Genomic DNA, 267702 nt, shown 5'->3' on the forward strand with positions numbered 1-267702 from the left:
CTAATAGTTCCTAACATTGTTTGCCTTTTTGACTGTTACTGTGCACTGCACTGAAGTTTTCAGAGAACTATCCACTGTGTCTCCAAGATCTCTTTCTTGATGGGTTCTAAATTGGGTGTTACCACTTATTACATATGTGTAGTTGGGATTATCTTTCCAATGTGCATTACTTTGCTTTTATCAACATTTAATTTCATCTGCCATTTTGTTGCCTAGTCACCCAGTTTTCTGAGATCTCCCTGTTCTTCTGCAGTCAGCTTTGGACTTAACTATCTTGAATAATTTTGTATCATCTGCAAGCTTTGCCACTTCACTGTTCACTCCCCTTTCCAGATCATTAATAAATGTTGAACAGCACTGGTCCCAGTACAGATCTTTGGAGGACATACTTGGGAGTTGCAGATGTATTGATACAATATGCATTTATTTATAAGCTAGACATTGTATTGTTTGTATAAGTGATGGATTATACATCCCTGGGGCCTCAGCCAATTTAGGGGCCCCTGGAAAAATCTCCCCCCGCTGCAGCCCCAGGGCTGGAGGAACTCTCGCTCCCCACCATGGCCCTGGGGCCATGGCAGGGGCACAGAGCTTCTCTGGTCTTGGGGCTGCAGTGGTGGGGAGGGGCAGAAAGGAGCAAGCAGGGGGCAGGGCCACAGGGGAAGGAGCAGAACGAGGGCGGGGCCACAAGCGGAAAAAGGGTGGAACAGGATGGGGCCACGGGCAGAAAGGGACAGGGCCACGGGCGGAAAGGATGGGGCAGGGCCTTGGTTCCAGTGCCAGGGCCCCTTCCACTTGCTCCAGCCCAGGGCCACAGGAGACCTTGATCTGCCTCTAGTTTGTATTTTGTTTTCAAAAAACTTACATTCTTTTTCCTGCCTGGCCTGCACCAACTGTAGGGACAATTACAGCAAGTTCTGGACCCTCCCAGTGAAGCAGGAATTGCAGGAGCCTTCCATCACTGCAGCCCTGGTAGGAAGACTTTCTGCAAAGGGCAGCTCAAAAAACCAAACTGAACTAAGCTCTTGGGGTTAGTCCTACTCTGGGATAGACCCATGCAACTCTCCCTGAAGTTTTGCTTGCACTTTAACATCAGATTTAGACCGTTCACTAATATATGCTGGCTAGCATATACATATACATCATATTATTAATGTGTATTATCCTCACCATATGCATATTAATGTTATTGGTACTTAATACATACTAAGTACAAATATTGTAACAGTGATATAGCCTAAATTAGCCTATTCCATAATCTGTTTGCTGATGCTAAGTATCCCATAACACCATGCATTTGCTGAAGCAAGCATTTGGCACAGGCAGATAGGAAACTTGTCAAAAATCAAGACACTTTCATTCTCTGTCATAGTACAAGCCACGGAAGTACCTTCACAGATCAGCACCTGGAATACTAATATCCCCAAAACAAAGATAAGGTTGGAAGAGAACAACAAGTTAGGGAACTGGAATAAACTGATGGGTTGTATTTTAGTGACACGTAAAGAAATGTGTAACTTGTAAAGTATCATAAATAATACCAGCTGAAATGTGTCTCTTGGGGAGCACATCTTCCACATAAGGTGACTGTAACATCGCTGCACGGGACTATTCTTTGGAGACTGCTACCATATAGAACCTTTTCTTCCTGTACCCTATGAATAATCCAGACTGACATTGGTTATTTGGTCTCTTGAGCATATTTCATAATACACCAAATTGTGGTAAAGCAATTGACTATACAATTTATCAACAAGACCCACTGTGAGTAGTGTTAATCAAATGACATTTAGAAAATTGGTTTAGCAACATAGTCTGGCACATAAAACATATTCTGCACCACGGCTTACAAGCAACTCTCTTAATCTCTTTTGTAGCTAACATGTTAATGACAATCAGCAGGGACTATAATAACAATGATAGAGACTGCCACTGAACCATCAATATTACTCCTGAAGAAAAACAATGTATGAAAGATAGATCAGATTGTCTTCTTACTTGACTTTCTCTCCTGAGGCTTTTCATAGCACAATACTAACCCTCATCCCTGGCACACATTGTCTAATCATACTATTCAATGCAATGCAGGTGGCTGTTTGGTTTTTTTTAAATGTACATTATATCCTACACTGAGCCACAGAACTGGTAATTTTGCACATACTGCATAATACCTATAGTATTTCTTATGAAAGAGGGGAAAAAAGTCATCTTAGATTGTTACAGAAAATGATAATGTCATGAAAATGTAACAAATCTAATTATCACACACTTCTGTTTACCTTGAAGTCTGCAACTAAATGCTTTGCATTTCAATGAAAAGTGTAGGAAGATTCATGTGTATTATGTATTGTTTGTATTACAGCAGTGCCTAGGGCCGCTGCGAGATCAGGGTTCCATTGTGCTGGGAGCTGCACAAACACATTGTAAGTTTTGGGAGGCAGGGACTCTCTCTTACTACTTCACTAGGCAAGACAAATGATAAGGGAAACAGAAGCAGCAAATGGTGAAGTGACATACCCAAGGTCACACAGGAAGTCAGTGGCAGAGCTTTTAAGAAAACCCAAGTCTCCTGAGTCCCAGTGCAGTGACTTAGCCATTGGACACACTGCCTCCCCACACTGTAAATGTAATTTCTAAAGTATTACTACTACTACTAATTAATAATAAACCACCAGTCAAAGTGGTAGAGAAAGTAAGTTAATTTGGGGCACATTGTACTGATTACCAATTGGAAATATAATGGTATGTTCCACATCATCTCATTATATAGTATAACTCCACTGCTTTCTGCTCATTACTACTACTTGAGAGTTTAACAATAAATTCAGGAAAGGCATTGAACCATGGAACCATGATCAGAACTCAACCATCATCACTTTGTGTTTTCAATGAGGAAGAGAGAAGCAGAAGAGAAACTGTCCGTCATTTAAAACAAGATTGCCTATACTGGTCCTATCATACTGTAACCACTACAAAGAGTAATAATAAAAGAACTTATGAGAACACAAACCTAGTGATAAATCACTAGTGGCTTCAATATTCAAATTAATTCCTTCGATTAATTAAGTTATTTCCAATAACACTTTTGACCAGCCATATGATTGGGGATTGTTTCTTTCTAGGGAGTAATGAATGTATTTTGTTTCATTGCCCAGCCCTTACTAACAACATACACAGAAAGAAGAACCAAGACATCCTTCTGATCCTTTCCTAGCACCAACCTGCAAGCAGAATGTATCCTGTATTCTTGCTGGAAATATACAAGAATTGTTCACATTTATAATGACCATCCATTATTTATATTGAGGTAGTGCTCAAAGGCCCAGTCCAGATCAGGGCCCCATTTTTCTGGGCGCTGTATAAGTACATAAAAATACCACAGTTCCTGCTCCAAAGAGCTTACAATGTAATTAAAGACCATATGCACCAAGTGAGTTTGTAAAAAAAAAAAAAAAAAAACAAACACAATAGAGAAGAGAATAAGGGTAACAATCATCAGATATCACACACAGTTACACAGGCTAACTACATGCACAGCTTGATGACTCTGAATCATTTTAAAGGTTCTTTTCTCTGCTTGGGATTATTTGCCTTGAGTTAGTTCCCTGGCTCCCTGTAGAAATCACAGCGGAAGTGGGCTTGAGGAGGGATTTGAAGGAGGAGATGGTACTGGGGGTGAGAGTTCCACATGTAAGGGGCAGCATGAAAAGCAAGCACATTTGGAGACACAGACATACCGCTAATAGAATGGCTGAAATGTGGGGGTAAGGTGATCAGAGAGAAGGCAAGATTATTTAAACTTGAGGCAGTGAAATATGGGTAGCCAGTGGAAGAATTCAGAAAGGAGGCTGATAACTTCAAAGCCATGGGAAAGGAGGATGATATGAGCAGCTACATTCTGTGTTTGAGGGGAATGGTCTCAGCACTGGGGAAAACCAGAGAAGTGAAGGTTAAATCAATCAAGCTATGAGATGATGCGGGCCTGGGTGAGAGTTCTGGCAGTGTGAAACCAAAGAAAAGGTCTCATCTGAAGAGATGCTATAGACACAGCAGGATATGGATACTGCATGGATGTGTGGGGCAAGAGGGAGGATTCAAAGATGACCCCCAACATAATGAGCTTAAATAATAGAGAGGCTGCTGTTTCTAAATGTCTTGTACTGCCTTGAAAACCTCATCCCCTGTTAGGCATAGTTATGTTTTCCTTATTCTAATGAAATTCCTTGTTCAGAGTTAGGAGAAAGCTATGGTTCTTCACCCTCATCACATGACAGAAACAATTTTAGCTAGATTTTTTTAATCTAAGTGTTGCTTTTATCTAGCCAGAGAGAATTCTGGGAAATGCTGCTATTCAATTTTGATGTAAAATGAGAGGTAGAGCTGTCTTGTCTGCATAATGCTTTCTCCTGCTCTCCCACAAGCTTCACATAGATGTTGAATAATATGGGGCAAGAGGACTGAGCCATATGGAACTCAGCAGGGGAGGCTTCTAGAGTTGGAGGAATAGTTGTTTATAATGCCTTTCTGGGTTCAGTCTGAGAGGAAAGATCTGAACTATTTCAGCACATTCCCATTTGCCCCTGCAGCCACTTGGAGGAATGACCATGGTATTTGGTGGACATTGGCATCACTATCTGGAGATAAGTCCAGCAGGATGAGTATGAATGTGCTTCACTTGTGTAAGGCAATAAGTACTGTCCCCTACAATGCCCTGGAGTCGTAAAGACAGGATCCAGGGTATATCGGTCACTAACAATGGCACTGGAGACTGAGGAGCTAGTATAAAACAATTCACTTGCTTTGAAAGTGCAAGTTAGACACTGGGTGGTGGCTTGTGAGGCCACTAGCAAGGAGTGATGAGAGAAGCACAGGTTGGATTGCTGAGCGCTTCATGGTGGGTAATAGTTTTGTTTAATCAAAAGAGGCTTTGATGGTTCTTTGTTGTTCCCGATGGCCCATGAAGCCACCCTGGAAGTGGTAAATAAGATAGTTCCTCCAGAGAAGAGATGTCCAGTTCTGGGTTTAAGCAGAGCCAATCTGGGTTTAACAAAGCAATTTACAGTCCAGAAAATATCTGTCAGGTGTATCTGTGTTGCTCTCTGACAAAGGAGATGCAGGCTATTTGTTTCATTCATGACACTGGCATAGATTTGCAGAAATTCCTTATGGCTGAAGCTGTCTGGATTAGCCTCCATTTTCCCACCACCAATTCTTGAGTTATCTTCCTTCCTTTTTTTTTTTTTCCCCCGTCACCAGTCATCCAGAAACCATGATGATCTCTGTGGGATGGGAGAGGACATTTGTACTTAGATCTGTAGCAGTAGTCAGGTTGTAGTGCTTCATTAATTCTTCTACTCATTGGCCTCTTAGGTGAGTAGATTACTATGGATCATATAATTCATTGATGAGTTATGGTCAGTGGATCACAGACCTAGACCAGCAAAGCTCTTAATGTATTAAACATCACTATTTCAAAAACTGCCTCTAAATTATGGTTCATCTAAAGCTTAGTCCAATCCAAAATTCTGAGAGTTCAACAATCCTTTATAAAGTTACCCAGGAAAGAAGATGGAAATATTTGGAACATGTGCCAAGAATGAAGCCAGAGCATCTACCATGGCAAGCCTGCCATTGGGCAGCTGGAGGAACATGTAAAAGGGACCACCTAAAAGAATCCCTCTGTCAGACACTACTCAAAGAGGGGAAATTTATGGGACTTACCACCACAGAGGACTTGCAAAGAGCGGCTCAGGACAGACAGGCATGGTAGAGCCTTGTTTGTGCCATAAGTGATGTCTGACAGTGCAGGATGGATTTAGATTCAGGAAGCTTAGTAAGTTCAATGCAAGTACCTTAAAAATGAGTGGTGAAGACTTGGAATACAGCAAAACTTAATTTAGCCCATACCTTCACCATATGAATTTGGGTTATATCATCATTTGCACCAAGAATCCCCATTTATCCAATAAATTCAATGTTCACCATTGTATGAGGTAAATGGACTTTTAACCATATATAATATTGCAGAATAAGGTTCTTCTTGTAATTGTTTTCATTCCAGTAGACTAAGTACTGGCAAGTTACCTCGGCAACCCTGGTGCCTGTTCAGAAGATGAAACAGTTCCTGCAGTACAGTTGCCCAGTTACCATCTGTGATGGGTGCACTCACCTCCTGAGTGCCTCCTAGCAGCTGGGTGTGGTAGTGCAATCTTTTTCCTGCTCCTGGCACCCCCAGTAGGTTGCTAACTTTGCTAGGCAGATCTTCAGGGGGTTTAGGGGACTTTGCTAGTAGCCAGTGGGGGAACTCAGGCCCACCCACTACTCCAGGCCCCAACCCAGGACCATATAAACAGCAACCCTATACTGCTTCCTCCAGTTCATTGCTTCTGTTCTCTGGGCCTTTTCCCACATAGTCCCTTTCTCCTCACTCTTACCTCAGGGCTGAAGTTCTCAGACTCTCTGTGATAGGTTCGCCCCAGGGTGCCACCTGGAACTGGGGTACCACTGAGCCCTCTGACATCCCAAGATGGAGTTCAGAGTCATGTGGACCGATTACATGCCCTTGCCTACCTTACTGAGTCATAGCAGCCATTACTTACAGGCTGTCTGGAACGTTCAGAGGAAGGTTCTTCCAGGGTCCATTGTCTTTGCTGATCAGCATTGTGTGGCTTCTTCACTGTTGTACCTGAAAGGCTGGCTGTCAGTGTTTTCCAGAGTAAGCCTATTTGAAATACAGATCCCAAGTCAATATTCATAACTTAAGATACAAAAATGATACATGCGTAAAAATAGGATAATCATATTCAGAAAATCATAACTTTTCCAATGACACCTCACATGACTTATCTTGTACAAAATGCCATAATTATATCATAATATTACAGTAAAAGCCATGTTATCTGGCACTTTACCAACCGGAAAGTTCTAGAAACGAGTATCCCTGCTGCTTCTAGGTGGAAGAACAGCCACAGGGGCTCCATGCGCTGCCCCGCCTCGCCTTGCCCCGCCCCGAGCACTGGCTGCACAGCTCCCATTGGCCAGGAACCACAGCCAATGGGAGCTGCAAGGATGGTGCCTACGGGCGGAGGCAGCAGGCCGAGCAGCCTGGCTGCACCTCGACCTAGGAGACGAGGGACATGTCCCCGCTTGCAGGGAGCAGCCCGAGGTGAGCACCGCCCAGATCTGGCACCCCAAACCTCTCCCATGCCCCAACCCTCTGCCAAGAGCCCCCTCCCACACCCAAACTCCCTCCCGCCATTGGTATGTATAATTCTTAGTTAACCAGAATTTGACTAACTGGCACACACACACCCCATTCTCCCAACATGCTGGATAACAAAGGTTTTACTGTACTATGACAAATAAGGGGTGCAGTATCACACCCTCTTCTTGCTCATTGAATGCAAATGCCCCCAGAAACCATCTTGTTCTCACTCAAGCTCCTATGACCAGTAAGGAACACCCTTTCTTACTCCTCTGGTCCCAGACAGGAGCTGACTAGCTCATATCCTACAGCTCCTTTTATCTGAGCCTGATAGGCTCTGATTGGTTGTTTCTTTGCAGCCTCTCTAGGCAGGCTTGGAGGACCCACCTTCACTGCTCCTTTCCTGGGGTGGGGCATGGTAGGACCAGGGGGCCTCCAGCAGGGTGCCTCAAAAGGCTAGGTATACCCCATCACACCATCCCACTGAATTTATGCTGTGGCCTATGATTCCCTCTCATTAATTTGTTAATTTGGGAATAAGAGAAGGAATATTCATTTTATGTATCTGACAGCTCAGATGGCAATAAGATATAACTCCCCACCACCACCATAAACTCTGAGTTTTATTATGTCTTTCTTTGCAAAACTACTTATGCTTGTCAAGCAGATAGCATAGCTTCTTTGTATGAGAACAATGTATATTTACTAAATCAGTGGCAGCTTATTCTGCGAATCAAGCAATGATTGTGCAAAGGAGAGATGACATCAAATTCTTTTAAATATGAGAATCTGTCAGCACAGCTAAATAAAAATATTTGGCCCAAATGTAATGATAGCGGGAAATGACTTTCAAACACATTTAGGTGAATAATTAAAAGGTAATGAATGCAGAGATGTGTTCTGTATTCCATTCCAGCACATTGGAGGTGAGCCTGGGCAGGATGTGAAGCTCAGTCCCAAAACTGCTCCTGCCATGCATCAGTGAAATACAAAGCATTGCTTCAAGTTGATTATTGCCCCTTTTTAAGAGATTGTCAAAACATGTAAACTGCCAGTCAGAGATATAATTTTAATAAAACTCCCTATTTTCATGTATAAAAACTGCATGCTTTGATACAACTTTTTCATGTGAGCAAGAGAGCAGTGTTCACAGAAAGCAGTATTTCATCACGAGTAAGCAAACCAGGCATTTATTTAGATATGCTAAATGTTCTCTATGCACTCTGTTGCATGACAATGAGTTGATTTATTGTGAACTGATGCAGCAATGCAAACCGGGGGATGTAAATTGTAGAATGCTCTAAAGGGCTGTGCATTAACAGCCCTGGATAGGTCCTACTGATTCACTCTAAAAGGCACCTTGTGTACACTGATGAAGTCCCATTTGAAACAGCACTAAATACAGATCATTTAATTTAGTGAATGGCACTACAAATGACAAAATTAAAAACTTTACTATAATTAGTTAAGCAAACAAGGCATTACAATATGACCATACACTGCATTTATAGTCTGATTCTACGATGAAATGATGCATTTTGGGTTAATCAGTCCCCAGTCTCTCATGGTACCTCAATGGTGGATGGGTTCAACTAATCTAAAATTTGCGTGTTACCCTTTTTATAATCAATTATAATAACACCCCTTAATTAATTAGCATTAAATTCATCTTTTTTACCGTGATTAAATATTTTCTCATTTCTCATTGGCTATTTAACATTAAGCTCATCTTTAATTAACGTCTGAGTAAATTACATACCAGTTAGGACCAACACATGTTTACAACATGACCTGGGGTTATGTTCAAACTTATCTTCAATGTGCCTCTGAATTATCTCATTTCACTCTATTCATATTTTACTAGGCCTCGCTCAACTATTGTCAAGTCTATTTTTATTACATAGATTTTTGGTCCTACTTACATTTCTATAAACTTAAGCATTTCTACAGGCTACAGTATCAGTAGGTGGTGAGTATAAATGCAGGTGAGCATCTATATACTGTTGTGACTGGCACTCTAAGTTACTAGAGTTGGTCCAGGGAGGTGAATGAATCAGAGAAAATTAGGGTTGGAAGAGACCTCAGGAGATCACCTAATCCAACCCCCTGCTCAAAGCAGGACCAACCCCAACTAAATCATCCCAGCTAGGGATGGAATGGAATGGAATGCTTTGTGAGGGAATCCATGAGAGGTGATGCAAAGTCCATTGAGATCAGTGGAGAGACTGCCATTAACTTAAATTAGTTCAGAATCAAGTTCTTCAGAAGGCAAGAAAAAAAGTACTTGAAAGCTGTTTTAATGGCCTACTACATCCAGAAGCCACCCAGCCAATAAAGGAATAAGGTTTCTTTCACAAACCAACATTACAATGAGTTTTACATTTGAACCATATTCTCTACTTATGATGTATGTTTTATTAATCAGCTTCTAAATGTTTAAATACATCAATGCTACCTTGCCTCTACAATCAACGACTATGGCTTTCATATGCATGCACTCCTGCATCGAACTATTGCAAGCCCAATGAAAGTGCCATTGCTCATTTTGAAAAGTAGGGCCTGCTGCCTATCTAGTTTTAGCTGTAACTTTTTAATTTTCTAATAAGCCCTATTCAAATAGAGCTTCTCCACCATACCAGCATAGATCTTTGGGGAAAAAATACGGGAGACTTCCCAGAAAAACAACCACACACCTTAAAAAAAATCATTCCTCAAAAGTGCATCTTCTGCAAATCCACTTCAATTATTTTGCACTGCAGGACTGGTCTTTCAACCCAGCTTAGGCAGGGGTGAAGATTTAACAGAATCCTTGCCTCCTCCATTATCATCTTTCCTCCACCCTTTTACTCTCACTTTTTACATCGCTTTTCTCTACAGCTCTTTGTTCTCCGCCCCTCAGTCTGTTCATTCAATGACCTTCCTGGGTTTTCCCCCTTGTTGTGCAGGTGAGCTGGACGCATCATCACCTGTTTGATTTTTCTGTGCTATGGGAGAGCTTTTAAGCCTCATAGAAAAATAAAAAGGCAGCAGGAAGGTAACCCCCTTCATTTAAAAGGGGATCTTCTTCCAAAGTATCACTGCATAATAGCAAGATGAAAAAAATGTCACAGTTTTCCATGTGTCCTCTTTTGTTCATAAAGCCAGAAATATACTCCCTGTGCCCCAGCTTACTACAAGCAGCACCAGAATCAAAGGCCAAAACAAAACTGGCAATAACTGTTTCTGTACGGTATATTTCCTAATGAAAGCCAGCTCCATGTCAGCAGTACTGGACTACTCAATCTCTGTTTATTTAAATGTATAATTTGCAAAGTACATTTGGCTTTCTTTTTGGTGTTATCTGTCACAACGCTTTGGGCAATTTCCTGTCAGGGTGCCTCATGATTAATAACTCTTAACAAGCAGGGCTAACATGAGTAACACACTTGATTTCATCAGATGAGAGAAATGTTTGCAAACATGGCAGCAAAAAACCTGTTTTGCACTGTCATAGGTTATTAGATGGCTAGGAAACTCAAAACAAATATTTAAAGAACAGTCAAGTAGGCACTGATGGATAGGGGACCAGCTCTTGCACTCCCTTCCTCAGCCAACTTGAATCAGGAGGAGGAAGAATCCATTATAAATTTTTCCTTAATGAATGTTGATCAGGGAACTGCTAGACAAATCAATAGACCATGTCGATCACTGCTCTGCCCTGATTAACATTAACAAAAAACACTTCTCTTGGTATAGGAAGAACTGCTTATTACATGATAATCGGAGCTGTGTCACTTGTGCTCTGTCCATCTGCTTGTCATGCCTGTTTGTTGCTGTCTCCCATCTTAGCCTTAGGTAGTGGACAGTTTGGGGGGGGGACCAATCTTTTCATATGTACAATGCCTAGCACAGTGGGGGCCCCAATCCCTGATTGCAGTCTCTCAGCACTATCGTAACGCAAATTGTCAACAAACTAAAGCCTAACAAAGCAGACTTAGTGATACAGGTTTTGTGTACCTTGAGCTTCAGTGAGAACTGCATCTGTCTTCCAAGTGTACATTGAACCTGCAGTGACAGGTTTTAAGGAAAGATAAAAAATATTGGTAAACTTTTTAAATGCCCTGTTCATTATCTACTACCAGTCCTGTCCTCTGATGGCCCAGATGTGCTCTCAAAGACACCATTGTAAATTAGGATTTACACCAGGGAAGTTCAAATAGAATTTAGAGAAAAATAAAGGAGAGATCCACAGAAGACCCACCTTGCTTACTATATATCCCATCCTCCTTCTCTGTTCTGTGGCAAAAACAGGACATAATCATGCACTAAAACTGTATGATAGTGCAAACACACAAAGGAGTAGAATTAAGGTTAACTTCAATATTTCCTGATTTGAGTTTTCTACTTAATATTCTTAGTCTAGAGTTTTATATGGAATTTTAATATGGTTTATGTTAAATTAATAGTGAAGTTATAAAACAATACAAATGCAGTGGCAGATTTATCTGAGTGTTCATATCTTAGAAGACAATAACATAAAACTTGTCTATTGAAACTTTACAGACATCGTACTGAATGTTCTGAATGTAGCGCAGACAGGAATCTTACTTCCATCATCATTCAATAATAGTTTCATATTAATGGACTTTGGGCCTCAAGCCTGCTCCCGCTAAAGTCAATTAAAGTTTTGCCATTGGACTTCAGTAGAACCTAGATTGGGCCATAGGACATTTAATTAACATAAATGATTGTTGGTAAGGAATGACATTTGTCTGCCTGATGTTTGCCTTTGTAAATGAGGTTTTCCTCCCCAGACATGCTAGTGTTCTTACTCAAAGATGTTACTGATATGTGTGTGTGTGTTTTGTTTGATTTTGCTTGGTTTATAGCCATAAGCCAGTTCATACTTGCCAAATCATTCTTAGTTCCCTTTTGTGCTAATAATGGTATGACTCAGTACTAATAATGCATCAGAATGAGTTCATGAATACAAATTTATTGAATATATTGATTTCCAGTCTAAGGCAAGATAATAAAGGACCAGTTTTGTATTCACTTGTTTCCATGCAACTGCAGCAAACTCAGTGGGGTTGCATAGTTGTAAATAAGGACAGAATTTTGGCCTAAATTATCAAAGGCCAGAGCACTTAAGAAATGCATTGCACATATCCATTTAAATTAAGCTAGCACAATGAATTTTGTAACATAATTAACAAGTAGTTCCCCCAACAAAGCATATATTCAGATGACCATTAATTATAGCTAATTTTGTTTTTTAAATTAGATTGATATATATCACTCTATATGAAGAACATATTTAAATTTTCAAAGTTGAACCAGGTCAAACTTATTTGAAGAGTGCTATACTTCCAACTATCGTGGCTAATAAAATCTATGGCCAATGCTAGTTACTAGAACATTATTTATAAAAATGCCACTCATCAAACAAGCTTTGCCAATGCAGGAATCCTGATCTGATACATTATTAGACTTTTCCTCTATGTTTCATCCTTCTAATAGTAACTTAATTTTGTGTGTAATGTATATCACGTATGTGATAAATATTTAACAAGAGAAAGTGTACATAACGTATATTTGAGACAATTGCAGTCTTTAACCATTTGCACCATACATTCTTATTCAAAGTATACAGTCCTTTAAAAATGCTAATGACAATAGTTGAGACTGGAATCAGGCCCACTTAGCCTGGGAGTAAGTCAGGAGTAAAACTGAAGACAATGAGATTATACTGATGTCGAGCCAGTTTGAATTAAGCCCCTGTACTTTTCTTTCTCTACTTTTTTGCCTTTATAAACACTGATAGTATTTACATTTTGCTCATCTTGGATGATTAAATTAAACCAGAGAGAGAAGGTGGATAAGGTAATATCCTTTTCTGGACCAACTTCTGTTGGTGCAAGAGTCAATTTGTCAAGCTACACAGAGCTCTTCTTTGGACCTGAAGAAGCTTGTGTCTTTCACCAACAGAAGCTGGTCCAATAAAAGATATTACCTCCCCCACTTTGACTAATATCCTGGGATCAACATGGCTATAACAACACTACAAACAGAAATTAAACTAGTGATTTTCATGTGTTCTAAGTAAGCTTTCTGACTGTCATTCGCTAATGGGGTAGCTTAAAAATTTAAGCAAAATCATTTACATTTAAGTTAAATGGTTCCATCCGTGTGGTAAATCAGCTGAGTACTAAATTGTTTCCTGCCCTGGCATCTCCCATGCCATCTCTACTAATAGTAAAATGGGTTATTAAAACTGTTGCCTGTAGCTTTTGCTGTAGATTTCAAACTTCCCAACACGACCATAAAAATTCCTCCACCGGTCCTTCATTCATTGCATGGTAAGCCTACAGGGTTTCTCCAGTTAGTAGTGGCATCAGGGACAGAGTTTATTCAGCCTGTGGACAGCTGCACAATATGGTCACCATCTCCAAAAGAGAGTTATGGGCAATGAACACAAAGCACATGAAACTGGCAGTATCACCCAGAGTTTGGAACTGGTGACACGAGGCCAAGGGAACAGAGTAACTCAGGGGATGCTCTATGACCCAGAAAGGTAGAAGAAGAAGGGGGAAAAAACAACCCACTTTTGAATTCACCACGTACTGAGATCTGAAGATCAGGAACATTTGTGTATTTTTCAGGAGCTCAAGAGAGTGGGTTAGGTTTTATGTGCTATATACTGGGAAAACATATTCATGGAAGTTTAAACAAATGCATGTATTTAATCTATTTAATTTTTGTTTTGATGTTGAAAAAAATCTGTATAAAATCTTTAGCTACAGTGCCATTTATTTCTCCATTTCATCCAAGCGGTAGCAAAGAAAAGGGGTTTATCTGGATATTTCACATCCAGCTGAACAATGTGCACTTTAAATGTGTAACTTTCCCCTCTTCAGCTTATTTGAGATAAAAATCATTAATATGAAAGGCGGCCAGGATTCATGTTGGAAAATTAAGGCCTAATTTGAAGCCCATTGTAGTCAGTGGTTATCTTTCTATTGATTTCAGTGGGCTTTGGATCAGGTCCTTACAATCAATTATGTACATTCTTGAATACAAAGAATAGACGCTCCTCCACCTATCAGGACCATAATCACAGAATAAAATATGTTTAACATATTTCACTGTAGTAAGTTCAACACTGTCACTTTATTTTTTAAGATCTCATTAGAGCTGGTCTATGCACCAATTTAAATCAGTGCAGTGTCAGCCTGAAGGCCGGAAGTTAGAATAATATTGTTAGAACGTGTCTCCAAAGAACAGTCCTGGATACATTAGCCAAATTCATCCCAGGTGTAACTCCACTGAAGTCAGCGGCACTATATCAGCAATGAATTTGGCCCCTCATGTTTTGGAATCTGAACTGTCACTGCCACATGAACCCTGGACTGACTTATTAAGGGTTTGATGAGCAGCACTGGGTGTTCCACAAGGAAGATAGCGTTTGCGTGTGTTTGGGAATGAAGGCAATATGGCATTTCTATGGGTCCTGCAAGTGTTTTCTTTCATTCAAATTTCCTTTGCTGCACAGCATGAACTGACTGAGTCTCAGGAAAGGTTAACTAGCACAACAGCCATCATTTGTGAGGAGTGGGAAAGTGCCATGTGCTGCACCAGCTCCTTTTCAACAGTCCTGGGGGTTTTTTTCTTTACAGTGGCATAGGGCAAGTACCCAACATAGCTCGTCTTGAGGAACTTGGCAGCACTTTTTGTCCTGGCAAATTTTATGAAGCCAAATAAAGAAATCTAGACATAATCTATTCCTATAAAAGACATAATGAAAGAAAAGAGTACCATTCCTAGGCACTTTATCATATATCATTGGAAACATCTAAGTTTGGGCCTAATTCTTTAATAAAATCCCACCCATTCATTGGAAATTATTTTTGGAGACAGCTCCATTTCCCCCCTTTTGAAATCATAATTGCACAGGCTTATTCTATTCAGGACTCACATTAGCAGAAGTGAATGAAGGAATCTGACTGAGCTGTCATGGCAAAGAAAGCCATGAAAGAACGGACAGAAGAAACATTACATGACTGTAATGGAGGCCACAATGGAAATATGCTGGCGTGAAAACAATTATTGAAATCAGTGTTTTAAGTTCATGAGCTCATTTTGGAGACAGGCAGCCTGGAAGCATTAACTCCTGTCTGTTGATGCTGGTCTCAGTAGGAGGACAAATCCTGAACCACAGAGGAAAATCCAAGTAAAAAGACTTTGCTCTGCATACAAAGCTGGTCTAACACTAAAGTTTAAGGGTTATCCTTTAGCTGGCAAGCAGCAGGGTCTTGGCTGCTGCTTCAGAGCATAGAGGAAGTAGCAGACATGGCCTAGTGCCCATGTGGGATTTTGGCTCATCGAGGCATGTGATACCATTAACTACATTACCCACATACCCACTTTCCAATTCTTCAGTCCATTTGAGAGATCGTCTCCACAGCACGCAGTGGGATGCAGAATCCCCAGGTAGGTTTCATGCACCTTAAGACACCTGCACAGAAGAAATACTCCTTTTCCACTGCTCACAGCATTAGTGGTCCATGGATGTAGGAGCAAAATTTGGACCAAAAAAGTAAAGACAGACCACAGAGTGATCTACTGCATACCAACCAGCATAACAGCAGATCTAAACTGGCATTAAGATTCCTGGTCCAATTTAAATATTTATTTAGTTTGTCTCACAATCTTATTGTGAACAAGGCCAAGGTAGGGAAGGGGAGAAAAGAAGCAGAAGGTTTTCTCCCTGAGGCGCTATAATATAGAAACAGATACTGAGGCATGGTGTACATTATCATATAGATGGATTTACATCACTAATCATAGCACTGGCATCGGGCACAAGGACTGGGCATACTAAAGGAAGGACGAAGTGGGCCTCACTCAACAGCTGAGGATTCAGCCTATTAACCATTTCTGTCGCTACATAGGAGTGAATAGCTTGGGTGAGGGCACAAGTCACAACGAATTCTAGTCTTTGTAGCAACCACAGCCCAGACTCTCAAAAGTATTTAGTGCCCATGGGAGAGAGGCATCCAAATACCTTTGAGAATCTGGGCACAGGAGCCCTGAATCCAGTGGCTTCTCCAGGGGCCTCAGATTTGAAGGTCTGATGCTCCTTGTGCTAGATGCACAACTACACTTCCAACCAGCTACCACTGGATCTGGCCCAGTATAGGTATATAAATATAATGATTGAACAGGACATACCAAGGAATTTACCCACTAATTGTTAGCTTTTTCCATGCCAATTTTTTTTTTTTTTGGAGGGGGAGGTCTTTTCTTCTCTCTTTTTTGAAGGATTATTTGCATTAAAAGATTATTTGCCTAAATCTGATTCAGATTATTTACCAAGGAACTCATTTTGATAACATCCTCTTAAATTACATTTGCAAGTACGCTACCACATGTTTATAAACGTAACTATACTTTTTTCTATTTGATTTTCAACTGATTTCCTCTGAGCGCAGTAACAAGAGGGATAGCTCAGCGGTTTGAGCATTGGCCTGCTAAACCCAGAGTAGTGAGTTCAATCCTTGAGGGGGCCATGCAGGGATCTGGGGCAAAAATCGGGGATTGGTCCTGCTTTGAGCAAGGGGGGTGAACTAACTGAGCTCCCTTCCAACCCTGATATCCTATGATACTATGCACAGTTTATCAAAATATGACGGGTGTGGGAGGTTGCTCAGTAGTTTGGGCATTGGCCTGCTAAACCCAGGGTTGTGAGTCCAATCCTTGAGGGGGCCATTTAGGGATCTGGGGCAAAAATTGAGGATTGGCCCTGCTTTGAGCAGGGGGTTGGACTAGATGACCTCCTGAGGTCCCTTCCCACCCTGATATTCTATGAAGAGTGTGGTCCATGTGCTGTGATTCTATTTATAACCGAGTTCCTTGGTGATAAGGATGAATGATCCCCTGAAATGCTGGGGTATTTCTTTTTTAGAGTTATCTCAGTCTTTCATACTTATACACAAGATATTAATGATTTTTATCTCAAATAAGCTGAAGAGGGGAAAGTTAAGGCCTATCTTGTCTTCTTGGCTAAGTGCAGGGTATCTGTAAGTCATTGCTGTGGGACCAAAACTTGTTGCACATGAAGGTGATAAATCACCATCACCTGCTGCACATGTACATGAGACTCTGTCTCCCAATAGCCCAGTTCTACATACAAGTGGACTTGCAATGTTAAACTTTAACTGAAAAACCAAAAGTGAAAATTTCAATCCTTTGCTGACAATTCTGAGAAGTGAAACTTCTTGATAGATTCTCCTACAGTACCTTTTCCAACAAGGTGAGCACCTGCATTTCCTCACTGAACTATGGGTGCTCAGTCTCTCTCTGGATCAGACTCAGTCTATGTATTGGTTGGTATTCTGCAGGGCAGTTTGCCACTCCAGTAATAGAGGGATACCTTATCTCAAGATGTGATAGATAAATAGTGGGAGAGGGGGAAAGAAATTGTAGATAATACACTATCTGTCCCTAAAAGGCAGGGTTGGACAATAGTTTCATTGTTACAGAAAATAAATGAGTAGCAAATCAGTACAAACATCCAAAGCTATAAAAAAAAATCAGTTTGGAAAATATTTACTGAATGCCTAAAAATAAATCAGACATCAAGTACTGCACATCAGCCTTCAAGTCTCACTTCAAGTCATAGACGTGCTTACTGAAATAAATGTATTGTCATTTAAAATTGAAAATATAATTAAATTAATGATTTAGTTCACATGCTATACATACCTAAAATACTTGCAAGTGACCTTATTTTTTTCTGTTTTTTTTATTTATAGACAAAAAATGGTCAACCTACACTGTATCACATTCAGATGGCATCATCTGTTAAGTATGAAACACTAATTAGACTGCTATTAGAATATGAGACTGCTGACTATTTGACAAAAATACAGAGAAAATTAGGATAGCTACAGCAGCCATTAAAACCATCTATGTTTGCCAGCTCCCTATTATGACAGGGTATAAATAGGGGTTAGACTCATGCTTCAGTCTTCAAGGAGGTCACATCAAACCTCTTTCACCCCACAGGCAAGGTGAAAACAAGACCACACATACAAAGAGGAATTGTGCTTCAGCTGGCATGACTGGAACCAATGCCAGTCAAAGAGTTCACTGAACAGTTCAATCATTTATATGATTTTTTTCAGTCTCTGTCTATCTCTCAAGCACAGTCAGCTCCTTAACATGCTCAGACTGTATTTAATAGCTCTAATGAACCAAATGAATATTTAGTCTAGAAAATTAACTTTTTATAGCTGTAATAGATGTATTCTCTTACTCAGTAGTAATAGAATGGGTTACCGTGTTTACAGAATGCTATGGCAACTTATCGTTGTGGAAAACAGAGCTAATTTCTTGAGGGGCCTCCATTTTTTAAATTAGATTTTCAGAGGGAGATTTGTAATGTTGTAATGACTGCCTCAACAAGGTATGAACCCAAGATCTTCATCACCAAAATACACACTTCTATGACTTAAGCTAAAGTAACACCACCATTATTTGGCAGCAGTAGTAATCAATATGGACCAGACACTACAGGGGGATATGAAACACTTATTCTGGATTTACTGGATTTATGATGACATAACTGGCTCTGTTGGTGAGGGGAAAGCGGTGGACGTGACTTTAGCAAAGCTTTTGACACGGTCTCCCACAGTATTCTTGCCAGTAAGTTAAAGAAGTATGGGCTGGATGAATGGATGATAGGGTGGATAGAAAGCTGGCTAGATTGTCCGGCTCAACAGGTAGTGATCAATGGATCCATGTCTAGTTGGCAGCTGGTATCAAGTGGATGCCCCAAGGGTCGGTCCTCGGGCCGGTTTTGTTCAATATCTACACTAAAGATCTGGAGGATGGTGTGGATTGCACCCTCAGCAAGTTTGCAGATGATACTAAGATAAGGGGAGAGATAGATACCCTGGAGGAGAAATCTGATGAGGTTCAACAAGGACAAGTGCAGAGTCCTGCACTTGGGACAGAAGAATCCCGTGCAACCGCTACAGGCTGGGGACCAACTGGCTAAGCAGTAGTTCTGCAGAAAAGGACCTGGGGATTACAGTGGATGAGAAGCTGGATATGAGTCAACAGTATGCCCTTGTTGCCAAGAAGGCTAATGGCATATTGGGCTGCATTAGTAGAAGCATTGCCAGCAGATTGAGGGAAGTGATTATTCCCCTCTATTGGACACTGGTGAGGCCACATCTGGAGTATTGCATCCAGTTTTGGGATCCCACTACAGAAAGGATGTGGACAAATTGGAGAGAATCCAGCAGAGGGCAACAAAAATGATTAGGGGGCTGGGGCACATGACTTATGAGGAGAGGCAGATGGAACTGGGCTTATTTACTGTTCAGAAGAAAAGAGTGAGGGGGGATTTGATGACAGCCTTTAGCTACCTGAAGGGGGATTCCAAAGAGGATGGAGCTAGGCTGTTCTCAGTGGTGGCAGATGACAGAACAAAGAGCAATGGTCTCAAGTTTCAGTGGGGGAGCTCTAGGTTGGATATTAGGAAAAATTATTTCACTAGAAGGGTGGTGCAGCACTGGAATGGCTTACCTAGGGAGGTGGTGGAATCTCCATCCTTAGAGGTTTTTAAGGCCTGGCTTGACAAAGCCCTGGCTTGACAAAGTCCTGGCTGGGATGGTTTAGTTAAGGTTTGTTCTGCTTTGAGCAGGGGGTTGGACTGTTTGACCTCCTGAGGTCTCTTCCAACCCCAATCTTCTATGTTTCTATGATTCTTCTATGATTTTATGATTTATTGTATGCTTTACATTAGCCCAATAGTTATCTCTTCCTGAAAAGAATATTTTATTGAAGATTAAACCAGAGCTTGAATTAGAATGAAAAAGGGCTGGGCTGTCAGTCCTTTTGGTGAAGGCCCCACTTCTCCCAGCCAAGTATTTCCAGGATTCATGAAGAATCTTGACTTTTTCATAATGGCAATAGAAGGGCAAAATACTGTACCATGCTATTAGAGGTTTGATTCCCTAGTCCAATATCTGTTCCATATTCCCCTCATGACATAGCCAGAAACCTTCAGTGGCTGTCCAAGGCTACACCACTGTGATGCATACTGCCTGGTTTATGAGTTTTACTTATTAATTTCCATGAGAGCAGAGTTAGGCTAACATTGAGTGCTTTTGAAAATCCTACCCATTGCATCTGTGGGCCTATGGGACAGAAAGCCAGTAAGCATATGAGTTATTCCTATTTAAACTTTTTTCAGTACATTTCATCAAATGTACATACAAGACATCAAATTAATATCTGCTTGCCCCTCTTTCAGCTACTTGATAGAAGGGTTTTAGAATTACCTCACTAACTCACCCATAGTTTCTCCCCTTGTTTGCTGTGTGACTTTTAATTAAATTCAGTGGCAATTTCTCTGCTATCTGCTGGGAGTCAAACTGCCCCCTGAGTTTATGAGCTGCAATGCTTCTGCATCTTTGTTGGATTCAACTCTCATATAACTAACATTGCCTTGCTCACCACTTGACTTTAAATGATTGCCACAAAATGTGCTGGGCCGTCATACCTTGGTCAGCTAAATCTTTCAAATTCAAAAGGTTTAGAAATTCTTTCACTTGTTCTTGTTGTCCTGCAGAGATGCTATAAGAACACCCCTGGTGTGAATCAAAGAGTCTAGGATGAATTATGCTATAATTGAAGCTGCCATGGAAGACCACCTGGAAAGTCTGGGACAATATATATATATGTTGCATTGTATTATCCGATGGATGGATGGATGGATAGATAGATAAATAGATTATGCCAATCTTTACAGGTGATCTCCCACAGTAGCCTCAACTGTAGCCTAGTGGGGAAAAAATCAGTCTAGACTCTTTGATTCACACCATGATACTGTCCACAAGTTTTGTAGGGATCTTCAACTACTGAGTGATCTTGAGCAATGATTTTATAATGATAGTGCTGCCTATAGTTAGAGTTGCTCAACACTTGCCATTATAAGACTCTGTTTTCAGTTGTTTATAACTTTGACAAATTTTAAACATTTGGCTTGAAATTTGCTATGCTGGTTGTCTGCCTCAGGCTGGTTTTGGGGTTTTTCTGTTTTGTTTTTTTAAGTTTTAGCTAAAATGTTTCTGCCATTTCCAGGAACAAGATTAGAGGAAAATACATTGTTTTGCCCACATTAAAAACATTCTAATAATTGTTTCATTGAGAAACTCTAGTGCCTCTATTTTTTGGAGCACAGACTTGAAATTTGGCCGGGAGGGTCAGCCGAGTATCAGGCACGTGCCTTTTGCCCTCCTTGTGAAAATTCACTTAAATTTGGCCAAGTTATAAACCTCAGAAAAAAAATCTCACTTCTCACCTGCTTAGTAGAGACTTGTTGGAGTTTGGCAGCTAAATTCTCTGAAGATTCCCTCTGCACTGGGCATACTCCATTCACTCACAGCTACTACATGTTAACCAGACGGCCCATACGCCATCTCCACAGAGGAACCAAGTATGCACCATCCCAGGGTTGCTTGAGCTGAGCAGGACTCTTTTTACTATTGCTCTTCCCAGCAGTCAGAAACCATCTCCATCTGCCCAGCTCTGAAGCCAATGCTTCCATCAGCAGCAGCACAGAAGTAAAGGTGACAATACCATGCCCCCCCCCCACAATAGCCTTTTGCAACACCACCAGCCCAACCCTCTTTTGGGTCGGGACTTCTATGGTTATAACACCATGAAATTTCAGATCTAAATATCTGAAACTGTGAAACTGACCATTTTTTAAAGCCTATGACCGTAAAATTGACCAAAATGGATCCTGATTTTGGTAGGGCCCTAATTATGATATAGTCTTTAACTGCATGATCACAACTATTTTTTCCACAGAAGCCCTGCCTCATTTCAGTTCCCAGGATTGATAGTGCTCTAGAAATTAATCAGGGTTTTGTAGTGAAGGAGACTTATCTGTAGGATCCCTTCCTCATTTGTTCCAGAAGTTGGAAGGTGTGTAGGGAGTGAGGTAGAGTACTGCAGGAAGAGAAAAGATGATCTACTGGTTAGGGAAGCTGAACGCCAATCTTGGGAGCTGGAGTCTATCCCTGCCTCTGCCACACAGTTCCTGTGTGATGCTGGACAAGTCACTTGAGCCAACATTTTCATAGTTTGGCCACTAATTGTTTGTTCCAGGATCGGCTGGTATTCACCCAAGAGTTCTGAAGAAACTCATATATGAAATTGCAGACCTGCTAACTGTGGTAGGTAACCTATCATTTAAATCAGCCTCTGTCCTGGATGACTGGAGGATAGCTAATGTAACGCTGATTTTTTTAAAAGGTTCCAGAGGTGATCCTGGCAATTACAGGCTGATAAGCCCAACTTGAGTACCATCAAATTGATTGAAACTGTAATAAAGAATAAAATTATTAGACACATAGATAAACTCAATATGTTGGGGAAGAGTCAACATGGTTTTTGTACAGGGAAATCAAGCCTCACCAATCTACTATAATTGTTTGAGGAAGTCAACAAGCATATAGAAAAGGGTGATCCAGTGGATATAGTGTACTTGGACTTTCAGAAAGCCTTTGAATAGGTCCCTCACCAAAGGCTCTTAAACAAAGTAAGTGGTCATGGGGTAAGAGAGAAGGTCCTCTCATGGATCAATAATTGGTTAAAAGATAGGAAAAAAGGGTAGGAATAAATGGTCAGCTTTCACAATGGAAAAAGGTAAACAGCAGGTTCTTCCAAGGATCTGTCCTGGGACCTGTGCTGTTCAACACAGTCATAAATTATCTGAAAAAAGGGTGAACAATGAGGTGGCCAGATTTGGAGATGATACAAAATTACTCAAAATAGCTCAATCCAAAACTGACTACTAAGAGTTACAAAGGGATCTCACTAAACTGGGCGACTAGGCAACAAAATGGCAGATTAGATTCCTTGTTGATAAGTACAAAGTAACGCACATAGGAAAAAATAATCCCAACTATACATACAAAATGATGGGATCTAAATTAGCTGTTACCACTCAAGAAAGAGATCTTGGAGTCATTGTGTATAGTTATCTGAAAACATCTGCTCAGTGTGCAGCAGCAATCAAAAAAACTAATGGAATGTTAGGAACCATTAGGAAAGGGACAGATAATAAAACAGAAAATACCATAATGCCACAATATAAATCCATGATACGCCCACACCTTGAATACTGTATGCAGTTCTGGTCGCCCCATCTCAAAAAGGATATATTAGAATTGGAAAAGATGCAGAGAAGGGCAAAAAAAATAATTAGGGTACGGAATAGCTTCCGTTTGAGGAGAGATTAAAAAGACGGGGACTGTTCATCTTAGAAAAGAAACAACTAAGGAGGGATATGATAGAGGTCTATAAAATCATGAATGGTATGGAAAAAGTGAACAGGGAAGTGTTATTTACCCTTTCACATAATACAAGAACTAGGGGTCACCTGATGAAATTCATAGGCAGCAGGTTTAAAACAAACAAAAGGAAGTACTTCTTCACACAGTCAGCCTGTGGAACTCATTGCCATGGTATATTGTGAAAGTCAAAAGTATAACTGGGTTCAAAAAAGAATTAGATAAGTTCAGGGAGGATAGGCCCCTCAATGGCTATTAGCCAAGATGGTCAGGGATGCAACCCTGTGCTCTGGGTGTCCCTAACTGTCTGACTGCCAAAAACTGGGGCTGGATGACAGAGGATGGACCACTCGAAATCGCCCTGTTCTGTTCCTTCCCTCTGAAGCATCTGGCACTGGCCACTGTCAGAGATAGATAACAGGACTAGAGGGACCACTGGTCTGACCCAGTATGGCCATTCTTATGTTCTTATGTTCCTCTTTTTCTGGATGCCCAACCTGAGACACCTGGGGCCAAATTTGGTACGTGCTGAATGCTTACAACTGCGACTTAAGTTGATTGGCACTTGCTTTGTACATATGAAGTGCTCTAAAAAGGCTAGAGTACTCTGCAAAATCAAGGCCTCAAATTGCACACTCAAAAGTAGTGGACATTTGACCACTTGGCCTTAACCCCGCTGTACCTGAGCTACCCCTCTGTAAAATGAGGATAATATCCACACCTGAACTTATGGGGTGTTGTAAAGATAAACTGATTAATGTTTATGACGCCCTCATGTACTAGTGACACCCATGAGGAAATGGATAGTTTTGTATTCAGAGCCAGGGTTTGGCTACTGTATTTAAATAAGGCCTGGGGGCACATATCGAATGTGTAAAATAAAAAGAATTATTGAATAACTATCCATTCTCTGAATGAGGCCGGGGGCCTGTGGGAAAAATAGCACATGATCATGTCATTAAAGACTGTATCATAATGCATATGTATAAGGGCGCCAAATTAAGGTTGCACAGCCAAACTTAATTCTGGCATTTCCTAACTTCTGAGTGCTTGACTTTGCAGTCTTACATTCTTTTAACATAATTCTTTTTTTTTAATGTGACATATATAAAACGTGCCTAGATTTGAATGTGAGGCGACTCCCGTACCCTAAATAAGTATGTTACCATTGTGATACAGAGATACAACACTTAACCAAGTAAAACATCAACAACTGAACTATTGCTCTTAGAGGTTTCATCACAGTTCTGTGCTCAAGGTATTTTCATCACCAGTTGCACTTGTTTATCCCTCTATGTCTACAAAGGCTTTTAGTTTTTTTAACTCAACAATCATAATTTTTAGTGTCTTTTGTATGACTAGGTAGGGGATAAGTCATTACAAAAGAAGGTGTTTCATCACAAAAAAGAACACTGAACCTTCTAAAGGGAGTTTGAATGGACTGGTCTTTAATGTGTGAGGTTAAGCAGCATCCCTCACACATGGCTTCAGTAGAAGTAGGTATCTCTTCTCCCCATATTGGGAATTACTCAAATCTTTTGATCATACTGGATATTTAACATTAATTTATTCCCTGAGAAAGGAATGACTTCTGGAGTGATATCTCAACCTATAAAATATAATGTGTCCATACATGTATTCAGATCTCTCTCTCTCTCTCTCTCTGTCTCTCTCTCTCTCTCTCCCTTTCTCACACACACACAGGAGCTAGATGAATTCTGCAAAAACTCATTCATGTTCATCCAATCAAATAGCAAGCATGTTTTCTTAGTCATGTTCCACACACTTTTGCATAAGCAAACATATGTTTCCAGGAATGTTCACAGAAAATGAATGCTTCAGATATTAATTCAAATATGTTTGCACAGGTATACTCTTATTTGCCTCTTCCTGTCAATAACAGTCTCAGCCATGTGATCAATGAGCAGAAGAATATCATGCAGTTTGGGTAACTTCACACTGCGCAGACAGCTAATGGTTCCTGAGAAATGCTACTGTGCCGCAGTCAAACAAACAGGTGACTCTGACCAAATATTTTAAACGTTTCATCGCTGATTGTCATTTTGTGTAGTCTGATGTTTCAAAGTTGGCTTTCATGTGGGGGTGACAGGACATAGGTAAAAACAGTTGAATTTTGGTCTAATCTGTTTGAGATGGGCAGCTGGAGAGAAAACAGGAGGAACTATTTCCTTGATGAGTACATAGCAAGATTTTTACAGCACTTATGGGCAGAGGAAACTAATGAGTATAAGTCAGTGTTAGGCAGCCAGAGCAAGCAATCTTAAAGCCAAGAGGGTATGTCTTTATACCCCAGGGGTGTAGGTATTAATTGAACACTGGCTATATTCAGAGGGAGCATACCTCTCCCAAGCCGTCCCACATGGAAATCTGCAGCACACAAATTAATTCAAGAAGTAGTTAGAGATTATTCTTTTTTTGGACTGAGAGTCTAAAACTGGCATTTTCAGTCTAAGGCTTTGGTTTATATTCTGCTGCCATCTGGTGGTACTGTAATGAGTTACTGATTTGTACACTGTTTATGACATTCCATTGAATTTGGACTATTTGGACTCATACGATTCAGAAAACAGTGAGAGCAAAGGAAGACTTCTGTAGACCCTGAGTGCTGGAAGACAGTAATCTCGGATTGCTGAAATCAACTCATTATAGACATAAACATGCACATTTGGACAATGTTATCAGGGCTGGGGGAGGGAAGGCTTAAAGCTGAGTGAAAGTTGATTGCTTTACATCTTGATATGCATTTTAATTTTATTACTAGCAAATTATTAACTATACTAAACTAGCTTTAAGTCTGGCTTTTCAAAATGAAGAAGTTTACTATGTAAGAATACAAGCAATATGTCCACTAAACATTGTAGCGAACACTCTTCGCAGTCTAGCACGAGAAGAGAATTCAGCTGGATGTGCTGTTTACTAATACATGCAATGGGGCATAATACTTCAACTTTTGCTGCCCCTGGCATCTGCAGTAACTATAGTACTAAGGATAGAAAACACACCATACCCTAATCACTATAGATTGGCAAAATTGGAGTTTTAATGGCATTCATTATATTACTGTTCTACCCTGGAATTATATAGATATGAGTGCAAAGTAATTACATCACAGTTATGGTCATATCTACAGCATTATTGATTCAATATCCATACAGAGTATAGGAATCTCATCCTACCTCATCCTAGACAGAACCAAGAAGTGCAAAAAGCATGCAAACAAAAACCCCTATCCTGAACTTTAATAAACCTCAAAGAAAATTTGCTTCAGGCTTTGGTCTTAGTGAGTTGAGTTCTTTATTTTGTTTAAATGCACTGTTCATTCCCTAGTTTCAAAATCGCTCTGGCATTTACCAAACCAGGGGTTCTTACATTCCTACACTACACCAAGAGGAAGAAGTTGGTTCAAACAAAGTTTACTTAAATTACCAAGTTACTTTGGTCACATGTATCAGGTGATTCATGATCTCAACACATTTTAACTCTCATTCAAAATTCTGTGCAAAGTGCGTTCTCCCATGCTATTATGCTATCAATCAAATATAAGTTTCAATAATTCCAATAAATATTATTGATACAAAATCACATGGTTTAAACCATCAAGATTTGTTGGCGTTGTGATATCTCCCCCGTTTAAAGCTCCTATCAGGATGTGCTGAAGGGCCAGATTCTGTTGTGAATCTCCTGAGAGATGCAGCCCAGAAGGTGAAGAGCAGAGGGAGGAGGGACAAAGGTGGATTTATGCCATCTGGACTCCAGAGTCTAGCTTGTACCACCCTTCCCGCTGCTGTCTATGGGCTGCATTGCAGCCCAGAATCCCTGTAGCCCCATGCCTTACAGATACTCCCATTTCTATCCTAACACACTCTGCACTTGCCCTCAATACTAGGACTTGCAATGGCAGGCCAGGCAGCAAAGATCTGCTTATGCTCTTGGGCTGGGGAAATTCTCTCCAGATCCTATTTACAGCTGCTATATGCTCCTGTAGTGAGGTATAATAGCCAGAGCTAGGAGTGGGTTCAGCCCTTAAGTCTTTTAAATAACCAGAAAGGCCAATATTACAAGGCAGTAAAGTATAAGAGCCTGTGCTCTGGGTTGATTCATGGCGCTGATTGTACATGGAGTTTTTGCTGCTTGTCCTCACTGGCATAGCTTCTCTTAACGTGCCTCCTAGCAAAGCCCTCTCTGCTGTTGTCTCAGATAGAACTGCCTTTTGTTTACAATTTCACCAGCTGAGACTCTTGAGAACAAAACAGAAAGAATGAAAGAAAGAAAGCTGGAGAGGCCTCTATGAGGATCTAATCTATGGCTAAGACCACCCCTTGACTGGCAGTCTGCATTGCTATCAGCTGTATGCATCATGAACACATTCTAGTTTAGATCAGCTGTCTGTGCCTTCTCCCTCATTAACATTGATAAAAGTGATGGCTTCTGTCAGACATGCAGCATTGCTCAGCATACCAGCTGCAGCTGTGTCGTAATGCGTCGTATGGGCTTAGAGAATTAATTCGTTCTCATAGTCACAAAGTTTCAAAATGATACTGTCATAACCGCACAATAAAAATTACACACCTCCTGAAATTCTCAGTAATACAAGCTCAGACCTTCTATAAGCTCATCAGCTAAAGCTTAGGTTTTTGAGAGGTATGACATTGGAAGGATTTAACCTATCTTTATTGCAAAATATATTCAATTAATTCTGCTTTAATGTAAGCGGAACCAGAGAACACAATGGCAGTCAGAGTGCCATAGCAAGAAATATGGAGGTCCCCCTGTAAGAGAATCTGTAAGGGCCCATTTCCATAAATAATATTCCATTACCAATTTAAACAAATAATGATGTGGAGAAATCCACAACTAGGAACTGGCTGCAAATACCTTCAAAGCTAAACAAATAAATAAATAATGTCCCTATCGTGTTTTACTCTAGCCAGTGAATAACTACTGAAAAAAAACTATTATAAGTTTTCTTACCTTATTTATGCTGAGTAATGGAGTGCTCAGTTGATGAATTCTTCTGTTATGCCCTTGAAGTCCAGCGTCTTGCAAATGTTACTTTCTATGGACAATGTAGCCAGTCCTACCAACGTTCTTGAGATGTGGTAGACCATATATACGTCTTTATTAACCTGAACTTAGAGAAACTTCTTTTTGCAGGTGCCATGGAGATTGGAGCTGTGAGAAACACTCGTAGAGCAATACACATTTGGGCACAATCGTGGACAAACCACTCCTGAAAATGAGTCAAAGCCTCTCAAATGCATCCACAGGCTTCAGCAAAACACTAGAAAGACTCTGGAGTTCATGTACCAAGTCGTACCTTGCTACTGCCATCAGAACACATCGGACCTGCTTCCAGGTTACTGCGCAATTTTTCCAATTCACATGTCGGAAAAAGGTTTGTGGTGTTTTTCCCATCACACAGGAATCCAAACACAGTCATGTGCTCTCTCAATAATTTGAAATGTTCTCCCAGCTTCATGAGAGCAGCATCTATAGCAATATTGAAGAAGTCAAATTTAAATCTCTTTTTTGCATCGCCAATGACTTGATCCTCCGCTTCATAGCTGAACAATTTATTTTTTTCTGGGGACTTATGTTTCAGTTAGTTCCACAGGCACTGACATTTTTTCTGCTACCTGTTTAACAGTGAACAATCCCTCTTCAAATCCATTTTCACAATAACTCTGTATTTCGGTCCGAGTGGCTGCAATTAATTTGAGGGTGTTGTCAAGACCAAGCATTTTGTTTACAATATTAATTTTTAACGGTAAGTTGTGCCAAGTCACAAGTGCAGCAATGAACCAAAATGAGGAGAGTTCATTCGCCAGTGAGCTGGCTTCTGCATATACCCCATTATTTTTTGTCGTTTATCTCAATTTCAGTAGTGCTGACTGTACACTCCGTGTCTGAAGCCACAGAGCTTTGACACTTTCAGTTTCTCTCTCTCAACTTTTATTGGAGAGAGGCTTTAACGTTGTTTTCACACAGGATTTCAAAACTGTCCACCTACTTGCTGAAGCTGAAAATATAGCGTACATTTGTAGAAGAACACTGAAAAAAGTTTTTTGACCTGTTTGAGGAATTTGCTGCATCACTCAACACCAGATTTAAGGAATGGCAGCCACAAGGAACAAAAAAATGCCTTTTTGTTCTTTTCAATGAAATGATCTTGCATACCTTGATGCTGTCCTCTCATATTAGCTCCATTTTCATCTCCATATCCCCTGCAATTATCAAATGTCATACCATATCTGGATAACTCGTGAAGTATCTCATCTGACAGAGACTTTCTGGTAGTTTCCTGCACATTCACAAATGATAGGAAGTGCTCTTCAATGTTGACTTCTGTCTTTGGATCTTAACATATTTCAAATGATAGACATTTGTTCCTTGTGACTGATATTAGATATGCAATCCAAAATAATGGAGTAATATTTCATCTTGTTTATGTTGTTAATAATTGTACCTGTTACCATTTGAAATAACTTCAAAATTATATCATTTTGTATTGTAGGGCTTAAGTAATGTCTTTCTTCTTTAGTGAAGAACCTTCTTACATGTTCCTTCATCACAGACTTAAATTTAGCATTTAACTCGACTTTCCATTTCCACACTCATTAAGTTTTTTCATGAATCCATGAAATCTTAGGTTCCATTCAGCTAAGTGAAGAACAATGGCCACAATTTTTTCAAATAGACCTCACAAGTTTTGTCTCTCAGTTTTGAGCAATGATTGTGAAGTCTAGTCAATTGTAGATTCAGTTTTCAGTCATAGTTACAATTATCTTCACTTCACCATATTTCCAGTGTGAACATGGCTTTTCTCATGCGTTTCAGGAGTTTTGCATATATATTCATATTCCCAAAAACCACCATCAGTGAGACTGTGCTTATCAACACCAAATAATTTGCAGCAAAAAAAGAACACTGCATTCACATTACCTGAATATGACACACCGTTGTATATTTTCTTCATTTTTCAATTTTCTTACATCATTTTCTTCTGTAAACGGTCTTCTGTTTTGACTTGGGAAACTTTTACCTTTAACTTGCAACGGTCCCTGTTTCACTATGGTTATTCTTGTTTTGTCATCGATGAATCTGGGCCATGTTGAAGGATCACTGATGTTAAAAAGAGATATTGGAACTAGTGGAATGTCTTCTGAGTTGTGGCAATTCTCTTCCACTTCTTGTGATATAGTGGTATAACTGTCAGACATTTCTTGCTCCTTATTTTCTTAATTCACCTCTAAGCTTTCTTCTTGATCAGTTTCCTGGACTGATTCTACATTCAAAGGGGTGCCAGGAGTCAAAAACCTCTCAAGTGCACATTTATATCTCTTAATCTGCTCCTCTCTTTTTCTTTTTTCCTTACTTTTCAATATAACATTATTTCTGGGGGAATTCTGTGCAAAAAAATAAAAAATTCTGAACCAAAAATTAAAAAATTCTGCACACAATATTTTAAAATTCTGCAAAATTCTGCATTTTATTTGTCAAATTAACACAATATAATTATACCACTTTCATTTATTTTTGGTAATTAATTTCAAAATACCTGTCAGCAAGTATGTCTGCAACAATACAGACAACAAAAAAAGATTCAAGAAATGGGGTTTTTTTACAAATAGATTCCTTATTAGGCATATTAATACAGAACTCTGAGTAATAATTCATTTAAACTGCAACACAGAACCGTATTTCCCAGACACCTCAGAAGTAGTGCAAAAGCTTTGGGGAGTCAGGGGTAATGGAGGAACTGAGGGAGAGGGAAGTAATTGCTGGGAAGGAGCCTGGGTGTGAACTTGGAGGGTTGTTGGTTAGGGGTGGGAAAAGTATGGAACAGGGGTTTTTTTGGTTGGGGGGGGGCAGGAAGGGATTGTTAGGAAGCTTCCCCCATGCAGACCCTGGCTGATCCCTAGCATCTTCCATTCAGTCAGGCTCATCTGCCCCTGTCCCCATGTGTCACTGCACTACCATTTGTCCTTGCACTACCTGTCCCCATGTGTCCCTCCATCCCCACTCAGTCACCCACTCCCCCCATCCCCATGTGGCCCTTCACCCTCTCCCCTGTCCCCATGTAGTCCTGCTCCCCCTCCTCCTGTCCCCATATGTCCCTGTGCCCCCACTCAGCCACCTCCCTTCCCCGTGTGGCCCTGCACCTCCTCCCCTCTGTGGCCCTTCACCTCCACTCCCATTCAGCCCCTGACCCAGTCTGTCCTTTCCCACTAGCCTTTATGAACCCGTCTGTGACCCTGAGGACCCCCATGTGCCCCATGCTGTCTCCCCATATCCCATCTCCAGCCACTGTGAAGAAGGCACTACAGGATCTTTCTCTTCCCTAGCTGGCCAGGGAGCAGCTGCTCTGTTCTAGCACCACAGTACCCTCTGGTGGACAAAAGGTGGAGCTGCAGCAAATTTCCAGCAGAAGCTATTTTCTATGCAAAAAATTAAAAATATTCATGGCACATTAATTATGTGTACATGCGGTGGTGCAGAATTCCCCCTGGAGTAACCTTATGTAAATTTTCTAAGCCTCCTGGCATCTTGTGGAACAAAGCCTGGCTGTAAACATTTTTAGAGCTAGAGGCCAAAAATGGGAGTGAGGTGATGGTTAGAGGCCACATCCAGCCTTCTCTCACATATACTCGTGTACTCTCTTGATTACTCTTTCCCATTATAATACAATAACAAGAAGACTTTCAACTAAATTGAAAGGCAATACATATATTGAGTTGACAGTCCATTTTTTTAGGCTCCCCGGGGCAAGGGCTGTGAAGCCCTCACCCTCCCTGATCTAGTGATCTTGGCTGCATCTAATTTTAAACATGGCTACCACCATGTAACAGGTACCTGCAACTGTAAAGCAGAAAAGCAAAAGTTCACCCCCAGCCCTCCCAGCAAGGAATATACAATCTCTAAGGAACAGCATTTGGAAGGGGGCAGGGTGTTTCCCAACCAGTCATGGCTAGGGAATTTGCCATCTGTGTAGGGAACTCAGTGTATTTGTCTGAGAAGTTCAAGTAGGGTGTATCCTCTCTTATTTTGTTTACTTTACATCTGCAGTATCAGTTTCAGTGTGCAAAGGGCCATATAAATACCAAGTATCCCATAATTGCACTACAGTTAGTCTGCTCTCCACTAATCAAAATAACCATGAAACTGCTGATTGGATCTGGGGGCCTCTGCAGCTGCAGGGTGCACAGTGTGGGTTGCTACAGCACTGGGCAGCCAAATGACATGCTGTGGAACCTTAAAGCCAGAGCCAATGGAATCCTGTTAAAGCAGGTTCCTCACCTGACCTGCACTAAAACAAAGTCCACACACAGCACAGCTAGACACTCATTCCCTTCCTGAAGGTCAGCTTTATTCACAAAAAAGCTGTTACAAATAGGATAAACACAAAGTTCAGCTCAAGTGGGCCTTACTCCCACCCTCAACCTTGGTTCCTCAGGTTCCTACTGAAGGACTGCTCAGCCCACACTCTACGTCCTTTCTAAAATGGCCACTTCCACCACCATCATATCTGAATGGGGTGATGAGCCAGTTACCACAGTGAGTCAGAGGAACTTTTTCTCAGCACAGTTAACACCTGCTGACAGGATGGTGTGTTTCAGGCAAATATTGCCAGTTTATTACAGAGTGGTCATGAACATTCATTCCAGTTTTTAACGGTTGTTCAGCAAGACTACATCTGTGCCCATTTTCATTCATTTTCACATGGAGTTTTGTTCACATACTTGTTTGGGGAGTGGCTGTTCTTTGTATGGACGTGTGTTTGCACGCAAAGTAGGGTATTTGTAAATAAATGAGAGTAGTCATTATTTGCTATTCATCACTCTCTGGTTTAAAAAGTTCCTGTTGCAAAAAGTTCAGGGAGCAAAACCAACATGCAAGGTACATAACCAATCAGACACCCCAAATAATTCCACTCTGTATTTATTTTAGTTGCTTATCAAAGCTTCCTGCAGGTAGGTGAGTGCAGTTAGCAGAACTATATGTGTCTCATCTCCACCATCTTTCATTCTCTCTTGGCCTTGTATAAAGTTTCTACTTGTGTCACTGCGTGAACAAATGAAGTGCATCACACTGCTATTTTGGGTAGGATGTGCACTATGGGTAACATTTTCTAAAGAGCCCAAATGGATTAGGATTAGAAGCCTAAATCCCATTTCCATCTGAGTATGCGAAGAGTAGCTATCTGGAAATTAATGAGAGTTAGGCACTTACCTGGTTAGGAGACTTTGAAAATCCCACTAGGTGCCTATCAGCATCTTTAGGCACCTAAGTACTTTTGAGATTTTAGCCCTAAATCCCACTGAAAATCAACGGGGTTTAGGATTTTCACTTTTGAAAATATGATTTAGGCTCCTAAGTCTTGTAGATGCTTTTGAAAATTGTACCCTGTCTCCTGTCCTTATTGTGCCCTCATCCCTACCCTCCACAGTACCAGTGTGCAAGTGGGTCTGATGAAGGAATTACTGGGGGGAGTAATTAATGGTCTGTGTTATGCAGAAGGTCAGACTAGATGCTAGACTACAGGCCTTAAAATCTATGAATCTATGAGTGAAAGGTGGCAGGTGGAACTTCCTCCCTATGCAAACAAGATGGCAGTCTCCTTCCATAGCACACAGAACCACACTAGGACTTGAGTCCATCTAGTACACTTGCATACACACCACATCACCAAGGGAGTTTTATCTGTGGGTTAGGAAGCATGGCAAAGTCCTAAAGCTGGTTAATGAGTAGGCTGCTATCAGCAGCATGTGTACCAGCTGGCAGGTATGCTCAGATTAGCATCAAAGTGTGGAGCCCCAGCCTTCCCCAAGTAAACCTATCCCATTTGTCAGACGAGGTGCTAGGCTGCTTCTGTGCTAGGCATCACTGCACTGGCTGGGGCAGGATTTAGCCCCATAGAGATAAAGAAATGAGCTACTAATTACTTTCCATTGCAGTCTAACATATTCCATGTGTAACCCCTGTGGAGCACAGTAACTCACTATATAGTAAGAGACGATGGTGTTGAGTTATCCAGAGTAGGAGATGAGTAATTGAAGCAGTAAATGAAAATATTGTATTCTGACATGCGGGGGGGGGGGGGGCGGGGGAAGCAAGTCACATGAAAGAGGCTTTATTCCATCTGAGTCGCTACAAGAGGTGTTACACAGCAGATAACTGGCAGTTGACTAATGTTTTTGTCTTGATCTGCAGCACAGGAAAGGGATGTGCCTGATTGCCACTCCTCTTATCACTGCAGTGTCTGAACTGACAACAGGGAACAAACCATGCTGACCTCTAATTGCTACGATAGCTGGCATTTGGGAACATGTTACTATGCAATGATATAGCCAGTCTTGGGCAAACCTGGGAACAACTCAGGTAACACCACCACTTCCCAGATAGCCACTCTTCCCAGGGTTGCCAACACTGTATTTCAGAAATAAGGGACTGTTCTCTTAGCACCCCGGCCCCACTCCTCCTCCCAATATTATTATTATCATTAATAAAATAATAAATAATAATTAATAATTAATAAGCAGTACTCACCTACATTCACCAGGGGTATTTCTTGCTGCTTTTTGAAACACTCAGCAACTCTTGACCTTGTTGTCCAGAAATGAAAAAATAAGGGGCATACCTTGTAATAAGGGACTGTTGGCAACCCTATTTCCCATACTCAAGTCCTGGGCTGCTGTGCGAGCTGCAGCTAGGTGCAGGCCTTTTGCTCCCAGATCTCCTGCTTATTTGGAGAATTGTCCCTCAAAAACATTTTCATGTGTTGGCCACAGTCAACAATGCAATATCATGGAACGTGATGGGAAAAGGAAGATTCCCAAGGCTCACAGAGCTCCAGCATGTGCATGGGGCAGGAGGATTGAGGATTGGGGATCCTTCCTTTTAAATAGGCCTCCTCCTAAACTCTCTGCCTGACAGCTGGAGTTTTTTCTTCAGGATGTGTTGCCTCTTCAACCTGTGGTTCGTTGGCCATGGAGAAACCCATCCCTTTAGCGGGACATCAGAGAGATGCCCTGCTGATCTTCTGTATCCACATAGGGACTGGATAAAATCTGATAAAATTTTAAAATTTTAGTGATAAAATCTGGCCCTTAATCAAGATTCGTGATGTCTCTGGCTCAGACCAGACATGATCAATATTGCACACAGAAATGAAGCTGTGTGGAAGAGCTTGACCTAACAAAGGAAAAATTATAGTCCTGAGGGCCACATGGCCATACGTGCCCTCAATATATACATATTGTGAACTCTGGCTGCTGGCTTGTCTACATAAACAAGAACCAGGTTACTTTCCTCATCATGTAGCGGAAAGGAACAGGATCTGAAGAGTGCACAGGAAAGTTCTTTGCCCTGCCAGTTCCCCACCAACAATTTTTTGTTTTTAAAGAACTGAACTCTTTATGTAAACAATATAGAGTCCAAGCTGACAGGTGACAGCTTGGAGATTTATAGGCCAATCTATTTGTTTAATGATTTCAAACAGGATAAAGTCCATACACAGGCCATAATTTAGGCAACATTTAGTATTGTGGGTACAGTACGTCTAAAAGGATCAAGAAAACTGTTCAGCCAAAGCCTTTCACATGCAATCCCCAGTAGAGCGAAGAGGCAAATGTGGTTACAACAGAGATAAGTGGTCACCCAAAAGTGATACAGAAGAGAGCACTGTTTCCAAGTACTGTATAGTGTCCCCTACAACATTAACTGAGCACTTTCAGCACAATCCAAGGAATATTCTTTTTAGAGAAACGATTCTGTTATTCCACCTCATTTTTATCTGTGCTATTGTCTGCACCACAATATTTGCTTTTACATTATAACTGGAGTAGGGGGACCAGTGTGGATAACTTCAAGACCTGCCCCAGAATGAACAGGAACAAAACCATTAAGGTTTAACACAGCTCCATTACTTTTCTGTTTTCCCTTGAAAGCCTGTGTTTCCTGCTTTCCTGTAAGCAGAACTACTGAAATACCATAGGTTTCAGAGTAGCAGCCGTGTTAGTCTGTATCCACAAAAAGAAAAGGAGGACTTGTGGTACCTTAGAGACGAACAAATGTATTTGTTAGCTGTAGCTCACGAAAGCTTATGCTCAGATAAATTTGTTCGTCTCTAAGGTGCCACAAGTCCTCCTTTTCTTTTTCAAATACCATAGTGGGGTCTATTCTCATACTGCTTCAGCGCCGGCAGAACCAAGCAGCACAGGAAACTGCATGAGAGTCTGTTCTTGCCTGATTTATAGACAAATGTGCAGAGGCAAAACAACAGTGGATCTTTAGCTCCTCAGGAACCAGGGCCAGAACCATAGCTGTTTGTGATGAGAAATGGAAAGGCCTGTGACTTTGATGCCCTTTACATCCAAGTTTGTCTCTGCCATTTTTGAAAAACATGGCAACAAGTTTTTTTGGTTTGGTTTGGTTTGTTTTTTTTATTTGCAAAATAATATTTCAGCGAACCTGAAAGACAAAGACTTGAGAACTTGCAAATTGTCATGCTTTCTGCCTGCCTGGGAAGGACCCAACTATCTATTCTCCCTGCACCAAATGAAATATTTTAACGGCTATGGTGGCTGCAGCTGGACAGCCAGAAGTCCAGAGATTTCAGAGACAGTCTTGTGGGCCTGACAAATTCCCTCTCCTTAAAAGTCTTAAATCTCAAACCAAATACATGAGGTAAGGCAGATATGAACAGCATGGGAAGGCAGCAGGCACAATGTCTGTGCCTGATTAGTAGCAGGCAGTAACAAAGTAATTAGCACCCAGGACAAAATGGGAATGGTGTACAGCTTACTTGACCACCCCCTTTATTCACAGCCCTCAGGTTGGGTTGAATAGAAGTGAGCTGCCTGTCTGGGAGGAAGTTCAGACCTAGATTCAGGGTTTGGTTTAGGGCCAATTTTATATCAAATTTAAAATGAGTGGCCCCTAGTGGCTTTTTTGTGGAAGAAAAACAGGAGAGATAAGAAAGAAAAAACAATATAGTTATGACCTGCATTTTTGCGAGTTAAATAAAAGAAGCCAGCTCAACTCTGCTGCTATCTGGTTGCTTACTTCAGTAAAAGTACTAACTAGCATTAAACCAAAGCTTTGTCTTCCATGATATGGAGGAGTGCCTTGGACTTTCTGAAAACTTTAGAAGCATAATGAGTTTATAAAATCAAGCAATCAAAAGTTGAGGCACCCAAAATCACGAGCTACTCTTGAAGACGTAGGTCATTGCCTCTGTGACTGAGAATGACTGGGCCCCATAACATTGAAAAAATTAAAAGGAGCTGAAAAACTTTGAAAACAGCGAGAAAGACAATTTCTTCTCTTAATTCTTCAAAATGTCCTTCATATAATTATTTTCTATTATACACAGCTAAGTTGACTGAATTAATTTTCTTTGTACCAGTTCTAAAAGATTAGTCATAATGAGGTAATGAAGCTTCAAAGACGGTAAAAACAAAGGAGGGGGAAAAGTCCCTTCTTTTATCCAGCTAACCAAAGCTAGAAGATGCTGATTTGGCCACCTCAGATAATGTCTCTAACTTTGCTTAAAGAGCTACCGTTGGTGGATACACCCTTCTGTTTCAGGAACTGATAAGCCCAGCTCTATAAAGTTTGCATTCTGCCTGACCCCATTCAAGTGATGGATGACAACAAGATCAACAGCTATTCCCAACCTCAGTTCATGTCCACCTAAAAGAAAAAAAAAATCTTCTGTCACCACAATTCAGTGTCCTTGGAATTGTGTTGTCAACAGCTACAGAGAGAGGGATCTGCAGAGCTGAGTCCTGTCAGGATATCCTGTCATTCCGTTAGGAAGGGTTTATTCAGCTTTGCAGTGAAAACGTTCAGCAAAAGCCATGTATTTTGGTATTTTTCCTATCTAAGGGCAGGTTTCACGTGCTTTGTGGTTTAGCTCATTGCTTTCTTCAGGAAAAGGAGGGAAGTCACTTCAGTCTTTTCACTGGAATGTAGTAAAGTGGTAAGGCTACCAAAACTCTGATCATTTTCAGCCATAGCATTGTTACTCATGACTGAAGAGTTCTGAGGAAAAAAAAGCCAACAGTTTTTCATAATGGCAAAACATATGGTTGTTTTATTCCTTGTGTCTTCTTTGGTTGCAAATAACCTCTCTTCACCACCAAAACCTACATATCAGGTAAGAAAAGTCGTATATTTTCTTTTGGATACATTTTTTAGATAACAATGTATCGTGTTTGTGGTATAGTACAGAAGGGTTCTGTAATTTTTTTTCACATATACTGAGTCTTATGGGTGGTGGGGGGACCCATTGCACTATCCATCAGTGCTTATGTGATGCTGTCTCCTGGATAAATAGATATCCCCAGCTGTTGTAAATTAGCATATCCCCATTGAAATCAATGGAGCTAATTATACATGCTAACAGTCTGATCCATAAACTATGCCATAAATAGACCTGTGCAAATAAATAAATAAATCTCCATATTGATGAAACTGACAATAGATGATGTTTGATTATGATTCTCCAAAAGCAACAAATGAAAGTTATTACATTTTCTACTATATCAGAAGATGAAAACAGTTTTTTTATCATAGCAAACAGCACTCTTTATTCTCCACAGAAAGCTATTTTGGCCAGGTGAAAAACAGTCCTGGAGAACTTGATAATGTTTAACATGCGCAGAAAGTTGCAAACTTAACATGAGATTTGTACACATTTCTGGAATTAATGTATATGGTGATGTGACACAACCAGGGTGTAAATTTCCTGGATTTATGGAATTTCACAAAAATGTGTTTTGTAACATACATTTAGGGAATGAGAAGTGTTATTGTATTATAGATCTAACCATAGAAATGAGAACTGGTCAAAAATGTCGTGTTCACTTGAACTACTTTACAGCATATGGTTTTGGATTTCTGTGTCCTCACTAGTACAACTGGGGGAAAAGGTTTGAATAACCTATTAGAGGAATGAAAGAGATGTGGAGGAAGAGAGTGTCAGAAAAAGGGACAACTCCCACTATCCCTCCTTTTTTACTTTTTCAGCTAGAAACATGTAAAAAAATTGCTCTGAGGTGTGAAAAGGTGCGGTTTCCCCCTCAATGTCTCTAACTTTTTCTTTTTATGTTTCTTCCCCTTTTTCAAATGGGAGGAGGGGGCAAGAAGGGAATGGAGAGAAAATGGGAATTTTCCAAATATTGCAAAACAAAAAATTCCAAAATTTTGAAAAATAAAACAATTTTATTTGAATTTTCTCATTTCAAAATCTTTGAAAATTGAAAATTTTCATCAAAAATGAAATTGGGGGTGAAAAATGTTCTTTTGACATTTCAGTGAAATAAGCCAACCCAATGTCTTAAGTTGTTTTTGCACTAACACTCCTGTTGAAAGTAGTTTGCTTGCATATTAAAAGTCCAGATCCTGATATCCTTGAGATGTTAAACTCTGAGTGACTTTTCCTGAGCAACTTTGCAGATCAGCACCTAACAGCACATTAAATTAAAAAGACAAATGTTGAAATAAACAGGTCAGCAGGTACATCTAGCTCAGGGGTGTGCAAACTTTTTGGCCTTAGGGCCACATTAGGGTTCCAAAACTGTATGGAGGGCTGGGTAGGGAAGGTTGTGGCTCCCAAAACAGGCTGGCCCCTGCCCTCTCCCGCTTCCCGCCCCCCTCAGAACCTCTTACCCATCCAACTCCCCCACTCCTTGTCCCCTGACTGCTCTCTCTTGGGACCCCCTGCCCCTAACCATCCCCCGGGACCCCACCCCCATCCAACCTCCCCGGTCCCTGTCCCCTGCCTGCCCCGACCCCCTATCCACACCCCTGCCCCGTGACAGGCCCCCCCGGGACCCCACCCCCTATCCAACCCCCCCTCTAAAGCTCCTTTCAGAATGCAGCCCTGCGAACATGGGCAGAGGACTCAGGAGGAGCAGCGGCAGCCACGCAGCAATTTCCCCTTCAAAGCGCCGCTTTTCTCTGGCCAGCTGCACGGCCGCCTGGTGCTCCTCCTGAGTCCTCCACCCGCGTTCGCCGCGCTCCCGCCACCTGCACCGCCCGCCTGCTCCCCTGTGGCTTCAGGTGAGCCTCCCTCCCTGCTCTCCCCTGCCCCTGCAGTGCAGCCCCCCTCCCGCGCTGCCCGCGCAGCGGCATCACTGCAGGGGCGGGGGGACAGCGGAGGAGGGGCCAGGGGCTAGCCCCCCCACAGGGACAGCTCTAGGATTTTTGCTGCCCCAAGCAAAAAATTTGCCACCCCAAGTTCCGAGAGCACAACTGCCCAAGGAAAAAAACACAACAAAAAAAAAAGGGCGGCCGGAATGCCACCCCGGAATTGTGCCGCCCCAAGCACGTGCTTGCTTTGCTGGCGCCTAGAGCTGGTCCTGCCTCCCCGGCTGGGAGCTCAGGGGCTGGGCAGGATGGTCCTGCGGGCCGTAGTTTGCCCACCTCTGGTCTAGCTTAAGGTGAGCTGGCTAGATCCTTCAGCATTTACTCATGTATTTGTATCACCTGGGAGTACAGATTGATGAATTGAGCATTTTGTTGTACTGTTCAAAGCTGACTTACTTGATTTCATAAGAAGGTTAAGTCCTTAGGTAATTGAGTGAGTTGTCTAATCAGAGTTACAACTGAAGAGCATGGTTTGAAAGGCTGTGTGTTTGAAAGAAGACCATCAGAGGCTTTGAAAGGTGTGTTGTAGTGGCTACAGAAGGGGGCAAGAAGACACAGATTCCTGAGTTCTGATCATGCCTGTATAGTTGACCCACTGTGTAGCCTTGAGCAAGTCACTCTCTGTTTCCACATCTCCATATGTAAAATATGAATACTTACCTCTCTCTTTTGTACAAGTGTTGCAAGGGTTAAGAGGGTAAATGCTTATGAAGTGTCTTAATGAAATATCTCCCTAATATTTAATATTAATATTAATCATGATTAATATTACTATTTTTCTGCTTTTAAAAAATAAAATATTTGGGGGGGATTATTATTCTTAATAAGCGGCTTTACCCTTAGAAAAATAGACAAACCACTGTGCTAAACAGTTTGCATTATATAAAGAAATCACAGGAAAAAATCTTAGTGCAAAAATCATGCCCTCAACTAAAATGTTATAAATTTGGAGAGGGGGGGTTGCTTAGAGCTACAAGCATCTTCAGATTTAATTGTCTGGACATACCAACTGGTTTTAAGGTTTTGTTGGGAGCTTTTTAAGAGGTAGGTCAAACTAGAACCTTGAACCTGAACCTTTTCAAATTTTCATCTTCAGAGAGTTCAGATCCAAACTCACTCACATGGTTTCAGTTTCACATCAGATCCAAACCTAGACGGTGTCTACCTTTCATTTCAGATATGGACAAACATTTTGTCCACATCTCTCACGATTTCATGTCCATCTAATCCAAACCCAAAATATCATCCTGATTCATCCTTGAACTCAAATTTTGCCTAACCCAGGTCTGGATATTGCCTTCTTAGTCCATCGTGGGGAGGGGGTTGGGAGAAGGTAAATATTTTATTATGCAGAGACTGCACAGATCTCTTCCATCCAGTTGACTGACATTGTACTACATTGCACAGGACATTTAGGGGGTTGTAAGAGCTGGTTAGTGGGTAAACTAATATCACAAAATTTCTCCACGCTTAGAAAATAATGGACCTTCTCCCTGGTTTGGAAATCTAATTGGGCTTTATAATTTAACACCCCATGCACTGAGGCACTTTCACTGAGCTGTCTTTGGTTTCCATTTCAAACTTGCCAAACCAAGCATTTATTGATATCATATTCAGTACTATTGGCCAAAGATTTATCATGATCCCAGCAGGGATATGAGACATGGTGGTGGGGAATATAAGGAGTCAGACTCTATAGGTTGTAGGGCTCCTCTGTAGAGAAGCCTGCCATTATATCACACTGACTGGCCTCACAACCTGTTTTAGGCCTGGGAGCAAGATAGCAAAACTGAAAAAGTGCACTGTAGCTACAGGAGAATGATGGGGCTGGGTGGTTATGAAAATGTACCCATAATAAGACTATAAGAATTAAAGCAGGATTTCTCATTGACTCCAGTGGGAGCAGTTAGGCTAACTGTGAGTATTTTTGAAAATGCCACCCTAAGGATTTAAATCTATTTCTGGCTTTTTACAGGTGAAGAATAAATGTGATCAGAAGATGCTCATTACAACCAAAACTGAATGCCGATCTTGTTCTCTAAACCTTGAAATCCGGTGCCCTGCTGGTTATAGTAAAATTACCAATGGATCTGGAATACGAGATTGCAGGTATTTCTTCTGTCACAATTATTCACTATAAATATTGTTCACCCTAAACCAGAAATTTTTAATCAGCATTAGAAATGACCTATGCCTTGTTAATCTGTAAAATATGTTCTTCATTGTCCTAACCTCACATTCAAAGTGTAGCACTCATGACGTTTACAGAAAGGCTGCTTAAGCAGGTGGAAGCAAGGATTGCAGAATACACACTGCTTTATAGGTGTCGACTTCTAGTTTTCCCTGGGGTGTGCTCCACCACTTCTCTGCCCCAAGGCCCTGCCCTAGCTCTGCCTCTTCCCACCCCTGCTCCACCCCCGAGACTGCCGCCTGCCCGCCACTGGCTGCTCTCTGCCCTCTCCCAACCCCCTTCCCGACCGCCAAACAACTGTTTGGCAGCAGCCACCAATCAGCTGTGGCTGGTGGGTGCTGAGCATCCACTTTTTTTTTCCATGGGTGCTCCAGCCCCAGGGCCCCGTGGAGTCGGTGCCTATGCACAGCTTTGTGTCTTGGGTTAGTTCTTTTCTTTAGTATGTATTTGGTCTCTTTTACATCAAAAGAGGTGGAAAGTTTTTGGTTACTTTCATGCCTCGTCTACTTCCTCCCATTTGAGCAGCTATCGCAGAAGCACTATGAAAGCGTTGAACCCATAGGTGCAATATTATTATTTGTATTACAGTAGTAATGGGGCTTAGAGGCCCCAACCAAAATTAAGGCCCCCTTGTGCTAGGCACTGTCCAAATACGTACTGTGAGAAGAGCCCTGAAGAGCTTACAATCTACAGATAGAGTTAATGTTCCTTTGAGTTCTCACTTAGGTCTGCCAAAAGATCTTTCAACAGGGAGTGTCAATGGATAGAACAAGACAGAAGGTGAAATCCTAGTCCCATCAAAGTCAATGGTAGTTTTGCCAATGACTCTGGATCTTGGATTTTACGCAGGATAGTTTATGTTCAGAGTTACTCCTGGATGAGATCTTGGGGAAGATGTAAGTATTGGTATACATGACCTCCCAGTTTATCTCTATGAGTAGTATAGTAAAATCGTTCTCAGTTGTATTCTGTAGCATTTATTATGTGTTCCAGCTTGGATATGAAGTTTCTATTGTTAAATGCTGCATTCATTTTTAGTCTCCCAAATCCTATGAGTCAAAAACTCAAATGTAGTTTTCAAAACTTTTCAGGGATATCCCTCTTAAATAATCTTGCCACAGTCCTTTATATATATACTAGACAACTGTGGAAAATCCAAACTACAGATAGTAAGAAGGACAGGCATATTGTACAAGAGAAATGGCTGCAAGGATATTTTTGGACTTCAATAAACTATGGAGGGGAAATCCCATCTTTTACATGAAAAATAAAAAAACCAGAATTGTGAGGCTGTAATTTTTAAGTTCTGTTATCAGGCTTTAAAGAATGAAGAGGTTACAAACATCATTTGTCCCCACAGGAGGTTTTAAATACTCTAAAATATCTGCAACTTCTTGTCTTCAGGTACTACCTTGAAATCAGGACTTACACTTTGTCTCTTCCTGGATGTCGGCATATCTGTATGAAGGAATTTCAACAACCTGAGTGCTGCCAGGGATATTGGGGCCCAGATTGTATGGGTAAACTCACTTTATTGACATAATATCTATGGATGTGTGACAATGATTTGTCTTTTCCTCTCAAACTATTTCCATGGTAAATCTGATTTAGTTTCGAAATACGTCAGGAGCAGTCAGCTCAGTAGAGCATCTTGTTTGGTGAGTGTACTTCAAAGTCTTACATCAAGTATATAAGCTTTAAATAAAGTAGGGCCAATATACCCGATGGATAGTCTACTTACCTAATGCCTATTACAGTATTGGATCTGCTGACATCCTATATCAGGAGTCTGAGAAAGTGTGACATAGGGCCTTCTCATTTAATAGCCTACAGTTTTGGAATACTCCCATTCCTCAATGTTCACCAAAATACATTAGTGATGTCTTTCTGAGGCTACATAAGTTCCTTTCCTATTTAAGTCAGGGTGATTCAGGGCCTGATCCAGCACCCATGCAGTTATACATTGGCTAAATAGACAAAAAGAATGTTAACAGATTATCATCTTCTATATAGGCAAAGATATGGTTTAAACACTGACCATATTTACTGGAAACACAGTTCTAGAAACCCTACTCACAGCTAGATCTCTCCTTACAACACAGAATGACAAGCCAACTTTTTAGTTATTGTCTTTTTTTTAATAAAGCATAGAATTCAGCCCAATGGTACAACAATGACAATAATATTTGATTAGTTTATACACTGCAATGTATTCTGTGACACCAAGTTATGGACTGCGTGTGTTTTAGAGTATGGAAGAGTTCGCTCAAAATAGAACAGCGTCAGAATTCATGCTAAAGGGATTCTGTAGTAAGTAGAGAGGCCCCCTTTTCCTTCTAATAAACATCCTGGCCAGGAAAAAAGGAACTCTGTATAAGAATCAAGGTCTAGGCATTGTTTCTGCTGTCACTTAAAGAAAAGTGCTATTTTCTTTCCTTATCTTAATCTGTTTAAGAACATACTGTATGTCTTAGAGTTTAGAGGAAAGCAGTTCCTTCCTAAAACTAGAAGAAAAATCCCTGACTAGGAGCATACTTCATCTTTTGTATTTCATGGTGATGACAAAATAAGCTCTTAAATTGCACTTCTATTTCCTTAAATGATAGACCACATTGGAACAACTGGTGTTCTTCTGTCCTTCCCTCATACGTTGCAGGATTCCAGTACTGCAAACTTTCCATGCAAGAGAGCCACACTCCAGTTCCCTTTTAAATGGACTACAGTATATTGAATCCAAACACAAACCATCACGAAATATCAGGCTACTGACAGCAGGGAGGCTCTACCCAAATTGTTGGGAGGTGATGGGGTTCAGCAGATAGGCTGGAATAAATTCCTTTTTCAGAAGAATTTATGCATTCTTAAAAGCCTGACAAGACCAGAACTAATATTTTCAAAAATGAGCAAGCCCCTGTCCATGTCTGATTTTCAAAGTTGCTGAGCACCCAGAAGCTTTCGGTGAAGCCATTTACCTAAATATGGACCTAGAATCTTAACTTGCAGCAGTCCATGTTTGTAAATCTTGGACTAGTATTTTAAGATCACAGCTAGAATGCCTGCTGCATTTGAGTGTACATTAAATTACAACTGACATGAGACCCTTTTTATTGAGCATTCCAAACATGCTTCAGTAAACTTCAGTTAAAATCAATATCATTTCAGAGCTTCATAGATTTTTAAGCCTTCTGGGGACTATTATGAGTATCTAATCTGGCCTCCTGCATAGCACAGAAATATTATCATCCTAATTTCTCAGTTGTGCAACTGAGGCACAAAGAGATCAAGGGCCAGATTTACAAAGGTATTTAGGTGCCTAAAGACACAGATTTGACTTTGACTTGACTACAGTGGGAACTGGGTGCCTAACTGGATTAGGTACTTTTGAAAATCCCACTAGGCACCCATCTGCATCTTTAAGCACCTGAATACCTTTGAAAATCAGGCCTTAAGTGACATGGCCAAGGTCACACAGCCAGTCAGTAGCAGAGTGAGGCACTCAGCCTGAGGTCTCCCAGGTCCTAGTCCAGAGTCTAACCTCTAGACCATCTTTCTTTTGAACCTCCCTCCCTCTGACTTGCTCCCTCCCTGTGACTAGCACCACTCACCTGCTCCCTCCTGCAGCCATTCAGATTTTTAATCAGTATCCAGCAGATATCAAGGCCACCTACTCTGCTCAGTATTTAGAAAACACTGAAAACTAAGATTTGTCACATAGCCAGTTAACACAGTCATCAGAGGCATAAAAGCAAAGGACATGGAATAAAAGTTAGGGTAACTTGCTCCAGAAAGTAGAGATCATATATAGGACCCAATACAGATGCCCAGCATTTAGCTTTTTCTCTAAGTTTTAGTTACATGAACTATTTATTACTACTGTCATATGGATTCTTAAGAATTTTATTTGCTGTACAAATTTAAGTAAAAAATCAAAACAGATTAGGAAAATGTATAATATATAGCTAATAATCAAATTCAAGTGGAAGGACATACAATGTTTCCTAAAGGGCTGGCAACATTCAGTCTATTCTGCTCTTGCTTGTGTAATACAAAAGAAAAATGGAAAACAAAGTAAAGATAATTGTTTTAATTAATTAAACTGTATGAGGCAAGAAAATTTATGTATTTAAATGTTTTTCTATAAAGAAAAAGCTCTGACTATAAAGCAGTATTGCTGGCCAAAAACTTGGGGGGAAAAAATTCATAGAAACTCTGACAGATTCAGAAGTATTTCCCATCCTGTTATGTTTTCAGGTGATCTGGTTTTGTTTTCTGAATTTTCAGTGGGTTTTTTTTAAGAACAGAATTTTTCAATTTCAAAATCAGAAAACTTCAAAAATTGAATGTTCCAATTTAAAAATAATCCAAAGATTTTTTTAAAATGGGTGCCTAAAATTAGGCTCCTACATCTATATTTTTGGTATCAAAATAAATAACCTAATTCTAAAAGGTGTTGAGCTCCCAGCCATTTCTAGTCTTATGCTTAGACGATTAAATAGACCAGACACACCTCTTTTGGTGGGTTAAACTGAAAAACATAGCTTTCTTATCATTTCTTGAAAGATACACTGAACATAAAGAAAGAGCCTGATTCTCCACTTCATTTACATAAGTTTTATGCCAGCCTGACTACAATGAAGTCATTGGATATACCGTAGTGTAAAACTGGTATAGGGACTGGGGAATCCAGACCGTGGCCTTCTGGAATATAGTGATCAAGCAGAAGTGCTCTATCTGTCTAGCTAAAGTTGTAGAACAATACAATAATTTGCTAAACAGCTGATAAAGGACTGGCTATGGTAGTATCAAAACAAGAGGCAAGAGTGGAAGTGATGTCAAAGGTAAATGGATTGAAATCAGCAGCTAAAGAATTATTATGTCCGCCATTTTTAATATTGTTTTACCAGAATTTTGTACTTACTATATAAATCCTGAGCTCTTCTCATTATTTCATTTGCTAGCCTTGCACATTTAACAAAGGCACTGGTGCAGGCAATGAGTTAAAACAACAAACTGCTCTCCATGCACCCCACAGATTAGCTGATTTGTATCATCGTTAGTCCTACGGATAATTTTTATCTGTGACCTAATGTCTTGAAAACATTTAGAAGCTCCATGAGGACATTGGTGCTAACATGTATTTATTGCTCTCCTTATCCCCAGTTATCTCATCTCAGATCTTAATACAACATTGTGATTTCAATGCATTCAAGGCACATTGGACTGAAAATTATCTGTTACAGACTGATTCATCGAAGAAGTGTATATAAAGTCAATAGCTCTCACTGGATTACTGACTCATCTTTAAGGGATAGGTTGGTATGCAGTGAAAGTGTTCACAGAAATAATGCGTATGCATGTGCACATCCACTTATTTGCTCACTGCTCAGATCACTTGCAATTCACCCTTGTGCAGAGGCACAGTACAAGCCTTCCAGATCCCTTAAACTCTTGAAGTCAAGATTAAATTAGACATAAGTGGTGCATAAATCTTGTGCTGGCTCTCTGCATGGGGTAAATATTTCACCTCCCGCTGCACAGAACTACGGCTGGCTGGAACACAATTCCATTTCAGGAAAAACATTAAAGTTTCAAAATTTGTTTTTTGTTCTGCATCGGAACAAAAATGAGACCTTTCAAGAGTGAGCCACCTCAGAATTTGGGGCAGGAATTAGAACCCAGGTCCCTTTCTCAATCTCTCTTGTTGGAGCTGTTCCCCTTTGTATAGATAATTAAATATTGGGCCAGAGAAAGAGACAAAACAGATAGAAAAGGAACTTGAACCTCGGTCACTTCCATCCTAATGGCCCGCTATTCTGGGGTGGGTTTTGCCCACTTTCCTCTCCCTCTTCCCCCGCCACCCCGCGCCAGATTTCCGTTCTGGACCCGCAAAACCTTTTTGATGGAAAAAAACTTGCCAATTTTTGACCAGTTTTACACAGACCCAACACAAGGCCCTCTCAACTATTTACATCCAGTAGTGAAGCAGGGGTGCTATAAATGGAGCAGCATGTAATGGGGTCTTGTCTCCTCTACAAATTACCCTAGTGAGGCTCAGTGCGGGCATGTTTTGCAGCAGATTGGAGAAGGGGCCACAAGCATTACAGTGATGTAGAGGAACTTATAGAATAGTTGCTGTTGAGAGGCTGCATTTAGATCTAGTCATAAAATCATGGAGGTTTCTGTGAAAAATTTCAACAAAAACAAAAAAACTAAAAATCTAAATTTTTATGCAAAATTTTTATTTTTGTTGATGAAAATTTGAATATTGAAATATTTCGATTGGAAATGCTGTCATGCTGCCTCATGCTCCCATTCTCTATAGGTTGGGCTCCTTGGTCAGACTAATCCTCCTATGATATGCCATGGTCATCCCTCATGGCAAAGGGAGGTAGACACGGTATATCATGGGTGATGTAGTTCTACTGGGGAGCCTGGCCAATAGAAGAGAATGGAGACAGCAGGTAGCCAAACTTCAGTTCCCATGAGGCACTGTGACAGCATATCTGAATATTTCAGTTTTCAGGCTTTCAGTTTTTCAATGAAAAATCAAAATTGGAAAGCATGGAAAGCAGATACTTATTTGGGAAAAAAGTCATTTAAATGAAAACCCAATTTTCTGCCAAGGACAGGTTTGACAGAACATGTTCAATCAGCCCCAATTGCATCACAGCCCAGCCTGACCATGAGATTCCATTCCCAGCACAAGGCCATTTTCTTAGGCTTTATGCAGGGAGAGATGGATTTCACCCACAGTACAGTGGATGCGAAAAATTTAAAGTAAAATAGCAATACAGAAACTGTACAGAACAAGAAACTTATTTTCTAAGTAACCCTTTTATTTATAGTAACAAATTGAAGCAAATATACCAATGTTGGACTATGATGTTCTAACAGAGCTAATAAGTTTTTTCCATCTATACCTTCTATGATTCCTTGAGATTTTATTCAGTGAATGTTTACTTTCCCCAAAGGGTCAAAGCGTTCCGTCTGTTCTAGAAAACATTGGACTTTTCACCTCTCAGTACACCAGTAGGAGTAATGCCCAGGTTTTCAGAAGAGCTGAGCAGCCAAGAGCTCCCATTCACATCAGCACTTGTGATATCAGATCCCTTAAACCCCAATCTTGCAAACACGTGCACACATGCTTAACTTTACTTCCACAGGTAACCCCAAACGACTCACAATGGTAAAATTAAGCACAGGTGTATGTGTTTGCCAGATTAGGGCCTTATCCGGGTGTATGAATATGGATATAGAAGTTTAACTGTGGCCAAGAATTTCTAACCTAAAGTTAATCTTCTATATCCATATTCAAGCATCTAAATAAACAAGCTGATTAGCAAAACTGCAGAGTTCTTGAAAATCTGGTCCATTTTGAGTTGTCTGAATAGCGATTCAGGAGCCTAACTTGAGGGTCCTATTTTTGAAAATCGAGGCCAATATACATTTTATATAATCCTCCATACAAAATATTAAACAAATTCCATGCTGATCTTGTGTTTTCAGAAAATTCTTGTATACATTAGTCCATAAATTTGAGATTGTGTTGAATTAGAGAATCCTAAAAAGTAAAGATGAAAAATAGCTATTATGTCATCTTGTCTACCCCTCTGCCAATGCAGGACTGGTCCTTATAGGATATTTTCTAGAGCTTTGTCCAATCTACAATATATGATGTTTTTACTATGCTGTATGGAAAAGACTCTCTCTTCCAATACGATCATTAAGTGTAATTTTTAATGACTGACCTTCTGGATGCTGCAAATGTTGTAATAAAATGACTAGTATAGCAATTTCTAGGTTGCCTATCAATCCTTTGACTAAAACAAGAACTTTACATTCAAATTCAAAAAAGTGTGATTACATTTTTTTTCTTTTCTTTTCATTTTCATGGAGGTCTGCCCCTCCACATTCCATCTGGCCAAACCAGAGGAAAAAGTGTTAGAAATCTCATTGTTCTCACAAGATTTCTAGTCCAACATAGTCAATCCTAACTCCATTCAAGTCCATGGGACTTCATTGAGACCAAGATGTCACTGAAGATACTTAGGTGATTCAAAAAAAATCCATGCTTTGAGATGCCTATTTGAACTGATTCCCCCAAACCGCTTGAGAGTAGCCATCACTAATATAAAGGACTTTGTCTGTATAACTGTCACAGTCAGTGTTGTTGATTTGTCACATGTTTTATTCTGTAGCATGTCCAGGAGGAGCTGCATCACCATGCAATAACAGAGGCCGCTGTTTTCAGGGTATAAATGGGGATGGAAAATGCACTTGCCAAGTATGTCCCTTCAATTTTTGGAATGATATTGTGTATCACAACTAGGAAATACTCCATATTTATGTCAGAAAAATACATAAACTGAAAGTATTTCAGAAATAGCCTGCAGAGATAGTTTAGGGGCGGGGCAGGTTGGTTTTATTTTGTGTTGTTTTTTTAAGTTTCTGCTCACATAAAACTTCAAATTATTCCTTATGACTATTTACCTTAAGGTTTCCATAATGTTCATTTGGTGGTGATAAATAACTCCACCCAGAAGGGAAAAATAAAAGGTCAAATTCTTCTTCCTGATATGTGCATGTAAGCCCCATTAAATTGGTCCACCTCATCCTGCTTTGGCTAATCTTCTAGAAACACTACAAAGCACATCTTTTCTAGAGCACATGGGTGGGAGTTGGAGAATGAGAAACAGAGTAGAATTGAGGCATTTGTTATTTATTATTAATTATTATTATTGATTAGCTAGTAATTAGAATGATATGAGTAGTCAGTTACGTTCTGTTGCAATTCTTGATTATATTTTAAGCCTTCTGCGTTTCTGTGGAAGTGGTCAAAGCTCTGAATAGGAACATACTGGCTAGTCACTGACAGAAATTAAGTTTAATGTATAAATATGTGAGGGAGAAAAATTGGCCAAAGGAGATTTTACCTGGGATTTACTTGAGCAGTCCTCATCTTGGTGGGACAGTGTTTTTTCCAAATTACTGTCTATAGTCCTTTCAGCATTATAACATTTTCTTATGTATGGCCACTCTGCTTGTATTCAAATGTTTAATTATACAGCAGAATGACTTTCCTTATATGTTCTATAGCCAGGATTTGGTGGGACAGCCTGTGAAACTTGTGCTGAAGATAATTTATTTGGACCCAACTGTACTTCAGGTATGTCTGACCTTATCTCCTTTTATAAAAGTGAAAAAATAAGAAATATTAAAACTGTATTAGTGCAGGATGAATTGCATGACCAATAACCTGCGTGCAGCACAGTGAAAACTAGTATCCTTAAATATCTTTGTTTTATCATATAATCAAATAAACTAGAGATGGGAAGGACCTGCTAGATTATCCAAGTCATCTCACAGTTAGTGCTGGAATGTTTCCTGCCATATATTTTCCATGGCTATATATATATATATTAGGGCTGTCAAGTGATTAAAAAAATTAATCGTGATTCATCGCACAATTAAAAAAATTAATTACTATTAATCGTGCAATTAATTGCACTGTTAAACAATAATAGAATACCATTTATTTAAATATTTTGGATGTTTTCTACATTTTCAAATGCATTGATTTTTAATTACAACACAGAATGTTGTACAGTGCTCACTTTGTATTTATTTTTATTACAAATATTTGCACTGTAAAAAAACTGTAAAGAAATAGTATTTTTCAGTTCAGCTAATACAACTATTGAAGTGCAATCTCTTTATCACAAAAGTTGAATTTACAAATGTAGAATTATGTACAGAAAATAACTGCATTAAAAAATAAAACAATGTAGAACTTTAGAGCCTAAACTCAGACAAACAAGTTTGTTTACTTATACAGGAGATAATGCTGCCTGCTTCTTGTTTACAATGTCACCTGAAAGTCAGAACAGGTGTTTGCATGGCACTTTTGTAGCCGGCATTGCAAGGTATTTTCTTGCCAGATATGCTAAACATTCATATGCCCTTCATGCTTTGGTCACCAATCCAGAGGACATGCTTCCATGCTGACGACACTCATTAAAAAAATAACATGTTAATTAAATTTGTGACTAAACTCCGTGGCGGAGAATTTTATGTCTCCTGCTCTGTTTTACCCACATTCTGCCATATATTTCATGTTATAGCAGTCTCGAATGATGACCCAGCACATGTTGTTCGTTTTAAGAACACTTTCACTGCAGATTTGACAAAACACTAAGAGGGTATCAATGTGAGATTTCTAAAAATAGCTACAATACTCGACCCAAGATTTAAGAATCTGAAGTGCCTTCCAAAATCTAAGAGCGATGATGTGTGGAGCATGTTTTCAGAAATCTTAAAAGAGCAACACTCCGATTCAGAAGCTACAGAACCCGAACCACCAAAAAAGAAAATAAACCTTTTGCTGGTGTCATCTGACTCAGATGATGAAAATGAACATGCGTCGGTCCACACTGCTTTGGATTGTTATCAGATAGAACCCATCATCAGCATGGACGCATGTCCTCTGGAATGGTGACTGAAGCATGAAGGGACATGTTAATCTTTAGCAAATCTGGCATGTTAATATCTTGCAACGCCAGCTACAACACTGCCATGTAAATGCTGTTCTCACTTTCAGGTGACATTTAAACAAGAAGCAGGCAGCATTATCTCCTGCAAATGTAAACAAATTTGTTTTTCTGAGCTATTGGCTGAACAAGAAGTAGGACTGAGTGGACTTGTATTTCTTTTGTTTATCATTTTTACAGTGCAAATATTTGTAATAAAAAATAAAAATATAACGTGAGCACTGTACACTTTGTATTCTGTGTTATAATTGAAATCAATATGTTTGAAAATGTAGAAAAACATCCCAAAATATTCAATAAATTTCAATCAGTATTCTATTGTTTAACAGTGCAATTAAAACTGTGATTAGTCACGATGAATTTTTTAATCATGATTAATTGTTTTTAGTTAGTCGCGTGAGTTAACTGTGATTAATCGATAGCCCTTATATATATATAAGTATCGGGGGGGGGGGAAATGGGGGTTAATTGTGGTATTTTAGGATACCATTCTGTGGTAATCTACCAAATGCTAACTTGCAGTATTTTTAATAAATTTCCTAACTAAAGGTCCTGTAACCATAGCATATACTTACACACCAAAAAATTACCCAAAAAATCAAATAAATTCAATCTAGTATTAAAACCACTGTACATGAGTCAGAAACTAAGTCGCCAACCAAAATGCAGTCATGAATGCGCTGTAACTTAAATATTCTGTAGTGGCTTTTCCACAATAATCACAGTAACTATATAGCCTCAAAGGCATACTGTTTTCAACAGTTGTCCACTGGATGCCAGTGTTAATTCATATAAATGCTATTGAGACATTTTTATACAAATAGGGCATTTGAATCAATTCAGTATCTTTAATGGAATTATTCTTAAGGCTGTTGGAGGATTCAACAGCATGTTAATTTAAGGATGATTTATGGTTTCAGCCTTCAGATATTTCAGCTGTTGATGCCTATTCCAAATTCTCTAGGGGTCCGTGGAGACTGTGCATTGATACAGCTGGCAGCAAATATGCCTTCAGCAATACCTTGCTCCCCTCTGTGCCCCTTGATATTAGAATGGGAACTGTTCCATTTGATGGTTAAAGGCTGGGGTCCTATTTTCAAATCTGAGTAAAGTTAGGTCATCCAGGTCACCAGCAGCATGTTCTAATCAGCACCTCCACGCCCAAACACCCATTTTAGGCCCCAACAGGTCTGCTTCAGTAACCAGGTGTGGGACTTGAGCATCCCAGTACAAAGCCCATAATACCCATGTTTGAAAATTGCACCAAGTTTGTCAAAAATGGTAGTATTTAATTACTGCGTCTAAAACATTAGTGGCATGAAAAACCACTGAAGACCTTGTTTCAAATCCACTAACTTATTTACCAAAACCAATCCATTTCTACATATAGTTTGCAACTGTGCTCATGGAGTATGCAACAGTGGAATTACAGGGGATGGAGGATGTACCTGTTTGTCTGGATACAAAGGGCTTAACTGTGATCAGGGTAAGTATAGTGTTTTTTTCCAGCACATATTCACCAACTTCTTTATGGTGGCTCCTGGTGAGGGCTAAATATATTCATTTAATGCATGTGAAGGTACAGCAGCAAAATACACACCCCAAGTCAAACCACATCACACCTAACCTAGCGAAGACCCATGATCATTATCACTGAATCATTACATCATCGATCACCACTAACAGTGGCCACATCACCACTCTACAGTGCCTTGCTCATCTATACCCTGCATTGGTTTTTGTACAGCAGAAGGATTGAGTGTAATGTTCTTTAGTGTGATGTTCAGCCACACTATAACCTTTTGCCTTCTTTCTCTCCAGCAATACCTGAATGTGAGGCCTTACAGTGCCCTGAAAACTCCAGATGTTCTATTTCTAGTAAAGAGGAAACCAAATTGGAGTGTACATGTCTTCCCAATTACCATGGAGACGGTAAACAATGTGAACGTAAGTAGCTGTGAAGCCTGGTGGGCCATGGCCACCTAGTTTGCTTCCATAAAATCAGCAGAGGTGAACAACAATTTACATTCGCTGAGAGAGGTCCCACCACCTGGTGACTCAGCTGCATGACTGATCCCAAATACAAACATTACAGACAAATTGAGCCCATGCTACTTTTCCAATTCTTGATGAAGTAACAAAGCTCTACAACCTCTGCTGGGGTAAAAGGTTTTCGCCAATGTGTTCTTTACTACCCGCACCGTGCCACTTGGACTGTCAAACTGAGTTTTTCCTCCCCCAACAGAACGGTCTGCAGCACTGACACACAGGTCTGGGTATTTTGTCATAAAGAAACATTTGTTTCTAATTATTCTAATACATTAATACATAACAATACATTGTTATTCTAATCATTCTAACCAATTATGGTGCTGAAGACTCAATACTGTTTATCTAGTAACACAGTAATTGCGGTCTTGGACCAGACCTGAGATCCCTCTCATCGGGTATTTTGCCTCCAGCAGTGGCTTGTGCGTGATGTTTCAGGAGAAAGTTCAAGAAACCATATCAGAGAAGTTTCTTCCTATCTCCAATCATTCAGTGGCTGTCTCTATGGCTTAAAGCAAGAGAGATTATATCCCGCTACATTATATTTTATCTAGGGTACTAATGGCAAACTTTGCCACTAGCTTCAGTTTTTTAAACTACATAGTGAGTTGGTTCAGGGATGGATGAACTAATTCAGATAAGATGACTCACTTTGAAATCACAGGCAACCACTTGTGCTTTAGTTTCCACATTGGCTACTATCAGTATTACAGATGAAGGGCCAGATCTTGAACAGCTAAGTCAGTGGTGAGCAGTTACTCACAGGAGTAACGCCACTGACTTCAATGGAACTATGCATGTAACTGTTGGGTTCCTAATCTGGCCCTCACTCTACAGCAGTATGGAGGAAATGGACTAAAGCATTCATGCGCCAAGCCTCTATCCCTGTGGCTCTCAACCAGGGGTACACATACCCCCAGGAGTACACAGGGGTTTTCCAGGTATGTCAACTCGTCTAGATCAGTGTTTCTCAACCTGGGGGTTGTGACATCCAGGGTGGGTCGCAGGAAGGGCTTAGGGGTGTCACAAGTGCTGGGCCGGCGATTGGGGGTGGCAAGCAGGGCAACTGCCTGTGGCCCCGTGCCACAGCAGGCTCCGCGAAGCTAAGTTATATGCTTCAACCCTGGGGGGAAGGGATTGGGCTTGCGCCCCTGAAATGAGTACAGTAGTCTGGAAAGGTTGAGAACCACTGCTCTATCCCTGCTGTATAAAGCTTGGGTTTGGAAGACCCATTCAGCTGAGTGACATTTTCCTACTAATCTAACATGCCTTAGGGCAGTTATTTTAAGTCATGTCACCTACTTGATCCTCCAAGATCACAATTCATCAAAGAAGCGGGCAATTGTTATAATTAAGATTTTTTAAATGAATGCATTATTGTAGGTTTAATTGGGTAATAACTCAACATGCCAACTTTAAAGGTCACTTATGTACAAAAACATAGATAGTTGTTTGCTATGTTGGTATAAATAGGTGCCTATCTCATATCTTCATGCTGATAAAATACTCTGGACTTAGCTATTCTAGACAGTTCATTCTATAGGCTCCACTATCCCCTTACTTTTGCAACTTTTGGGTAATTATTAATTTGTTTTATTAATGTTTTTCAAGCTATCAACCCGTGCTTAAAAAAGGTCTGTGATCCGAATGCTTATTGCACCCATCTTGGACCTAATCGTCATAAATGTGTTTGCCAAGAAGGTTACAGTGGGGATGGCCAAGTCTGCCTACCAATAGACCCTTGCCAAGGGATGTTTGGAAATTGCCCTACAGCGTCTACCATTTGTAGATATGATGGTCCAGGAAAGGTACGTGCTGAACTGGAGCCCATGGCATTTTCAAAATCAACTGTCTAGGACGAAGAATGGTTTTTCCCTGTGGGGAGACAGTCTTGCCTAGCGGATAAAGCTCTCAACAGGGACTTGGGTTCTATTCCCAGCTCTGCCGTGGCCTGCTGGGTGACCTTGGGCAAGTCATTTTCTCTTTCTGTGCCCTTGTATCCCCAGTTTACAAAAGGGGGAAATGATACCAACCTCCTTTATAAAGCACTTTGAGATCTACTGATGCAAGGGCACTGTACAAGAGCTAGATATGATTAACTCTACTGGCCACCTGAGTGAAACATTCTGTAGTAAAATTCGCTCCACTGATCAAGTGAGGCTTTCAAAGGTCCCACCTGTTCTAAATAGACATTAATGTTCCCATGACACTTTTTGTAAGAGGTGGGGCTTGCCTTGGAGTCCTTGCCCATACATTTTGCCTCCTCCCAACTATTTTGCAGTCCCCTGTGTGCTGGTTTGTTGGCCTTCACTGTTCCAGGGGTGGCTGCATTTCAGTGATGCTATATGCATATACTGTAGTTTATTGAATGCTTTGTGATCTTTTGGGGGAAGAAAAGGTCTATGTGAACACTGATTATAAATTTGACCTATGGGCACTGATTTTAATAAATACCTTCTTGTAAGGCAATGGCACCTAAAGAATTTTATTTCTTTTTTAAGGATATAATTTGAAAGCCAGAAATTTTCTAGGATGGATAAAATCTAGAAAAGGGTTGACTAAATCTGGATAAGCTGCATATATGTTTCTGAATTTGCTGGGTGCTTACCTGAGCCTTTTGAAGTTGTCTTTAAATCCTTGCCCTGGCTTTTGTGACAGAAAAATGCTGAAAATAGCAAGTCACTAATAAAATCCAAAATACAATCTAACATTTGTCTTTCTCCCCTGATTTAGTCCCACTGTGAATGCAAAGAACATTACAGAAATTTAGTACCTGGGAAAGGATGCAGTATGACAGATATCTGTGAGACTAACAACACCTGCCATAAAAATGCAAAATGCACTATGGTTGCGCCGGGACAAATTGTGTAAGTCTTTTTCCTTCTTAAATCTTTCACTGATTATATTTTATTCAGTAAATAGTGTGACAGGTCGAACCAGATGGCTATAGGAGAGTAATAGAAGGCAGATATATTAGCCCCAGGCTAAGTAGGTCCCTTTTCCCTGGGTAAGGTAACAGGGACGGTTCCAGAACAATCAGGAACCTTCTGGAGACAATTAAGACAGACAGGCTGATTAGAACACCTGCAGCCAATCAAGAAGCTGCTAGAATCAATTAAGGCAGGCTAATCAGGGCACCTGGGTTTAAAAAGGAGCTCACTTCAGTTTGTGGTGTGCATGTGAGGAGCTGGGAGCAAGAGGCACTAGGAGCTGAGAGTGAGAATGCGGACTGTTGGAGGACTGAGGAGTACAAGCATTATCAGACACCAGGAGGAAGGTCCTATGGTGAGGATAAAGAAGGTGTTGGGAGGAGGCCATGGGAAAGTAGCCCAGGGAGTTGTGGCTGTCACACAGCTGTTCCGGGAGGCACTCTAGACAGCTGCATTCCACAGGGCCCTGGGCTGGCACCCGGAGTAGAGGGCGGGCCCGGGTTCCCCCCAAATCTTCCCAACTCCTAGTCAGATACAGGAGGCGTCAACCTGGACCGTGAATTCAGAAAAACGGCCAAGCTGAGGGCTGCCGTGAAGCTCCAAGGTAAGCAAATCCGCCAATAAGCGCAAGGCCCACCAAGGTAGAGGAGGAACTTTGTCACAATAGGCTATTAAGGAAAAAGAGATGGCAGAGCAATTCTCAGTGTATCACTGACAGTTTCTTTACAAAGTAACTTTATAAAACTTTGGAGCATATTAGCTCCTGCTACTAGTGCTTGGTACAGTGTAGGGAACAGCAAGATAGTTGAGCATTGTGAGAAGAGAGTGTGCGTATGCCATTGCATTTATATTGCTCATTTATTGCTTGATCCAGTGTCCACTGAAGTAAATGGGAGCTCTTTCACTGATTTCAATAGGTTTTGGATCAGACAAGTATGGTGGTATCATAGATGGAGGTGTAGTATATTAGCAAAGAATTATACAGTATAATGCTACAGAGAATATGTTATGTAGCATAATGTACAACCTTAGAATACAATATTAAAACAAAGAGTTAAACGATAACTCTTTTCACTCTCCAGAGACGTTGTAATATGATTGATGTTTGGTTTATAAGAGTTTATTTGTAGCGTTGCTTTTTAGGATTACAATATGGCTGATAATACAGGGTAATAATTCCTGTCTGGTGTCAAAAATACTTTCTATATAGGTGTTCACACTTAGCATAAAGGCAATTCTCTTGGTTTAAGAAGAGGACATCTTATCAATTTTTTGCATTCTAGTGCTGGTTGTCCTTACAATACTAATGGAACTTTTCTATTATAAATTACTGTGCATTTAGAACAAGTTTATACAGAATGTTCTTCTGCCCACCTATGGAGCAGGTTCCACAGCCTCTTCTCTGTGCCCCACAATCTACCTTGTGATAATGACACAGAAAGTAGAGCTGGGTGGCAAACAGTTTTCCTATCCTGTGAGAGTTTTTGAGATTTAAAACAAAAATAAATTGTCAAAAAATTTCACAAACCAAAATTCAAGTCAGGTCAAACAAAATGTTTCGTTTTCATAATTTTGAAATGGTTTGTTTTTATTTTGACTTAATATTTTATTTACTTTTTTTCTGTAAATTAACTTAGATTTCAAAAGAAAAAGTGGTTTCAAATCCAAAATGGAACTTTTTTCATTGAGAAAATATTGAAATTGGATATTTTAACAATTTCAATTGGATTTTTTTTCAAAATTAGTTCAAAATGGGAATTTCTTTAAAAAACAAATAAAATGTCAAACTTCAGCCCTGCACAGGACCTTCAGTTACGTAAGCCCACAACATGGTCTGAGTAGAAGGAGCGGTAGAGAGTAGTAACAGAGCAGTAAAGTACAGATCAGATCAGTAATTTATACAATAGGGAATGAAGCTGAAAATATTTATAAATCATTTGCTTTCACTGAATAAAGAGAAACAGATAACTATGACTTATTTCTTTAAAAATCTGCTGGCCATTTCATTCCACAAAAGAATAGACACATGAATGGTATTACTTTCACCAAAGGGAGCAGAGGCCCAGGGAAAGCATGGAAAGCTTTTAGTCCCTATATGAACAAGCGGAGCATTATGATTTTATTGGTAAGGAAGATCACAAGAGATCATCCATTAGGTGGGATTTTAAACAGAAAAAATTTAGAAAATATTATATCTGGGCTAACTCTGAAACCAGCATTGTAACTCTGGCACCGCAGTCTAAACTAATAAAAAAAATATTCACCCAACAAGAAAGCAGTAGAAAGTAAAATGAATTATGTCCAGGGGTTTTCTTCCACACGTTATCATTTTTCATTTTGCCACTTGAACTTTCAAGAGTTGAAGAAGGTTTTATTTTACATTTTCCAACTCAGAAAAAAAAAAATCCCCCTGAACATCATTTGATTACATTCTGTGACAAAGAGAGAGATGGGAAGGAATTCTAGATGTCCCCAAAAAGCTGGACATTTTTGAAAAGACTGAAACTTCCAGTTTATAGTCAAACAAAAAAAGATTTGAATGAAAATTGTGATAGCGAGATGTGGGCACAGCCATAATAAAGAGCTACTGATGCTGCTGCTGTATCACAAGTATAGAGGGAAGTGATGCCACTTCTGTGTTTGACTGTAGCTCAAATTTTAAACCTATTTGTCTCCAGCTTCCAGCTCTTCTTCCTTTGTTAACACTTCAAAATAAGCTATTGTGGTGGCCCCGAGCTAGACCCAGAATGTATTGTTGCTCTCTCATAACTGGAAATTGTAAGCGTCCGTTGTGTCACCTCCTTTGCAGGTTTTTTTTTTTTTAATGCACAGTTGTACTGCTGGCCTGCTGCCTCAGTCACTTCAGTTTCCCATGGAAGCTCTTTGCTTAGAGGAAGATACTGTACCTGTGGTTTGGGGGTTATAAAATAGCAGTAGCTTGGAAAATCAAGACTATTGCTGTCTGTTTCTGTTCCCGTATAGGTCTTTTCTGCACTAGTGTTAAAAACATTTAAATAACATTTCTTCAAGACAGAAGTTACATACAGCTATGTCGTTGAGGGTCACTAAGAAACTTCAGCTGGTGCAGAATATGGTAGCTCAGCTAGTTAACTGGGATGGTTATTGAGAGCACATTCGATTGTAACCTCTTTGGGGCAATGCCAAGCAAAATGGGGCCCCCAGTCCTTGTCCTCTAGCTGGAGCATATAAACCTCTTCCCTGACTTTTCTCTTGTGCTTTTTTACTTCTCTGTATTTTGACTCTGTTCCTAAAATAAAAAACACTGGTTAAGTAGCCACGCCTCTTTCCTATATGCAGGGGCTAACCTCCGGGGGAGAAGCAGGGAAACTATCTCTCTCTTCTCTGCTAAAAGGAGAGAGAGATACTTCCCCACTCTCTAGCTTGGGTAAGCAGCACTCCCCCACAACTCCCATCCCTCTGCGACTGGTGCAATGAGTCTTCCTCATGCTGTTTCATTCTCACAACAAAGATTAAAAAATAAACCAGCCTGGTTTGCATTAGGCCTGCTCCTCCCTAGCTGTTCCCATCCTTAATGGAAAACAGTGGATTGAAACAGCCCCATTCAAAGTAAAACAAACACACACACACACTGAAAGACTTTACAGATTGCACCAGCCACATGCTCCAAACAAGAGACAAAAGTTGCCCAATACAGGCAACAGTCTGGCTGCTCCCTGCCCCAACACACAGAGATAAATTAAGTCATTTGAAAGGCAAGGGAAGTTCAAATTGGAAGCTTTGCTCCCAAGCAGCAGTTATAATTGCAAAATGTTTATTTCTGCAGCACCCAAATCCAAACCAAAAAATTGGCTTCTAACTCCATTCTGCACAAAGGTGGTATTTTTCTGAATAAATTCAATTCAGTTTCAAACCACAATGCCCAGCCCACATTTCTAAGCTCACTGTGATTCTAGAAACGACCACAAATGAATGTGGTCAGCAATCTATTCCTTGACAAACCTTTGCTGTAAAAGAAGGCAGCATTAATTTACAAGCCTTAATCTGATTTCTGTATTATTTCAAAAACTGCTTCTCCTGCCAAGTTGTTTCTCATCTTTTTTAAAGCCCAGATTCTAGGAAACTCTGAATTCTTGTACCCATAGCCTGAGACTTGCCCAACCACTCCTCTTTCCCCCACAGAAAGAAGGGTTCAGTCCCAAAAGTTTCAAGGCAAAGAGGACCTGTGCCTCTGCAGCAGATCTGGAGTCCCCTGCTCCCCACTCAGGCTCTGTGGCAGTGCAGATGCCCTAGGGATCCCCTTAGAGAGTGCGAGGGCTCACCAACATAAAGGGCCTCCCAGGAAAAGTAATACAACCATTTGCCTGTATTAACATTCCTGCTGTTCTTCCGCTGCGTTGGTAGAGGGCAATACATGGGCCTTTTGATCACAATCCCAGATCTTCTCCCAAACTTCTAGTTCTCCAGACTCAGATTACTCTGTGGACATTTTAGGGCAAGAAGGGTGTTACCTTGGAGGCAGCTGTCACACATCTCCCCTCTGTACAGGCAAAGGAGATCTACAAGGGGGACAAAGCACCATCTGGTTCTGGATTAACACTACTCTACATGTGTGTGTGTGTGATTACCAGAAGATGTGGATGTGTAATAAATATAAACAGGAGGTGGACACCTTGAGGTTGTTTGGTCATATAAAGAAGATTCTTTTGATTGTGTGGAATAATACTCCTTTAATGATGCTTGTAGAAGTCTCAGCCAGATGAATCATTAAATACAAGGCTCATCTGATAATGTAACTTGCTTGAGACTTAACTGGGAAGGGTGCTATTGTTAACTTTTTAATTTCAGCCATGGTCGCTGCTTAAACCACACAGTGGAGCCTGCAGGCAATCTATCAAGTACAAAATAACAGTGGCAACATTAGTGAAGATGGCAACCTAGGAAGATTTTCAAAATCAGCTAATCATTTTGTGTGCCCAACTTGAGACACCTTAAAGGGGTCTGATTTTCAGAAAGAATCGGGTACCTGCCCTTTTAATAATCTAGCCCCTTCAAGGTGTCTCAAAGTTGGGCACCCAAAATTGCTACTTGCGTTTGAAAAACCATGACCATTTGTGTACACTAGTAGCTACTCAAACATTTGTGGTTGTGCAATTGAAACAGTAGAAGGTCTAACATCCTCTGGAGGGTGAAGCCTCTAGTGGGCAACCTGATTGGGTATTTGAACAGATGATACATTCCATCCAGTAGGGGACAGTAGTGCACGCATTGAGGAAGGACAGAAACACATACTATGAAAGCATGTGATTTCATATCATAATGACTGTAGAAGAACTACGCTAAACCATCAGTAATGTTGATAAAAATGACTTAACTTGATAGCAGTATTTTAATCACCACTCCTTGGTTTGCTGAAAAGACATACACAAATAATTGCCAATATGTAACAGAGATACAGTGTACATTATGGCAGATAAAAACATGGCTTCAAATGTATGTAGCTGCAGCTTGGTGATCAGTGAGCTCATATCAAACCTCATTATAGACAAAACCAGAGAAGTTTAGGTTAAAGAATCTATAAAATCTGGCAAATAGACTTTAATTTTGGAACTGTATCTTTGCTTCAATGTCATATGGCTTCACTTTCATCACCTTGTGTGGTCTTGTGCTAAGATAGGACACAAACGCTGTTACTGCAGTGAAGTAAAATTACGGCTGGTCAAATAATGAATAAATGTATTAACTTTATATGATAAGTGACAGAAAACCGAGGAATCATTTATTAATCAAGTGCTATTTGACAGTCTGTAGAACTGATCAAAAAGGGAAATGAAATGTATTTGCAAATCATCAAAATGCCGGAACTCAGATAAGTGATTCACAACAATTTAATTAGCTCTGGTTAAAATTTTACTGATACAACAGTATCTGTATCCAACTGATGCTGAAAGTAAATTTTGTTCTTTTCACAGGTGTACTTGCCAGAAGGGTTATGTAGGTGATGGGTTTGTATGCTATGGAAACATAATGGAACGCATCACAGAGCTGAACACTGAACCAGGAGGACAGTGGCAAGGAAAACTGACATCTGCCATAGCACTCATTGGTAGGTACCTAAGGAAAAGAATGCAGATTTAGTCTGAAGAGCTGTCAGCAAAGAAACATTTAGCCTGAAGCCTAGAAACTCCCAAGGCTACCAAAAGTGTGAGTGTCCCTCACTCTGTCCCAGCTAACTAGCCCTTGAGGTATCTAGTGTTTCATTAGCTTATTCAGGCTGAGTGACAGCTGATCGCAAGGAAGAATACCATGTGAATTAAGATAAGTCTCAGCCCAATTTTGAAATTAAGAATGAGAACAATTTCTGCGTGGAAAAAGAGGTTCCTCTTCCACTGATCTCACTTGAGTCTATTCGTCTAATTACTTTGAGAGAGGGCTCCAAAAGGTGGCTCTTGCACTTGTTTATTTTGATACATTCCTCATTTAGATCTCGCCTTGACAGGCTTTCAGAGCACATAGGCTGGAGGACCTCGCTAATTTGAGGGACTTAGAAAAGAAAAGAAGAATCTCAGTTTATATTTGTTTAAGAAATACATTTCTAACTCTATTCCTTGCAAAAAGAGCCTTGAAAATGCAAACTGATCTAAACCAATCAATGGGTTGAAGGCTTGTCAATGATTTTTCACTAAGATCACAGGTAACTTGGCATCCAGTCACACCTACTCACAACTGGCCTTTGGGGCTGGAAATACTATTGCCACAGGTCCTTCAAATCAGTGCATAGCTATTGGAAGCAGCCCTTCCCGGGCCACCTCTAATAGCACTAGGACTGCGGCAAGATTCCTATTAGCTACCTACTTATGGCTAAACTCTTCTACAGAGCAGACAGTAGGATTCTCTGACTACCTGTGGCAGCTCAGTAGTGTGAAAGGAAGCATAGATAGTTCAGTGGACTCAAAGAGACCGAGACCATGTCAGACTCAGCTCTGACACAGAGATTTTGTAGATAAGATGACACTTAGCATTTCCATAGCACCTCCTACTGAAAGCATTTTATAAATATTAAATGAATATAATCCCCCTATGAGGTAGGTATCCTCATTCCACAGAGGCATAAAATGAAGCACAAAGAAGTAAAGTGATTTTCTTAACGTCATACAGTGGTGTCAAAGATATAGCTAAATATACATTGAATCCTGACTTCCAGCATCTTGCTGTATCTACTTTTAACTCAACATTTACTTTGCTACCACTGTACAAAATAGCTGTTGTCGTACTGCATAGTGTCAAATCATACGTTATGCTGATGGCACAAGCCAGATGAAATGACATATGTTACAGACAGAACAAAGACCTACCACCACATTCGGTCATAATTTCCAACCCCTTGCCAAGGCAGCTTGATATTTTGTGCAGGAAAAGATATACAATCCCACAAGTGAGCTACAGCTTTGGCCATTATAAAGCAGATGTGCTGCTGGAATTTTGGCATTTCTGATGTTTTTAATACTGTTACTAAAAGAGGAATGAGGGGAAGAGGCCTAGTTGGAAGTGGAGGAAAACAGGAAGGATGGTCACAGTGCCGGGAACTGCTGGAGAGAAGAAAGCAAAGAATTTGGAAGCTAGGGCAGATTCTTCATATGGAGTACAGAGCTGTGTTTGGTGAATAAAATGAAATGTTTCAGAGTAACAGCTGTGTTAGTCTGTATTCGCAAAAAGAAAAGGAGTACTTGTGGCACCTTAGAGACTAACCAATTTATTTGAGCATGAGCTTTCGTGAGCTACAGCTCACTTCATCGGATGCATACCGTGGAAACTGCAGCAGACTTTATATACACACAGAGATCATAAAACAATACCTCCTCCCACCCCACTGTCCTGCTGGTAATAGCTTATCTAAAGTGATCATCAAGTTGGGCCATTTCCAGCACAAATCCAGGTTTTCTCACCCTCCACCCCCCCACACACAAACTCACTCTCCTGCTGGTAATAGCCCATCCAAAGTGACAACTCTCTACACAGTGTGATAATCAAGGTGGGCCATTTCCTGCACAAATCCAGGTTCTCTCACCCCCTCACCCCCCTCCAAAAAACACACACACAAACTCACTATCCTGCCGGTAATAGCTCATCCAAAGTGACCACTCTCCCTACAATGTGCATGATAATCAAGGTGGGCCATTTCCACTCTCCCTACAATGTGCATGATAATCAAGGTGGGCCATTTCCAGCACAAATCCAGGTTTTCTCACCCCCACACCCCCATACACACACAAACTCACTCTCCTGCTGGTAATAGCTCATCCAAAGTGACCACTCTCCCTACAATGTACATGGTAATCAAGGTGGGCCATGTCCAGCACAAATCCAGGCTTTCTCACCCCACCCCACCCCCTTTTTTATTTTTTTTTCCCGGGGACACACACACACACACACACAAACTCACTCTCCTGCTGGCAATAGCTCATCCAAACTGTCCACTCTCCAAGTTTAAATCCAAGTTTAACCAGAACGTCTGGGGGTGGGGGGGGATAGGAAAAAACAAGGGGAAATAGGCTACCTTGCCTAATGACTTAGCCACTCCCAGTCTCTATTTAAGCCTAAATTAATAGTATCCAATTTGCAAATGAATTCCAATTCAGCAGTTTCTCGCTGGAGTCTGGATTTGAAGTTTTTTTGTTTTAAGATAGCGACCTTCATGTCTGTGATTGCGTGACCAGAGAGATTGAAGTGTTCTCCGACTGGTTTATGAATGTTATAATTCTTGACATCTGATTTGTGTCCATTTATTCTTTTACGTAGAGACTGTCCAGTTTGACCAATGTAAATGGCAGAGGGGCATTGCTGGCACATGATGGCATATATCACATTGGTGGATGTGCAGGTGAACGAGCCTCTGATAGTGTGGCTGATGTTATTAGGCCCTGTGATGGTGTCCCCTGAATAGATATGTGGGCACGGTTGGCAACGGGCTTTGTTGCAAGGATAAGTTCCTGGGTTAGTGGTTCTGTTGTGTGGTATGTGGTTGTTGGTGAGTATTTGCTTCAGGTTGCGGGGCTGTCTGTAGGCAAGGACTGGCCTGTCTCCCAAGATTTGTGAGAGTGTTGGGTCATCCTTTAGGATAGGTTGTAGATCCTTAATAATGCGTTGGAGGGGTTTTAGTTGGGGGCTGAAGGTGACGGCTAGTGGCGTTCTACAAGCCGTCAAGAACACTATCCCGATAATGTCACGGCTAACCTGGTGGCTGAACTTTGTGACTTTGTCCTTACCATAACTATTTTACATTTGGGGACAATGTATACCTTCAGATCAGCGGCACTGCTATGGGTACCCGCATGGCCCCACAGTATGCCAATATTTTTATGGCTGATTTAGAACAACGCTTCCTCAGCTCTCGTCCCCTAAAGCCCTTACTCTACTTGCGCTATATTGATGACATCTTCATCATCTGGACCCATGGAAAAGAAGCCCTTGAGGAATTCCACCATGATTTCAACAACTTCCATCCCACCATCAACCTCAGCCTGGTCCAGTCCACACAAGAGATCCACTTCCTAGACACTACAGTGCTAATAAACAATGGTCACATAAACACCACCCTATACAGGAAACCTACTGACTGCTATTCCTACCTACATGCCTCCAGCTTTCACCCTGACCACACCACACGATCCATCGTCTACAGCCAAGCTTTGCGATACAACCGCATTTGCTCCAACCCCTCAGACAGAGACAAACACCTACAAGATCTCTGTCAAGCTTTCTTACAACTACAATACCCACCTGCGGAAGTGAAGAAACAGATTGATAGAGCCAGAAGAGTTCCCAGAAGTTACCTACTACAGGACAGGCCTAACAAAGAAAATAACAGAACGCCACTAGCCGTCACCTTCAGCGCCCAACTAAAACCCCTCCAACGCATTATTAAGGATCTACAACCTATCCTAAAGGATGACCCAACACTCTCACAAATCTTGGGAGACAGGCCAGTCCTTGCCTACAGACAGCCCCGCAACCTGAAGCAAATACTCACCAGCAACCACATACCACACAACGGAACCACTAACCCAGGAACTTATCCTTGCAACAAAGCCCGTTGCCAACTGTGCCCACATATCTATTCAGGGGACACCATCACAGGGCCTAATAACATCAGCCACACTATCAGAGGCTCGTTCACCTGCACATCCACCAATGTGATATATGCCATCATGTGCCAGCAATGCCCCTCTGCCATTTACATTGGTCAAACTGGACAGTCTCTACGTAAAAGAATAAATGGACACAAATCAGATGTCAAGAATTATAACATTCATAAACCAGTCGGAGAACACTTCAATCTCTCTGGTCACGCAATCACAGACATGAAGGTCGCTATCTTAAAACAAAGAAACTTCAAATCCAGACTCCAGCGAGAAACTGCTGAATTGGAATTAATTGGATACTATTAATTTAGGCTTAAATAGAGACTGGGAGTGGCTAAGTCATTAGGCAAGGTAGCCTATTTCCCCTTGTTTTTTCCTACCCCCCCCACCCCCAGACGTTCTGGTTAAACTTGGATTTAAACTTGGAGAGTGGACAGTTTGGATGAGCTATTGCCAGCAGGAGAGTGAGTTTGTGTGTGTGTGTGTGTGTGTGTGTGTGTGTGTCCCCGGGGAAAAAAAAAGGGAGGGGAGGGGGGGAGAAAGCCTGGATTTGTGCTGGACATGGCCCACCTTGATTATCATGTACATTGTAGGGAGAGTGGTCACTTTGGATGAGCTATTACCAGCAGGATAGTGAGTTTGTGTGTGTGTTTTTTGGAGGGGGGTGAGGGGGTGAGAGAACCTGGATTTGTGCAGGAAATGGCCCACCTTGATTATCACATTATGTAGAGTTGTCACTTTGGATGGGCTATTACCAGCAGGAGAGTGAGTTTGTGTGGGGGGGTGGAGGGTGAGAAAACCTGGATTTGTGCTGGAAATGGCCCAACTTGATGATCACTTTAGATAAGCTATTACCAGCAGGACAGTGGGGTGGGAGGAGGTATTGTTTTATGATCTCTGTGTGTATATAAAGTCTGCTGCAGCTTCCACGGTATGCATCTGATGAAGTGAGCTGTAGCTCACGAAAGCTCATGCTCAAATAAATTGGTTAGTCTCTAAGGTGCCACAAGTACTCCTTTTCTTTTTAAAATGAAATGTGACTTATTTGTGAACTGCCTTTTATAAAGGAAACTGATGGGGAAAAATATCTAGGATGCTTTTGGTTTCACAAAGCCAAACTTGCATCTGGATCCCATTTTATTGGACCCCAAAAAAGTTCAGGTGGCTGAGGAAGCCAGTTATTGAAAGCATCTCATGAGGAGAGCAACAAAAATACACCGTCTTCTGTCACAACCTTAAAAAATTGAAGCTACAGACAGATAGTCCCAAAATGATGTTACATGTCTGAGTTAAATCGGTAAAAGCAGGAAATACAGAGATAAATTATTTGCATAATCCTCTTCACTCTGCCCAGTTATTGCAATAAATCTGTGCAAGGTTCTGAATGCCTCTCTAAAGAAGAATGGGAAGACCCTACATTTGGCTAAGGATAAAATGTGGTAATTTTTGCCAATAGACCCACTTTTTACAGTGAAAATAGGAATATTTTGCATCGGGATTATGTGCCAGAGTTTCACCTCATTTGTTGTGCTGTATATTCCCCTACTCTTGGTCCAATCTTTACCTAGCCTATAATCCTTTAGATATGTCAGTGTCTGGAGGGACAGTGGAAATTACTGACATCAGTTTTAGGTGTCAGTAACATCAAATAGATGGCTTGAGGCTAGCAGGCACAGATATTGTTCAGTTATTGAGGGCAACAGAACCCTAGGGTGTGCTCCAAAAAAAAAAATCCAAAGATTGTATCATGACTCAAGCACAACAAAATTTCAGTATGGTCCAAAGAATAGGGCACTAGGCTGGCAGTCAGGGGAGCTGATCCTATTCCTGCTTCTGCCACTGACCTGCTGTGTAACCTTGGACAAGTCACATTCCCCTCTCTGTGCCTATGCTTTCCTTCCCGCCCTGTGTCTGTCTTGGCTAATTAGACTAAGATTGTCAGGGCAGGACTGTGTGTCAATATGGGTATGCCTATGCTGCAGCTGGGAGGTGGTATAATTCCCAGCTCAGGTAGACATATATATGCTTGTTTTGTTCAAGCTAATGGCAGCACGGGCAGCAGCCCATGCCAGCTCTCTGAGTATAGTCCATCCAAGACCCTAGGTTGGTATGTAACCCATGCCTGTTTCGTGTGGCACACTGTCCCTCTCTAGTGGCACCTAGACCAACTAGAGATTGATGAGCCTGCTACAGCCTTGGCTAAAAGACAAGTATCTTTTGGTTCACATGTTAAGCTCCAAAGGTCCCAGGTTTGAACCTGGCTGATGACAACCAGGGTCTGTCAGCGTGACATGTACACGGACAGCTAGCCTGAGCTGTCACCACAGCCACACTGCTATTTTGAGGGTGCTGGCTAGAATGTGTATGTCTGCCTGAGCTGGGAATTTCACCTCCCAGCTGCAGGGTAGACATATGTGTTTATATAGTGCCCAGCATAATGGGGCCCTGATCTTGGTTGGTGCTTTTTGGTACTGCTTTAAAACAAAAAGTAACATTGGACAACAAGCCATCTTTCCCCTTAACCAATCCTGGGGCATGAATGATCCCCTTCATTTTGCCAGCACTGAGAACCTATAACATATGCATGTTAACTGCGCAAGTTACTTTGCTTTACACATTAACTGCATGTTAATGTCTTTTAAAGAATAAAAAGACAACCTGCACATTCTGCATCTTCCAGTCAAATTACAGAATCTTAAACTACATTTTGTGTATTTATTCTAGAGTACACAGCACCTGTGATAAACTACAAAAAGACAAATGTGCTCTGTCAGTAAACTTTTACTGTTGTGTTATAATTGGAGTGGGGTGAATAACTGATTTTTTTGGTTCACTGCCAGTTCTGAAAAAAACATAGGAAAAAAATAATTTTGATCCGAATTGAATACAAACTTGTTCAGAGTTTTTGGTAAAACAAATATTTCGCATTGAACAAACATTTAATTCAACTGGAAATGTTTTGGTTCTCGGCCTTTTTAAAGGGCTAGATTCACAAAACAGCTGGAGGAGGTGTTGGTGCCCTCACTTATAACCTTTAACTTAGTGGGTAAGTCACTCACCTGGGATGTGGCAGACCCAGGTTTGAATTCCTGCTCTGAAACAGGGACTTATCCCAGGGCTCCTCCCATCCCAAGTGAATGCCCTAACCACCAGGCTATAGCACCCTTCTCAGAGTGGCTCAACGTCTTTTCTAGTATTTTATATACAGTGAAACAGCTTCAACATCCCAAATTCAAATCTAGGTCTCCCAAATCCCAGGTGAGGTCCCCAATCACTGAGCTAAAGGTTACAGGTGTTCCTCCTTCTCCACTGTTGCCTAAGTCCCCTTGTGAATCTAGCCCCCAAAATTTTTTGGCAAATTCATGACAAACTCACACATTGTTTTGGTTTGAACAAAACTGCATATTTGCACTCAGCTGTGTTATAATTTTAAACCTCTGAAAACAGGGTTTAATATTGAAACTATTAATGGGCTTAACGATAGAATCAGTGCTATGAAACTGCTGTTTTGTAAATGATGTGTCACCGTGAATAGCAAATTAACCTTTATTACCTAGCTAGGTGTTCTCTGATATTTGCACTACCAGCAGTTAATTGGCATCTCCCCAGAGGGACGGATTTATTTCAAATAGCAAGCCTGTTCCTGGACAGAAACTAATACAAGGCTGAGGAAACCCAGTTTTCAAGACTTGCACTGGGTTCTGTTCCATGGAAGCTGGATGACCAAAAACAGTTCTAAATGTGCTTACCTCACCATATATAGTAGGTACAGTGATGATTTGGATTTCATCCATAATTTGCTGCTCATATTCCAGGTCAATCACCAAGTTATTTAGCTGTTAAATTTTAACAATCACAGGTATTGTTATTCTGGTTTTTTTTTTTTTTTTTTTTGGCACTGACAGTACACGTTACATTGTACAGAACATAGAATACATAGTCCCTCATGGTATTCATTTTGTCATTTGTTTTTTTCTTGTAAGAAAATGTCTACGAATGGCCTCTAAGTAGTCTGGGACCATTTACTGTTTTACTGCCAACAAACAAGGGATTCAAAGGAATTAATGTAAGTGTGTGTGTGGGGGGGAGATTAGTTGGTGGGTTTTTTTTTTTTAAATGTCAAAATCAGATTTGTGTTGATATTTTAGATTCCATAGAACCTTTTCAAGCTAGTATGATTTGAAACTGTAGAACACTGATTGTATGTGTCTAGGAGTCAAAAACTAAACCTTCACACTTGAAAGAGAAACCAAAAAAAGTCTGTTTTGAGACAAGATCGGTGAGGTAACATCTTTTATTGGACCAATTTTTGTTGGTGAGAGAGACAAGCTCTTGAGCTTACACAGAGCTCCTCTTTCAGTCTCCTCTTTATTTTTTGAGTCTGGCTATAATGCAATGTTACTTTAAATCTTTAGGTTTTGTTACTTCCATTTACCCCTGCACATATACAATTAAAAAAAAATTCTAAGGCCAAGATTTTCAAAAATGAATGCCTAAAGTTAGGCTTCTAAGCAGGGCTGGTCAAAATATTTTCAATGAAGAAATTTCTACCAAAAACAAAAAAGTTTTTCATTTTTATGGAAATTTTTCACACTATTTTTTCTGTTTTGTTTCAAACTGAAAATTGTCAGATTTTTGGGGGAATCTTCCTACATTTCTCTCCCTTTTTTCCCCCCACTGGGATAGGACTGGGATGCAAAGGCAGAGAAAGTGGAGGGAAACAAAATACAAAAAGAAAAACAAAACAACAAAAATGAATTTGATTCATTCCATCAAAAAATTCAAAATTTGGAAGGAAATGAAAATCTTTGCAAATGTTTCTGTTGTAAAAAACAACAATGAAAAATTTTCAACCAGCTCTATTTCTGCATCTATATTTAGGTGCCTAAATAAGTGACCTGATTTTCAAAGTGTTGACCATCAGGCTATTCCTTTGAAGTCAGTGTGACTACTCACATGCTTAAGACTAAGCATGGGTGTAAAGTGCATGAGTCAGAGAGACTTTCATTGATTTCAGTGGGCCTTGGATCAGGTCCTGAAGGCTCCTCATTTCAGGAAGTACTATGTACTGAATTAACCCTATGGGATTCAGACACATCTGTTGCTAAAATAGATGGACAGAGCATGAGCTCATCTGGAGGGTGGGGGTGTTTTGTTTTTTAACAAAGCCTGTAATGTAAAGAAGAAATCACTGTCTTTTTGCTCTTCTAGATAAAGGACCTCCTGACCAATAAGGAGAATGCCCAGTACTTTGTAAAACTTCATATAATTGCTGGTCAGCTGAACACCAATAGCTTGAATAAAACAGATACAATTTACACCTTGACTGGAAAGCCAGGGGAGATATTAAAAAGTGATAAGGTAAGAGTGTGTCTAGATTTTGCTATGACAGTAGCACCAGCAGGGGACTTCTTGCTTCTTTTATTTAACAAGGAGAATGGCAGTCCCATTCAATCTGAGACAGCAGAGTGCAGTAAGATTTCTGGCTAGGAAATGCAGTCCTGTACAATGACCAGAGTCCAAACATTGCAGAGGGCTAGCATGAAATCCTGGCCCCATTGAAGTCAACAGCAATGGTCCCATTGAATCATAGAATCATAGAATATCAGGGTTGGAAGGGACCTCAGGAGGTCATCTAGTCCAACCCCCTGCTCAAAGCAGGACCAATCCCCAATTAAATCATCCCAGCCAGGGCTTTGTCAAGCCTGACCTTAAAAATTGACTTTGGCAGAGGCAGAAATTCACTCTTAGAATTCCAGTGTAACTTAACGGGTAACGAAGAAGCTTTTATTTATTAGTAAAGATGTTCTCTAAAATAAAGTCTTTGTAAACACAGAGACATGGCTTGCCCAGACAGCACACTACCCTCCACCACAGTGATAAGCATGATACAAGAATCTCAATCAAATAGTAAGGAAAACAGAGTGGAGACCACTCAGATGGAGATAGAATATTGCAGGCAGAGTCCTGTAGGTCTGTATGGAGGAGAGAAAGCACAGTGGAATTACAGACCCTCTGGTCCACTGAGCCACAATTTGGTCACCCTTTCGAAACACATATTCAAAATAAGTCATCAATATAAATAAAATCAATACGGCAAGAGTATTCTGAAAAAGGTGGGGCAAAGTGCATCCCTGGTGCAACTCCAGTGATGTAAATTCGGAGTTTCATTATGAATAATTTAGCCTCATATTTTCATATGGATGTGTACTACATTTAAAAACTCTTTTTAAGAGCAGGTAGTGTTGTTCATAGCCAAACAAATCTCTCTTGATTTCTTACGCCTGTATGATTGAAATCCAGCTCTCCTTATTTCTTTCAGTAGATCAGTAGCATCTAAGGGTACGTCAGCACTTAAACCGCTATAGCGGCACAGCTGAGCTATAGCGTGTCAGTGTAGACACTACCTACGACAGAAGAGATTCTTTTGTCAGCATAGGTAATTCACTTCCCTGCGGGGTGGTAGCTAGGTCAATGGAAAAATTATTCTGTCAATCTAGCGCTGTTCTACACAGAAACTTTGGTTGTCTTAAATACACTGGTCAGGGGGAAGGGGGGGTTCCAAACCCCTTTCCCCCCGCAGAGCGATACAGTTATGCAGATCTAATTTTCTAGTGCAGACCAGGCCTAAGAAAACAGATCTGACTTTTTTTTTTTTTTAAACAAACAGTCATTCCATTTATAACAGGAAAGCGCAAATGCAGTCTGAGGCTTGTGAGGTTTCCTGCAGATTTCAGTACAAAGCACGATCAGCAACATTTTGTTGTTTTAATTATATATAATATAAGGAAATGGTTTATATTCCCTCTGGACTGTTGGAGTTTATCATTTAGCTGCAATCACACTTTAAGTGGTTTCCTGACAGATTTTCATTAGCATCTGTTATCAGAGCTGTGTTATTGTAAAGTTAAATCCTGCCCCTCACCACTAGGCTGATGCTCTTCACCATCCTTGCTTCTATTCTGAACTTTGCTATCCTGTAACCAAGCAATACAGGCCACATCCAAAGTCCGCTGAAGTCATTGGGATTCTTTCCACTTCCTTTGAGCTTTGAACCAGGCCCAAGCACCTAATAGATTTAAATTTCAGATGATGACCCTGAAAGGTATATGCTGTATGCAATACAGAGTCCCCATAGAAATGCAACGGCTCCAAGACAAAAGGACTCAGCACCTATTCTCTGGCTTGTTTTAGGACAATCAATTAAAAATTAGGATTCAGGGAAGTAAGAAGAAAGGAAAACTCTTACAGGGGGATATAATTGCTTCCAATGGAATTTTGCACATTATTGACAAAGCCATGGACAACGTGGAGCCAACATTTGGGAGCAGTAAAGAGGTGAGGCCTCATACATACAAGTATCAGCAGGATTTTTTTAAAATATTACTTTTAAATGAATTTAGTACTCATGAAAGATGCCTGATGGAGAGCAACTGTACAAGTTTCCTCACTCTATCCTGCCAATGTGCCTCAACCCTGACCTGCATGTAGGGTGACCAGGTGTCCAGTTTTCAACCAGAACACCCAGTCGAAAAGGGATCCTGGCAGCTCTGGTCAGCACCGCTGACCAGGCAGTTGACTGTCTGGTTGACGGTGCCACGCAGAGGGGATGGGAGGCTTCCCGGTAGTCTCCACCCTGCGCGGCTCACAGGAAGCAGCCAGCATGTCCCCCCTCTGGGTTCTACACATGGGGCAGCCAGGGGGCTCTGCATGCTGCCCCCGCCCCAAGCACCACCCCCGCAGCTCCCATTGGCTAGTAACCATGGCCAATGGGAGCTGCGGGGGGCGGCACCTGCGGACAGGGCAGCGCGCAGAGCCGCCTCGCCGGGCCTCCATGCAGGAGCCAGAGTGGGGACATGCCACTGCTTCCGGGAGCTGCTTAAGGTAAGCGCTGCCCAGAGCCTGCACCCCTGACTCCCTCCCGGGCCCCATCTCCCTACCCAAGTCCCCTCCCACCCTCTGAACTCCTTGATCCCAGCCTGGAGCACCCTCCTGCACCCCAAAGCCCTCATCTCCAGCCCCACCCCAGAGCCCGCAGCCCCAGCCTGCACCCCTGACTCCCTCCCGGGCCCAACTCCCTGCCCTAGCCCCAATCCCCCTCCCACCCTCTGAACTCTTTGATCCCAGCCTGAAGCACCCTTGTGCACCCCAAACCCCACATCCCCAGCCCCACCCCAGATTCTTCACCCCAGCCAGAGCCCTCACACCCCCTCCTGCACCCCAGTCCCCTGAGCCAACCCAGTGAAAATGAGCAAGTGAGTGAGGGTGGGGAGAGCAAGCGACAGAGGGAGGTGGGATGGAGTGAGCAGGGGCAGGGCCTCCGAGGAGCGGTGTGGCAAAGCAAGGGTGTTCGCTTTTGTGTGAGTAGAAAGTTGGCAATCCTACTTGCAGGGGCAGCCTCCAAAGTAACAGGGGGTAATGTAGTTTTCATGCAGTTCAGACATTTACTTCTCTGCTGAGATGATCAATGAAAGGGTCAGTTGTAATGATGGTTTTTGACATGGACACCTGTCCACTGGGAACTGGACTAAAACCATCAACACATATCCCAGAATGGCCATTAGATGGTAGTGACTTTTGGGTAACTCCTGACCTGAGTTAAGTTCAACCAGCAACCAAAATACTGAAGGCCATGATTTTGAAAAATGATCACTAATTTTGGGTGTCTCCATTTTTCAGTGCCTAACAACAGATACCTTCTCAAGACACCTGTTCCTGTGTGATCTTGGGCAAGATACTTAATTTCTCTGTACTTCACTACCTTTCTGGGAAACACAGATAATAATCCTTCAATACTACCATCCTTTGTGTGTCTTGTGGATTTGGAATGTAAATTCTTCGGGGTAGGGCCATCTCTTACTATGTGAAAGTACAGTAACTCGTACAATGGGGCTCTGATCTCAGCTGGTGTGTCTGAGACCTACAGCAATACAAATAATAAATAAAAACAACAAATAAAAACAACAAATACGGCCAGGTCTTTAATGATTGAGACTCATTCAAGAATTCAAGTATTTGTAAACAAGGATTTTGTGAGCATGAAAGTATATTTTACGATTGATAATACATTTAAGATCATGTAATGAATACATTTTAAATGCATTCATTATTTCATTTCTAATTTAACGATAATGTAACATAAAAATTAAAAATACATTTTTAGGAGACCATAATGACAGTGATGCAAAACAATAGAAGATACAGCCGATTTAGATCCATGTTAGAGGTAAGAATATAGAAGTGGAATTCTATAAAGTTATTTTTAAATACACAATAAAGCTAGTATGTAATTTCCCTTTTTTTTTTTAAATAAAAATAAAACAAAACAGAAAACTATTCTGGGACTGGCCTTGGAGCAGGATGGTGGACCTTACACAATCTTTGTTCCAAACAACAATGCTTTGGATAACATGAAAGATGGAGCACTGGACTACCTGCTTTCTACAGAGGTATAACTCTTCAGATAATGCAGATTAATACAGATTTTTATATCGTAAGTAACTTTTACAGCTTTGGTGCCTTTTTCTGAGGCATCAGAAATAGGATACTGGGTTAGATGGGCCTTGGATCTGATCTAGATGGTAATTTCCATGCTTCTAAGCAGCTTTAAAGTGGAACTTTCACACTAAGGAACAAGAAAACATAACATTTTCAGAAACTAGATTTATCTAATCCTCCTCGTGGTTTTTGCTAATATCTTCATGTTTAGGCAAAAATGTCCTCACCCCCTTAATTCATCTTCTCCCCTTCTACTTGCTCCCAAAGTGAAGGCTGGAAAATTCACTGTCCTACAAGTTCCTGATAGAAAAAGCTAGATCAGCCCATCCTCTTGAAAATGTGGAAATAAAGTACAGTCTGCTGAATTCTTCCATCCAAGGGTTGGGATGCAGAGTTTCTGTCCCATACAGAGAAACACACTGGCTACAGCCCCCTGCTCCTGTTCTGATTTCCTGGTAACATGGCTCCATTGAAACCATAGTGACAAGGCTTTCCCTGGGAGATGACCCCAGAGACTCTTTAAAGGGAGTTTTCACAGCACAGAGGTGACACTGAATAGGAGTTAATGCAGCTTCAGGCTTCATTACGTTTTGGATAGATTTACTGCTGCTGGAGCTGGGAGATGATACATGTCCCTCACTAGCACCTCCCCAATCCTTCCAACTTCATCTGTGTAGAAAGGGAAGATCAACACGGGGGTGGAGTGGGAGGATGGTTTCCTCTGCGCACTGATCCTAGGGAACGTCTAGCAGGAAATGCACAGCAAAAAAAGGGTCGCTCCCAAAAGGAAATGCAGGTGAATGCACAAGGACACAGACCAGATGAGACAGACTCTAGGACAGACTAGATGCAGTGAGGAGAGCACTGTTTGGATTTCAGGGGAGCATCACTAATAATACAGACATTTTCAAGACTCATGTAAATGATAAAAAATATCTTTATTTTGTCAGTGCTGTGTTAAAGCAGATCAGATTTGTGCTGGCTGCACTGGGTTAAAAATGTCCTTTGGTCATTTGTGCAGGGTGCATGGAAACGTCTGGAGCTCGTTCGATACCACATCGTTTCTTATGCTCAGGTTAGTGTAACTGCTTGGCTGTCCCGTCCTGTCCTGTCACTGTTCAGGCTATCTCCAGGAAAGCAGCATTCTGGCCATGCAGTGTGATTTCAAACATTCTGCATCGCTGAAAGCAAAAGGTTGCTCTAAACACAGTTTCCATTCAGTGTTATTCAACTGGGTAGCACACGGGGTAAGACTGTCTTCACTGCAAAACAGGCGTGTTTTTTTACATAGAAACACCCCACTTAATGTAAACTCCTAATGGAGACACAGTACTGTAGTTTTTATCTGATGTAGCTAGTCAGCAACAACCCAGGATAGGGTGCTTAGCATTGACCTCAACTAGCTACATCAAGGTAAAAACTACTTGTGCCTTGTCTACTCTAGGATTTTAAATCAAGATAGGTATTTTGATGTAAATACACCTTTTATGCCGCTAAGATATAATCCAATGAACGACAGGATCACATCTTGCAACTGGAACTTGCGAAACTACTGATATGTGAGATGGTACACAATTTGGCTGTGTTGGCTCTGCAGTGCTAACAGGAATAAAAAGAAGGGCAAACGTATCTTTGTCACTAAAATAAGCGCATATGACTCTGAACCGATGCTATTAAGATTGACACCTGCCTGGTTTAAACTGAGAAGGTGTGGGTTTGTCAATATCTAAACAAGTTCCCCGGTTCTTCCCTTTTTCCACCAGAGTCAAAACAGAAGACCATAGAGTCCCATGACATCACACATGTTTGAGGGTGCCTCATCCCCTGTCTTGCTGGTGCCCCTGCTTCCTCTGTACCAGGCTGGGGAGAGGAGTCTTAATAAGCTCGGTACAGGCCACGCATATAGTGTCCCAGATGGGGGTCCCCCGTACTGGTCTGCATCAGGGCAGCCCCCAGCTGGATTTCACCCCCCTTTCTTCATGATACACTTTCATCATTTTTTCAACAATCTGTTTCTGAGAAGAGCAGATGACAGTCAGCTTAAAACCCCCACCACACATTCCTTTGTTTATTTTAAATCGCTTTTACTCATTGCAGTTGGAGGTTGCCAGTCTCATCTCCATAGATCACGTCAAGACCATGGCTAGACAGTTCATCTATTTTAACACAACCAGAAATGTAAGTCAAGGAGAAGTCAACTTTTTACTGGTGAACTTTTCTCTCTGATCCACTCATCCAGTTATTTTAGGTGCAAGTGAAAACCTGTTGAGCCTCAGGCTCATCTACACTAGAAAGGCTTTGCCAGTGCAGCTATACCGGTATAGCTATACCAGCAGAGCCTCCTAGTGAAGACAGCTTACACCAGCAAAAGGAGTTCTTTTCATGGTATAGTTAAACCACCTTCCAGAAGGACAAACTATACTGGCAAATGGGCTCTTTTCCCTTTATAGCTGAGTCTATGTGGGGAATTTTGCTGCCATAGCTATGTCAATCAGAAGTGTGGATTTTTTCCACAACCTAGATATGGCAACAAAACTTTGTAGTGTTGAACTGGGAAGGGATCAAAGGAATTTCCCATCTAAGTGAGTGGAAAATTCACAGCATTCCACTCCCAGAGCCTTTCAGGGCTCAGCACTATGAAAGACACTTAAAAAATACAAATTATTGTTCAGATGGGTTTGTCAGGAAGCTCTACACATTTTTTTAGTATTTTTTTTAAGACTGGGCCAAATCCTGAGCTCCTCCTTCAGCCCTGTCCAGTCGAGGAAAGTAAGGGTGTTTTTAAAATGTGTCCACTAACATATTTTAATTTAACATTTTTAAATATCTCGCAGCACCAAGTGTAGACTGGGTTTAACACTTTTAAAAATGTTTTAGCTGGTCATGATGAACCCAGTCAACACGGTTTTGAAGGTACTAAACCCTGGCTACACTAGGCACCTCATTTTGTTTAATAATATGTTAGCTAACATGTTTAAAAACATACCTCTCCCCTAGCCTAGATCTACCATTAGTTTTCACTCTCAATATTTCAGCAGGCAGATTCCCATCAATTTCAACTGGAGTTTACATGAGTAAAGACTGAGTGAAAACTTAGGCCAAATCCTGAGATCTTTGCTAATTAAATAAGTGGAAACAAAATTAAAAAGTCCAGCTTATGTAAACTTCTAATCGCTAATCTACCTTAAAAAAAATATAGTGACGGCTCATACTCTTAGTTCAAGATGCAGCCTTTTAATCAGGGAGCCGTAAATTAGTCTCTTGCTTTTGGTGTGCAGTACATTTAAAAGAAAAAATACTGTAGGTACTTTTAGTAAGTCAAGCTAATTGATATATGAAACTTCCTTGCGTTGTTCACATGCATTAACCAAAATTGTGTTATGGATGAAAATTAGATCTGTATAAATAATTTACCAAAGCAGACTAGCAAAGAGGGCTGTTCAAAGGTCAAGAAGCATGGATGGAATTCCTGAATTCTAATCCTGGTTCTTCCACTGCTTCACTATGACCATGGACGGATCAGAAATAGGGCTGTCAAGTGATTAAAAACATTAATCGTGATTAATCGCACCATTAAACAACAACAGAATGCTATTTATATAAATATTTTTGGATGTTTTCCACATTTTCAAATATGTTGATTTCAATTACAACACAGAATACAAAGTGTTCAGTGCTCACTTTATATTTCTTTTTATTATAAATATTTACACTGTAAAAATAAAATAGTATTTTTCAATTCACTTAATACAAGTACTGTAGTGCAATCTCTTTATCATGAAAGCTGAACTTACAGATGTAGAACTATGTACAAAAAACAACTGCATTAAAAAATAAAGCAATGTAAAACTTTAGAGCCTACAAGTCCACTCAATCCTACTTCTTGTTCAGCCAATAGCCTAAAAATAATGAAATTAGAACATTATGAGGTAGTGGTGTGGTAGTTTTCAAAGATAATTTCAGATTCTTTTATTTTGCAGGGACAAATCTTGGTGAATGGTGAAGAAACAGAAGAAACAGATATTGTTGCCAAAAATGGTCGAATATATACTCTTGCAGGTGTTCTTATTCCTCCCTCAATTGTTCCTGTTCTACCACACAGATGTGATGGGGGAAGGAGTGAAATTAAAATGGTAAGGAAAGCCAGTACAACAAGGTTTAAGACTGTAGCCACTACGTACTCCATGCATGGTACTTTAATCTCCTCTTTATTGCAACATCAGAGAAATGAGCAATAAAGTATGGTAACATTTTGGATACAATACACAGCCCTGCCAACAGTACAGTATGTAAACAGGTCAATTGCCTGCTAGAACCTCAGGTGAGCACATCCCGTCCCATCTCAAGTTCTCATCCAGTTTCTATAGCGACCCTTTAAAATTAGTTATCTTCCCAGTCAAACAATCTGCATCCCAGAGTTCCACAATATGCTTGTGCTTATACCAGTATGTAGCCACTTCTAGTTCCCGTGGTAACTATTTAAGATCAATCATTTTCTTTTTATGACACATGAAGAAAATACAGTTAAATAAATACAACATATGGACTTGTCTGTGCTCCATTTTGCACCTTATTTCTTCAGATTAGGAAACAAAAACTATTGCATGTTTCAAATAATTGAGTTCCCCACAGCATACTCAGTTTGAGTAGCACATTATAGGGCTTGTACACTTGGCAGCAGTGATAATCTGGTAAGGAGAAGAATAACTGTCAAACAAAGCTTTTTGTCTGCTATAGGTGTTACTCTGATCATCTATTCTTGGATCACACTCAAGTACATATCTGGGCCAAAGACATTTCTGACACAGTGATACAATATGGCAAAACAATTACAATCTTCACTTACAACCATCCAAAAACACAACTCTGAAGCAAAACCTCAGCTGTACTGGACAGCATCCATTTATAATGAAATGAAATGAAAGAGGTGATGATAAAAAGCCATTAACCATGGTAATAACAACTAAGTGCCATGTGTGCAGTATAATCATAAACCAGGCACAATGTCACACAACAGTTCCTGGCATGGAAATTGAGCAACACCTAAAATACATTAGTATTTCAAATTCCTTAAACAAAACCTTTTCACCTGAGTAGGATTCATTTCCCGCATTGATTAACACACATTGCAACAACGATAAGTAATATAAAGGTGGGGATCTATGTGACTAAGTTTTCTGGATTTAAAACAAAAGTAACCAAAAATAAAGCTTCCGACCTTTTGTTACATCTGATATTTGCGTTCTGGACTGGGTATCAGAATATCTGTTTTCTGTATTTGGGTCTACCATGGACTCCTCTAACTTCAAAACGGTTAATTTAAAAAATGTCTACATGAAATGTTTACACCTTTTCAGAATTTCTGTTTGTTTCGCTGCCTGAAACAATTTGCCAAATTTGACGTGAATTCCTGAAATGCTTGGGTCAACCCAAATCTGCATTTTCAAAAAAATAATTTTTGTCCAGTTCTAGAACCACATCAGAATTCACACTTGGTTATCTGAATATTTTAAAGCCTGGAATACATACCCACGGTGACATTCCAGTGCTATTCCAGTCACTAACTGGCATACTTTAATATCATGAGAGCCAAAATGAATCATGGAACTGTTCTTTCATGAATTTCAGGAAGCATGAAGGTTGTGCAAATTAACAGCACTGTCAGCATCAAGGGAGGCCACATTAGCCAAGTCTGGACTTGTAACAAAGACAAAGCCCTATCTGGGAAATGAGCAAATAGGTGAATTGTATGACATTGAATAGTTGAAATATTGGTACCATTAGAAAGAATTGTGTTCTAAATAACTATGGGCCAGATTTACAAAGGCAAAGGGTTAGTGGGATTTACAAAAGTTCCTAAGCAGATAAGGTGCCTAACTCCCACTGATTTTCAATGTGAATTGGGTATCTAAATCACTTAGGAGCTTTTAAAAAAAAAAAGATTACACTAGACACTTATCTGCATCCTAAATATCTTTGTAAATCTGGTCCTGTGTTCCTGTGTGCATTGTATAACACTGGAGATGTGGAAATCCAAAACATGGAACATTTTAAGGCTTGATTCTCAGTTCTTTCACAAATAAAATTCCCACTGGAAGTCTGTGGACATAATTACTTTAGATCAAGCTCTTAAACATTATGGAAAACATGAAACATCTTGGACCATCATTCAGAGATTATTCTAATTTCTTTCTGAGACTGGGGTAACATCATCAGTCATGAATAGTCTAACGCAAGTGGGAACCAGGGAACCCTTTTCAAGCCTTGACAAACTCTATATCCTCACTATAGTGAGGATGATGGTACTTACTTATACTTACTAAAGCTGGGAGAAAATTTTCAGACAAAACTTTTTCAACAAAAAATGCAGAGTCAGTGTCAACTGAAACATCTGGTTATCCAAGTTATTTTGGTTTAAAAAATAATAATTCTGAAAAGATAGAAACATTTCTACATTTTCCAAAAAAGTTTCCGTTTTTCAATTTGAAATGACCTTTTGTTTTGAATTTTACTTAATTTTAATTTTAAAAAGGTAAGAAACCCTCGAAAACAAAATATTTTGTTCAACCCAAAACAAAATTTTTTAAACTTTTCTAGTCCAACAAAAAAAATCAAACAATTTTTTAGATCAACCCAAAATGTTTTTATTATTAATTATAATTATTATTTTGGGTTCAGTCAGCAAACCAAAAACTCAGTTATTCACACAGCTACCGTCATTAGTAGATGCTGAGTTTTTATGACTCCTCATCTTGAAACCTGCCAGTTGATTCTAAATCATCTCACTACTGTAGCTGTTAGTCTCTGTCTTTGCCAGGCAATGCTAAACTAACCATTTGTGACAATGAGCTAAAACGTGATAAGAAAAGAGTGATGATCATTGCTGGATTATGGCTCAATGTAAGATTTATTATATGGATACAGAGAAAATATTTTTTCTCTTCACACTGGATATGCATGAAATAGATCTCAAGTTAGTTTGCTAAGGTTGTCTTCCTATGAGTTACATAAAACAACTCATAAATATTGAAATATGCAAATTAGGCCAGATCCTCAGTTGGATTAAGTCGGCGTTGGCTTCAATGAGTTATGCAGATCAACACCGGTTGAGAATCTGCCCCATTGTGTGTGTGTGTGTGTGTGAGAATTTGCTGAAACAGTCGCTCACCGCTCCAGTTTAGGGAGGTGCCAGTTCTCCAAGAGAAAGTGGTCAGGAAAGAAAGGAATGGGGAAAGGGCAAGATGACGGGGAAAGGAGGCAGGGGGAAGGTTGAAAAGATAAAAATTAATGTTCATTAGAGATTTGATGAGGGAGGATTCGCAGTTCAGGTGCTGTTACTGTGTTCTGTAAATCATGACATAATTGAATAAAGTTTATCAGACATCGCTATAGCCTTCCTAAAATGTGACTACTGTCCTGTCTCCATTCAGGGTACCTGTGTAAAATGTTCAGTATTCTACAGGAGCACTTGTCCAGGGGACTCGAAGCCCATTGTAAGTGACCTTCCTATACAAATACTGCCAAACAGGCTATAGTATTGTTTAAACTTAAATTCAATGTTTTGTATTGATTTTCCCCAGTACAAACAATAACTGAGTTCTTCTACTCAGCATTTTGGGAAATCAGTAATATTCAGCTTACTAGGGCTTTATGGGAGTCAGCTGTCTCAGAGTTCTGTACTAATACTTGTCACAGCAGTACTTGGGCAACTCCCAGGTTAATTAAATTGGTATAGCAAAGGCCCTAGGAGATTTCATGGAATCTCCCACTCTTCTATCTTGGGTATCGGAAGCTCTGCTTGGGGTAGCATTCCATGTAGGAGGGGGGTGTTTTTATTTTGTCTTTTAGAGGAGGGAAGGAGTAAGGGAGGACAGTTGCTGTAGACTCTGCTTTGAGAATTTGTATGTGAAAAATACAGGAGGGTTAAGACTACACTATATCCAGACCTGTTAAAACTTTCTTCTCAGTCACAAAAATAATGCTTTGCTTCTCTCCAAAGAATTAATGCCATGTGCAATACATGCAGTCAAACACTGTCCTAGCCTGTGCTGTTTCCTACCCTTCACTTGTTCATGTCACAACATGACCTGAGAGGTTGGGAGTTGGGTGGGAAGGATGTACCAAGGAACTGAGACTCCAGCCAGTAGTAGGAGCAGAAGGACCCAAAGCAGGAACTACAGCCGGAGGGGGAAGGGGGTAAAATGAGGCCCCGCAATCTCCTGGACCCAGAACTGTACAGAGGAAACCCACACACACACTGTGGGGGCACTAGGACCAATGTGGTACCTCCCTTCTTATCAGAGACTCCAGCTAGTAGGGGCAGAAGGCACCAAAGCAGGGACCTCTGGACACTCAGAGAACTTTCTAGTTTTGACTGGATGTTCTCTGCCCCATGATGACTGGCTGTTGGAACCAATCCTCTTCCTTCATCAGTCTCTCCACCTCAGCTTCAGTCCACACCTGCCTCTCTTGGACTCTTCTCCCCAGCCCTGTCCCTCTCACACCTCTTCCCTTCCCATTTAGCTGATCCCCTCCAAAGTAAACCCATCCCCGCCCCCGCCAAAAAAAAAAATCAGGGAACTAACATGACATTTTCTGTCATTATATTGTTCACCCTGTGCTCTACCCCTTCCCCCACTTTATGTCTGTCTTGTCAAATTAAACTGAAAACTCTTTGGGGCAGGGATCTTCTATTATTGTGTGTTTGTACGGTGCCTAGCACGAGATCTCTCTCTTGGTTGGCCCTTAGACACTGCCATAATAAACATGATTATTACGATTATCAATAATAAATAATAATAATAATAATGCATGTACACATGCTTTGGAACCAGTAGAAAGCCTTCATCTGTTTTGTCTTTAAAAGCACTAATCTTCATTTCTGGTGGTGTATTTTTCCATATACAAAACTCACATGTTGCTGTCAAGAGATTTTGTTGTCCATAGATCAGAATTCACTTATATTTAACACTCTATCCCATGTACAATATAGTAAAGATCCAACCACAGATTAAAAACTCAGGAAGATACACATTATAGTAAAACTCAAAATATCCTTTTAAGTATCAATAGAAAAAAATAAAACAAACAATGTGATGATATTTCCTGTTCTTCAATTAAATTGTTCCCTAACATTTTGATTGTAGTGCAGTATTGAATGTCTACCTGGAAATATGTTTATGTTTTATTTATGTTCTAGGCTTTTTCAAGACGTAGATGTATTTATGAAGCCCTGTCCTATCCAACAACTGGCTGTGCTAGGTACTGCAATGTAACAATAAAGGTAAGAAACTGTACAAGGCTTATATAGAAATCAGCCCAAATATTGCTGTTGGTTTTTGCTAATTTTACTTTTGGATGTGTGCAGCATCTAAAGGTCCTCTTAACATAGTTCTTTGAGCAAGAGTACCAACCAGAGACACTTAGCTTCTCTGATATACTACCCTTTGTACTACCTGAAATAGCTCTTCTTCATTCTTCGTGTTTACCTCAGCTCTCCTGGTGAGGCTTTGTAGCTGCCACACATTTCTGTTTAGAACTTTCTTATATTATATAACTCAGGTTCTCTCTCTTTTTAATCTCAACACCTCCCAAACACTTTTCACTGATTCTTATGGCTGTCTCTATGAAGGACTGCACAGTTTGACAATTAGCAACACTAGTAGGATACATTATTCTTCCAAGACTTCATGTGCTGCTCAGTGGCAATGAACAGCCAAATGCTTGCAAAGATTTTACTACATTTTGCCTCCTGTGGTATGTCTAATCCTTACAAAAATTGTCAGTCACAACTCATTACCATTAATTTTCCACATTCCTTTTTCCTGTCCTTCTAATTAGGTTTCTGGGTTTCATAACACATATTAGGTGCAAAAGGTCTGCAAATCTCTAAGACAAGAGAGGCCTTTGGACCCATGCTTCCCTGTGAATTAGCCAGTTTCCATGCTTTTATATTCATGAATCTGCATAGCAGCCCAATTCCTGAATAAAAATTTTGATACAGGAAATAATTATTTAGGGCTAGGTTGTAGCTAGACCAAATCTGGGTGCAGGTCTGTGGGTGAAGCAGGTGAAGAGGAAGTAAGGCGACTACCCCTGTGTATGGCCCACCTATAGGCTGGGCAGAATTGCAGTCCCTGATCTCAGGAGTGCAGGCACCCCAGAGCCCCAGAGCCTCAGTTGTCTGTGTCAGAGCTCCTTCTCCACATGGCCATAAAGCTTAGAGGAGTATAGCAGTTTGTGCAGTCCATCACACACCAAGAAGCTTTGGGAGACAGGTTGCAGCTGACGCTGGGACAGTGTCACTCCAGGTCAACCGCAGTGCAGAGCTGCACCGTCTAGCCCTGAATGATTGGTCTGTCCCTCAGGTCTTCAGATGGAGGAATAAAGTGTTACTTTACATGCCATGCAGCAGTATGTGCTTTACTTCACAGGAACCTAAGTGTTGCAAAGGCTTCTATGGGCCAGACTGCAATCAGTGTCCAGGCGGATTTGCCAAACCCTGCTCAGGAAATGGACAGGTAAATGGAGCAACCAGCAGCATCTTGCACTTTTATGTGGGGGTAGAGACAGGCTGGGCTTGGTAGCATCCAGACTCCCTTGATCCTTTAGCACACAACAAATGTGGAAAATATTGCAGGAGGTTCACACTCTGCTAATCTATGTTGGCAATATGGGAGTCGTGCACTGATATAAGAGGGGAAAGATGGTGGAACCCTCCAGTTGTCTAAAACATCCAATTCTGTGGTTTTAATACACTGTATTGGGCATGGTTGGGATTTTAAGTGACCCACTCTGGTGCCCAGGATTGTCTGGGGAAAAAACAACAACAAAATAATAATTTTAAAGTTACAATTGAGAAGGAGAATGGAATTATGGGCATATGGGAGCGGAGAAGAAACACAAGCTGGAGGAAAGTTTCCACTGGAAAAAATATTTATCATTAGGTTGAGATTCTTCTTACATCTAAAGAGGGCGCTGCTACAATCATGGTATAGACAGGCCCAGGTTAGTTATACAAGTTTTCCTGCAGGGAGTAACAAAAAAGGATTATTTTAACATTCCCATATAAATCCTATATCTTCTTTGTTGCAGTGTGTGGAGGGAATGAAAGGAAATGGAACTTGTATTTGTACTGATGGATTTCAAGGATCCCACTGTCAGTTCTGTTCAGACCCTGATAAATATGGTCCTCAGTGTGACAAAAGTAAGCATAGCTGCACCCTCCTCCCCTGTGTATAACCTGTTGTCTTCTAAAACGTTATTTGTATTACAATCAGAGCTAACTGATAGTGGTATACTCTCTGTAAAAGGCCTTTGGGGTGGGTTAATTTCATATGGTTTCCAACAAGGCCTAATCCATAGCCCGTTGAAGTCAATGGAAAGGCTTCCATTGACTTCACTGGGCTTTGGATCAGACTTAGATTGCCTTATGTTAATTGCTTTTTCATGTCTGCCTTCCTTGCATAATTATCTAAACAGACAAAACCCTCCTCCTCAACATGTATTTCTATTCTGGAATTGTTCACAAACGTAATAGCAGCTATCTACATACATATGAAGACACAATCACTGTCTTGAAAAAAAAATCCACAATCTGAAAATATTTAAGATTATGTAGGAATCAGATTCAGATCCACTTTAAACATCATTCTGACTAGATAACTACTGTGTCTGTTAGTGTAGGGCCCAGAGTAAAAAGAAAAGTCCCAGAGCCCAGGCTCCAGCCCTAACCGGAATGTCTACACAGCAAATATGGACCCCGCAGCCTGAGTCAGCTGACCCGGGCCAGCAGTGCGTTTTTTATCCCTGTGTAGACATAGCCTAAGAGGCCACTAGGCCTTCCATAAGATGATGTAAGGTCAGAGGCTGAAGCATAGCTACTTTAAAAAAATATTAAGATCTTTTTGAGCCTTGATCCTGTAAATTCATCCACATTTGTTTATCTTTTTGCACTGTGAGTAGTTCTGTGACTTCAACAGAACTGCTCATAGGGCATAAAGTTAAGCACGTGGGTAAATTTTTGCAGAATCAGGGCCTTAGTTTGTAAAAGTTTAGTGATTTTGTTTGATCTGTTTATAAGTAATCATTTTAGTTTTTTCAATCCAAGATATGATGTTGTGTGCCTGCTTCACCAGCTTCTACAGATAACTTTAAATTCCAATGGCAGACAAGTGCGCTCTAAAAATATGAAGAATATTATTACAGGTGTTTAGATTTTAGAAAGAACTAATCTGAAATATTTAAGAAATACCATATAGGGACAATTGTTTCTCAATTGTTTAATTTCACATCTTATTTTTCCCCCTACAGAATGCCTGTGTGTTTACGGGAAATGTGATAACAGGATAGGTAGTGATGGAATCTGCCTTGCTGGATCATGCAAAAGTGGATATGCTGGGAAACTCTGTGATAAGCAGATAGTTCCGTGTGGGCCTTTTGTGCAATTCTGTCATGCACATGCAAATTGTCAGCTTAGTAATGGTGCCAGGAGGTAGGTAGTTATATCTAAGTAATATTAGGTGTGCTATAACACTTTCAGAATCAAACTACAGGACTGGCATTTTTTGTTTCAAGATAACACTTCACACTATTGTACAAACATTAATCTTTATCATAATACTATGAGGTGGTACGTGCATGTTCCTTTCATTTTATAGGGGGAGAAAAGGAGGCAGAAAAGTGAAGGGACCTACCCAAAGCAATGCAGTGAGTCAATTGCAGAGCAGGGATTAGATCTCAGTGGTTTGATTCCCAGTTCTGTGTTCATTTCCACACATTATACATAGCTTTTTCAGATCTTAAGATCAATATGTTTGAGCTTGTAAAATTGCAGAAGTAAGAGGGTTACAGTCAAAAGTGTCAAAGTAATTTAGGAACCTAAGTTTAATTTTCAAAAGTGCCTAAATGTCTTAGGAGCCTAAATTCATTAACTTGCAATGAGAAAGGCTAAATACTTGTCACTTTTGAAAATGGGACGTCGGTGCTTTTGAAAATTTTGGGCAGTGTGCTTTTCGGATATTCACCCTTAACCATCTATGTACTTGAAATGGTGTGGTATCTTCAAAAAAGCCAAAGCTAATCATTTTAAGCAGCCTGTAATTTGGACAATGTGCTAAAGGAAAAAATTATCAAAAATCAATTCAGCTTAATTTTGCAAGTGTCCTATCATGCAAAATGATTTAATCAAACCTTGTTTTTATAGCTGCATCTGCAAACCTGGATATGAGGGAGATGGAACAACCTGCAGTGAAGTAGATCCTTGTGCTAGTTTAGTTCAAGGTGGTTGCAATACCAATGTAAGTATATGATTTCTTACAGAAGGAGTTGCTTAGTTTAGAGGAAATCTAAAGAAAGGCTAGGAATACCAGTAAGAAACATTTGCATATATAAATTCGGAATTTCCAACCAAATTCAAATCCTTCCCATAATTAAAATTCTTGCCCTTACAGTTGCTTTGCTATGAAAATTGCTATGACTTATATAGTCATTGTGCCCAAAGATGGATGCCACACAACTTTTTTAGCGACTTCTGTGACATTCTTAATATAACCCAAAGTAAAATCTTCCTTCAAAGCAGTAGACCCATGGATTGAAATCTCTCTACGCCTCTATGCCCTCCCATTCCATAATAAAGGTAAAGCTATGGCAATGAGGGATCTTTTTCCTCTTTAGAGTTGGCAGAGCAGGATCTACTACAAGGAAGCCTGTAACTAGTTCAAGGGATTAAGTAATGGATTTTAAAACTATTTTCAATGTTTAAATTGTCAGATCAAATTCAGGTCAAGTTATTAGTGACCTAAAGTTATTTCTTATCATCTGATGACTGTTTGGAAGCTTATGTGAAACAAGTTGCTAGTTGCATTATAGTTAGCAGTGCACAGGTAGCCACATAATAACACCCACAGTGGCTGGCATTAATTGCCGTCTTTGCTGATTGCATCAGTTCAGAGGTCGAAGATTTGATTCAGTCAAGAGAGACCTTCACCCCTCCAAGTCAGGGTGAGACACACTGACATGGCATTGCGGGGGAACCTTTCTGCCCACCACGGTCTCCTATGGACAAAGGGGGATGTCAACCTCCAGGGCTGTAAGTCCAGCACTAAAAAAAATTCTATGAAAATATTAAAGGGGAAAAAATAGAGTTTGTTCTCTAGTGTCATAGCCAAAGATTCCATCTCCTTTCCAGCATGTCCTTTTCTGAGCTGTCCATTTTAAAATGGTGGTTGGTGTCCATTAAATTTGTTTACCGTGTCATGTCCCTACAGGCAGAATGTATTAAAACAGGCCTTGGAACTCACACATGTGTATGCCAGCCAGGATGGAGTGGGAATGGAAGAGATTGCTCAGAGATCAACAATTGTCTGCTACCAAATTTCAGAGGGTGCCATGACAATGCTACCTGCATATACGTAGGGCCGGGTCAGGTAAGTTTCGCTCATATCTTCCTGCACTACCTCTACCTCATTCTGTTCTGCCCAAGTTTGCTCCCGAACTACTACCTTCTACGTCTTCTCCCACTCCCTCTATGTGCCCTCTTCCATGCAACCCCACCTGGAACAGCCTCCCACATCTTGTGTTCCTCATCTCATAGGAGTAGGGGCAAAAAACTGAAGTGGTTTTCAAATGGAACTTGATAAATTTATGAAGGGATTGATTATATGATGGGATTGACTGCAATAGCAGGGGACTGGAATCAATGATACAGGAGGCCCCTTCAAATCTGATGGTCTTATGTCCCAAATGAGTACCCTTCTCTCCATTTTAAATCTTGCCTTAAAACTCACTTCTTCTGAAAAAATCTATCAACATTAATTCTCTATTGAAAAGGACTGTACTTTATTCTTTAGTTATTTACAGCTATTCAGGAAAAATTTTTAAAAAAAATCCATCCACAATCCATGAATGCCAATTATCTCTCTAGGATATTTCTAGAGCACATATGTATATAGTTTTTAAATCACTAATTCTTTTAAACATCCATGCAGGACACACTGAGAGACTACCCCCCTCCCCATGAATGATGCCAAAAGATCAAACACTTCGGCTCCACCATGTGCTGGGCCTCAACTTACTGGTATTAATGTTGGAAATGCAACAGCATGTTCAGAGTTTCAGCACAAACGCTTTGTGGGTTTAAAGTACAAAGGGACAGATTCTCAGATGGTGTAAATTGGTGTCACACCATTGAATTCAGTGGCGCTATATGGATAAACACCATCTGGAAATCTGATCCATAGTGTTTAGAAGATCTACAATGTTTTAATCGTTTTACTTTATTGCCTTGTTTTGTTGGAATCGTAGAATGACTGTGAATGTAAGGAAGGATTTCGGGGGAATGGAATTGAATGTGAACCAATAAACTCTTGTTTGGAACAAAATGGAAAGTGCCATCATCTGGTGAGTTAATTATTCTCAGAACAAATATTAAAATAACATTTGTTTTACTGTATGCATCAGTGGATAATATTTCTTCCATGGGTGTGAGAATGAATGGCATTCCACTAGAGCAAACATGTCGCAGCTTCATGTTGTAGGATCTTTAAAGCTCAGTTGAGTGCATAAAAATGTCCTTCAGTGTCAGGTGAAAGGATTGCTGATATCCAAATAGATCCTGAGATCCTTACTAGGTTTTTCCACTGAGATCCATTAAAGTTTCCCTAACTGAAGTCTGAGTGATAATCGAGTAAGGCCCCTACAATTTGGTCTGTTAAGAAGACTGGAAAGTTGATCTCCATGTTCTCTGACATATCTAGACGGTTGGTTTTGTTTTTTTGGAATATCAGCAATACAGCATGAAGATACAGAAACAAATTCTCTGCTGCTGTAAATTGGTGCAGATCCATTGAATCCCTACACCATAGAATAAGTTATTTTTGGTTACTTACAATAGCAAGTTCAGGGTTCAGTTATCCCATTCACCTTTCAAAGAAGGCAAAAGAAAGGGGGCTTAGTAGTCTCATCATCTGGTCTAACAATACATAGACTCTCAGGAGCCATAGGCTCAAATTTCAGGAGGGCCTGCTCATCCATCCACAGTGCATAAGTTTACTACGATGCAATTTATTCTGTGGGTCTGAAATCAAGGTCCAATTTGCTTTTCCCAGATACAGTAGTTAAAATACTTAATGGCCACTACAATTTCTTCTCTCCAGACCAGAAGTATCTGCTCAGTCAGGCATTATGGGATTCTTCAAGATGTGTTAGGCTATATTGCATAAAGAGATTTTTTTTTAATTTAGAACTGTTTGGATTATTTATTGCCAATAAATTATCTGATCAATTTAGCCTTTCATTTCCATTCCTAAATTATCTGCAAACAGCTTTGGTGCGCACGATTTTGTAATTCACAATTGTTTGACAGTTTATAGGTTTTTCACTAACCGTTCTCTGAACTTTTCATCATTTGTGGCATGAGACTGATTATCTAAATTGTAAAGTATTTTTTCTTGTATGCTGGATGAAAAGCTTTCTAATATCTTTTATTGGACCAACTTCTGTTGGTGAGCTTGTCTCTCTCACCAACAGAAGTTGGTCCAATAAAAGATATTACCTCACACACCTTGTTTCTTCCATTCATGAAAGCATTTAAGTCCTATTGATTTCAGTGGGACTTAAGAACATGCTTAAGTGCTTTCCAGAATAGGGATACTTTACTGAATGAGGGCCTCAATGAAGGGATTTTCAGCTATTTTAACTTTGCCACATCTCAGCATTGCCTTGTATTATGTGCAAGCATATTATATCAACAACATCTCTTGAATCCCCAGCTCTTTGACAGATTAAATCTTCTCTCCCTCATTTTTTAAAGGCAACTTGTCAGTTTGTGTCATCTGGTGTCTGGGACTGTGTGTGTCCAAAGGGATACGAAGGAGATGGCATCATATGCTATGGAAGTGCAGCAGATGTAAGTAAGATAGTGATCTTTTGTCTAAGGGTAAGTTCAACTGCAGATTCTTTTTGTAATGCTGGCCAGGGAGACAGTAAAGTAACTTCTGAACAACCCTAACAATGTAATGCACAACTGTGCTGACTGCAGACAGTGTTCCTCCTGAGACCCTTGCAAATCCCAGAAATGAGATACTGTGTTTAAAGAGAGAGGCTAGCACTTTCAAAGGGCCTAAGGGAATTGGGCATCTGATTTCATTAAGCCTCTGAAAATGCCAGCATTAGAGCCTAATTTTCACAAAATACAACTGAAGTCATTGAGAGCTGTGGATGCCCCATTTATATGAAAATCTGGCCTTGAAAATTAGTCTCATCTGAACCTGTCAGTTTTGATCAGAGATCGACTTATCATATATAAAATAGGAGAACAAAACAGGTCATTTAGTGAAGGTAAATTTTCAACTATTTAACTGGATAGGAAAAGGAAAGGTATGTGTCAATCTTCTCAGCTATTTTATCTTTTCTTTTTAAACTGGCAGCAGTAAGAAGCTGGGATTGGCATTACCATTTATAGCCCAATCTGTTCCCAGTCTCAGCACTGAAATGAACAGAAACCAAATAAATTACTGACTAAGACTCCATTACAGAACATAAAGACATTTGCAGCAGGTTTGCCAATGGATTTATAATATCCGGTTAATTTTGCAGCCTTTCACATTACTTGGAAATGGCAACACACAGCCTGAAAACTCTTCCACTCTCCAGTTGGTGGAAAACAAAATGTCTGTCTAGGGAGATATTACGCTCAAGATGAAGGTCTGCAGTAAACATGCTGCCTGGGAATGGGGAATCATAACTGAATAGCAGTATAGTTTTTCTAGGACTACAGTACACTTTGGCTACTAAAGCTGTCCCATTTCTGAAAATGACCCTAAAGGATTTCCACTCACTATCAGTACTACAAAAAAGAAAGTTTTAAAAATTGACTTGTCTTTAATTGTTCTTATGTTTATTATAATGGAGCACTAGCTTCACTATAGTTAAGGTTGAGAAGACCATTGTGTGTAAAGAATGACTCTTCTTAGTGCTGTAAAATCTGCACAGTTACATAGATTGCCTTGAAATGTAGTGTGCCCTGTGGGAGTGCAGAGTATGGGTAGTGATCCAAATTTGAGGTCATTTGACCAAGGGATTCCTGAGATACAGCCCCCTGAAATAAACAGCTTTTCTAAATATATAATCTTTTTTTTGCCCAGGCCTGGAGATCAAACATAAGGGTCTCGCTCACTTAAGCGTTACCATCCAAGTGTGTGTAGCACCAACAAGTCCTTTTGGGGAGCAAAATTCAAAACACTCTTAGTAAGAGTTTGGCTCTCCAGTGAAGCTCTTGAGTAAGGGTCAAACACCAAACAAATCACACTGAGCATGTGCAAAAAAAGGAGGCTAAGAGGCTTTGTAGGTGGAAAGCTTTCTCTGTAGCTGGATAGTTCAAGGCGATAAGCAGTAAGCCTTTTGTCCTGAACTCACCCAGCTAATGACAGTTCCAGCCCCTGCCTAGGGCAGAAAGGCATATAAAAAAAATCTACCCCTCTTTGGGAGGGAGGCATTTTGCAGGAATACATTTAAAGTATGTTTGTAACAAAACAAAAGTTAGATGTAAGAATGCTTACTGTCAGGAGGGGCATTTTAGGGGGTGGAGGAGTGGGGGTATAGGAGTGAGGGGTTTGGGGCTACCTCAAGGGGAGCAGGGATAAATGGGGATAGGGGAGGGACACTGGGAAAGGGACATGGGGGTGAGTGGCAGGTGTACTGGAGGAGAATAGGGAGAGCTCCAGATAGCGTGTGCCCAGATCTTGGGGCTCCTACACCATCAGAGAAGTCTGAGTCCCCCTCCCTGCCCCTCTCATGTAAGTTGGAATATGGGGGCCTTGCCTCTGTGGGAGTGTCTGAGCCCTGCTCTCAGTCTCTTTATAATGAGCAACCACAGCTCCCACTGCAATCTGAGATGACCTAAAATGTCAATCCTGGGTGACAGTACATGGAGATGCAGGGTTTCAATACAGAATTGTGTATTGAATTATGTCAAACAGAAGGGCACTGGGCTTTTCTTGCCATGGGTATTATCAATAGTGAGGTGGGATAGAAGAGCAGTCTGTGGATTTAATGATGAGTGGGGGAAAGTATAGATTTAGATAGTAACCTGTGTGCACGTGTAAAGGGGTTGTAAAAGGGTCTGAGGCAGCTGTTAAATTTTGCCAGTGGTATTTTGTTGGAGTAGGCTCCATGTCTGAGTGTAGAGCAAGTGCAGGGAGTGCCTGTGCATTACAGTGAACAGGCAGAGTATGAGAAAGTACATTATGGGTGATATGGGGGCAACACTCAAAGAAGACAGAGTTAAGGTTACATGGTGTGACAGGGTCGAACCAGATGGCTATAGGAGAGTAATAGAAGGCAGATATATTAGCCCCAGGCTTAGTAGGTCCCTTTTCCCTGGGTAAGGTAACAGGGAAGGTTCCAAAACAATCAGGAACCTTCTGGAGACAATTAAGGCAGGCTAATCAGGGCACCTGGGTTTTAAAAAGGAGCTCACTTCAGTTTGTGGTGTGCATGTGAGGAGCTGGGAGCAAGAGGCACTAGGAGCTGAGAGTGAGAACGCGGACTGTTGGAGGACTGAGGTGTACAAGCATTATCAGACACTAGGAGGAAGGTCCTATGGTGAGGATAAAGAAGGTGTTGGGAGGAGGCCATGGGGAAATAGCCCAGGGAGTTGTAGCTGTCACACAGCTGTTCCAGGAGGCACTCTAGACAGCTGCATTCCACAGGGCTCTGGGCTGGAACCCAGAGTAGAGGGCGGGCCCGGGTTCCCCCCAAATCCTCCCCAACTCCTGGTAAGACACAGGAGGAGTCAACCTGGACCATGAATTCAGAAAAACGGCCAAGCTGAGGGCTGCCGTGAAGCTCCAAAGCGAGCAAATCCGTCAATAAGCGCAAGACCCACCAAGGTAGAGCAGGAACTTAGTCACAATGGGCAAACAACCTTAATTCAGTTTTTCTTTGTTTCCACAAGTCTGAGTTTTTCTGAACTTAACATTCTGGAAGGGCACAGACTATCACCAGGCAACATTAACTCTGTGTTAATGACTTTATCATTTAATTTATATTGCAATAGTGCCTAGGTGTCCCAGTCATGGTCCGTGACCCCATCGTGCTAGGTGGTGTACATACAGCACAAAAACAAAGAATTCTCTTTTGATTTATTTGGGATTTAGATAAGACAAGATTTGTACTTGAATATTTAGAGATAAAATGTTTAGCCCAAAGTTAGACACCTATACATTAAATGATAAAGTCATTGACACATACATATTTAAGCATTAGGTGGCCTGATTTTCAGAGGAGTTGAGCTTTCACAACTCCCACTGAAACCAAAGTGTACCATAGTACTAGGAAAATGTTACTGTTTGATTGCTGATGATACAACTGCCACTGTCCTCATTCTGTATACCTACTGAACCCCTGCATCTCCATGTAACAGCACCCAGGACAGACATTCTGTGTCACCACAGATTGCAATAGCAGCTGTAGGTGCTCATTACCTCTGAAAATCAGACCACTTATATAGGTCTTATGAATAACCACTGTATTCATTCTTCTCTTTATTGGATCAGGAGTTGTCTGCTCTGTCAGAGGCAGCTGGATTTAACCAGTGGGTTAATGTGAGTATACTTTTGTTTGAGGAAAATACTATCCTTTTAATATATAGAAACGTGGATCTCTAGTGAAATAATATAGTCCAAGATCTGTACTGACATGAACAGGTGAATACGTGTACTTCGGGGCAGAATCTGGTCATCTAATTCTTCCGCACTGAGGCCAAATTCCAGCTCCAATCTCAATAGACGCAGAAGCTCCACTGGCAGAGGAACCAATACCAGTTCTAGTATATGGGGTGGGAGGCTGCATACAGAGCTCAGCTCTGTGGGCATGCAGATGACATCAGATTGCACCACAGAGCAGGTCCTCCTATCTGCCCCTTGGTGAGAAGGCTGCACAAGGTCTGTGGCACCCATGGCTGCTGTAGCCTCCACAGCAAAGGGGATGGGAGAAGAATTCTTTCTCCTGCATATTTGCACAGTGCTGGATGGCATGAAAATCCTAAACTGTGTGTGGTCATCATTCTGACTGTCAGAGCAAGTGAGGAGGAACCCACCATCTGCACTGACTTGATTGAACCATAGAAAATGAATGAGCAGATAAATCACAATAGAATGTCTGACTGTATAGTAGGGTTAGAAACACCTGTTTGAACAAAATGAGAAGTGTTCCAAACAAACTGATTCATATTTGCCAGATCACCTCCTGTAATGTGACACTTCCAACTCCAAAGAGCTTACAGTCTAAATATAAGACAACAGACAATTGGTCGATACAACAAATAGATGGAGCAAGCACAGGGTAACAGACAGACCCTTAGGAACAGTATGACAAGCAGCAGTCATAACACGCCAGCTGCCTAACTATTGTCACATTTAGTGTAGCCATCATGGCCGAGAGGACTTGGAGGATAATGTGGCTAATTGTAAAATAGTTATCTGGCTGCCTGCTTGATTCAGGTTCTCAAACAGCAGCATATTCCATTGGCAATTTTACAGACAGAAAACAACAAAACCAGAGCGGAAATAAGTACATGTAGTCATGTATTAGGAGTCAAGTATTATGAAAGTGCTGCTAGGTTTGCACAAAACTCGTCAGGTGGTAGAGGGGAGAAAGAGAAGAGTGAACACACTATGCGGGGAGCAGACCACAAAGCCTATTGAAATAGGGATATGGACATTCCTGCTTTACTTCAGAGAAACTCCACCTCTTAAAATTAAAGAACTGTAGTGTTAAAAAATATATTCTTCTATAGCAGGAGGTTCTCAAACATCATTGTACTGTGACCCCCGAGACCCGCCTCCATGCAGGGGGGCCAAAGCCGAAGCCCAAGCGCTTCACCTTCAGCCTCAAGCGGGGGTCCTGTAACCCGAGCCCTGCCACCCAGGGCAGAAGCCAAAGCCCGAGCCCTGCCACTCAGGGTGGAAGTCCTTGGGCTTTGTCCCCAGGTGATGGGGCTCAGCCTTCAGCCCCCGGCCTCAGCAAGTCTAACACGAGGCCTGGCGACCCCATTAAAACAGGGTCGCAACCCACCTTGGGGTCCCAACCCACAGTTTGAGAACTGGTGTTCTATAGTGTCACATTCCCCACTTGTCTATTAGAAGAGACAGTGCAACTTCCATGATTTTAACATCTCAGGTGAGTAGCAAGTTCTATTCTTTATATTTGTGTGATGCTCCTTCTCCCATTACATAGATATTGTTCATGGCGCTGTTGTAGTTATAATCACAGCTATCTAAATAACCTACCAAAAATACTTTAAATCAATTATATATATTGTCTTAATTATCTCCTATCAAAATCCCTAGCCTCCCCCATTCCCTTCAGTCTTTCCTCCACGCCACACCCATGGTCACATACCACCTAATATTTATTTTTTTCAGTTCCATTGTCTTGAAACACAAGCCAAGTATTCTGTTAAAGGATAAGAAGTACAGGGTTCTTGAAGTAGGTTTGTCCTCAGATTTTACTCCAACACAGTAAGAATCCTAGCCATCTAGAAGTGGTTAACAAGACACCAGTTGTCATCAGTCTTTACTCATATCCTTTTCAGTTGCAAAATAGTTTCATAAAAAGCAGGAACTGGCAAATCAAAGCACAGTGACTATCCGAGCTTGTACAAATCAGATCTTGGCCCTTAGATACTTATTGCTAGCTGTGCATATTGCACAGAAAGAGACTGTGGGCCTGATCCAAAGCCCATAAGAATCAGTAGGAATCTTTCTACTGACTTCAGTGGGCCTTGAATCAGGCCCTATGGTTGCCTGAGCTATGTTCCTATGCTGATGTTTTGGTGGTAGGGGAAAACCTCTCTCTGGATCAAATGGTGTTTGATAAGACAAGCAAACAGGGAGGTCTTTTTCTGGGCATATTTTTAACTTCATACTCTAGCAGGAATGTTCATGTTTATACATTTTCATACCTGCATGCTGTTTTTTCCTACAGACTAGGAAGGAAGAGGGAGATTGTTATTGTTAGCTCTATTTTTAAATACTTGGGAGGCCCTCAGATGCTTGTGGCAATGGTGACTTGAAAGATGACACTAGCAGATACAATTCCCAACTATTTCAAGGGACTGGTTTCTGCACAATTCTCCTTTCTTGACACTGAAATGACAAAAGTGATGAAGGAGCACTAGGAAGAGCCCATGGCCAGTCTCCAGGCAGCACACAAGCTAGGGCAAGGCAAAACCTGAACCTCTTGCTCCATGGAAATTTACAAGAGTGAAATTAGCAAATTTTGGTGGTGCTGATGGTATTTTGTTTTGTTTTATGAGAAAGAGGCTATACTGAGGTTAATCCTCTTAATCTCTCCTCCCCAGTTTCTTCCACAGCCTAAGATCCAACACTGCTAAATGAAACACGAGTTAGCATACTCAAACATTAGCAGCCTACAGCCCTATGTTAAAACTGGGATTGTCAACAGCACCTGAAGGGAATTAGGCACCCAAATCCTATTGAAATTCATTGAGAGTTAGATGCATAACTCCCTTATGGTTCTTGGAAAAATCTCTGCTTAAATGTACAGTCTTTCAAATAAAGGAAAGGAGTACTTGTGGCACCTTCACGAAAGCTCATGCTCAAATAAACTGGTTAGTCTCTAAAGTGCCACAAGTACTCCTTTTCTTTTTGCGAATACAGACTAACATGGCTATTACTCTGAAACCAGCCTTTCACATGTGAATCTTGTATTAGGCAGATTACCTATTTCATGGCTATTAACTCTATTCATCCTGTTTCTTAAATACTTCTGCCTACCCTTCATGGGTACTTCAGTTGCAACTATTATCAAGCAGCAGTAGTAACCAAAATATTTTTTAATTCAAATACATAAAATAAATGACATAGTACAATAGTTGTGTAGATTGACTTGTTTTTTATGGTTATATTAAAATTGGTTCTTATCCTTATTAAGATTGTTTCTATTCTTCATACACGGACCAAAAATTCACTGTTTTGGCTTTCCACACATTTTTTCGCAAAAAGAAAAGGAGTACTTGTGGTACCTTAGAGACTAACCAATTTATTTGAGCATGAGCTTTGAAGTGAGCTGTAGCTCACGAAAGCTCATGCTCTAATAAATTGGTTAGTCTCTAAGGTGCCACAAGTACTCCTTTTCTTTTTGCGAATACAGACTAACACGGCTGTTACTCTGAAACACACATTTTTTGTAGCTCTCTTTGTAGCCATTGGTTCAAATCATTAGGCTACTTAATGGTTCTTCCTCCCCACACCAATCACAGGACAGCTCATGTCCGGAACCCTATTAAAAGGGTCACCTGATGACACATAAGCTTAGGATATACAATATAACACATTTTACTCTGATTCAGGAGGCTTCAATAAACACAGTGCTGTCAGTGACTTCAAATTTAACCATCCTTGTGCCTTCCCTTCGAGCAATTGAAAACATGGATCAAGATGAGAAAGCCTTTTGGATGTCAAAGACTAACATTGCAACCCTACTAAAGTACGTTGATGTTTTCTTTAATATTTGATGCATCTGATTCTTTAAATGAATTGGTTTTCAATGCAAATATCATTTTGATTTGAACTCATTACAGCGAGGCAGCTTTTACATCCTTAAAGACAGTGAGTCAGATGCTTCTTTTTTACACTGAAATGGTAATCCCATTGAAGACAATTATTTATTATTTGTATCATTACTGTGGTGTTTAGATCCGCAGCTGAGACCAAGGCCCAACTGTGCTATGCACTGAACAAACAACCCCAACTTTACCCCAGCGTAGCTCAAAGCAGAATCTGACCTAGAAACCGTGGTCTGAAACGCCATGTTTATTTATCTGCAAGCTGTAAGAAAATACAAACATTAGAATCCAGCTGAATTTCCTTTTAGGTATCATGTATTAGTGGGAGCTTATAGACTTGCTGACCTCCAGAATTTATCATCTGACACACTGGCCACATCTCTGCATAACAATTTCTTGCATCTGTCTAAAGAAAGTGAGGTAAGATCGCTTGTCAGCCAGCTTGAAATCCCATTTTGCTCTCAGTCCATCAGTAGTGCTATAATAATATTAATACCCATGCATATGCTTACATTTAAAGATGCTTATAACATAGGCATTAACGTAATTTCTCTATAACATTCTCTCACTGTTGGGTTCTCTGACAAGTACTGTTTTCTCTACTGCTTTATCTAGACAGCCAGACTGTGACTCATCAATTCTTATATGTATATTATTGGTATTGTTGTAGCAGACAGAAACCCTAAATGGTCAGAGCCCCATTGTAAGGGGGGTACACATAGGAAAGCACAATCCATACCCTGAAGAGTTTACCCTCTAATTTAACACAAGACATATCAAGCAAGTATAACAAACAATACTGGGAGGCGAGAGGGAGGGAGGATTAGGATAATAGCAATACCATGCGACTACATTGGCTGACTGCATGCACAGCTTGATGGTCCCAAATCATTTGAAAGTATTTTTAAAGATAAATAAGCTGAAGCCAGGTGTCCTTGACCACCTCTGAACCTAGCCTTCAGAAGTTGGCTGATTTATTGTAGGAATCTATACACGTTTCTGGGAATATGCGAACTCCATAGTATTTAGTCCCTTGAAGGAATATTCTTTGGGGGAGCATGTTGAAGAGGTTCCACTAGGCCAGTGAAGCTTTGGGAATGCACAGACGTCTCAAAATTACTGAGGGCTAGATGGTGTTTTTAGCATGCAAGCCGTAATAAGAGAAGCGGCGCCTCGGTGCACCACCTCAAAAGAAGCACCAGGAGGTTCTGCCTCAGAAGCACAATTCTTCCTGAGGCTCCTTAAGTAAGTAATTTACTTCACCTATTTAAAGAAGCCAGCATGCTGCCTCCATGCAGCTAGTCAGTTGTGCTGGCCTGCATGTAGAGAACAGAGCTGGGCAAATAACTGATTTTTCAGTTCAGTGTCACGTCCAAACAAACAAAAACAAAACACACCTGGGGAAAAAAAGTATGATTTAGACTGAACCGAATGGGAAATTTTTCAGAATTTGTGGTGAATCATAAAAGTTGGTTTTAGATCAGGGATCCAAACCCAGGTCTCCCACATGCCAGGCAAGTACCCAAACCACTGGGTTAAATATTACCAGGGGCCAACAGTGGAAGCACCAGTACTGACCCACCTCCCTCTTTTTCCAGTCATTCTGTGATTGGCCAAAGCTATTTGTGTCAATTGGTGACCAGTTTCAGGGTAACAAACTGCATTTTTGTCAACTATTCATCTGAAAAATTTCACCCAGCTCTAGTGGGAAGACAGAACCACAATGCCACCTATTCCCCAACCAGTTTCCTCAGAGCAAATCATCAGGGGTGCAGCCCCTGTGCTCCAGGACTGTGAATCTGGGGAGCCCTAACAATGCCTAGGCCGGGGGAGGAATGCTTACTGTCTCCCAGGCACCTTGCTTGACCATGTTAGATAAGGATACAATCTACCTCTATGTAAACAGTTAGACAGGTGGAAGTCTGCTGCACACAATCAGCAAACTGGTGTAACTGTGATTAAAAGTAAACCCTAATCCTTTTCTTTCCAGAACATCACTATTGAAGGAGCTAACATTGTCGTTGGTGATATTGCAGCCACGAATGGAATCATCCATGTTATTGATAAGGTACATCACCATGTAATTAAAAAGTTAGCACCCTGCTCTCTATTCCTTTGCCTCCTGAGCAAGGCAATACAAATTGGATGGGGAAACAGCCAACAGCTGTAGAAAAATATTGTATGGTACATCAGTTTATTCTATTTCCAGTCCTTGCAGCTGCAAGCATGGTATATGTCAATATATTGACATTGTTTGTATGCTTTGATTTCAGGTTCTAACACCACTCAGAGGTCTGAGTGGCACATTGCCAAAACTGCTGCCCCGCTTAGAACAGATGCCTGATTACTCCATTTTCAGGGGTTATGTTATTGCAAGTATTCATGCTATTTTAAGAATACAAGTAGTTCTCTAGACTATGTGTGTTTGGGCTGGTAGCAGAATACCATTACAAGGTGTTGTTTTTTTTTTATGTCTTTCCACAACAGCAATATAGGCTGGCAAGTGAAATAGAAGCAGCTAACACTTACACAGTTTTTGCCCCAAATAATGATGCAATTGAAAGTTACCTCAGGAATAAAAAGTCTGCCACTCTGGTATGTATTATACCCAAGTCTTGTCTTATCAGCTGAACACACCATTTCAGTTTCAAAACTGCTAGTGCTCCACAGAATGGATGACAATAAAATGAATAAAACAGCAGGGTCTGGGTTTTGTAAAAAGTCAGTCAAGTTGGCTTAAAACCAAAAGAGGCAGGTGGGGATGGGTTCATGAGCTATTCTCCCCCAAATCATGGAAAGTTCTAATTATCATTCTTGGGTTTTGTCCATTTCTACTTGAAAATAACAGGTATAATGTTATTAGTAATGCTTTTCCTCAGTGGATCTCAAACCACTTTACAAAGGCGATATCATTATGCTTGTTTTGCAAATGGGGAAACTGAGACACAAAGAAGTGAAGTGATTTACCTGAGGTCACCCAGCAGGCCAGCAGCAGAGCCAAGAATAGAACCTAGATCTCCTAAGCCCTGGTCTAGTAATCTATCTGCTAGGCAACACTACCTTTTTTGTTCATGAACGTCAACCTCCTGAAAAACTGTGCCAATACTATTTTAGTTCTCTGATGATACAATGTTGTTATTTCTATATCACCTTCCTGGAAAAATCCATAATGAGCATTTGAACGGGTATCCCTTGAGAGCTGCCTTTTCACTTGGAAAACTGAACCTGGTTTTAAAAATGTTAGTTAACTATATGACAATGCAGCTAGACATGGACAGCAACATCAAGACCTTCAGCCTCACAGAGTTCAGGCCTAAGGGCTTGTCTACACTTACAGTGCTGCAGCTATGAAGACACTACCTACACAGACAAGAGAACATCTCCTGTTATCAGCATAGGTACTTCACCTCCCCAAGAGGCAATAGTTATGTCAACAGGAGAATCCCTCCTGTCAACATAAAGCTGTCTATGCCAGGAGTTAAGTCAGTATAACCGCATCGCTCAGGGGTGTAGATTTTCCACAACCCTGAGTGGTGGTGGTGTACTGACATAAGTTGGTAGTGTGAGTCTGCAACGCTCATGAATGAAACTAAGCTCAGCTGAGCTGCCCTGCCTAAGTCAACTCACACACAGGTATTTCCAGGATCAAACTTTCAGAATGTAGAAAGCTTAATGGGTGGTCTATTAAGTTTCTTCCTTTAAATTGAATAGAAAGTAGAGTTGGGCAATGCTGTGGATGATTTCGGTTTTCAAAAGCCAGTCTATAAGGCTTTGGTACTGCAGAAACAGATGTTTAGCAGCTGAATCCCCACTGTAACTGCACCTTGAAATTTGGGTTAAGAATGGGTTAGTGGAAAAATGGTTTTAATTTTGGCCCTTCTTTAAAAGGTAATTAAACCAAGAGCAAGCAGTGACTGGTAGGTGCACACACTAGATCAGGCTTTTGCTTTCTATGTATCCCTCATCTTTTCCTATTATTTATTCAGTCATATGGAGGTTTCATTTCTTGCTTTTCTGCCACTATATATTGTACCTGCAATTTTCCTGTGGGGCTCCTCTTGGCCACAGTCACTGATTGCCTGTGTTTGAGGTGCGGCTCCCTGAAAGGCAGAAGCAGGAAGTGGTCAGAGGGCTAGCTCTGCCTGACCTTTTCCCATTTTATAGAAGCGCTACCTTAGAGGGAGGAGTTTGGAGCAGTCACAGGGCCCAATCCTTGATTTCAGTGGGAGCAAAATTTGGCCCAAACAGAACATTGGTCAGGAGGGGTATTTCTCAGCCTGCTGGTGATAGGTGGCAGGAAATATCTCCCTACATTTTAAATGATGATGAGTGAGATTTAATGTTCCCATCCCAAGTGCCCAGTTAAGGGAGATCAGATATCTGAAAACGAAATAGTAGGACTTCTACCCAGTGGGAATTCAAAGTGGAAACTACATTACTGCATGAAAAAAAGCCAAGTGACATAGCGAAATTTACAAATGTCATAGTTTGGAGTCATTTCTTTCACTAGAGTGAATCTCTGAAAGACCTAAAGAGCATGACATGACATGAATTTTAAGATGTAAATTGGAAGAACATTCTAAACATGTTCCACATATATTGGCCTTCTGGGCAGGTGACAGCAGGGTTAAAAATAGATTGGCTTCCTGAAAAACAAAACAGGCTTGCTAAAAGTGGAACATCTAAAGTAAGACGTTCAAATGGGAATTAGGCTCTTAAGTCCCTTAGGATACATCTATGCTGCAAAAAGAAAAAGAAAAAAATCTCAGAGCCTGGATCAACTGACTTGGGCTTGTGGTGCTCATGCTACAGGGCTAACAATAGCACTGTAGACTTCCCCACTCAGGCTGGAGCCCAGGTTCTGAGACCCTTCCCCCTCGCTGGGTTTCAGAGCCAGAACTTTTACACTGCTATTTTTAGCCCCATAGCATGAGCCTGAGTCAGTGGACCTGGGCTGAGACATGCTGCCACTCATCCTTATTTGCAATGTAGATGTAGACTCAGGTGCTCTTGAAAATTATTCCCCTGATCCCACAAGTCCATTGCAAGCAGAACAGGCCACTAAAACAAAGCATTCCTGACCATACAAAATGTATGTTACCAAGTAACTCCAGCAAGATGGGAAAAGACCTGAAGACACACAAAAACCATTTTAAAATCAGATTTCAGAGTGGTATCCGTATTAGTCTGTGTATCAGCAAAAACAATGAGGAGTCCTTGTGGCACCTTAGAGACTAACAAATTTATTTGGGCATAAGCTTTTGTGGGCTAGAACCCACTTCATCGTATCCATGGAGTGAAAATACAGGAGCTGGTATAAATACATGAAAGGATGGGGGGTTGCTTTACCAAGTGTGAGGTCAGTCTAACGAGTTAAATCAATTAACAGGAGGAAAAATAACTTTTGAAGTGGTAAGAGAGTGGCCCATTACAGACAGTTGACAAGAAGGTGTGAGTAGGGAGAAATTAGTATTGGGGAAATTAAGTTTAGGTTTTGTAATGATCCAACCGGTCTTTATTCAGGCCTAATCTGATGGTATCTAGTTAATTCCAGTTCTGCAGTTTCACGTTGGAGTCTGTTTTTGAAGTTTTTTTGTTGAAGAATTGCCACTTTGAGGTCTGTTATTGAGTAACCAGAGAGACTGAAGTGTTCTCCTACTGGTTGTTGAATGTTATGATTCCTGATGTCAGATTTGTGTCCATTTATTCTTTATTCTACGCAAAGGAATTCTTTCTAATTATCAGGAGAGTTATGCACTGGAATAGGCTTCCAAAGTTGGTTATGGAATCCCTGTCATTGGAGATTTTTAAGAACAGGTTGGATATACATCTGTCAGGAATGGTCTAAGTTAGGGGTTCTCAAACTGGAGGTCGTGACCTCTCAGGGAGTCCCAAACTTATTATGAAGGGGGAGGGTCGTGAGCTTCAGCCTCCACCCTCAAACTATGCTTTGCCTCCAGCATTTATAATAGCGTTAAACATAAAAATTGTGTTTTTAATTTATAAGGGGGGGGGGTGTCTCACTCAGGTTTGCTGTATGAAAAGGGTGACCAATGCAAAAGTTTGAGAACCACTGGTTTAGGTTTACTTGGTCCTGCCTCAGCACAGGGGGCTGGACTTGATGACTTTGAGGTCTCTTCCAGCCCTACATTTCTATGATTCTATAGAGAGCTCCTCAACATGCAGGATTTTATGTAAAATGAATTAGTTAAGATTGGGATGTAGCCCAACAATCAATCTTGCTAACTCTCCCCAAAATCCATCGGCCAGCCCTATGCACAGAAATATAGCAATTGCCGTAGTGGCTCAGACTAGAGTAGTTTGCTTCCACCAGTGGCCAATACCAGATGCTGAAGGAGAAAGTACAACAAACTCCATAATAGACAATATGGAATAACCTGCCCATGGGGAAGTTTCTTCCTAAACCCTGGTAGTCAGTAAGTGGCTTTGTCCCCAGCATAAGGGCCCATAACCCGTCTACATGTCTGTGCTTTGTTATTAGAGAGACGAGGTAAAGGAGATAATATCTTTGAATGCACCAACTTACCTATTAATGATTAAGATATTACCTCACCCACTGTGTGTCTCTAATATCCTGGGACCAACTAGGCTACAACAACACTGCAAACAATATGCTGTGCTATGTAACTCATTGGGGGATGAGAGAAATATTTCACCCAAACCGTTTGCCGACTAAGCTGAACATTTAGTGAGGGCACCTTTGTTAAAACGTTGGCAGCACGTCGCTGGCTTACCCCCCGTGTCTTGCAGGACGAGGACCAAATCCGATATCACATTGTGTTGGAGGAAAAGCTCTTGAAGAACGACATGCACAACGGCATGCACAGGGAGACCATGCTTGGGTTTTCCTATCAAGTGGGATTCTTTCTGCACAACGGCCAGGTGCTACTGTCTGTGTTTAAATGTAGAAACATGTTTTCTTCACTACAGGAATGAAACTTCTATCTTAAATTGAAATGCAGGCAACAAGAGCTATGGACTCATTGTTGCCTTCTGACACCTTAATATTACAAGAGATCCCATTCAAATATACTGTTGAGTCTCCAGACAGTCTAGACCAGGGGTGGGCAAACTACGGCCCGCGGCCAGATCCAGCCCCTCAGGGCTTTGGATCCGGCCCGCGGGATTGCCCCCTGTGGTGCCGCAGGCCCCGCGCCACTCTCAGAAGTGGCCAGCACCACCTCCCTGGGGCCCCGGGGAGGGGGGCAGAGGGCTCCGTGCATTGTCTTTGCCTCCAGGCACCGCCCCCCGCAGCTCCCATTGGCCGGGAATGGGGAACCACGGCCAATGGGAGCTTCGGGGGAGGTACCTGGAGGCGTGGCAAGGGCTGCGCACGGAGCCCTATGCCCCCCCTGGGGGCACACAGGGACGTGGTGCTGGCCGCTTCCCAGAGAGGCACGGCGTGGGCCAGGGCAGGCATGCAGGGAGCCTGCCCTGGCCCTGGTGCATGCTGCTGCCACCCCGGAGCCGCTTTAGATAAGCAGCGCTGGGCCGGAGGCCAAACCCCTTCTTCACCCTGCCCCCCAACTCCCTGCCCTAAGCCCCCTGCTGCACCCTGCACCCCTGTGCACCCCAACCCCCTGCCCTGAGCCCCCTGCTGGACCTTGCACCCATCCTGTACCACAACTCCATGCCCTGAGCGCCCTGTCACACCCCGCACCCCTCCTGCACCCCAACCCCCTGCCCTGAGCTCCCTCCTGCAGTCCGCACCCCTCCTGCACCGCTGCCCTGAGTCCCCTTCTGCACTCTGCACCCCTCTTGCACCCCAACCCCCTTCCCTGAGCCCCCTCATACACTCCACAGCCCTCCTCTGTCCCAATCCCTTGCCCTGAGCCTGTTCCTGTACACCGCACCCCCTTCCACACCCCGCACTCCCTCCCACACCGCAACCCCCTGCCCCGACCCTGCATACAATTTCCCCACCCAGATGTGGCCCTCGGTCCAAAAAGTTTGCCCAACCCTGGTCTAGACAAAGCCTGCTTAATTCAAAGTCACACTGGAAGGGACCTTTGACAGGATTTAAATTATGCTGTTCAGATTTAGCTTCTGATTTTACAAGACAATATGATGGTCTCACACATCTGGTGGCTAGAGACCTGCATTGTAAAGCAATCATTAATCCTATTTCTAACAGCTTTTCTGGAAATTCTCTTTTAATTTTAAAAATAGTAGTAGTATTGATTTGTAGTTTTTATAACCCCTTTCATCCCAGGAGCTCAAAGCATTTTGCAGTATTAGTGAATTTACCCTCACAATACCCTTATGTTCATGAGGAACCTAAGGGCCAGGACCTGCCCAAATCTGTGGCAAAACCAGAAAAACAACCCAGACCTCCTTGCTCTTGGTCCTATTCTCTAGTCACAGTATATAGCCCTGTGGCAGTGTAGGCACATCCCATCTCCTACCAGGATAGATAGTGGGTGTGACGACACTGAGGTTATTGTCTACCTGACTGTCTCGGACCTCACCACACTGAGGTCCAAGAGTCAAAGTGAAAGCAGTGGTCCTTGGGTCTGGAGCTGCGTGACCTAGTGACCAGCGTCAACACAGCAGCCCTTGTGTTCAGGGCAGCGTGACCTACTGACCAGCGTCAATACAGCAGCCCTTGTGTTCAGGGCAGTGTGGCCTAAAGGCCAGAGTCAATACAGCGGCCCTTGCGTTCAGGACAACATGGCCTAGAGACCAGAGTCAATACAGTGACCTTTGTGTTCAGGGCATTGTGGCCTAGTGGCCAGACACAATATAACAGCCCTCAGATACAAGGCAGTGCGGCCTAGTGGCCAGAATCAATATAACAGCCCCCAGATACAGGGCACTATGGCCTAGAGGCCAATACCCAAGGAGCCACCACTAGGGGGATGGCGGCCTGGGTAGTGGGGCACAGGCCCACCCAACTCCACCAGGCCCCAGCCCAGGGCCCTATCTGCGGTGGAGTGGTCTGCCATTGGATCAGCAGGGAATCCAACCAAAACACGCAAACCTCGCATGGGTGGAAGATACCCCTCGCCCACCCTCCCTGGGTCACTTCCTACCATGCTTCCTAAAGCTGTAGTCCATGGGGTATCAGGGTCTCCAGACTCCTCAGCATGGGTAATTCCCATTGGCCACAGATCTCCAGTCCGGTTCTCAGGATCTCCAGCTCCCTCAAGCAAGGGCTGTGATGGTTCCTCAGCTGGAGACGCCACCAAAGGTCCTCCCTCTCCGGTGCTCAGTCCGGACTGAGCTGGGCCGCTCCCTTTTATACTGGCATAGCACTTGGAGCATGCCGAGTACGGGCTGAGGAGCGGGACTTCCTCTGCCCATAGTGTGGTGTTGACTCCTTCCGGCCCAGGCCAGGGTACGTACACCCCATCACAGGCCCCAGTTCAGCAAAGCACTCAAGTACCTCAACGGGACACAAGCATATGCATAAACCTGATCATGTTCTTAGTTGATTTGATGAATAGGGATGGTTTGAAGAACTGAAGATGTTATGCTGTTCCTTCTTTCTTCCATCACCACTCCAGAGCACTCTTTCAGTCTGGGACCTCCTTGGGCAATATTTTTTGTTATAGCCCCCCAGCTGAGTCTATTTCCTGTGTCAAGTCAGTACTATTGCTGTGCAGTTCAGCTGATCTACTGTATTTTAATGGACTGCATTTCCTTTACAGCTGTACATAAATGAAGCACCTATAAATTACACAAATATTGCAACTGACAAAGGGGTTATCCATGGACTGGGAAAAATTCTGGAAATCCAGAAGAACAGATGTGATATCAATGATACTGTGATTACAACTGTAAGTTGTGTCTTGTTTGAGATTGGTGCTTTAAAATTTGTCATAGATGTTTGTACGAAAATATAACTAAGGCATATTGAACATACTGGATTGTATTGACCAGTCAAAAATGTTTGAATTTTCCACAACAAACTCCTGCAGTAGCTTTGATAGAATATAAAAAGTACTTTGATTCTACACTCAGTATATTAACAGCCTGAATACAATAACAACATCACAGCAGTAAGCCCACTATCCCCGCCAGATTTCAGTACATCGATATGGGCCCAAGTTAACCCACCGCTTTAATAAACACGGATTGGGTTTTGTCCTCTTTTGCTTAATGAAAATACCTTCCAAACAAAACTTTTTACAGGAGAGAAGTTCCATTTTCCATTCTGAGATGTGGATTCCTTCTACACACAGCCATTCCCATTCTTAACCGCTAACAAAGGCATTCCTTCCCATTGCGTTCTTAACATAGATCAGACTGATTGACAAATTGCAATGACCAGTGCTTAATTTGTAATGAAAGAGGTGACAGGGCTCAAGCAATTTTTTTACATTTATAACTGATGCAACAAGCCCAGAGGTGCAGAGGCTTATGAACTGCCCAAGCCTAGAGGTGCCCTGGCACAAATTAAGGACTGGCTCTACCTTCCTCTGAAGAACAGGATGTGGTTTTCCATGGGGCTGGCAGTCAATGGTTTCCTTACAAGAGAGGCAAATAGGACAGCCCACAGACAGTTCACTTTGCTTGTTCTTAAGGCTGACATGGCACAGAAATTAGACTTGGAAAAGGCATTTTGCTATGCAAGATTTGTGCTTTTTCCAGTTCAAATTTAAGTGACTCAAGCTTTGGTGCTTCTGTTATTTGCCTTGGGAGACTATTGCACAAACAAGCATATTTTGCTGTCAGGCAAATTTTCCTAGTAGCCTACATTTCCCTTTGCTCAGTCTTACACCGGGATTCCTCGGTATAGACACTTGGATTGCCCTAGAAAACTCTTCCCGCAACTAGAGCCCTGATTCAGCAAAGCACTTAAGCATGTCCTTATGTCCCTTTGAAGTCAATGGTACTTAAATATGTGCATAGCTGAATAGGGGTGGTCTTTACTATGTGCTTAAAGTTAACACTTTGTGCTTAAGTGCTTTGCTGAAGCAGGGTTTATGTGCATAGCTGGCTCTACACCAATAGGGATTTCCCCTGTGAGAAGGGAATCCCTAGTGTCCTGCTAAGGCAGGGGTGGCCAACTTGTGGCTCCAGAGCCACATGCGGCTCTTCAGAAGTTAATATGCGGCTCCTTGTGTAGGCACCGACTCTGGGGCTGGAGCTACAGGCGCCAACTTTCCAGTGTGCCGGGGGGTGCTCGCTGCTCAACCCCAGCTCTGCCACAGGCTCTGCCCCCACTCCACCCCTCCCCTGAGCCTGCCATGCCCTCACTCCTCTCCCTCACTCCCCCCACCCCTGAGCCTCCTGCATGCCACGAAACAGCTGATCAGGAGGTGCAGGGAGGGAGGAGAAGGTGCTGATCAAGCAGGAGGCTCTGGGAGCGGGGAGCAGGGACTGATAAGGGGCTGCTGACGTATTACTGTGGCTCTTTGGCAAAGTACACTGGTAAATTCTGGCTCCTTCTCAGGCTCAGATTGGCCACCCCTGTGCTAAGGCAACTCACCATTACCTTTGTGCTGCCTGAGTTGGATGCAGGGGCAGAGCCAAGGACAAGGATCTGTCCCCTAATGTTATTGCTATGAGAAACTCTTTGGGATGGATTTCCTTTGGCTTTTGGCCCTGTAGAGCCTTTACACTTCTCCACAGTGAGAGTTCTTTGGTAGGACTCTTCCTGTGGGAAATCCCTACAGTCCTGCTGTGACGTATGCCCTACATTGCCAGACAATCCAGCTGCAGTGGTAGTCTTTGATGCTTCGTAGGGCTGTCAAGCGATTAAAAAAATTAATCATGATTCATCGCGTGATTAAAAAAATTGCAATTAATTGCACTGTTCAACAATAATAGAATACTATTTATTTAAATATTTTGGATGTTTTCTACATTTTCAAATATAATGATTTCAATGAAAACACAGAATACAGAGTGTACAGTGCTCACTTTATATTTATTTTTGATTACAAGTATTTGCACTATATAAAAACAAAAGAAATAGTATTTTTCAATTCACCTTATACAAGTACTGTAGTGCAATCTCTTTATCATGAAAATTGAACTTACAAATTTAGAATTATGTACAAAAAAACCTGCATTCAAAAATAAAACAATGTAAAATTTAAGAGCCTGCAAGTCCACTCAGTCCTACTTCTTCTTCAGCTAATTGCTCAAACAAGTTTGTTTACATTTGTAGAAGATAATGCTGCCTGCTCTGTTTACAATGTCACCTGAAAATGAGAACAGGCATTCACATAGCACTGTTGTAGCTGGCACTGCAAGGTATTTATGTGTCAGATGACCTAAAAATTCATATGTCCCTTCATGCTTCAACCACCATTCCAGGGGACATGCGTCCATGCTGGTGATGGGTTCTGTTCAATAACAGTCCAAAGCAGTGAGGATCGATGCACATTCATTTTCATTATCTGAGTCAAATGCCACCAGCAGAAGGTTGATTTTCTTGTTTAGTAGTTTGCGTTCTGTAGTTTCCGCATAGGAGTGTTGGTCTTTTAAGATTTCTGAAAGCATGCTCCATACCTCGTCCTTCTCAGATTTTGGAAGGCACTTCAGATTCTTAAACCTTGGGTCGAGTGCTGTAGCTATTTTTAGAAATCTCACATTGGTACCTTCTTTGTGTTTTGTCAGATCTGCAGTGAAAGCATTCTTAAAACAAACAACATGTGCTGAGTCATCATCCAAGACTGCTATAACATGAAATATATGGCACAATGCGGGTAAAACAGAGCAGGGGACATACAATTCTCCCCCAAGGAGTTCAGTCACAAATTTAATTAATGCATTAGTTTTTTAACGAGCATCATCAGCATGGAACTATGTCCTCTGGAATGGTGGCCAAAGCATGAAGGGGCATATGAATGTTTAGCATATCTGGCACATAAATACCTTGCAATGCCGGCTACAAAAGTGTCATGCAAATGCCTGTTCTCACTTTCTGGTGACCTTGTAAATAAGAAGTGGGCACCATTATCTCCCGTAAATGTAAACAAACTTGTTTGTCTTAGTGATTGGCTGAACAAGATGTAGGACTGAGTGGACTTGTAGGCTCTGAAGTTTTACATTATTTTGTTTTTGAGTGCAGTTACGTAACAACAAAAATCTACATTTGTGAGTTGCACTTCAAGACAAAGATTGCACTACAGTACTTGTTTGAAGTGAATTGAAAAATACTATTTCTTTTGTTTATCATTTTTCCAGTGCAAATATTTGTAATAAAATATATTACACACTTTGATTTCAATTACAACACAGAATACTACATGAAAATGTAAAAAAAATCCAAAATATTTAATAAATATCATTTAACAGTGCGATTAAAACTGCAGTTAATCCCGATTAATTTTTTTAATTGCGATTTATTTTTTGAGTTAACCACATGAGTTAACTGCGATTAATTGACAGCCCTAATGCTTAGTTTTCCAAAGTGATGATCTTTCACTGTTTTATATCTCCTGATTCCCCCAAGGGCTGGGAATAGAAACATAGGTTGAAGCTATCTACAGTAGTATAAATCTTTAACTGTGTACCCCTCTGTGTTTGCCAAGGAAAAGTGCAATCTGTGTTCATATCGATCACGCTGCCCTCCTGGAACTAAAGAATTTGTAAGTATTCTATAATTAACCTTAAGTGCACATCGTTTGTATCGTCAACTCTAAATACAGAGAGAGATTTAATGGGCCAAGTTTATCCCATGTGGAAACCCCTTAGTTTCAATGGAGTTACCTCAGTGAATTTGGTCTATTACATTTATTTAAATTATTCAGACTCAACAGCCCTTGAGTCCAACTGAGCCATTCTTGCCTCAGCTCCCCAGAAGGGTGGGAACAAGGTAATTTAAAGACATCTTTATGCTCCCCCAATCCCCGAGCCAGTTCAGGCCCTGGCATACATTAGAGCATTCTCAAGACTGCTCTAAACAGTGCCGGCTACAAAGCAAAGTGCTCTGGCCAGGGTCCCTCCCAGTCCCTACATTGGGTGGGAGACTGGGAATAGAAGAGAGCCCACTATACTGCCTCTGTGCCAGCTGGGGAATCGTCTATGCAAAAGAAAGCCTTATTGGGCAGCTTTGGGGCCCATTTGTGTCATGAGAGTGGAGCAAAGGGGCACATGATCTGGCGTTAGGTGAGGGATTAATGTTATAGTGTGTTTTGAACATTTAATGAGGGTTCTTTTTCTTTTCCATCTCCCAGATATCTGTTTCATAGACATTTCATTTTCTGGCCAGTGAGGATAGGTCAGTGGCAAGATAATATCCTCAGGAAGCCAAATAGTCACTAGGAGTTATATCATCCTTGGATTTTATTTACGGGCAGACTCCTCTTTAGGATTAAGTTAAAACTGGGTTGATTTAAGGAATCTAGATTAAGTATGAGAAGATTTTGCTATATACCTTTTCTTATTATTATTATTATTATTATTATTAAGGGCAAATAATTATGTCAGTAATGTGATTACAAAAGTCTACATAATTACTGTAAACTTCCCTCCACTTTATTCAGATAATTGGTTAGCAAAGCCCTACTAAAATAATGATGGACAAACTTCAAGAATTTTGGCACTTCAGTTCTAAAAAATACCCAGATGACTGGATGTTTATCTGAATTTGGGACTACAAAATTAGGCTGGCTGTCTTATGAGAACAGGCTTTCCCAAGATTTATAGCATATCCTGCTTCTGTTCAGGCTGAGAATAATGTAAAAACAGCCATTTTCACAGTTTATTGACACACCCTTTTTCAGAAACAACTAGGAAGTGCAGAAAAGTACCAGAAAAGAAAAATAAAGAACTGAAGAAATCATATTTTTCAAATTTCTAAGAAGCTTCAGTTCAAATTTTGGTCAAAGGTGACTAGTTTTAAATTGAAGTGGTTTGCTCAGTGGCACTTGGCTAAGTTAACTGTAAATTATTTAGCTGATTATCTGTTTGCCTACTTTATTTTTGCATCGGAGAATATTTTCTTAACATACGCTATGAACATATTTACCAACGGGGGCTGACTGTTTATGGATGTACAGAGTATATTGTTTACACAAAGTTGACATCGTTTTTAAATGTCTAAAAATAGTTGTGTGATATCAAACACTGAAGCAGTTGTCTTGCCAACTTTTGTACAGCTAGGAGAGAAGAAATATTGCATCTATACTGAAAACTTTATGGGAAGGACATCCATTCACATTGGATGCCAGCCAAAGTGTATTAAAACTATCATTGTAAGTATTGTTATTCATTATTGTTATTTATTATGTGTTTTGTGGTGGCCCTTAGGAGCGCCACTCATGGTCCAGGACCCCATTGTGCCAGATGCTGTACAAACACAGTACAAAAAGGCAGTTCCAGGTTTAATGACTTTCTGAGTAGGCCTCTTTATCAGAATAGCTTCCAGTTACGGTGAGTGATCAGAAGGATCAGATTAATAGGGCAGGTTGAAAAATTTTCATTGAAAGTTTTCTGTCAAAAAATGCTGTTTAGATTAAAACAAAATTTTTCACAAAAATAATAGAGATTTTAATTTAAAAATTGGAAAAACCAGTTTTGAAAATGGCAAGCCATCCAATTGTGACATTTTTCAGAACAGAAAGTAGTTCAACAGTGGGGGGGCTGTGCATGGATGGGGAAGGGGAGCAGAGGTTAGAGAACAGTAACTCTTTGAAACTTCTTGCAGTAGCAAGCCCTACACTCTCTGCATTGTGGGGAGCACAGGAACTAGCTGGGCTTGCTCCCCACTAGGGAGCAAGAGTCTGAAAAAGAAGCAGTCAGAGGTGGAGCCATGGCCCAGCCTTCTCCACATCAAGCCACAGAACAGATCTGATGCACTGCTCGGCGAAGTCATCTGCTCTATGGCTCACCTGCCCATGCATAAGAACCAGCCCCAGGACAGATTGTGTTTCTCTAGTGAGATCTTTGGCACTTCTGCTGGAGCAGTGTGGCTCTGCACCATCTCCTACACAGGAAAGTGGCTTTAAAGCCTCCGTTCTAGCCTTTGTTATGTTGTTTCTCCATTTCAGACCAGAGAATGCTGTGCCGGTTTCTTTGGTCAACAGTGCCAGCCCTGTCCAGGGAAAAGTGGAAATGCCTGCTTTGGAAATGGCATCTGCTTGGATGGTGTTAATGGCACAGGCGTGTGTGAATGTGAAGAGGGGTTTAATGGAACCGCCTGTGAGAAATGTATTGAAGGCAAATATGGTCACAACTGTAATCAAGGTAATTAATGCCTCCAGACTATGCAGATATCTTCTCAAATCTTGACAGGTGGAAAGTTGACCAGCCAAAAATCTCTGAAATTAGTTCAGAATTCAGTGGCTGTATGATTCAGCTCTCTCAACCCCCTGCCTCTGATATCCTCTCAATGCTCTAGGCCTTAATTATCTTCCCACTTACACTGGTGGAAATCAGGAATAACTCCACTGAAGTCACTGGAGCTACACCTGTGTAAAAGTGGTGTAAGAGGGAGGGAAATCAGCCTTTCTTTACGTGCAGACACATTATATAAAATGTAGTGAGAAAGAGAGAGGGGATATTTGCAGGCTCTTGGGGAAGACTATATCCAGTATTGCCAACACCAAATGTTCAAAAAGTGAGTCATAGACAAAAAAAATCATGACTGGCTCTAGAAAATTGAGGGGGGTGTTTGTTTGTTTGTTCTTGAGCCCTTAGGTTACACACAAGTCATATTTCTGAGTTTTTCTCTGCAACCATGGGGGTTGGAAACGTACTTATTTTTAAATGAAAGCTGAGATTCTCTCAAGATTACGTTATTAACAGGACCTGGGACTTTATGATAAACACCAAATACCGTGAGATTGAAATAAAGTTGCAAAGAGTTCACAACACTGTAGGCCATATAGTTTTGTTTAAAATTAAGAAGTCTGACCTTAAGCCTTCCACCCAAGGAGGGGACAATGTCTTTCCCTCTGACCCATCTAGGTTCACCCCTTTATCCACAAAGCACTCTTGTCATTACTGTATTTCCACTACTAGCATCCTTAGGCCACGTGCTAACATTACACTGGGCCCGTCTCATGCATGATACCACAGCAGCTTCTTCTCTGACCCTACTGATGGTGTTTTCCCTCTGCTCTGCTTTTCACAGCACTTTTCTGCTCATTGACTCCACCTGCTGAGCCTGTATATCACTGCCTTGGTCTAGCAGCTAATGGCAAGACAGGATGTGTGTGTAATCTTCCCCTTAGTGCTCTTTTCACCTCTCATCTCGGTCATTTCCGGTTAAAAAGTCGTAACTGGAAACATTAACTTGACAGTGATAAAATTATGCTTTTAGATTTATTGTCTGCTAAATGGCAAACAGACAAGCCGTGCACATTTCTCTAAATAGATTACTACTCACTAAGAGGGATTTTCAAAGGCAGGGAAGAGGAGTTAAGGCATGGGCTAGCTCTCAAGTACATGCCAAGGGTCCTAGGCGGGCTTGTACAGCCCATGGTGCTGCCCATGCTGCCGTGGCTTCACTGCTGTGTCTACCTGTGTGCTGTGGTCACACATCTGATTGCAGTGAAGACATACCCTTAGAGGAACCTCTCTGGGTAGGAGGGAAGAGTTTACAGGTGAGTTTATGGCAAAGGCATGTGAATTCTGCACGGAGGGAATGGGCTAAAATCAATGTAGAATCCATGCAAATCATTTTAAATCCATACGTGATCAAAGAAAATAGTGACTGTATATATGTGACATTCTACCAGTCATGGGAGGCGGGAAACAGTTGAATGCTTGCATGTGTTGGTAGGACAGGATGGCCACAAATGAAGGAAAATATCCAGACCATTATCCATTGAGTCATTTATATTCTTCTGTGTATGAAAATATTGTAGGTATCTCTGCTAAATGTCTATATACTAGAGATATACAACTGAGTAAAGTACATTAGAAAACAGAGTGTGTAGGGAGAGTGCATACGGGCAACCCATCTACTGTCTCAGTTGTTGCTCTGCTGTGCACACTCTATGTCATATTTTAAGTGGTTTACTTACATCTGTGCATTTAGAATGTGCTTGTGTCCATGGGAAATGCAGCAGTGGGATTGAGGGCGATGGCTCCTGTGAGTGTGACGTTGGCTGGAGAGGTGTAAAATGTGAAAGCGGTAAGTGTACCTTCTTCTTTCTCTGATGAAGTTAGTTTGTGTTCTGAAATGCAGAGCAGCGCCAAGGAATACATCCCACTGCACTGCGTACTTAAGGTTCTCTCCCACAATACTAGGTAACAAGCAGCCTCCCAAGGCTACAGAAAGGCAATGAGACCCTCAGCCTGACCGTGAAAGAAATGTCTTTGGAAAGCTTTCAGACCTGTGCGAAGGGATTAGCCATCAATAGTACTGGAGAATCATGCAACCCAATTTACAAGCTTCGCACTTAAATATATCCCTTTGCTTGCCTAACCGATTTCATCCAGGATCTTTTCAAAACGAAATTCCCATTTGCTGTAAATTTGTACTATTTTCAGAGCAGAGTTGCTCTTCAGAGCCGTTCTCCTTCAACTCCAACAATAAATTGGCTTCAGCTATATAATATTACATATTGTTTTAGAATTATTTACTTGCAAGTAAATAAGAGTTATTTTTGATTAGTTGGTGGGAAAATAAGACCAGGGCCTAGAAGAGAAAGCTGACTACGCTGGAATTTTCAGAAGGGACCCAAAGTAGTTAGGCATCCAACTCCCCTAGAATTTCAATTGGATTTGAATAACTAATTCCCTTGGGCTCCTTTGCAAACCCCAGCCTGCATGCTTAACTGTGACCTCACATGCAACACAAATCATTGCATGGAAACCCAAATGGTAGATGCTATATAAAATTCACATGTTAGATAAAACAGAGTATCTTCAATAGCAAGGCACTGGACAAGACTTACAAAGGAAACACAATAAATAATCATATATTCAACAAAATAACAGGCACAGAAGGGACAAAAGCCAGTGCCCAGAAGCTCCTGATGCAGATGCAATACTCAGCTAAGGACAGACATCAATATACTAATAGTGAAATACCCCTGTGCAGCAGCCAGCACAAGGTGTATGTGCCACTCAAGTCTCACTAACGCCTTGTTTTGGGGGCTTAAATGGGCTTTGAGTGGTGCATAGCCCTTGTACGGTCTCTCTGCACAGAGGTGAATCCTACCCCAAGATAGTTAGAGGGGGAGAAAAGAGAGATTTTTGCGTGAGATTTAAAATGAGAAAATGAAATGAGGTACAATGAGTTGGGATAATGAAGCCAATAGCTGTATTTCACAGTTAGGCTTGACAAAATAGAAGAATTAAAAGAACAAGTACGGCTCTCTTCCCCATCTTAGATTAGCAGTGGAACTGCCTGAGGGAGGATGGGCCAAGTCGGCAGAACTGTGTAAAGATAAATCAGTGATGACTTTTGTAACATCAGTATGTAAATGTACTGTAACCCATAATTTATACCTCTTTGATGCCTTTGTGCACCTTTCAGTCGTATTTTTGATAAGCCTCACTTTTACTGCTTATGTAACAATTATGGTAACAGTTTGTCTTTAATTTTTTTTTAAACAAGTAAAATGACAGGGATGAAATGCAACCCTAGTCAGGTGCATCATTTTCATCCCATGTACCTCCCAAAATAGGATGTCAGTGGTGCATAGCATACACATTGTGGTGACGTATGCACAGAGAAGACTTTCACCCTTACTCACATTGGGCAGTCCCTTACTCCAAGCATTCCCACGGACTTCTTTGGGCAATAAGGCATTATTGAATGTAAGGATGATAGAAGCTGACCTTGCATAAGGAAAATGAAGGGGAAGAGTTTGAAACCACAGAAAGGGGTAAAGAAGTGTATAGCTTTAGAATGTTGACTTGCAAGGGTATAAACATTCTTTTTGTCTCTTCCAGAAATCAAAGATGATGCCTGTAACAGCACGTGCCACACCAGCGCTAAGTATGTATGAAATCCGGCCACTTGGAGAGTCATGCGCGTAGTATAAAGTGAACGTTCTTCGTTTTTATGTTCCATATTTCCCCATCATCTACACAGATTGTGAATAGTCTCCTATTTTGTCTTGTTCAATAATTAGTTGTCCCAAGTTTAGATCACTTCCTAGGCTTCCCATTTTTAGCACAGGTTTGCAGCACTTTGGAAAGATAATATAGTAGTGACAGGCCAACCTTAAAAGTTCAGTACCCACACATTAATAAAGACATTTTCAAAGGAGCAGTCTCGACCAAAACCTAAGCAGTTAAGCCCAGATTTTTTAGAGGTACTTACACATTGCTTGGCTCAGTGTTGCAAGACTTAAGTCATTAGACAGCTACATCCTGTTTTCAGACATGATCTAGGCACTTGGGGGCTAGATTCGCAAGTGAACTTAGCACTGAGTGTCACCACGCCTAACTTTTAAGCAGCTAGAAAATCACTGGGATTCACAGAGCCTGCATTGGGTGCTTGTCTCCCTATCCAACGAATGTGGAGAGACAGCTCTCTAAAAATGGGATTCACAGAAGTCACCATCCTAGATGGCTCCCTGCCTAAGCTAGCCAATGGGAGATGCCACGGGGTGTATGCTAAGCCTTGCCCCACTCAGTGCCTAAATCCAGGCTGGAGAGATACATCTCCCTCTGCTTGAGGTCCTCAGCTGCAAACCTTCTCTTAACATTAGGTACCTTCGCTGGAGGCTCACCTCCCTCATAACTTTTAGCCCGGTGCTTAGTGTACTCACCGAGAATGTGTACGATCCACCCCTTCCCCCCACTTTTGATAGGGAGAAAAGATCTGAACAGGGCTCTGCCACCTCTCAGGTGAGTGCCCTAACCATTGGGCTAAGGGATATTTTGAGGTAGAGCTCCCGCAGCCTCTCCTGTTGAGGCTGCGGATTAAGTCATTTAAAAAGTCATTGGTGCTGGGAGACTGGATCCTGGGATTCCCAGTGGACCACCAGGCTCCAGATTCATTCCCACACTCTCTCTCAGAGAGCCCTGCCTCAGAATAGTCCATAGCTCAGTGACCAGGGGACTCAACTGAGCACTGTTAGATCCCTGTTCAAATCCATTCTCCCCACTAAGGGGGACTTGAACCAGGGGTCTCCTACATCCCAGCTGAGTACCCTAACCACTGGGCTAAAAGTTACAAAGGATGACCGCCTCTTCCTCACACCCCCCACTGTTTTCTGTGAGCTTGCCTGCATGGCCTGATCAGGTATGCAGTCTCTAAACATGCCTATAGGATTGGGCCCGGCAGGCGAGTTAGGCAGAAGAGCACCTGTCTTGCGCTAGTTCATGAAGAACACAGGGGCTTGGGTGTCCAAAAGCCCAGCAAAGGGCTGCAGAGACATAGGTACCTAGGGAACTTTTACTTCAGTGTAGGTCCTGAACAAGTTTCAGTGCCTACAGGGTTAGGTGGCAGCTGAGCGAGGGTTTTGTGAACCCCAGTGGGTCCTGATTCTGGGATTTAGGCACCTAAACTGGCAGTTAGGCACCCAAGTCCTTTTGTGACTCTAGCCGTTGGGAGTGTAAATCTTATGAAAGTCAATGGGGCTTGGGCTACTGAGTGCCTAAGCCACTTTTGAAAATGGGACTTAGCTGTCTAAGGCTTTGTCTACACTGGCAAGTGAAAGACAAAGCACTTGTCATTCAGAGGTGTTAAAAAACACACACACGCACCCCCCCGAAAGACAAAAGTTCTGCCGATGACAGGCGCCAGTGTGAACAGCACTTGGTCAGCTGGAGCGCTCTCCTGCCGACAACGCTAACGCCGCTCGTTAGGAGTGGACGTTTTTAGTCGGCACTGCCGACAAACGGCGGCTACACTGCACGCCTTTTAGCGGCCCGGCGGTAGCAGCACCGCCGTGTCACTAAAAGCTGTGTAGTGTAGACATAGCCCTTATCACTTAAGTCTTGCAATGACCTTGAGTGGAGCAATACCTAAATTCCTTTAGAAATCTGGGCTTTACTGTAAGGAATCCAGCCTGCCCGTATACACCCAGGGAGATGCTGGCTAAATTATCTTACACTTTCAGAGAGTAATGAAGATATTTTAGAAGTTCACCTCTTATGTGCTGACTGCTTATTATAAGACGATCAGGAAAACAGGATCAGAGAGCCCCAAACACCTACAATGATCTGATTTTCTTCTTTGCTGGCAACTCCATTTAAATATTTATCCCATCCTCTATTTATAGCTCTACTGTTTAATAAGACTTCGGGGCAAAGTTATACTAAGATCTGGATAGCAGAGTTTGACTCTAGTAGTCTATACTTCCTCCATGCAGAGGTGCTGACTCTGGGTGCTCCAGGGCTGGAGCAGCCACATAAAAAAGTTAGTGGATGCTCAGCACCCACCGGCAGCCCCACTGATCAGCTCCTCCCCCCTCCCCCCAAGTGCCTCCTGCTCACCGAAGGCCCCGCCAATCAGTTCTTCCCCCTCCCTCCCAGCGCCTACCCTCCCACCAGCGATCAGCTGCGTGCAGGAGGCGCTGGGGGGAGAAGGAGGAGTGGAGGCGGGGAGCACTTGGGGGAGGTGGTGGAACAGGGCAGGAAGGGTTGGGGGCGGGAAGAGGCGGGGTGGGGGCAGGAAGAGGGTGGGAGGGGGCCGTGGGAGAAGGGGTGGCATGGGGGCAGGGCCTGGGGCGGATCAGGGATTGAGCACCCCTGGGGAAAGGAGGAAGCTGGTGACTGTGCCTCCATGTGTTGAATCTGAACTGATGTACTGAATTTCCATGCATGTCAGAGGAGCACAATACCAGAGTGATGATCCGGCCTGTGATTACAAGAGCAGAATTCCATCGACCCTTGTGTAAGCGTCTGCCAGGGGGAGTTGGCTGCAACAGGATCTGCATTCAATACATAGGGGTGCCTCTTAACAATCCAAAACAGAACCAGCTCGAGCCCCAACCCAGTAATCTGGGAAAATCCCTAGGCACCCCTAAGAAGCAATATTTCTCCAGTCGCAAATGCTGAGTCTGTGTATGACAAAAGAAATCTTTTATTAAAAGGGAAAGGGAACCTAGCATTAATCTAGGAAAACCCCACAACCACAATTCAAAAGCACAGAACCATAAGCAAATACCCATCCCTTCGCATCAGTTTCCCACCCTGCATTCAATATGAAAGTGAATTGTAACCCCAAACCAGCCAAAATTGATCACTTTGGCAAAGCAGATCCGTCTGCTGAACACCTAGGCAGAGCAGAGGTGTCTATGCAACTACAATCTGCTCCTGAAGTCTTTTCCCACAGTGCATCACTAGCGGTCGGGGAGAGTTCATTCAGACCCTGCTTATACATGCTAGTTCATCACAGTTTTATCTTACGCATACAGGACTATGTTTTCAAAAGTAGACTTTAATTAGAGGCAATGAAATGTTTGGTTATCCAGTTTGGGGCCTCAACATTTCTAGTGTCCCAAACAAGGGCAATTATGCACAAAAATCGGGTGTACAGACATGCAACTGCTAGATATGCATGTAGACAGTAGGTGTGTGTGCACAGAGCAGACGTCCTCAATGCCTAAAATTAGAGGTTAGCATGAAGTTCCTTTAAAGTCTTGGCATTTTTCAGTTTAATTGATAGCATTACTATCCTTTTTCAAGGCTGCGTGTCCATTTGTTTTTGGGAGCATTACAGTCAAAGATACCGTGCATCATAGTATCTGTCCTTCTCTTTCCCTCTCTCTCGCCCGCCCCCCCACCCAATGACTCCATTTCCCCATCCTTCGTACCCTCATTCCTCTATAGTTCCCGCCAGCTCTACCTACTCCTCTTCCCCTTTCCACCCTGATCTCTCTCCTCTTCCCACTAGCCCAAATCCAGATCCCACATCCACACCCTCCTCTGCCTCCTCCTCCTGCTGCTCCTCATTTCTGGTGACGTTTGCTCCAGCCCTGGTCCTCCCACCATCTCCACCCTCTCCATTCCCATACCAATCCTTGCCACCACCTCTGTCCATCGATAGCCATCATTCCTAACCTCCCACCCATGCCCCTCCCGCTCCTTCTCTTGCTGTCTCGGGAATGCCCACTCCATCTCTCAAAGAAACCATCACAGCCAATCACAACTTCTGTATCTCTCGCTCCCTGCAGTTCCTGGCTCTGGCAGATGAGGGGGTCCAGGGCTCTGACACTGCCTCTGCAGCTGCCTTCTTCTTATGGAGGCCTCTCCTTCATTCATGCTTCCTGCCCTGGGTCAGGCAGTGGTGGGGGTGTTAGGCTTCCCCTCTCCCATTCCTGCCCCTTCTAATCCCTTCTTCCTTCCCCTTTCTCCTCCTTTGAACAGCACTGCACCCAACTCCGCTCTCCTCTCTTCCTCCATGGTGCTGTCATCTATTGGCCACCCAACTCCTTCCTATCAGCCCCCCATCCCTCAGCCGTTCTATGACTTCCATTCCAGCAGGACTGATGATTTCTCATCTGATATCAGCCATCTTCTCCCTGCCCTCTCTTTTCTTTCTGCCATTGACAGGGCTGTTGATTCTCTCCATTCCTCTCTTCCACCCTTGACTTCTTTGCCTCTCTCCCATTGCAAGGTCCGCCCTGTCAGCTCCTAGTCCTGGATTATCCCCAACATCCACTTCCTCGGCTTCTGTTCTCACATTGCAGAGCATCTGTGCTGGAAATTCTGTAACTGAGCTGACTTCTTCCTCTACAAATCCATTCTCTCCTCCTTCAGTTCTGCCATCTTCCTTGATAAACAACTTTACTTTCCAGCTTAATTGAATCCCATGCCCACAACTCCAGCCACCTTTTTGCCAACTTTGATTCACTCCTCAAACCCTCCTCTCCTCCTGCCTCCACTTCTCTCTCTGCACAGGATCTCCCCAATTTCTTCCAGGAGAAAATTGATAAAATACAACATGATCTTCCCCATCCCCTTGGCTAGCCTTCCCTTCTTATAACTTTCTCTCCTCCTCCCCTGTCACAGATACACCTGCCCCAGTGACGCTCTCCTATCCCATCTCCTGATCTCCCTTGTGCCTACTCTCATCCTCTACTTTACTGTTCTGGCTCTCCTCTGGCTCTTTCCCATTACAGTACACACATGCTGTAGTCTATCCCATTTTAAAAAACAACAATAACAACCTTACTGTTGACCCCACGTGCCTCTCCAACTACTGCCTCATCACCCATCTCCCTGTCATCTCTAAGCTCATTGAACATGCTGTTTACAATCGCTGTCTGGCGTTCCTGTCCAATTCATCCTAGACCCTCTCCAATCCAGCTTCCACCATTTGCATTCCACTGCAACCATTCTCACCAAAGTATCTAATGACCACGTCTTAGCCAAAGTTCAAAACAAGTACTCCATCCTCATCCTCCTTGACTTCTCAGCTGCCTTTAACACCATCAACCATGCTCTTTCTCTTGAAAGCTTGTCCTCCATTGGTTTCCATGACTGTTCTCTCCTAGTTCTCCTCCTACCTCTCTAATTGTTCCTTCAGTTTGTCCTTCAGAGGGTCCTTCTCATTACTCCTCCAGCTTTCTGTGGTGCTTCCACAGGGCCCTATCCTTGCTCCCCTTTTCTTCTCCTGCTACACTTATCTTTGGGTAATCTCATCCATAAACACAAATTCAACTACCATCTCTGTGCTGATGACTCACAGGTCTTTCTGTTTACTCCAGCTCAGTCTCCTTTCCAAACTAAAATTCCAGCCTGTTTCTCTGGCCTTTCCTCGTGGCTGTCTAGCCATCAGCTCAAGTTAAACATGTTGTCTCACTCATATCCATTCAGAATGTTGCTGCAAAGATCATTTTGCTAGCCCGTCACTTTGACCATTGAATGGTCTCTCGTTGAATTCTTCCCCGGGCTTCCCCTTCTGTGTTGCATCAAACAATGTATTCACTATCAAGGTCCTTCACAGTCAACTCCTACTCTACCTATCTCTCATTTGCTTTCAAGATAGAATCATAGAGTTTAAAGCTAGCAGGGACCACCAGATCATCCCGTCTGATCTCCTGTACATCACAGGCCACCAACACCACCCCGACACTAAACCCAACAACTGAAATTAAACCAAAGAGAACAGCAGAGACCAAGGTGCACCAGTGCCTGAGCCCCCACAATGGCGCGGAAATGATTAAGTGAGATGTACCCAGATAATCCTGGCAAGTGACCAGCACCCACATGCTGCAAGGGAAGTCAAAAGAAAACCCAAGGTCACTGTCAATCTGACCTGCTGGGAAAATTCCTTCCTGACCACACATATGGTGATCAGTTAGACCCTGAGCATATCAGCAAGAACCAGCCAGCCAAGCACCTGAGAGAAACAATGCTCCATCCACCTCACAGAACTGGCCCGCATAGGGTTGCCAACTTTCCAATTTTTTAAAAACTGGACACGACAAGCCCCCCCAACCCATCACTCGCTCCCCTCTCCCCTGGGACTCACCTGCCATCTGCAGAGCCAGGCCGGGAGGAGATGACATGGAGCCTGCCTGCTTGCCCAGTTGGGGCAAAACAGGGCGGGAGGGGTCAATCCCCAGAGCAAGGGGCCAGGGGCAATCGGGGCACAGCAGGGCAGGGGTCATCCCTGGAGTGAGGAGCCAGAGAGAGTTGGGGCCTGGGCCACCTGGCTGAAAAAGCGGTTTCCCACACCCTGCTCCACCAAAGCTGATCATCCGTTCCTAAGCTTCTCTCCAGTCCATCAGCTGAGCTTCTCTCCAGTCTATCAGCTGAGCTTCTCCTCTTCCCACACTCCCAACAGTGGAGGCCAGTCACTGCGATAACTGGAGTTTTGGTATCCAGTCAGCAGTACTGACCAGACACTGCACAGGTCCCCTTTTGACCAGACCTTCCGTTCAAAAACCTGACACCTGGCAATCCTAAGCCCTCCCTGTCCAATGTCCCATCTCCAACCATGGCCCCCTTCAGAGGAAGGAGTCAAAAAACCCACCAAGAATACACTCCAGGGGGAATCCCCTTCTGACCCCTGTAGGTGGCTGGCTGAAACCCTGAAGCATGAGCTATAGGGTCTGTCTGCACTGCAAATAAACACTCACAGCTGGCCTGTGTCAGCTGACTTGGGGTCTTGGGCTGCAGGGCTGTAAAATTGTGGTGTAGACATTCAGGTGTAGACATTCCAAACTCTGGGCCACTCCCCCATCGTGGGGTCCCAGAGCTCATGCTCCAGCCCGAGCTGGAACATCTACACCACAATTTGACAGCCCCATAGCCCACGTCTCACAAGCCCAAGTCAGCTGACTTGGGCCAGCTGCAAATGTTTTATTGCAGTGTAGACATACCCTTAGGAACATAAAATATAACCAGAAGTGAGCCCCAGAGCTGCTGAGCCCTCTTTCTATCATCACAAGCAACCCTGTCATACAACTGCACTCGATTGCATTGTTGACTCCCCGCTTCAATTGGCCAATTGTGCAAGCCTCCATCACCCACCTGTGAACAACCTTTGTGCTTTCTTCCAGGCTGCCCCTCACACTCAGGAAACGCTCCCCCAAAATATCTGCAAAATTCATTCTTTATCTTCCTTCAAAACCCTTCTTAAAGCTCTCCTTTTTTGTGCTGCCTACAAAAAACAATGGTTAGACCACAGCTGTGCTGAGACCACTGCCTATCATGCTGACCAGTACTGTCTCACTGTTTCTTTGTACTCCCCTGTATCCATCTGTTGTCTCTTGTCTAATATTTAGATTGCAAGCTCCTTGAGGAAAGGCCGTTCTCTTGTTCTGCATTTGTACAGCGCCTAGCACAATGGGGTCCGAGGCACCATGGTATTACAAAAAATAATCATAATAAAGATACGGTAGAGCAGCGATGACAATACAGAGCATGCAATGAGTTCTAATCTAACCCCCTTTCTCCGTTCTAGCTGCCTCCTCAAGTCTGGGGGCACTGCATATTGCAAGTGTGCAGCTGGCTTTAAAGGGAATGGAACACACTGTACAGGCAAGTGGGCTTTGTTTTCTATCTGTTCAGAGAATAACTTGAAGCACTTGGTGTTCACTGTGAAACAGAAGAGCTGCAGAGAGATGCATGTTGCCCCACAGGAAATGAAAAGAGGACTTGCTGACAGTTTGTTCAAAATGAATGGACTGCAACAGGTGCAGATTCAAAAAAACAAAGGACTAGAAATCCCTTAGATACAGTATATTGTGTTAAGGGGAAAGAACGGGGAAGAGGGAACATATTGTGCACACCTGGAGCTGTGGTAGTTCTGGAGTAGGGAAACCAGGATTAGGTCTGTTCTTTTTTTCTGACCCAGTTTAATGAACATAGGCTGATTGGAGGTACAGTAGCACTTCTAGCTAGTCCTGTGGTTTTGTCCATTTTCTGAATTCTGAATTGATGTAAATTTGTGGTGATTAACTAAAACGGCTCTGTGGATAACCTAAGAAAGGGGCAATTGCCATTAATACCAGGTGTTCTTTTGAAAGCGTGGAAAATCCAGATTTATGAAACAGACTGTTTCCTTCTGTAGTGTGTGTAATTAATTCCTTAATCTTTATCTGATTAAAATAATGCCCTTTGGAACAATGGAGTATTTGTCTAACCATGTTGGATAGCACTGTCCTGACGCCAGATTCTAGCCCCTGCTTTGCAACACCCTAGCAGCACAAATCAGCCAGAAAACCAGTTTAATCTGTTACTGGGAAATTCCCCATATGTAGGGAGCAACTAGGGTGGCATAGAACCAGCCTAAGGTTCTATTCCGCTTACTCTTGGGCCCTGGTGTTGGGACTTTCCTGAGAAAAAGGGGGTTATGGGCCAAATTGCCAGTCCACTGTGGTCTAGTTATTCTAGCTACTGGAACAGCTCATTGACGTCATGAGTAGCAGTGTGTAAATTAAAGCAGTTGTTACACTGCTCTAATTTGCACAGGGGACCAGATGATTCCCTACCCACCTTTGCACTACCCAGCACAGCTCAAAATCTGGGAGAACTGAGAAAAAGGCAAGAATTTCTATCTGAATAGCCAAAGTTCTGCAGAACCTAGAAGTATTGAGACCCTTATGTCCTCAAGCTCCAGCCAAGACACATTTAAGAGTCTAACAACTCCCAGGGCCAAAGTCCTTTAACACATGCAAGTGATGTGACTAGCACTCTCAGGCTCCCTTTCCTTTTCAGTGCCAGCGCAGAGTTTACATCCCATCACATGAGGTGTAAACTTTTCCAAACTAAGGAAAAGTTGGAAGGATCTGTATAATCCCATGAAACACATGGAGGGCCCTCTCTTCATTATTCATCATTAAGACTAGGCAGCATTGGACGATGGGAACTTATGGAGAACCAATCACAGCTGACTTCTTATTTTCCACATTAGAAATGCACTTTTCCCTTTTCCTATTGCAGTTTACAAGAAATACGTGTAAGATTCTAATTACATCTACGGACTCTTCAATCAGAGTTTGTCTAGGAAATATCACTAAATTCCTTTACCTTTGGAGAAATGACAGAGATTAGTTAATCTGCCAATACAAAATTAAGCACAATTATTTTATTTTTTGTTTCCCATTATACAGTTATTGACGCATGCGAGACCAGCAATGGTGGCTGTTCTGTCAAAGCAGAGTGTAGAAGAACTACTCCAGGAAACAGAGTATGTGTTTGTACAGCTGGATACACTGGAGATGGAATAGTCTGCCTTGGTAAGTGATCACTAGATCAGGACACTTGTCATAAGACAGGGAAGTGGTACAGTGATGTCTCCACAATGTACGTACTGTGTATGTCAATACTGCATGGTGTCCACTGTGTATGAGATGGATCCCCAAAGATATATTTCTCTACACGTACACACACACACACACACACACACACAAACAAACACACACACTTCCTTACCTTGGGACAAACTATAAGACACTTTAAAAGGAAATTCAAAATTCAAGTATCTCCAAAACAAAACGAATCCTATGAAATCATAACAGTGAATTGCCCTTTGGATCCAAGAGTCCTAACATTCAGGTCACTGCTTGAAAGGAGTACTTTTGGCACCTTAGAGACTAACAAATTTATTTGAGCATAAGCTTTCGTGAGCTACAACTCACTTCATCGGATGCATTCCTATGAAGTGAGCTGTAGCTCATGAAAGCTTATGCTCAAATAAATTTGTTAGTCTCTAAGGTGCCACAAGTCCTCCTTTTCTTTTTGCGAATACAGACTAACACGGCTGCTACTCTGAAACCTACTTGAAAGGGCTGATGCAAAGCCCACTGAAGTCAAAGACTCCCACCGATTTCAATGGACGCTTTGGATCAGGCCTTAGGCCTTATACCCATCCAAGGAAAAGATAAAAGACTTGCACCTGGTCTACACTAGGAAATTAGGTCACTATAACTACATCGCTCAGGGGTGTGAAAAATCCACACTCCTGAGAGATGTAGTTAAACCGACCTAACACCTGCTGTAGACAGCGCTATGTCAACAGGAGAATTCTCCTGTCAACATAGCTACCACCTATCAGGGAGCTGGAGTCCTTCCGACGCTGACGGGAGAACCCTCCCATCACCACAGGGAGTGTCTACACTGAAGCACTCCATCTTTTTACATGTAGCCAAGGCTTTACTGTATTAAACTTCACTGTGAACCATTCTAAAAGCAATATTGTCTGCATGTTTCCAGCTCTTGCTGAGAAAGATGAAAGATACTTACAAGGAGAGCATTAGGTAGCAATGAGAATCAGTCTAAATGAATCACATTTGTCCATAGGTGCTGAGTTTCTAATCTGTGACGGGGTGCTCCCCCCCCAGCTCCACCCAGGCCCCACTCCTATTCCACTCCTTCCCTCACCCTGCTTCTTCCCACCCCGACCCAGCCTCTTCCTGCCCTGCCTCTTCCCCACCCAGTTCTGCCCCCTCCCCCAAGCGCACTGTGCCCTCTCTTCTCCCCTCATCCTCCCCAGCGCCTCCTGCATGCCATGAAACAGCTGATCACGGCAGGCAGTAGGCACTGGACGGGGGAGGTGCTGATCGGCAGGGCCCGCCAGCAGGCAGGAGGCACTCGGGGGAGGGAGAGGCGTTGACAGTGGGGCTGCCGGTGGATGCTCAGCACCCACCATTTTTTTCCTGTGGGTGCTCCAGCCCCGAAGCACCCACGGAGTCGGCACCTATGCATTTGTCACAAGCCTGCATTCCTAGTACATGTTACTTTAGCTAATCAGTGAAGTGAGAATTTGTAAATCACTGAGTTTTCTCCAATTGTTTTTGTTTTATAAAGAAATCAACCCTTGCTTAGAGAACAACGGTGGATGCGATAGAAATGCGGAATGCACTCAGACTGGACCCAATGAGGTAAGTTATGTGTCATCACAGTTAAAAAGGCCGAGTGTGGTCACTCTGAGCTAGGGCTGGCTGAAAAATTTCCAACTGAACTTTTTTTCTCTGTTCTTTTCTTCTTTTTGGACAGAAAATTGGGTTTTCAACTAAACGACATTTGTGGGATGTGTTTGCCTTCCTCACCATTTTTCAGTTTTTCCTTAGAAACCAAAAACCTGAAAAATGTTGGCCAAAACCATTTTTTTGTTTTGTTTTTTGACCCTATTTTTTCATTTTTTCAAAGTTTTTAGCTGAAAACTTGGGGGGGGGGGCTGAAAATGAAATTCTTTTAATTTCTGTCAAAATTTTCTGCAGAAAAATCCCCACTTTCCAACCAGCTCTGCTCCCAATGTATAACAGATTCATGCATAAGCAGATAAAAACAAGTGCTGTGTTAACTCTGCAATCAATGTGCAATAAGTTTTACACCAGCAATTACCACTGCTTTCACATGACTAGAAGTTTAGCTATAACTGAAGTACTTATTACTACCCTTCTACTTTCATACTTCACTGTTATCGCTATGGGCTGGATGGTAGTTCTACAATCCAGCCTGCATAGCTGTGCTTCCCTGGTAGTAGGGCAAGAAAAAGACAGTGACTGGAAATAACAATCTGGTTCCTGCTTCCCCTTAACTCCCCTCTTGGAGCAATCTGCATCCTTTGGCTGACACAGATTACTTCCCCTTTGCCTCAGCCAGGGGTGCAACCAGAATTTTCCTAAGGAGGGAGCCCAGAGTTCTCCCTCCCTGGCCTTTGCACCTAGATCCATGCTCTCCCCACTGCACCCAGCTCTACACACACTGTCCTCCTGCCATCCACTCCCAGCAGCTGCGCTCTTCCCCTTACATTGCCCCACCCCGGCTCTGAGCTCTCACCACTGCATCCAGCTCAACACACAGTCCCTGCCTGCTGACCCACACTCAGCCCCCCACTTCCCTCCCCACATTGCCCTGCCCCCCAAATCCAAGCTCTCCCCCTGCACCCAGCCCTGTGGTCTCCCCACCCTGCACCTAACTCCAAGCTCTTCCCCAGAGAGCCAGCCAGGCTGGAAAGCACCATCGCCACCAGGCGCCAGACAATTCTGGGAGCTCCAGACCAGACCCCCATCCCCTTCTGCGTCTCCACTTCCACAGGAAGCACCAAAAGCCTGGATCCAACCCTCCCACCCTCGTGGGGACTGGGAGTTCCCAGTGACCCCTGCTTCTCTCCTCCCCAGAGGATGAGGGTGCCCAGTGCCCAGAAATGTCAGGAGAACTGCAAAGGTGGAGGTGGGGGACCAAGTAGCACACAGGGTTGCAGTACCACTCAGATCTGGCCTGCCTATCCCTCCACCAGGACAGACGGGTAGCTGGGCCAAATATCCAGCTCCGGTCAGGAGCCATGTGGACAGGCCCAGCCTCAGCTCTCATGTACGGGATGGCACGTTGGGTGAGGGGAGCATGGTGCCAAAGCTCTGCCCACCTGTACAGGAGGGAGTGTAACCGCCCAGCAGTGGCTGCCCTCTACCCTTCACAATCACTGGCAATGCTGGTAGCCTCCCCAAAGGGGCTCCTTACACTGCCTTTCTCCCCTGTACAGATGTGCAGGAAGGCTCACCACTGATCCCTAGGAAGTACTATTTTTTATTCATATAATTTCTACAAACTCCTGTAACTAGAGAGCTAACTACATGCCTGAATTGCTTGTCCTTCCCCAAAGAGCCTGGAGATTTATCAATGTATTTTAGAATGCAGATACACTGAATATCCTGTCATTACACTGCGATTGCTTGGTAGTTTTGCTTTCTGACGCACCAGCTACCTCCAAAAGAATAACTGCAGAGTAATGCCAGCATCAGTATAGTGTAGTTAAATGGCCCTAGATTCTCAAATGACATGCATAAAGCGTGCAGTGTAGTTGTAGCCATGTCGGTCCCAAGATATGAGAGAGACAAGGTGGAGGAGGTAATATGTTTTCTTCGACCAACTCCTGTTGGTGAAAGAGACAAGCTTTCGAGCTACCCAGAGCTCTTCCTCAGGTCCTGAAGAAGACCTGAAGCAGAGCTCTGTGTAGATCAAAAGCTTGTCTCTCTGACCAACAGGAGCTGGTCCAATAAAAGATACTACCTCCCCCACCTTGTCATGCTTGAAGTCTGACCTTTAAAGAGAAAATAAGTAATTTCCTTTAGCCGTGGTAACCTTCCAGCTGTGTGATAATTGTGGGTATCAAAAAGCATAAGCCCAGGGTAACTACACTGAAACATGCACATGACGCTGCTGAGTAAGATGCTGGCAGTAGCGACACAAGGACACATTTGTTAAAGTGCTTTTGTGGGAGTATTTCACCACCCCAAAAATGTCCCCACAAAAGTGTCCTGGTTCTTTATTCTGAAAACATGGTCACCTTCTTTAATGATTTAAATAATACAGCTAAAAGGATGGGGAGATGAGTTGTGTTTTCAGCTGGTATCTGAAATGAGCTACACTGTCAGAGGTGAGATAAAGAGAGGGCATTTCTGATGCCCTCAGTTGCAGAGGAGAAGCGAGAAAGGATCATGGAGCTATGACACCCTGCATCAGCTGAGGATCTGCCCTAAAGAGATGATGCGCTTGTAGCGTGAAAAATGGTAAATTACAGAATGGATGTTAAGATAAAATGGGATTTTGAGTTCTTTTCTCTCCTCATTTTACCATGCAGATCAGTATAGCCAATAAAAATAAATAAAATCAAAAGGTACTACACAGCCAAGTTCCATATGTTTCTGTGTTAATATGGATCCTTTCTTCTCCTGGTAGGCCGTGTGTAATTGTTTGAAAGGATATTCAGGAGATGGTAAAACATGCACATACATCAATGTGTGTTTATCGGTGAGTATCATTTTACAGGAAATTATATTCTCATCATAAATTTTTTTTTTATATATAACACCAATATGCTTTTGGTTTGGTCTGCATGCAAGACTAGCTTAGAAATGTGTAGAATAGCCCATCTGGACCTGATTCAGGAAAGCATGTAAGCATATACTTAAGATATAGCTAACAGCACTTAACCATGTGCTAAACTTTAAGCTTATGCTTAGATGTTTTACTGAATTGGCCGCAAATATGGAACAGTCTAGTTTTTAGGCTGTGCTCAAGATTTTAAAAAAAAAAACTTGAATCAAATCCTGGGGGAGATACTGTTTTTTTGTGGTTAAAGGCAAGGAGTAATTTTCATTATTTCTGTACAGATTTTTCAGTGTTGCTGGAATTAGTTAAAATTTAAAAATCCATTCTATAAATTACTCACAGTTTCTGAAGTACCTACAAACTTCTAAGGTTTTAGAAGTGAATGTAGTTTCTAAGAAAGACCAAATAAAATAGCCAAATTCCAATGATAACATGAAAATTCTTCTCTGATGCCAGTCTCACTGATCATTCCAAGATGACAAATCAAATCTCACAACTCCATTCCTGTCAGCTCATCTGCTCCCAGGATAATGTATTATGGGCCAGATTCTCCAGTCTGCTAAGTGGCCTGAAAATGGCACAATGTGGCCGTAAAGTAGCGAGACGGCAGGTAGAGAATTCCCCCTATGCAGTGGAACTCTTCACTGGTGTTAACTCTGGTGCATCCCTCAGTGTAAGAGGGAGAAGAGGGCATGTTGAGAGTGTTCTGGGAGCAGGGTGGAAGGGGGACAGGGAGATGAGAGGGGCATGGTAGAGCAGAGCTCCACTATGCTTGATCCTCCACTGGTGTAAGTTTCCGCAGGTAATTTAGGACTCTCCCTGTGCATGTGTCATCAGGGAACCACAACCCTGTGCTCAGATGGTTTGGAGAACCAAACCTTCTGTCTTTGGAACTACTCATTACGTGCAGAGAGTTGGCACAAGCTCTAGGCACCAGTTGGCTCCCATATGACTCCTAACCTTGGTGCTGGCCCTCTGCACAAGGTTGAATTTTACTCAACGGGCCCAATCCCATACTTCTGACACAGGCAAAACTCCCGTTCACATTGAGACCAAATATGGAGTGTAGGATCGAGCCCTCTGATGCATACAAGCACTTGCTCATTGGTCTCAGATGAAAAGCCCTCAACATTCAAAAGCTGCCTCCCTGTGATCACAGGCTAAGGATGGCTGATGCATTTCACTGTCCTGTGCACATTGATCTTTCGTCTCCAGAGAATGACAAGTAGTCATCATCCCTTGACCTGGCAACAGTCTGTCACTGGATTCTTTTCCAAAGATTGCCCAGATAGAATAGCGAACAAATGTAAATTAAAAGTCAGGGGAGGGAATGTTGTTCAGATTTATGAGCTACCGCATATGGTTTTGTGTGAGCTTCATTCTGACAGCTTCTCTTCCACTTCACTGGCTGCAATGCTATTAAAAGAATGTTTTTACAGAAGGTTGCCTTTTGTCAACATTGTGCAGCATGCTAATCTGACTGTAATATAGCCAAGTGCTCCATGGCAAAGCTACACAGAGAGCTCTGAATAAACTCAGTTCCCTGTCCAACAATCCAGCTAGATCTACCCAAATAAACAGCACACAAAACCAAACCTCACTACATAGGGTGAGAACTATGGTAGGGCCCATCCCGACTAGACCCCTGGTGGTAGTTCAAGAAGGACCCCCCCAGTACCACTGAGATTGGGAGGTCAGACGAAGTGGAAGTGGGCTCCCATGTGCCTGGCATCAGAGTTTTAGAAATGAGCGTGTGAAAAGAAAATGAGCTACATTTCTCATTTGGCAGCATTCCCTGGTTTGTTGTGAAGAGATGTTTTCCCTTGTCCACAAGTAAACCGGTTTGCAGTCTGAAGATCTGATTATCAAGTAGGCACCAATTCTGGATTGGCTCAGTGGGTGTAACAAGGGCTGGGAACAGCCAGATCTCCCCTCTGGGGAATTCCCCTGACAAAGGGAGCTCCCAAGAGATGGAAAGCCAGATTAAGAGACCTATGGGAGACGGGAATGAGTTGGAGGAAGGACACGTGTGGCAGTTCTGTGCTCCAGCTATTCTGGGCTACCAGACACATAAGGAGTAAACTAGAGCAGCCTCTGCAACCCAGAATCCCAGAGCCACTTTTGGCTCCCTTCCCTCTCAGGATGTACTTCCTAAGAAGTGCAGCTCAGAATCATAGCCCAGGAGTCCATGATGAGGCCTGCATGGAAATCTTTTGGGTAGCAGTATACAATAGCCAGTTACATCACTCCGAACTGAGGAGCTAGCAAGCGGGTGTTAAAGAAACTGGCAGTGTGTTTTGCTTTAAGTGTCAATAACTATCTTTACATTAATCTTGAATGCTTTTTTACTATTCATAAGAAAGAGACTATTTCCCTCTGTTGGAAGTTTGAGCAAATGAGCTGAAATTATTTTGTAAACACAAGTACGCCAACTAATTTGATTTTGTCTGATGTTCCTAATCTTACAAGAATAACGGTGGCTGCAGTGAATCTGCAATCTGCAATGACACTGAGCTGACAGAGAGGACCTGCACCTGCAAACCTGATTATGTTGGGGATGGATTTAAATGCCGAGGCAACATCTACCAGGTAAAACATTATGTGTGTTCACTGTTATTGAATATTTTTCAGAGAGTTATGTAAAACAGTGGCGACTCTTAAAACCATGCCAGTTTTGCATAGATAAATAGGTACAGCTACCCAAGTATTTCCTAGGTGTGTCCTGCAGTAGCTATAGGGAATACTGCAAATGCTGAAGTAAATGTATGTGTTTATCTAACGGAGAAGTGGCACCTTTTAAAGAGCAATAGTGCTGCACATCAGATAGCTTGTTAAGAAGCAGTGGCATAAGCATGGGACTAGGGTTGAGGAACTTATGAGTTCTAGTCTCTCTTTTGCCAATGAATTTCAGTATAAATCATATAGGACTAAATTTTCCAAAGTGCCCACTAATTTTGGATACTTGGGCTTTGGGTGTCCAATCTGAGACACATAGGATGGCTTTGTTTTCAGAAATGCTGAGCACCTACTACTCCAAGTGAAGTGACCAGGAGCTTCAGGTTCTTGGTGCTTCTGAAAGGGCCAGATTCCACTTGGCCCTTCATGGATGAACAGTGGAAGGGGAAAGAGGCGCAAGGAGCCTTCTGCTCCTTCATACAGTCCATATGAAGGCCAGGCAGAACGGCAGAACCTGCACCCCGGAGAGTGCACAGCTGGCTCTTTCCCTTCTTGCACAAATGATAGAAGGGCCAGAACTGAAAGGGAGGAAAAGGTTTCCTCTGATAGCCAGAAAGACCTCAGAGTTTATATCCTATTAACTCTTCAGCCCCTAGCCCAGGACCTGATTATTACCCTTTAAACAAGGATTGTCCTGAAGATGTCCTTCCCTTACTTTTTATTACTGAAGAATTATGTCCTGAAGAATAATTCCCTCCCTTACTTTTTATTACTTCTCCAAAGACATGGAGGAATGGTTATGTCTCCTCTTAGTTGTCGGTTCTCTAGGTTATGTGTTCATTTCTCTTAACCTCTCCTTCATATGTCATACTTCCTAAAACTTTTTGCAGTTTTGCTTGCCTTTTGGGTTTTCCCCAGTTTAACAAAGTTCTGTTGCATAAAGCCCAGAACCACATGCAGAATTCTTCATGTGGTCGCTTCAATACCATATAGAAATTTATCTCCCTAGTCCCATAAGTGTTACCTCTGGACAAGATTTTCAAAAAAGACTAGTGTGTTTGAGGGCCCAACCTGAGACACCTTAAAGGGACCAGATTTTCAGAGAGTGTTCTGACCTGCCTTCTGAAAATCAGACCTCTCTGAAGTGTCTCAGGTGAGGTTCCAAGAATCACTAGTCACTTTTATAAAGTTTGGTTTCTGTATATAACTTTCAATATACCATGTACTTTGTGCAGCAGCAGCAAAATGCATGTTCCGTGACAAGCTGTAATCTTCAATATTGACAATCAAGGCCTGGTTTTGTCTCTCTGGGTCTCTATAATAAGACTAGAACTATAATATGAGGAAATGGAGTGACCTGACACCTAGCTGGCACTGCAAGGAACGTGGATGCTGCTATTCTTCGATTCTCACAACTGCTTTCTGATAGACTGGCAAGATAACACATACCACAAGCCAAGATAAGAGCTACAGTGAGAGGTCAGCTGACAAGCTGTACCAATGCAGGCGATTACTGTATCATCTAGACCAAAAAGTTCCCTTTCTAGTACCAGGCATGTTCCTTCCTTGAGGGCGGCATTCATTAATATTCTTTAGGCACAATTCTGAATTCTAAATTCACACAATTCAATATAAAAGTGCTTTTACTCTTGGTTGCAGGAGCTTCTTAAGGATTCCAATACTACTCATTTTTATTTCCATCTCAAGGTAAGAAAATTCTTGAACGTTTTTTGTGCCACAACATCTCTGGCCCTAATCTCACAAGGTAATCAGGACTGGAGTTGGTCAACTATTACTTATGTTGGAGACCCACAGGAAACCTAGAGTGTTGCATGTAATAGTGCTCGTTATTCAATAAGTGGCACTTTCCCCTCTAAGTCAGTACTGCTACAATGGCTTTGAGGCTGGAGGGACTATGCACCAGTGCCCTTTAGATCAGACCCAAAACTGAAGCCCTTCCCATCCACAGACAGAGATCCCATGGCACGTTTCTCCAAATTCTGATGTGGGTAACTACATTCGGTTGATCTAGTTCCCGTTGCATTTGACCTGGTATTTTTCACCGCCTCTCTAAAATGTGGCGGTGTGTTGCTGTGTGCTTCTAAACAGCTGCTCTGTGCCTCCCGCAGTTCTAACCACATTTCAGAGGACGATGATTCCTTTGTGTAGGCATATGTAACGGGGCAGTGTGGAACAATGGATAGGGCAGGAAACCTGAGTTCTAGTCCCAGCTCTGCTCTGTGTCCTTGGAAAAGTTTTTGTGTCTTTGTTTCTCCTCCACCCTTTAGATTGTAAGTGTTTCTGTACAGGGATTCTCTCTTGCTATATGTTTGTCCAACACCTACAGCAATGGGCTGTAGGTTTCCAACCATAAGATTGTACATAAGCATATGGAGATATATATAGATATAGATATATGTGTGTGTGAATATGAAAACACTTTGGGTTCCTTCAAGATGAAAGGTTTTAACCACTCTCCCTGCAAAGCTTCTAACCTTTCTGCTTCCATATTAATCGCTACTGAGCACAGCTTTCTCTCTTACTTTCAAGCACTACTTGTCCATTGTTATAAAGGAAGGCAGCACATGAGAGACAGAAGGAGAGCTCTGTGCCCTTAAGTAGCAGCAGAGGAAGCTGGGGGAGAGTATGGTGAGGCAAATTTTGCAGAGAGACCTCTTTAAATCCTGTAAGACTGAAGGAGTTTGGAGGGCATCTTCCCCATAGCAACAGAGTGTTTCCCTCACTCTTATATTACTTGTGGTGGGATGGGAGAAGGGAATGCAATGTGAGGCAGATGGCAGCAAGGAACAGAGCTGTGGGCAGCCACAGAGGTCAGTCTAGAGGCCTTGCCTACAGTAAGGGGCCTGGTTCCCTGTATGGGATCCAGTCTAATTCTGCCCAGTGTATGAAACTATGTGCATTAATGAATGATCTTTGCTTTGTTCTTTTAAACTTTCCAGGCCCTTGCTCTCAAAGATATTGTAGGTTCTGGTCCTTTCACTGTGTTTGCACCCAATACAGAAGCATTTAACAGTGAACCAAAAGTAAGTAAGAAAAAGGCAATGAACTTTGGGTGAATCAGCTGGGAGCTTTTGGATTTGTATGTTATTCTGTCCTTGCCTTTGAACTCCTCCAATTCCTGCCCTAGATTAAAGACTGGATTGTCAATGGAGTGATGCCCCAGATCCTTAGGTACCATATGGTGGGCTGTGCCGGACTTCTCTATAATGACCTGACAACAATTACTAATGTCACCTCACTCCAGGGGGACCCCATCCAGGTCACTTTCTCACAGGTAACAAGATAGCCAAGGTAAAATTGTTAGAATAATAAACTGACCATTTTCATTTGTCATTTTTAAAATCAGAATGTTCCTTTTCCTCCTAAAAATAATAAATAGTATTTAAAATAAGAATTGTCTATTGCTGATTGCTTTCACAACTGCCACCCTCTCTATTTGCCCCGCTAAGGGTGCAGTCTTGCAGTCCTTGCTCATGTGAGTAATTTTTACTCACATGAGTAGCACCATTGATTTTCGTAGGACTACTTGTGTGACTGAGGGTTGCAGGATCAAGCCCTAAATTACTAAAACTGGAGCCCTATTTGTTGCAAGTCTATTGTAAGCAGTGAGTTGGCCTCTCACGGTAAAGAGTTTTCATCTCAGCATTTCCCTCCTGCACATTTCCGTAGAGAACTCTTTTTTTGTTTACCTTTTCAGAATTCTGTGTACCTGAATACCAAGGCTAAGATTATATTCAGCGATACTGTCAGCACAAATGGTGTGATACACCTCATAGATAAAATCCTACTTCCACAACACATGCAGGAATTCCCTAAGGGGCAATCGGGGACTGAGCGGGTACGTACCTCATTCCTGTAGCATTCTGCCAGTCTAATCTGGAATGTTTCTTGCCAATTACCATTTGGCATAGTAGTTACAACCAAAGCATTGGCATTATAAAGCCCCTATACTGAATGATTAGCATAGTTTTACAGTGTTGTATATTTAAAATTCTTTAGAATCATTCCTACATTAAATTTATATTAAAGATGTTCTGCTTTGTAAAGACCTTTAAGGTGGCTTTGATTTCACAGTAAGGTCAAATTAATCGACGACGTTACTGGTCATATGCTAGTGGTAAATAAGTAGAGGTACAATATGTACAAGATCAAACATGCCAAATACCTTCTTACTAAATCTATATCCAATTTATTTCCCAGACAAGACAAGTAAACCCATTTAATATTCTTATCTTTCTAGGAAAGCCTTAAAATGGTTGCAGCCAAACAAGGATACATCATGTTCAGCAACTTGCTAGAGGTAAGAGAATCCAGGAGGCAATGACCATTTGGCACAGTTTTGTGAAACTGGCACACAGCCTGAGTGATGGGCCTGTGTACAGTGTGGAATGGGGCACAGGCTCCCTCCCCACAAGCTATGGAGGAGCCCCTGCAATCAGTTCTCTCGCCTTCCACATGGGAGAATGGCAGACAGGTCTGAGCACTCATGGGTCCCTGAGATCCATCCCCTCCCTGCTCTTTAATCCATCTTGTGTGCTAAAACTTTTTGGCCCGGATTTGTAAAAATGGGCTCCTAAGCTCAGAGATAGGCACGTAAATAAGTGGCCTGATCCCTAATAAGAGTTGCTGGGTGGCACTTTTGAAAATCAGCTTCAGAATAGACTTAGAAACCTAAATGTAGACACCCACTTTTTAAAATCTTTGCTTTGTGCCCAGGAAGGCAAAAATACAGGCCATTTACTAGGAAGGCTATGATCCATTCAGCATCCTCGCTGCTGGGCCAATTCACTCCTAGCTACAGTACATGTTTCTCAGAGTTTATCCTTTACAGTGGGTGTAATTTTACAGTAAGAAAAAAAATCACTCATTTTTTCTATGTTGCAGAATGCCGGTTTAATGAGTGTAATCAATGATCCTCTTCATAAACCAGTCACCTTGTTCTGGCCTACTGATGAAGCTCTCAGAGCTCTGCCTAAGGAACAGCAGGATTTCCTGTTTAAAAAATCTAACAAGGACAAACTGGTGCAATATCTGAGATTCCATGTCATCAGAGATGCTAAGGTGCTTTCAAACAATTCCTGATTTGTTTAGAAGAAGCATTGCTAAAACTGTTCTCCAACACCAAATCTTCCCACTCTGTGTATTTCTTTCACAGATTTTAGCCTGTGAGCTCCCCAGCTCCAATTCTCTGAAGACCCTTCAAGGTTCTGATCTCAGTGTAAAATGTGGGGATAACAACAACTCTATTGTAAGTGGTTAACATACGAGCACATTGGGAATCCTCATGGAATGTACTATTTAATAACATAGGCCTTGATACTACATTGGGAACCAATAGTGCAAATCCCTCTATGCCTATGCAGAGCCTCCCTAAGGTATTAACAACCCTGGAATTAATGGTGCTCCACATATGCATAGTGGTCCACATTAGCATATCCCCGTGCAAGAGTAGAGGCTTAGAAAACAGATCCACAGGTTTGTGATTTGCCTTACAGGTACAGTGACTTATTGAAGAATAATTTTCTTTATCATAAGGGGGTAGTCTCTCTAAATAACTGGCTGGCACATACCTCAAAAGAGAAATACCACCATGCCTCAGGCCCAGATCCTCAAATGTAGCTGAGTTCAATGGGAGTTAGGTGCCTAAATACCTTTGAGGATGTAGGCCTTAGCAGGTAACACATCAAAATATAAAATGAGCTCACACAAAGTGAAGTTGACTCTGGGAGAAGAGCCCTAAGTGTACGATGTACAGTATGGGCTACATTTTAGCACTAAGGACTTGCAAATTATTATTGCCTAGATCAGTGGTTCCCAAACTAGTTCCGCCGCTTGTGCAGGGAAAGCCCTCTGCAGGATGGGACGGTTTGTTTACCTGCCGCGTCTGCAGGTTTGGCTAATCGCAGCTCCCAGTGGCCGCGGTTCGCCGCTCCAGGCCAATGGGGACTGCGGGAAGTGGTGTGGGCCAAGGGATGTACTGGCCACCTCTTCCAGCAGCTCCCCTTGGCCTCGAGCGGCGAACTGCGGCCACTGGGAGCGGCGAACTGCGGCCACTGGGAGCGGCGAACTGCGGCCAGTGGGAGCGGCGAACTGCAGCCACTGGGAGCGGCGAACCGCGGCCACTGGGAGCCACGATCAGCCAAACCTGCGGACGCAGCAGGTAAACAAACCGGCCCGGCCCACCAGGGGCTTTCCCTGAACAAGCAGCAGAACAAGTCTGGGAACCACTGGCCTAGATACAAACCTGTACAAAATCTGTGGTGCAAACTGCATGGTTTGTGTGTGTGAGCACCTGTTTGCACTCAGGTGCACTGACTTTGCAGGTAGGTGTTTCTGAACATTTGGCCTTATGTGTATATACACTGAATAAGGAGACACCGTGACTGTTATGAAGGAGCACTCTGCATACTCTTGTGGGGGAGGGGATTCATGGGTGATGGCATCTGCCTACCATTCCCTCTGGCACCATGGGGGCATGGCAAACTGGGTCACCCCCACCTTAGAGACAGGGGTTTGCATGCGTAAGCCCAGTGGGAAATGCTGTTATCCCATCTGGAAATGATATGCAATTTTACTTTGTAAGAGAGAGAACTGACTTCAAAGGAAGATTTGTATCCTTACTAATTCTGAACAGGAACTGCACATGGACTGAACCAAGCATCCAGTGAAGCAGGCTCCTTATTTTGTGCGATTGTCTTCTCGCCTCTCTCTCAGGGTGACCTCTTTCTGAATGACAGGAGGTGTAGGATAGTGCAGCGGTACCTGGAGTTTGATGGTGGCATCGCTTACGGGATTGACTGCATGTTAATGGACCCCACCCTTGGCGGGCGATGTGACAATTTTATCACTGCAGATTTCTCGGTCAGTCAGTCCTTCAGTTCAGTTCTGTGACCCTTGGGGAAATGTGAAATGTAGGCCAAATCCTGGCTGCACTGAAGTCAATGGCAAACCTCCCATTGATTCCAATGCAGTCAGGATTTGGCTGCAGGTCTGAAACTGTTTAAAGTGCTACTTTGGGTTTGTCTGGTGGGAAGCCTAGGGTGGATCTTGACTAACTAAAATAAAGTATCAGGGGGCAGCCGTGTTAATCTGTATCCACAAAAACAACAAGGAGTCCAGTGGCACCTTAAAGACTAACAGATTTATTTGGGCATAAGCGTTCGTGGGTAAAAAACCCACTTCTTCAGAAAGGTGAGGTATGGTGCCTAAAAGATACACTAAGGTCCACCTGCAATTACGGTAAGGAAAAGGGCAACGTTAGGTTGGGATTAGCTAAAACATGTTAGCTAACCCTGACCTAATTTCAGCCACTTCTCCTAGTCTAGACAAACCCTTTATGGACAAATATGACTATGAACAGAGTGCAAAAATTAATTTTCTTTGAAGCCTTTTGAATAATGCATGTTGAGAGAGCCAAATAAAGTTACCACCTCTAAGAGGATGATGCTATTACTGGCTAATGCTGTCTGCCTTCGCAGAAACATGTAAAAGTCTATTATAATACATCTACATGTGTATTATCATAACACAAAGGGGATTTTTTTCCTGACCCTAGATGGTGATCCCTATAAGCAGGAGGATTGTTAGTGCTTATTTTTAGCTTAACTGGTATGTCTGTGGATGCTTCTGCTCTTTGTATAAATATCTATATCTAGAAACTCTCATACTCACAAGGTGCTCATTTACTATGTTGATGAGGGCCATATCAGTTTCTAAAGAGAAATACAATATGGCCAAAAAACCACTAGTGGTTTTGAGTCCTCAGCTTGAGTCACCTTAAAGGGGATTGCTTAGGGTGGGTCCCCAGCACTTTATGAAATCAGGTGTCTTAAAGCATCTCAAATTGGACATCCAAATCGGAGACACCCCAAATCCATCGTCACTTTTGCCAGTGTAGGCGTATGTACAAATAGATAAATACATCTCCCCCTCTTACCTATTTAGCTTAATAGCAAATTTGCACTTCCAGAACTATTCTACTGTGAAATTTCATTTCTCTTTCATTTCGTTAAATTGACTTAATGTACCTGTTTTGTTGTCATTTTCCTTTACTTTTTCCCCTCTGTTATCTCTTTTGGAAAGCTCCTATAACTTATATAAGTAATGAAATTGGATGTTTTTAAAAGTAGTCTTCTCTGGTCATTAATTTTAACTGCCTATGTAAAAGTAGACACTTTTCTGGTGCTTTCAAACAGCTTTTTGTTGTTCTTATTTTTAAATATGTTTTTCCCTTTCTACAACAGGGAGATTGTGTTGGCTGTTACAATAACCCTAAATGCCCTACAGCGACTAAACCAAAGGTAATAGTAGCTTTTTAAGGCAGTCTAATCGACAGGCTTCCGTGCACTGCACAATAATAAACTAAAAATAACACACACTTTTAAAGAACAGTAGAGCTGTGAGCAATGAAATCACTTGTTTAAATGGAACAATAAAATCCCAGTCCTCCTGGAGTCAGTAGTGGGTTACAGATCTGATACACAGTGAGTGCTTCCATTGGCTTCTGTGGGTTCTGGATTAGGCCCTGTCACATCAGCCTTTCCCCATTAAGAATTCTGATCAAATCCTATTAGGTCAGAAGTGACAGAGAGTTTGGTGGTCTCACCCTCGCACATACTGCACACCAAAAATTCACTTGGTGCTTCTGTTCATGTGGCAGGTTGTGTTATAGTGAGCAGAGTGGACCTACAAGCTAGAGGAGAGTGGCAGGGTCAAAGTGCATGGTCACCATTTTGTCTGGCATTAGCTACTGTAGGAACCTTAAACATTTACCAGCACTAAATTTATCTACAGACATTTTAATAATTAAAAAGAAAGTTCAGACTGGCATACTCTTTGTTCTCAAGTTTGTCTGTTTCTATCTACCGAATCTTCAATGAGAGCTCCAGAAAACTGGCTTGAATATTTATCCTAGTCTGAACACTACAGGCCAGATCCTCAGTTGGTGTAAATAGCCCTAATGCAATTGATTTCATTGGAGCTGGGCCAGCATACACCAGCTGAGGTTCTGGACCATGGGGCCCTTCTCTTCTAGATGACTGGTTCAAATCCAGTCTAAGGCAGTAGTGACCAAAAGTTACCACCATCTGATGGCTCATGTGAAATGAATGAGGTGGTGCCAGCTCTCTTCTGTTGTGTCCTCCCCCTTTATTGCTACCTGTTGGCTGTCCTAGAAGAAAGGCCATAGATTAAATGGGCAGGAAGCCTGAACTACCTCTTTCCTCAGAGTTAGCCTCATCACATCAGGGCTGAAGCATATTGAGGGAAGCTTGCACCACTACTGCCCATGCTTTGCTTTTTCTGTAGGTGGATCACTTTGATCTCCAGGGCTGTCAATTTGATCAGCTCTGCATTAAAAAAACACAGTGAGTTAAAAATAAATACACAGAACATTCAATCACCTGTGTTTTTATCCCCCTGTGTAATGTTTAGGGAGGGATTCAGAAGTGTACATACCAATTCTATGGCAGGAGCCTAGATGGCTGTCGCCAGGATTGTTCGATGGTCGTCTGGATTGCAAAGTGCTGTCAAAGCTACTATGGGCGAGACTGCCAAGGTAGGATTGCTCTGATTAACTTTTGAGATCTCTCTGGGAATAGCTGCCTGACACCACAAGGTGACAAAGCAATTCATGATTGGAGATTTTTAAGAGCAAGTTAGACAAACACCTGTCAGGGATGGGCTAGATAATACTTAGTCCTGCCATGCGTGCAGGGGACTGGACTAGATGACCTCTCGAGGAGGTCCCTTCCAGTCCTGCGATTCTATAATTATATTTAATTGTTTTAAAGGAATATTGAATAAAGTCCTGCAATCATGACTATGCATGAGTCATGACAGGCTTCATGGTCTAGTGTACTGAGTATACTAGTGTGCTGACTAAGAAACAGGAGCTGCTGAGATGTAATCTCAGCTCTGTCAGAGATTTGCTCTATGACCAGGGATAACCTCTCTCTGTCTATGTTCCCTCTTTGTAAAACAGGGTAATACTGCAGTGAGAGTTCATTCATGCATAAGTAACATTATTATTTTCCACTCCAAATAATAACTTAAATATGCTCAAAAAGGTTCTTTTTTATGTTAGCAATTTGTAAACTCCATGTTGATAAAGAAGAGTAAAATTAATGTTATAAAGAGTAAATATTGCTTTGTTGTGACATTGCATGGAGACATATTTCAGCCATTTGAAAAAATACAAAAGATGTGAGGACCATATCATGTGCCATTCTGGGGAATGACATCAAAATGCATTAAACCCATGTGCTAGAATTCACAGCTAGTACATGAGCCTACGTGTAGCTGATATGAGTTCAAAGAGCATTAAGCATTAATGGGGCTGTGGGGCCCTGTTAGTTTTAACAAGTATTGACTTTGAAAACCACAGCCGTGGGGAATCACTACCAAGGCTGGTTCTGTATCATCTAACTAACTTCCCAACCTTCACTCAGCTACACCAACATGCTTGCCAAATGTCATGTGTTTTAATCCAAGCAGTTGTTGGCTTTGACTTCACCAGAGCTCTGCATGGGCTCAGGGGTTCATCCACGTGGATCAGATTGCAGTCCTGGGGGCCAAGAGTCTAAATGAGTGGGCTCCAGGTTACATCCTTCAAGTAAATGAGGTAGTATGAATCCACTGTGGTCCACTAAGTGTGTATGGGGGGATTTTCAAAAGCACCTAAAGGATTTAGGAACACATTTTATGAACTAACATTTTTGTGCTCAAAGATTTTCTAAAACCAGTTTTCTTAGAAAACAAACTTGTAAACACAAGGCAGAGCTGAACAGAACTGACTCACTGCATTTTATCCTTCCTAGCCTGCCCAGGAGGGCCAGAGACCCCGTGTAATAATCATGGTTTATGTAACGACGGATACTCAGGAACCGGAGAGTGTAAATGCAACAGTGGCTTCAATGGGACTTCATGTGAGCTGTGTTTGCCGGGAAGATATGGCTCTGATTGTACATGTATGTTTCAGCCTTATTTCTGAATTAATATCTGATTAAAATATACTATTTTTCTATATTTATTTTTGAAGCAGAAAAAATATTTTAATGTATATTCTTTGCTCTTCCATTTCAAAATTGACACGTGGCTGCCATAGCCCGCACAGTGGTTGAAGATCACTACCATGCAGAGAGCCAACACAAGGCCTCAGAGTAGGGTTTACATGGGACTTTAGTGGTACATAGGCTTGTGTTGGCCTTCTACACTGGGGTGAATTTCACCCACTCCTCCTATCAATTATACAGTTCCATTTTGCAGTAACATGAAGCAAGTTGAGGCTTCACTTCTTGCTTGATCTACAGTCCTGTTTAATCAAAATATAGCTGTCTCCCAACCCCAGCAACAGACAAGACAATAGAATGGAAACACTGATAAAACACAAGAAATCAGAAGGATGTTTCATGGCTATTAAAGGCAACACTTTATACTTAGCATATGAAAAAGAGAGTAACACAGGAGGGGAAATTAATTTGTGGAGAGGGCCAGCAGAAGGCCTATGCTCCATGGAAGTTCCTACATAATCCCTCAATTGTGGGCTTAAGTGGGACATCCTAGGAGCGTTGGCCTTGTGCATCCTCACAGGGGTAAATTTCATCCTAGATTAAAAAAATTATTATCAGCATAAAGGCTTTAGTTGAGAGACTAAAGATAGCAGAAGAGACGGGCTATTAACTCTTTCACCGTAAATTACTGTTTTCAATCCAACACAGTTTTGTAGTAACTAGCACTAACCCATAAGGTTAGGTTATGCATGCAAAAGTTCCAATGCTTACCCAAAGTTTATCCATTTGACATCTGTTGTATGGGAATTTGTATGTTTATGGCACTATATAAACTATCAATCTGAACCTCAAATTCTTATGTTTACTAAACGAAAAGCCAAAAAGGTCTTGTGGCCCTATATTTTTTTTAATATACATAACTCATTTGTTTATATAAATCAAATATTAATTTACTAGGTTAAACCCTTCACAAATCAAAAGACAAAGTGTGAAATCCTGGCTCCACTGGAAGTTTTGCCGCTGATTTCTATGAGCCCAGAATTTCACCCATAGAATCAGAACTGCTTGTAAGCCAAATCCCATGCCATTACTTTCCCACATACAAAAAACAACATTCCTGGCAAAGGGGTAGGTCAGCAGAACCAAAACTCCATTAAATAGCAAAACACATAAAGAACTATCAATAATAAAGATTCTTCATGAGAGACCAGCTCTATTGCTTGATACATCCACAAAGAAAGCTCTACAACTCAATGAAGAAATACTTTGTGCTTAAAGTTTCAGGGCATGGGGGAAGAGGAACATCCCCCTACTATAAAAAAAAATCATCCCCATTCAGACCGTTTAGTCAGTCATGAAAAACAGCTGAGATATTTTTGAGGGTAAGAATATGTGTGAGCAGGTAACTTTTACACTTGCTTGGAGACAAAGTCAACCTACCCTGCAAATCCCAGCTTTGACCTTTTTAACAATCAAATGAACAATCAGACAACATGAAGGTCAGTCTGAGCCTGCTTCCCAGGTCTGACTGCTCAGAGGGTTCCTCTTTCAGGCTGCTCAGCCCCCGCCCCTTAAATCCTCTATCTGAGATCTCTCTGACAGAGCAACTCAACATGCTTGTTAAAGTTTGTTAACTCTCTTTATTCCCTCTGGCTAGAGAGCCCTCCCTCCAAGTTTGCCATAACTGACAGTTGTTGCATGCTAAGCCTGGTTTCCACCTATGTCTCTAAGACAGACCACTAACCCCTTCCTGCCATGGGCCTGTGTGGTTTTCTGACATTGCTCTAGGGAAGAATTTTCCTTTCCTAATTACTATTCTGGCTATGATCAATCTACATTGATCTACATCAATCTTCAAGCAGGTGGGGGTATAGCTCAGGGGTAGAGCATTTGACTGCAGATCAAGAGGTTCTTCCTGTTCAAATCCAGGTGCCCCCTTTGGGGGGAGGGATAGCTCAGTGGTTTGAGCATTTGGCCTGCTAAATCCAGCATTGTGAATGTAATCCTTGAGGGGGCCATTTAGGGATCTGGGGAAAAAATTGGGGATTGGTCCAGCTTTGAGCAGGGGGTTGGATTAGATGACCTCCTGAGGTCCCTTCCAACCCTGGTATTCTATGATTCTACATTCCCTTTACAGCCTGCAACTGCAAGGCCCATGGACAATGTGATGAAGGAATCTCTGGATCAGGACAATGTTTCTGTGAAACTGGATGGACTGGTCGATTCTGTGAAACCAAACTAGGTCTGTATCTTCTCATCAGAATCTGTTGCAAAACAATAGGTTACAGCGCTCCCAGCGAGTTTAATCAAATCAGTTGTTTTAATGCGGTGGACATAGCAAGACAGGGTTAATAATACCAGAAATCCTGCTTTGTGCAGGATAAATGGTGAAGGAGAGTATTTTGCTTTTGGTACAAGGAAGATTGAAAGCTATAAAGAAAACTATATTGTGCTACACTATGCCATGATCTGCATGGCACACAAAAAAATTCTGCAATTCCTCTAAAGTTGGAGCTCTGTAAACCTGCTTGAGGACTGACTGCAAAATGTATCAAAAGTGTTCTTGACTCAGGATCAATTCCATCTACACACAAATTGCACTAACCCAGGGCTTAGACCCAGAGTCCCAGGCCCACATGGAGGTGAAGGATCTGACTGTGAGTCAAACCCTATTGCTCTGAAGTGTAGAGGAGCTCTACTGGACTAGTGCTGTGGGAGTCTGCCAAAAATATCCCATGGGCCAACTGGGGGGAGGGATAGCTCAGTGGTTTGAGCTTTGGCCTGCTTAAACCCAGGGTTCTGAGTTCAATCCTTGAGGGGGCCATTTACGGGTATGGGGCAAAAATTGGGGATTGGTCCTGCTTTGAGCAAGGGGTTGGACTAGATGACCTCCTGAGGTCCCTTCCAACCCTGATATTCTATGATTGTAACTCTTTGTGTCCTCTGGACAGTCAAGTTTTCCCATGCTGCACCACAAAAAAAGGGCTAGAGCAGCCACATTTTGGGGGGTGCCAGGGATATGGGTGGTTGACTCAGGCCCACATAATGCACTGTAGATGCTGGAGCCCCAGTTTGGGACCCATGATTCAACAATTCCTAACCTAGGGTTACAAATAAGTGTAGACACTCAAGCACTAGTTTAACAAGCCCAGGGTCTGCTAACTCGAGTTCTACTAATCCTGGGTTTACATTGCAGTCTACACAAGCCTATTGTGTTTGGAACCAAAGACAACTGAATGAGAGGCAGGCAGCAGCAGTGCACAGGGACTCAGCACAGAGACTCTTCATTAATGTTACTACCAGTCAAAAAGAGCCTGACGTACCAGTTGCTGAGTATCACTAATCTAGTTCCTCTCCCTGCTGTACAGCAGCAATGGTGTCTGTGTCAGATGCAGACGTCTTCGTCTACTCTGGGATTGCTCAGGTGTTGGTGAATCCATGACTCCTTTTAGCAGATTATTCTGTTGTCCTATGTGAGCAGGCAGCATGGTCCAGTGCATTGTTTCTCAACGACCAGTCCGTGGACCGGCACCAGTCCCTGAGCTCTCCTAGACACAGTTTAGGAAGGCAGCAAGCCGGTCCCTGGTATCAAAAAGGTTGAGAAATGCTGGTCTCGTGTATCAACCACAGGATGGAGAACTGAGACCAGAGAGTTCTAATCCCAGCTGTCATAATGGACTTCAACAAGTTGCTTACCCACTCTGCGGCTTTGACCTTGTCTGTAAAATAGGGATACTATTTACTGGCAATTCTGAACAATTGGGGAAAAAAATCATTTTGGGTTGAATCAAAACTAAAATTTTAGGCATTCAAGGTTTTTTTAAACAATTTTATTTCATTTAATAAAATGAAAGGAATTGTGAAACAAAAAGTCATTTCAAATAAAAAAATCAAAGTATTTATTTTGAAAATGTCAAAAATGAAATGTTTTGATTTTTTTCTTTTTGTAGACTTTTTTTAACTGAAACTATTTGGTAACATTGACAGAAATTCACAAAATGTTTTAGTGTCAGAGAATTTGCATTTTTCACTGAAAAAATGTTTTGGTCAAAAAACTTCATCCAAGTCTACCTCCCAGGGATGGTAGGAGGATTAATTAGTTATTGTTTAAAAAATGCTTTGAAAATGTAAGCACTACATGCCTGCAAAATACAATAATTGTAGATGAACATATGTTTTGAAAACTGTATTTAATATCAATTCAAACAACATCCCCTTTTATAATATCAGGCTATTACTGTAAATGTGCTTCAGAGTAATGAAGATCATTTCACTTACAACTGATTAGCATCAAAGCATGGCCCAGTAGATAGAGCTTTAAATGAGGATTTGCATTCTGTTCCTGCACTGACCTGCTATGTGCTCTGGGACAAATCACTTCACTCTTGTTTGCCCATCTGTAAAATGGGAATAATGATGCTTACTGCCAGCATAAAGAGCTTTGAGATCTATGATAAAAAGTGCTATACAAGAGCAAGGCATTGTATTCCGTGGTGATATGAATTGTCTCACAGGTTTTTAAGTAAACATGTACTGTATACAAGTTTTCCTTTATTCTCTAGATGAGAGCACATTTTTAAAGTATAAAAAGTCATTTTCATCAGATATTTTACGTTCTTCACAGCTCTGCCGCCTGTATGTTCACCTAATTGTTCTAGTAATGCCGTCTGCAAAGAAAAGAACATGTGTCAGTGTAAGCCGTTTTATGAAGGAGATGGAATCACGTGTACAGGTGAATTCATGTACTTCTGTCCCAGACCTGAAGAAGAGCTCTGTGTAGCTCAAAAGTTTGCCTCTTTGACCAACCCGCGTTGGTCCAGTAAAAGATATTAACTCCCCCACCTTGTCTCTCCCTGAACCTTAAAGGCAAACGTTGTTTTCACCTAGCCATTCACTTTAATACACAGGACTAATCAGGGTGAAATGTTAACTATCAAAGAAGGGCCTGAACCAAAACTTCCGATCTAAAGACTTTCAGTGACTTCAGTGGGAGCTGGACCAGACCACCCGTCCCAAACGTCCCTGACTTTGAGACACATCACTCATCAGTCTCTGAAATAAATAAAGAGTAGTTACAGATTTTTCTTATACAGAGCGTGAGGTCAATGCGTGGTTGCAACCATTGTAATAGATGGTACTGTTTGGCCCTGGAAGGTGCAACACAGGGTGATTTCACTGGGGCTTCACATATATATGTGAGGGCAACAAGATAGCTTGCCAGCTCTATTTGGGTATGGGAGGACTTTGTGGTTTTCCAGCTCAATAATTCATTTTCAGCAATCTTTGTTTGATTACTTGAGGCAAGGAAACTCTCTGACAATATTACTTGAGAGCTAGTCAGTCATTATTGCTGGGACACATCATCTCCTCCACAGACCCATTATGTGGAGGGTTCCTTCATCTGGTAAGGGGGCTTGGCACATTTCCCACTCTCCGTTGTATGGAGTCAGGATTGTGGAAGGAGTAGGTAGGCTGCAGGACCACAGCAAATACACACTGTCCCCCTTCCATCCCAGCAGAAGTTAGCCAGAAAAATTAGTGCATCCCCAGGTTGTAGTAACCTTTCTATAATCCACCCCCAGGTTCATTAGGAGCCAACGTGGCCTGGGTGGAGTCCTTATTAGAGTAGCTCCATCATGGTACCAAGGAGCCAAGCAGAGCCACTGGGAGGTACAGAGCATGCGTGGCCCTGGCTTCTGGAGAATCTGCCACTCTTGGGGACTGGTTTTTGATGGGGTTGAGATCAGGAGGGACTTGTCCTGCTGCCCTCTGGGACAATGCAGAGGAATCTATAATCCTCATGGAGGTTTCCTTTCAAAAATTCCCATCCTGAAGCAGGAGAGGAGGTCTGGGCCAGTCCTACTATGTTAGATAAGGGATGTGCCCAAGCCCCTGAAGAGGACTGGGGCCCCTTTTGTGCAGGACTCTCTACAAAATAGAGAGTAGCCAAAGAAGCTTACAGTCTCGTCAGCCAAAAAATGTTCCAGTTGCTTTTAAATAACTGGAGCCAGCATTTCCTTGTGAAGGCAAGACACTCTTTAAAAATACCCTAACTCACCTATTTTTTTTTTTTTTTTTTGCTTTGTAGCTGTGAATCTTTGTAAACAAAACAATGGTGGGTGTCACCAGAATTCGAAATGTACCCAAACTGGTGTGAAAGTCCTTTGTAGCTGTCAGAAAGGATACACAGGAGATGGACACACCTGCCTTCCTATCAATCCTTGTGCTGATGGGCTCAATGGTGGTTGCCATGAGCATGCCCTTTGTACAATGACAGGACCTGTAAGTTGTTGAGGGGGAGGGGGATGGGGCTGGCTTTTTTGTCTTTGAAATCCTGACTAGACACCCACTCCACCTCCTAATGAAGTCAACAGGAGTCTTTCCAGTGACTTCAGTGGGAGCTGGACCAGACCACTCCTCCCAAATGTCCCTGACTTTGAGACTCATCAGTCCCAGCCTGCTTTCTACATAACTTTGGTGTCCACTCAGCTTACTGGTGGAAACTGTTTATATTAGAAATGCAGTATCATGAAACTGAGGTTATTTATACTAAAGGAATGGATCCCACAGCATGTTCAAGTATTCTGCATGCATATTTTGATAACCCTTATGCTGAGTGTCTCAGCCCTCCCCACCTTTGGGCCTTGGCAGGCTGGAATGTATAAGATGCCTAGAGGAGATGTAAATATTCCTACAGCTAAATCTATCTTCTCAGCCTGTTTCAATCATTGTATTATTAAATTCTTTTCATGGTTCCATATGTATTTATTTAATTTTGTTTTGAGTGGCTACCATGTATATTTATTATTATAATTCTTCAAAGCATATTCTGAGCGGTTTAGGTATAAATGCTTTGACCCTTAATTCAGCAAACCACATAAAAGTATGTACATAAGTGTTTTGTTCAATAAGGATGAATTCTAATATGTGTGTAAGTGGTTTATTGAGTCATAGCTTTTTTGCTAGTGGCATGTTAGCAAATGCACAGTGTGCTGTTGCGGGACTCAGCAAACGGGATACTTCCATGCATTCAGAAAATGCTATTTTAGGCTGTCATTTTTATGTTTCTAAAACATTCTGTTTGGACGTTTTTATTCTCTCTCCTACCAGGATAAACGCAAATGTGAATGTAAAAATAACTACGTTGGTGATGGGCTTGACTGCACTGTGATGCAGCTTCCAGTTGACCGTTGTTTGCAAGACAACGGGCAGTGCCATGCTGATGCGAACTGTGCCGATCTTCACTTCCAGGGTCAGTATGCCAGATAGACTCAGAAGTAGTGTGGTATGCAGAGCTCAGGCTAGGATCCTTCAATTGGATCCCTCCAGGTGGACTCCTGTGTCCATGTCAAGTTTCACTGAAGTCAAACGGGTTCTGCACAGATGTAGTCATTTAGGCCCCAACTGAGCAATCAATGCCTCTTCAGCAAATCACTTAAGCACACGCTTAAGTCCTGGCGAAGTAATGGGACTTACGCACATGCTTAAAGTTTAAGAATGTGCTTTAATATTTTGTGAGTTGGGACCTTTGAAAGCAACCGATTAAAATGATTCCAAATGGAAATATTACCCCACAAGTGGCTTGTTCCATGCTAGCTCCATTTCATGAAAATTCCTCAAGGATTGCTCAAGTTATTACAGAACAGGGCACTTTATGCCCAGAGAGTTAACCCACCTACAGCCCTAAAGTTAAATTATTGATTGTTTACTTACAGATGCTACAGTTGGAGTCTTCCATTTGCGCTCTCCCCAAGGGCAGTACAAACTGACTTATGAAAAAGCAAAGGAGGCCTGTGCCAGGGAAGGGGCAACAATAGCTACATATAATCAGCTGTCATATGCTCAGAAGGTGACATAGTGCTGAACTTCAGTGGCAATGGACTCATTGTGTCAGTGTGTGTGTACTGTATTTAGTGGCTCCACAAGGCTGAAACACAACTGTGAGACTTAGCTATTTGGAAGTTGAATGCTACGAGGATATACATTTATATCCTAAGGAGTGCAACTTCTTCGCTGTAGGAGTAGGCTTGGTAGAATTTGATTATTATTTTTTTAATTTCAACAGATAATATTAATGTTTATTTCTAAGCTTTTTTAGATTTTCATTAATTTAAATATTGGCAGTTGTGCAAAATTATGGGTTTTAAGCATTTTTTTAGCTATTTAAATATTCACACTTCTGGGAAATTATTGGGGGGGGGGGCAGAGTGGTCAGACAATTATTTAATGACAGTAGATGTTGAGATCCAAACAGTTAAAGCTTTATAACCATTAAAACACAAATTGCCAATATCACAGGTCAAAATATACAAAGTAAATAACCTGAAATCAACAAATCATACCTGTTTTTACTATTCATTCACTAGTCCATTTGTAACAAGGCTAATTCAAAAGTCTAAATCGCTGGGTTTTGACTAAGTTCTCAAGCAGCATTTTTCTTACTTTGCCTGTCTGTAAATTTCAGTCATCATCAGTGGAAATTATTTAAAGAGACCCATTATTTAAAGAGACAAGAGATACTGGTAAGATGAAAGACTGGAGTGTGTACAAGTGTGTAAATTTTCTTCTTGGGCACGTAGAGCAGCCTGAACCAACCCCAAGGATCCAGAGCCCTCTGGACTTTGGGCACATTCAGCTCTGGATCTGAACAATTCAGTTCAGACTCCTCTTTAGTGTAAATATTTCTCTGTGACAGCAAAGCCAGCAATAACATTGGCTTTGAGTTTACTGAATATTTATTAAAAAAAGAAAAGGAGTACTTTTGGCACCTTAGAGACTAACAGATTTATTTGAGCATCAGCTTTTGTGAGCTACAGCTCACTTCATTGGATGCATTCGATGAAGTGAGCTGTAGCTCACGAAAGCTTATGCTCAAATAAATTTGTTAGTCTCTACGGTGCCATAAGTACTCCTTTTTTTTGCGAATACAGACTAACATGGCTGCTACTCTGAAACCTGAATATTTATTATTCACATTTAATTGAACTTGTCAACGCTTCTTCTGTGTTGATAAAAAGAGGTCATTTTTATTCCTATTTTGCACACAAAAGCCACCCAACCGCTGCTAAGCACTCTTTGGCCCTACTCCTGCATTGAGTTCTGCATAGACAAACCCCCTGCACCTGGGACTCCACGCACAGGTGAGGTGGTCAGTGCAGGATTGTGCTGAGTTGAAATTCACCTTGTGCAGAGAGCCCACACAAAGCCAATGCACAGCTTAAGCCCTCAAAATAGGATTTAAGTAGGACTTCTGTGGCATGTAGGCATTATGTTGGCCCTTGGTGGGAGGAGGAGTTTCACTCACAGTGTGTTAGAGTAATTACAGTTCTGTTTCCTCTGTGCTTTACAATATTATTAATGTGTTGGTTACAGGCACAATACCACTTCTGTGCTGCTGGCTGGTTAGATAATGAAAGAGTTGGTTATCCAACTGCCTTCTCTTCCCCAAACTGTGGATCAGGATTTGTTGGAATAGTTGACTATGGACCTAGAGTCAACCTGAGTGAAACCTGGGATGTCTTCTGCTACAGAGTCAAAGGTAACGGAGTACCTACTGCCTACATCTATGGTAGTTTGGTCAAAAGGACACTATAATTAGTTCCAGTAATGTCACTAAGTTTAAAGTGCCCAGCCCATAGTATTGGCAACAGGTTCTCTTTCTAAGCTAGGAAAAATTTCTTTGGACTGGAAAATTATTTTTCTTCCACAGAGCAGTAGCAACCAGTGTCCTGGAATAGACCATTCATTCTTGGCTTGTTATCTAAAAGACATGTATTTGTATTTTACAGATGTGAACTGCACGTGTAAGACTGGCTATGTGGGTAATGGCTTCACATGTAGCGGGAACCTGCTACAGGTCCTGATGTCTTTCCCCATGTTTACAAACTTCTTGTCGGTATGGACTAAAGAAGAAGTACACTGTTTTGAGATACAAACAAACTAAACCAAGTTGCATAGCATAGCAAATACCCCACACATTTGTTTACATGTAAATGTTTGCTTTATTAGCTCATTCTACTCACATTGAATAGCATACCTGGCTGGGTAATCTCACTCTTCTCTTACTATATGAGAAAGTAAATACAAGCATTATAAAATGCAGCACTAAAGCAGGGTGGAGCCTTTGAAATCATGATTTAAAAAAATCACTGGTTTAAGTCAGGTGGAGACTTTATAAAAATAAATTGAAAATTTGTGTTGTTGAAAAATGTAGATTGAACTAATATGTTAATAGGGGGGTTGATTTCATTTTAAATGCCACAACGGGTAGAATATTTTATTTGAATTTTACCACACTGCTAGAGGCAAAAGATTGACATTTAAAGCCCTGATCCTGCAAACACCAAGGTAGGTATGTAACTTTGCTCATATGAATAGGCTCATTGATGACAATGGGTCTACTCGTGCTTTCAAGTTAAATCTGTGCATAAGAATTTGCAGCATCAAGGGTTAAAATTGTCGTCTTAATAAAAATTTCTCTCTAAGGGTATGTCTGCACCGAGCTAATTTCCAGCTGAGGCAGAGATATCACGCCAGCTCCGATCGAGCTAGCGTGCGAAAGGTAGCAGTGTAGCCTTAGCTGCACGGGCGGCAGGAGGGGCTAACCATCCTGCATATACACCTAGTGTTTCAGGCAGGATTGTATTTGGGTGGCTAACCAGTCCTGCTGCCTAGGTGGCTGCAGCGACACTGCTATTTTTAGCATGCTAGCTCAGTCACCGCTAGTGTGGGTATGTCTCCCCGAGCTGGGAATTACGACCCTGGCTCCAGTCTACGTATTCCCTTACTAGGATAAAATGGTTGTCAGTTCAAAGTTGTTTCAGTGTTAACAATGAAGTTGTGTTTTTTTACATATTCATTCAGCTTTTGTCACAATAACTGGACCATAATCCAGATTGCCCTCAATTAAGAATGAATTTTGTTTCTTCCTAGGAAGTCCTGGTTTACTCTAACAGCTCCACAAAAGGCAAAGAGTTCCTGAAATACCTCACAAACTTGTCAACCCGGGCCACTCTCTTTGCCCCAAACAATAATGGGCTAAGAGAAAATGAGGTGAGTATCTATTTAACCTTTTCTTTCATTCTGAGCAGGCATGCTGGAGTCCAATAGTAACTGTTAAAATTTAATTTGAACGAATAAATCTCAGGAAGAGACAGCAGGCCGAAGGGTTTTATTAGGTCGCTAATCGGATAGGCAGACTTGTCTGTCTTATTTTTTTCTCAGACAATCATGAAAACATGTTGAGCCACTTTTAAGAATTTTCCGTACAATGGGTTTTGTTGCCCCATATGAAAGTCCTTTCAAGGCAAGGTCAGCTCTCACTTATCTGCAACTGCATCTGTAAGGACAGTTATTAAGAGAAAGTTGTGTGTAATTTTGGTATCCGGTATTTGTTACACATCCATTCAGAGGAGGTTATTCTTCTACCTTATCACGTCCTTCATCCCTTTCCAATCAACTGTTGCTTTAAATTTTACGGGTGGAATCCTGGTCATTGACTTCAGTGTGGTCAGGAGTTCTTTCTAAATCCTGGGTTATCCCACAGTGGGACCAGAAGTTCATCCTGTGGCCTGCACGATCCCCCAGTGGTGCACTAGGTAGTTTGAAACTTGTACATTTCTTAAAGGTTTCCCACAAACACATTTTTTAAAGAAGTGGGGTTGTAGCGTTGTTTGATTCTTCAAGGCTCTTCTGTGCCTGTGATAGTGCAGAAAGACCAGCAAGAAGGGGAAGCCTTTTGTCCAGCTAACGTGTTTTGTTTTGTGTAATACTCTAGGGCCAAAAGAGCTATAGCCCCTCTTGCTCAAGACCACTATGTCAGGGAATGCAAGTAGCAGAAATGGAGAATTTCAAGAGCCAGCCAGGGAATTTAATCTAGTGGTAAAATCAGCTGGGTGAGTTAGATTGGTAAATGTGTCTATTTTCCCTCTTCTTTAGACACTTTCTGGACGAGACATTGAGTATCATCTGTCCAATTCCAGCACACTGTTTTATGAAGACTTGACCAATGGGACTACTCTTCAAACAAGGATAGAGAAAAGACTCTTAATTACATACAGCATAGGTCAGGATTACCAAATCCCGACAAAGAAGAAGGTATCTGTGTTAAAAATAAGTCTGCTGTCCTCACTCCTATCCACCATCTTGTCCTTTGTCTTGTTTATTAGCAAGCACCGCACAATCCAGGGTAGCCTTGTCCGAGAGAGAAGCAGCAAGCCAGGAGACTGCAATGATTTCTAGTGCACGTTATTCAGCATTTCATTACAGGGTACTGTTGAGTTACAGAAAGCTTGAAACGTGGGGTGGGGGAAGATGGTGGTTGGCCAATATGGCCAGAAGCATGTAACAGCACAGTGTAGGCTTGGGCCTAACTTGCACCTCAGGGTGGTAGGAGAGCTGGAGTTCGGTGGGAGAGGGGGAGCGGCGTTTAGTTTACTACTAAGGAACATTCTTAGTTCCTGATCGAAATTTTTCATTAAAAACAAAAATGGACCAAAACTGGCCTTTTAGATGAACATTTTCACAGAAAATTGATTTTTTTAAAAATAGTTTCTGCCATTTCCTCAAAAAGCTGACACCCCCACTCCCTCCCCCCCCCCCCCAAAAAAAAACAAAACAGAACAGAAAAAGTCAAAACAGAAAATTCTTACATTTTGGAAAAAACGTAACTTTTCATTTATGGTGAAAATTTTCACCTTCTGCCCAGCTCAAACACTTTGAATGACAGCAGCCTCTATGTAGCTACTCCCTTGGGCTAGACTCTGGATGCATGTGTAACCCACATACCTCCTGGGTGCGGCGTTCTGTCCCATCTAGTGGCACCAAGACCACTTAGAGAGAGAGATTAATGAGTTTGCTCTACAGCCTTAGCTAACAGCCAGTTGGCTTTTAGCTCATGCAGTAGAGGCTCATGCACTAAGTTGCAGAGGTCCCAGGTTCGATCCCGCCTGCCGATGACCAGAATCTGTTGGTGTTACACATGTATAGCAAAAGAGAGTCCTTACCCTAAAGAGCTTGTCAGCAAGCAGGACTGTTGCAGACAAGCTTCCAAAGAACGTGTGGCTAGTGTTCCTTGGCTAGAACAGAAGTGTGGACTTCTGAGGAAGGTGACGCATGGGAATAAATGAGAGCAGAGAAGAGATGGAAAGAAGATTGCTCTAGAACTCTCCCCTGTATCCAGAAAAACATTCAGGGGTGACAATTACAGCATATCAGATAAGGAATTTAAAAATGAAATTCCACCCTCTGTTCCATTCTACTACCCAGTTAGACTATATTAGAACAGCTGAACCATTGTCTCAGCACGGTACTAAGATGTATAGCTCCTTAAAATAATCTTTTCACTGCCACTTTCCCCTTATCTGACACTTGAGTTAGAAAATAACCAGAGATCTATTGAGGGGGTTTGCCCTCCTTGAACCTCGGTCAGTGGGGGATGGGGAGGTGTGTTGTACCAGCCCATGTGTCCAGTCAATTTTGGTCTCCAGATGATTGGAATACACAACCCTCCACGCTGTTTAAAATCCACCCAGAGAACATCCAATTTATTTTCTAGTCCCCTGGATTTGCATAAACAGCACTTGAGGCTTCTCAGCATGCACGTGAATGAGCATGCTCCCAACACCAGAGTACACTCCTGTCAACAACTATACTCCAGCACGCACAACTGTATCCCTACAAAGATGTCGAGCCCTTTAAACACAGGTCACATGTTTGTACAGTTATAAGCCAACAGTGGGCTGCATGCCAATCTTCAACTGGCTGAGTTAAACCATCTTTGATTTTCCTAGTTACAGCAGTGCCCAAAGGCGTGTAAGAATGGAAGGGAAACGAGACAGCTGACTTACAAGTGTGCACCCTCCATTCAGCTAAGCACTTGCCTCTCTCTAGCACGATGAAACAGCCCCACAACGCACTTTCAAGGCTTTTAAAATGAGCACTGACAGGCTAGTAAAAGTAGGGAAGATCGAGATTATAACCTAGGCCAGGGGTGGCCAACCTGTGGCTCTGGAGCCACATGCGGCTCTTCAGAAGTTAATATGCGGCTCCTTGTGTAGGCACCGACTCTGGGGCTAGAGCTACAAGCACCAACTTTCCAATGTGCCGGGGGGTGCTCACTGCTCAACCCCTGGCCCTGCCCCCACTCCACCCCTTCCCCTGAGCCTGCCATGCTCTCCCTCCTGCACGCCACAAAACAGCTGATCGGGAGGTGCAGGGAGGGAGTGGGAGATGCTGATCTGCAAGGCTGCTGGTGGATGGGAGGCACTGGGAGCGGGGAACTGATGGGAGGCTGCTGACGTATTACTGAGGCTCTTTGGCAATGTACATTGGTAAATGCTGGCTCCTTCTCAGGCTCAGGTTGGCCACCCCGGACCTAGGCAGTAACAGTAATAGTTTTCCTTTTATAGAGCCTCTTTCACTTCTCCCTTCTGGTGGAAGCATTACATTTGTGCTTGCAAAACTGAAAATGCTTTAATCTAATCCCTGAGGCCCTGGCACAGATCCACACATTCACACTGGAGGACGACATCTGAACAGGGTGTTATTTAGAGGTCAAGCAAACACCTGCATCCACGCACCCTATCAGACCCTAGAAACTGACATTCCACATAAAGTGGCTGAGCCCCAAAATCCTTTTCATAAGAACATTCATGCTGCCAGGAGAGACTATAACTCAGAATCATGCTGGGTGACTTCTACCATCTCTTGTGTAGTGCAGGCAAAAGTCCATGTGATTCTGTTCTGTCTATGTAGCAAAGGCTGCTTTGCTCACTGTTGGCACAGCAAACATGTTATGACTCACTCACAAGCAAGATCATTTGCGCTAATTCTTATTTAAAATATAATGCTTTAGACAGGGTTCAACACTGCACGTGGTTTTAGAGGGACTAGAAAAAAAACAGGTAAGATGACTGTAGCCTCAGCCATGCCCCACATACAGTGAGCACAGTTCTGGGGTAAAAGAAGCTGTTTGCAGCTTCCTGATCCTGGAGCCAAGCAGAGACCGGTTTGCCACTGGCATCATTGAGAGCAGCCCTGCCTCACCAGCCAGAGATTGTCACATCCCCCGCCCTCAGAAACTCCCCTGGCACAGCTCCATAGTGTAGGAAGCTGGATATGCTAAATCTACATCAGCAAAAGATTCCTCAACAGTGGAAGAATCACCAGATGATGAGATCCAGCTCCTGTTTGCCATAGAAGCAGAATAAAAAGGGACCAGACAGAGGCTCGGGATGGTTCCATAGGCAGCAAGAGTTCAAGATGAGTTTGTCAATTGCATTTAGAACAGTCTGGAGTGACTGTAGGACTGGTTGATCCATAGCCCATTACTGCTCCCTTTTCATCTCCAGATTGTCCATTCAACTAGAGCCCAGGGAAGCAGTGACCAAATGCTGCCATCCAAGACCTGTTACGTGGCCTATATGAAATGAGTTGGTGGGCTCAGACTGGTTGACAGGTGTCCACCTTGCAATGCCACCAGAACAAATAGTATTTAATGATAACCTCAGCAGAAAGCCAAAAATTGATGGGCATGGAGATGACAATGCTCCTGGCCAGGGTTGAGATTCAGTGGCAAGGCCATGAGGAGAGGGTTGTCCTATTGCTCCTTGTCTTGTACTTTGCTATTGAGTCAGGATTGTCAGTTTCATAAATCACTAAAAACATGACACAGATGAAGTGAAATTAATTTCCTAGCATTGTCCATTCCTAGATTCCCGCTCCTGTTGGTTAGCTCTGGCAGAGAGGAGCCCTCAGAGGGTTTGAGCAATTGTGGGCTGATGTCCAATAACCAGGCAGGGTATTTTCTTTAGGCAGATGTATAATTACACAAGAAGAGTCTCCCTTTCCTAACCAGTGAAAGACATAAGGGAAATAAATCTAAATTTTACTTTGCTTCTGAAATCAGGAAGGTCAAAACTCAGTTCCCATTGTTCTTTTTCTTGTTTAGAATGAGACCAGATACGTGGATGGAAAATCTATTCTTGAATGGAATATCATTGCTTCCAATGGAGTAATCCATGTCATTTCAGAGCCTTTAAAAGCTCCTCCTCCACCACCTGTAAGTATTTGTTGTTCTATCTTTTGAGATCATTGCTGTCAGTTGTGAATAACTTGTCCATAAAATCTTCCTATAATTCCTTATAAAGTAGCCTGTCAGTTGCATTCTGGTTTTATTTCCAGGTTAAGAATTTACTTTAGCATAAATTGAATTTAAAAAACTCAAGGACAAAGTTACTGGTAGAATTGGTCAAATTTTTTTCTGATGGAACAATTACCTGCTGGAAAATGCTGATTTGACTGAATCAAGTAATTCTGTGGGAATCTGCGAATTCCATCAAAACTTCCTATGGAAGCTTCAGCTCCCCCAGATCTCTGGCTCCCCTGAGGCTAGCTGGGAAGCTGGTTTACCACATCAGAAATTTTTGGAAAAAATCCATTTCAGTTCTTCCAGAATGGAGTTCTTTGAAAGTTTCTGTCCTAGGGAAAATTTTGCATTTCTGATTTTTCATTGCGACTCGGCACAAAAATAATTCTGTGATGTTTTCTGTGGGATGGAAATTCCAATTCCTGCACAGTTTTGATTAGCAGATTATCACCACAAATCATACCAAGATAGCAAGGCTCACGAACACACTTATTCTCCTTTCAGCGTGTGCAAGCTTGGCACTTTGTCATATTCTGAGCAAGATCACCCTAAGAGCTTGTCTACACATAAGTTGAACTGCTTTAGCTACAGTTTAGGTATAGTTGTACCAGTTTGACCTTCTCAGTCCAGTTATTGTGGAACAATCCCATCCAGTGTCGGTGCAATTATACTGCTATAAGCATTTACTGCAGCGTAGCCTGTCCCTGTACAGAAAGGGGAATAAACTATTCCAATCTAAGGCATCTTGCTACTATATAACTGCATCCGCATTTGGGGATATACTCATGTAAGTATTTTGTTAATAGCTCACACCCCCAGCTAACAAACAGTGTGCGTGTAGACCAGGATTTATCATTCCACTCCCATACGCTTACCTGCACACAAGATTCTATTGCAAAGGGCTACATTTCCCACCTTTACAGTGCAATCGTCTAACCGTGTTTTTTTCATAAGAAGGAACCTTCTCTGGGGAAAGGGATCGCTGACTGATCAATGAGCAGCTTGGATGCGGTTATAAAATGACGGTTTGTTTTAACTCATGTTTATGAGGGTCTGAGACCTGGGAACTGTCAAGACAAAAGCCGATCAAGAAGAATTAAACTAGCGGCAGCATTCCTGCCACCTACGCTGCCCTTGGCATCCTTACGGTGCACAGCATTTTAAATTATGGACTCCCGCTTTGGAGTGATGCTCAGTACCCAGCTCCAGCACTCACTCCTCTCTCTATGATCAGGCTTCTCTCCACACTGGATTTGGAACAGGAATATTCTTTGCCATCATCCTGGTTATTGGAATCGTGGCTTTTGTCGGGTACTCGTACTTCAGATTCAAGAGGAGACATATTGGCTTCCAGTATTTCAAGGTAGGAGGAGGTTGAGTGTGAAATTGAATGAAAAGCGGTCGACACCTACTCATGCCTATCCCCATTTAGGGGCAGATACAAGCTACAATATACCTCCTGTTTGGGTCGGTCTTCAAAAGTGTCCTTCCTTGTTACTCTGCTAGTTAGTAAATACGCTTGTTTGCATCAAAACCTTCCCCACCCCCTCCCCTCACCCCCGCCCAAACCCTCATGGCTACCTCTGTGTGCGGGGTCAAACTCTGTTCCTGAGAATCTAGGGGCTGTTCCTACACTTGGAGAGAGGCAAAGTCTCTTCAAATGGTCACAATGCAGCCTTGCCCAGGCAAACCAAAAGCCTGCACAAGGAATCTCCCAGCCCATTTACCTCAAAGCAAGGACCAGAGACCTAGTCAAGGGAGCACAAGAGCGTAAACATAGAAGCAGCAGGGCCATGGCCTATCCTACTCAACAGCAGTCCTGAGTGGGCCACGTGCTCTGTGGGGATGCAGTGTGCATACGGTCCTGCACACCAGGTGAAAGTGTGCTTTCCTGAGGCACAGTCCTTCCAAGAACTCTCCCTAGGGCAGTGTTCACACCCAGCCATGGCCACAGCCTTGCTCGAAGCTTGTATTCTACAGCAGCCCTGACCCAAGGTCCTATTTCTCCAGCTCACCTAGACACTCAGCTTCAGGAGGCCATTAATTTGGAAGCCTAACTATGCCCACTTAAGTGGACCACCACCCAATACCCCTGTTTTACCACCAAGTGTCATGATAGTCCGGGGCTTGTCCAGCGTGTGTGTTTGAACTGAGATTTGATAGCAAGGAAGGCCAGAGAGTTAGACCAGCATTTGCTAAGGTTCTAAAAGGTAAGTTTAGGTGTGATATTTAACATGGAGCGAGCCAACATGATTGCTTCCTGTGAAGGCACTATGCAAAACTAATCTAGTAACAAAACTATTCAGCACAAGCTACAAGGATGGACGATTTTAAAAAATCGTGTGTGGGGGGGTCATGTAAAAGGATCAATCTAAAAGAAATTTCCCCCAGAAACAGCCAGTTTTTGTCCCTACCTATTCTAGCCCCTGCATATAACATGAATAGTCATTTAGGATTGTAAGAGGAATATTGACCAAGGGAAACTGTGATTTATTTGTATTATGCACCCAGAGGCCTAAAGTGAGATTGGGAACCCGGTCTGCTAGGCACGGTTCAAATCACACTTCCCAGGCTAAAGCATTTGCAATCTAAGTAGAGAAGACAAAGGATAAGGGGAGGGGGGAAGAGGCAAATTGATTGCCATGGTAGAGCCGGTACCAGAACTCAGGTCACCCGAGTCCGAGTCCAGGTCCAGCACTCTAGTCATTTGAGCACCCCGCCTCCAATCACTACACCAATACACATTATTTGGTTACGTGCGGCAGAGTCAATGAAACGCCGAATGCCTCACTGGATATGCTAACGGCAGAATGATGTATTTTAAATGGGTGTATGGTTTTATACAGTCAAAAGAAGATATAGATGTGACAGCACTAGACAAGCCACGGCTTTCAAACATCACAAATCCCTCCTATGAAAGTTCTGCTGCTCCTCCTCCACCGGAGCCTGCCTACGAGCCTTTCTCTGTAAGTTTTCACTTTGATTTTGGAGATTATGATAATAGTTTAAGATCATGGAGACGGAATTCTGCAAGGGGACAGTGTCTAGCTGAAAGTTGGGAAGGAGGGGGGGTCTATACTTGGGGGGGAAATAAAAATCCCACCCTTGGGCCAGCTCCACCAGTAGCAAGAGTGGGGCTCTAGATCACTCGGCAGCATTTTAGCAACCAGAGCTAGCAGTAAAAGACAGGGCAGTTAAAATGCTGCTGGCTGCTAGTAACTTGTCTATGCAAATGTTCCCCCGGTCTCCAGTTACTGCCTGAGTGGTAGCAAGGGTGGGAAATGTATAGAAGAGGCTTTAAAAAAAAATTTCCTTATCTCAGCTGCAGACACCTGATAACAGTGGTTTTCATCCTGTTCCGTACAGTGACCCTATGTAAGAACAGGGATGTCCCAGAGTGAATATTCCTATAAAAAAAACTTGCATGCTGCTCTTGTATCAGAGTTTGATGGTCATTCAGCAGCATTTTACAAGCCTGCTGTTACACTCGGACAAAAGTTTGCAATAGCAAGGGGACACAAATATTTGGGGCACTGTGTAATTCCTCCATAATAATTGAAGGGAAAGGTTAAAGAAACTGAAGGCAAGTGGGGTTAGTCCTTATGGCCCCGATTCGGCAAAACACTTCAGCATGTACTTAAATCCTATTGACTTCAGAAGCTCTAAAGCCTGAGCTGTAAGGGCTTTGCTGAACTGCGGCCCCTATAGGGCTGATGACTCAAGTTTAACTTTGCCTCCTTTCATGGTAGCTGGAGTCAAATAACATGATGCAATGCTATTCTGGATGTAGGATGAATGGCATTTTGGGGGAAATCTCTCACTGAGAAGAATCTGGAATGCACTTTAATGTTTGGGATTTCCTGGTGCACATGCGATAGGCACAACAGGACTAGAAATTCACTGTGAGGGAAGTTATAGATTGGACAATAGAGTGATACTTCATTTTATAGGATTCTGATGAACAGCAGCTTGTAATGAGTGGGCCTCATGATCAGTTTTGAAGACTGAAGTTGGAATTATCAACAATGAAAAACCTCTCTCTACAGTCTAAAATGAACATTTACTGTGAATAAGCCCTGCCTAAGCACTTCAGGGGAAAAAAAATTACCTTTTTATAACATTTTTTTAAAGTAAGTAAGTGTTTGAGACAGCGAATTTGCTGAAAAGTTGGTTACATGTAAGGAATATTAAGTTCCACTTTAAACAAATATAGAATTAATGTAGAAATGTATTCCTCTGCCTAGGAGACATTTAAAGGTTATTTCTATTTAAGGATATAGCAGTTGCTAAACAGCCCACGATGACTTACAGTTTTTCAGAACACCATGTAGCCACTTTGATTTATGATGCCCGTCTTTCTGTAAAGAAAAGAAACTGCCTCTTAAACACATAGTCCTGATGTCCTCTGACGACCGTACTTGGAGGATGTACTCTGTGTTTGCTACCCTTCTGTCTTTATATCTAACTTTGTCTTGGGGTTGAATCCAGAAGTGGCTGACAAGGAGCAAAAGCCACAAATATTGCTTAATAGTATTACGACCTTCATTTTTAAAATTATTTGATCTTGTTAACAATGTTCTTCCTTCTAAAAAATGATGTAGCTGCAAATGCAAGCACAGTATGTCTGGTTTGCCCACTCTGAGCCATTTATGAATTCTGTCATTGTTATGAAGAAATATTAACTGTAGAGGAATTAATGAGGAATGCAAGTCATGTATGACTTTAATCTATTTCATTATTTTATTTCAAGTCATTTTTGTGCAGAATAGGCATTCTGCTTGTTTACTGCCCGCTTTGCCTTCCCCATTCATTTTTCAGTGGTTTGTGTAAAGTAAAAAAAAAAACAAAACAAAAAACCTTCTGCATTGTCTGTGTAGAATATTTGTATCAACTCAGTTACACATGAGATGCAAATTTTAAATGAACAGCAATAGCAGCTGCCCTTTCTACATGTACTATATTAAAATAATGAAATAAAGAGTGTGGGTGGAGGGAGGTGGGGAAATTCAGTCTTAATGCTGCAGCAAGTCTCCAGAGGGCTGGAAAGGCTACATAACACAGTAAACCTCAAGGAGAGATTTTTATGTTTGTGATGGCAGTGGTGATAATGTTTCATATCAACTATATATTTACTGGCATTCTCTTTTGTAACCATTTTTTTGTGTGTAGCACAGGATTGCTTTCATATAAATATCCCAGGATCTTTCAGCAGATTAAGCAATGCAAGCAAACCACATAGGTTAAATTACATTGTAGACATACACTGTGGTACTGTAACACCTGCAGCTGGCCTGTGTTAGATGGCTGGGGCTTGGACTGCAGGGTTGTAAATTGCAGTGTAGATGTTCAGGCTGACATGGACAAGCCACAGGTGTTTAACTGCAGTGTAGACATACCCACAAAGACCCAGCACTTGTTGATGTAGTCGTTCTAGTGTGAGGAACTCCAAGTTTAAAGGGTAAATGATTGAACAAGTGAGGCAAAGACTACAGTTATTTTCATGTCCATCCCCTCCCTTCCTGTTCTCCAAACACACACACACACACACACACGTTTTTATTTAAATTGAATTTAAAATAATATCTAAGATAGTCTGCCCAGCTAATAACCTTCCTGCCACCCCTTCCCTGTCATCAGAAAGATTAAGGCTCTTTAGGGACCAGATAAAATACATACATTTATTTTTTGTAGCAATCGTTAAATATTCTTCACATAAAGTAACATTTTCTGATAGTTTATTAACCAAACTATAAATTTTTGCACTTCTGATTTAGACTAAACATAGACAATTCATCTCACTCTGATTCAGCTGAAGTATACTCCAAAAATTAATGTAGACACTGCATTTGAAACATGTTGTAAAATCTGCATGAGAGAAGTGATGTGGTAGGGTTAACGAAGGTAATTAATAAGGGAAGTCGGAGGTACACAGCTCAAGAATTCTGAAGCAGTTACAAAAATACCAAAACATTTTTGAAAGAGTACTCAAACACTGAAGCATATTCATGTATTTATATTTTCAAAAACATTGTCTTAAATTCATATTGTACACAGTTTGCTTGAACACTAATCCCCTGTAACTAAAAATGCCATGCAATATAAATAAATAAATAAAAATCATACTAGCTGGTGTCCCTCAGATCTCAAAGAAACCACCACCAAGCATAACAGAACATTTTACTGTATTTTAAGTTAGGTTGAAGTTTTTCATCTTGAAACAAAATGCACAGTAAATGGATGGATAAAATATTCCCACACAACAATTTCACTTTTCTTGCTTAAACACACTTTAGCAGTGCTCAGAAGGACTCACTCTTTACCTAGATTTACAAAATTAGGCAACAAAGGCTCATGTCAAGAGCCATAAGCATCTAAGTATTTAACAAATGTAACCACTCAATTTTTAAAATGTGACTAACTATTATCTGCTGGTACTAAAAGTCAGATGGAAAAAATATACACTGTCTTTATTTTCTCTTAATCTTGTTATGCTGTGCAGTACAAATACTATCACCACTTTATAAAGCACTTTGGTATCCTTTGGGATATGAAATGTGCTATGTACAGTAATATCAAGTTTTGTTCTATCTTAGCATAACACACAGAAGGCAAATTGAAATTACCCCCCTCCCCAAATTTCAGCATATAAAATAGACTAGATATCAAGTTTTGTAAAATATTAAATTAACTAGAGCTTGCACTGTCCAGCCTAGCCTACAACTCACCGGATAAAGCTAGATGAGGTACCAGAGGATGTTTATAAGTCTCTCCAGCAAACAACAGTAGGACAGTCAGTAGAACTCATACATTTCAAGTCAAGTATAGTCTATTCATATGTATAAAGAAGTACCTAACACCCTAGAAATGTTGCACATAGTCTGGAAACCAAGCTAGAGAAAACCACAAACAACGCTATCATATTAAACCTCCATGGCCAGCAATAGATTTATTTAAAAGCATCCAGGTTTAAAGGAAACTTGCACTGGATTTATGCAAGCAGCTTTTTTAAATGTTCATTTTGCAAACATGCCTTTTAAAATGTGAAAAATATTGCATATGAAAGCCATTATAAACACGTGACACAAACAGACAGGTTTAAAAAAAAAAAACCACACACACACACACAAAAACTTTTGGTCACCAAAAGTTCATTTACCCGATGGTCATTGCTGGAAGCAAATTATGCCCTAAAAGGAAACTGACAAAATATATAGCAAGAATTATTCTTAATTATATTTTCATATACTTATTAAAATTAGAACTAAAACATAGGAAATATTAAAATGAGTCAAGCTATACAAGTTCTGAAATGGTTGGGTAGGGAAGCATTGGGTTTGTCATCTTTGGTCACAGAGGAGGGAAAAACCCTGCTTCGAAACGTCTGTAGTGGTTTATTGAAGTGCCACTGCCTATTTGAGGAAACATGCTTCAGCAGATGCTTCCTTTGTGGGAAATTCAGATAAGCTTCAGTTCAGTCCTAAACACTGGGAACCATACTATGCGAAATTATCTGCTCATCGATTACCTAGTGTGACATTCTATACCTTGGGGGAGTGCCCTGTAACCTCCATATTCCTCACTGATATATAATTGTGATTTGTACATAACACAGGCCATGTGAGGTATCAGGGGAAAGGTTATGGTCTGCTGAAAGTCACTGTTCCATCAAAATATGTAAATCATTAATGCATATGAAGTTATGAGAATTGTATTGTATGGTTGTCACTAAAATATGCTGTGGGTTTGGGAAGCGCCCAGGTACTAGCTCTCCAGAGACATTGTCAAGGAAAGTAACCAACGCCCCGGGGGCTGGGGGGGAGGTTTCAAACAACCATTAACAGCCATTGTCCAGCAAGGGAACTACAATGCAATGACTCAACTGCATAAGGCCACATCAGGGGAACTGTTCAACCTTGCCTGGGGACTCAGCAATGCCCTCCAGACATGCCTGGACTTGTCCTCCCCAAGCACATGGGACTGAGAGTATAAAATGGAACCCAGAGGCCACATGCTAGGCCTTTCTCCTGCCCCTACCTATGCTGCTAGCAACAAAGAAACTCAGAAGACGACTGAAGACTCCACCCAGGTTCAAGGGACAAACCTGTGTATTAAGGACTGCAATATCCAGTGCAGTGAGAAAGACTGCTTAATCTAGACGTTGCCCAGTCTAATAGGGTTGAGAGTTTAGACTCTGTGCTTACATTTTCTTTTCTTTTGGTAACTGACTTTTTGCCTATCACTTATAATCACTTAAAAATCTATCTTTTGTAGTCAACAAATTGGTCTAACTGTTTATCTTTACCAGTGAGTTTGCCTGAAGTGCTTGGTAAATCTGCTCAGGTTTACAAAGGCTGGTATATATCCACTTTCCATTGATGAAGTGGTGAACGAATTAATATATTTGCACTGTCAAGATGAGCAGTGCAAGACGGTATATTCCTGAGGTACAAGGTTGGGAGCTGCGGGGGTTTGGCTCTGGTGCCTTTCTCTGAGTGACTCATGAGTGGCTCTGGGAGCATTCATGCAATCTAGCTGGCTATGGGGCTCCTCATGCAGTTGTGCTGAGTGATAACAGCGCCTGGTGGGGCTTGCTGCTTGTCACTAGCAAAGCATTGTGAGAGAGAGCCCAGGCTGGAGAGTTAAGGGGGCACAGCGGTCCCACAGTCCCTGGCTGCACCCTGGGGATCCCATCACACCTAGAATTTCAGTAATTTAAGTAAATAAAGCTCCTCGCTAGTCCGTACAGTCCCAATTATTGTGCGTGATCTAATTAGTCTTCCTCCCCCAATTTTAGGGGTTTAAAACCAAAAAGATTGGATATGATTTTGCTTTTCATTTTTCTTTGTCCTCCTCTGTTTTTTTTCGAACTCATTTACCAACACTACCTGTTTATTTTGAAACGTGAAAGTAAAATTTTAAAAAAGGCGGCTACATCAAACGTGTGATGAAGGCTTAACATTCTGAAACACAAAAATATGTCATAGTAAGACGTTGTTCAATGTTGAACAACAACAACAAAAGCTGCATTTTAGTTGAACGTTCGTTCATAGTATTTCCCTGAGAACTAGGACCTAAATATTCAAAGGTGCCTACTTTGAGATACCGTCAAAGGGCAAGTGTTCAGCACCTTCTGAAAATTAAGCCATTTAAGAGGTCCAAAGTTGGGCACGCAAAGTCACTAGTCATATTTGAAAATTTAGGTCTATACCCAGGGACAACAAATTTATCACATATAGAACACAGGTTATTATATTACACGAATGTAAAATGCATGTACATATAGAAAAAGCAGCCCATTAATAATGAGTCTCAGTAAAACTACAGGTTTAAAAATCTGTTGTAACTCAAGTATCCAGCACAGAAAGTTACTATACTTACACTACTCCCTCCCCACCACACTGTAAACCGTTTGATAATTGTTTCTCTCTGAACTCACAACTTAAAATTTTCAGTCATGTCAAGATATTCTGGAGTCATCAGGTGGAGATCCATCAGACCAGCACCAGAAGAGAGAGGCTATATATTTTTTGTGAACCACAAGGTTGCAGATACGAGTTTCAATATGAAAAAACAAATCTTCCCTTCCAGCCAATTCTGTTTTGGGGGTCTATTTTCCCCCTCTCTGTGCAAGCATAAGTCTCATTATTTTTAAGAGGATTTATACATAGATATTCCTGGGGGAATTTGGCACCACTACCTCGTGCAGAATTCATGTCCATCGCAGATTTCTCTCCCCCCGCAGAAAATAGATTCTGCCAGAGAGGCACTGCAATTACACTTTTTGCCCACCAGGGGCTACTGTGGCACCAGAACAGAGGGCAGCCAGCAGCAGAGAGGGAGGGGGACAGGCTGTCTTTTCACAGTGCCCTGCCTGTGGGGCCAGGTGAGGAGGCACGCAACATGGTAGAGATGGACAGAGCAGGACACAGGGCTGCTGAGGGGTAAACTAGGGTTCAAAAGGGCTAGTGGGGAGGGGGGGAGAGACTGGAGCAGGGGCACAGGAGCTAGTGAGGTGACAGCATTGAGCCAGGGGCTGAACGGGAATGGGAGTGCAGGGCCACATGGGGACAGGGGCAGATGTGTCTGACTGAATGGGAGTGGCTAGGGGTCAGCCAGGGTCTGCATGAAGGAGGCTCCCCAACTCCCTAACAATTCCTCCCCCTCCCCAAAAAAATGTTCCTTACTTCTCCCACCCATACCCAGCAATCCTACAGACTCCTTCCCAGCAATTACTTCCATCTCCCTCAGCTCCTCTGTACCCCTGACTCCCGCAAGGGCTTTGTGCTGCGTTAGGGGAGTATGGGAAATTCATTTCAACTATAATACAGAACTGTTATTACTCAGAAATCTGTATTAATATGCCTAAAAAAGGGACCTATTTGTCAAAAAAACATTTCCTGAATCTTTTTTGTTATTGTTATAGACATATATGCTGGCATGTATTTTGAAATAAATTCCCAAAATGATGGAAACTAGTGTGATTATACTGTGTGCAGAACTTCTAATTTTTTGGTACAGATTTCCCCCAGGAGTAATACAGAGAGGAGAGACAAGTTATTTATGAATTCTTGATCTATCAGAACTGACAAGTCCAGTAACTGGATCAAGATACATAAATGTACTAGATGATTTTAAAAAAAAATTATTACATTCTGGTAGTTACTGATGGGTATATTCATCCATTTGGGGTGCTATAAAATAACCCAGGTACAAACCCAAAGCTCATTTGTTCTGAACCACCTCTTGCAGGAAGGGTATTCTGAATGTACCGCTGCACAGCTGGTCTGACCAGGTAGGGAGTTCATGCTGCAAAGGAGTCCTCCTTGGATAAAATGTGTAATTGGGATCATAGTTCAAGAGACAGCTCAGTGATGCCATGTAAATATCAGCAAATCGAGATAAACGTCTTAAGAAATAGGTTGGATTCTGGTCAGTCCTGAATAAGCTCCCAAACTGCAAGTTGAAGAAGTTTCTGGTCATTTCCCTGTCACCAGAGAGAACATTTAAAGAGATGGAGGATGATGGGGGGAGAAGAAAAAAAAAGACACTTTTTAATCACTTTATATAACCCAATATCTGAAATGAACAGAACTTGTAACATAAGAGGAGTTAGTGCCAGAACTCAAAGCCACTTAAACTTGCTTTGAAAGTCATTTCATGTGACAATAGGTAATTTAGTAAATATCTTTAGTGTGATCATTAAGAAAGACCTTGACCTTGCACCCACTGAAAACAATGGCATAAAAGATTGGACTCCCAACATTTCCAATTTTTATTTTGAAGGGCTGGGGAGGAGAAACAGAAGAGATCTTTGTCCTGGTCTTAAAGATTTCCATTTCCCACACAAATGGAAACTTTTGTCAGTAAAACTTGTGTCGGTCAGGGATACGGGAAGGGGGAAAAAATAAATAAAAACAAACAACCACCCTTCCCTGACAAAAAGCGCCGTTGTGGACAGCACTTTGTTGGTGGGAGGTGCTCACCTGCTGACAAAGCTACCGCTCCTCATTGGGCGATGGTTTTATTTTGCCGGCAGGGGAGCTCTCTCCTGCCAGCAAAGAGTGGCTACACAGGAGACCTTACGCTCAGCAGCACAGCTGTGCCGCTGTAAGGTACACAGTATAGACATAGCTTTAAACTCTCACTCTTGAGCTCCTGCATCCTAGCCAGTCTTTCCCAGACACCATTTTTCCAACTGGAAGAGATCTGATAGCAGTCTTTTTGGAAACGGGACTGGAAGAGGGAGTTAAGGAGTGGCATTAACTGGTTCAAAAGGCTTTCCCCTTCCCTCTCCCATTATTTTTGTGGAAGTTCCCTAACTAACAAGCAAGAGTCTCCACAAACCTCAACTTCTCACACACAGAATCTGACATCTCAGACATAGGTCTCTTGAAGTTTAAAATTTAAAACATAAGAATGTTGTTATTCCCCTTATTGAGAAGTATGGGTTTGAGTTATGTGACAACTTCCTTATGGAACTGTTACCAATGGGTAGCAGCTGAATGGAGGGAGGACAGGGGAGCAAGGAAATACAGAATTTAGGGGTGGTGGACCAGGGCTGTGCAGGGTGGGAGGAACATCACGGTAACACAGGCTATTCATATAGGACCATAAAATATGTGTTGTGGATCGGGAAGAAGAGAACAGGGCTCTGCAGGGGCACATGGGGAAGGAATTCACATGTGCAAAGGGGGACAGGGCCTGTGTGAGCGGCACGTAGAAGACAGATATAAATGCTTGTCCCTATCCATATCAATAACTAGTATAGAGGATATAGATTTCTGGAAAAAACTGGGGAAGTCCAAACAAAAAAAACATTTTGATTGCAACAATTATTTGAATGTTCATTTCTTACCTCATTTCTTTTCTTTCCTTTTTCCATTCCTGTAAAATCATTTGTGAATCTGGATCTTGGTGAACCTGAAATATAAATATGGTCAACAAGTAACTAAACATGTGCTTGCAGAATAAGAGTTCAATAAAGGGGAAAAACTCATTTGTTGCTGGAACAAGGAAAAAATGCTGCTTAAAAATGGTAATGCTGGTGCACTGCTTATGTGCACTGAAAAAAATCTGAAGGGTCAAGAATCAAGTGTGATCATCATAAACAGAATGGACATGGAGAAATCTGCATTATTCCCTACTCACTAACACAAGATAATGGCCCTAGTACAGGTTTAGTGTACTTTCTCCTACCAATAATATTGAAAAAGTGGTTTTGCTGATTAAACAAAAATATTTCCTTTTTGTTCCAGTGCAGGTGTGTTTTATAAGAGTTTGAGAGTAAACTGGCTTATCAAATAAACTGCAATTGCAAGAATTATTGGACCTACAATCAGATTTGAAAGCTTAAACGTAACAAAATTAAAGTCAGACTGAAAACACTTGTAAGGCCATTAATTCACACCCTTAAAGAGTTGGCTGAATCCCCACTGTTGAATAAAAGCTATTTAAAACAAACATGACAAACCTGCATATGTTCCAATAATCCAGTCAGGGTTTGTAGCCAAGTCATGGTTTGAATGTACTGCTCTGTGTTCATGATTTTAATCTCCGATCGTAACTCTGGAATAATTGCACCTGTGCGCCAGCCATGCTTCAGGGTCAAATCCTATTTACCAACAAGAATTGCAAAAAGCAAGTATAAGCCTTAAGAGAATAGAGATTTACTTCTTTGCCATTCTTTAGCCCATAGGGATGTTAATTAAATTACTTCTTACGTGTAAGCAAAAACATTCAACACAGTGGTTCAACTGTGCCAACTTGCAAAAAGGTTTAATTTTAGAGTAAGCTTCAAATCCCACTTTTCTAAAGTTGGGGAGAAGATTCAGGTGGCACAAAGTGAATGGATTCTGACCAGTAGGAAATTCCCCTGGCACAAGGAAAGCCTGCAGACATAAGGCTGAAGGGGGCATAAGGGAAGAGGGAGGAGGGTCAGAGCATGGAGGGCAGTGCTCCACTAAACCAAGCCTCCAGTGGCATAAGGGCGGTTACAGGCCCCCAGCTACTCCTGCCAGGGCCGATAGGAGCTGGAGCAGGGAATTGGACCAGTTCCCTAAGCTCCTTTCTCCACTGTGCCTGAGTGGAACATGACTGTCCTTTTCTTTCTTGGGCCTTGATTCTGCAAAATATGTGTGTGCGTGCGTAAGTGTTTTGCTGAACCGGGGCCCTTATGGCAAGACAGGATGGGGAGTCCTGAAGTTTTTTTTGTTGTAACACACAAAACATCACAAAACAGAAGAGACTGAGAACCATTGGCGTAAGGGAAGCCACATGAGGCAACAATCAGAAGATAAATTAAAATGCTGAAGCAGTGGAATCTAATATAGAGCTATCAATTAGTCCATTATTTCAGTTGTGTAGCATGATAGGAGAAAAAAGTAGAGACTTATGGCTGTAATCGATAGTGTAACATAAAACCAGATGTTGTTAATAGAAAAGTTCAAAATAGAACTTCATTCATCCCTTATTACAGTTGGTGGTAAATGTCATCCAAACCAGCAATATCCTGCACGTTAGGATAGCTGCATTAAATTCTCTGTTACACATGGTACAGACAGTGCCCGTCTCAAGTGTGCAGGCTTATATGGCTGTTCTTAAATTGTAGACTAGTTAAAAGCTAGAAGGCAGCTGGGGAGATGAGGATGATCATCCTTTTCAGGAAATGATTTTTACTTTTCTAAATTTTTATTACAGTAATGTGGATTGATTTTGTTTACTTCTACAAGCCTAGCTGTTTTAAAATGTAATATTTCTAAATCAATTGAGTGTTCATACTATTGAATCACTTTTTTTCAAATCTGGAAAAAAGGCTTTAGCTTCCATGGAACACTATAAAGAACAGAAACAAGTTACTTACTGCTAGATCACTGTAAATGTGGTCACCAAAATACAAAACTTTGGAACCCCTCCAGCCAGTAAGCTTCAGAAATTCATATAAGTTACCCTGAAGAAACAAAACAGCAAGATGTGTGTGTACTAAAGTAACATCCAACTTTCATGTTATTGAACACGGAGGAAAATCTGACAAGTTTAAGAACAAATCTAAAAAGTATTTATTACAGTATGAAAATATTAAAGAGTCATACTCTCAATTTCATTAAATTCTATAGCTCCTATATTATACATGCCATTTTTGTAGCAAGGTAAGATTTAATCACACTTAAAATGAACGCTATAGTATGCTGAAAGTCTACAACTCCAATAATGGATGTTCTTAAAAATTATTCAGTTACTAATATAAATTACCTTCAGTACATTAAATTAATTTTTAAAAAACCATTAGGAAGGCTACAGAAACATATTATAGGAACTGGAAATGAAATCTAGATATGTAATAGAAGGATATATTAGAAACATACCTGTTTGTAAATCTGGCCTTTCTGCAATTTATGAATTTTGTCCCAAAGCAACACTCCCCTTTCATTCACCTTCCGAAAAGGTCTAAAACAGCAAAATTGTATAGAATTGTCACTATGTCATAGCAAGGCTGCCACTTTTTAAAATTGGGGTGGGAGGGAAGAGAATACAAACAACACCCAATTTTTTTAAAAAATAGGAGAATTTGGTGTATAATGAGCACACCCTCAAAACCAAAAACGAGTCTCCAAACTTTAGCTTTAGCCTGGTGTAGCCAATGTATTTTATCCTATATAGACTTCAGTATATCAAAGTTTAAGAAAATGTTTTACTGAGCAACTTAACTGTTTGCTTTCACCTAAAATTTATGAGCATCCAGAGTTAAGGCACAAAATCAGCCTGCCTGCACAGAGGGACAGCACTATGCTACTGTGAAACCAGGTTGAGCTGGGAAGAGAATAAAAATTAAGAAGGAAAGACAGGCAAGATACCTTGTTTTATACATACAAAGCAAAAGGAATCTCTAGAACTAGTTCCTTTACCAGCTGTGACAAGGTCGGGTCAGATGGCTACAGGAGAGTAATCAAAGGCAGACATATTAGCCCCAGGCTAAGTAGGTCCCTTTTCCCTGGGTAAGGTAACAGAACAATCAGGAGCCTTCTGGAGACAATTAAGACAGGCTGATTAGAACATCTGCAGCCAATCAAGAAGCTGCTAGAATCAATTAAGGCAGGCTAATTAGGGCATCTGGGTTTTAAAAAGGAGCTCACTTCAGTTTGTGGTGTGCGTGTGAGGAGCTGAGAGTGAGAACGCGGACTGTTGGAGGACTGAGGTGTACAAGCATTATCAGACACCAGGAGGAAGGTCCTATGGTGAAGGTGTTGGGAGGAGGCCATGGGGAAGTAGCCCAGGGAGTTGTGGCTGTCGCACAGCTGTTCCAGGAGGCACTCTAGACAACTGCATTCCACAGGGCCCTGGGCTGGAACCCGGAGTAGAGGGCCGGCCCGGGTTCCCCCAAATCCTCCCAACTCCTGGTCAGACACAGGAGGAGTCAACCTGGACTGTGGGTTTAGAAAAACGGCCACGCTGAGGGCTGCCGTCAAGCTCCAAGGCGAGCGAATCCGCCAGTAAGCGCAAGACCCACTAAGGTAGCGCAGGAACTTTGTCTCACAGCATACTATTTTATTTTTTATTAAGAGGAACAGAATAGTTTAGAAAAACCATCACAGCAAGGGTAGAAAATGCCTCCAAACTATACAAAGTATAAAGGAATTAGTCTTTTTAAAAGACAAGCAGGTACATCTGCATATAAATGGCACATGCTAAATTGTTTACGTCAGGAAGAGGCTGTCCAGGGACTCCAGCCAAATCAGTTTGCTCTTTAATGCCTCTCACCTAATGCAAGACAGATCAGTAAGAACGTCTCCAAACTCAAGGCCTGATCCTGTAAGTTGTGGAGCCACTGCAACTTGGAAAGCAAGACCACTCAAAAACATTGCAAGATCGGGTAATAATGGAACAGTCCTGCAGCCCTTACTCAGTCCAACAGCCCTGCAGTAGATACTAGAACTAACTACTCCCTAGACTATCAGCTATCAATTCAGGCTCCAGGGTTTTGTAATCCTGCATTAGCTCATGACTCTATAAACAGGGTTTCAAATATAATTGTATTTTTATATTACATACAGATAATTTTAAATGTTTCACAATGTGTTACATAACCTTACACAGAGAGAATCCCTTGAACCATGCTGTATTAGCAAGATACCCACCTTCTCTTATCATTGAAGAAGTTTGGCTTGTCAGCCTGTACAATGACTACGTCAAAGAGATCCCTCCAGTCCTTTCCAACGATGAACTTCATACCTTTGTCCCTACAGAAAGAACAACGGCATTAACAATGAAATAGGGCAGCGGTGAGCTTACATTGACAAAACAATAAACTATCTTGATTTTAAAGGTTTAGAAGTATAGTTAAGCAATAAACAGCAGTAAACTTACACAAAGCTACTGGGACTGTTTGTGATGAGAAATATCTTCTTGCCGTGATCAGCCAGCTTTCCTAACACTGCACGGGTCTGCTCAGCGTAGCAGATGTACTTCTCTAGGGAAAATATTAATTTTAATATCATGTTGATCATCAATGTAAAGAGAATACTTTGCTACTTTCACTAGAAAACGGTCCAGAACTTTTGATAACTGCAGGTCATATTTAATTAAGAAAATCCAAGGGAGACATGTGAATACGGTGACCAGATGTCCCAATTTTATAGGGACAGTCCTGATATTTGGGGCTCTCTTATATAGAGGCCTATTACCTCCCACCCTGTCCCAATTTTTCACACTTGCTATCTGGTCGCCCTACATGTGAAGCTGAAAATATCCTCCCCCCACCTAGGATTTGTAAGTATTAGAAGAAAGCAAGAAAGAAACAAAATTATGGAGACGAGTAATCCCTACATGTATCTCACTATACTTACCAATATCTGCTTCAATTGCTCTGTACATTATTCCTTTGATGTGGACATCTCTGATTGAATCCTGTCAAAGATCGATACAACACTCAAAGAGTCTTTCAAATATGAAAACTCTGATCACAGTACAATATCTGTATGTTGCTTTTATAGCAATTAATTTATCTGTTCTATGCTCTTTATTTCCCCTAAAAACAATGTTACCGTGTGATCTTCACTATTTGTACATCACTCCAATGCTAAGATAGGATCATTTTCATACTTCCCAGAAGTTTGAAACTCAGTGCAACAGAAGCTTCACATAAGTGAGGATTGCAATATAGCACCCTTCGTTAAGGGCCTTAGGCCCACATTACCCTGGAGTGCTAGTCACAACAGATTTTTGTTGACCCGAGAAGTGACACACATTCCTTGCCTCCTGAGGAAACTGAAGTCTTATAGTTCCTCAGATTAGGATCACTCCCAACTAGCTTGTCATTTAATATGAGAGATTTATGAGTAGATGAAAGAAGCTAAAAGTTTAAGCAAAGAAACAAAAATTCTGAAGGCATTTGGCTGCTTTCCTCAGCTTGAGCTATGCAAGAGTCTTCCTCGTGGTACGGTATTACTGCCATTTTGTTACTGGTGTAGCTACACATCAGGACTTAGATAACACTACGGGCTAGCTGAAGTAATTTAGATATTTTTAGAAGGGAGATAAAGCAAAGATTCCCACATACTATGGCAGAAGCTAGAGGAAGAAAACAATGGAGCTTTGGGAAACCTTCAGAACTTCTCAAAAAGGATGGAAGCGCGACAACGTCAAAAGAATTACATGCGAGCTACAGAGTTTGTAAAAAGTGTTTCTTGTCTAATGGAGAAAGGTGACAGACTGTACATTTAGATACATCACACACAAACATGGCACAACATCACAGCTGGAGGTTTTTACCTGAGAATTGTAATACTGGACTAGATACAAGAAAAGAAGTGCTTATAAGAAAGGTTGGTTTTTGTGTTTTGTTTTTAAATTTAAGTGGGCTAGAGATGGCAGAATCACCATCAGGCTGTTCTAGACAGGAGGGGCCCAGGTCTACAGACATACACAAACCCACCCCCACAAAAAAAGAATTATATATACACACACATACACACACACTAGATTTTTAATAAAAGGTTTCTAAAAGATTTCAAGTTAAGGATTTTCAAGGTCTACCATCTTTTTCATAGGTTTTCGCAGTTCTTATTGCAATGCACTGTTCTGTAAGAAACTGGAGCTCCATAACAAGCTGAGATTTTTACTAGTTCTGCAAAGCAGAACCAAAGAGGGCTGAAACGTCTTTGAGTTGTCATAAAAGAACGGCATAATTATGTAGGTATCCATGAATCTCTGATAAAGTTAATACCTTGACATCTTTGTACAAATGAACAGGTTCATAATCTATGTTGTTTTTCAGAAAATATTCATTCACACAAGAGAGAAGAGTCATCTCTGGTAATGAAAATATATCCATGAACTGCTTCATTGTGTGTCCATGTGAACTCTGCAAATAAGGACATGCGTGTCAGAAATATTTACCAAAACTAAATCCTATAAATCTAACATTTTGGATTCATTGCCAATTTTTATTTATTTATTTTTTACACTAGTGGCATTTTACTGCTGCAAAATTCTGTTTGCACTAATAAAAGAGAAAACCCACACATCAGTATGACAAAGTTAGAAGCATTCTGCTTTTAAATTAAGGACCAGTAATTCCATCTAGGATTACCACCACATTTTTACAAGCTATGTGTTTATTTAAATAATGATATCATGTGAAATCTCTTAGACCCCTTTGTCTAGAATTTTGCAGTCTCCTTCTCCTATGTATTGCATAGGCTAAAGATGACTAAGGAACCTGTAATACAAGCTTAGGGTATGTCTCCACTTAAAACACTACAGCAGCACAGCTGTAGACTGCACCTACAGTGCCGTAGCATTTTAAGTGTAGATACTCACTAGAACAACAGGAGGTATTTTCCCCTCACTGTAGTTAATCCACCTCCCCAGGAAGTGGTAGCAAGGTGAATGGAAGAATTCTTCCATCAGCCTAGAATCATAGAATATCAGGGTTGGAAGGGACCTCAGGAGGTCATCTAGTCCAACCCCCTGCTCAAAACAATGTCTAGCAATGTCTACACCGGTGGTTGAGTTGGCTTAGCTATGTGTCTTGAGGGGTGTGGATTTTTCACACCCCTGAGAGAGGTAGCTATGCCAATGTAAGTTTTCAGTGCAGACGAGCCCTAAGACTAACAAATATTTTGCCACCTTCAAGTGGTTATTGAAGAGAAGTGGTAAAAAGCAATAAGGTTTTGTAACCACAAAACCAGGAACATAAAATTTTACAGGACATAAAAGCTAAACACAATTTTAAAATTTCCCATCACTTGAGAAAACATAATAGAGAAGTAAACAACAAACCCAATCACTCCCAAAAGGGCATGTTTTCCTTGGGGTTGCATGCAGGCTAAGCTCAGAGGAACGAACAGCTCCTTTGAGACTACAATGCTATGAAGGAGGTAAAACAAAACATTCAGGATCTGCCTCTACACTACCATGCAAGGGACTAGATTTGACAGAGTCTAGTTTTTAAATTCTTTGGGCTGAGAACAAATGGGAGCACAGAGGAAGAATACCCAGCACCAGGGAGTTGGGGGAGAAGTACCTTGCACTGTTCTAGAGAGCTTTCTGGTTGATTTAGGAGCAATACTCATGGGCTCCAAAAGGAGTCAAACACATCCCTTCTTGGCTGAAGGAAGGCACGGTGGCTTGGTGCCAAACAAACAGGAAGGTGACAGACACACCATAGAGGGCACCACCCTTTTCAGAGAGTAAAATTCTAACTGAAAGCTTTCTCTTGGCAATACCTTTTTGATGGCCCCATCCCAACCTTCCTAGCAAGCAAGTCTGTGCAGCAGTCAGACGCACCATGAGCTAACCAGGAAGAAGGACAGTCTTGCAGTTAAAGTACTGGATGAGGACTCAGAAGATCTGGGTTTTTTACAGCACTGCAACAGACTTCCTCTAAGACACTTGACAAGTGACAATCTTTCTGGGCCTCTAGTCCCCATCTGTAAAAGGAGGGTGATAAACTTTTCTCCCACTTTTTGTCTTGTCTATTTCAATTGTGAATTCTTCAAGGCAGGGATCGTCTTATACTATGTGTTTGTACAGCACCTAGTACAACGGGCCCCTAAGCACGAACGTAACAAATATTAGCAGGAACGTTCTGAAAACATAAAACAAGTCAGTGGCGCATATTGGGTTTCAGTTAGTAAGTTTTAAACAGAAGTAATTTGTGTTTTTACCTTTCCATAAAAGTCACTCATTTGTTCCAAGGGGACATGGGAACCATCATACATTGCAATGACTTCTTCATCTGGGACGACACTGAGTCCTCTGGCAATAACAATATTAGTTTCAAAGTCCAACCAGAAATTTCAGGTAATTATTGTATGACAGCCTGACTACGTATACAAACTCAGGTCCTGAACTTCTTCAAATACAATATTATGGTTTTCCATAAGAAACGCCTTGGTCTGCAATTTAAGAAAGACCGTCTTGCTAACTTCCAAAACAAGTAACATTTCAACCAACTGACACACATGAAACTCATTCCAGCTTTTAAAGATTTTTACTTCTTCAAAAAAGTGAAGTCTCCATTAAAACTTTGCCTCCAGGGCTTGCAAAGAGCAGTTACAGCTTCTAGTTTCCCAACAAAATGTAATTCCCTCTCTGCTTTTGTTTCACGAGGTAGAGATGATGCAATAGTGTTTAACCAGATTATTCTGCAGTGTGACCTTGAAGAACAGAGGCCAAAAATGCAACCTTCTTAACTAAAGTAATAACCAGATTTCTTTTTAACCCTAATATAATTAAGGCTCATTGAGTTGAAATTATAATTAAGGAACTGTGACAAATACATTAGATACAAAATCATAATACAGAGGGGAAAAGGATGTTTATATCTGTCCCCAAAATTTTTGTACCAGCCATTATATAGCTCTATTTACCCCACCACCATCACTTACAGTATTGAACACCTTTTACGAAATATCTCAGAGTACTTAAGAACATAAGAACGGCCATACTGGGTCAGACCAAGGTCCATCAAGCCCAGTATCTGGTCCTCTGACAGTGGCCAATGGCAGGTGCCCCAAAGGGAATGAACAGGTGGGTGACAGGGCATGGATCACTTGATGATAACCCAATCCCAGCTTCTGGCAAACAGAGGCTAGGGACACCATTCCTGCCCATCCTGGTGAATAGATTCATGGAAGATAGCCATTGATGGACCTATCTAGCTCCCTTTTGTACCCCATTATAGTATTGGCCTTCACAACACCCTCTGGCAAGGAGTTCCAGAGATTCACAGTGCTTGAGTGAAAAAAATACTTTCTTGTGTTTTGTTTTAAACCTGCTACCTCAGATATATTAGTAAACTTACAACACATACCCCCATCCCATAGGAAGAAATAGTGAGAAAAGATAATCTTGTGATTAAAAAATGGGAATAGAAATCAGGACATCTGGATTTCTGGATCTAACATAGATTTCTTGTAGTACCTGATGTAAATTAGGTGAACTCTGCACCTCAGATTCCTGATCTTACCTATTTTAGAGGTGTCGAGAGGCATAAACATCAGAATCTCAAGTTGCTTTTTAAATACTAAGAGTATTCCAGATAGAAAGTGCTATAAGAAACGTGAAGTATTCTTTATCATGATCCATTTTACAGTATGGCTGATCAAACAGAAACAAAGAAGTTAAATTATTTGCCTAAGGTATAATATGTCAGTAACAGAGCCAAGAACAGAATTCATGATTCATGTTAGAACTTCCAGATGAGTCTGCCAAATATCATTGGAGTATCGCTAAACCATACCTTTTGTGAATCATGATATACTTATTTAATAACAAGCCTATCTGTAGACAGTAGATATTTGTTAAGTGCATATTCAGGGTACTATTTATACCATTTTTAGACAACACGGAGGAGCGTGCTCAATTATGAGTGCAGAAGAAATGTTTATCAGCAGCTTTGCCAAGGAATCCATTTTGTCCCCATAGTTGGCAGGTCAGCTGTGTACATGTAGGGTTTATTTTACCCTGTTCAGATTAAGGCTACATGGCAGGATAGACAGAACACCATGTCCGGCCTACACTCCTGCTGGTGTACTATAGTATGGTTACAGTAAGCATCGGTGGAATGGCACCAGTGTAAGAACTGCAGGAAATCCTCATGCAGACAAGGCTAAAAGACGGCAATGGCATGCCTAACTCGGAGTATACCTACTAATTTATAAAAATACACAAACTGCATGTGAGAAGGTGATATATTGCACAGCTATGTGATAAATGAAATCATGATACACCTTTAACCACTTCATCTATCCTCTAATCCAGCCAGCCAGCATTTACTCCATTATGCAAAACCTCTGGAAAGCTTCATACAGCTGCCTTTTTAAAAATATAAAATAAAATCAACCTGTCAAACACATCTCCTCCTTCTCTCCCTGGAAGTACACCAGCCCAACACTAAGAATAAGCAAGATCCTGGGCATGTGCATTTTTTCTGTATACAGAAGTGTTATGACTAAGATCTGTTGTTATCCCACTGTATTGCTACAATAGATTTGGGAGCCTGAAAACCTGGGCTTTAGTTCATTGCATACAGGTCTTTATTTCTGGAATGGAAGGTTCTGATTTTTAATTTATATACCTTTGTAGGGAGGAGTTTACCAGCTTCCAAGTGGGAAGCTGTGGTTATATAAAGGCACCCCAAGATAGACTCTGAGGACTTAATGTGTTGCATAGCAGAACACGAGGGTGTGGTTAGAAGGTTTATTGAGAACTTATAAACACACATTGATTTGATATCAACATGATTGCTGCATTAAAACCTTTATATCACACACACCATCTTCTATTTTCTCATATATACGAGAGAGACTACCATAAATAGGAATCACCATAATAAAACATAAGAACTGCCATACTGGGTCAAACCAACAGTCCATCTAGCCCAGCGCCTTCTCCAACAGAGGCCAGTAACAGCATTTCAGGGGGAATGTCCAGGACAGGGCAGTTGGAATGATCCACCCCCGTCTTTCCCTTGCAGCCTCTGGAACAGATTATCTAGTAAGAGTACTATAATAATCTACCTACCAAGTATATTGTTAACTGGCACAAACATACACAGAGGGAAGTTCTGAAGCTGGAATATGACCTAACATCTATAGATTTTTCTTAAAGGGAACATTTGATAGTACATATTCCTAATACAATGTATTTTTCCCTATGCTACTGTAGGTACATAACGTTAACTTTTTCGTTGGAATACCCATATCATAATAGAGAGAGTCTCAAGGAGCATCTCTCCCTCCTCATTTGAGATTGCAGTGTCCCTGCGGCAACAACTCACATAGAAAGCTAACATTGAGTGTATTTTTAGCTGTCTTTTAATGAAATTTAGCAGCTGGGGACAAGGTGCTGAGTCAGCACCATATGACCAGCCAGCTCTTCATAGAGAATCACTTCTTGTTCAGCTAGTAAAGAGCACACCTGTGTCCATGCCTTCCGGTAGATGACTATACAATATACACTGTACTACACTGCTACTGGCCTGACTCTTCAATGTGCTTTAAGAGGAGCATCCAGTGGCTTCAGACACAGGTGTGTGTTTTATATCCAGTAAGCAATAATTCTACCTACCTGTATACTGTTCCCAATTGAATATAGTGAAAAGCATCAATCTTCATCAATAATGCCTTGAACAAAAAACAAAAATTTCAGACAATTTACATTTCATAAAAGCAGTCTTAAAATGGTTATAACGTTTATAACTGTATATATCTGTCACAAGGAGTAAGACTTCCTTGCTCAGATATGGATGAATTTTACAAGAATTTCAATTAGAAATTCTTTGTAAAGAGCAGCAGGGTATTTTGTCAAAGGATTTTATTCAGAGCTTGTAAAAACCACTAGAAACTGTATTATTCAGATGACGTGGGATTACAATCATGAAGAAATAACTTTTCCTAACAATACTGGCATATTTGTGTTTATTCTCTTCAAACTTGATTTGTCATAAAAGCCTTGACGAAACCGTTCTTTAAAACAATTCAAGCTGTCTCAAACATAAGGAAGAAAAGAACAAAGGGCCTACATGTCAGCACAAGGTAAAACCTTTGATGAAGTTTATAAAATGCAATATTTATTTTCATAACCTATGTATTCAGCACCACGTAACTCACCACATCATTTATACCTACCCGATGTACATCATAATGAAGTCCTCTTATTGCAAAATTGGGATCATAATCATACTTCCTTATTTCTGCAGGATACTAAGAATAAAAAGTCAGGGTTAATTTAAACTGTTTATACACCCCAAGAAATTTTTTCCAATTCTAAAAAGCTTAACTTCCCACATGTCACTTTTAGCTTTCACTGAAGTATGCCCTTCAATATGCTGGTGATGTACACATGAAAGTATCTAAAACTCGGATACAAGAATGGGAAGAACACCTGGAGGTGAAAAAAAAAAAAATCTATGATTCAAATTTTCAAATGTGAGGGACTAAAGTTAGAAAAAGTGGCCCATTTGCACAGCGGATGAGCACATCCAGCACCCATTAGCTTCTGTGACATTTCTAAGTATTCATCACCTCTGAAAATTGGGCTAAACAAATACTTTTAGACACCTGTGATCAAAAGTTTTGGCCCAAATTTTCAAACCCTTTCTAAAATTAAAAAATGTGGGCTCTCTTATTGCCCTTAGCATGAAAGCTTCACATCCAGTTCATTATGCAGCAACAGACCAATACATCAGAAACGAAAGTCTGACTTGAAGCATTAGAGCTAAAGACACTCAGACAAGTGGCCTGATTCCAAGGTTTAAACCCTCGTGAAATCTTATCTGGATCATTAATTTAGATTGGATTTGATTTTATATACATAAAATCAAAACTTTAGTAAAGTTGATTATTCCAGGGATAATATCTATTTATTTGATGTTTATTTTTAAATATATTTCCAGATTCCACGCTGCGTACATCAGGATTTTCAATTTTTATTTATACTAACCAGATTACATTTTAGTGACAAAAATGAGCCATCTTTTAAATTGACTGAGATAGGAGGATATGGCCTCTGTCACTTAAAAGCTTCACTTGCTGGATAGTTTTGATGCTACAGTACATAAAGGTCAATAAAAATGCAGCTAGAGAGAGACTGGAGTTAGAGAGTTGTTTTCCCTTGGGTTGAAAAAATATATTCCTATGGGAAACTAGATCTCTCAACAGGTGGCTTCAAGTATTACATCATATTGTAAGCGACTTCTGGTACCCATAGGGGACTAGTTTCTAATTTCAAGCTACTACTACAAGCATGCAACCCCACTGCTACTGCAATGGGTCAGTTTCTATTATAAAAAACAACATCTATACAATTTGCTAACTTATGCTGCAGAAGTTTCCACCAAAACGTTGCAGAATTTTACAGCCTCTAAGTTTTGTGTGTTTATAGTACCTATGAAGTTTTAAACTTAGTTTGTTAATCCAGAAATATTTATAGACATTTATGTATAACTGTTAACCTCTGGACTGAAATACAGGAATGGAAACGCCCAATGCTACAATGTCCATTCAGTCTAGATTAGGGTATGTAAAACATTCCAAATGGACACTAATAATAATTGCATAACAGCGCATTAAGTGAATTCTGCTTAAAGTACAGCCAACTAAGTATCCTCATATCTGCAAGAGGTCCCTGCTAACTGACTGACAGATAGAAGAATGGAGTCTTCCTTCCAGTTCCTGGACTGTCTGCATTCTGCACATTACTACAGCTGAGAGTGAACCAGGAACTTTGTGGTCTGTAAGTAGCTGCTGCACAAGATGTACCAAAAAGAGAGCCAACTGGGGACCAAGCCATTAGGAAACATACAAAGCTTCTCTCAACTAGAAGTTGCTCATAGCATTCCTACGAATAAAAGTGCATACTGTTATTTCATTCATCTTACCCGATGCTCATTAATGAGAAGATCCCGGGCAGCATTGTAGATCAAAGTGTGTAGACGTTTGGAATAAAAGACCAATGTGTAGTCATAATCAAAGCCATAGATTTCAATATCTGATAGACTCATTTCATTGTTGGTAAAAACAGCATCTGGATTCAGCAAATTACTCATAATTGAAGGAACCAAGTCTGAAGAAAATAAAAAAAAATTGGAGTTAGTATTCCAGCCTTATACGAAGCATAAAACCAAACCCCATACATATTATATTTTAAATTTGATATTTATCATTAGATATTTGTAATGACAGGGTTACTGGTCCAGTAGATAGGGGGAAAGCAGTAGATGTGATATATCTTGATTTTAGTAAGGCTTTTGACACTGTCACACCTGACAGTCTCATAAGCAAACTAGGGAAATGCAGTATAGATGAAGTTACTATTAAGTGGGTGCACAATTGTTTGAAAGATCATATTCAAAAACTCGTTATCCATGATTCGCTATCTAACTGGGAGGGCAGATCTAGCGGAGTCCTGCAGGGGTCAGTTCTGGGTCTGGTACTATTCAATATTTTTCATTAATGATTTGAATAATGGAGTGGAGAGTATGCTTATAAAATTTGCACCAAGCTAGGGAGTGTTACAACACTCTAGAGAACAGGATTAAAATTCAAAATGACCCTGACAAAATGGAGAATTGGTCTGAATTCAGCAAGATTAATTTCAATAAAGATAAGTGCAAAATATTTCACTTAAGAAAAATACCAAATGCACAACTGCAAAATGGGGAATAACTGGCTAGGTTCAGTACTGCTGAAAAGGATCTGGGGGGTTATAGTGGATCACAAATTGAATAAGAGTCAGCATTATGACAGAGTTGTGCAAAAAAGCAAATAACGTTCTGGGGTATAATAACAAGTGTCATATGTAAAACAAGGGAGGTAATTGTCCTGCTCTACTCAGCACGGACAAGGCCTCAGCTGGAGTACTATCTCCAGTTCTAAGTGACACACTTTAGGAAAGATGTGGACAAACTAGAGAGTCCAGAGGAGAGCAACAAAAAATGACAAAAGGTTTAGATTAACTGATCTATGAGGAAAAGTTAAAAAAACCTGGGAACATTTAGTCTTGAGAAAAGACAACTGAGAGGTGACCTGATAACAGTCTTCAAATGTGTGAAGGGCTGTTATAATGAGGATTGTTCTCCGTGTCCACTGGTGGTAGGACAAAAAGCAATGGACTTAATATGCAGTAAGGGAAATTTAGGTTAGATATTAGGGGCTGAGGGGGGAAACTTTCTAACTACAAAAGTTAAGCACAAGAACATAAGAAAGGCCATACTGGGTCAGACCAAAGGTCCATCCAGCCCAGTATCCTGTCTGCCAACAGTGGCCAATGCCAAATGCCCCAGAGGGAGTGAACCTAACAGGTAATGACCTAGTGATCTCTCTCCTGCCACCATCTCCACTCTCTGACAAACAGAGGCTAGGGACACCATTTCTTACCCATCCTGGCAAATAGCCATTAATGGACTTAACCTCCATGAATTTATCCAGTTCTCTTTTAAACCCTGTTAGAGTCCTAGCCTTCACAACCTCCTCAGGCAAGGAGTTCCACAGGTTGACTGTGCGCTAAGTGAAGAAGAACTTCCTTTTATTTGTTTTAAACATGTTTCCCATTAATTTCATTTGGTGGCCTCTAATTCTTATATTATGGGAACAAGTAAATAACTTTTCCTTATTCACTTTCTCCACACCACTCATGATTTTATATACCTCTATCATATCCCCCCTTAGTCTCCTCTTTTCCAAGCACCGGAATAGGCTTCCAAGGGAGGTTGTGGAATCCCTATGATTGGAGGTTTTTAAGAACAGGTTAGGCAAATCCCTGTCAGGTATGGTCAAGGTTTATTTGGTCCTGCCTCAGCACAAGGGGATGGACTTGATGACTTCTCAAGGTCTCTTCCAGCCCTATATTTCTAGGATTCTACAAATATAAGTAAGTGTTGATGGAAGCTATTAAGCCATTTCACTTTAATATGCAGACTTTAATATGGCGGAACAATGATACTCAATAGGACACAGTAATACGATACAAAATATACAGGGAATGACACAGCAAGTCACTCTGGTGCGGGAGTGGCAATATTTGTGAAAGAAAGTAGCAAGTCAAATATAGTAAAAAGTCTTAAATGAATTAAACTGTAGCATAGAATCTCTATGGAAAGAAATTCCATGCTACAATAATAGAAGTACAGCAGTAGGAATATACTACCAATCACTTGACCAGCATTGAGACAATGCTTGCGAAATCACTCAGGGAGACCAGAGAGGCTACAAAAACAGAAAACCCAGGAATAACAGGGGATTTCAACTATTTCCATATTGACTGGGTATATGTCACTTTAGGATGGGATGCAATAATAAAATTTCTAGACATCATTAATGACTGCTTCTTGAAGCAGCTACTCCTGGAACCCAAAAGGGGAGAGGCCAGTCTTGATTTTGTCCTCATGGGAACACAGGATCTGGTCCAAGAGGTGAATATAACAGAACCGCTTGGTAATACCAACCATAATGTAATTAAATTTAACATCCTCATGGGGGGGAAATACCAACGAAACCTACCATAGTAGCTTTTAACTTAAAAAAAAAAAAAAAAAAAAAGAGAGAGAGAGAGAGAGAGAAACACACAAAAATAAGAAAGCTAGTTAAACAAAGATTAAAAGGAACAGTCACAAGAGTAAAATGCCTGCAAGCTGCATGGAAACTATTTTAAAACACCATAACAGAGGCTCAAATGTATACTCCAATTTTTATTTTTTATTTTTTAAAGTAAGGACCAAAAAAATGCCCCCATTGCTAAATATTGGAATAAAAGAGGCGGTTAGAGGCAAAAAGGCATCCTTTAAAAACTGCAAGTAAAAATCCCACTGAGGAAAATAGAAAGGAGCATAAACTCTGGGAAATCAAATAGAATCAGGCAGGCCAACAAAGAATTTGAAAAGCAACAAGAAAAAGACATACAAACTAATAGCAAAAAAAATGTAAGCACATCAGAAGCAGAAAACCTGCCAAACAATCAGCAGGGCCACTAGTCGATCAAGGTACTAAAGGAGCACTCAAGGAAGACAGGAACACTGCAGAGAAGCTCAGTGAATTCTTTGCATTGGTCTTCACTGCAGAGGATATTAGGGAGATTCCCACATCTGAGCCATTCTTTTTAGGTGACAAATCTGAGGAACTGGCCCAGATAGAGGTATCTATAGAAGCAGCTTTGGAACAAAAATAATAAATTAAAGTCATCAGGACCACATGGTATTCACCCAAGAGTTCTGAAGGAACTCAATTATGAAATTACAGAACTGTTAACTGTGGTGCATAACCTGTCGCTTAACTCAGATTCTGCACCAGATGACTGGGGGATAGCTAATGTAAGGCTGATTTTTTAAGAGGTTCTAGAGGTGATTCTGGCATTTCCAGGCCAGTAAATCTAACTTCAGTACCAAGCAAATTGGTTGAAACTATAGTAGTGAACAGAATTATCAGACAAATATATGAATGTGATATGTTGGAGAAGAGTCAAAACAGCTTTTGTAAACGGAAACCATGTCTCACCTATCTATTAGAATTCTTGAGGGGGTCAAGAAACATGTGGGCAAGGGTGATTCATTGGATATAGTGTACTTGGACTTTCAGAAAGCCTTTGACAAGGTTCCACACCAAAGGCTCTTAAAGCAAAGTAAGCAGTCATGGAATAACAGGGAAGGTCCTCTCATGGATCAGTAACTGGTTAAAAAATACAAAAACAGAAGGTAGAAATAAACGGTCCAGTTTTCACAACAGAAAGAGATAAATATGGGGGGTCCACGAAGATCCGTACTGGATTATGTGCTGTACAACATATTCATAGGTGATCTGGAAAAAGGGGTAAATAGTGAAGTGGCAAAGTTTGCAAACAATACAAAATTACTCAAAACAGTTAAGTCCAAAGCTGACTGTAAAGAGTTACAAAGATCTCACAAAACTGGGTGACTGGGCAACAAAATGACAGATGAAATTCAATGTTTATAAGTGCAAAGTAATACACATTGTATATATTGTTGGATTATTTTTTCCAAAGTGTTAGGGTCTTAAAGCTTTTTTTTTTTTTTTTTTGGGGGGGGGGGGGAGGGAGTCATCAGGGATGGTTCTCTGAAAACATCTATTCAATGTGTAGTGGTCATCAAAAAAGTTAAAGTTAGGAACAATTAGGAAAGGGTTAGATAATAGACAGAAAATAGCTATCATAATGCCATTATATAAATCCATGGTACATCCATACCTTGAATACTGTGTGCAGTTCCGATCACCCCCTCTCAAAAAGAGATATATTAGAATTGGAAAAGGTACAGAAAAAGTCAACAAAAATGATTAAGGGTATGGAACAGCTTCACATGAGGAGAGATTTAAAAGATTGGGATTGATCATCTTAAAAAAAAAAAAGATGACTAAGGAGGGATATGATAGAAGTCTATTAAATCATGAATGGTGCAGAGAAAGTAAATAGGAAAGTGTTATTTACACCTTCCCATAACACAAAATCCAATTAATTTAATAGGTAGCAAGTTTAAAAACAAACATAAGTACCTCTCCAAACAACACACAATCATAGAACTGGAAGGGACCTCGAGAGGTCATCTAGTCCAGTCCCCTGCACTCATGGCAGGACTAAGTATTATCTAGACCAGGAATCACCAACCAGTATAGCAAACAAGTGGTCCATTCTGGAGCCTCTGACAGTCAAATGTAATCTCTGGCCACTAAAAATCCAGCGGCACAGTGAGGCTAAGGCAGGCTCCCTGCCTGCCCTGGCCATGCACTGCTCCCGGAATCTGCCAGCATGTCCCTGTAGCACCTGGGGGAGGTCTCTGCGCGCTGCTCCTGCCTGCAGGTACTGCCCCCGCAGCTCCCATTGGCTGGGAAAGGGGAACTGTGGCCAATGGGAGCTGCGGGGATGATGCCTGCAGGGAGGGTAGTGCATGGAGACCCCCTGCATCCTCCCTTCCCCAGGGGGAGCAAGAACCTGATGGCCGCTTCTGGGAGCGGCGCAGAGCTGGGGCAGGTAGGGAGCATGCCTTAGCCCTGCTGCACTGCTGACTGGGAGCCGCCCACTCTAAGCACCACTCAGCAGGAGCCCACACTCCAACCCCCTGCCCCAGCCCTAAGCCCCCTCCTGCTCTCCAAACTCCATGCCCCAGTTCTGAGCCCCCTCCCAGAGCCTGCACCCCCTCCTGCACTCCAACACTCTGCCCCAGCCCACAGCCCCCTCCTGCACCCAAACTTCCTCCCAGAGCTTGCACCACTCACCCTCTCCTGCACCCCAACCCCTTGCCCCAGCCTCAGCCCAGAGCCCCCCCCACACTCTGAACCCCTCGGCCCCAGCCCAGAGGCCGCACCCCCTCCGACACTCCAACCTCCTGCCCCAGCATGGCGAAAGTGAGCAAGGGTGGAAGAGAGCGAGCGACATGGGGGGGGGGCAGGGGGGATGGAGTGAACAGGGCGGGGTCTCAGGGAAGGGGTGGGGTAGATCCTGGGTTGCGCTTAAGTTCAAAAAGTGATCTGGTGCATAAAAATGTTGGAGAACACTGATCTAGACCATCCCTGACAGGTGTTTGTCTAACCTGCTCTTAAAAATCTCCAGTGATGGAGATTCCAAAACCTCCCTAGGCAATTTATTCCAATGCTTAATCACCCTGACAGGAAGTTTTTCCTAATGTCCAACCTAAACCTCCCTTGCTGCAATTTAAGCCTATTGCATCTTGTCCTATCCTCAGAGGTTGAGGAGGGAGAAAAATTGTTCTCCTTCTTTTAACAACTTTTTATGTACTTGAACCAGTGGAACCCATTGCCAGGGGATGTTGTGAAGGCCAAAAGTATAACTGGGCTCAAAAAAGAATTAGATAAGTTCGTGGAGGATAGGTTCATCAATGGCTATTAGCCAAAATGGTCAGGAACACAACCCCATGCTCTGGGTGTCCCTAAGATTCCAACTGCCAGAAGCTGGGACTGGACAATAGGGGATGGATCACTTGATAATTGCCCTGTCCTACTCATTCCCTCTGAAGCACCTGGTACTGGCCACTGTTGGAAGACAGGATACTGAGCTAGCTGGACCAGTGGTCTGACCCAGTATGACCATTCTTATGTTAAATCTCAACCTGGAAAAAAGAAAAATGCTGTCTATAATTTTATTAAGATGTTTGACTACCCATAATATTAAATACACACACATTTACTCCTGCTACTACTTTTGAAGAAAAAGATTTATTTCAGGATACTTGACAGAAATCCCTGTTTCAGACACAATACGTGCATTTTTGACACCTCTATAAATATGTTTTCACTTTGTTTTGCTTTTACCACCAGTATCCTCTCCTTTTAGTCTGCACTTCTTTCCTCACCATTACTAGTTCTTCTGCTGTACATTAACTGTTTTAAATTTGGTTTCAAGCACATCAGGTATGCATAGAAGCACAAAAGATTCAGCAGAAAAATCATACAGGGTTAATCAAGTGTAGGATAGATAAAGCAACACATGAAATGGCCCACGGTCTGAAATCCATATTGGGCTTCAGAAATGACTGTTTATTTACCCTTTTAACAGTACACTTACATAAGAACAGCCATACTGGGTCAGATCAAAGGTCCATCCAGCCCAATATCCTGTCTTCCGACAGTGGCCAATGCCAGGTGCCCAAGAGGGAATGAACAGAACAGGTAATCATCTAGTGATCCATCCCGTCGCCCATTCCCAGCTTCTGGCAGACGGAGGCTAGGGACACCATCCCTGCCCATCCTGGCTAATAGCCATTGATGGACCCATCCTCCATGAATTTATCTAGTTCTTTTTTGAACCCTGTTATAATCTTGGCCTTCACAACATCGTTTGGCAAGGAGTTCCACAGGTTGACTGTGTGGTATGAAAAAAAATTTCCTTTTGTTTGTTTTAAACCTACTGCCTATTAATTTCATTCGGATGGCCCCTAGTTCTTGTGTTATGAGAAGGAGTAAATAACACTTCCTTATCTACTTTCCCCACGCCCATCAAGATTTTATAGACCTCTATCATATCCCCGCCCCCTTAGTCAACTCTTTTCCAAGCTGAAAAGTCCCAGTCTTATTAATCTCTCCTCATATGGAAGCAATTCCATACCCCTAATCATTTTTGTTACCCTTTTCTGAACCTTTTCCAATACCAATATATCTTTTTTGAGATGGGGTAACCACATCTGCACGCAGTATTCAAGATGTGGGCGTACCATGGATTTAGATAGAGGCAATATTATATTTTCTGTCTTATTATCTATCCCTTTCTTAATGATTTCCAACATTCCATTCGCTTTTTTGACTGCCGCTGTACATTGAGTGGATGTTTTCAGGGAACTATCCACAATGACTCCAAGATCTCTATCTTGAGTGGTAACAGCTAACACTTGCACCATTTAATTCCAACTCAGGAAGGTAAAGGTAACAGATAATTATTCTTCCCAAACAACAATGAAGTAAACATTGATATTGTGCCATTAACCCCCAATTTCCTAGCCCCAGAGTGTGAAAAGACCTCTTTCTCTCAGCAACGGTGCATTCAGCAACGGAGCATTCAACGTGCCACAGTTATTTCTGTTTTTCCTCAGTGTTTTTGCCCAGAGTTCATTTTATAGATATTTCATGGTTGCCTGAAAGCTGTAAACCGAGCTACTATAAACAGGTTTTAGATATTAACTACTTTGTCTGGCTGACATACCTCAAGCCACATACTACTTAGGCCAAAATGACTTAACGTAAGATGACTAATCAGTCCTGACTGAACAATGAAATAAAAACTAAATGTCAGATAGCCTATAACAAACAACCTCAATCCCCAAGTGATCCTGAAAATACTTTTCCTCTGCCTCTATATTCCCATCTAAGTTTTACAGACCTCATTCCCCTAACGTAGGCCAGACCTCCTCAGCAGCACTGTCAGACAATGCCTCTAAAAATATTTTTGGGCGGAATTTGCAACCAACCTGGATAAGGAATGCCAAAAGAGCAGGAAAAAAAGATCCAGACAGTATGCAGCACGTATGTTTGCATGACCTCTACGTTTCCCCACCCAAAAAAACTCTGTATTATCCTTTGAACTATCTCATATATGGCAAAAGTGCCTGCAATGATACATTTGTGGGTGTGATTTTAGCACTTCTGAAAGATGGGAGACTGAAGTGTTATCCAGAATGATTATGCCATGGGTAGCACAGGGCAAGCTTCCTCACAGCTTTCTCTCAATATGCCTGGACCCTGATACCGAGGAACAAACTCAACTTCAGTTGTCAGACCCCATTCAGTCCTTGGCTTATCCAGTGAAGCTGCAGACGTGTGCACCTTGGTAATGCTCTACCTCCCCCGCCCTCTTCCACCCCCCCAATGATAATGAGGGCAGAGGGAAATGGACTGAGCCCACCAAAATAATTTCACACAGGCCAAACAGCCGTCCGATAGTAACAACTTTCAGTCACTACCAACATTTTATAATCGTAAGACACTTCAAAGAGCATGCTTTTCTGTAATGATAATATACCTGGGTCATTGAGGTTACTGGACCTTCAAATTCTCAACTAGCAACTTAGCCAGGCTGTTAAATAATAAAAATACTTAGCTTTTATATAGGGCTTTTCATCAGTAGATCTCAAAGAGCTTCACAATCTTTAATGCATTTCCCTACCTGACACAGGCGTGCTGAGGAACAGTATTATCCCCATTTTACAGATGGGGAACTGAGGCACAGAGAGGCTAAGGGTAGGCCTACAGTGCAATAAAAAACCCACAGCAAAGCCGTGACTAGCCTGGGTCAGGTGACTCAAGCTTGCAGAGTATAAAACTGCAGTGTAGGTGTTCCGGCTCAGGCTGGGGCTCGGAGACTTCATATGGGGTCAGAGCCAAGGCCCAAACATCTACACTGCAATTTTATAGCCCTGCAACCTGAGCCCTAAAAGCCCAACTCAGCTGACTCTGGCTCAGAGAGCCTTACCCTCAGTCTCCCCTTGCAGCAAGCAGCAGCTCTGCAGTACCCAGCTGTTGCTCCTGAATACTTGTTACCAAAGGCAGCAAGATGCACCGCCTTAATGTTTGCGCTGGTGCTGCCAGCAGGGATCGGCGCCCTGCACTGCACAGCCTCCTTGGATGCTCTGGGCAGCACCTCTGGAGACATGTGGGACTAGCGTGTGCAATGTCTGAGGCAGCTCTTGTCAGTGGAGCTAGCTGTAGCATTCAGTCACTGGTGCGCTCCCTTGGGCAGCTCCCCTACAGCCAGGGCACAGTGAGCCTGGGACTCCACCAGCAGCCAGTGAGTTCCAGACCCACCTTCCCTGGGGCAGGCTTTCACTGAAGGCAGTGGAAGGCAGGGACAGAGAGACAGGTTGGTGCTCAGATGTGTTTATGTGCGTATTTACTTGTTTTTCCAACAGCTAATTAAGTATTTTAGGGGAAATCGTCAGAGCAAAAGTTGGTGGCCACACTCTAGGGCCATCAAAAATTTTGTTGTGAGAACCCCTGCTCTTAGTGACTGACCCAACAAAGCCTTGTTCTCCCATTTTCAGAAAACTGCCTGAAGTTACTCCGCACAAGCCTACTTATCAGCTTTTGATTCCTTCCTTCAGTACCTCAGAGTTATTTACCAGAAGTGGGGACATTCCTCTGCAGCAGTCTTGGGGTTAAATAGTAATTAATTAATTGGACTTGTAGCCAAAATAGAACCAACTAAAAGGTCACTTCACTTTACACTTTTGGAACATGACCCCTTTGCAAAAGGAGCCTCAAACAAAAAGATCACATACACACATTAAATTAACTCCTTGCTTTTCTTATTTGTTTAATTTGAAAAAGTTCTGAGCTACACCATAGTAAAACATTTTCTTTCAAAATAGTTTTAAATATTTAAAGTTAATAGCTTCTAGTTTAAAGTTTTAATTAGAATGGTTCACTGTTACTTCCGTATTTGTGGTCTGAAAAATATGGATGCTGCCCCAATCATATGATTCCAACATTTGTTGATAGTTCAAGTCTTCAGACACTCTTATCAGTTTTAATGTAGTCTCTTATCTCTGATACGAGTGAAGTCATCCATAATTTAACAGATGATTGTGAAAAGAGGTTACTGCAGTTTTCATGAAGACAAAGAACCACATAAATCATAGTCGTACTAAAAATACTGTATTTGAAGAGCTGCATAACAGACTTCAGTCACCTCACCATGCAGATTCATATTTTAGCCATCTGCAACTAGTTACAATCACCATGGTGTAAGGCCCCATTTGGCAACTACAAAGACACAAAAAGCAGCTTCACCAAATTGATAAAAACAAAATGCATTTTTAATAGGTATGCTTGATAGAAAAGCTCAATGTGGACTTAGTTTACCTTCAATTTGCCACCTAAACCCACGATCTTGTGGAAACTTTATTTTCCTTCTGTCTTATACAGCAAACATAATACCACCTAGCGCTGGTATCTCTAGGAAGGATAAAGCACAAATTTTATTTTGAGTGACATGTTTTGGCCTTTAACTGACTCATTCTATTTCCCGTTGTGGAAGCATCCACTTCACAATTGGCAGCCCTAAAGCAACTCCCGAAGCAGCTAGCTTTATGAGATAAGGCTGCGCTACCACTGACCCAGGCTCCCTGCAACCACAAGTCCAAATCCTAGCAGGGGGCAGGTCAGGCCTTTCCTTCACTCTTTCCAGGTTGGCACCAAGCTCCAGACAGTTTGCTGAATGGGGAGGTTTGGGGGAAGCTTTTGTTTAAGGACTCAAGGTCCTCCCTGCTCCCCAAGGGCATTCGTGGTGGTGGGGTGCACTACCTAGGTTAGTGAAGCCCCCCGTCTGGCTACCGCTGTGCACTCCAGAGCCTGGGATGTACTTTGGCAAGAGGCTATAACTGAAGGGCACCTGAATCACCCAGAGCCGCCTGGCCCGTCGGCAGGGCAGCGGGGGGGGGGGGCAGAGCGGTGCCCTGCGGCAGCTGCTGCCCACGTGCCCGAGAAGGGGGGGTGCCCCCTGGCCCCAGCATGACACTGATGCTGGCGGAAGCCCCGCTCCCGGGGGCTCTGCGCGGGACTCACCCTTGGTCACTCCCTTGGCCTCCTTGTAGCGCGTCCACAGGTAGCTCTTCATGTCCCGGGTGGGCGCAGGGGGCGGCGGCGGCTGCTGCTGGGGGGCCGCCGTGCAGTGGGGGCTCGCTCTGAAGGCGCCGCAGCCGCAGAGCCCGGCGGCAGCGCGACCCGCACCCCGCATCCGCCTTGCGCCCAGCAGGGAACGCGCCGCCGCCATGGCCGGTGCTGCCGCGCTGCGAGCGACTCCTCGGCGCTGCCGCCGGAGCTCGCCGCCACCAGCCTCTCGCCCCGCTGCAGCCGCGGCCCGCTGAAGTCACTTCCTCGGGCCCCGCCCTTCCCGCGCCGACTCTCACGGGGGCCGGGCTCAGCGGGCGGGAGGGCTGGCCGCTGCTGGTGCAGCCCTGCCCCAGGAGATGCACGTGTCGCGCCGCCAGCGACTGGGGGGAAGTGGGACGGGCCAAGGGCGCGGGGAGCGAGGGAAGGCTGCTGCCGAAGAGGGCTGGCGTTGCTGCTGTCTTCGCTTAGGTTGGCACTTGATCCACAAGTGGTTTGGCTTCAGGTCTCTCCAAGCCCTTCAGGAGAGTTGGGTAAAGGCAATCCCCGGGCAGCCCCGTCCCGTGCAATGGGCCAGACTCCAGAGACAAGCAGGGCGGTCCCAAAACTAGCTGAGCAAAGAGAATGCTTTGCATAACCAGAAGCCAGGGATGTGTAGTGGTAGATGTCCTCAAGCAGTGCTTCACAACCTGGCGGTCACGACGATCTTAAACGGAAGCTCCAAGCCCCAGAGGGTTGTGGGAGCCCGGAGCTTAAGGTAGAGGTTTGCCAATGTTTTCTTTGGGGATCGCGATTTTTTTTTTTTTTTAAGTCCAACGGTGTACCAGCACAAAAAGGTTGAGAAACACCATCCTAAGGTGTCAGGCCTGCACCTGTTTTTCTTCAGGTCAGGCATAGACCAGCCCACTCCCATTTGGTTACCTTGGTCTGGAAGCCCAGACTCAAAAATCCAGCTGCACACAGTGGAGCTCAGAGGCTGTTTCTATAAAAGAACGCACACGGTGTAGTTGTAGCTGTGTCCATCGAAGGATACTAGAGAGACAAGGTGGGTGAGGTAATAGCTTTTATTAGACCAACATCTGTTGGTGAGAAAGACAAGTTTTGAGCTATGCAGAGCTCTTCTTCAGGACTTTCTGACCCGTGTGGCCCAAAAGCTTGTCTCTCTCACCAACAGAAGTTGGTCCAATAAAAGACACTACCTCACCCATCTTATCTCTCTATATAAAAGAATATCAGGGTAGGATATGGGTACAGACCAATGAGCTGAAAGGGGATGGGAGACTTAAGGGAATTCAGCAGCTACAGTAAAATAACCCTGGACTAATTCCTTCCCCCACCTCCAGAGGGGCACAAAACCTAATCCCACTAGTGGTGCACATAAAACTGAGATGTGCTAGCCAGTTGCTGTAGCAACTCCGGGGCTGCTCAATCTGGATCTCTCGTGTGGTGGAGTATGTTGCTTCTCGGCTACTCAGCATTCCCCTTCCATCAGGACATACACAAGTATAAGTGCACACCATTCAGGCCCAGTCTAGCAGTGCCAATCACACGTCCTGTTTCCCATGTTCACATACAGCTACATCTAGGGAAACACAGTCCTTCCTTTCCAACAAGGCCCCCATGCCCACATTCCTGCCAAGATGGCACTCTCACATACACCCCCGACTTCTCCTAACTGTCCTGGAATCCTCCCACATCTTGCCCCTCTAGGCCATTGATCCTCCAGCACTTGGCTACGTGCACTGAAGTACTATCTGCTAACTTATTACATTACCCCTGCTTTTAAGAGGATGCATCTGTCCATTCCTCCTGCTACTCCCCACCCCACCCCATCCAGCTGAAGCTACTTCAAATACTCTTTAAACCACTTGGGCAGTCTGCTCTGCAGTTCTGAGACTGGAGGCGAGGGTGGCAGGAGTGAGTCTCAGGAATGCTTTCCTGCTGAGCCCTGGCCTGAAACCACCTTGAGTGTTTGCACACCCTCGTTATCCCTATCTTCACTGAGCCAGGGTACCCACTCTAGGCTTTCTGACTCAGAAACATTCCTTGGGGTTGCACGTTGGAATTGCCAGGGCTGTAATAGGGGACCCCCAAGAGTATCTCACCCACTGCTCCTGTGTATGATCAGTGTCCTTGTGCCGTGAATTCACAGAGGGCTTCAGATGGTTGTAATGAACCACAAAAGATTGTCCTCCCAGCTCTGACAACAGCTTATAGAGCACCCCATATAGTTTCCTGATGACTGTAAACAGACGAATAAACTTGACACTGCCCCTTCCTTCTAGCCTGTTCTCACGCCCACACCAACTCTCCAGGCTCAGACATCTGTCTGTGATCTTGAGATCATAGTATTCCTTCTGTCTTTGTGTGACTCTACCCTGGTGCCTCTTAACAGTCTGGCTCACAGAACTCAAGCACCTGGCTACCTGTAGGACATACTCAGATGGATTGCCAAACTCTTCTGATACATCTATCCCAGATATAAGTTCAATTGGCAGGCAGGTCTCCTGCCCAAATGACACCACATAGAATGTATAGCTCCCAGATTGCTGGACACTGCTCCAAAAGAACATCATAATATAGGGGAGTAGCTCATTCCACTCACTTCGATTGTCTTGACCAATTATCCACCTTAGGGTGGAAAGCTGAAATAGCTGCTAGACGTACCTTGATAGAAGTAACAGCCAATCCTTGCTGTTTCCGGTACAATAAGTAATTTAGTATGTGTTGAATTGAAGAATGGGATGATTATACTCCAGAAAAGCACAACCAGATGGAAAAACGTCTCCACTTAGAAAGGTAAGTAGCCCCAGTAGATGGCTTTCTATTATTTAGCAGGATCTCTTGAACATCTTTCAAGCAAGATTGTTCCCTAATATCTAGCCAAGGCGCATTCATTAAATGAAAATATTGCAGACCATGATCTTGGGAGATAAGGTCCAAGTCTAGAAGTGAAACTGGAGGTTTCAATGAAAGCACCAGGAGAGTGGAGAAACAGTGATCTGTATGGAGTGTGACCAACCTGACATGGCCAAGTCATCTCTAGTCACAGGCCATGAGGAGCAGGTCCTTAAAAGGGGAAGGGACCATGTGCTCAGGAGTGCACTCACAAGCTTGTACCTCCCATGAAGCTCCTTCGCCCGGACCGCCTGGCCAGTGGTACGCCATGTTGCATTCCATCATGCCTCGGGAAGACTTACCTTTATTGCACCATCCATCACTGTGCTGTGGGACACTTACCTTGAAGGATCCTGACATGTCCAGTGTCGTGCCTGTCCTGGGAGAGTGAGTATGCGAGTGTGAGTGTGACCCCCCCTGCAACTAGAGATGACTTGGCCACGTCTGGTTGGTCACACTCCACCTCGGCCAATGTCCATGCAGTGTCCATGCATTGGGTGTGTGAGTGCTGCCTAATTAGAGTCCCAGACACTTTGTCTACCTGGGAGCTCTTCTGATCTTCCAGCTGTTTTCTACCAGCCCATTCATCCCACAAGCATTCCAGGAGGGAGGGGGAGGGGGAAAGCCACTTCACAGGTATTCAAAATGGGAGAGGAGACTAAAGGGGAGGAGGGAAGTGTAACAGACCTTTTGAGCACACATGTTATACATAGCATAGTCATACAGAGCATACGGATCACTGCTGCTCCTACAACACTAACAAGCCCGTACTGGGGCTTTGAGTATGACTCTGGCCTGATCCCATCTTATTTTCAGTAATACTTTTTGAATGAGTGGGATTGGTGGGAAAGCAAAGAGGAACCTGACCTACAATGGTAGTAAGAATACATCTAACAGGCAATGCAGGCTGTAACCTCGCAGAGAAAAGAAATGCTGATGGTTTCTGATGATCCTTGTCACAAATAGGTCTGCCTGGGCAGATTCCCCCCATTGGAAGATGTCCACATCTGGCGACATTGGCATGAAGAGACCACTCTGGTGATTCGTAAATGATCTGCTCAGGTATTCTGCCAGATTGTTTTGAACCCCAGTAGGTAAGAATCTTCTAGATCTATAGAATTGGCAATGCAGATCTCCCAAAGCAGAGTTGCCTCTTGACAGAGCAGAGAAGAATGGGGTTTCTCCCTGCTTGCTTTGAGATCTACAACAACTGATCATATTGACTGAAAACTCAAGTCTGGAAGAAAAGTTCTGGCTTGAGAGGAGTCCACTACAGCCACTGTCAACTCTGTTCTCTGGACTGGAGACAGGAGAGACTTCTCTGTGTTGACTAACAGTCCCAGATAATTGAATGTTGACTGGATCAGAAACACACTTAACAGTTCCTGCACCCTGGATCAGCCCTTGACAAGCCAGTCATCCTGGTAGGGATAAACTCGTATTCACAATCTTTTGAGGACGGCAGCTACTACTTGTAGAACTTTTATAAAAACCTTGGGAGCTGCTGATGGGCCAAATGGTGGTATGGTAAACTGGTAATTATTTCAATGTATAAGAAATCTGATGTACTTCCAGTGAGCATGATTGATCACCACACGGAAGTAGGCATCTTTTAAGTCGAGGGTGGTATACTAATCGAGAACAATAGAAGCCAGGGTGACTATGCGGAACTTTATCTTTGGTAAGAATTTGTTGAGTTGACGCAGGTCTAAAATTGGTGTGAGATTGCTCTTTGCTTTCAGGATTAGGAAATAGCAGGAGTAAAACCCCTTCTCTCTGTTTCAGAGTAACTGTGGAACCTCCTCCATGGCACCTGCCTGAAGGAAAGACTGCCTCCTGGAGAAGGAGCTGCTTGTGAGGGTGGTCCCTGAAGAGGGATAGGGAGAGAGTGAGGGAGAGAAAGAAAGAAACAAATTGGAGGGTATATCCCACCTCTGCAGAGCTCAAGATCCATTGGTCTGTAGTAATTCAGAATCAAGCACAGAGGAAGTGGGAAAGACAGTTTTCAAAGGCAGGGGAGATAGGGTCTGGAAATATGGAGACTGGTATGTTCTCCTCAACTGACCCATCAAAATGATTGCTTCACACTTCCAAGGTATCTAGAAGGGCCAAGAGCTGGAGCCAGAGTCAAAGGAGCGGGAGTCCTGTGCCTATAACCTCTAGTTTTCTTTTTTGATAGGTCTTGATGGGGAGGCAGAGTGGGATTGTAGAACTGATCAATGAAATTGTTTTTAATTGTTCATTAATATAACGTCATAAGCAACGTTTTATGAATGAAACAACATTCATTCATAAAACTGGTTACCCCAATAACTGGCTACGTGAGTTTCACTTTCAATCCAATTGCTGCTTAAATGGCTGAAACTTACACTGTTTCAACATTGTAACTTCTGCTCACTGTTTGTCATTCACTATACTTGTGTATATTGTAACTTCTGTTCACTGTTTGCCATTCCTTACACTTGTCCATATAGTAACTCAAACACCATTTTAACTTGTCCCAAACTCCATTTTGAAATGCTCACTCCATTTTGTAAAAGCTTGCTGCAACCTTCATTTTTGCAAAACCCTGCTGTAATCTTATTAGTTTAGTTTAGATGTGTGAATGAGGTATGTATGGATGATGGAATCAACCTCCAGCCCCAGCCTGTCCTGATGAAATAAACTGTAAAAACCTAACGGCTGAAAAGGCAGACAACAGCCCTGACAAAGTAAGAGGAGTCCACCCTCAAAAGAAAAGAACAAAAGTACAATTGAAGAAACGTCAAAGCCAGGTCCTAGGCTGAAAGTCATGTCTACAACTGACGGGTGATCAATCACACCGGACCCAGAGGCAGCGTGACACAGCAAGACCTATAGTCTCTGGATTCAAACTAAAGCCTACAAAAAGGATGGGTGAGATGGAAGACTTTGAAGGGCAACATTCTGCTGCCAACATGGAAGGGCATCGGTGCATGCCCAACAGAGACCCAGATCTTCCTTATGCCCGTCTTTCCTGGCCAATTAGCCACCACAAGCTATGAACCCAAGCCACGAACTCAAGCTACATTCAGGACTGGTAACTATACAGCAGCTGCAGAACCTGTGTGTGTGTATGAACGAACGTGTGAATGAATGTGAAACTGAATGAAATGTTATAGCTGTAACTGACTGCCTACTACGATTCTTTTTGTATTCACAATAAATGTGACATTTTGTCTCATCCCCTTTAATAAGATCCTGCTGGTTTTTATTTTATTGGTATAACAGGATAACAGTAAAAAGAAAAGGAGTACAGTGTGTCTGCTGAGGCCACTAGTGCTTTCTCACAAGGGCAGGGGTGTACAAACCCGACTTCAAAGTGACCCTCGAGTCCTTAATGCCATGGAGCTTCCTGACTGTCTGGTCTGATAAAAGAGAAGGACCTTCAAAAGGCAAGTCCTGAATAATATTCTGGACTTTATAGCGGAGGCCAAAAGACTGCAGCCATGAGGACCTCTGCATGGATACCACAGCCGCTATGGTTCCAGCTGCTGAATCTGCTGCATCCAGCCCAGCCTGCAGTGAAGTTCTTGCTACTAATCTGCCCTTGTTCACTAGAGAAGAGAAATGCCTAGCATTCTCAGGGAGTAGATCTTTGGCCCAGGGAACTGAAACAGCAGTGACAGAAGTTAAGGAGGTGTAGCATGAGGCTGCTATTCATCACACGTTCAATGAGAAGTCTTTCTGACCTCCTCGACCTGAATGCCTAAGTCCAAAGCCGCCCTCTGTAACAATTCCTGATAAGTCTTGTAGTTGGCAGAAGGGGATGATGGTGCCTCCAAGGAAACTGCCTTGTCCAGAGAGAATGAAGATGAAGCCAAGTCTGGAAGTGGTTGAACTTCTTCCATAGGATGCTCTTCTGGCTCCTCAAGTACCTCTTGTTGATGCTTGGTACCAGGCCCAGTACTGGACAGAACTGGGTTGGTTCAGTGCCTGGACTCACTCAACCTGGGCATGGGCACTAAGTAGACATGACCAGGGGAGGATCTAGAAGCTGGGGGGAAAACCCTAGGGTTCCAAAAGGCCTCTGATAAGGGACGGCACCCCAGTGACCTCCTGGCCACATTCCCATAATAGTTCCTGTTGTGGGGTTGTGAGGGTATCCAGAGAAGGATCTATGTGAGGACTGGCAGGTCCTACACCAAGGCTGAGAGATATATAATCCCACCTCAGTATCTGATGGAGAAGACTTCCCTTCCACTGACCATGGAGGGGCTGCCCCTGATTGGAGCCTCTCTGGAAGACTTTTGCTTCTTCCTAGGCACAGGCCAGGACTCCAACAATCTTGGAGGTGTGTTTTTGACTGAAGTAGCAGCACTCAGCGCTGAATCAGACCAGGGCGGCTCTGAGGGTGGTGTCAGCAACGCCTCAATTAGCAGGAACTTCAGCTTAGCCTATCTTTTTGCATCCTTGGCTTGAATTCACAGCATATCTGGCACCAGTCCTTCATGTGCACTTTGCCCAGGCACTTATGACAGCTGCTCTTTGGGTTGCTCACAGGCATAGACTTTGAGCAGGAAGCATGTGGCTTGAAGCCCGGTAACCGAGGCATGCCTCTGTGGCAGCAACAGAACCTTAAAACAGGGAACAATGAGATCAAAACTCTCTTTTTTGTTTTTAAATTAGTAAAATTACTAAAACTTACTAACTAGAACAACTACTGACTACAACTAGACTACATACACAAAGCTGAGAGAAACTGTTCTAACAATGAATAGGGGTTCTGTAACAGGGGACACTCATCTCTTGAGCACCTCTTGCTGCTGCATGTGATACTGCAGTCCTTTTCCTGATTCTGGGGCCCCCATAAGTTGTCAACCTCGTTTGGTGGGTCTTCAGTGCCTCAGCTCTCCAGCCGGGTCACAGAATCAAAATGAACCGCTTCTGGAGTAACAAAAGTCCAACAAAATGGTCTGTCTGCCCTCACCATGGTCTTCAGCCTCAACTCGGGGCCCCTTAAATTCAGTCCTTTGCTCATGCTTCTAGACAAGCTTGGTCTCCTTCTCAGGATTTATTCCACTTCATCTCTGGTTGGTGGGAGAACTTGAGCCCACCCACTACTCCGAGTTCCAGCAGCAGCCATGTACCACTTACTGCAATCCTCAGCTGCTGTTTCCCTGGGCCTCTTCCCACCTGGCCCCTTTATCATCAGCCCTTACCTAAGGGTTAAAGTTCTCAGGTTTTCTCTCATCCCAGCTTGAACAAATGCAGCCAGAACCAGACTCTGGTTATCCCTCAAGCTCCTTTGGCCAAAGTGAAGTCCCTTCCTTGGCCCTCTGATTCTGGCCAGGAACTGACCTGCTGAGGCCCTGAACTCCTTTTATCTGAGCCTGCTGGGCTCTGATTAGCGGCAGGAATCCCACTGCAAGCTCCAAAGAATACTTGAGGGCATCTGGTAGGTGCTCATCATCTTGCCAAACCTCACTGCTAAGTCTCTGGTAGACTTCCCCTATGAGCAATAGGCTCAGAAATTTCACCTTAGTAGACTCAAATCACCCACTCAGCTCAGCTGCCATTTCAAACTGATCATGCCAATGACTCCTATTGCACCACACTATAAAGTGCCAGGTTAAATATGGGCTGTGGAATCCTACTTGGAGGTGACATATCTGACCCTTCCAAGGGGTACCCTTCCTCTTCATCACTCATTTTCTTCCTTTCAAATGTCTAATGACAAACACACACGTAAAACATCTCTACAATTAAGAAATCAGTTTATCTTTCATCTTATGGTCTGGACCACAGACGTCCACTTAGTTCAGTTGAGGGATAGCCCCCGTAATCCCACCACTGCCACCAATTTGTACCAAACTCTCCCCGCTTCTCTGCATTGGACATTGGTGCTGCTAGATGGGCTAAGGTTACTTTCCTGCACCCATTTCTCTCTGGGCTGGGCACAGACCCCCTTTGCTTATGTGGATCCAGAAGCCCCTGGCACAAAAACCCAATTGCACACAAAGGAGTTCTGAGACCATTTATATAAACAAATATTTGGCAAGAAAATGGATACAGACCAATGGGCTTAAAGGGGATGGGGATATAAGGGAATTCAACAGCAACAGTGAAACAGTAAAACAAACAATAGAACAATATCTTCCCCCACTTCTGGGAACCTTTACCCCCCAGATGAGGCTTCTAATCCCACTAGTGGTGCATATAAAGCTGAGATGCACTAGCCTAATGTAATAAACTGCCCGGTGGCTGCTCATTCTGAACTTCCAGCCTGAGGGGGTACGTTGCTCCTCAGTTACTCAGCTTTCACCTTCCATTAGAACACACAAGTCTAAGACAAAAGTGCTCAGCACCAGGCTAAGTCCAGGAGTGTCCATCATATGTTCCATTCTCCGGGCTCATGTGCATCCAGGGAAACAGTCTTTCTTCCTTTCCACGGAGGCCCCCACATGCACAAACTCCTACCATGATAGCTCCTCCCAATTGTCCTAGAATCTTCTTGCTTCTTGCCCCTCTAGGATAGTGGTTCTCAACCTTTCCAGATTACTGTACCACTTTCAAGAGTCTGAAGCTCGAGCCCCACTGCCCAGGGCTCAACCCCAAGCCCTACCACCTGGGGCTGTAGCATGTAATTTAGCCTCACAGGGGCCCTCTGGCATACGGCCCCAGGCAATTACCCTGCTTGCCTCCCCCTAATGCCGACCCTGCACTTGCAACCCCCCTGAACCCATCCTGTGACCCCCCCCAGGTTTAGAAACACTGATCTAGATGAGTTGATGTATCCCTGGAAGACCTCTGCATGCCCCTGGTGTACCCCTGGTTGAGAACCACTGCTCTAGGCCATTGAGCCTCCCAGAGTTGGATGCTTGCACTTAGGTGCCATCTGCTGGTTTACTACAGATGATTCAGGTCAGAAATTCCACTGAAGTTCAGTGGAATAGTTCTAGGTTTTTTTACCCATCATTCATACCAAGTGAAGCATGGACAGAAAGGGACTTTATACAGCAGTGTATTGGAAGGCAGTCCAAAGCTGCTTAGGAGAATTTGAATAAAGGCAATATAAAATAAATAAATCATAAGTGAGGTTTTTAGTGTCAACGTGAAAACACGGGTTCATTTTTCAGTGCCAGAGCAAAGCACTGTTTCTCCAGCTTCTTCTCATCCCAAAGCATCTTTACAGACATGGGGAGCAGTACAACATTGCCATTCATTCCTCTCCATGACTTGTTGCCATGCCCAGCGGGGTCATGCCCTGCATACCATGTCCTGCCATCTAGTCAGTGGTCAGCCTCTAGGTCTGACAGATCTTGGTTACATTTGCATTATTTTCTTTGGCCTCCTATCACCTGTTTGTCTTCTGCAGTATGCACTGTAATATTTTTGAGTGCAGTCAATCCCATAACCTGACTTCACATCCTACTTTTCTTCTAACTTCTTCATGTGTCTTAGAATCATTCTACTGTACACCTGCCATCTTCCGATGAACTCTCATTTCTACTGCTTCCAGTCTTCTGATGTCTGTTTCATTTAATGCAGCTGCTATGACTGTAAATACTTGGATAATTCCATTTTTGTATTCATGTGAACTGTACACCCTCTTTCTTTCTATGTCTAAACTCAAATTTAGTCTCATCTGAACAAAGTGTCTCTCTCCAAGTCAAAAAGACTTGGAAGCAAGTCTGAGTTTTGTCTGAAGTAATGGCAGTCAGATTTGTTCTACTCAAACTGAGAGAGAATAACTTTGCAGTGATTTCTGACCTCCAATAAAATTTTTATCTTCAAGTGTGTCAGTTTAGTTTCTTTGTGTAAGAACAAGTGGAACACTAAGTGTGGGAACTAAGCTACTAGAACACACATAAACTTCATATTTTCATTGTTAATCAGACCTCCCATTATGCCATGTACTGCCTAAGGCCTCTTTTTGACATAATGCCAAAAACCACATTAACAATATACAGGTAATTTTTTTTCAGCCAACTTAGTATTTCTCAGGCTTCCACTCACACCTGCTCATACTGATCACCAAATGTATGAAGCTTAAAATATAAGCATCATGTCAATATGTAACAGAAGTAAAACTATTCCATAAAAAAATCTAGATACTGCTTTAAAATCTCCTTCTCTGTTATGATACTTAGCTCTTACAGCATTTTTCATTCACATCTGTAGACCTCAAAACTATAGAGTGGAATTTTAAAAGTTTCATGAGTACTACTTATGAAGTAGACCAACATGTAATACAAAAAGGTAAAAAACTATATGTGGAGAAGGGGGAGTAGGGGCTTGGGCACTTGGGAGAAAGAAGTTCAAAATTCCAGCTGCAAGATTTAAAGTATTCTCAGAACCTTTATTAACAAATTACTTAAACAAAGAAAAAGAAACATAGTCCCCTCTAATAAAACATTGAAATCAAGCTTGTTCAGATACAATACCAGATGACTTTTGACACTCAGCATGACCTGGAGTTATGAGCCCTCTCCAGATGTCTCTTCTTCCTGACCCTCTGAGCTTCAGTGAATTTCTCATGCAAGGTTAAGGCTACATCTACACTACAGCTGGGATCAACACTCTGAGATCGATCTACCGGCAGTTGATTTAGCAGATCTGGTGATTACCCACCAAATCAACAGCAGATGACTCTCCAGTCAACCCCCGTACTCTACCCCCAACGAGAAGAGTAAGATAAGTGACCCCCCACATGTAGACCCCGCGATAACTCAACCTACGGTACGTTGACTACGTTATTCATGTAGCTGGAGTTGCGTAGCATAGGTCGACTTACGGCGGTAGTGTAGATATAGCCTATGAGGTTTCAAGATACAAAGTTCACTCCCAGAATTCCCTCTCTTAAAGTGACCATGCACATTATTTTCCCTATGTAAAAACAGAACACCAAAAGAAAAAAAATCCACCTTTGATGTGAAGGCCTACATCAGTGGGTGGACTCTTGCTGTGTCCTCCCCAGTCAGGTTTCGCTTTTGAGACGCATCACTCTCAAGCCGTGGCTGCCTAAAAGTTTGCAGTTCTTCTTATTAAGTAAACATTTTCCATCTTCCTTGTAGGAGCATTCTGACATCCTAGGGACTCACAAGTCCTCTTGTTACACATGAAGACCGGATATGGCCTTCACCAAAAGAAGCAGACAAAGAAAACTCTCACCTTTTGCTCTTCTGTTCTCCTTTAGGTTGGTATTGTGATAAGGGATTCTAGTTAGTACATTATTACAACTCTCTGAAGGAGAGATAAGGAAACAAAAAAAAAAAAAAAAAAAGACCACAAACATTAAGAAGACACAAAGCAAGAGGAAAGAAAAGCTGATAATTGAGCATTTCCCAGACGTGGGTACTTGCTTTCATTACTGATCTTCCTTCTGCTGAAGAGAAGTGCTACGCTGCTCTCTCTTGCTGCAACAGCTCTCTGACACACAGACAAGAACCATCCACAGGAACTATCACTATCAGGGCCCCCACATAAAAACAGAAATGAGAAAGGAAACCTCTTCAGCTGTGTCCCACTACACAGACTATACCAGCATAGCTGTGTCAGCACAACTTTGCCAGCATAATCTCATAATGTAGGAACACCACCTACACAAACAAAGTTAGCTACTTTGATGGAACATTTGTCTATTGATATTGCTGTGTCTATGATGGGGATTAGGTCAGCATAGCTACAACAGTCGGGCATGGACAGTCACTGAAGACCATTCTGAAGCCCTAATTTTGGCTTTGTGTATTGTAGACCTGTCCCCAACCACTAATTAATCACCTGCAACAAAATAAAAAGACCTTAGAATAGGACTGGACAGCCACCTTACTGCAAAGGATGGACCACATTCATCCCTAAATTCAACTAAAATCAATACAAATTGGCACATTGTTCTTTTACTGCAGACAGGAAGTCAGCCCATGATGTCTCCAAGTCCTAAATATACAAATACTGAGAACAGTAATCAGGTCAGGGTGTGACCAGCACAATCTCAAATAGTAATCCCCAAAGGAAAACTAATGCAACATGAAATAAAAAGGAGTAGAAATAGGGAAGTTAGTATTTTTCTTTGTGTCTAGTTGGCATGGAGTGTTGACACTGTGAGGTGGTCAGTCTGGGAGAATTAGGGGTCAAGTAATATACATTATGTCCTGGAGAGATATTCCAGTATCTTGTTTTATAAAGTTTATTCCTCTTACAAGTTTGGATAAAGACAATAAAACATGAGAATGTAGCATAAGATGTCAACAGCCCAGTTAGACTCAAAGGGCCTATTTCTCCTCTGTCTTGCACCTCATGTAGTCATTTACCCCTGTACACATTATCAAAATCAGAATGCTGGCATTCTATGCTCACTTTGCACCCATATAATGACTGTACTAGATGAAGGCAGTGGATAATCAGACCCAAAATTTGAAATTCTCTTTGCATGCTTCTGAGAGTCTGCTGTTAGCCTGAATGGCCTCTTGGCCGCTGGGACAACTTACATGAAACATGATGAAAGTGTTTGCAGAATTGTTCCCACGGTGGATCAGACAATTTGCTTTTGTAATGTTTGCCTAACAATAACATATTTTGACTAGGGTGACCAGATGTCCCAATTTTATAGGGACAGACCTGATATTCAGAGTTTTGCGTTATATAGTGTCTATTATCCCCCACCCCGTCCTGATTTTTCACACTTACTATCTAGTCACCCTAATTTTCACTGTGCAAAAAACCTTTGTCTCGTATTCTGCTAGCTACAGCCTCCTTTTCTATATTTGGCATAAGTTTGCTGCAGAAGGCTTTTTGAAGTCAAGGGGTTATTCACATGAACACATTTTTTCAGGCTTGCAGAATCAGAGCATGTATTACCATGTGAGGCATCATTATTTAAAATTACCTTATTAGACAAATTTCTCCTCTTCCATAGTAGGCCCCAATTTATTACTCAAAAGACAAATATTGGAGAAAGTGTAGCAACATGAATTGTTATTTCATTTTCTTTAACCTGAACACAAGGAAGACAAATGAGGATACACTCTTTGCCATCCCCACCCCCCTCAATTGGTTAATTTATTTTTAAACAGCATATGATAGTTAAATAAAAATAAGGAAAAATGAACTTGCAATAGCATTACTTTTAAAATAAGAATATATATTACAAATTCAAATTATGCATTTTAAGTGAAATATTGTTCCTAATATTATAAGCCAAACAATTTTAATTATGCTTTATCAGTTCAATCAAAATAATATGGTGATATTCGTTATAGATACCATAAGAACGTACACAATACTTTATAATACTTAAAGACAAGGACCTTGCCCAAAGGATTTACAGACCAGACCAGACATGGATGATATATATATCTGATAACAGTTCAAAAACACAGGGATTTAGACATGATTGGTGAGAAAAATCAGCACCAAAAGTTTCACTCAAGATATATTCTTTGAGGAAGGATCTCAAGGAGGCTGCTTGGTAGAAAGAGAATGAGAGGCAAGCATAAAGTCTGGCCTTAAAGATGCCATGAAGCAGTATTTGTTTTGTGCCAGATTCTGCCCTAACTTTTACCTTGTGTAACCTGACAGAAGTCAGTGGAGTTATATGGGATGTAAGTGAGGGCAAAATGTTGGTTTTGTAAAAACAATACAGAGACAGAATGGTTGCAAATGCAGTTCAATATTATGCAAATGTATTTAGTGCTGATTCAGTAGTTTTATGAACAGAAATAAATCAGAGGGACATATACTATACTTGATCTACACATACAGTTTCTGTTGCCATCACTGTACGTTTAGTATACACATACCATGTGATCTGCGTGTCCAAACATAAAAACATCTTTGTGCTCTTTTACCGTACTTTACATATAAACAGAAATATGCAGTACAAATTACATATGCAATCATATCACTATCTAAATTCTTTGCTTTTCACAGTTTTGATCATATGGAATATGATCCTTCAAGTTTTTGAAAGTTATTGCAGTTTGCTGAGCACCCTCGGTTACCATCCATTTCAGTAATTGCTGAGGCAACTCAGCACCTCAGAAACTGCTCATGTAAGTTAAAGCTACTCATATGTTTAAGTGTTTGCAGCTCAGCCCCTAACCAGTTAAAGGAATTCATAATAGATAAGCCTTTAAATGAGTGCTAAGATTGAGCTGATGCAGACACTGTAATTAATTAAACTCCCACAAGGGAACTGTAGGTGAAGTGCAATGATAGGAAAACTGAAAATGTGTTATGCAACTGCTATACTACAGTATTCCAAATAAAGCAACATTTTAAGCAACAAAGTTAGCTGACAGATTGTAGCACCGGGATTTATTACAGCTGCAAATGACCTTGGACTGAGAAAAGATTGAACAAAGGGTATGTAGAAGCAATCTGTTGTAGAAAGAATGGAAAGTCTGCTTTCCTTAATTCAGTCTGAAGGTCCTTATTCATTTTCTCTAATTTTGTATATTTTCTATCTGCATAAAGATCTTTCATAAATTAAGATAATAGGAACTTTTTAAACACACAGGTCACAGAACAACCATAAGATGGTAAACGCTTTTGATCATTATTAAGGCTAAGATTTTGTCATGGTTATTTTTAGTACTGTAAAAGTCAGGGACAGGTCACCGGCAATACACAAAAATTCAGGAAGCCTTTGACCTGTCCCTGATTTTTACTAAAAATAACTGTGACAAAATGGGGCCGAGACCGAGCCCTGTTGCGGGTGGGTACCGGGAGGTCCAGCACCTGCCACCATTGCAGCTGGCAGCTCTGGGGTCCCCCACTGCCTGTAGTGGCTTGAAGCTCCGGGGTCCCCTAACTGCGCATGGCAGCTCAGAGAGCTGAGAGCTCTGGGGGGCCTCTTTGAAACTGAATCCTGGTACAAATCTCCTGAATCATCCTGTACATCTCCCCTCAAATAAGGCTTCAGTACTGAAATTTGTGAACATTTTTTTTTAATCTTATATTCTCCAGTGTCCATAGAAGTTTAGGCTCTGACTCAGGACAGCACTAGAGCATGTGTTTCGCTTTAAGCACATTTAAAGTCAAGTGATGCTTTCCTGAAATAGGGCCTAATTGTGTAAATACATATAACTGGTTTTCCAGATTTTTTTTTACTTATATTTCAGAACCTCCCTCCCTACTTGATAATTCAGTTTTATGAACATTTTCCCCTAATTTAATGTCTTTTAGGGGGAAGGGGATTTTGAGGAGTTGGGTACCTCCTGGGCACACATGGCACTATGCTGCTTTATGAAAGAGCAGACATTTTTCTGACCTGGTGTCTGATCTGAATGAGGAATTTAGGGAATTGATTGTACTATAAGGGCCTGATATAGATGTTTGACAGATAGTAATAAGTTGACAGACAATACAACTTTTATCATGGCTTTGCAATGAAACAGGTCTTTGGCCTGGAGACCATGAGACTTTACTTACTTTGGACAAAGCTAAATGGTTAGTGAAATTATCATTTGCGGGTGTTGATGAACTGAGGCTCTCTTGTTGACTTGATAATGTGACATTGTCATAGATATATATTTTAATATCATCACATTTAGTACTGCAATGAACAACTTTAAAAATGCTTTCACTTTTTCTTGAGTTATTTTTCAGTACATCTTCAGTGGAATTTCTGGACTGAAGTGGTTCCATGCTTATGGTCCTCTGAAGTTCAGTAAAACTGCTAACTGGAGATCATAGAATATCAAGGTTGGAAGGGACCTCAGGAGGTCATCTAGTCCAACCCCCTGCTCAAAGCAGGACTAATCCCCCATTTTTGCCCCAGATCCCTAAATGGCCCCCTCAAGGATTGAACTCACAACTCTGGGTTTAGCAGCAGGCCAATGCTCAAACCACTGAGCTATCCCTCCCCCCAATGTCACAGTAAAGCAACTCTTGAGGTTTGTACTTAAACTTTGCCTGAGAAGGTTTCTCCTGCAAATGTAAGGCGCTATGGGGGTCTTTCTTCCATCTGACTTCTATATCCAAATCTGGTTCATTACCACGATAATTTTTTTTCAACTTCCTTCAGTAGACTGAAAAAAAAGTCAAGATTTTCCAAGAAGTAAGTGTATCTGTATGAATTACTCTATGGATTGGAAATGAAATAGAAACTAGCCCCTAGGTTTCAAAGATGTGAGGGTGAGCGGGACCAGGAAAACTAACCCTTAAATCTAATGATCTCTTCAAAACTCCTATTGCTTCTTGTTTAACTTGAAAGCCAGATTGACTATGTAGTAGTTGTCCTGAAAAATGTGTGTAAAACAAACATAATATTTTTAAAAATATTATTCAGTTTCTTCATTACACAGAAAATATATAGAAAGCTGATATAAAATCTTCAGGGAAAAGATAAGTTACAAGGAAAATAAAGTTATTAAAACATTTCAAACAATCATTTTATTAAAATGGCACAAAATAATTGGCTTGAAAAATCTTTTTTTTTAAACAGTTTTAAATGTTGATACTAGCTTTTAAGTATCACTGCAATTATTTGAAAAGAAATCTAAAAAGAAGTCTGCTATTTGTTTTTTAATCTCTCTCCCAATTTGATTCCCCCACTTCTGTCACCACTACGTATATACCTCTTTGAAGTGATCTGCTTTGCTGAATGTGGAAGAACAGGAATATATACATATTTTAATATCTTTATTCAACTCTGAGCATGAAAAGAAAGTCAAAATCAGAAACAGACAGTCTTTGTACTCTTTGGGACAAACAAACTCCAGGGGAAGCCATTCTATAAATCCTAAAATATATTGCACTAATGTTAGTGGACTATTATAAAGGCTTAGCCAGTGTAAAGGAGCCAAAAGGTCAACTATGAATTGAGTACTTATATCCATTCAGCTTATGGTGCTATACCTGACTGACAAATTAGAGTTTGTTTGCAGTATTGTTGTAGCTACATTGGTTCCAGGATATGAGAGACAACATGAGTGAGGTAATACCCTTTTATTAGGCCAACTTCCGTTGGTGAAAGAGAGAAGCTTTCGAGCTCCACAGAGCTGTAGAAGAGCTCTGTGGTACTTGAAAGCTTATCTATTTCACCAGCAAAAGTTGGCCAATAACAGACATTACTTGTCTCTCTCAAGTTAGAGACTGTGTATGTGAAATACTATGAGTTCTGCTGTGAGTATAAATACTATTTTTAAAATGAACAAAAATACTGTTTTAAAAACTACTGTTATTTTACTTTCACCCCCAATTTTAAGTGGATTTGATGGTCTATTTAATATTTATTTAAATGGATAACACTTGTGGGAAATGTGGCACTAGAAGTTTAAAAGAAAACAACTCAAATATTCAGTTTTTGAAATAGATACTATTGTGGAATAATTCTGTAAATAGAGCTTAACATAATTTGTAAAGATTACCTAATTTAGACCAGGTACAGCTCAGGCTGTAATTATGCTGCTTTCTGACATGTAAAGATTTACCATAGTCAAAAGTTGCATGTCATCTTTTATCTTTATCACTTCTCTATAATATTGAATTGTTTGTCTCCTGTGGAAACTAAAACAAAGAGACTTATTGCAGGTTTGTACATTTCTCTTACAAGTACAGGCCTGGAAACTCAAAGTAGTCTGTGCCAAATTTTGCAAAATATAAGCTTTCAACGTTTCTCAGAAGGTACTATTGGAATATTAGACACTGAAAATATACAACCTTTAAAAATATACAAATCTTGTGTCAGCTTCTCAGCTCTTGAGTTTCACTAACTTACAGCAGCTGAGGATCTGGCTGCTCACCTCCCATTATTTTTAGTGACCTGTCTGAATGTAATAGAAGTAGCAGTTAAAAGGCTCGCCTCCTCCGGGGTAGAGAAGAGTTCCTGGCTGCATGCATCTCTGACCTCCAAGTTGTCCTCTGCGCCTCTGGGTCCCCTTCCACATCCTCATCCAAGATTTCCTCCTCCTGGCTCGGTCTACTCTTGTCTAGCACGCAAGCCACCGAAGTATCCACAGTGGCCTTTGCAGTGGAGGAGTATCGCGTCCAGCAGCTCATGAGTGCAGCGCCGGAACGACAGTTTGCCACCTACACCTTGTGGTAGGCATTCCGCAGCTCCTTCACTTTGACCCTGCACTGCAACGTGTCCCAGACATGGCCCCTTTCTGTCATGCATCGTGAAATCTGCCTGGCTGCTTCTGCTTCCATTTCTTTGGAAGCCTCCAGTTTTCTCCGTTCTCAGGTTTCCTCAGCCTCTAGCTGTCTCAGTTCCATGGTCCTCGGATGTGCAGCCTTTTGCTCATCCATTTCCATCCGTTTCAATTCTATTTTCTTCTACTTGCAACCAGCAGAGCTCCAACTTTTTGGTTGCTTCACTTTCTCTCACTTTCCTGCTTTTCCTCTCCCTACTTCCCTTTCCCAAAATAAGCAAACAGAAAACAACAAACCAATAACCACTTTGTGTGTTCTCTAGCCAACACACTTAAAACTCACTTAAAATCACCACCAATATCTTAAGGGCAATAAGCTGTGCCCATGACCCTGCTTGCTGTGCCACTGTGATGGATTGGACTCCCTTCTGGGATGCCACCTGATGTACTGGGATTTCACTGAGCCTCTCCTGCTCCACCAGCCTGGGTTCCCACTCCCTGTTTTGCTGAATTAGGCTCCCCGGCCTCTTGCAGAACACACACACACACACACACAGGTAGGGCCACACCCAGCTGCAGCCACAGACTGAAGTCAGCGCTGTGTGAGAGGACTCCCCCAGCACTCACGTGCACACCCCTTTTGGGAGATAAACCCCAAATAATACTGTCTTGCACTGTATAGAAAAATCTGCACAGTGCAAACTCATAAAAATCCGCCCTTTTCCTCAATGTGAAGAGAGATGTGCATGACTTCTTGCCCCGCTCCAGTTAGAAATTACATAAACTGGGTTTAATAATAAACCAATTAAGTTTATTAACTATAAAAGGCAGATTTTAAGTGGTTGAAGGGATAGCAAACAGAACAAAGCAGATTACCTTAGTAAACAAACAAAAGCCGCAAACTGAGTTTAACACATTAGATAGGTAGGATACAAATTAGCAAATTCTCACCCTGAGTGATAAACAGGCTGGCAGATTCTTAAGGCACAGGTTGCCTTGGCTTTCCCGGGTTTTTATGCACAGGCTAAAGATCTTAGCGTGGGACCATCACTTCTCACAGTGCAGTCTTTGCTCCCCTGGTGTTTTCAGGTGTGTTGTTGTAGGGAAAGTAAGGACCCCTCATGTTGTCATTGTCCCTCTTTTATATCTTCCCCACATGTGCTGGAAAGCTTTTTTGCAGTGACCTGGGTCAAACAGTTCCCACTGTGTAGGAGCTATCTCTGGGAGGTTTCTATTGCACACAGTTCCTGGGGTAAGCCTTATGATTGTGTGCATTTCTTCAATAAGCCACTAACATTGTTTGGCCTCATCCAATGTAGTTCATTTGAAATACAGACATGGTCAATATTCCCATCTTCAGATTCAAAAATGATACATGCATACAAATTGGATAAACACATTCCGTAAATCATAGCCTTTCCAATGATACCTTACATGAGTCATCTTGCATAAACTACATCTCAGTTATGTCATATCCATATCATAAGCATATTTCCTTAAAGGATATGGAGCATAATGTCACAAAGATCACCTAGGATTTGAGAGAAAGTCACACAAATCTTTCCAATTGCCACTCATTGGCATATGCCATGGTAACTCTTGATACAATCTCCAAAAATTGCTTTGCTGTTGGAAGTACTGAGTAGAGACTCAATGTGAATGTGTCTTTTTGTTCAGGGGGTTCTGAAAAGAACTTAGGGTGCTTTTTCTGATGGGTGTGAGCATACCTGGTTACAAAAATAATCACATTTTAACCCTTTATTAGTCTTTTACACTAGAGATATGTGCATAATCCCTCAGTTGCAGTACCCTTTTCCTTTGCAGTGCCATTTAGCTTGAAAGATAAATCTTTCTATTATTCTTCCCCTTTTCTACATGGATTACTTCTGAGGAAAAGGATACAGTCAAATATATGCAACTTCATTTTTTAGTTTAAGGATTCTTTCAAGATAACACTCTTGTTCCATTTAGTTAGGCATTTTCAAATACACCTGTGCTGACTAGTTTACAGTAATTGAAATGCATATAAACACTCATATAACACTCAGTTGTACCTTGAAGGGATTGGCCTGCCTTTAGTGCACAGCAGATTTGCCAAGCCAAGCAGGAACTCCAGGAATCATTGTGTTGAGACAGTCCCGAGTACAAGGACTGCTCCTGGTCACCTCAGGACTGGCTCTAACCATTCCAAAAAGAGAAGGTTGAAGGAGTTTTGCCTAAATAAGATTTGCAGAATCTGATCCTGTTTAAGCAACAACACATTCTGCTGAAACTCCATCCTGATCTTGCCCTGTTGTGCTATGTGAACATTGCATCCATTTACTACATATGGTCAGTTTGGCCTCCGCCTGCTTGCAGATCCCAATAAAGGTGGGGAAAATTAAAGAAGGGCATTTCAGCCAAAACTCAGAAGTTCTATTTGAAGTAAATCATAAACTAAAATTGGTACATTCATGTTTTAAATGATTTTTAAGTGAGAACATCCAGGGAAAGCATTTACTATAAAAGTATTGTATGACACGTAAAAGCTTTAAAAAAAAAAAAACAACAAACATTACAGTTCGCATCCGATGAAGTGAGCTGTAGCTCACAAAAGCTTATGCTCAAATAAATTTGTTAGTCTCTAAGGTGCCACAAGTCCTCCTTTTCTTATCACAGTTCAAGAAAAAACTGTCTGAATCCTGGGAATCTGAGTTTCTTGAACAATTTGCCCACTAGATCTTATTACACCTGATCTTACTTACCAAGCAGCTGATGCTCTCTGGCTTCTTGCCACGGCCTGTGACTAAAGTGCAATAGGCCATCAGGTTTCTCCTGGATCTACTTTGTGGTAGAATTACAAAATGCTGCACAGTGACAGGGAGTTTCTACTTTACATTCATCTGCACAGCCCAGAATGTTCAAAATGTGCAGGATCTCATTGTCAGCAAGCCCACAAGAAGAAGCACCTAGTAAGCACAAAGCATCTGCCACACAGCCTTTCATTCCTAAAAAGGGCAAAAAGAAATTTGTTTAACCTGGACAGCATTTAAAATACTATTTAGTACAACTTAAGCACTAGTAATTGTTCTAAAATCTCTTTGTGAAAGTGTTTTCTTGAATTTTGTTGTATTAAAAAAGTAGGATCATGACATGAAGCTTGCTACAAAGCTGCAGATCTACAGAACCATTATTTACCAACTCTGTTGTATGACAATGAACCGTGGGGGCTGAGAGCACTGAATTTATTATTTTGATTCTTGTCGTCTTCACCAACTGGTCCACATTAAGTGGCAGGACAAGCCAAACCAGCAGCCACCTCTATCAGCACTGATTCCATTTCACCGCTTTGTATGTACATATTAGGAAGGAAAACCAACAAGTTCCAAAGTGTGTTTCCAAAGGAATGCTGCTACACCACTGGCAATCATGTGGTTAACAAGGCTTTCGTGGAATGAGAAGATCTATTTATGCATTGACTATATAAATAATCAGCTTTCAGGCTTGATTCTCCACTGCCTTGCACCTTGTGGAGTCATTTACACCCATATAAATTCACTGCAAATCAGCATGGTAGCCTTTTGTACCCACTTTGCGTATGTTAAAGGCTATGCAAGTGCAAGCCAGTCAAGAATCAGCCCATTCACTTTTTAATTACTTTTTTGTTTAAAGACTTAATTTTGAAACCACTATTGCAGCAGATTGGAAACTGGCTCAGCCTCTTCCATAAGGTTCCAAGTGCCACATATGTCACATTTCAGCAGGACACCCACAGCCAGAAATAGGATCAGAAATGTCAATTGTAACTAAAATTGTAAGCCAAATTCTGTTGTTGGACCACTTGGCCATAAAGACAGGTACAGCGACATACTGCAAATGCAGCAAAATTATATGTACAAATAACTGCATGTAGCTGTGTGATGGGGTATACAAACCCCACACTGGAAAGCAAGGGTTAAGGAACAGTTCTGGGCCTAGCAGGGCTGGTGCAAGGATATTTTGCGCCCTAGGTGAAACTTCCACCTTGCGCCTCCCCCCCGCACATCGGTTCATTGAGGGGCAAATCCCAACGAGCCTTTATAGCTCTAACTGCACCTGTTACCTCTTGATTATTAAAAAGATATTTCTTAATGATCAGTAATGAATACAGTCATACAAGGGAAGAAGGGATATTTTATTATTGGGTTATAAACCTTTTTCCTCTTATAATATAAATCATACACGCTGCTAAGAAGGAAGGTCTTGTGTGAGAGTCACATGCCTGGTAGTGAGCAGATCCATGTTCTATTCCCAGCTTTTTCTCAGAATTCCTGCAACACACAAATTCTTCTCCCTTGCAAGGCAAATCAGAGGAACATCTAGAAGAGCTAGCTCTTAAATAGACGTATCCTTGGGCCAACATGACACCCATATGCCTCATTTTCAATTGAATAGGCACATTGCCTCCCAAGAACTCCAGCGAGCAGGGATCGGGCATGTGCATGGTACAACATCCCTAGAGGACATGCTACCATATTTGCAACCAGTGTGGAGAAAGGTGTAAGGGGAACATGACCAAGGCTGCAGCCCAGCACCTTTCGAGGGAATTTGTGCACCAAGGGTACCCAGAGCGAGTCCCTTAAGCAGGACTACGTGCAACCATGTACTATGTGTCCTAGGGTACAGGACAACACGAATCTGTCAGTTTATGGTTAAAGAGCACTTCACATGCCATTGCATCTACTAACTGATGATTAGACAATACAGCACTGAAGCACTTGCATAACTTCAACCATGTGAGTAGTCCTGCTATGTTTAAAGTTACTCACATGCTTCAGTGCCTGTAGCATGGGGGCTGGAAAAATGCTGCTACTCTGGATGGATGGATTACCTTTCCCATGGCGCGGTGTTTTAAAAATATTAATATTAAAGATTTATATTGCCAGAGGCGTCAACCACATTGGGGCCCCATTGTGCTAGGAACTAAATTGATACATAGTAAATGATAGTCCCCAGGTGTTTACAGTCTAAAGACATGATATAACAGGTGCATAGGCAAACAACTGGGCAGGTTGTCAGTGGTGTGTATGGCTGTGGGATGTTTCTTTTAGAATGAAATCCAAATTAATAAATAAAGTCACTTGGCATAGACTACCAAGAATCAACTTTGCAGTTGACAAATCCTACTCAGTTAACTTTCAGCAACTTTCAATAACATCTAGGCTCTATCTCTTAGATAAAAAAAAAATGTATTTCTCTCTCCCCATCCTCTGGAAACCTAACTACTTGGTGGCTTAGTTTCATAAATTCATAGATATTTAGGTCAGAAGGGACCATTATGATCATCTAGTCTGACCTCCTGCACAAAGCAGGCACAGAATTTCACCCACCACTCCTGCAAAAAACCTCTCACCTATGTCTGTGCTATTGAAGTCCTCAAATCGTGGTTTAAAGACTTCAAGGAGCGGAGAATCTTCCAGCAAGTGACCCGTGCCCCATGCTACAGAGGAAGGCGAAAAACCTCCAGGGCCTCTTCCAATCTGCCCTGGAGGAAAATTCCTTCCCAACCCCAAATATGGCGATCAGCTAAACCCTGAGCATATGGGCAAGATTCCTCAGCCAGATACTACAGAAAATTCTTTCCTGGGTAACTCAGATCCCACCCCATCTAATATCCCATCACAGGCCATTGGTCCTATTTATCACGAAAATTTAATTACCAAAACCATGTTATCCCATCATACCATCTCCTCCATAAACTTATCAAGTTTAATCTTAAAGGCAGATAGATCTATTGCCCACACTGCTTCCCTTGGAAGGCTATTCCAGAACTTCACTTCCTCTGATGGTTAGAAACCTTCATCTAAATTTCCTGGTGGCCAGTTTATATCCATTTGTTCTTGTGTCCACATTGGTACTGAGCTTAAATAATTCCTCTCCCTCTCCGGTATTTATCCCTCTGATATATTTATAGAGAGCAATCATATCTCCCCTCAATCTTCTTTTGGTTAGGCTAAACAAGCCAAGCTCCTTGAGTCTCCTTTCACAGGGCAAGTTTTCCATTCCTCGGATCATCCTAGTAGCCCTTCTCTGTACCTGTTCCAGTTTGAATTCATCCTTCTTAAACATGGGAGACCAGAACTGCACACAGTATTCCAGGTGAGGTCTCACCAGTGCCTTGTATAACGGTACTAAAACCTCCTTATCCCTACTGGAAATACCTCTCCTAATGCATCCCAAGACCGCATTAGCTTTTTTCACGGCCATATCACATTTGCGGCTCATAGTCATTCTGTGATCAACCAATACTCCAAGGTCCTTCTCCTCCTCCGTTACTTCTAATTGATGCGTCCCCAGCTTATAACCCAAAATTCTTGTTATTAATCCCTAAATGCATGACCTTACACTTCTCACTATTAAATTTCATCCTATTACTATTACTCCAGTTTACAAGGTCATCCAGATCCTCCTGTAGGATATCCCTGTCCTTCTCTAAATTGGCAATACCTCCCAGCTTTGTATCATCCGCAAACTTTATTAGCACACTCCCACTTTTTGTGCCGACATCAGTAATAAAAAGATTAAATAAGATTGGTCCCAAAACCAATCCTTGAGGAACTCCACTGGTAACCTCCCTCCAGCCTGACAGTTCGCCTTTCAGTAGGACCCGTTGTAGTCTCCCCTTTAACCAATTCCTTATCCACCTTTCAATTTTCCTATTGATCCCCATCTTTTCCAATTTAACTAATAATTCCCCATGTGGCACGGTATCAAATGCCTTACTGAAATCTAGGTAAATTAGATCCACTGCGTTTCCTTTGTCTAAAAAATCTGTTACTTTCTCAAAGAAGGAGATCAGGTTGGTTTGGCACGATCTACCTTTTGTAAAACGAAGTTGTATTTTGTCCCATTTACCATTGACTTCAATGTCCTTAACTACCTTCTCCTTCAAAATTTTTCCCAAGACCTTGCATACTACAGATGTCAAACTAACAGGCCTATAGTTACCTGGATCACTTTTTTCCCGTTCTTAAAAATAGGAACTATGTTCGCAATTCTCCAGTCATACGGTACAACCCCTGAGTTTACAGATTCATTAAAAATTCTTGCTAATGGGCTTGCAATTTCATGTGCCAATTCCTTTAATATTCTTGGATGAAGGTTATCTGGGCCCCCTGATTTAGTCCCATTAAGCTGTTGGAGTTTCTCTTCTACCTCAGATATGGTAATATCTACCTCCATATCCCCATTCCCATTTGTCATGCTACCGTTATCCCTAAGATCCTCTTTAGTCTTATTAAAGACTGAGGCAAAGTATTTGTTTAGATATTGGGCCATGCCTAGATTATCCTTGACCTCCACTCCATCCTCAGTGTTTAGCCGTCCCACTTCCTCTTTCTTTGTTTTCGTTTTATTTATATGGCTATAGAACCTTTTACTATTGGTTTTAATTCCCTTTGCAAGGTCCAACTCTACTTGACTTTTAGCCTATAGGGATAAAGTGAGACATGTTCGCACCTCAATAAGGTAGCTTTCCTTGCTGATCCCTCCCTTCTTCCACTTCCTGTATGCTTTCTGCTTTTTCTTAATCACTTCTCTGAGATGCTTGCTCATCCAGCTTGGTCTGCAACTCCTGCCTATGAATTTTTTCCCCCTTTCTTGGGATGCAGGCTTCCGATAGCTTCTGCAGCTTTGATTTAAAATAATCCCAGGCCTCCTCTACCTTTAGATCCATAAATTCTTCAGTCCAATCCACTTCCCTAACTAATTTCCTTAATTTTTGAAAGTCAGCCCTTTTGAAATCAAAAACCCTAGTTGCAGATTTATTTTTGTTAATCCTTCCGTTCAGTTTGAACTGAATTAGCTCATGATCACTTGAGCCAAGATTATCCCCTACAACCATTTCTTCTATGAGGTCCTCACTACTCACCAAAACCAAATCTAAAATGGCATCCCCTCTAATCGGTTCAGCAACTACTTGATGAAGGAATCCATCAGCTATTGCATCTAGGAAAATCTGAGCCCTATTGTTATTACTAGCACTCGTCCTCCAGTCTATACCTGGGAAGTTAAAGTCTCCCATGATCTCACAATTTCCATTAGTATTTACTTTATTAAAAATATTAAAAAGGACTCTATCAATATGCAAATTAGAACCCAGCGGTCTATAGTACATCCCAAGCACTATCCCAGGGCAGGCTCTAATAATTTTTGTTAGAGGGCTTATTCCTTCACCCACTTACTTCCCTGGTCCTTCTCACATGAACAGAGAGCAACAATACCCGAAGTCCAAAGGTGCAAACAATTCGATGTTTATTGGGGTGAACTTCCAGCAGGCCTGATTCCAGTTTCCTTCCTTAGCATCCTCCTTCCCAGCTCTGACACCACAGAGCCTTACACCTGTGTCCCTGTTCCCATTCCTACCCTTAGCCAAACATGATTCCAACTTCCTTACTCCCATTCCCTGTTCCCATTTCCCCCTTTAGCAAAACATGATTCCAATTTTCTTACCCCCATTCCCATCTCACACACCCACATGCCCACCCCCACCCACACCCAGTCACTTCCTCATTGACTACAGATTATATAGTAAAACTTGAATTCTGCTTAGCTATACCTTAACCAATCATTTTCCTGAAATTTAACTAACCAATCCTAACATATTGTAACATGATTATGTAACCAATTATATCCCACCACCTTAATTAGTTTACACCCAGCAAAATTAATTATACAGCAGACGGGAACAATCACAGAACCAGCAGAGATTACACAGACAAACAATAGCAAAGTGGGTACTATAATGACAAAACAATACAGAAGTGAGGATTTCACATCCCAGTATTGATAAGTGAGTTCTTGCCAGACAGGATGCTATCAAACTAAGTTTCCTTTTACATTTTCTAGGCACTTCCCTTTCTCTGGAGGTGATAGGAATACAATCCTGTCCTGATAGTGCCTGACAGCCCAATAGCATCTTATTTCAAGGTGACTAGTTTGGAATGTGAGGATGTGACTGTTTGCTTCCCAGCTTATGGCTGCCTCTGCTGCTTAGCCAAAGGCCTTAGCCTAAGAACAGGGCCTCAGACTGTCACAGTAAGAGAAGGCCCTTACACCAGCAGACAGTGATTTTGATTCTTTCTTTTATACCTCTATCACTAGCCAAGTGATAAGAATACACCTAAATTCTTAGAGTACAGGCCTTTGCAGACAGGCCTGAATATCTATATCCTAACAATTTTCTTCCCCAATGTAATTTTTGCCCAGACGGACTCTGTCTTATCCATTTCATCGCTTCTTATTTCTTTACATTCTACCTCATCATTGATATACAGTGCTACTCCACCACCTTTACCTTTATTTCAGTCTTTCCTAAACAGCACATACCCTTCAATACCTGTAGTCCAGTCAGGACTACTGTTCCACCATGTTTCTGTTATCCCTATAATATTTGGTTTCACTTCCTGCACCAGTAGCTCTAGTTCCTCCATTTTGTTACCTAGGCTCCTCGCATTGGTGTACAAACATCTTAATTTTTGCTGTTTGGCCTCGCTCACGTTTTGTACCCTATTAGGCGCGGTCATTCTACAGCCAGTATAACCTATTAGACTGGTATCTACACTGCCCTTCCTCCTACCCATAGCTGTATTCTCTCTTACTTTGTTTTCTTTCCTCTTAATGCTAAAATCCGGCGTGTAGATTACCTGGACATCTCCCAACCATCTCTCCCAGATTCCTAGTTTAAAGCTCTCTTAATCAGTTGTGCCAGCCTCCATCCTAGAAGTCTATTTCCTTCCCTACTCAGATGAAGTCCATCCCGAGAGAACTGTCTTCTGTTCATGAATGCCTCCCAGCGGCCATACATCCCAAAGCCCTCCTTATAGCACCACTGCCTAAGCCATCTGTTGATAGTCATAATCTTGTCACACCTTTGTTGCCCTTCTCTAGGAACAGGCAGAATCCCACTAAAGATCACCTGAACCTTGATTTCCTTAAGTGTCTTCCCCAGCCTAGCATAGTCTCCCTTAATACTTTCCAGCGAGAATCTAGCTGTATCATTTGTTCCCACATGACAGATAATAAGGAGATTCTTTCCTGCTCCCTTTAGAATCCTTTTCAACCTCAGGTCTACATCCCATATCTTAGCACCTGGAAGACAGCACACCCTCCTATTCTCTGGATCAGCTCTGGTTACAGGCCTGTCTATTCTTCTCAGTAAAGAGTCCCCAATCTCATAGACCTGCCTTTTCCTGGTGACGGTGCTATTCTCCAGTCTATCCCCTGTTCCCTCTGGCTGCAAGTTCTTTCCATTCCTATTCTCCCTTGTAATCCTCTTCAACCCATCCTATATCCTACTGGGGCTCATATTTGGTGTAGTCTCCATTAACTCTTCCCCTTTTCCTATAGGACTAGCCACTCTTCTCTTCTTCCTTGCCCTTCCACCTTCAGTGACTACCTGCTGAGCCCCTTCTTCATTTTCCAACTCTATAAACCTATTCTTGAGCTCTATTTCTCCTTCACTAGCCCATCTTCTCCTCTGCCTGGTTCTTTTAGTCACATGCTTCCACTGACCACTTTCCTCACCGAGTCTCCCCTCAGAATTCCCCAGTCCTGCTTCCATCTGCAAGTCTGAGCTTTTCCCTTCAGATACCTCATATCTTTGCTCCATGATCTGCTCAAACCCCTTCCTAAACTCAACCAGACTTTCCACCTGCATCTCCAAACCTCGGATCTTTTCCTCCATCAGCTCTATCAGACAGCATTTCATACAGACAAAACTCTTACCAGGTGCCCCCTCCAGGATCATGTACATAGCTTCCACATCCAGTCATCTTCATTGTATCTTCCACTACATTGGTCACTCCCACTGCTGCCTCTGTATCTGTCATCGCCTTCCCACCTAAATCCTGTTAATCTGGGAAACACAAACCACATCAAAACACCACCACCCACAGCAAAACCAAACCACAAACAAGCACCACAAGACAAACTCCCCTGCTTACAGCTCTGTTTGCTAGCTCTTGTGCCACTGCCTGACTGGCTGGCCACCTTTTAGGCCCCCAAGTCAGAAAAGCCCCACCCCCTAATCAGGGCTCAGCTTCTCTCCCAGCACAAAGCCCCTACAAGCCTCTACACATACAAATGCTACCAATACAAAACCAAACACAAATACCTTCTCCTCCAACAGAGCTCCCACTCAAACTCCCCCGGTTTACAGCTCTGTTTGCTAGCTCCTGTGCCGCTGCAGCTGTCTGTGATATGAGTTCATTGTTTTTCATTTGACTTTCAAAATATGCTGTGCAAATATTTGAGTAACAGTACCTCAAAAGGCAGAAAAGAGCAAAAAAAATGGTTGTTTTTCCATACTCAACTTTCAAAATCATTTTCTTTCTTTGTGAATTTTTAACAATATTGAAGTTAGTGAAACAAGACTTTTTTTAAGATGTGATGGTCCAAGTATAAACAAACTCACCTTGTATAAACACATTAAAATACTTTATATTTACTCCTCAACCATGTGATTGGTCTTTTTTTATCTGAAATCTGAAGAATATTCCCATCTTGCATGTTGAGATATAATCTAGGTAGGGCTTCTTCTGAATTCTGTACCATTGTTCTGGAATGTAACCAAGATTTTTCAATGCTGAACACAGAATCTGCTTCTCAAACACAAAAGGGCAAAAATGCCATGTGATGGGATATCAAGTTATTGAAGAACCTTAAATATGCATTTATGCGCCGGCCCCTGTGCACCCCCCTGGCTAACCTCGCCACGCTCAGGCTCTGCGGCTCCCAGCTCTGAGCCTGCTCTGGGAGGGGCAGTGGCGGCTCACACTCCTGGGAGCTGCAGAACCCGAGCACAGCGAGCGGGAAGCTGGGGGATGCACAGGGGCCGCCACCCACATGCATCTGCTGCAGCCTGCAGGAGCCCCCCGGGGGAGGCGCCAGGCCGCAGCCTGGGCAGGAGGGGCAGGGAGCACGGCTGCTCCCCACTAGCAGTGCCACTGCCTTTTCAGGGCTGCTCCGCCCCCCCCCTTCCCCCTGGCGCTGCACCAGCTCCTCCATGGCTGGGGCTCGCCACACCCGCAAACCGACGCTCTGGCTCTCCGGTGGCTCGGGAAGGCGCCTTCTCCCTGCCGAGCCAGGGCACCGCTTTTTGGCGCCCCCAACCACTTCGCGCCCTAGGCAACCGCCTAGTTCGCCTTGTAGTTGCACCGGCCCTGGAGCCCAGACAGCCCCACTCAACCACACTGAGCAAAGCCTCCACAAGCTGAAAGTGAGGCTTAAAATGTGAAGCAGAACAGCTCAGAAGCAGGCAACGGAAGGGAGCAGACGGCTGCTCTGAGGGCAAGTACAGCCCAGGAGCTCATTGCCTGAGACCTGACAATGAAGACCTGAGCAAACCTACAAAGAAGAGGCAGGCGACTGATTGATTGTGCAGGTCATAGACTTTATCTGAGACTATTTGATTTACTCTGTGGGGAGAAGGAGACATGGATAGGAAATCATCCAGGGGGTGGCTCTTTCACACCTCAAGGTGCAGAGCATAGCTGCCCACCGTTGGACTCTGGACCAGAGCCCAGTAGAGGGTGGGTCCAGGCTCTCCTACCCCATTCCAAAAAAGATGTGACAACAACAGGAGCCTTCCCCTCAGGGAATAACCCAGTTGGTGAAAACCTTGATCGTTCAAGGACCCAGACCCCAAAGTGCCCCTGTTAAAGGGAAGGACGGAAAACCCTGAGAGCTACAGGGGACAGGGGTTTGTGAAGGACAGGACTGTATTTTCAACAAGACCACCTGCCACACACCAACCTGACCACTAGGTGGCACTGTTGGTGGTTGCTCACCTTCTACAAGCAGCTATATGCATAACCCAGACATGGAAGTTAGTTATTATTCTAGGAATAAAATTAATCTGCATGGATAGTTGTGAGGTTGTGCAATCGCCATTGTGGGTCAAGGAGCTTAAACAGACCTAAGTGCAGGCCACTCCCCTTAACCCATTGGCCCTGCCCTAAAACATCCTTTTGTTACTACTCACTGAGGGCCTATGAGGTGGTTTCTGTGGAGATTTTGGCAAAAGCAGGACTCTTCCCATTTTCCCCATCTGCCGGCTGGTTTGCTGGCATGTGCAATGGTCAGAAAAAGTTAACATTTCATTTTAATATATATTTCACAGTGTATTCCCACTGAAAAGTGGTTCTATTCCTTTTGGACTAGTTGGCTATGCAAATAAGGGTACTAGTATTCCTTTCATAAACTTTTCAGTCTCAAAAACAGAGCATTATGAATAAGAAGTTCTGAGGACACTTACTTTTGAGAGAAACCTGAAAATCTGAAGATACTTCTTTTCTTTTGATGCTCTTTTTTGTGTCTACTCTCCAGCTATAGTCTTTGATTCAACATGTAAGAACTAGTATCCATAGTTCCTGAATAGAAAGTGCTTCCAAATATTCATTAAGACATTGATGCTAATTTCTGTACATTCCACATACACAAAGCTCGGTGGCCAAGATTGCTAGTTGGAATGGCCTCATACTTAATGTTTTACTCATGATGTCTCTGACTTGAGGAGGCAGGATACCCTTGTCTGGCCCTGATAAATGTTGCTGAACGATTCTTATCTGTGTATCTTCATTGGGAGTATTACAAAGATTCACCATTTGGACATCTAGACGTGCACTGAGTGATATGTAGGACAGATCAGAACAGAGAGTAGTCATGATAAATTTGCAGTTAGGTGGTAATGTAGTGGATAACTAGAAATAATCTTTTACCTAGTAAAAAAATTCAGAGAAAGAAATATATATTTAAACAATAATTGCAAAGCTATACTGATGAACTGGCTCTTTGCAAACTTAGCTTAATACATCCTCACAATGAGGTGCAGATGATGCAATGCAGTCTGCTGGTGATGTGCCCTATTCACGCACAGTTATTTAGCCCCTTCTTATGCAACTTTCTCATATTTTCTTAAGAGAGTTATGGCAAATATAATAAAAAGACTCCTTAGAAGTAATAGGCTGCAATCAATTTGCCTCAGTCGTCATTGCCTGAATTAAAAGGCAGAATACATGAGGTTTAATGGGAGAGCAATCTTACAGTCCACTAGGGTGTGCTGCCATCCCACAAATACCTCACAGCTGATTTCACAGCATATTCTATGCTCAAGTGTTCAAATCATGTTTAGGCTTTTTGTTAGAGAAGTAAAGATGGGGGCTAAGGGACAACGGAAGCCTAAAAATGAACTTGTGGTTATTTCTAGCCAGAGACGCTTCAGAACTAAAATGTAAGAATTTTCCACTAGCAATACTTTCGACAAGCAACATTTTGGTAAATGGATGGGTGTGAAAAGAAATCTTTCTTCCAACCAAGCATGTCATCATTACTCCATTATTCCCACACCAAACTATCTACTGATAAAATAAAAAAGGCAATTAATCTCTGAGTTCAGAGAAAACTGAAATTAAACGTAAAATAAAGACTGTAAAAGTCAAGTATGTGCTCTCAGGCTCTTCTAGTTCAAAGAGCAAGTGCTATGTGTCTCACTGGAAAGCCATAGATTTCACTCTCCAGTGCCTGTGGCTGATTTTTCCAATAATTTACACTGATGTAAATCTGGAGTAACCCTATGGAAGTTAATGGAGCTACACTGATCTAAAACTAGTGTAAATGAGAGGAGAATTAAGCCCCCTATTTTTAGCCTTTGTAGTTTGTGAGATATCAGACTTTAAACCTATCACTGGCTCAGGACTGTATATAGCCCATCCTAGCTCTTAGGGCAAAGATTTTTCTGTGGGGAGGAGGAGAAGGACTTTTTTAAATGGCAGTCTTTTTAAGCTGTTCAAGGTTTTAGAATGTTAGAATAAATTCTGGTGTAAAGAGTATAGTAAGCAGACTGCAGGTGAACTGATCAAAGGACCAGGATAAATGCCATTTGTCTATCACATGACTACCGTAATTACTTGGTTTTCCAGGTCCTGTGGACCCCACCCCTTTAGGCTGGGGGGGATCCTTTAGCAGTGGGCGGGCTTTGTCCGCCCACTTCCTGGATCCCAATAAGCTACTCTGCTGTACCCAACTGGTCTGAGTCTATCACAATATATATATATGAGTGTGTGTATGTTAACTGAATGTATTATGTTCTTCCCACAATTCTGTTCAGCCATGTCAAGTATGCCACAACACTTTTTTTTCTATCACATGACTATTAGCACCATATATGTGATACATATTCTTATATAATGTATGTGAGCCTGGTCAAGAAGAGAACAATGTGGGAGTGTGATGGAGCATACCTACCCTACACCAGCTCCAAGAGGGCTTCGCCCACCCACTTCCTGGATCCCAATAAGACCAGCTCCAAGAGGGCTTCACCCGCCCACTTCCTGGATCCCAATAAGGACCAGCTCCAAGAGGGTTAACTCTGCTTTGCAGGCTGAGGAAGCCCCGCCCCTCTGACCTTGCTGGGCATGCTCATCCTGGAGGCAGCATATAAAAGGTAGCAGTCCAGGTCAGGCTGGGCAGGCTGCTGGAATAGAGGGCTATAGGCCATGACTGTGGGATCACAGTTTGTAGCATTCCAGACAGACTCCAGGTTGCCTGATGTGCCCAAAGAAGGGACTGCATGGATGGGAGCCTTGCCATTTGAGGACCTCAGAGGAACTGGGGAGCTTTGATGAGGGGGAAAGTGTAAGAAGCAGCCCAGGGGACTTAAACTTTTTGCTGGTGAGTGAATAGGGGAACCCATCAGTGTGTTTTGGGAGGATCCCTGCTGACTTGGTGGTGAGCACCCCCACCACTGCCAGGGCCCTGGCTGGGACTTGGAGCAGCAGGGAGGGCTGAGTCCCCTTGCTTGGGGTTCTACACACCCCTGAGTGGTGCCCCCACTCCCCCCAACAGGCCATGCAATCCCACAGTGGTAGGCCAGCTTTATGGATGCTGGCCACTGAGCCATGCTGCCCTGAGTGGTAGGGTGACCTTATTCATGCCAGCCACTAGTCCATACTACCATGTTTCTAGCAGAGGTCATTGCATAAGAACTAACTGGCTGCAGTAAAGCCTTTTCCATTCTTTTGGACCACATATGACCTGACTCCCTGTGATGGAGTGTACCTTCCCTGTGACAGGGAAAGACTTTAAAATTCAAACATGGGGAAAGCAGTTCAGGGATTGAGGTATCAATAATAATGAAAATGGATAAATCTCACATGATAACATTGGTAACAGTCCCCTGTTACAAGACTCCCCACTAGGAGTCCTGTCTTCACAGCCTTGGGTAGTTGTGCAGCAGCAAACACAATAGAGTAAAAGACATGATAAAGGTTCTAATGCTATTGTGTGTTTCTAGCCTTTAAAAGCTTTCCATCAAAAGAGAACTTTTAAAGAAATTCAAAGCGACTCTGCTAAATTGAGATTGTTTTATTGTTACTTCATTATCCCAACACCACTTCTAACCCTCAGTTGTCTCTGTTTGTCCACCTGTTATAGCCTGTTTACCACCTATACTGTAAGCTCTCTGGGGCAGGGTCTTTCTGTCCCAAACTGTCTTGCAGGTGACATTTTAACCTTCACTCAGCAATGTCAGAACTAATATTTGCTATATTTATAATTAAAGCAAGCAACTATGTAATGCCACATCTGTGTTGTGCTATACAAATAATAAGCTAGCTCCTCAGCTAGTGTAAATTGGCATAGTTCCACTGACTCCAACTGAGCTCTGCTGATTTAGACCAGCTGAAGGTCTGACCAAGTTTGTGTAGATACCATGTAGAAATAGTGCTTCCGTTGCAATAGCTGCAGTTGCCAATCTGGATAAACAAAAACAGAAGTGATACTATTAAGCAATAAGAAGCACTCTTTGAGCCAAATTCTCTGCTGGTGCAAATGGGCCAAACGTCATTTAAGTCAATGGAGCTGTGCTGATTTACACGAGCAGTGAACGTAGCTGGTTTTTCTTTTCGGTCTCCTCCTGAACTCAGGCCGCAATCCAGCAAAGTACTTAGGTACATGCTTTGCTTTAAGTATGTCCATGGTCTCACTGACTTCTACATTAAGCATGCACCTAAGTGCTTTGTTGGTGCGAGGCCCTAAAGGAATTAATAAAAAAAAGGCCAAGCTGTTGTGGAGCCAAAACGACTTTGCAGCAGATGCTACATCTTGTGTGTTTGCCGTGGTTGTCCGGTTTGACCTAAAATCTTTCAGTTATAGAGGATAGAAAATCTGATCTCTCAACTCATTTGAGAGAAATGATATTCTTTGTTACGTGTGCTCTCACTCTCTTGCACTACAGCATGACTGTAACACATTTCTGCAGGTGTAGATAACCAGCAATACCAAAACGTAAAGACTGTTTGTTTTTTTTTAAAAAACTCTGCGTTGTGCAGTTAATGTATCTGTACTACAGTTATTCCCCTAGGTAGAATTTATCTAAACCTCACAAGTTTTACCTTCTGCATTGAAAGACCATTCATTCCAGTCAGTTCATCTATTCCAGGGGTGGCCAAACTGTGACTCGTGAGGTGCATGTGGCTCTTTTACAGTTAAAGTGCAGCTCGCAGAGCCCCCCATTCTCTGCCTACCAGACTGGGGAAGAGAACTTGGGGCCTCTGCCCTGCGATGGGGTGGTGGGACTTCTGCCAGAGATGACTGATGCCTGCTGAGTGTGGGGGAGGCACAATTTAGAGGTTCAGCTGCCCCAAAAGCTTGAGTCATACACCCCAGGCACACTCCCTTCTTACCCTCAGGGGCCCCCCCTGCAGCTCCCAGATGTTAGCTCTGAAGGGAGGGGCCACTGCTTTAGCTCCCAGAGACAAGCAGCAGCAGCAGAAGCTCTCCCTCAGCTCCCAGCTGTTAGCTGCCTCTCCCCATGGCTGCAACTCTTAGCTTGCTGGCTCCAGCAGTTGCTGTGCGGGGAGAAGGCCCAGCAGCACCATGTGACTGATCAGGGCCAGCAAACCCTGGCAAAAATCGGGTGGGGGGGTGAGACATGTGATCCCATGTGCCTGCCCCAACATGTTGCTTCTAGCTTCTGCCCAGTATGGAAGGAGGTTTCAGGGCTTCAGCCCCATGGGTGCACCTGCTGGGGCTTGGGACTTCAGCAGAAATGGGGTTTTAGCCCTGAACCCTGGCAGGCACATCCCACAGGGCTGAAGCCCCAAGGCCCTCCTCCCCACAGGGCTGAAGCCCCAAGCATTGGCAGGCACGCCCCGACTCTCAAATATCTGAAGATTGTTGTGTGCGGCTCACAGGGTCAGTAAGTTTGGCCACCCCTGAACTATTCCATTCCATCTATTACACGTACACATGGCATTAAGCTGATAGATGCCATGAAGACTTCAGCATATACTAGGGTTGCCATCTTTCTAATTGCTGGTAACCAGACCCCCACCCCTGCCCTGCCTCTTCCCCTGAGGCCCCACTTCTTCTCTGCCTCTCCCCTGCCAAGACCCCACCCCATCACTTGCTCCTCTTCCTCCTTCCCCACCTTGCTCACTGGATTGTCTCAAGGAGCCTGCCTGCAGGTAGGAGGCGGCCTTGGCTGAGCAGGGGCTGGCACAGATTAAATGACCCAGTGCCTTCTCCCACCCTGTGGTAACCAGACTTCTTTGGTTTGGGTGCCATGCACGGCTCAAGCAGCAGCACAACGCTCCAGGGACATTCCTCTGGCAGCTGCAGGGCCTTAACCAGGGTGGGGTGAGCGGAGCAGCTGCCTAAGGTGCAAAGCAGGGTGGGAGAGGTTGAAAAATGAGGCAGACCAAAAAAAACTGCAGGGCTCTACCCCGTATAATGGGACTGGGATTCCGCATGTCCTGTTACCATACCAAGCCAGGCACCCAGCTCTGTAGGCAGCACCCCCCCAGCAGCAGCACAGAAGTAAGGGTGGTATGGTAATGAGACCCATGGGATCCCAGTCCTGTGGCAGTGCTCTACCACCTATTTTCTTTTTCATCCACCCCATTTTGCGCCCTCCCTTGCTTTGCACCCTGGGCAGCTGCCCTGCTCACCCTGCCCTGGTTACAGCCCTGATGGATACAACTGTGTTTGAAAATTTTAAGAAAATTTATTTTTTTTTACTTTCATAACTCATGTAGCAAGCCAGAGGTGCCAGAGCTATGAACTGCCAACCCTGATCCACAGTAAGCCCCAGCACAAATTCAGCACTGCCTATGTCTTATCCAATTGTCAAAAGAATACTTGCTTTACAGAAATAATTTAAATAAGTCTTCAAACTGAAGACTATCACATTTCAATACACTTCATTTTGGTAATGCCTGGAAAGTGATTGAGTTCTCACCTGAGAGAGAATGTTCATTTTGAATGTCACTAGTGACAAATGTATCCAAGATCTCAAACTGCCTTCTGTTCATCAGAGGGCAAAGATAACTTACCGCTTTGCAGCAAAAGCTTCATAAGAGCGTTCAAGACTGTGTTCATGACTTAAGGAATAAAAGAAACTATTAGAAAAGGTTTGCTAAACTTTGAAGACTAGTTTAAGCAAAATCTCTTAATTTCTTAAGAGATCAAATTTCCTTTTGGACTTAGCACACTTTCTTATATATTGTCTTTGTACTATACACTACAATGGAACATTGAAGTTCACTTTCATTAATGTGCAAACAATATAATCTAAGTAAAGCAATTAACACTTAGTTAAACTATACTTCAGATTATGCCATGACCTCTACATGAACAGGACAAAGCCTAGCTTTTTTGATTTCCTAACTTTTTCAAATGTTTTCTAACAAACAATAATTCTACTTTTGTGTAATTATCAGAGTTTGGTAAATGCACTTTTTTGCAAAACCAAGTTTTTGCAAACTTCATCTGTGGTTTCTTGGTCTAGCTAATCCAATAATAGAGTTGGTTTGGATCTGGGTTCCATTTTAACTCAACCCCTGAAAATCAGAGGGATTGAGATGAATTATTCCAATTTCCTATATCTCAAAAGATTAAGCTGCAAAACTCCCATAAAACTTGTTACAAATAATTTTATTCACAGGTGTATAGGTGCCACTTTATTCTGCTCTGAGTTCCCATCTCCTCCAGATACCTGTATGTACTCCCACAGCATTTGTACTCTTTATTTGGGAAACATTTAGAAAACTCAACCCTGAAAGTGTGTTTTTAACAGAGTTCTAGGAATGTCGTACTTCTTTTGTTCAAATTTCTGAATAACATATTTTCAGGCTTCAAAGCAGGAAAGTTTCAATTACATCAGACCAGTCTTCGAAAACTCTCTCCACATTCACACAGCTCTCTAAGATCTGACGGGTAGTCCTTTATTTATGATTCTGGCTTTGAGCTCTCAATCTTAATTATTCATAGTCACCTTCACATGCCTGCTGGAAAAATATTCTTCCCTCTTCATCTGCAGCATTCAATAGTTTGTCATCAGTGTAGCAATAACCTCTGAAGTAAAAATATTGAAACTGCAAATCATTCAGAAAAGCTGCATGGATTATTTCCATCTCCAGCTGCAGTGCTGGCTTCCTTCATGAAGAACCCAAGGATAACCATTCTTTGCTGCAAAATAGAGATTGTTTTCTACTTTGGATAAACTTTGAATGTCAGGTGAACAAGGAGGTAAGGACATTGAGTTTTCAGGATGAAACTTGCCATATGTCTGGCCCAGCATGCCCAGTTATGTAGTCCAGACAAAGCTTTAGCTGCTGACAGACTAGACAGGAATGTTTTGTGAAGTCTTGAGCAGGATGGATTTTGTACCTCTTCTGTTGACCATCTCCGATCAATAGCTTTGAAATATGTCACTCGTGAAGTGCAGAGTTTATTAAGTCAAGGGAAAATGTTTGCTAAGTAATCTTTCTTCTTGGAAGTCCTTTACTGTTGAACATATATAAGGCTGAATAGATGACAGTGTGTGAAATGAAAACCATGGTCTTCTCTTTTTTCACTTAAGCACTCTGGGGTATGGGACATTTCCAATGTCTTATTCATATGCAAAAAAGGACTTCAGGTATATTGTAGTTCAACACTTTTCAACTTCCAGTGCTTCTAAAACATTAAAGCAGGGAAACATGGAGACACTCAGGCTGCCAGCCTTTCTTTGCTCTGAGTCAGTACTGAGCCAATATCCCAGCATGGGTTTAGGGGACACTCTACCGCAGGCAGATCCAACTTTCAGGTTATGCATATATGGATCCCTAGTAGAGACAACTGCCCCTGCATTTCCCCTTGTGGTCCAGCAAGGGCACCCACTCTAGGCTCCAGGCTTCCCCAACTGTCACCCCAGTTCTCTTGTGTAGACACTTGTTTCTCTCCCTTGTCCTAATGGGAATATTTCCAGGCTCCACAGTTCCCAGACTACATTTTGATATCCCCAGCAAAAGACAGGCTGCCAGAGCTCTAACTAGACATTTTAATGGCCCAGGATGAGCAAGCATATTTGCTCCCCCTGCTGAGTTTTTTCAGCAATTCTTTGCCCCGTTTTTCCCCCCCTGCAGCTTTGCACCTTGGGCATCTGCCCTGCTCGCCCTACCCTGCTTATGGCCCTAACCAGGCCTGCTTCTCTGAGACAGTACAGAATGTAATTGCCAGTTAAGCTACCACACAGCTCTTTCTAAGAGAGCATATTTATTCTCAAGGTAAAAGCATTATAGAGGAAAACATAGTAAAACAATAAAAACCTATATGCATGCTAATAAGATTACAAGAAATAACCCCAACCTTCAACTCCAGCCAGTGTATAATCCTTCACACCCCCACAAGGATTTTTTGTAGTCACATGTTCATAACAGCTTTCACTCAGAATAATAAAACAGACTAGTCTAAGTCCTTCCAACCCATCTGGCCCCTGTGCACAGATGGTCCTGTCCATTCCTTGGATCAGTAAGTTCTGAGCCAGTTTTTAACTCAGGCTATTTAACCAATAGTCCTCTCTTTATCTGTTAGTCCCTGGATAAGCTACTTTGAACCAATATATGCAAGCCTCTGTCCAGGTGGTGGTAACTCCTAGGCAAATTTACTCAGGTTGTAATATTTTCTAACTACTGCCCCCCACTGCTCTTAGTTCCTGGAGGGCTGTAGTCCCTCTCCCCCATTTTTTATTTTTAAAACAGTCAACTCCTAAAATACTTGAATTTAATTCAAAAGGATTTATGATATTGTCCTATCTGTCACAGTCATTAAAGCTCCTCTGACACTTTTAACACACTAACCCCTATGTTATGACCTAATTGCAATTTGTGTGTACTCTGCCCCAAAAACACCCTGCAGTTTCTGTTAGTGACCCTGTTGTAGGGTTGCCAACCCTCCTGCTTGGGCCAGGAATCTCCTGGAATCACACTCTCTCCCAGTATTTTCCACTGAATGCATCCGATGAAGTGAGCTGTAGCTCACGAAAGCTTATGCTCAAATAAATGTGTTAGTCTCTAAGGTGCCCCAATTACTCCTTTTTTTTGTGAATACAGACTAACATGGCTGCAACTCTGAAAACTCTCCCAAAGGCTACTTCAGCCAACACGGGAGATTTTTGGGCACTAAAAGTCCGGCGCAGCAATGGAGCTAAGGCAGGCTCCCTTGGCTCTGCACCACTCCCAGAACCATCCCTACCAGAGCCTGCCCCAGCCCAGAACCTGCACCCAAACTCCTTCCCAGAGCCTGCACCCCCTCCCGCATCCCAACCCCCTGCCCCAGCCTGGTGAAAGTGAGTGAGGGTAGGGGAAAGCGAGCGACAGAGGGAGGGGGGATGGAGTGAGTGGGGGCAGGGCCTTAGAGAAGGGGTGGGACAGGGGCTTGGCCTCAGGGAAGGGCGGGGGCATGGGTCTTTAGGTTTGCACAATTAGACAGCTGGCAGCCCTACAGTGTTGTCTTGCACTTTGTGGCCCAGAGCAAGATTAAAGTGGGGAGGGGGTGTACATGGTTCACACACATTCAAGCTTATGCAAGGCTCCTACTATGATGATGACTCCTGTCACAGGGAGCCAGCTGCTACACCCAGTGGACAGGCAGAGTGGGCCACCCTCCAGGATTGTCCTGGAGTCTCCAGAAATTAAAGATTTATATTAAAGCTTATGGGGTGATGAAACCTCCAGGAATATAGGTAACCCTAGCCATATAGGGTACAAAAGGCAGGGGCTACGGGAATGTCACTGCTTTGGAGTGGCAGACGTCAAGAGCACATTTCAAAGGGATCTAGGAGCCCAATGATGCAGCTGGGGGCACTTTCACTGTCTTTAGGTGCCTAAATACCTTTAAAAATCTGGCCCTAAACTACTGCAGAAGTTGGGGGCCGTGGCCTCTGTGGCCCAGCCAGAGCAACCAGCGCTGCGGGTCTGCCCTCGCCCTCCAGGCACGTCCCAGAGTCAACGACAATGCAGAGGTTACAGCTACCAGCAAGCCAGGGGCGTTCTGCCAGCCCATGATGAAGACACGCAGGCACGATGACGTAAGACTACAACTCCCAGCATGCAGCGCGCCCGCAGCTCGCTGAACTACGATTCCCCTCATCCAATGCGGCGCCAGTACGCCAGTCCCAGCCCACAGTCCCGGAGCGCTGCATGCTGGGAGTTGTGGTCTAAGAGGTGTCCAAGAACCCGCTCCCCACCCCACATTCCCTATGGCGGGAGCACCTTCCCTAGCCCTGCCCTCGTCCGGCGGCAGCATTGTTTGCCAGCAGCCCCGCGCGATTCCGGAGACCGTATTGGCCTCCGTCACTCATGTCTCACCCGCTCCCCTATAGCTGCCTCTGCTGAGGTTGTACCTGCCGGAAGTAAACGTTGCCGTAGTAACTGTCTCTAGGGCAAACATTCTGGGCGCCCCGGAAATGCTTTGGATTGATCCGCTCATGTGGAGACTTTTATCGCTTTAGACCCAGCTCTCATTCGTGCGGGAGTCACATAGCCGCGGAGTCGAACATTTCCGAGTATTTAATTTAAAAAATTAATAAAAGGCAGGCAGATTAAGCTAGCTATTAAAAATGATTGGCTGACTCCTCCTACCAATGACCAATCAGAGGTAGCCACGCTCCGGCCGCAGGAAGCCGCACATGGAAGGCTCTGATTGGCAAGGACCGGACCCCGCCCCACCCCTCGGGGCTCTTCATTGGCTCTGTGTTTGGCGTGGTGCGCTCTGATTGGTGGCTGGCTGAGCGTCTTTCCCCGCCCCGCGTGCCGGACAGTGATAAGGCTGGGGTAGGCGGGCTCACCTGGCTGGTGGTTTGGCAGACTCGGTGGTAGTGCTGTTCCTCTGAGCTCGAGGCGCGGGGCAGGGGCTCGATTGGTCTCTCCTGGGTCCGCATTGACACCGCCATGAAGCCGCTGTGGGGACTCGCTCTCCTGTGTGTCCTGCTCCTAGCCTGTGAGTCGCCCGCCCGCGGGTTCTAGAAGCTTCTGGCCAGGAGCGGTTGGGGCAGGTGGCCTGAACCTGCGCGGCCTCCCTCCGGTGAATAGGAGGGAGAGGCTGGGACCCTCGGGGTATGGGCGCGCGGCTGTTTGAACCCGGGGAGGCGGCGGCGGGGGAGGGAGAACCGCTCTGAGTCCAGCCCCGCCTTCCCACGGCTCCTCAGCCTCTCCGAAGGATGGCGGGATTCGCGCTGGCTCTTCTCCCTCAGCGGCCTGAGTCCCGAGGCGCTGCGCCCCGCGGTGGGGGCGGGGCCGCTTTCCGCGGCGGCGTTACACCCCCCCCGCCCCGGTGCGGCGAGGGGGGAGGGGCGCGCTGGCCGGAGCTCCCTGCACCGCCTGACCGGTCATGGCGCTGGGGCTGCCGCTCGGAAACCTCCCCGCCGCCGTGTCGCCCGCTGCGGGGTCCTGACAGGAGCCTCTTCCGCAGTGCGCGGCGCGGAAGGCCGCCCGGAGCTGGGGAGGCGGATCCGCGTTGTGGGCCATGTTTCTAACGCCCCCTATCTCCCCCAGCGTCGGCTAGAGCGGAGGAGCCCGACGTGGACGGCAAAGTAGAAGATGACCTGGGTAAAAGCCGAGAGGGCTCTCGGACCGATGACGAAGTTGTTCAGAGGTTTGTACCTATTATGCTGTAAAGAGCTGTGACCCCATCGCGAAACCCTGGAGCTCCATGTGCCGGTTACTGCCTCGTCCTTCTTGCTGGCCAAGGAGTCAGTATTATGATGGGGGAGTACTCCAGGGCAGCGGTTCTCCACCAGGGGTACGTGTAATCCTGGGGGGAACAGAGGTACAGGGGGTACATCGAATCATCTAGATATTTGCCTAGTTTTACAACAGGCTAGGTAAAAAGCCCCAGCGAAGTCCATACAAACTAAAATTTCATACAGTGACTTGTATATACTATACACTGAAATGCAAGTACAATATTTATATTCAGATTTATTTATTTTATAATTATATGACAAAGTGAGAGAGTCAGTAATTTTTCAGTAATAGTGGCTGTGAAACTTGTCTTTTTGTCTGATTTTTTTGTAAGCAAGTGGTTTTTAAGTGAGGTGGTGTAACCTGGAGGTATGCAAGACAAATCAGACCCCTGAAAGGGGCATGGACAGTGGTCTGGAAAGGTAGAGGGCTACTGTTTCAGGAAAAAGAGCTCTGGTCTTTTCAGTCCCTTTTTATTTTAAAAAAGCAAATAACCCATGTCTTGTGGTTCTTATATGAAATGAATCCCCTTAAAAGCAGATAAATGGTAGGTAAAACATAATAGCTATGTGAAATGGTTGCTAGTTTGCACTGTTACATGTTTGACATCTATCATTGACTTCCTTGGCTACCAATCAGTTTCCTTCTTTTTGCTGATACTCCACAGGGCTATTATATTAGTACACTGACTTGTGGCAAACACATGCAGTACACTTGAAATAATCTCCATTGTATGCCTTGCCTTCTGTAGCATAGAGGTTATTGTACGTTGTAACTTCAGAGTGGAGCCTACCAGGGACTGGTAGGATTTTTGCTGAATAGTAGAGAGATCCAGCCTTTATAACATCTAATGCACTCACCTGTTATCAGACTTTCCCAATAGTTTTCACACTTAGTGTTCCATAATCAAAATCAAATCTTACAGTTCTAAACTGTCATCCTGATGCCATGGTTTGTGGAATGTCTTAGTAACCTAAGATCGGTCTGTCTGCTGTAACCTCAAATTCAGTTGCTCCTGCCACTGGACTAAACTATGTAGTAACTGAATAAGGCCTAATAAAAGATCTAACTTTGTCTCCACAGAGAGGAGGAAGCTATTCAATTAGATGGCTTAAATGCATCCCAGATAAAAGAAATCAGAGAGAAATCTGAGAAGTTTGCTTTCCAAGCTGAAGTTAACAGAATGATGAAACTCATTATCAATTCTTTATACAAAAACAAGGAGGTAAGCAATATGTTTATTTGAACAATGTCAATATATATAGTTTTAGCATAAAGTTTACCATCCCTATACATATCGTTTCAGATTTTCCTGAGAGAATTGATTTCAAATGCTTCTGATGCTCTAGATAAGATAAGGCTATTATCACTGACTGATGACAATGCCCTTGCTGGTAATGAAGAACTCACTATTAAAATAAAGGTAAGAGCTGTTAGCTACTAACGGTAATCTACTGATTCTTCCAGCCATTAGTAAATACCTTTTCACTTGCCCAAGCTAATAAATTTGTATTTAACATTCTGCATATCCCAGAGTTTATAAACTACTTCGACTAAAACCTTGGTACCCTACCATTGATTTGACCATAAAATCCTCAGATGCCCTGTCTTAGTGTTGTAGCAAACATTTATGGCTGCCTCTGAAGTGTCTCTGCCTGTGAAGAGTGGCTGAACCACTGCATTGCTTCAGCAAGAGTGTCTTCCCTTATTGCGTTAATGTGAATCCATGCTCTACTATGCAAAAATCTGGCTAGACTTTCTTCATGAAGAATCTTCTCATTACTGTAACATCTCACCTGTAACTTTCAACTTTAACAAGATGCAATGCATGCTGTCTCCAAGTGACACTTAACTGAATTTACCTTATTCATTTTCTAGTGTGATAAAGAGAAGAACGTGCTTCATGTTACAGACACAGGTATTGGCATGACCAAGGAAGAATTAATTAAAAACTTGGGTACCATTGCCAAGTCTGGTACAAGTGAATTCTTAAACAAGATTACTGAAATGCCGGAAGATAGTCAGTCAACATCTGAGCTGATTGGCCAGTTTGGTGTTGGCTTCTATTCTGCCTTCCTTGTAGCAGACAGAGTTATTGTCACATCAAAGCACAATAATGATACTCAACACATTTGGGAATCTGATTCAAATGAATTCTCAGTGATTGATGACCCCAGAGGAGCCACCTTAGGCAGAGGCACCACCATAACGTAAGTGTTGCAGGTGATCCAATAGTAAGTTGTTGATGTATACCTTGCTCATTAGCATGTTCTCTGCATTATGAATAGGGCCCTAGCAAATTCATGGTCCATTTTGCTCAATTTCAGTCATAGGATTTTTAAAATCATAAATTTTATGATTTAAGCTATTTATTTAAAACTGAAATTTCAGTATTGTAATTGTTGGATCAGGACCCCTACAAGGAGTTGTGTGGGGGTCGCAAGGTTATTGTAAGAGTGTGGGGGTCGCAACCCCCTACTTCTGCACCGCTGCAGGTGGCGGCTCTGCCTTCAGAGCTGGGCAACTGGAGATCAGCAGCTGCTGTCCGGGAGCCTAGCTCTGAAGGCAGTGCAGAAGTAAGGGTGGCAATACCATGCTCTTTCTCATCCCCTCCCCTCCCCCCACCCAAAAAAAAACTTTCAACCCCCCTGCAACTCCATGCTGGGTCAGGATCCCCAATTTGAGAAACTTGGGTCTCCCCTGTGAAATCAGTATAGTATATAAGGTAAAAGCATACAAAAGAGGACTTCGTGGTCAGTGATGCGTTTTTCATGGCCATGAATGTGGTAGGACACTAACTATGAATCATGTGCAGTAACTCTTCCTTTATAGTGTCCTTACCCTGGAATAAGTCCTTTCCCTGGATAGGAATGACTTCCTGAATCAAAGCCATGGTTTAGGGACTTGAAAATAACTACTGACTAAAGGTGTTTGCGTTTTTTGCCAATTTTTCACTTTCTTGCATAGCTTAAGGATGTCATGAGATATTAACAGGTATGCTTGGTCATGCTTGATTTCTAGTTTTCACAAACTTGGAATTTTGTTTTAGCTCAGCTACATTAGCTGAGAGAGTACATACTACAGTACTCTTGCTAAACTGCTAGTGTTTTCTAAAGTGGACTTAGTGATGGAGAAGAGTGGACTAGAACAAACAAAGGGAAGTGCTTGTGAACTTAAATACTTTAATAGCTGCAGTCAATTTCTCTGGTCCACATTGACAAAGAACTTTGTGCTAAGCTCTGGTATAGGTTAATGCATAGTGTAGAGAATAACGAATGATCCCTTCAGAGCTGATCTCCATACTTGTACTGCTCTGACATAACTGGCTACTGTGGCTGTCCTTTCTGCTAATACAGTTGGCTTGCTCTTCCTATCTGAGGCTAATCAACTTGAATAGCAAGAACCACAAACAGAAACATGCCATTTTCAATTTTGTCAAACTTTCCATTAACTTCAAGTGGTTAAATTTTTGTCTGCTACTGCGTGTAAAAGTTGAAAATGCACGATTAAGGTCTCTACCTTTTCTCCTGTTCACTTAGTACACCTCAGATTTTACTAAGAGAAAGCACTTCCTAGTCCTGATAGCTTGAGTTGCAAGTACTGCTAGGAAGACTTTCCCCAACTTAATGTGGTGGAAAAAAATGAAACAAGTGCTAAATGTAGTAGTTCCTCTTAAATAAGGCCAAACTACCTGACAATAAAAAAATCCCTCTGAGCAGCCAATCCCAGTTATACTCTGGGACTGGCTTGGTGTGCAGCTCATGGATTAGAGGGTGACTCAACAGCCTCCAGTGGACCCTTTCTCTTCATTGGCAGTATGTTTCTTTGGTGCAGCTGAGTTAGGTTTTTGTTAGAATGCTAGATTTGTTGGGGAAGATCCTCAACTAGTAAGAATTTTTTTTGACGCTTCTCCCTCCTTCTCCCCCCCCATCCCCACTCTGAAGTCTAGTAAATGATGTAGAATTGGTTTCAAACAATGATTGTGCTAAACTGATTAGTCTTTAAATGCAGTTTCCTAAAGCTGTTCTGGTCTGCTTTGTTGGGCTTCCATGGTTGGAACAGCTGTAATGGTACTGCTTTTCCTCTGGAAAAAGACAGGAAAGCAAAGGAGCAGAGTTGACTTAGTGCCAGTTTAGTTGAAACTTTCCCAAGGGACTGTCCACTATTTGGGTGTTCTGATACACTAGATTCTTCAAAATATTTATGCATAGATTCAAATAGCAAAATTGTATTGAAATGCTAGCCTGTCTAACGCTTGTACTGTCTTCTTCAGACTCGTCTTGAAGGAGGAGGCATCTGACTATCTTGAGCTCGACACAATTAAAAATCTAGTCAAGAAATATTCACAGTTCATTAACTTCCCTATATATGTGTGGAGCAGCAAGGTAAATAGCTCTAACTCTTAACTAATTGAAACATGTGCTGTGTATGTATAATGAATGGAAAGGCTTGAAATATCCATTTCCTGATAGGGTGCCCTCATTCATCACAGAATTTCCTGAGCTGGCTGTTCTACAGAGCTTAAGTATCCTATGAAAGCACTTATCCTCGTTTCAAAAACTACATTGGTTCGTGTTTTTGGCTGATGGTGGTTCTCCAAATTGACTTTTCCAAAGCAGCAGAACTGACAAAATGCTGGCCAGCTTCACTGCTCTTCAAACCTGGGGAATAGGAGAACTTTGGCAACTTCACACTACTTGTAAAAGCTGAGCACTAGCTGGGGAAATTGGAATCCATAAGAAGGATGACTCAAAACAGGCAGGTGAAAGGATAAGTCAGAGACCAGTCCTTTCACCTCCCCAAATGTGGAGGGAAAGCATAACTCTGCTACTTCTCCCTTCAAGAAGCTACAGGGTGGCCCCGGATATCTGATAGCCAGAAGCAAAACTAAAAGGTGGAAGCCTCAAGCAGAGAATGCATCATGGTGGAAATAAGTACCATGCTACCTGTAGTTTCTGGGGCTTCTCACCAGGGTATTGTTTTGGGGCCTTACTGGAGGTTCACATTCTGATGTTTTGTGTATGCCTCTGGTTAGTGTCTTTAGTGGTATAGTACAAAATTCAGACCTAATGGTTGAAAATCAACTTAGGCAAGCTTGTTTCTGCTGCAACCCCATTCACATCTCTTGCTTTTCAGTGAATTATTACATACTACTGATAATTAGAATGCAAAATGCTACATGGATTATTTTAAATTATGGCAGTTGACATGTGCTAGAGTTTTTTCATTTAAAAGAACAGCTTATTGTAGTCAAATGGTGACTAGATTTTCAAATCTAAACCCCTGGATTATCAATCATAAATCCTTGTTTCATGAGGGTGCTAGGCATGGAAAGGCTGTTTGACCAGGTTCTTCTGAAGCAAAGTGGACTTATAGCTAAGTGTTTCCACAGACTGAGACTGTAGAAGAGCCCATTGAAGAAGAGGAAGTAAAAGAAAAAGAAGAAACAGATGATGAAGCTGCTGTTGAAGAGGAGGAAGAAGAGAAAAAGCCAAAAACTAAAAAGGTAAGTGGTTTTTTGCATGTGTAGGATTTGGGTTTTTTGGTGCGGCGGGCGGGGAGGTGTATAGACCTCAGAGTGCTAAACAACTTGGTTTACAGTTCCATGTTAAGGGGTGTAGAACTTTATCTTACAGGTGTGCATGATATATTTTTAGCACCAATGGTGCCTTCTAGTAAGTTTATCATCAGTATGGTGTTAGTAGAAATCTGCTGTTAGCAAGACAGTAAAATAAAATTCTAATACACCATATTTTGATCTAACAATTGCCAAACAGCAGAAAATGTCTTCTGTTCAGAAATACTGGTAGTACCTTGTGAACGGTAGTTCCATAAGGATTTCTCCACAGTACACCTAGCCCTGTTCTCCACCTCTAATGTATTTCTTACATTGGCAAGTAAGCTTCTGAGGGGGATCAAGAGTCTTGAGCCATTAGAGATCACACAAACTGTACCAAATCAGAATAATTCCAGCAACACTACTGGAAAGCTTTTTCACCCAAACTCAGGCTCAGGAGAAATTTAGTATTTTGGTTTGATATAAATTCAGATAAAACATGCATAATTTCCATTTCTTGTGTACATGAGTAAATCATCATGTACATAAACCCTGAGTTATCCACTGTCCGTGACGTCCCCTTCAGTCATTCCCACCACAGTGCTTACCATTACATACTACATCTTAAACTTCAGACTGTAAAACCTTCAGGGTAGGCATTATGTGCAACTTCTGTATGCTCCTAGTACATTATGAGCACTTGGTGAAGTAACACTCTGCATGCAAAAAACTACAGAGGTTGACAATACATAAGTAAACTTTCTAACTTGAGTGAAGCAGCAACTTTCTTATGTAACTTGTACATCAATATCAGCAATCTCAGGCATAAGCAAAAGAGCTGAACAATGTAGAATTTTTTTTCATGCACAGGTTGAAAAAACTGTCTGGGATTGGGAGCTTATGAACGATATCAAACCAATTTGGCAAAGACCATCTAAGGAAGTTGAAGAAGATGAATACAAAGCTTTTTACAAATCATTTTCTAAGGTAAATTTGATACAGATTTCAAATTTCTATAGTACACGTCTGGTACAGTATAAGCTCAGTCTAAAGTAATGTATGGGAGGTGACTATGTGGAAGGCCAGCCCCTTAAACCTACCACTAAACTTACCTTTCAGTAAAGATTCTTGTTCTGATTGAGGGAGGTGGAAGAGGGAGTGTGAGGAGTAGTGGGGAAGAGTTGGTATGATCTTTTACTCTTCGGGCAATGCTGCACCAAAATATTAAATTCTGCACAATTTTAAAATATTGTACATTACTGTCAAAATAACCCAATGTATAGTCATGCCAGTTTCCGTTTATTTTGGCAATTTATTTCAAAATACCTGTCGGCAAGAATGCCTGTAACAATACAAAGATTCAGGAAATGTTTTTTGAGAAATAGATTTCTAGGCATATTAATAAAGAACTTTATCTTTGACAGCTCTTTCAGTGAAATTAAATATTTCATTTAAACAGTCATACAAAAGTATTGTAATGACCTGGCCTAAGAGGGCAATAGTGTCCTTAAGAACTGCTTTGTGTCTGTCATGTCTAGTCCGAAGTTCAAGCATCTGTGTCTAGTATGGCTTTTGGGTCATGCCATTGTAGTGGGATGGGAGGGTTGGTGAGTTAGCAGTAGTTGTAAGATAGCGGGTGGCTAGCATGGGGAAGGGAGAACCAGGGTAGAGTCAGGGAGTGTGCATGTGGTGGTTTTTGTGTTCAGTCATATACATGGTTTGCCAGGCAAAACCCTTTCATCCCCAGAGGTGATATGCATGCCCCCATGCCAGGTATGGGTAGGAGTGCCGGGTGCAGGGATGCAGTGGTAGATGGGTACAGATAGGGGGTAGATTCAGGCTGGCAAGGAATATAAGAGGGAGGGTGGCATCACTAGGGTCCTGTGCACGCAAAGACATTTTGTACACATAACTAATCTATTTGAAACACACAACTGGAAAAGAAGCATGTGGGTGAAAATCAAATTTGGGACTGTGGGGGGAATTCTGTAGGGAACATTAAATCTGCATTACAGAATTCTAGTAGAAGTATCTTTGCAACTGAGACATCCTACTTTTGTCATATCCCCTTACAAATACCAGTGAAAATGCTAGTGGTTGTGTAATGGCTCTTATTACTTTTCACTAGTATATTGCTTGCTTTTTCAATTTCAATGATTGTTCCTCACTTTTGGTAGAACCAGGCTGCTCACTAATATATTAACAGGTTTCAGAGTAGCAGCCGTGTTAGTCTGTATCCACGAAAAAAGGAGTACTCCTTTTTCTTTTTACTAATATATTAGTGTACTACTGGTTGCATGCTATTTAACATGGAAGTAAACTGCCAACTAAATACTGAGACTGGAATCTTAAACCCCAGATTATGGTAATCTCCTTAATCTCATCTCATTTCATGCAAATCTAGAATGAAAGGAAGATAAAATTTCCCTTCTAAAGGATAGATAAATCAGTGGTAGAGTTATGCAGAGGTTATTTCTATATCACTGATCTAGCTGTTCCTTCCACAAGTGCAAACTCACAAGAATAGCTTTCTCACACAAGCTCTAGAAAGAAACACTGACTAAATTGTAATTTTCCTTCCACAGGAACACGATGATCCTATGGCTTATATTCACTTCACTGCTGAAGGAGAAGTAACATTCAAGTCTATCTTGTTTATTCCCACCACAGCTCCACGTGGTTTATTTGATGAATATGGATCCAAAAAGAGTGATTACATTAAGGTAAAAACATAAGTATGCTGAAAGCTGGAATAAACTTAAACATCCCTCAAACGTTCCTAATACTTCTTTTATTCTTATTTTTAACATGCAGTTGTATGTCCGGAGAGTGTTTATCACTGATGACTTCCATGATATGATGCCTAAATATCTTAATTTTGTCAAGGGTGTTGTAAGTATCTTGAAGTTTTTAACTGAGTTGGCTTAAGTTACTGTTGCTTCTATTTTATAAATTCATCTTTTTTCCCCAATTAGGTAGACTCCGATGATCTTCCTCTGAATGTATCCCGTGAAACCCTCCAGCAGCATAAATTGCTAAAGGTATCTTATTTAGACATAATTTAACAAGCTACTTGGATAAATCTACTTCCCTAGGGAAGTAACATGATTGTAGTAAGTATAGGGAAACACAAAATACCCAAGTAGTCATAGTTAGCCTAGATTCTTTCTAGCCCTATCCTATCTAAATTAGGAATAAAGTAAAAAGCAAGACATCACTTTAAGTAAGTGAAAAGAAGTTAAGCTTGAAGATACAAAGTGGAATGATTCATAAACTGTTGCCACAAATTCAAAGTTTAGTAGTTCTTCTTTTGAAGAAAATGAAAAGGAGATGGCTACAGAAGAGTAACATGAGAACTGAGGTGGTACTTAACAGATTCTGTTGGAGCATTCTTTGTAGTAGCTTCAAACGATTGGTTGTGCTCAGTGTTTATGTAACAGTATGGGTGAACTTGCTATTTTGTCTCTGGAATTCTTAGGTTATTAGGAAGAAACTGGTTCGTAAAACTCTTGACATGATCAAGAAGATTGCTGAAGAAAAATACAATGATACATTTTGGAAAGAATTTGGTACTAACGTAAAACTTGGCGTGATTGAGGATCATTCCAACCGTACCCGTTTAGCTAAACTTCTTCGTTTCCAATCATCTCATCATGAAAGTAACACTACTAGTCTGGACCAGTATGTGGAGAGGATGAAGGAGAAACAAGACAAAATCTATTTCATGGCGGGGTCCAACAGAAAAGAGGCAAGAATAAAAATTTTTCAGTGTTATAAAGCAAAATAGTCAAGTAGCAAACCTGTCTGAGTTTAGGAATCAATCTAGTTGTAATTCAAGGTCTTACTGCTGGAAAGAGTGGCTAGGCTCAGTGTGCCATATGATTGTAGTTGCTTGTACTGTAGTATTACTGTTGCTGTTCAAGACAACTTAGATATTAGCAGTGTGTGGCATTTAGGTTAATATTTTCACAACTGGCTAAAGAACTGTACAGCAATGGAATTCAAGAATTTAGTGCCAAGCAATATTAAACTTGTTTCTAATTAACTTGATTTGTAGGCTGAATCTTCACCATTTGTTGAACGTCTTCTGAAAAAGGGTTATGAAGTGATCTATTTGACTGAACCTGTAGACGAATACTGCATTCAAGCTCTGCCAGAATTTGATGGCAAGAGATTCCAGAATGTTGCTAAGGAAGGAGTGAAATTTGATGAAAGTGATAAATCCAAGGAGAGTCGGGAAGCTTTGGAAAAAGAATTTGAGCCACTCTTAACCTGGATGAAAGACAAGGCTTTAAAGGACAAGGTACAAATTCAATATTCACAGTAGCATTATTCTGCATCTTTCTTTATATACATGTGTGCAAAAATAAAAAAATATGGCCTGACTAATCCTTTAATTTTTACTTTTCACTCTCATCCTCTCAACTTAATTCATTTATTTGTCCCCCTGGGGACATAAACTTTGGTTTCTATATGTAGATAGCTTTCTAAAAAGTACTTTGCTCACCTCTCAATGGGTTTTAGAAGACAAAAATACTAATGGGATATTAGGACTCTTATTTCCAATGAAAAGCTCTCAAAGCCACCTCTGAAGTATTTATAACAAATATAGGACTGTATTAGTTTTTACGAAAATCTGTAAAATTCAAACTATGACAACTGCAAATGTGATCTCTCAAATTACAGAGATTGAGATCCCTCAATCTCTACTTTTTTTCCCCTAGATTGAAAAAGCGGTGTTGTCTCAACGCTTAACTCAGTCTCCATGTGCGCTGGTGGCTAGTCAGTATGGATGGTCTGGCAACATGGAAAGAATTATGAAGGCTCAGGCATACCAGACTGGGAAAGATATCTCCACAAAGTAAGCTTTCATACTTGTATATCATGGTCTACCAACACCACAGATATGAGCCACAGATAGGCAGTCATAAATGCATACTAACAGTGCTCCATATTGACAAGAATGGATCTGTAAGAGAAATACATTTTTACCTAGTTGTCATCTCACAAGGACTTAAGTATACACATCATTGAATTTTATAGATATTTACAGAACTTAATTTAAAGGGATCCAGTCACATAATTAACAGCCCAAACTACGAAATAGTGTGTGTGTGTACATTCACTGACTTTCAGTGAAAGTCTTTTGTATGCAGACATTCCCCTGCAGTGTTAACAATAGTGAGGCTATAGACCAGATGGGCTTTTACTAATGGTAAAAGCAAGCTGATCAGATTCCAAAAACTCAGGCCTAGTCTTTAAGTGTTTAAATTGTTTGACAAATCAGAACTTTCTGTCCTCTTGCAGTAATAGTGTAAATATGTGGTCTGTCACAGTAGTAGTGACTGTAAATTATTCAGAAAATATTTATAAAGGTATACATTAAACCCTTTAGAAAAAAGCCTACAACAAACTCTAACTGAATCCATCTAGTGTCTAAGCATTGAAAGTGTTTATTGATTTGTGACCCCCTCTTGTAGCAAGTGTACCTGCTTGTTCACAAACTGCTACTGAAGCACAACAGACTGAATTGATAACCAGCATCTGCACATATCAGTTCACACTACTGTTCTAAGTATTACATGTAAAGCTGACTTTCTGCATTTTAGTTGTCTTCCAGAATTTGAACTTCTAGACTATTAAGTAAACTAGGCCTTAAACATTAGAGGGCAAATTAAAAGTGGTGCTACCTTCTAAAAAGCTAGCTACTGATATAATTTTCTTCTTGTAGTTACTATGCTAGTCAGAAGAAGACCTTTGAAATTAACCCTAGACATCCGCTGATCAAGGACATGCTCAGGCGCATCAAGGTAAACAGAAGTTACAAAGCAATGATATGTTAACTGTTTGGCTGCATGAACTCTGGTTAATGGCTCTTCTTTACTTTTCCAAATCAGGAAAATGAAGATGATAAAACTGTTGCAGATCTTGCTGTAGTTCTGTTCGAAACAGCGACCATAAGATCAGGCTATATGTTACCAGACACAAAGGAATATGGAGAGAGAATAGAAAGAATGCTTCGTTTAAGTTTAAATATTGACCTTGATGCAAAGGTGAGCTGCCTTCACTTTTGGGTAATTGGTGCTCAGAGGTCTTAATTTTCAAAGCACTTTTTAAAAAAAAAAAAAAAAACTTCCCCTTAAGACAACTTGGGGTGGGGGAAGGGGTGTACATATATGGGTATGTCTACACAGCATTCTGGAGTGAGCCTTCAAAGTCCAGGTCAGTGGACCTGGGCCAACAGGGCTTCAGCTAGTTTTTAAAATTAGCTGTATAAGCCACAGATTGAAGTTAAATAGTGCTTTGAAGTTGGGGCTATACAGCTGTTTTTAGAGCACAAGTCTGCTAGCCCAAGTCTGTCAACCCAGGCTTGGAAAGCTCACTCCCAAATACTGTGTAGATGTTTTTCTAGGGAACAGCTGGGGTCATAGTTAATAGCATCTAGACCCACTTGCTGTATATCCAGCTTCTCTGCACACAAGGGTGGGTTATTAGTGACCCAGTTTTGATTTACTGGCCACATTCCAAAGATGCTCTTAAAGTCTCATTTTGGCACATTTTGCTCAAGTGACTCAGCACCAACTGAAGACAGTGCAGTGTGCTCTTATGCTGTACCTCAACGCTAGTCTTCTCCCAAAATTGTGGCTATATGGAGACAGCTATACTAGATGTGCCTATGGGGGAATTGCCACACTTGAAGAAATGCACATCAAGGTCTATTGGCAGGTCTTGCTACCTGAATGGTGCAAAGGCAGGTGAATGGGCCAGAAAGGTGAGCCTCTAGGCCACTTTCAGTCCTATCCATTAAGACTAGCAAATTGATCTATTGAGGATGGAATAACAAATAGCTTTATTTCACATTATCTAAGGTGGAAGAGGAGCCAGAAGAACCTGAAGACACAGCTGAAGCAGAGCAAGAGGAGGAGGAGGAGGAGGAGGAAGTAGAAGCTGATGGTGATGAGAGAGAAACAGAGAAGGTCTGTTCAGAATAACTCTTAATTACTAGTCTCTCACTCAGTTTTCTAAAACCAATGAAAGTAACAGATTTCAAAGTGAACAGTTTTCATGGAGCAAATAAAACATGGCTTCATTGAGGCATAGTGTAGATAAAGCTTGTGGAATTCCAATGAGTAGCAGCTTGAAGTCAAAGCATATTATAAGTTTTTGTTATACATTGAACTTCTCAAATGAGACTAAGATAAATCTCCATCTTGTCTAAGGCTCTATCTTAAACTGGGATTTAGGCAAGGCTACTTTCCTAAGGCACTTGGTGTATGCCTGTCCTAATTCGACTACATGGGAAGCTACTAAAATCTTTAAATGTAGAAGAGCAGATTAGGAAGTATAACTTGTTGGAGATGGACTATTTAGCTAGTGGCTGAACTTATTTCTGACCACAGATTCAGCAAAGCTATTTCTTATTAGAATGCTAATACTTTCCAATAAAACTGGGAACTGTTTGTTTCCAGTTAATCATGTTTCAGGGTTAAATTTGTTACTGAACACCCACAAATGGAATTAAAAGTAACCCTCATTTTTTAGATGTGTGCAACTATTTTAATGTAGAGGGTCACAAGCTGTGATGCTCTGGGGTTCTTCTCCTTTCAGAACTGCAGTTGCCTACTGCTTCATTCCCAAGTCTGAGGACTAGAAGTGTTGTTGAACCAAACAGACTAAATTATTGGCTCCCAGGAGTTTAGGTTGGGGAAGGGCCTCTTCCAACTGAATACATCTGTTCTCTTGGTGATACCAAGTGGAGATTGGTTCTGGTGTTCAGTCACCTACATGAAGTGGTTGGCTCCTATAGCCTGTGTCTCTTGCCTGTAAAGCTGAAGTTAGCATGGTGGTGCTTTGCTTAATTGTATCCAAGAATCTAAAGGCTGCTTTTTAATGAAGTGCTTGTGCAGGAGTGGGTTGGGAACAGAGAAACAAAGTGCGCTAAGTAAAAATTACTTCTAACAGAACTATTCCCTGTGTCTGGACTCGTAGCTGCTTAAATTTACCTGCCACACCTACTCTGAGCTGCTGCAGCAATAATGTTATGGGAGGGAACTCTGTTCTGTTTTGGTTTGCTAGTCCACACTATCTAATTCCTGTTAAGATCTCAACAGTCATGACCAGAAAGCCAGTGAACTTCTCAGCATTGGTAGTATTTGTAAGTCTCTTCTCCCCCGCACAACAGAGCAGAGATGGACCACAAGCATAATTGCATTCCAAGGTGGCCTACAGGGGGAAAAGTTGAGGTTTGCCCTTTTTGCTGATCTGATATAAAGAGCCTGGAAGGCTCTTTAAAAAATTGTTCTAGATTAAATAGCAGCTCATATCTTCCCCTCCACTTGGACAAGCAGACAACTGGAGCTCCTGTAGGGATGGGGTGGTCTTAAAGATCTGTCAATTATCTATCCCCTAATTAAGTTAAATGGGTGTGAACAGATACAAAATAGCTTTTTAAAGGACTAAAAATCCCTTCTGTCACAAGCATTACAAGTGCTGTGAAAATGAGAGATGCAAAAACTGGCCTCTGGAAGCATCCTATCATGCATGGAAGCCATGGTCTTCAGTATACAGACAAATCTATACATCAAGATGACTAAGTCTTTTTAAGCTGTCTTGAGACTATAAACTTAACTCTCTCTCATCTTTGCAGGAATCCACAGATGTAAAAGATGAACTGTAAGCTGCACTCAACTAGCATCCTGTCTGGGGTGAGGGAATGTGAATTAGATTGTTCAGTTTTTCACTGTAAAATGTTGAGGGGGGTGTTGTGGGCAGAGGAGGATTTTTTAAGTTTTTTTTTAAAACATTCCTCATGAATGTAAATTTGTACTATTTAACTGACTATTCTTGGTGTAAAATCTTGTCACGTGTACAAAATAAAAATGTTCCCAAACACTGTGTAAACTCTACACTAAAGGGCCACTGTGTCATCTGGCAGGTAGGCTAGCACTACTTGGTTCCTTGTTTTAATAGCTGTGGGGAATATCCTGTGATATAACCCAACAGAACAGTCGTCTTAACTAAAACTTTTTCTGCTGTCAAAGCCAGACCATTCACTTCTTTTGCGGAGAGATGCAGCATTAACCTTTAAAGATCATACATTTGGGCAGGGGGGAGACTAGGAGAAGCTGTAAAAGTATCACTTCAAGTACAGAACTACTGCATCTTGTTAAGGCTGACTAAATGCACTGGAGAGTCTTACCACTCAGGGTTTGAAGGGTCAGCTTCACAGAGCTTGCTTCAAAAGGGGTTGGGTACAGCAAATAGAAATAACTGCAGACTGCATTAAAATAGTTCATTCGTTGATTGTATAAATGTCTTCTATCTCTGCTGCACTTTGAACAGGGCTGTATATTGAGCTCCTACAATGTGTAGTAGAGCATTTGAGTGAATTTAAAACATTTTGAATCTAAAAGACAGTGCACTGATCTCAGATTATTCCCTCTTACTTCCCATGTAACTTACACCAGCATTGAAAATCTTCACACTTATCAAATATTGCTTTAGAACTATATTCATCTTGGTACAGGCAGGCATGGATTTGAAGACTCTCTTGCCATATAAATGGTAGGATGTAGAAATTACTTTGTTCTATGAACCTCAGTAAGTTAAACTTATTTCTATGATCTGATCAGTCTGTAACAAAACACACGATCTGTCCACTTTGTACTTGAGAGCCATAAATGTGGAACACTTTTGTCTTGGACTTTGAAGAAGTAGACTAATCCTTAAACATACCTGTGAGTGAGGCAGGTGGGGTTGCTGAACCAGAAAGGTGAGGGCTTGTCTAAGACCACATAGCAAATTGGTGGCATGGACAGGACTAGAACATGACCTTTGTCATCATGCCTCCAGCTCCTGCTGTTTTCTTGGGGTATTGGTGTAAAAGTTTAAATAGTTGAATGATTCTGGTCATTTAAAGGTGGTAAAGCCATTTAATCTTCATATAATTCCTCAGGCTCTTATCCTGGTGACTGCACCTCTGCATATTGGCAAACACTCAACAAATCCAAATAATAGCTCTTCCTTACTATAAAATGTATTAAGTTCAGACTTCACAAGGGCTATAGGTCTCCTAAAAACTTTTGTTGGGCCAAATGTAGTTAGTGCTATTGCTCATACTACTACTTTTACTTCATCATAGCTCATCTGAATCTTAAGTCATGGCGTCTGACTTAATTACTGTGCTAAAACCCAACTTCAAAGTATACATGCTCCTACATGCTATTGTGACAGTATTTTTTTTTTTCTATTTTTATTGGTAGCCTTGCTCAGTGTTGAAGTGAGGTACCACATTTTACTAGTACCCTGTTGTAGGTGTGCTATTGCTGCCAATTAATAGGTGAGAACAATGATTCTATTAAGCTGCTTTGCTTATTTGAGTTTGAACCAAAGCTGCTGGTCCTGACCCTGGGGTAGCAAATAAGAGCATGGTTTAGAAAGGAACACTATCAATGTGAAAGTGAAGCTTTGGCAGCTAAACTGGATCATTTCTCTTAATAGTTTCTTGGCCAAGAAATGTTCTCCTTAAGATCACCTAGTAAAAAGACCCAGTGTGGGTAGTTGTAGCATCTGAAAGGTAATGCTTTCAACAGTAAAACTCCTGTTACTTTGCACTGAACCCATTACTTAGGCAGGTACTGAAAAATACCTAATTAAAAGCTACAGAGGTCAAGGTTTCAAACAGGATCATATGTCAGTGTCTTAAATCTATGGAACTTCTGTGTTGCAGTAGTGCTAGGGAGCTTGATCTCAAGGTAGGGCTCCCTACTATGTAAGTGCAGAACTCTAGATTCCTACCTTGAATAACTTGGTTCTCTCTGAACACAACATGCTGCTGTGGGACTTTCATAACTTGAGCAATTGGTTTCTGTGAAATTGCCAATGTAATGATTGCATAGTTTGTTGAACCCTTTACATGAGGGTTTATAATAGAAATTCTATATCAGATTAAATCTAGGGCCCTAAACTTGTAAAACTTGTTATAAATTTCCATGAACATTCTACTGTTGGATTTTTGAAAAATACAGAATGGTCCCATACACATGCATCAGCCTAGATCCATAAAGGTCTTAAGTGCTTAAACTCCAAACTTAGATGCCTGTTCTAACTCCTGGACTAGAGTCATTCTCACTTTCTTTCTGACACATGTTCCACTGCAGATAAATGCTTAGATGAGACTATTTCTCCCTGTGATTAAGGCACTTACTAAGAATTGGGAGATTCTGTGTCCAGGGGCCCACCCCAATCACTTTCACTCTTTATTGGTCCACTGTGGAAAAGCTTTAACAAGAAAAAGGGAACCCCCTATTGGAATAGCTCATACATCAGTGGTTTGAACAAAGGGTCTTTTCTCCCTCTCTGGCAGAGATGGGAGGATTCAGCCTGGCTCTCCTATATCCCATGTGAGTGCTCTAACCACTAGGCTAAAAGTTATAAGATGAGCACCAGCAATACCACCGCCTTCTCTGGCCATTTTCTGTGGAGGAAGACAAGAACCTAACTCATTCCTCCTCCACCACCACCTCATGTATCCAAGCAGCCTGAATCACTAAACAAGGATCACCACCTCCCTGCAGCCTGGATTGAGGCAGCTATTTCAGAGAGGACTGGGCTTAGAATACCCCTCACCTTAGCATCTCCCATTGAGTAGTTTAAGTGACTCCCAGCTTAGAATGCAATCCACAAAAGCCAGCATGCTAAGGTACCCAACTCAGGCTTTGTGGAATCTGAGTGGTGTTCCTGTGATGACTTTTTTTTCCCTAAGCACCTAAAAATTAAACATGGAAATGCTGAGCATCACAAAACCTAAATTCCTTCATAGATCCTAGCCAAAATCCCATAAACTGTATATGGCTGGTAGAATTGCTCAAAGCAGCTGGCACAGTTGGAGATACAGGGCAGATCTCAAATGAGCTTCCTTTGAGTGCTGCTCATACAAATTGCCTATAGTATTGACTTAGCTTAGTGCCATAACACAATAATTGATGGCTTCTAGTCCTCTAATACCTTCCCACAACTCCCCATCCCATGACTTATCGGGTTCCCAGGTTGGAAGTTAACCACATACAGATTTTTTAAGGCCATAAGAATCTAGTTAGACCTCCAGCATAGCACAGACCAAAGAACATCACCTAGTAAACTCTGTGTTAAAGCCATAACTTCTGTTTGAACTACAATCAGATCTTTTAGAAAGGCATTCAGTCTTGCTTTAAAGACTTCAAGTAATAGAGAACCCACCACATCCTTACATAAGTTGTTCCAAAGGTTAATTGTTGTTAAAAATCTACTCATTTCTCAACTGAATTTGCAGTTCAGTGAATGTAGTGTCTATGTGCATGCTCTCTGTGTAGCTAAGATGGTAAGATTTTTCAGTAGCAGTGTCCATTGATCAGGGCCTGTGACTCCTTGTGCTCTGAATTGAGGGCATAAGGGATGGCGTGGACTGACCGCTTCTCCAGTTCTCTACAGCTCATGATCCAAGGTGTCCACATCTTGGCTGGTATTCCCCATCAAACTTTTCCAGTTTTCTTGTAAATAGTTTTAGTCTTAGCTAGTTCTTATTGTTAATCATGTGTAGGATGGTTTTGGGGAAAAGGGTCCTCCCCTTACTCCCACCATCATTTGGAGCACATAGTATGCCCAAGATTCTAGGCTTTAAGCCCTGACTGGCCTGCCCTGGGTCATCCCAGTTAGAAACCCTCAAGAGCTGCCTATACTGTCTTGTGGAATCACATGTTCCCTTTAAGTATGAAAGCTGCTGCTCCTTTCACCTTTGGACAAAAAAAAAGTCTTAGAAATTCCAATTCCCCAGGCACTTAACGGAGCTCTCTCTGAGTTTCCAGTCCAGTCCTGCGCCTTCCTGCTCCCCTCCAGCACCAACACACCATAGCTTCAGATAAGCTCAAGGATCTGTCTAAACAGGCATGAGGGAGGGTAAAGGTAAACACACCCTTAAGAGGGATAAATTACCTCATCTTTCTTATATAAAGAGGACAGCCTCCCCCCTACCCTCAGTACCAAGAGAGACTCCACACCCCCGTGCAAGTGTGTCTGGAGTTCATGGGGAATGTCTGTTGGCACCAACGATACTGAAAGCTCAGTGCACTCTGAAGCTGTTGACGCAAGGGATGGGTCTGAACACTGCAAGAGAGAAAAGGAACCTTTCACTTCCTGCACTGGCAGTACTGCACTACAAGAAGACTGCCTCACACAAACTTGCACCACCAGATCGCCTAGAGTCAGGAATCCTTCCCACTGTCTGCCAGACTAGCATATTCTTGAGGATCTAGCTATCTATAGAGTTGCCAGTCCTTTCAGTCCCAGTATTGCCCACGAATATTCCTACACCAATGCTGTGTCAGATGCCAATTCTGAGTACAAGTCACGCTGTCAAGGCTCCGACAACAGTTCACCGCTTACTGGTTCCTTCCCTCAGAGTGTCACAAGGCAGATGGTACCATCAGTTCCACCAGTGGAGTCAGGCGACTCATTCCTCCACTGAACAGGAAGTGATACCAGAAGTTTCACTAACAGTCCTGAGGTGAGAAGTGGACCCTGATAGGGCTTCCAGAGCTTTCCCAATGCCACCACATCCCCACACAGAACATTATTGGCCTAATGACCAGTGATTCCCCCATGGGGTCCTCCTCTGATCCCACTCACTGGTCATATTATAATTCCTTAAATCCCTATTTCAGAGTTCTGAATTACAAAGACCCTGGGCAATGCTTTAGACAGAGATCACTACCCGGAGAGGATTTTCAGGCCCCTCTGCCCCCGGAAGGTTTTAGAGGAACAACCACTACCACCAGATCCGCTGGCAGCATTTTCTTCTTCATGGATGAGGCAGTGGCACCAGCCTCACCTTCACCACTAGATGACTATAAACAATATTAGGACCTCTTTAGGGAAGATTACAGATAGTCTCCAGATGCCTTTGGAGGATGTTCAATCCATAAGCTTCTGGAGATCCTCTTTAAATGAAGG

General features: G+C 42.1%; 3 protein-coding genes across 4 annotated transcripts; 2 read left to right on the plus strand and 1 right to left on the minus strand.

The window, feature by feature from the left end:
- Positions 1–38263: 38263 nt before the first annotated feature.
- Positions 38264–177112, plus strand: STAB2 (stabilin 2). Its single transcript, XM_077828508.1, has 69 exons — positions 38264–38737; positions 42707–42840; positions 44327–44442; positions 51121–51206; positions 52019–52088; positions 54860–54955; positions 55291–55416; positions 57130–57326; positions 58252–58385; positions 64400–64533; positions 72553–72635; positions 73781–73930; positions 75764–75907; positions 77733–77795; positions 77899–78018; positions 79089–79142; positions 80165–80245; positions 82048–82200; positions 85498–85560; positions 87267–87350; positions 88501–88587; positions 89162–89273; positions 90380–90560; positions 91272–91365; positions 92335–92493; positions 93371–93466; positions 94878–94973; positions 98623–98670; positions 102441–102577; positions 102965–103076; positions 104647–104724; positions 104930–105028; positions 105144–105251; positions 109428–109559; positions 112328–112456; positions 116165–116221; positions 117734–117829; positions 118625–118820; positions 120619–120714; positions 122484–122529; positions 130402–130478; positions 132053–132178; positions 133749–133822; positions 136623–136694; positions 139245–139364; positions 141111–141158; positions 142412–142495; positions 142600–142746; positions 143170–143310; positions 143713–143772; positions 144357–144533; positions 144628–144720; positions 146187–146333; positions 147716–147772; positions 148905–149028; positions 150290–150439; positions 152619–152723; positions 155106–155213; positions 156570–156763; positions 157592–157733; positions 158197–158330; positions 159854–160019; positions 160270–160376; positions 161414–161533; positions 162419–162577; positions 166431–166541; positions 167863–167991; positions 169475–169594; positions 170579–177112. Exons 1-69 carry the CDS (start codon positions 38654–38656, stop codon positions 170627–170629), a joined length of 7674 nt encoding a protein of 2557 aa, XP_077684634.1. The 5' UTR covers positions 38264–38653; the 3' UTR covers positions 170630–177112.
- Positions 172293–204399, minus strand: NT5DC3 (5'-nucleotidase domain containing 3). 2 transcript variants are annotated; one of them, XM_077828494.1, is made up of 15 exons: positions 204143–204399; positions 193009–193193; positions 191258–191332; positions 190698–190753; positions 187292–187382; positions 185347–185484; positions 183968–184028; positions 183489–183591; positions 183260–183361; positions 181490–181571; positions 180988–181074; positions 179599–179739; positions 178984–179048; positions 177344–177612; positions 172293–173826 (listed from the first exon to the last, which is right to left on the minus strand). In XM_077828494.1, exons 1-14 carry the CDS (start codon positions 204348–204350, stop codon positions 177351–177353), a joined length of 1656 nt encoding a protein of 551 aa, XP_077684620.1. In that variant the 5' UTR covers positions 204351–204399; the 3' UTR covers positions 172293–173826; positions 177344–177350. The 2 variants fall into 2 exon arrangements, with proteins under 2 accessions (XP_077684620.1, XP_077684610.1); XM_077828484.1 differs by having other exon boundaries at positions 172293–177612.
- A 42869-nt stretch (positions 204400–247268) lies between these two features.
- Positions 247269–262611, plus strand: HSP90B1 (heat shock protein 90 beta family member 1). Its single transcript, XM_077828522.1, has 18 exons — positions 247269–247416; positions 247971–248070; positions 249243–249384; positions 249466–249582; positions 250038–250369; positions 252433–252544; positions 253552–253665; positions 254587–254703; positions 256302–256439; positions 256531–256608; positions 256692–256757; positions 257195–257464; positions 257774–258019; positions 258441–258577; positions 259448–259526; positions 259614–259769; positions 260586–260693; positions 262364–262611. Exons 1-18 carry the CDS (start codon positions 247368–247370, stop codon positions 262391–262393), a joined length of 2391 nt encoding a protein of 796 aa, XP_077684648.1. The 5' UTR covers positions 247269–247367; the 3' UTR covers positions 262394–262611.
- Positions 262612–267702: the final 5091 nt, after the last annotated feature.

Source organism: Eretmochelys imbricata, chromosome 1 (assembly GCF_965152235.1).
Source record: "Eretmochelys imbricata isolate rEreImb1 chromosome 1, rEreImb1.hap1, whole genome shotgun sequence".
Lineage (NCBI taxonomy): Eukaryota > Metazoa > Chordata > Testudines > Cheloniidae > Eretmochelys > Eretmochelys imbricata.

Coding starts and splice junctions, on each gene's coding strand:
- STAB2 (XM_077828508.1), top strand. CDS start 38,654: ATGGCAAAACATATGGTTGTTTTATTCCTTGTGTCTTCTTTGGTTGCA. Junction 155,214..156,569: donor AGATGGAATCACGTGTACAG/GTGAATTCATGT, acceptor TTTGCTTTGTAG/CTGTGAATCTTTGTAAACAA. Junction 160,377..161,413: donor TGTTTACAAACTTCTTGTCG/GTATGGACTAAA, acceptor GTTTCTTCCTAG/GAAGTCCTGGTTTACTCTAA.
- HSP90B1 (XM_077828522.1), top strand. CDS start 247,368: ATGAAGCCGCTGTGGGGACTCGCTCTCCTGTGTGTCCTGCTCCTAGCC. Junction 250,370..252,432: donor GGCAGAGGCACCACCATAAC/GTAAGTGTTGCA, acceptor TGTCTTCTTCAG/ACTCGTCTTGAAGGAGGAGG. Junction 256,440..256,530: donor AAAAGAGTGATTACATTAAG/GTAAAAACATAA, acceptor TTTAACATGCAG/TTGTATGTCCGGAGAGTGTT.
- NT5DC3 (XM_077828494.1), bottom strand. CDS start 204,350: ATGGCGGCGGCGCGTTCCCTGCTGGGCGCAAGGCGGATGCGGGGTGCG. Junction 190,754..191,257: donor TTCATTATGATGTACATCGG/GTAGGTATAAAT, acceptor TTTTTGTTCAAG/GCATTATTGATGAAGATTGA. Junction 187,383..190,697: donor CAATTGGGAACAGTATACAG/GTAGGTAGAATT, acceptor TGTTATTGCCAG/AGGACTCAGTGTCGTCCCAG.